This window comes from Panthera tigris, chromosome B4 (assembly GCF_018350195.1).
Source record: "Panthera tigris isolate Pti1 chromosome B4, P.tigris_Pti1_mat1.1, whole genome shotgun sequence".
NCBI classification, from domain to species: Eukaryota; Metazoa; Chordata; class Mammalia; order Carnivora; family Felidae; genus Panthera; species Panthera tigris.
Window position 1 is genome coordinate 55,094,016 of NC_056666.1, and position 203,184 is coordinate 55,297,199.

General features: G+C 37.8%; 1 protein-coding gene and 1 non-coding gene across 19 annotated transcripts; both read right to left on the reverse strand.

Annotated features, from left to right (window-relative positions):
* Positions 1-10,244: 10,244 nt before the first annotated feature.
* Positions 10,245-160,560, reverse strand: ST8SIA1 (ST8 alpha-N-acetyl-neuraminide alpha-2,8-sialyltransferase 1). Of its 18 annotated transcripts, none has more exons than XM_042991927.1 (11): positions 133,672-133,741; positions 132,458-132,530; positions 114,888-114,948; positions 111,514-111,598; positions 111,277-111,421; positions 104,271-104,376; positions 86,434-86,491; positions 85,390-85,459; positions 75,538-75,647; positions 64,120-64,212; positions 17,590-18,637 (listed from the first exon to the last, which is right to left on the reverse strand). In XM_042991927.1, the coding sequence occupies exons 5-11, from the start codon at positions 111,412-111,414 to the stop codon at positions 18,151-18,153; spliced, it is 1,062 nt and encodes a 353-aa protein (XP_042847861.1). In that variant the 5' UTR covers positions 111,415-111,421; positions 111,514-111,598; positions 114,888-114,948; positions 132,458-132,530; positions 133,672-133,741; the 3' UTR covers positions 17,590-18,150. The 18 variants fall into 18 exon arrangements, 16 of the variants coding, with proteins under 16 accessions (XP_042847850.1, XP_042847849.1, XP_042847861.1 ...); XM_042991921.1 differs by lacking the exon at positions 111,514-111,598 and adding an exon at positions 126,044-126,145; XR_006219820.1 differs by lacking the exons at positions 111,514-111,598; positions 114,888-114,948; positions 132,458-132,530; positions 133,672-133,741 and adding exons at positions 10,245-10,533; positions 13,680-13,860; positions 160,220-160,560 and having other exon boundaries at positions 18,385-18,637.
* Positions 15,331-15,437, reverse strand: LOC122240602. Its single transcript, XR_006220382.1, has one exon. It is a non-coding gene; the product is annotated as a U6 spliceosomal RNA (small nuclear RNA).
* Positions 160,561-203,184: the final 42,624 nt, after the last annotated feature.

Sequence of the window (203,184 nt, forward strand, 5' to 3'; positions counted from 1 at the left end):
TTGGGTGTGATTGATAGGCTCATTATGTTGACTGTAGTGATGACTTTTCAAATGTGTCCATATGCCAACTACATACTTTATCAATTTTATTTTTTATTTTTTTTATTTTTTAGAGAGAGAGGAAGCTTGAGCAGTGGAGAGGGGTAGGGGGAGAGAGAGATTGAATCTTAAGCAGGCTCCACACTCAGCACAGGGCCACATGTGGGCTCAAACCCACAACCCGGGGATCATGACCTGAGCTGAAATCAAGAGCTGGACACTCAACCAACTGAGCCACCCAGGTGCTCCAATGTTTACAACTTTTTAAATTTGATGGTTCTTTTAAGGTAAAATTTTTGAATAAATAAATAAGACAGCTGTAAATAGCTGTTTCTCCATTAAGAAGGTAAGCCAAAATGAGAAATCAAATAATTTTTTTTGCCTTGGGCTCCTAGAACTGACTAAACCTCTTGAATTGTTGAAAGAAACTTTAAAATATCCCCAAGGCTATAACTTTGGGTGGTCTAGGAGTTCAGAAAGTGAGACCATAATGTGGTCTGGGTAGGAAGTGGGCAACAGTGAATGAGTGTGATGGTAAAGGTTGGAGGCCAGTATTTCTACAGTCCTGCTCTACTAATTTGCCTCAATAATTCAGAGAGCTATGAACATCCTATTGCAATCTGCTCAACTTTAGAAAATGCAACAATATTAGTGAGCAGTCTTGAAGGCCACAAAATTTTCCGGGGGAAAAAAGATATCCCAGAATTTACCTTGTCTGCAAGGTTAAGGCTATATATTAGAGTAGCTGCCAGGTCATTATAGTCTGGAATATTCCAAGAAAGAAGACGAAAAAAGAAGGGAAGTCTATGAAGAAAAGGGAAGGAAGGAGAAGAAGAGAAAAGCCGGTGCCCGCAGCGTCAACACGCATGCGCCACCTAGAGGGCACTTGCAAGGTGTGGCTGCCTGTGTTCTCCCTTCCACAAACCCCGTTCAGGAGGATCCCTTGAAATACAGGGTGTGGCCACTTCATTAGGGAGATGTTTAAATTTTTTACCACGTCAAAAAAATTTAAACTGATATAAGTGAGAATTCACTACTCCTTTGACTTTTTACAATTCTTTGTTTTTGTTTTCCAACACTTTCATGCCTCCCTTTATTTTAACTTTTATGCATGCTTTATTTCCTTCACCAAATTGTAAATCTCCTGTAGGATGAGTACAGAACAGGCTCATTTTTATATTCCTCACTCTTACCCTAACAATTTATGCTCAGTAAATATTTGTTGAGAAAACTTTTTTTTTTTAAACAGGCTATCAATGTTTTTATTTGACATATTGTACATTAGAGCCCCCTAGTGTGCAAAAACCACTGTCTGAAGAAGCCCAGATGAACAGGAATGTGAACAAGTTTTCAAGGGAATGATCTTTGACTCCTTTAATTCATGGTCCTTTTCTTGTATCTCTGATTTATTCTTCTGAGGGGAAAGACCAGTTGCAGAATATTAGAACTCATTAATTCTCCATTGCTGCAGCACTGACCTGTGCTTCAGCCTGCTTCCAAATTGCCTTTTCTTTCACCCCAGCAATGGAGGATAAAGTGTCTTATTGATTCCAAGAGACACCTTTTCACATTTTAACATTTCTGAAATCAAACCACATCTTACACTTGATGCCTCTCCCTATCACTCTTAGTTATGTGGTACTCATGACATCGTTGTCATTGCCCACACATGTGCAAACTTGGTTATAGCACTTCTCAATTCCACATCAGCTGAATTACAGGCTTTGCTTGTACCGTTTTTGTTAAGTTTAACTGCCATTTCAATACTTAAAAAAAATCTATATTAAGATACACTAACAACTACATATCTATACATATAAATGTATATGGAGAAAGCCATAATTTGGCATAAAAACATAAAGCTATTATGTATGCAAAATGGCAGGAAAATCATGCAGTGGGTTGTAAATTGATTAGTGTGAATTGAATATTTTTTGGAATGATGATCATATTCCTAGACTGTGCTACAAAACAACTAAGTTTTTTACAAGACCTGAGAAGGTCGATAGAGCTGTATTATATTCTATTATTGAGATTCATGCAAAACAATTGCTTATCAGGTACCAAGAAATGAAACCAGAGATGGGAAATTTTGCAGGTGCCCCTCTGATAATTCATATAATTACTGATGACTGAAAAATATCTCTATATATTTAATTTTAAGCTACAATATGAAACCTAAGAATGAGATCTTTTCTAAAAATCCCATTCTTTATAAATGGCAAAATAGCTGGATGATCAAGGTTGAGTTAATGATGTACTGGATTAAAGTCACTTGGAATTGGTAGCCAACAACTTCACATAACCCACATTGTAATTTGATTTTCAATGCATCTCATGCCCATGTACCTTAACAATTAAAGGAGAAGCTCACTGATACTATAGCAACTTGGGGTGTCTTGGCTATCCTTTTCCATAAAAATTACAAGTTGAGTTATACAACAAACTCTATAGGTCTAGATCAATGTTAGAAATAATGAAATCTTTAAGATATTGAATTTTTCTGCTCACGAATATAGTGCATCTCTCCACTGATGTACATGTTTTTTACTCTTTCAATAAATTTTATAATTATTCCATAAAAGATCTGTGCATCTTTTATTTGGGATTTATTATTTATTTATTTACTTATTTATATAATTTATTTATTATGGATTGGCATTTCATTATTTTTGTTGCTGTGGTAAATAGTTTTGTTTTTCAAATTGTATTTTCCCTTTATTATTGGTGATATAAAATGAACTTGACTTTCATATGTTGATCTTATGTCTGGTAGCCTTGATAAATTTGTGCATCAACTTTATAGATTTGTCAAATTTTGGTATATGAATTAGATGACAATTTTCAATTTTCAAAAAGAAGAGTTTTGAATTTCTCTTTCAAATTCTTTTATGTTTGTTTCCTTTTAGTTTCTTATTGTGCCATCTAGATCCCTAAGGACAATTGTTGAGTAATATGACATCCTAGTCTTGCTCTTTATTTTTAAAGGCATGTTTCTAATGGTTTACCTCTAAGAATGGCTTTTGCTATGCTTTTTTTAAGGTAAATACCATTATAATGTTATCCCTCATGAGCACAGAAACAAAACCCTTACTGAAATATTAGCAAACCAAATCTTGAAGCACATAAAAGCTTTAAACAACATGAGAAAGTGGAGTTTATTATAATAATGCAAGATTGGTTTAATATCTTAAACTTGATTATTTTATTTTTCTAATGTTTATTTATTTTTGAGAGAGAGAGACAGAGCATGAATGGGAGAGGGGCAGAAAGAGAGACACAGAATCTGAAACAGGCTCCAGGCTCTGAGCTGTCAGCACAGAGCCCGACGTGGGGTTCCAACTCGGGAACAGCAAGATTATGACCTAGGCCGAAGTCAGACACTTAACCAACTGAGCCACCCAGGTGCCCCAAAATTGATTATTTTAATACACCACATTAACATAATAAAGAAAATAAAGATGATCAATTCAAAAAGTTCACAGAAATGCATTAGTGAATAACGGTCATTCATAACAACTCCCAATAAACTAGGAATAGAAACCAAATTTCTCCTTTGGATAAAGGGCATACACACAAAAAACTACAGCTAGCATTCTACTAATCTAGAAAGATAACACATTTTTACTTAAGATCAGGAACAAGGCAAAGATGTTCATTCTCAGCATTTCTATTTAACATTGTGTTTGCAGTTTTAGCCATTTTAGTAAGGTAAGAATAAGAAGTGAAAGGCATACTTATTTAAAAGAAAGAAAATTATGTCTTTATTTTTAGATGACATCAAAAGCACTATCTTCATGGAAAAACATAAAATGAACTTCATTAAAATGAAAAACTTGATTTTTAAGAGATACCATTAAAAAAAGGAAGAAACAATTCATAGACAGCAAAAAATATTTGTAAATATTATACCTGGGAAGAGACATGTATACAAAATGTATTGTTTAAAATTTAAGAACTCAGTAATAAGAGGAACTCCACCAAATGTATAATGCAAAAGATTTTAATAGATATTTTACCAAAGGAGATATATAAGGGCACCAAAAACATACTCAACATCATTAGTCATTAAGGAAATGAACATTAAAACTAGAGACATCATTATATCCTCTCTAAGATGGATATTTTTAAAAAGACCATCAATACCAGTGTTGTTGAGAATGTGAAGAAACAATCACACATTCAAGGCAAGTGGTGTAAAATGGTATGGTTTCTTTGCAAAACAATTTACTAGCTTCTTAAAAGGAAAATCTTGCCATGTGAATCATCAATCTGCACACAAATTTTTAAAGCAGCATTATTCAAAATAGCAAGCATTTAAATAAACCCAAACGCACATTAACATTAACAGTTGAATTAATAAGCTAAATGTGTTAACTACATACAATGGAATACTATTCATAAACAAAAAGGAACTACTGATACAGGCAAACTTCACGTAGATGAACTTCAAAACATTAGATTTAGATTAACTTCAAACCATTAGATTAACTTCAAAAACATTTGCTAAATGAAAGAAACCAGAGACAAATGACTATATATTGTATTATTCCACTTACATAAAGTTTCCAGAAAAGACACAGCTATGGAGAATGAAAGCAGATCCAGAATGTTGGGCTGAGAGCAGGGATTGACTATACAATGGAACTAGGGAACTTTTGGGGGATTATAGAACTTTTATAAAACTGGACTCCAGTAATGGATTCACAACCATAAATTTTACTAAAAATAAGCGAACTGTATGTTTACAATAGGTGATAGGTGAATTGTGTGGAACATAAACTATCCCTAAATAAAGTTGTTAAAATTTTGTTATCACCCCAATTCCACTTTAATTAAAGTATGATGTTCATCTCCTACACAGATTTTGGGTAGCTTATTTATTGAAGGAGAAAAAGAAGGAGGAGGAGGAGGAGGGGGAAGGGAGGGGCAGGAGGAGGAGGAGGAGGAAGAGAAAAAGAAGAGGTCAAGCTATTGGCAATGGGAGCAGAAGGGACTGGAAAAATCCTCAGGTGCGACAGTAATTTACTTGACCTGAAATCACCCTCTCTACTAAACCACCACCAGTAATGATTTTGATGTGAAAAGGTTACTTAAGAAGGACTTAAAACACAGGAACTTACATAAGTTTACACATTCTGGTGATAGCTAGAACTAGGGACCCTGCTACTGCTAATTCCAAAGCAGAAACCTCTGTCAAAGTGCTGAAAGCCAAAGATTAAAAAAAAAAAAAACAACTAAAAGAAGTTATCGGGTGAAAACAAACAAACATTTAATACAATCATAACTTTAGCAAAATTTTTGTCAAATGCAAGACAAACTAGGAGAAAATGAAATGACATATTTAAAATGCTAACAGTAAAAAACTGTCAAGCTAAAAGTCTATATCTGGTAAAATATACTTCAAAACTAAAGACGAATTATAGAAATTTTCAGGTAAACAAAACGTGAGAGAATTTACTAACAGCACGACAAAGAAAGCTAAAGGAATTTTATCAGGCTGTCAAGAGATGATACCAGTTCCGCATGAAATCAGTACCTGGGGTAAATATGACAAAGTACATTTTTAATATCCTGTATTTTGTAAGATACCTGCTTACTTAAAGTAAAAACAACAATGGTATTTTTTCGGGTTTATAAAATACGTGGTAGTAATATACAGGATGTCTTCATGTCAGTTTGGGCAGCTATAGCAAAGTTTCATAGACTGGGTGGCTTATAAACAACAGAAATTTACATCCCACCTTTCTGTAGGTCTGAAGTCCAAGATCAGGGTACCAGCACAGTCAAGTCTGGTGAAGACTCTCCTCCAGGTTTCAAACTTCCAAATTCTTGTTGTATACTCACATGGTAGGGAGTAGAGAGAGGAAGCAAGCTCTCTGGTCACTCAGCAGTGCATTTATCCCATTCATGGGGGCACTACCTTCATGACCCTCATCTAATCCTGATTATCTCTCAAAAGCCTCACCTTTCAGTACCATCACATTGGGGGGTAGGCTCTCAACCTATGAACATTGGGGCAGGGGACACAAACATTTTGTTCATAACATTTGATAATAGGAGAAAAGGAAAGGAGGGGTAGAGTAAAGTGGCTTATCCTATTATAAACTTTTATTGTATGGGGGGTGGTATAATATTAATTCAAGTTATACTGTGATTAAAAATGCATATTATATAATCCCTAGAGCAAGAACTGCAATAAAAGCATAGATTAAAAGCTAACAGATGAAATACTAATAAAATACATGATTAATCTAAAAGAAAGCAAGACAGTGGCATGAAAAGAAAAAGGAACACAATGAGTAAAGAGAAAACAGCATGATGATAGACCTAAACCCAGCCATATCAGCAACTGTGTTAAATATAAAGGGGTTAGACATTCCAATTACAGGGTAGAGATGGTCAAAATAGACACAAAGCTAACCAAGAGCCAATATATGTTGTTTACAAGAGATGTGCTTTAAAACTAAATAGAGGGGAGCCTGGGTGGTTCAGTTGGTGTCCGACTTTGGCTTGGGTCGTGATCTTGCAGTCTGTGGGTTCAAGCTCCACGTCAGGCTCTGTGCTGACAGCTTGGGGTCTGGAGCCTGGTCCGGATTCTGTGTCTCCCTCTCTCTTTTTCCCTCCCCCACATGCACTCTGTCTCTCTCGCTCTCTCTCAAAAATAAATAAACATTAAAAAAAATCAATAAATACAGTAGGATGAAAGGAAAAGGACAGAAAAAGATATACTATAAAAATATTAAGCATAAGAAATCTTGTAAGGCTTTGTTAATGTCAGACAAAGTAGACTTCAAAACAAGGAGTATTCCAGAAATAAAGATATTACTTAAATATTTATCTTTATATTTATTTATATCATAATATTTATATTGTTACAAATGCAATAATAAAGGGTTAACTCATGATGCAAATGTAACGGTCATGAATGCATCTTTCAAGCAATCAGATATCAAGGTGGTCAATTAGGACAATGAGGCAAATTGAAAGTAACAATCAAGCCTTTATTCACTTACTACGACATTGCAAAAAAGAGGCAAAAACAGGCACCGGTTCCTAAGGATTTCGTTTTTTCTCGTGGAGTGGCACTGGTGGAAAGATAGGGAGATGCAGTGCAAGTGGGGGGATTGTCTCACTGCCAAGGGAACCTGAGGGCCAGATGGGAGGGAGGGAGGGAGGAACTAGGCGTGGAAAAGTTTTGAGTCAGAGTGGAGAAACATTCCTTAGTGTAGACTCCAGATGAGGTCTTCAAACTGAGGTGTTAGGCTAGAAATGCAGTGTGGGCAGGACAGCTGCTCCCCAGGCCTGCTGGGCAAAGCCTTGCCATGTATGGTTTGGTATGATCAGCATAGTTGTTTGGCCTGGAGTTACACTCCTCAGTGTATATTGCAAAGAATTGCAAAGTACATAAAGCTAAAATTTATAGAACTAAAGGAGAAGTGGACATATCACATATGGAGACTTTAAAACTTCTTTTTCCATAACTGATAGAGCAAATAGATAAAATGTCAGTGAGGATATACTTGACCTAATGAACATTTTTAGTATACTCTTGATAACAACTGTAGAATGTACCTCCTTTTAAGGTAACCATGGAAGCTGAGCCATAAAACAAGTCTCAGTATGTTTCAAAAAGTTAAAATCATGCATAGTATATTTTCTGAGCATGACAAGATTAAATGCAAAAAAGACAACAAAAGATACCATTAAGCCCCCCCCCCATATATTTGGAAATTAGAATATATACTTCTAAAAACACATGGGTGAAAGAAGAATCACAAGGTAATTAGAAAGTATTTTGAATTAAACCATCACAGAAGCACAACATATCACAGCTTGTGGGAGTCACTCCTACTTCCCTTCTTTGGTCCCCAGATCCAAATAGTCTAAATGTGATCCAAGTATCTAAATACGGGAAAAACTGGTTACTGTCCAAAACACACATCACATCTTATAAGATGGTACCACAACCCCCTAAGATATTGTCTCTCAGATGATACTTAAAATAAGTCTCTGTCAGGCCCTGCCAATGTTGTGTTAGGCAACTGCTTCTAGATCAGCATTTCTCTAACTTTTCTCATTAACCCCCCCCAAACCCTGCCCCCAAAGAAACTTTTAAGTTTTTTTCCTCTGAATCATTATAATATCTAACGCTTTTTTGGCCCTTAGAACAACTTTTGCCTCTTGTGGAGGCAATATTGCTCCCATTGAGAATGAATGTTCTTCATGATATGGTAAAGAGTAATACTCATTAATTCCATATACATAAGTTCCTTTCTATACTTCTTTGTTGGCAAATGTGCTTCCTGGTCATATTGTATATAATACCAATATGATAAATAATTCATTTGGTAGGTTCATAGATGGTGGTACTGGCAGAAACATCGAGGAAAAGAAAGGCAAATCCAAAATAAATATCTATTTCAGTGAGAACAAAAATTGCTGCATGTACCATGATGGGAAGCACTGATAATCACTCTTGGCCTTTCAAGGCATTAACTGCCCTACCTTTATAAAAAGTGCAGACAAAATGGTATGCTAAATGGATACCAGTTCATTTCTTCTCTGTTACCTAACTACTTTGTCAATGGGCTGCTATACAAAGCAGGTTTGGTAGCAGGTACAGAGGTTATGCATGGAATCAATAACCTGGCTTCCACCACTGCTGAGCACCCTGCCAGTAATAGCAAAGGCTGACATTGAGCACTCAGTAGAACACCATTTCCCAGATCAGGAATCCACCTGATGGGAAGTTGATGAAAGTGACACACCAAATGAACACTCATGTTCTATTCTTACTGTCTACTCTTCCTCCACACCCAAAGGTTGGAATCTTCCCGATTAAAGTTTGTCTTGAGATCAATAAACTCTTGATTGCCTTTTAATCTAACTTTTGATTGCATTATTTACCACAAAAATGTTCCCAAATACTGATTTTTTAATTCATGCCTGGAGACCATTACTTTGTGGGGGAAAGAAACAACTTTAATTCTATATAAAAGAAATAACAAAAGACTTGTTTTCCCATATTCTCAAAATCTTAGAAACTAGATAACAAACCTAGAATTATACGTGTTAAGTATAATTAGATATGTTCTCAACTTCATCCCATGTTCTCCAGATCATTCACAATGAACATCACAAGATTCGATTCAATAATCCTACATCTTTATATCAACAAGAATCTGTATCTCCAAAATAACAAGTTTTCAAGCAAAAATCTAGTCTGTGACTTGTAATTACCTTCTTTTTAGGTTTAGAGATTCTTGAGTAATTAATGCTTTGGAGTTCTTAATATCTGTTTTTGAATGTTCTTGAACTCAGTAATATCTAGATTTTCCTTTACTTAATGATAGTTGGTAAAAACAAGTTAAATCTGTTTTCCTCATATGGTCTGAGAATAGGTTAGGGTAACCCACATTTATTTCAGAGGCCTGCCTTTTTTACCCCTGAATGATTCAGCTAAACACCATGAAGTTTTAACATTAGGTAATAGAATGACCTTCTTAAAATAGCTGTAGCCCAAAAGTCTGTTGTGTGCCTTGAACTCAAGAGAGTTAATAAGGAGAGCTGTACAAAGCACCTTGATCAATTTCTGAGGTGAATGTATGATAAAGGATGGACCAAGGTCACTTTTCCTGATGTCCATCTTGTTGAGAGTGTCTGGCAGAACTGGGCCACTAGATCCCAAGGGAAATGGGAGTTTGAAGCAATTATCTAAATAATTCAGAGAAGAAGTCATACCCAGGCGTGTCAAGGTCACCCATATGAGCAGAAGGGGAATCTAAATATTTTGAATCTTGTTAGCAATTTATTAAAGAACTCTAGGACACACATACTGATATTGATTCATTACATAAAGGGAAAATCTTATCACTGGAAAAAAATAGGCTCATGTACATATATCACATTAAATAAATGCTCAATTTTCTTTCTACTGTGCCCAATAGAGAATGCCTTTCACCTGCATAAGAGTAACAATAGCGTTCTAAATTCTATTCATAGGATTTATAATTCTGTATTTCTAAAATAATTTTCTCACCAAGCAGCATGAGTTTTCATCTAGAAGGAAAAAAATCAGTGTAGCTGATATAGATACAAAATAGAAGGAAGAGAAAAGGAAACAGAATCACCCATACGCTTCTGGGAAATAAAAAGATTTCACACACTATAAAAAAAATCATTTTATTCACAGGGTACATTTCCAAATTTTCTCCAAGTAAGGGAGGTAGAGAAATTGAGACTTACTGAATCTTCTCACTACCAGCCATAATTACAATGAACACACCAAAGAAAAAGACATGTTTTTACAGCAAACCTCCTCCTATGACATTACATTTAGATTCTGTGGAAACCGCTCAGTAGAACCAACTGAGATAGATACTTTTTTTTAAGTCACACTATAAAAAGTACAAGTTAAAGTTTTTTCTTACCTGCTACATTTTATATTAAACTTAAAGAAGGAATGAAGAGCATTGATTTTCCCCACACCTCCTGCCAACAGAATTTAGCTTCATTAGGAAAAAGTAATTCCGTGTATACTTCAAAGATTATTTCGTTTTATAGTCTAATCTAAGATATTTTCCAGAATTATTGCCCCCATGGACCAGTAATCAAGCTACACTGTATGAGAAAGAATATTTGAATTTCTATTTTTCTCTTACTTCCAATCTGCAAATATGCTAGTTTTTTAAGTTTATTTATTTATTTTTAGAGAGAGAGAGAAAGAGAGAAGGAGAAAGGGCAGAAAAGAGAGAGAGAGAGAGAGAGAGAGAGAGAGAATCTCAAGCAGGTTCTGTGCCATCAGTACAGAGCCTGATGTATGGCTCGAACTCACGAACTGTGAGATCATGACCTGAGCCGAAATCAAGAGTCGGACACTTAACTGACTGAACTACCTAGGCGCCCCTGCAAATTTGCTCTTGAAAAACAGTTTTCACATATGTGGAAGGATATATAAGGTGCAATAGTCAACTTAAAGAGACCAGCAAGAAACTTTTTCAAAACTTTTTAGACCGACTATGCTGTGTGGTAGAGTTCTAATAATGTTCTAGACTTTTAAAAAATTAAACAACCTTTTCAATGGAGCTTCTACTTGTCTGTTCTCTCCCCTTCCCTCTAGTGTCTGACTCTGATGTACCCCTGTGACCATCAATCACTACAAATTGTGAATCCTGTATGAGAGGGATATCTATAGTAACTTATGGACAAGAAAGCCCAAAGAATTGATGCTTAAGAGTGAATGAGAAACAGAAACAAATTGTTTCCTTGCTTCCATGAAAGCTAGTATTTGCTGGAGAAACACATATTTGAATCTAATCATCTTAGTTCTCCTGTAGCTATCACCTAAGGAGCTCTTTATGAGAAGGTTCTACTACTTCAACAAAAGATATTTACATACAGTTATCAGACATCTCCAAGGCCTATATACTATTGTGCATTTATGTAAAGTAGTCACATTCACTACAGTTATAAGAGTTCTTGCTGATGGTAAAGATACAACTTGGAACAGACATGGCTACACCTCTAAAGAGACAGGTACATGAAGGAAATACAAAAGGAAGTGGGAGCCAAGCCAGAAAAAGTTAAGGCACCCTCTGCCACCCCCACCTAGCCAGACATTTTTCTCTTTTCAATGGGCATGAATAATGCAAGGTGTGTGTGTGTGTGTGTGTGTGTGTGTGTGTGTTTACACTAAAACAGAGAGGAGAAAATGCATCTAAATCTTTCTAACTCTCACCATGCATATGGTGACCATGTTTCAAAGGGTCACCTTCACTTCCTACCATTGCTGCCTCATCATGACAGGAGACCTAAATAATAATCTTGCATATGTGTCAAAGTGGAGATAAAAAGGGGATATGAAAATGGCAGCATTTGTATATCCCAACATAGACACCAAGGAAAGCGTAACTCGAAGAGGGGCAGAAGGGTCCAAGTAGGTAAACAGGTGCCACTCTTCCATCTTCTTCCCTAAGTGTCTCACAACCTGGTTCTCACACTGCTTCTTCTAGAGTCTTTTCATCATGAGCCATAATTACTGCATAACAATATATTTCCTTTAAAAGGTTTTGGAAGGTTCTATTCTTGGGACTGTGCTCAAGGACAACAGCCTCTGTGCTCTGAGCTTAGCTTCAGACTAAGATCCCTGTCAATGGTCCTTCACAATTAAAATCCTGATTTCCTCTTTTCTCTTTTTCATTTTGGTTAAACCCTTCTTTATTACAATTTTCCATTTTGCTTCCTATGCAGAGAAAAACAGACACATCTGACTCCCAATTTCTCTGCCCTGGATAAAAATCACATTTCTTAGATGTTTACTGGTATCATGTGACACATACACTTTTAAAATGACAAATAACTGGAGAAAATCTAATTATGTAGAAGCAGAAAGAGACATGATCAATATATTTGAATATTACTCTATAAAACTCCCAGGCAGCTTTGCATCATTGATTATCTCCTACAGCTTTAACAGAAAGCAAAGTTAGAAGGGATTTTAGCACAATGTAGGGATCAATAAGAACACACAGGAGGTGGGCAAACAAGTGACCATAAAATATAATTCCTCTCTTGTGCTTTAAAAAAGTTATAGCCATGGGCTTTAACAGAAATATGTACTTCTTCCGTATTGTGATGATGAGCAGAGGCCATGTTATGTTTGAATGAGCCTTCCTTCCACACATCTCTTTCGATCCCTCACCTCTAGGATGTATGTAAAAACTGTAAGAGACTGAGGGTAAATTCTTGGCTGAGGGTAAGCCAGTAGTATCCTTTTTCTTATGATAGGAAGGAAAAAGGCCACAGCAATTGTAGCTTCATGTTAAGTGTCTTTCTTCTTGCAAAATAGGACTCTTATAGTGTTCAACCTAAATATTCTGCCTTCACGGTTAGGAGTTGCAAACAAACATTCTAAGCTTCTGGATTCTTTTGGATCAGTGTCCAGGGCTTTTAAAGAAACTGTAAAAGAACCGGTGGAAAATAGTTGACCCCTGAACAATGTGGGATTGGGGGTCCCAACCCTGCCGTGCAGTCAAAAATCTGCATACATCTTTTGACTGCCCCAAAACATAACTACTAATAGCCTATTATTGACCAGAAGCCTTACCAACAACATTAACAGTCGATTAACACATAGTTTATGTTATTTGCATTATATACTATTTTCTTACAATAAAGTGAGCTAGAGAAAAGAAAATATTAAGAAAATCATAAGGAAAATACTTTTACAGTACTGTACTATATTAGAAAAAATCCATGTATAAGCAGACCCATGCAGTTCACACCTGTGTCATTCAAGGGTCAGCTATACTTGATATCTCCCTGGCTTCAAGAACTTAGAAAATTCATCTGCATGGAGAAAAAAAAGCTCCATTTTTAATAATCACTGACAGGGCCATAATTAGGTCAGGGTGACTAGAATTCTGTCACAGGACACCCAAATTTAGAGAGCACAAGTTTAAGAGGAAAAAAAAACTGTTTACAGCAGTGTAAAATTTCAAGCATCTTAGCAAATTTCCACACCAATTCTCCAGTCACAAGACTACAAGCTTGACCCCAGAGACAAGCCAGCTTCCCTGGTAGTCAGCAGAAACAGTGCTGGAAAGCCAAGGTCAAGGGCAGAGACTTCTCTGACTTACATACTGAAAGCTTGGGAGTAGGGTTGTCTCCTCCTCTCCACTTGCCTCATCCTCTCCCTGGCACACGGTGGATTCAAACTGCTAAAATTGCTGGTCATGTTTAGTTATAGTTACTACACACTTTGCTGGGAGCTTGATCTAAGTTTCAGGTGTCTTATAGCTGTTTCTCGATGCGTGCTCACTAAAAGTCAGAGTCTGAGAGTCAGCCTCTACCCTGGGAAGATGAAGAAATAAAAAGCACAGTACTGCTCTCAGTCCTTACTCCTCCCCGTATTTTCCCTCAGATTCTCACAAAAGTCTTTACAGCTCTTGACCTCTGGAACTCTGTAAACAGAGCAGATATTATTACCTGGTTCTGGTGGGAAAATTTTCATAGGAATAAGAATTCCCTAAAGTTTTTGGCGGACTGTGACCTTTTAGGTCTCACCTAACAAGGATTTGTCGGTTAAAATTTTCACAAAGTCAATATTTTTAAATATAAAAATTAAAATTACAGATGGCTGATTTTTCAAACAAAGAAATGGAAAGCTATATATAATAAAATTACAAAACTATGATAGTGGCTAACAAGAAGAAACGTCATTGATATTTTTTTTTTCTATTTGGAATAGTCTATAACACTTCTGTAGAGCTTCTGACTGAGAATATTTTTGTCAAATTCAGAATCCTGGGATTTCTTCCATTATTTTCCATGTAGATTGTTAAACTGTGTTGCCCATTGCTCCAGGTATAAGTTATATGTATCCTAAAGAAAGTTTGTAGCCAAGAGAAGGTCATGAGACATCAAAAACTCCAATAGGTACTGTCTGAACATCTGCCTTTTGGGGTCATTTGTATCATTTTGGAATATTTACCTTGTTAAAATAACAGTGAACTATATGGAAGCAAAATCCCAGGGGCACTCCTTAACTTCATGTGTTAGTTGCAGTTCAGATGCACAATGTTATATAAACTGTTGGTCAAATACTCTATATAAAGCATATGTATCCACTGTCCTCTTCCATATAAAAATATTTCATATAAAAATCACTTTTCTATCTTGGAGAATGACTTAATCCTTCACCCATCTTAATTTTGCTAACGTGTGATTAAAATTAAATGGAGGTCACCCTTACTCATGATCCTTAGCATCAGTGTAATTCTCAAACTGGAGCTGATAAAAGTTAAAAACTCGTATCAGGTACCCATTTTCAGTCTCTTCACCCCCTCTCTTGCCCTCATGGAGCAACCTAGTTTTTGTCAATAAAAAGCAATTTAAAGATTAGAGAGGTTGACTCCCTCTTTTGGCAGATGCGTTGAAAGTGATGAAATATTTTCTTACTGAGTGTGTCTACTATAACCTGAATATCTTCTCAGATAACCTTAAGGGTCAGCAGTATTAAAGTGTCATTGACCAAATTTGGCAAAGTATGAGGTCCAATTCTGAAGTTCTCAGTTTCAGATAAAATAATAGGTGCTTAGAATTCAACTTCTTAATAGTAATAGAGTATTCCAGACTATTCTGCAAGATAATTCTGGAGAGATCCTCACTTAGGGACACATGTATTTCAAGAAGGACAGATATGTATAGCCTATGCTATAATGCCCCTATACACAGACACACACACACACACACACACACACACACACATTTCTAAGTTTGTTTTTTTTTTTAAATATGGAACGCTTCACAAATTTGCATGTCATCCTTGCTCAGGGGCCATGCTAATCTTCTCTGTATCGTTCCAATTTTAGTATATGTGCTGCCGAAGCAAGCACCATTTCTAAGTTTAGATACATCTATCTAACCACAAGAAAGGGAATATGGATGGCATACCTATGCATTGTCAGTATAAAATAACGCCAACTGCAATCTACTCTAAGAAAACATTCTCGTTCAATTGTAGTCATACTTTGAATGATGTGAGCATGTATATGTATCCTTAAGTGAAGAAAAGTTGTGTCAGTCAAAGTATTCTTTTGGTCTAATCCAGCATTTTCAACATTGACACTATTAATGTTCTAGAATGGGTAATTTTTGCTGTGGGGGGCTGACCTCTGCACTGTAGAATGTTTAGTGGGATCCCTGGCCACTGTCCAGTAGGTGCCAGTAGCACCTTCCAAATCATGACAATCAAAAATGTTTCTAGACCTTGCCAAATGTCACCAGATAGGGGAGGGGAATTACCCCAGTTGAGAAGTACTGGTCTAAATAAACATTATCATCTCAGGCCATTTCTGTTTGCCTTTCCAAAGCCACAAATGTATAGACTAAAAATTGCACACTATATTATATAAATCTATTCCAGAAATCATAACAAGATGTGAAATTTCCAAATAGCAGTTTCAGTGGAACTGTGACGAATGGGTTTTAGGGAGCTCATTAATTACACTTTAACAATTTCATCAGTTAAAGTACTAATTTGTGTGACATATATGTTTTTCATTAGCCCTTTTACCTTTGATGAAGTGTATAGATACAAATGTATTCCTTTCTGCAGTAATTATTAAATAATAATAGGTCTAAAGAGGAAATAGGTTTAGGGTTTCACATATAGTGCATATTTACTATAACTCACTCATAGTACAGTCTCGTTAACCTCTTTGCAGCAATATAGAATCAAAATAGCAAATCAGTTCTACAAGATATCAATACTCTCAAATTCTTAACTTTCCAAATATCAGTATACTCTGTGTTAGGTCAACCAGTCATTTTTTAACAGCTGATTTCTATAATAACCTCAATATTTACTCTTCTTTAGAAATTGCCTATTCCAGTGATGTTGAATTTTTCCAAGGGCTTCGTTGACTCAGTATCTTTTAAATTAACCCACCAAAAACTGTCACCTGCTTTAATTTATGTGGTCTACTAAGTCTCTACCATTAAAAATGAAGCAGAACTTTTTGGCATAGTTTGTCTACATTCTGGTGACATTTAAAAGAATGAAAAGAGTGATTTCTAGTGTCTCCCTTTAGATTAAGGCATTCCAAAGCACAAAGACAATGAGAGGCCTCTTTTATCTTCCTCTTACATGCAAACACATTTGGCTGCTTGTAATCTGTCAGTAGAGCTTGTTTGCAGTGTGAAAGCTGATGTAAAAAGCTTCTTTCGGAGTAGCCTTACCTGCTACTACCAGGGGAATCAACATCTACAAATTCACATCCCTTTACTTGTATGAATCATGCCTTGTGTCACCACCCTCAACACAAGGTCCATTCATGAGATGTTAGGGAGAGTCAGAATGAGTAAAACAATTCTGCTCATTTGGGGTAAGCATTTGGGGGTGACGCTGGTGTGAGCACTATGAGAAACAGCAGTAAGCCGGCCTGTCTTTTATCAAGGTGAGGTGGGTAGTTCATAATATACATTTGTAGCTCTTTGACAATGGTACAGATTTTGCCACACTAGGTCATGTGGGTTCAGCTTTCCTACTTGTATGGGAATGAGCTTTGTTTACCTGTGTGTATGTGTGTGTGTATGCATAAATATATGCATGTTTTGTTTGCATGTATCTTGGAGTGAATAATATACAATGGTAGATAGAAAAGGGATGTGCCCTCCAGTCTGTTTCCAGACTAAACCTTACATTATTGTGCTTTACTTCATCTCTGAGCATTAAATTAGGAAGACAATTATGCCAATTTGCAAATAAATAATGCACTCATATTTGCAGCCTTTTTGCACTGAAATAACATAATAATACAAATAGGCTTAAATAATGCAGGCCTAAAATGGAGTTTATGCCCTCAATTCTGAGAAGAGAAAGTATCTCACATTATCCAGACTATGAACCAACACAGTCTAAATTCTACAATGCTTCATTCACATTGTCTAAGTAGATTTGACAAAAGGAGAGGAAGCAATTCTTATTTAACATTTTTTAAATGGAAGGAGACTAAAGTTAACATAGACTTGATTCAACAAATCATAATAATTAGCTGTAGTGTTTCGTATCTTTATTACTCAGTAAGGTTTTTTTTTAATCTACCTCATCACCCACTCACTGCCCCTCAATAGGGCAAAAATAAATATTAATTTTTTAAAAACCTATGTTCTATAATATACGATAGGTTTTTTTAAGCCAGATTGTGTTGATAATCAGTAACACTTTGCCCTGGCATTTCCTTTACTCTACCTTGATTAATTCCTCAGCCTCAGCAGCTAGAGTTCTGTTTTGTTTGTGAACTGCACCTTCTAGATCAGAACCATGTAAATGTGTTTCACCAACATTACTCCATACTCCATCAGCGTGTTACTAGTTGCAAATCCACAATCTGCTACAAAATATTTCATAGGATTTTCATTTCTTGTTTGTCGTCCAAGCCATCATCAAAGTAGAGTTTCTCTCGGGGGTTTGTAGTTGTTTTGTTTTGTTTTGTTTTTCCAAGTGGCCCATGTGAATCCATGAAACGACTTGACCATTTCCTTTTGGAGTCATGTAAAAAATCTAACAAAAATACCCTGGCTCAGTTCTTTCTTTTCCCATGGTCCCTAGGAAGTGGGCTGGAGTGGAGTGTCTTCACATGGGTCTAGCTGCATTCTCAGTGCACCAATTTTATGAAGATACCAGAGCTGGAGAAATTCCTCTGGCATGGCATGGAAGCCAGAAAAGGGCAAGACATTATCATAGTAGTGGTGGCTGATGGGCTGTTCATGCATATTCACAGAGAAGGGCCAGAAACCATAGATGGCTACCTCTTCACAGAGGCCCAGAGCTGCACTCACCAAAAAAAGTCCTGTGGACAGGCGCTTGGCATGGATTCCCCTACTCTTCCAGAACTTTCCAATGCTACGCAGAAAGTTGGGGTTGGCAAAGAGCACTGTTTGATTGGCACCAACATCTGACAGTGTATAATAAACCCGGAGGGATGGCTCTGTTCCTGTTTTCATAGAAAAAGCAGGCATGTAGATGTAACTGTGGTTATAGATTTTCATGTTGTCCACAAATGTCTTCCTGGACCACAGCAGATTCTGAAACCTATTAAAGAGAAGAAGTCAATTAAACCTGAAGAAAAGGAACTCATCAAAACCCACTATTCTTCTGATGGCCCTGATAGTTCACATTATCTCGGCAGGAGGGAGGCAGAGGACATGAAAACAATGAAAAATGCTTCACTTGTATTTAAAAATCCTCCTTGATCTGGGTGCCTGGGTGGCTTAATCGGTTAACCATCTGACTTCAGCTCAGGTCATGATCTCACAGTTCGAGCTCCAGGTTGGGCTCTGTGCTGACAGTGTGGATGGAGCTTGGAGCCTGCTTTGAATTCTGTGTCCCCCCCCTCTCTCTGCCCCTCCCCCACTCACATTCTGTCTCTCTCTCTCTCTCTCTCTCTCTCTCTCTCAAAAGTAAATAAAAAATTTTAAAAAATTAAAATCTTCCTTCATCTTACCAATTATCTCTCATCAAGTTGCTTGGCTTCTGCCAAACCTAACATCTTAAATTCTGATTAAGATTCCTTACTAGAATTCCTTCTGAACTAAAATGCACTGTATATTTTGTTCTCCCAGAATTTTTTGCCTGGAATGTAAAAATGGTTTAATACTCATAAATTCACAAAGGTTTTTGGTTATTGGATAGGATTTGGATAAAAACTACTTGTCCAATCTGATATAAGCACAGGACTGGTTTCCTCATCTGCAAATCAAAGGAACCACCTTGAAGATACTTCTTCCCATTGAAATTCTATGATAATAGAAGTATTCAGATTAATTTAAATATTATAACTATAATTTTACACTGAAAAAAAGACTCGTTACTACTATCAAATGATGCTGACAGAGTTGACCACATTGCTTGCTCCAAAGAACTCTTTTTTCCTATGTTCTTTCAGTTTGGGTTCAATAAAGAGAGGATCTCTGGTTCAAGTGCATTCAACTAAAATTGATGGTATACATCCTATGGGTCAGGTACTGGGGAGTTAAAAATTTAATGACCCAATTTTTGTTCTCAGAAAATTCAAGTCCAATTGCAGGAACAAAAATATAAATGAGTGCAACATAATGTTCTAAATGGAACATTGGATATTTGTATAAAGTACTGTGGAATACAGATGAAAAAATAATTAATCCTGCCTTGGGAGAGGAGTGGAGCCTGAGAAAGCTACAGACAGGGGATGACACTGAGTCCCACACCTCCTGTGGAGAACAACATGAAGAATAGCAACTAAACTAGAAGAAACACTTTGGTCATAGGCAAGGGTAAAAGTGTATTGACACAATAATGAGGATTCTGTTTCCCTGGAAGGTGGGAGATGGGAATGGTAGAGGTAGTGGTTGAAGATAAGACATGTTGCAAAAAACCTCATGTGTCTCTAATTTGTTTGGACTTCATTCTGCAGCGATGGGGAAACTTTACAGCAGTGAGTACTCATAGCACTTACTATTTGCATTACAAATATTTCATCATTTGTGTAGTTGTCAGTCTGTGTTAAAAAAGGTAACTCTGGTGATCTGGGTAAGGAAGAGGCTGGTGACTTGGAGAGCAGTTAGGAGGTTGTTGACATAGATCAAGTATAAAAAGAGAAAAAAGACAATGAACTACACTAGGGTCTTGCCACTTTTGTTTTCTTTCACACAGGGCAGTCACCCATCTCACGTTATGTGCAGGTAGAGCAGAAGCATCTAAGAATAGAATGGAGCCATAACATGTTGGCAGGCTTCATCATAAACACGTGAAATTAAAATTCTGAGTAAATAAATCCACAGGATTTTATGTAGCAATCAGTGTCATTAACTCTGCCTGCCAAGAAAGGAGTATTCCTTAAGCAATTTTCCCAAAGGAGGAAAATTGCCCAAGTTTTCCTCATGTCTTTGATTCAGCAGCCTGTTTTAGCAAATTTGTCTAGGCCCTGACAAACAGAAAAGAGGTAACAGGGTTTGTAAGTGGAATCACTCTATCCTAGAAGAAACCATGGAAGCACATTTAAACATATTCTGGAGCTGGACCAGCCTGACCAACACAAATTCCTCCCTCCCAACTCTACTAAGTTGTGCTTAGTAATTCTGATGAGAGTGACCCAGGATGCTCACTCCCTGGTGATTCTGATGCAGGTGTCCTGTGGATAGACTTATTTAGAAGACCAAAGCCATCCGGGTAAGCTGTCTGGCTCTCTGCATCTATCTTCAACATGTCTTTCTTTACATCTTCTAATTTTATCCTTATTGCAATTCTAACAGGGAGAAGAACTCCCTCTTCCTTTCTGTGTCTTGGGACAAACTGTTTCATACTTTCTAAAGAACTCATGTTCTAAAGTGGATCTCCCCTCTTTAAAACATTTAATCTTTCTGTCTCTACCGAATTATTCCCTTCTATCTTCTAAGCATGGTTAGAACTTAGTATGAGACACTTCACCATATGCTTGTACTGGTTCCCAAGCTAGATTCTAGATTTTCATTTCACCATATCAACATTCTAGAGCAATTAGTCTACTTCTATCGGTTCCCTTTCTTGCTTCCATTTCCTCCTTATTGCTGTGCAGAATGGGTCCTATTCCACATCACTCTGCTGGCTAATAGAACTTACCCCTATCTTTGTAGTGGACTACACACTAATGAGAATTACAGACAGCTCCAATAAAATCAGGGAAATTGATTTTGTGTTCCCTGCCTTAAAGCTGACTGATTATTCTTGAAGAGGGCAGTCTTCCTTGAGTTTTAACTTCGAAAAAGAACACACAGCTTGAATTTACTATAGGCTTAATTTTTTGTCAGTGTTAAAGAACCAGCCTACATGTACCATTTTGTTATTTTTACCTACCCCATTCTTCCACAAATGACATTATCTAAGAACTTAATTCAACTCAATACTTATTTATGGTACACCTAATATATTTAATGCTATCCTAATCAAGAGCTTAACAAGGGTGGCTTGAATTTTACTAACATTAAAAAATGCAACTAGAATTATAAAGAGTAGTGCTCCAGCTTATCTTTCCAGCCTCATACTCAGATTCTCTCTATACCCTCACCCTATGCTCCAGCCATCCTTGTACGTGCACCTGTCCTCATTTTTTACAATGACAGTTTCCTTTTGGCTCATCCATTCATTGCCTTGGTGAAGTTCTGCTTAAGCATCAAGACTCAGACTTCTCCTTCTAAAAATTATTCATTCCTTCCTTCCAAGTTAAGCTTTCAAAGGAGTCTTCTTGGAACTTCTAGTATGGACTGATTCTACCCTCCAAGACTGTGTCTTCCTTGAAGACAAGTGAAAATCCTATTCATCTTTCGATTTTTACAACTTAGCTCACAAAGTTGTGTACTATATAAATGGAAAACTGTTAACTTGAAAAAAGAAGAAAATGAAGTGAGATTGGCCAATGAATTGTTAAAAATAGAAATGATTAAATATATAATGAATATGGGCATGAAATAGAAAAATGTATCGACAAAAATACAGAAATACAGCATTTTATAAATAAATTTAATACATGATAATAAAGCAAAAATCATTGAAATTTTAAGCAATTAATATCAAGCTAACTACTTAACAATTTGAAATTTTAAGGGGGAATAGATTCATATTTGACAAGAAAATTCAAGATAAGTAAGATAAACATTTAAAGTTTATTCACAACTGTGAATTTATCAGCCATTTGTAAAATATCTTTCTACAAAGGAAAATATTGACAAAATTGATTATGTCAAGATGTGAAATTTCATCGCCATGAAAATAAGATAACTAAAATGAAAAGGGAATGATGACACTGGGGCACTTGGGTAGCTCAGTCAGTTAGCATCTAACCCTTGATTTCAGCTCAGGTCATGATCTCCTGGTTTGTGAGATCAAGCCCCACATCAGGCTCTGTGTGCTGACAGCGTGGAGCCTGCTTGGAATTTTCTCTCCCTCTCTCTCCCCCCCACCACCTCAAAAATAAATAAATAAACTTTAAAAAAGGGAATGACTCTGAAAAATATTTTCAACAAATAGAAATACAGAAGCTCAATACTGATACTACTATACAGTCTGATGATATTGATATACTGACATGAAAATGGACAAAAGCATAGATAAGTGATCCAAAGGGAATTGCAAGTAATGAAAAGGGTTAAATTTTCAGCTTCAGTTTTAAACTGAATAGAATAAGGAAAGCTAAGGGTCCAGTTCTTGCCTCTTACGGCAAATCTCTAGACATGAAAGAAAATATATTTTTAAAGATCTGTATCCACCTTGAAAACAAAAAAGGAAAACCTTCAATGAATCCCCAAATCTGAGTTACCTCTGAAAAACAAAGTGCTTATAGAAAGACACCAGGGCATAAGCTAATTTGCTGAGCATTGCTCTAAAAGGTAGCAGTGCCCCATGCCTAAAGGCAGAAAATACTGAGAAGTTGAGTGTCTTGGAAAAATCAACAAGGTTATTATTGAGATTATGCACACTAGAACATTCAAGTAGATTGAACCCTAAAATCTTGCACTGGTCAATTATCACTGTGGGTAGCATGAAGAGAATATGAGCCTCTTGGGAGGAACAGTGACTCTGTGCCCAGAGCTGGCCCAGCCCAGGGGAAACTGAGGATTCTTTTCAACCCATACAATATTGGTAGTCAAGCTTATAGTTCCTAAGTAGAATATTGACACTGATCCAAGAGAAAAGACATATAATGACATTTGGGAATCACCCAGAAGAAAACCACCTTGCTACCCTCTCAACCAAGGGTAAAGCCTACCTGTGATAGGTTCAGTCTCTGCATAGAGCTTCCAGTTGTTAAACAAGAACAGATAGCTAAGATCAGAAGATACTGAAGGAAAGACTCCACTATGAGAGAGAACAAAATGGAAGAATAAAAGAACTCACAGGAAACCAGTATCATTCAAGGGACAGAAGGAAACTCTTAAGATCTGTAATGGTTTGTTTAGTAATATTAATTGCTTACTGCATTCATTAAGTAAGACTAGGATACTACAAAACGAAAAACAATATTTAGGTAACAAGAAACAGCTATTGGCAATTTAAAAAGATAATTAATGAATTCTGGTAAAGGAAATCTTCAGGAAAACAGCTACAGAGCAGCCTAGAAGCCTATCAATCAGATTCTAGTGGAAGGAAAAAGCCACTTCCTGAAAGAATGTGTCAACAACAAAAAAGTGCCTCTGATAGACTTACATGTTGAGAATAATGAAAGAAGATTTATAGCTCTAATGGGAGTCTGGAGATGAATTAGTGACTGTTGAGTGGAAAGCCTTTCTTTGCTTTGGAGAAAACTTAACAGGAAAAAAATTAAGAATTGAGCAGGATATCAAATATTCATAAAATAAACTTTTTGTCTCAGATGTGAACAGTAAAGTAAGCACTGACTATTAAATTAACTGTGATAAATCTTAATTGAGAGGTTAGGAAAGTGTAAGTATGAATGGAGGAATGCTGTGAATGGCATTCACAGAGAAAATCACAGAAAAAAGAGAGAGAAATCTTTATTTTTCCGTAAGAAATCAATAGATAAACTGAAAAGTTAAAAATTGTAGTTAAGCACACTGCTTTAAAGTCCAACAAGAAACATATGAAAAGTCAAAATGCTCTAAGTTTTTGAAATTATGCTGACTTCAGATACAAGAGACAGTCGACTTTCATATATTTCATACTTTCTCTTGGAATTTTAAAGTAATTACATTTTTCTACAGTACTTTGAAGCATAAATTTAAAATATATATCAATAAATTAATATCTCTCACTTGTGCTTGAAAAAAATTTAAAAAGTAAAACACAACAGGAGAAAAATCAACTAGAGAAGATGAATCTCTTAGAACATTACTTGAGAAAATGTGAGACAAGAGTTTCCTTCTTTCCATGTTAAGTTTTGCCACACTAATTGATTTTAAAACTATGTACATGTATAATTTTGGTAAAAATGGGAATTATAATTTTTTTAACATTTATTCTTTTTTGAGAGACAGAGAGAGACAGGGCATGAGCAGGGGAGGGGCAGAGAGAAGGGGAGACAGAATCTGAAAAAGGCTCCAGGCTCTGAGCTGTCAGCACAAAGCCCAATGTGGGGCTCAAATCCATGAACTGTGAGATCATGAGCTGAGCAGAAGTCAGATGTTTCACTGACTGAGCCACCGAGGCGCTCTTAAATATTGAAGGAGAATAACAAACTTGGAGGACTGACGCTACCCAACTTCAAGCTTCCCTATAAAGCTACAATAATCAAGACAATGTGGTTCTGGCAAAAGAATAGACAGATCAATGGAACAGAACAGAGAACCCAGAAACAGACCCCATAAATATAGTCAATTGATCTTTGACAAAGGCGCGAAGGCAATACAATATAACAAAGATAACGTTTTCAACAAATGGGTGCTGAAACAAGTGACTATCCACACGTAAAAAGTTGAATCTAGACACAAACTTTATGGCCTTCACAAAAATTAACTCAAAATGGATCATAAACTTAAATGTAAAATGCAAAACTATAAAACTCCTATAATATAAATGAGAAAACTTAGGTGACCTTGGTTATAGCAATAACATTTTAGATACAAAACCAAAGGCATAATCCCTGAAAGATATAATTCATAAGCTGGAATTCATTAAAATTAAAAACATCTCTGTGAAAGTGTCACGAGAATGAGAAGACAAACCATATCCTGGGAGAAACAAGTGCCCAAAAGACACAGCTGATAAAGAACTGTTATCGAAACTATACAAAGAACTCTTTAAATTCAATGATAAGAAAACGAACAACTTGATTAAAAAATGGGCCCAAGACTTCAACAGATGACAGGTAAGCATATGAAAAGATGCTTTGCATTGTGTATCATTAGGGAAATGCATATTAAAACAGCAGTGAAGTACCACTAGGTATCTAGAAGAATGGCCAAAATCCAGAACCTGACAACACTGCCTGTGAGGATATGGAGCAACAGATACTCTCATTCACTGCTGGTAGGAATGCAAAATGGTACAGCCACTATGGAAGACAGTTTAGTGGTTTCTTACAAAATTAAACATACTCTGATAAGATCCAGTTATCACGTTCCTTCGTATTTTCCCAAAGGCACTGAAAACTCATGTCCACACAGAAACCTGCACAGGCATGCTTACAGCAGCTTTCATAACTGTCAAAATTTGGAAGCAATCAAGATGAATTGCTAAGGTGAGTGGATAAATAAACTGTATTATATCCATATAATGGAATATTATTCAGCACTAAAAAGGAAGTGACTTATCAAGTCATGAAAAGACACAAAGGAACCTTAAGTGCATATCACTGGGTGGAAGATGCAAGAATAGTTCAACTTTTGTAAATCAATCAATATGATACACCACAGTAACCAAATGAAGAATAAAAACCACATGATCATCTCAACAGATGCAGAAAAAATATTTAACACAATTCAACATCCATTTATGATAAAAACTCTCAAAAAGCAGGTAAAGAGGGAATGTACTTCAACATAATAAAGGCCATATATGAGAACCCCACAGCCAATATCATTCTCAATGGTGAAAAGATGAAAGATTTTCCTCTAACATCAGGAATAAAACAGGGATGCCCAATCTCACCAGCTTTATTCAATTTAGTATTGGAAGTCCTGGCTAGAGCAATTAGGTAAGAAAAAGAAATAAAAGGCATCCTAATTGGAATGGAAGAAGAAAAACTATCACTATTTGCATATGACATGATATTACATAAACCCTAAAGACTCCATCAAATAACTGTTAGAAATAATAAATAAAATCAGTGAAGTTGCAGGACACAAAATCAATATACAAAAATCTGTTGCATTTCTTTACACTAATAACAAACTATTAGAAAAATGTTAAAAACAATCTTATTTAAAATTGTATCAAAACGAAGGGAGTATCTAGGAATAAATTTAACCAAAAAGGTGAAAGACCCGATACTGAAAACTACAAGACATTTATGAAAGAAACTGAAGAAGACACAAATAATTGGAAAGATATTCTGTGCTCGTGGATTAAAAGAAATAATAGTTACAATGTCTATACTACCCCCAAACAACATACAGATTCAATGCAATCCCTATCAAATTACCATATCAAATTACCATTTGGTATTTTGCAAATACCAAATCAAATAATGGTATTTTTCACAGGAATAGGACAAATAATCCTAAAGTTTGTATAGAAGCATCAAAGACCCCAAGAAGCCAGGGAAATCTTGAGAAAGAAGAATAAAGCTGGATGCATCACGCTCTGATTTCAAAATATATTACAGAGTAATTAAAACAATATAGTATTAGCATGAAAATAAGTACCTAGATCAAAGAAACAGAATAAAGATCTCAAAAATAAACCCATGCATAAATGTTCAATTTACAACAAAAGAAGGAAGAATATATAATGGTGAAAGAACAGTCGCTTCAATAAATAGTGTTGGGAAAATTGAACAGCTGTATGCAAAAAAATAAAACTGGACCACTATCTTACACCATACGTAAAAATAACAGATAATGAATTAAAGACTTGCATTTAAACCATGAAACTCCTAGAAGAAACCAGGCAATAAGCTCCTTGACATAGGTCGTGGTGATGATGTTTTCAATCTGTCACCTAAAGCTAAAGCAACAAAAGCAAAAATAAACTGGTGGGACTACATCAAACTAAAAAGCTTCTGCACAACAAAGGAAGCCATCAACAAAATGAAAAGCAATTTACTAAATGGGAAAGCATATCTGCAAGTCATTTATCCAATATGAGGCTAATATCCAAAATATATAAAGAACTTATAAACTCAGCACAAAAAACTTCTGATTAAAAAATGTGCAGAAGATCTGAATATACATTTTTTGAAAGGAGACTTACAGATGACCAACAGGTACATGAAAAGATACTCAATATCATTAATTGTCAAGGAAATGAAATCAAAACGAGAATAAGAAATCACTTCACATCTGTTAGAATGGCCATTATCAAAAAGATAAGAAATAACAAGTGTTAATGAGAATGTGGAGAAAATAAAATTCTTGTGTACTGTTGGTGGAAATATAAATTGGTGAAATCACTATGGAAGACAGTATAGAGCTTCCTCAAAAAAAATAAATAAATAAAAATAAAAATAGAACTACCCAGCAATTTGCCTTTGGGTATTTATCCAAAGAAAACAAAAACACTAATTCAAAAAGGTATATGCACCTCCATGTTCTTTGCATCATTATTTATAGTAGCTAAGGTATGAAAACAACCTCAAGTGTATATCAATGGATAACTGGATAAAGTAATTGAGACACACACACACACACACACACACACACACGCATGCACACACATAATAATATATAATTTAGTCATAAAAAATGAAACCTTGCTATTTGAGACAACATGGAGAGACCCCCAGGGCATTACCCTAAGTGAAGTAAGTCAAACAGAGATCTTATATGTGGAACCTAAGAAAAACAAAATACAAAAAACCCAAGCTCATAGATATAGGGAATGGACTGGTGGTTACAAGAGGTGAAGGGTCGGGGATGGGAGAAATGGATGCACTGTTTGTTGGTTTGTTTGTGTTTAGTTTAAATAAATTGAATAAAATTTTTTTAAAGATTGACAACATAAACCAGAGTCATGAAACAAAACATACACAAAAAGAACAGGTGGATTTAATAAAGAACCAAGTGGAAATTCTGAAACTGAAAAAGACAGCCTTTGAAAATAAACATTTTATGAAAAGATTAAACAGTAGATATTATAGAATCAAAAAGACATGGGACACCTGGGTGGCTCAGTCAGTTAAGCATCCGACTTCTGCTCAGCTCATGATCTTACTATTTATGGGTTTGAGCCCCACATCAGGCTGTGTGCTGACAGCTCAGAGCCTGGAGCCTGCTTCAGATTCTGTCTCCCCCTTTCTCTGCCCCTACCCCGCTCACACACTGTGTCTCTCTCTGTCTCTCAAAAATAAATAAACGATAAAAAATTTTTTTAAAAAAAGAATTAATGCATTGAAAGATAAATCTAAAGACACTATCCATAATGACCTGGATGGAAAATATAAAGAGACAGAGAAGATAGTATGAAAAATTTCAAAACATGTGTATTAAGAGTTCCTAAAAGAAGAGAATAAATGGGAGAAAATCAATATTTAGAGAACACATATGTATGTCTGAAAACCAATGTAAAGAAGGTACTGATAAAGAAAGTGAGCTGGAAAGTGAGATGGGAGGTGAGAGGGGGATGGGTTAAATGGGTGATGAGTACCAAGGAGGGCACTTGCGATGAACACCAGGTGATGTTCGTGCCGAATCACTAAATTCTACAGCAGAAACTGATGTTACATTGCATGCTGACTAACTGGAATTTAAATAAACAATTTGGACAAAAGTAAAAATAAATAACAAATTTTTAAAAAGTCAGTTATGTCTAACACACACACACACACACACACACACACACACACACACACAAAAGTGAGATGGTTATTAAGAACCAGTCCTTTGGGGTGCCTGGGTGGCACAGTTGGTTGGGTGTCCAACTTCGGCTCAGGTCATGATCTCACGGTTTGTGGGTTCAAGCCCTGCATCGGGCTCTGTGGTGACAGCTCAGAGCCTGGAGCCTGCTTCAGATTCTGTGTCTCCCTCTCTCTGTGCCCCTCCCCCACTCACACTCTGTCTCTCTCTCTCTCTCTCTCTCAAAAATAAAGATTAAAAAAAAAAAAAGAACCAGTCCCTTGACTCTCTTTTCTGGCACAGTTAAATAATAACACTGAAAAAATTAATAATAGACAAATAACACAAGAGAAAAATGGACAATGCCACAGAACTGTCAAGTCTGAGAAGAAGAAATTCAAAGGGTCAATATACATATGAAAATGTGTACAATCTCACCAGCATTAAGTTATAAATTTATGCCAATTTTTAAAACTACACCAATTAAAGCTACAGCAAACTAACAGTTTTCCACATTGGTAACAATATGTGATTGGTAAAAATTAAGGAACATGAGAATAAATAGTAGAAAGAGTGTGAGAAATGGGTACTTTTATGCTTCAAATGGGAGCAAGAGTTATTACAAACAGTTCAGAAAATGTTTTGGCATTTTCAATACGGATACCTTCTGACTCAGCACTTTCATTTCTCAGCTGGTGCCTTTGGTATTTGCCAAACAATCTCTTAAATCTTGGCTTAAATAACTGCACCTCAGAAAAGCCTTTCCTGACCATCCCATATGTCACCTTTGTTGCCTTTCTTCATCCTAGCTATCACTATATGACATTTTATTATATATGCATGTCTTTTTTTATTATTTGTGTCTTCTGAATGCCCACAAGGAGGACTTGGTTTTGTTTATTACTAAATCCACAACACCAAGCATGGTCCCTGGCATATGGCACCAAGTAAATATTCATGAATGTTTGCTGAAGTATGCAGGAAATTAACAAAAACCTAAATGTCCACCACAAATAATGTTATATCTATATTATAATATATGGGAATTCTTTTAACGACATAGCTTCATTTGTATGGAAATAGAAATATTTCCAAAATAAAATGTTATACAAAAAACAGAAAAGTTTCAGAATTACTACTGTAATTCGTATCGTGGATTATCACACAAGATAAAGATATATATTTTCTATGCTTCAATCTATGTGTGTAAGGGCATGGGAAAATGTTGGACAGATACACATTAAGCCGGAAACAGTGGTTATCTCTAGGGAAGGTAGTGGCTGTGGGGGTGCAGGTAGAGGGTCAAGGGAAACTTTAGCTTTGTCTGGAATGCTTTCATTCTTTAGAAGGCGAAATATTTATGTTACTTGTGTTATTAAACATTTTCTTTGAAAAGGTCAGTCTCCTTAGTGATCACATAAATGCAAAGTAAAACAATCATGAATTGCTAGTTCACTCTTTTCAACACAACAAAAAGTTAGGAGTGTGGTAATTTTATTCATTAAGTTTTTAATATTATTATCATGTGCCCTGTGCAGTACAAAACACATTTGTAGAAAAAGTCACAAATGTTCAGATTAATTTCACTTAAGCTTCTTTCATTAAAAGTCCACTTCTTTTACACAGAATATTTGTTCCAATTTTTCTCTCTATAATAATTTTATTTGAGCACTTTCCTTATTATTTACTTCCTGTTGAAATGTTTCAGCAATTTTCCAGTAAGTTAACTCATTTCCTCATATTATTTACTTGCTTTTCTAATATTTTGGACCATTTGCCATGTTCATGGTTATTCACTGTCATTTTTCTCTCTCTTTGTGCAGCTGTTTGTTTACCCAGCTGTTGCTTCCTTTTCCTTTGTCAATGAATGTTAATTTTGTGTTGATCCACAATACTTTTCTCCTGTGTACCTTCTCATCCTATGGGGGTGGCTCTTCTACAGGAAAATATTTTACCACATTGCAAACAATGCATCATACCCAGCTATTCCATTCTCTCATAGTACATACTAAACTATGCCCTAGGAATGCAAACTTTTAAAATATTTGCAGAGTTAAGGTTCCCAACCTAGACTGGGGATGTTGCTAAGAAGAGAGCAATTTAGGATAGGCCTTTCAGAGATGGATATATCTGAACTGAATTTTGAAGAATGAGTGGAAGTTAGCTATGCAAACAAAGTTGAGGAAGATAGAGTATTTTTGTCTGACGTGGTGGTGTATGCAAAGGCACAGAGGTGAGAAAGATGGTTTTCAGGGAAATGTAAACAAGCTTCTGGTGAAGCTTTATAGCCTTAGGAATGGCTAGAGATGAGGCACAGGACAGGATAAAAGAATGACCTACAGTTGATCAAGGTTGAGATTTTACCCATATGGGAAAAGGGAGTGTAATTAGTCAATGGGGGAAATGGTGAGGGAGGGTCTTACCACTCAGCTTTAGGGAAGGAAGGAAATGTTGGCTTTGGTGACTGGGACAAGCAGGGCTGATCTTTGGCTGGAAAGCAATGGTGAGATATATAAGGCAGTGTCCATTCTGATTTGGTGTGAATTCTTCTGTACCAGTTGTTAAATATGTATCCCAACTAGGTGTGAGAGTGGTTTTAGTTTTGGGGGTTGGGTGGGTTGGACTTCTGGTAGCTCCTTTCATGATGATATGTAACACATAGGAGAAGGTAGCTTTAAAGGTAATTATTACCTATTATTACCCAATATTGGACATGTTGAACCATGAGATCACCCAGAAAAGCAATGCAACAACATGCAAAACACTGATAAATTATATCATCTAAATGGTAGGCAAAGGATGTAGCAAAGGGTAGGCTGGCAGAGAGGTGAGAGGAAACCAGAAGAATCTTCAATAACAGAAGGAGAAAAACGTTATAGAAGTTTATCAACAGTGATCAAAGACAAGAAGACACCAAGTGAGGTAAAGACAGAAAATGTGACCTTGAACATTTAGTAATGTGGAAGTATTCTGTGGCATGAGCTATTTTAGTAGAAATCAATCTAGATCATGGGTTGAAAACTCAATTGTGTGTAGGGGCCAAACAGACTGGGGAAATATGTGAAGGGGCCAGGTATGAGATATAAAAATGTGGATCTGAAAATGGAATATAGATGTCTTATCTAAAGGATTTTCAATTAAAAAGGAAAAAAAAAAAAAGTAACAGCCAGGTAAAACAGTTATGGCCACCAGGTTTGGCCTGTTGGCAACAAGTTTGATGTCAACTCTCAAAAATTTTTCAAAATTCCAAATGAGGATGAGACCATGGAATCACAAATCCCTTTGAGGCAGACCAAAAAATACATGGCCTCTTGTTTATTTATGACATTAGCAATAGTATGGGATAAGAATCAGAAGTCCTATAATCAAATTACAGAAATAATCAATAAATTCTATTATAAGATTCTTGCTTAGCACGTTATCTTATTTAAGCTTTGTGGTCACTCTGTGAAGAGGGTATTATCCCTTTTCTGCTGTTGAGGAAATTTAGGGTAAGAGTGGTTAAGTACTCTAGCAAAGTTTCATAGCTCCAATGCAGAATGTAGATTCTGGATTCCAGCTCAGCTCAATCTGAGTCTCTATTCAACACTCTTTCAATTGTACTGTGTAGCTTTTCTCTGATGGGAAGACAGACCTCTCCTGTCTTGTATAAATTCATTTACCTGTGATCTGGGATTCACCCTTTCGCACCTTCAGAGATCACTTTATCCTTTTTTATTCCCTGTACCTTCATCCATTCCCTCTCCTTGGCCCTTTCCCCAACATGGGCACTTGCCCAAGTCTCCCTAACCAGAAATAAAAAACTAGCAACAGACAAAAATTTCCTTAAAAGTACTCCTTTTTATAGCTACTTCCTGACTTCTTTCTTTCCATTCGTAGCTGAATTCTTTTTCTCTTAATTGTCCCGTACCCTCTGCGAGATTTGTTCACTTTCATTACCTACACTGGGACTCATACTGGTAGTGAGGTGGACAACATTTTAACAACAAATACCAGAGTTCCTTGTGGAAAAAGAATTCTCTTTGTTTAGGTGTAGATGTTGCTTGACGTGTTGATGGTGAAATCCTAAGAGCACATCCTGGGAGCAGAAAAGGAAATAAGTGATAAGCAACCTCTTCTGCATAAGTTGTTAACAGGAATTTGGAGGCAGGGAGAACTGAAGGGTGAGATGAAGGGAGAAGGAGAGAAAAGAATGAGGAGTAGTGACACCCTAGGAAGTTAGACTTAGATGGCACACAAGTGGGACATTCTCAGTGACAGGGTGGTAAACATTTTTAAGAACAGGGATGCCTGATGTGCACTTTTTATATTCTTTGCTTGATGTTTTTCAGTGACTCCCCTCTTGCCTCAAACCTTCTATAAAGTTTGCTACATATCCATAATGCCTTTAGAAATGGTATTCTGGATAAATCAAGGAGAGGGAGTTTTAATCTATGTCTGCCTTGGTGTGGAGCAGACAGAGGGGAACAGTCACAGGAGATGAGATGAGGAGACAAGTAAGCTGAAGGCAATTCAAAGAAACAGTAACTGGAATAAACAATGATGATGTAAATATAAGCAAATGAAAATTCCTGAAATATTATAGAGAACATTGAATGTTTTGGCAGACACAGAATAAGAGTTCCAAGTCAATTTTTTAAAAAATCTCAAGGACAGGCTGATCTCTATTCACATCTAAATTCATACTAATGGCTTCCTAATTTCCATGTCCAGTCTAGCTATTTAACATTCATGGCAGAATAGCATCATGGTTAAAATTCTGAAGCCCTAACACCTACCCAGATTTGAATCTCATCTCTAATATTTACTAATGTGAGTTTGGTCAAGTTTCTTAAGCTGTATGTACTCAGTTTCCTCATCTGTAAAATAGAGGAGACACTAGTTGTATCTAGTTCATGGGAATGTTTTATTATTGAATTGGTACTTGAAAAGTATTTAGAACAATATCTGTCCCTTTGTAAGCACTCAAAAAATATTAACACTTATTATGACCAACAGACTGCTGGCCATTTCCATTTTGATTCAATGACACACTCAATAACGATTTATTTTATACCAATCATGTGCCAGGCATTGTTCTACACACTGTGGGAAGTAGCAGTGAAAAATACAGACACAGTCTCTGTTCTCTTATAGCTTTCATTTGGGTAATAACAGACAGCCAATAATCAACAACAAAAAAAAGGACAATATGTGGGGAATGCCATGAAGAAAATCAAATAGAGTGATAGGAAACAAGAGGGTGGGGGATACTGCTATTCAGAGTTATATTTTAGCATAAGTCGTACAAAAATAAGAGAGCAGGTGCTGGGGAGAACAGTGGAAGTATCTTAAACTCATCCTCTTCCCTCCAGTATCTTTTGTAACAACCATAGTCTGAACAAATAGAACAACCATCCACCAATGATTCAACCCAGCTATGAGTCTTCCCTTTCCTGAAGTTTGTACACCCAGTTCATTACTAAGTTTCCCTGTTATAACATCTTGATTCTACTTTCCCATTTCTCAGTCCTATTACGTACAGACTGAACCACACGAAATGGCAATTCTACAGGTCAAAAACAGTTAAATATTGGCATGTGCTCACCAAACCCAGTTAGTTTTCTTCCAAGGCATGCACAAGGACTACTTCCCAGATCCCCTTGTGGTTAGGTAGAGCCATGTGACTAAGTTCTGGACAGTCACTGTAGGACACTTCCAGCCTGGACCCTACAATTTCCCCCTGATACTCAATATTTGCTCTAGTCCTTCCTCTGTCAGCAACACAAAATAAAGAGGGTACAGTCAAGGATTCTACAGTCCTAGAAAAATGGTGGAACCACAAGATGGAAGAAGTCTGAGTTTGTAAATAACAGCATGAAGCAAAACTCTTTCCCTTCCCCATACACCCTCACTGTATGTGAATGAGAATACTTCATTGTATTTAGCCATGATGGTTTGGGATATTTTGTTACAGCAGTTAGCCCACCCTAACTAATACATATCTTCAGTGCCACGGTTTTATTTCAGATCATCAACGTTCCTGTGTGTCATAACAACAGCATCTAAACTAATCTCTCAGTTTCCAAAACATACTTCTCAAGGCTCCCACGTAATTGTTTCAAGTCCCAATTTGATTGCATCACTACCCATTAAAAGGCAGTTTTTCTATGGCTTGTCCTCAGCTTGTCTGAGCAATCTGGATACTCAAAACCTTTCGTGACATAATCCTGCCTACAACCCCAGCCTCTCTTTTTGATTGCTCATCAGTACTCTCTACCCTTGCCACACCTAATTACTTGATGTTCCTCAAACAGGTCATGCCCACTCATGCCTCTAAGCCATTGCACATGCTACTTTTTCTGTCTGGTGTGAACACCACCTTTGCCCGCTAAGTCAGTAATCTTTCAGGACTCAGCTCATGGCATCTGTTTCAGAAAGTTTTCCATGGCACCACGCCTGGGTTAGGTACCTAACTTGTATTGCTTTAGCATTTCATTTTTATCAAGGTACTTATCACCTTGTTATGAAATCATCTCTTTAATTATCTTGGCTCCTTTACTGAATTCCTTCAGAAAAGGCTAATGTTCTTTATCTTTGTGTTCCCTAATATTATGCCTGACATAGTGTAGGCATTCATTGTGTAATGAATAAATACATACAGGAATGAATGAATTTCTAAGCATTTTTGCATCTTTGTCACAAAATGCATTTAATTCATTCCAAAATATGCAATAGAAAAAAGCACAAAATTCTCTCTGTCAAGAATACAAAGATAATATAAAAGATACTTTTGATTGCATTCATATCCGTCAACATTTTCTTTCACTGGTTTTTATGCAAATTATTCCCTTGCCTTAAACCAGAAAATGGATAATTAGAAACTGAATAGCATTCTTAAATACACATCTCTCATTAGACACTAGTTCATCTTCTTGTAAACAGAATATGGTATTTCTGACAAACATCAACCCTCCTAGAATCATATAATCATTTTTAATCTCAGGAATCATTTAGAAAAATCTCATTTTTTTCTAGAACAAATAAAATTGTGCTTGTTGTTTTTCTGACCATAAGTGTTCTTTTATGATTTCATCCTTTGTAGTTCTTCTTATAATAGCAATTATATTTATTTCTGTAAATATTAGTATAAAATAAAAGCCACACTGAACTTTAAAAGCAGCTATTGATTCATTTTGAGACATATGAAATTACGTGAGTTATATTCTAATTGGTGGAATATCACCATTTAAGTAAAAAAAATATGACAATGTTGGCACAAAGCAATAATCTTATATTTAAAAAAATAGAATGATTTTAGAAGCCCATTGGTTTTTACATAATTGTATCTTTAAAAAAATTTCTAATATAGATGATGGTCTCATATGTAACCTTCCAATTATAGAGAAGGTACTTTGAAAAGAATATTCAGTCTCTTCCACAGGAAAACTGTGCAATCTTAAGCAAGATACTCCATCTTTTTATGAGTCAATTTTCTCATCTGAAAATATAGAGATAATAAGAACACCTAGTTACAGGGTCACTGTGAGGACTATGTGAGTTCTTATGTGTGATGCACTTAGAATAGTGCCTGGCACACAAAAATTCTTTTAATTTTTAGCTTTCATCATGATCATCATCACCATCACTATCACCATCATCATCACTAACATCACCATCACATAATCATCATCATTATTCCTCTTCTCTTTGCAAGGACAAGTGATGAGAAAACAATGCTTTAAAAAAACTCTAGAAAAATAAACACCAGCTCCAAGCAAGCAAGTTAGCCACTTCCTAGGCAGGATATGGCTAGTATGTGTGTGCACAGACATTTTTGGAATACTGAGGTGCATGTAATCATATGTTCACTTGTCATTTTTCATTCTTTTGTGGAAAAATCTAAATATATTACTGATATTCCAAACTGTCACTGAACACTTAGAAATAACAAAGAAAGAATAAATGTGGGGTCAGTGAAAATGGTCAATTTCACATAGTTTATCAGAGATTTATTTAGAGTATAAAGAATATCAAAGAATCTCTCTTTTCCACAGTCAAAAAGAAAAAAGCTAAATATAAGAGAATGAGATCTCTCCAAAATAGTATAAAATGCATCATCTCTATTTTACCATAAAGAATTTGTCCTCCATAACGTAATTGTTAAAGTAATTAATGGAACCATTTGCATTTGCATGAACATTTTAAATATATTTCACATTTGTTTTAGTTATCGCATTTAATTAATGACAGATTCCATTATTCAATTCATATTTAATTAAAAATTTTTGCCAATAAAATCTTTGTCATAAATCTAAATCACATAGCATATTCATTTTATTGTATTTCTAGAGTTAGAGTCTATTTCCTTGATTATTTCTCAATTCAAATATTAGAAAATAAGCTGAATTACTTTTTTGTGACATAAACTCATCTCAAAGTGGAAATGCAGGAAGAGTGTGAAGGCAGGGATCCTTCTCCCCTCAGTATCTATAGGAGTGAGGAGGTGGTCAGCTACACATAAGAGTCAGCACAGCATTGAGGGCAAGGACATTTGATATCACTGTACAGCCCGTGACTAAATCTGAAGAAATAAAAGAAGACAATGTTTCACCCACCCAACCTTTAGCTGGATGATTTGGCAAATTGAATGCTTGCTATTTCAAGCCAAAAGATGCAACTAATCTGGGAGCTTCTTAATGAGAAATTTTAAAAATGGAATCATCATTAACCAATCGTTTACAAATAGCAAGAGCTACTAGAGAATGTATTTGATAGCTGTGGGAAAGCAAAGGGAAATATCTCATACTATGTGCCACTTCTAAATGGCAAAGTCTACTTTTGCAGGCTGTCACAGCCATGTCAGGGTGTCTGTGATCCATCTGCATGGATACATTGTTTTTGGCATGGTAAATATCTCTCCTATAGACAGAGATTATTTTTTCAAAAACAGAATCAACTACCAGATTTGACTTCCACATGAACCCTTCTAATCCATTTTGGGAATGATCATTTGGTATCCTAGGGTATGATGCTACTGGCAAACTTGTTCTACTTCTGAAGATCCAAACAGAATGCAGGTTTGTATATATTCACAACATGGTAGGTCTAAAATTGTGAATGAAAGGTTTACATGGGAATTAAGCTCTGTATAAGCTCTACAAAATGATTCCTGAAAAGCTTGGATTTTATAGTTAACCAATCTTGAAACATATATTTAGAAACAGAAGTCAATTCCAACACCTGGTTTACAATTCACATAGTCGGACATGTATCATTCAAATGCCACAATAGGAGAATCAGATAGACCTTATTTTAAAATAATGTTTAATTTTATTTTTTCCTCTTTACAAAATCAAATCATAGTAATTGTATAATTGTACATAAATTAGGAAATACAGATGAACACAAAGATGAGCACTATGTGTTTGACACATAGGAAATGTTCAATAAATGTATGTCAAATGATAGAGATAGGGAAGAACAAATGAAACAATAATCACACAACCATTTCACCATTCAGAATTGACCTCTATTAACACAATTATTTCCATCTTTAACATATACCTCTAACATCAGGATTGAAGTCTGCACACAATTCAGGAAAGTCTAGCTCCTCCCACCCCCTGCCTTGCCTTCACTTTGTTCTGAGGCTCCCATTCTTACTAATGGCTTAGTAAGATTTATCAATTACCTTAGATTTATCAATTAAAAGTAACTCAGTGTCTTTGGAAGTAAAACAGTCTTTGGGTAAATACTCTATCCATTTAAAATGCAAAATTCCAGGGCCCCTGGGTGGCTCAGTTGGTAAGGTGTCTGATTTTCAATTTCAGCTCAGATCATCATCTCATGGGTTGTGGGATTGCTTGGGATTCTCTCTCTCCCTCTTTCTCTACCTCTCCTCCACTTGTGCTCTCTATCTCAAAATAAATAAACAAACATTTTTTTAAAAATAAAATAAAATGCAAAATTCCTTCAGAACTGGTTTTTCCCTCCCAGAAGTTCTCTCCCTGCTGCTCCCCCTTCTGGATCCTCAGAAATGGTGGATCCTTCAGCTGTCTCTAAGGTGTGATCTTTATCTGGTCCTTGGGGTATAGAACTGATGTTTGTGAGGTGTGGCTGGTACTTTTGGTTCTTTTGGACACCAAGCTGGTGTCCACTACTCAAGTCTGTGGTTCTTTCTGGTGTCCTAATAATCCATAGTTGCCTTTTTGCAACCTTGGGCTTCTTCTCTTAGTACTTCTAGTGTTTTTGTATCATCCTACTGGAAATATGGAAATGGCATGATTCCCAAAATATCACATGCAGGCTATGGAGAACTGGAGAGGAGATATTATCTCAAGCCCGCCCCTGGGCACAACTATCTTCAGCCCTTTTTAATTTACCTCTCAGCATCAAACTGGATTTTACTCAAGATGCCAGTCTTCCTGGAGAAGTACACAGTCCTTTCAGACACACACACTGCTAATCCATGCTATTAATATGGTCACTTTATACCATCACTTAGAAAAAAGAAGAAAAAGAATGAGGGCAAATGGAATAAAGGAAAAAGACACAGAGGACTGAAGAATGGGGGGGGGGCAGGAAAGGCAAGAAGAAGAGGAGGGGAATAAAAAAAAATATTGCCAAAAAAAATGGAAAGACAACATCAGGCAATCAAAAGCTTGTGTGACATAGAGTTTGAGATACAAAGAGAGAAAAGAACAAAAATCACTTCCTTCCCTAGTACTGATCCCATTATTTATCTGCCATGTTGAACAAAGATGGAGAGAAATAGCAAGATGAATAAAATAACAAAGAAGAGGAGGTAAGAAGGTGTGTCTCACACTTTCTCTTCAACTTCAAGAACTAATTATACACTCATTTCATCTCACCTCCAATTCTTTCAAATCATGAACTGCAAACAGCCTCAAACAAAACCTCAGTAAGCTGCAAAAACAGTTGATTCTGTGGCGAGGTAAAAACAGAGCCTAAGAGTTAATTATATTACAAGTTGTTGCAAAGAGAACATCTATTTTCATTTCATGTTGTGATTCACGTGTTAGTGAATTACGACAGCTTTAAAGTAAACCATTTTCCCTATTTACACCTATATTAGATGCAGGGCAAATAGCAGTTTCTTCCATTTTTGTCTTTTGTCACTGCCTGTGCTAATCAAGAATTTTGAGTAACAAGTTTTACCAATAATTCTTCTATCTCTCTAAAATATGGCTAATACCACCATTCTTCACCCACTGTTCAAAAAATGAGAAAGTTAAAAAAAAAAAAACAGAACATCGCATAATTGTAATCATTAACAGTCTGCCCTATAATCTCAATGTGTGAGAATAAGAGACCAAATACATTTATATTAAGAATGAATTTGGAGGAAAAAGTTAGTTTAATTTATATCTGTTATTGGGTTCATTTTATTTTCATATGTTAGTCTATACCTTTTAGCATCTCCCTGAAAGAGGTCTCCTGTAATGAGGTAAGGCAGTTAAGTCAGAATCTCTGAGGTAAGTCTTACTCTACGGCATATACTGAGCTGGAAAGCAGGATAGAGATAGATGTTTAGTAACAGAGGCTTCCTCTGTACAAAGGAGAATTGTACAAAAAAAACCAAACCCTTTTTGTTCTACTTGGATAGTTTTATTCCAGGAACTGATTTACATTAGAAAAGCTTTAATTTTCCAAAAACAAAACCTCTAATATTCAAAGGAAGAGAAAGAAAAGACACTGAAGAACTTATGATTTTTGTTACAGTTGATAAATAGTAAAAATTATCCATTCAAAATACCAATGGAATTTTAATTAAAGGCAGCACTTTTGAAAGAAAAATAATACTACTGCTAGTTAACTAGGAAAAGACCATACACATTGTATATCTCAGCCTAATATTTTTTGCAAGCAATTATTGTACTTAATTATGTATTTATTATTGATAAATTAGTTTATATATTAATATGAAAAAAGGTTCTATACATTTGTGATGGTTCATTGTATGGGTCCACTTGACTGGGTCACAGGATGCCTGGATATTTGTTTAAAAATTACTTCTGGGTGTATCTGTGAGGGTGTTTCCAGATGAGATTAGCATCTGAAATGATAGACTAAATAAAGCAGATAGACAGTTCCAAAGTGGGTTGGTATTACCCACCCTTGAGGGTCTGAGTAGAACAAAAATTCAGAAGAAGGGAGAATTTTGGCTCTGCCTGACTGCTTGAGAAGAGATATCAGTCTTCACTTTCAGACCAGGATTTACACCATCAGTTCTCAGGCCTTTGAATTTGGATTTGACCTTATACCATGAGTTTTCCTGGTTCTTAGCCCTTCAGACACGGACTGGAACTACACTACCAGCCTTCCTGGGTCTCCTCCAGCTTGCAGACAAAAGATGCTGGGACTTCCCACTTTCCATAATTGCATGAGCCAATTCCTTATAGTAAACCTCTTTATATAAAAATTTAGATAGATAGGTCTGTATCTCCTATTGTCCTGTTTCTCTAATGAACCAAATACAAAAGTTATATACTTCAGGGTTTTTTTTTAATTTATTTAAATCCAAGTTAGATAACATATAGTATAATAATGATTTCAGGACTAGAACTTAGTGATTCATCACCAAAAGTTATGTACTTGAACATAAATATTTAAATATTATGTATAAATATTTATTTACTTATTTATTACATAAGACAAATATATACACACCTAAATTTATATCTAAATGGCTAAACTGTGTTATCTGTACTATTCTATAAGCAGCCACAACTCATGACTGCTGTAAAAAAGCCAAGTTTAAAGGGAAATTAACAAGCTTTTTCTGGATTTCTTTATAAACATTCAAACCACAAACAACAATGGATATTTATTTTTTGTCCATTTGTGTCACTAACTCCTGCATTTAGTTAACAAACATTTGTCTGCTTGTTTCAATGGAGGATGAGGATTATAAAATTATTTTATGATCACTGTAGAAAAAGTAAAAGGTACACTTAAGTAAAAGAAAATCTCCCATAGTCTCATGCACATTTTAACACATTGGCATATTTCTCCAGTGTTCTGTCTCCAAATACTTTTCACATAATTAAGATCATACATTATATATGTTTCTATTTCCTGGAGGTTTTTAATAAAAAAATTAAGCAGAGTATTTCCAAAGTCATCTAAAGCCATTGAATGCACTTCCTTTATCTTGAGGGTTTAGAGTGCGGCAAATATATGGACTGGACCACACAATATCCATTCCACCCCCCTTCTGTATCTTCCTCTATTCAGAAGCTGGAAAGCTAAAACTGCATTTCCCAGACTTCTTTACAGCTAGGGTTCCAGCTTTGATGTAGGTTCGGCCAATGAGATACCTATGTGTCTTGAATTCTGAACGGAGTTAAGTGAAGACAGAGATGGGGTCCATTTGTGAAGTCAGATTCTGACTAAAGTAGCAGAAGTCTGGGGCCAGCCGCTGGAGTGGGGGCTTCCCAGGGTGACGGGGACTTCCTGATTCTGCACTCTCTCCACTGCAGCCAGTTCTGTTGCAGGGGGCTTTGGAGTTGTTCTCCATTCCCTCATGTTTCATCACCCTCCCTGACAACTCAAAATCTATTCAAATAAATCCCTTAATGCCTAAACCAGCTAGAATGGATTACATTCTCTGCAATAAATCCTCAACAATAGAGCACTTGTAATTGTTCAAGATGATACTGAATTCTTTGATACTTTCTTTGACTTCTACTTCATTATGCTTTATACATTTGAAGATTATTACTTTCAGACTGACTTTTAGAGATGTTATTACTAATTCAAAAGGCAGGAACATTATTAAGGTTCTTGATACATGTCAATTCTTTTCTTTTTCTAGAAGAAAGGTTGCACTAATTCATTCTCCCATTATTCCCCCGTGAGACTATACACCATCATTATTATCTTTTCTCTTTATTTTTGCCACTTCAATAGTTAAAAATAGATAGTGTGCTGCTGTTTTAATGTAAATGTATTTAGTTATTAATATGGTTGAACACTTACTAATTTCAGGAGCCACCTGTATTTTTCCTTTGTGACTTTTCCACCTTTATATCCAATTATCTCCTGAGACTGTAATTTTATATCTATTTATATACTATCTTTATATATGAAAGACATTTACCCTTTTAGTTTTATATCTGATGAGTTTTTCCCAAATAACTGTTAGATTTTCACTTTTGTTCATGTTTTTGACAAGAAGAAATTAAAAATTTCTGGACTCAAATGTATGAAACATCTTCCTATGATTTCTTCCAGGAGAAAGTAGTGCATCCTCATAAAAAAAAAATAAGTATTCAATCAATGCTATTTTTTGTGTGGTTTGTTTCTTACATTTTGTGTTAATCCTTATACTGGGTTGAATAGTGTGTAACCCCACCCCCACCCCCACACTCCCAAATGCATATCCACTCACAACTTTAGAATGTGACCTTCTTTGGAAACAGGGTTTTTGTGATGCAATTAGTTAGACTGAAATTAGGTCATAGCATATTAGGATGTGGTCTAATCCACTGATTGGTATCCTCATAACAAGAGAAAACAGGCACATACAGACACAGAGAGACAGAACACCATGTAACAATGGAGGCAGAATTTGCAACAACATGGATGGAATAGAGTGTGTTATGCTGAGCAAAATAAGTCAGTCAGAGAAAGACAAATATATGATTTCACTCATATGTGGAATTTAAGAAACGAAACACATGAACATAGGAGAAGGGAAGCAAAAATAAGATATAAACAGAGAGGGAGACAAACCATAAGAGACTCTTAAAGAGAAAAGAGAGCTGCTGATGGGGTGGGTGTTGGGTGGAGGGATGGGCTAAATGGGTGAGGGGCATTAAGGAGACACTTGTTGGGATGAGCACTGGGTGTTATATGTAAGTGATGAATCACTAAATCCCATTCCTGAAATCATAATTACACTATATGTTAACTAACTTGGATTTACATAATAAAATAAAAAGCAATGGGGTCAGATGTTGGAGTAATGAGTCTTCAAACCAAGAAATACCAAGGATGGCTGGCTACCACCAGATGCTAGGAAGAGGCAAGGAAGGACATTTCCCTACAGACACAGAAAGAGCATGCCCTTACCAATACCTTGATTCCAGGCTGAACCTCCAGAGCTCTAAAACAGCAAATCTCTGTTGATTTAAACCACCCAGGAATATGTTGTAGCAGCCCCAAGAAGCTAATACAATGAGTTTATAATTGATTTTGGTATATGGTCTGAGATGAAATTTAAAAGTGTTTTTCCCAAAATTGTGAAACTGGTCCAACTGAAGCCGGCTCCTAAAGGCACATGAAAGTACATTGTGCACATTTCTTCCCACCTCCACGCTGACATCACGTTGGTAGTCTGAAGTCAGCCCTGATGGCAGTACTCACTCCATAGATGTCATCAAACTACAAATCAGGTCTTTCCTCTCCACCCCTAGAGCTGGTTTTAAAACATTTACCAGCACATCACTGTTTCAGTTTCTGCATTTTTAATCACTTCTAAATATTACTATTAGTATCTTATACTGCAAATTTCTTATTCTTGAATAGTTGCCTCTTAGCTATATAGTATAGCTGTACTTTAATATATTAAAGCATTTTAATATCCAAGTAATTCAAGAAGGGTATTTGAGAAATGTATTTTGTGAACCCTTGTATTGTATATAAATGACAACTTGGCTCAATAGAGAATTTGGCTCCTCAAATCTTTATAGCTACTGTGACATCTCTTTTGAAATTTTATGATGTGAAAAGTCTGAAGCCACTTTGATTCTTACTCCTTTATAAGTAAACCATGTTTTTCTAACAGAATACCTGTAGAATTTTTCTTGTTATACTTTAAATGTAAAAATGTTGTTAGAATATGTCTAGTGGGGGTCTTTTTCCCATTAATCTGACCTGGAATGTGACAGGTGATTTTAATCTATGGACCTGTTTCAGATCCTGTTTCAAAAAATTTTTTAAGTTTTTTAATATTCTTTTAAATTGGGTCTGATGAGTGCTTAATTTTTCCTTCTTGATTTTTCTTAGGAAAACCTGTAACCCATAGGTTGGATCTCCTTTCTTTTTCTCAATCTTATGTCTTGCTATATCCATTTTTGGGTTTTTTTCCCTCTACATTCTTAAAGTTGAAATATTGCAAACTTCACTTTCTGCACTCTAATTCTGCTCTTTGCTGCGTCCAGTGTGACATTGAGTGTTTTCTTTGCAATTCTGCCTGCTTCCAGTCATCTCCCTCTTCATCGCCACTTTCAGCTCATTCTCTCTTCTCCTCAACATACTTGCCCTGAATAGGTCAATTCATATTGAGTATATCAAGCTAAGACTTTGGAAGTTTTTCTTTTATTCCCTCTGGAAAAGAATTTTTATTTGTGTATTTTTTCCTCTGGGTCTTTAAATTGCTTTCCCTTGTGATGCAAAGTGTTTGGGTGATCTATACAAAATTTTTAAAATTATTTTTCTTAAACAGTAAACACCCATCCACACCCACCTACCCCCAAACACACACACACACAACCATAAAACCTGATCCAGAATAATAATAATATTTGGCTACAGAATGGATGCATGGTGTCCTCTACCCTGCAGTTACTGATCAGGTAGGGGATTCTACATTTTCTCTCTTGGATCTAGACCTACAAAGAACACTGAAGTGCTGAGCTCTGAGCCTGATTTCCAGTGTCTTACAAGCATTCATCTCATGTTTCTGCTGGATCAAAGGAGGATCTTCTACTCCAACTGGTCTGACTCCTGGGGAATCATACGTAGGCTTCAGTTCTTCTTCAGCCAGTGATGGAGGTAAAAATTGCACCTCCAGCTAGACTATTCTTAGGGCTCTTCCTCACATCTTTCCTCCTTGAACATCTTCCTGAAATTCTTACACATCTTAGTATGCAAAGTACCACTGCCTCTCTCTGTCACTCTCTACCCATGGCAGTTGTATATATTGTGAAGTAGGGTTCCCAAGTGGATGAAAACAGAGAAGAGCTGATGGGGAGAAGGAAAGGCATGACACTATCAAGCTAAGAAGAGTTCACATGGCTTTGGGATTTTCTGTGTTTCTTTGCCAGTGGATAGAGTGGGGTTGACTCATAGTCTTTTCCCATCTTCTTCCCAGATTTCTGTGCTATTCTGGTTCAGCAGTCTTAGTTTAGGATTATGACTCTCAACTCAACTCCCTCCTCACTGCAGTTAGTGGAAATTCCCTGCAGATTCTAGCGTCTGATTTTCTCTTATCCTTGTTAGTCCTCTTGTGATTTTTTGGTCATTTTTTTATGGTGATTTAATTTAAAAGTTGGAATAGAGCATTTCACCAGAATGGGACATATTAACCCAGTTACTTGCTGAAGGCTGACTCAGTGTCAAACATAAAAATAAAAAAGGTAGAGTCTAGCCTTTTGAGAGCTAAGCCTAATAAGGGACCAGGAAGAGGGCAATTTAGGCAGAAGGCATCACATATATGCAGAGGTCATGGTGAGCACAATCTTTGGGGAGTGGTGAGTGATGCTGGAGTTTGAGGCAAATGAGAGGGCAGCAGGGGTGGTGGTGATGGTGATGAACTGACACTTATTTAGAAAGTAATGGGGAGCCAGGCAAAATTTTAATTTTGGATTTGAGAAGACAAATCTGTACTGTAGGGGGAAAAATACATTGAAGGAAGATCGTAGGACACCATTTGACCTCTGGCAAAGAATTGTTAAGTTATGGCCTGAAGAAGGGCAAGGGCATGACAGTGGAAATAAGGAGACAGTACAAAAGGGAATGAATAATGTGAACGTTATATTGACAGTTGAGTAGATACAGATGATGGAATGAAGAGGTGCGAGGGTGACTTGAAGGTCAGTTGCCTCTGACTGGATGGATGGTGCTAATCACCGTTAGAGGGGCAAGGAAGATTCGATGAGAATGATAATTATTTCACTTTGGGGACGTACTGGAACTGAGGAGCTTCTAAATAGAGACACCCAGTAGACACAAGGCTATCTGAAGCACAGAGGTGAACCAAGGCCCGGGACAGATCTGCACTACTGGTGGTTATGACTGAAGATAAAGGCCATGCTTGTTTTCCCCAAGGGAAAGCCAACACAAGAAAAAAGAGAGCTGAGAAGTAACAGTGGGGAACACCAACATTAAGGGGATAGATGAAAGAAAAACCAGCAAAGGAAGCTAACAAAAGAGGTATGTTGGGAAGCAAGGGAGAAAAGACTTTCAAGGAAGCCAAAAACAGCAGTGTTAAATGCGGCAGAGTTCAAGAAGTATAAATACTAATAACCCCTAGTTTCAATCTGCTAGGGCTTTAAATCTCTATATGCAAACATTTGGTTAATAAGAAGAAATGTGTTTAAACAATAACTGAAAGCACTTGCACAGTAACACAATGCTGCTAATCAGAAAACTTTTCCATCTAATGAGAATTTGTGTTATGGAACTTCTTCTGCCTTCCTGACTTTTTACTGATATTAGGCACAGGTATTAGCCAGCAAATATTTGAAAAAATACAGCCTATTTACTTCACAAAATTTGCTGGGATGATGAGCTGAGACGGAATCCCAAGAAGCAGACAACCTTCTAAGAGCCTCTGGTGTTAGCGGACAGAAGTAGATGGGACTTGCAATTCTGAAAAATAGAGTCTGTTTCCCATTAGTTTTCTGAAAGCTGTCATTAATCTTGTGGCAGCAGGGTAAGCCCTAGGAATAACCAGCCATACAAATGTTGTGGCAGAAGCAACACTGAAAGATTCCTTTCTAATCCTTTGCCTAAAATGCCTCCCAACACCCACTCCCCAAGATAGTCAAGGTGTCTGCAGTTCCTTAGGTAAATAATTTTTCTAATTTGCTAATGCACTTAGTTTCCTCCAGGTAGTCCCAGTAAAACCACTGTTGGGGGGGGGGGTCAATAGCACATTATCACCAATTAATACTTTAAAAAAGATCTGCTCATCAAGTGATTTGTTATCATCTTAAGCAGAAAAGATAAGGACTGGGCACTGAGAAGATCTGAATTGGACTCTTGCAACCAATGAACATCACATCACCTGAAACAGGAGGAAGGGTACCAAAATAGGGGAGAAGGCCATTGCAAAGCAGAATTTCTCAGAATTTTTTTTAACCCAAATTTCTCTTTAACAAGCATTAAGATCCCTTGGGTCACTGCCTTTCCAGATTCTCATGTTCTTCCCAAGGTGTGTGTGACCCCTCCTAAGAATCACAGATCTTCAGGGTGCCTGGGTGGTTCAGTCGGTCAAGCGTCTGACTTCTGCTCAGGTCATGAATTCACGGGTTCATGAGTTCGAGCCCCACATTGGGCTCTGTGCTGACCATTCAAAACCTGGAACCTGCTTCATATTCTGTGTTTCCCTCTGTGTGCCCCCTTCCCTTCTCACATTCTGTGTGTGTGTGTCTCTCAAAAATAAATAAAACATTAAAAAAAAAAAAGAATCACAGATCTACAAATCCCAAACAACCAAAAAACAAATGTTGCTGAGGTTGGGCTTCCTATAATTTGAATTGTGAAGGTAATAGGGAAATATCTTAAATTTTTCAAATATAAATATTTAAATATATAATTAGACTATAATACTGCATATGCTTTTCCAAAGACCCCATGCCCTGCTGGGGATATGACCTGACATTCCAACTGCTCCATCACCAGCCCTGTCATTAACACATTCACACCTGGACAGGTAAGAGATAAACAATTGATCACATTAATTAATATTTGCCATTTTTCCCCCTGAGCTGCAGAGTATCACAAAAAATAATTGTTATGGTATGAACCAAAAATTCAAGGGAGAAAAACAAGCTCATGTAGGAAGAGAATGCCTGAAAAGAGAGGAAGGAAGCATAAGAGTTTGAGATGGCCACATATAAACTAATTCTTCCACTTTGTGCTAATGTAACAGGCTATAATCTTCAGATTGGGTTGCTGTGGTATTACAAATGCCAAATGATTAAAAGTCAAAATACGAGTCTTTTATCTGTGTGTCGACTGGTTTGAAAGTGTTGGAAAAAAACAGCCAACTGGAATCAGCTACTGCTCTGGAAAAGAGCTGCTGCTAGGGGCTGCTGCTAGGAGTCACAGGAGCCACAAGGAGACCGGAAACCCACAGGATGCCAACAGGGAGGACAAAGGGCCTTCTTCCTTCTCCAGACTCTGTCTAGTGCCTCCTATTGTGAAGCCTCATAGGGAATCAGCTGGCAAAGGAAAAGTGTGAATCATAGAGTCTTGGTTCTAGCATCACCAGAGTATAGAAAAGTGGGTTGTAGCTGAGAGATAAGCTACTAAATGGCACAAGTACTAAGGGTGGAAGCATAAAAATTTGTTGGGTGACTAATGCAATAATTCAGGAGAGAAATGATGGAAGCTTGGACCAGGGTAGTGGCAGTGGAGAAGGTGAAGGAATGGCTACAATGCTTGAAAGTAGTTTCCTCATAATCTGGCAGTGGATTTAATCAAATGCGAGGTGTGAGAAAAAAGAGATAAGCCAAGGAGGACTCCAGGGTGTTTGAACTGAGAAACTGGAAAAATAGACTTTCCATTTTTTGAGATGGGGAAAATGACAGAACACATGGGCTTTAGAGGGGGGGATTTAGGAGTTCTGCACTGATTGTTTCATATTCATATTAGATATCCAAATGGATTAGCCATGCTTAGAGTTGGGCATATGAGTCTGGAGAATAATTACACAGATCCTAGATGCAGTACAAATTTAGGAGTCATCAGATCATAGATAGCATTTGAAGCCGTGAGACCAGAAGAAATCCTGTAGAAAATGAATAAACAGAGAAAAAGAGAAGTTAGAGGATAGATTCCTGGATCACTCCAATGTTCACAGGTTTAAGAGATGAGAAGAAGCCAGCAAATCCACCAAGGGGTAATGGTTTTTGAAACAGCAGGAGAATCAGGAGTATTGACTTGGAGGCTAAGTTAGAAAAGTGAATCAAGAAAGAGAGAAGGATCAAATGTATCATGTGGAGCTAACAGGTAAAGTACGGTGAGAACTGAAAATTGACCATTGCAGTTGACAATGTGGAGTTAAAGAAATAACTTACATTTTTTTCTGAAGTGGGAGGACATGAACTTGCAGATTGAAAAGATCCAGTGAGTACCAGCACAATGAATAAATCAGGCCAATAATGAGGCACACCATTATAAAATTTCAAAATACTGAGATGGATGGTTAAGGGGAAGGGTATGTGGGTGGGAGTAAAGAGAAGACCAGTTTGGAATGCAGGAAGAAATAGAAATCCAGGTCATATCCAAAACATCAGGGATCAAAATGACATCTGTTTTCTCAAAAACAACACTGGAATCTAGAAAACACTGGAGAAATGTCTTCAAAATGCTAAAGGAAAAGGATTTCCAAACTAAAAATAAAATCCTACTAAAAATACCAATCAAGTATGAGTAGAATAAAGATAATTTCAGACATTCAAGGTGCCCCAATTTTTAATTTCCTTATACCTTCCTGGGAAGCTATCAGAGAATTGGCACCACCAAGATGAAAACAATAATCCAAGAAAGAAGATGACACAGGTTTTGTGAATTAGGAGATCCAAAATGGGTAAAAGTGAAAGGAATCCCTAGTATGATGGTAAAGGAAGATTCTAGGATAACAACCTTGCATCAGGTAGATATTAGAACATATAAGAAGATTCCAGGACTGGAATTCATTGCTGATACTGCTGAATGCCATTTAAACAACTGGCTAAGATTTTAGAAGTTTTACTACAAAGAGGTACATTTAAAAGGAGAAGAAACAAGACATGTAGTAACTGTCTTGTATTCATACAGGGAACTAGGATGCTGGGGTGAGAGCAGGCTTCCTTCTTATCACTTCTGTTTTCTCAGGGAAGTAGAAAGCAAGGTTAGGACCTGGAAGAGATGGATGAGGAGGAGGCGTTGGGAGTTTGAGGAAGGGGACGATATGGTACAGTCGTCTGGAAGTGGGCAAGTAAATGGAGTTGAGCAATGCTATGGGATTGCCTATCCATTGGTGGGCAATTCTCGGTGGTATATGAAAGAGCCAGCCGATTGCCATCTCTTTGGATTGTAAACACATCTAACAGGAGGTGACGGCAGCAATAAAGAGCAGAAACTATTCCAATATGAGAAAAAAAGCCACCAAGCTGAGAGTGTGGCTCATAAGCCTCATGTGGAAGCTTATGAAGAAGAGTGGAGGTCCACACCAGTGGAGACATGGCAGGAGTAGTCTATAGGGGGAGGGGCCCCATGGCATTGGAGAGGTGGCTTGAAAGAGAGGGCGATGACTCAGCCCCTTTGAAGGAGTGTAATTTGAAGAATTTAAAGAATATCTCACAGTTAAAATATCACAAGATAATTTAGCTGTGAGAATTGATTATAAAAGCGTGGAAGGTTACAGAAGCAGAGAACCTGGTAAGGGGTAATCACAATTTATCCTGGAAACAAGTAATTGCCTTTTATCCAGATGGGAAATGGTTAGGGGTTAAAGCCACCACTACAAGCAATTATTTTGCGAGGAGGTGCTTCTGTTTTACATAGCTCCAAAAAACAACTGGAAATAGGAGATATTGTGAATTATGCCTTCATCAAAAAGCTTCCTGTATTAACTTGTAGTGGCCTGTGGTCTTTTTCCTGCTGGTTCATCATGTTTAAGTAGTAATCTTGTGGCTTCCTGTGGTGTTTTTTTGAAACATTTATTGAACATGTATTCTTTTACTGTTTCATATCTCCTGTTGCAGGAAGAAGCTTTTTGATATAGTGTTATGAAGTCAGAAATCATTCTTTTTTTTTTTTTTTGCCTTCTCAGGAGTTTCACCCAATTATTTCTAAATCAATAAATCCTCCCTTTTCTTTTTAATAAATGGTAAAGTCATTTATGGACCTCATAGAGTTTTCTCTTGTCACATATTCAGAACTATCTAAGCTGCGATACCAACTATAAACCCCTAGGTGGTGTCTCTCCACAGACTTCCCAAGAAAAGAGAATCCAAAGCCCTACCTCCAAGCCAGTTCTGCCACTTAATATCTGACCGAAGCACATCACTTAACTTGTCTGTCACAAACGTTCCCACCGAAAAATCAGAGCAGTGTGACTACCTATGTCACTTGCCTCTCCTTCACCAGTTGTATGTACCTAACATTTACACACCACTTGCTATTCTCCCTTTCACATGGCCTCTTCCTCCAAAGAGTTGCCCTTTTCTTTTCTATCTGATCACCTTAATTTCTGAGTAACAGGCAGGTCTTGTATATTTAAAAGAAATTTTATTTCATCCCATACAAGATGCAGTCATATTATTTACCAATGATACAGAAAAGAAGAACACTGCCCGTAAAACTAGGACTCAATGTTTTTCTAATAGTGCTACAGATAGTCCTGTACTAGCCTGTACATGTTTTGACCTCCATCATGGATTCTAAGGAACTGCAAGATTTTTCCTGCGATCACTTGCACCCCTTGGTGTGTGACACACAAGATCATTTTACATCCATCTTAGTAACTGCTTCTAATACACTTGCATCTACTTGTGGGTATTTTCTCCCCTCTTATTCTGCTGCTTTATAAGAAAATATAGAATTGCCTCCATGATTTCTCTGAAATAATAATTCGTTTACAAATCAAACTGGCACCCTTCTGTTCTGTTTCTATGTCTTTTTTTTAAGTTTACTTATTTATTTTGAGAGAGAGAGAGAGATGAGAAAGCATGAGTGGGGGAGGGGCAGAGAGAGAGGGAGAGAATCCCAAACAGGCTCCTCATAGTGCAGAGCCCCAGGTGCAGCCGAAATCACCAACCGTGAGATCATGACCTGAGCCAAAGTTGGACACTCAACCGACAGAGCCACCCAGGCGCCCCTCCATGTTTTTTTAAATACAAAATAGAGATATTTTAAATGCCAAACAAACTCTATATATACAGTACTAACAATGCACAGACATCAATGAGATGACAGGATGAGAGCATCTATGACCAAGGTCCTCCTTGCTCAGGTAGCATCAACTATGTTTCAGCTTCTGCCAGGTCAACAGAGGCTATAAAAGGCAGCTCTGCCTCACAGATACTAAAATATAAAAAATTGTACATCTCATAATCAATAAAATATGTAATTGTATTTTGCGGGTATGGTATCCCTTCCTTCTGCCTTTCCCTTCATTAGCACTTAACAATAATATTTATAAAATATGCCATCTGTCCTGTCAATTTATATTCTGCCTCTGTCCATTATTTATACCACAACTCTGAGTTCTAAGATGCTCTCCTCCTTGGTTGTTGCTATGTGTGCAGATGTGTGTCATTGTGTCATATAGAGAGCCAGATAGGAAAGTTAATAATGGAAACTTAAGTCAAAGTGCATATCATGATTTAGAGATCTAGCCAAACAGTAAAACTCTGATTTAAAAAAAGTCTTTCTAGGAGTGCCTGGGTGGCTTAGTTGGTTAAGTGTCTGACTTTGGCTCAGGTCATAATCCTGCAGTTTGTGGGTTTGAGCCCCACATTGGGCTCTCTGCTATCAGTGTGGAGCATGCTTCAGAGTCTCTGTATCCCGCACTCTCTGCCCCTCCCCTGCTCACATGCTCCCTCTCTCTCTCTCTCTCTCTCTCAAAAATAAACACGTAACATGCTGACAGCTCGGAGCTTGGAGCCTGCTTCTGATTCTGTGTCTCCCTCTCTCTCTTCTCCTCCCCTCCTTGCACTCTGTCTCTCAAAAATAAATAAATAAATAAATAAATAAATAAATAAATAAATAAATAAAAATAAACATTAAAAAAAATAATAAACACTTAAAAAAATTAAATCTTAAAAAAAATCTTTCTATTGAAAAATTAAAGCAATTTAACAATAGAAACTTAAAGAGACCTGTTCTTATAATTCAAGTTAAGAAGTAAGCATTTTTCAATAAGAATATATAACTGATTTTAACCAATATATAATCACATACAATTATAATTAATAATTTCCAAAACTATATTCTATTTAACCCACGTAATTCATATGCTCCAGTAAAATTAATTACAAATATAAATTTAACAATAAAGTAATTTTCACAGAGACTATAGAAATATTCATATACATACTAATAATTATTACTATTTTACCTTTTTTGGTGAGGTTAATTAGTAAAATTCATTAATAGCTGAAAAATCTTAAATCACTGAATATATAATCAACTCCATGAAATGGAATTCTTCACAGATGGACCCCCACCGTCTTGTCCAAAGAAGCTCTTAGCACGTATGGAGTTTGGTAAGATAATTAGCCAGTTTCAGACGTTACATTTAAGGTTGCCTCCCACAATTAAGCTGGGGCACAAATGCCTTAGCTCTAAGGAAATACCTTTGTGAGTCAAGAGGGTGTCTCTACATTTTAAAGGGGGCATGCAGTCAATAAAAGTGTAGCACCTCCCAGAATTTCAATCTGAATATTCCTAGTAAAGTTACACTTTCAAGTTACATTTTCTGCCCCTAAGTGCCATTATTCAGAGCACAAATCATGTTGATTCCAGATGAAACAGTGCCTCCACCATTTACACACACACAAATGCATAGGTGTATTAGAAATCTGAAGAGTAAAAGAAGGTGAGAGGGGAGGTCACAGGGAAATAATATCAGGACACATAGTTTCTGAAAAACAATTTATAATTGGTTTTAGACATTTCAGTTCTTTCCTAGACAACCTGCCTAAGGTTCCCAAAGATTTCTCTCCTGCTCCTTACCACCTCTCCTTTTTCTAGCCCTTCTTTATTTCTTTTTCTCCTCTCTTCTGGCTCATCCCAATGGCTCTATACTTTTCTACTACTCATATTCAACTCTGGAATCAATACCACATCCTTGAGTCTCTCCCTAACTCCCAGAAATTAGCAATAAATAGTTTCATACACAACACACTTTCTAAACAAAATTCTGGTGCTGTTAACATTTTTCCTGCCATGCTATATGCAAAGTGGTTAAGTAACTTATCTCAGACCATACGGCCAACGCTGTCTTTCCAGTAATCTGCCTTCAATTTCTCCTTTCCTTCCACTCCAACTGAAACTCACTGACATTCTGCTGATCACCAAAAATATACAACTGAAGTAAATATTAAAAAGAAGGTTGGGAGGGGTACAAATTTTTGGTACAGTGGTCTCAATATGTTGCATGTCAATATAGATCCAGTGTAAAGATTCTTAAACTGCTACTTTTGCTGAGGCACCCCCTAATGTTTCATCACTGGCATGCAACCTATTCTCTCTCCATGGACCTGCATCAAATTGCCAGGAGAATTTAGGCTACCCTAAAATCTATTTACTAATGATGAATTAATGCTTTTAGAGTAACATTTGCTCTGACCTGCTATTTAATGCTAAAGGATTGGAAGATCACAGAGTGGGAGGGAAGGGAGGAAATAAATGGACACTGACGTAATAACTACTCTGCCTCAGGAGTTGGGTTCCTGGTGCCATGCTCACTTCCACTGCCCCTAGGAAAATGTTACTAGAAAGACCAGAGAACGTTCTGACTTTCTAAATTCAGCACACAAAATGTGAGGTCCAAGCTAATATCACTTGGATCTGGAGGGACAAGAACACATACACACAAATCGGGGTTTTATTCATATAGTCTGCCCTTCTAACTCACAGGGAGGCTGTATCATCAAAATGAGTTCTTATTAAGAGAAAATATAAAATAAAGCCTGTTTTTAAAAATTTTTTTAATGTTTATTTATTCTTGAGAGAGAGACAGAGTGTGAATGGGAGAGGGGCAGAGAGAGAGGAGACACAATCACAGAATCCGAAACAGACTCCAGGCTCCGAGCCTTCAGCACAGAGCCCGACACAATATGGGCCTCAAACTTAGGAGCCCTGAGATCATGACCTGAGCCGAAGTCAGATGCTTAACCGACTGAGCCATCCAGGCACCCACAAAGCCTTTTTTAATGATTCTTTTCCTATTATCAACTCTTGCAGCAAATTTTGAAAATGTTGACTTATTCCTTAGAGATTTTCTATGCATAAAACTTTATATAATTAAAGCATATACATGTTTATATACTTATTTTTTCACCTAATACTCTAACATGAGCATTTGCTATTTATTAAAATTATTCATGAACTGGATGGTAGATAATTTTGTCAGTCAACTATGTTCACACAGCAAATACTGTTTCTTAAGCAAAGGTAATTTTTTATATAGTTGTAAAATTCCATTACATCCCATTGCCAAAGAAACATTAGGAACTTTGTATAACTGTATAAAAAGCAACTAATTCTTTAAAGAATTAACATTTTTTAAAGTCAGCAAAAAAAAAATGATTCATGAATGTTATTTCTAAATTTCCTTGCATACTATTCCATCAGTACAGACATATGGTAAGTTACAGAAACACTGGTGAATTTTTATATGTTTAAAGAGTGTCATTGTTTTCAAATTATCCATAGCATGATATGTATATTTGTATACAGCAGGAGTTTTCCCTTTGTTTTTAGAATGGGTTTGTAGAAAAATAATGAAAAGCCTATTTTAAAATAATTTTTATTTACCACCTTTTCAAAAATTCACCTCAGACATTTCAAAAAAATCTGCATTGACCTTTTTAATCCCCTCTGCTGTATTTTTTGGTTTTAGGTTATGCTTTTCTGGTTCCTGTTCTTGTTGCTACTTCTACGGAGATCCTGGGACTTTAAGTCGATCCTGTCATGGGATGAATCTTGGGGGATCCTCCGGGGGAGCTGAGTTTATTTTGAAAGTTCGAAGGATATGAATTGTTAGGCGTAAGGGCAGATTGTAGCAGGTTATATTTTCTAAAGGCGATCATGACAATGTTTCCTATCATACATACCCTTCTAACAATGTGACTTTGATATTCCTGCTAACAGGAGGTAGATCTGTGCTAGGACTCCTCCCCCTTGAACCTGGTGGGCCTGTGTTATTGCTTCAAACAAGACTATGATAGAATTGACACTGGGTGTGAGGAAACTAAGAAGCCACTTCTGATGTGAGGTTATAAAAATGTCATGTGCTTCTGGGGGTCTGGGTGGCTCAGTCGGTTAAGTGTCTGACTTCAGCTCAGGTCACAGTCGCACAGTTTGTGAGTTTGAGCCCCTCATCAGGCTCACTGCTGTCAGCACAGAGCCTGCTTTGGATCCTCTGTCTCCCTCTCTTTCTGCCCCTCCCCCCCCCAAAATAAATAAACATTTAAAAATAAATTTAAATTTAAATTTAGGGGCGCCTGGGTGGGTCAGTCGGTTGGGCAGCCAACTACAGCTCAGGTCATGATCTCGTGGTCTGTGAGTTCGAGCCCCGCATCAGGCTGTGTGCTGACAGCTCAGAGCCTGGAGCTTGCTTCCGTTTCTGTGTCTCCTTCTCTCTCTGCCCTTTCCCTGCTTGCTCTCTGTCTCTCTCTCTCTCTCTCTCAAAAATAATAAACATTAAAAAAAATTTTTTTTAATTTAAATTTAAAAAATGCCATGCGTTTCCACTTTGTTCTCTTTGGATACTAGCTTTGGGGGAAGCCAGCTACCATGTAAACAGTCCATCTGTCCTGAGGCTGTCATGCTGTGAGAGAGTCCAAATTAGCCCATGAAGAGAGACCCCATAGTGAGCCCTAAGACTATAGGGAGAAAGAGAGATGTCCCAGCTGCTCCCCAATCCTTTGCCATTTCAACTCCAGCCACTGGGTGAGAGGCCATGAGCCAGATCTGCACAGCCTAGTCCTTCCCAAACTCCTGACCCACAGAAACTGTGAAACACACTGAAAATGATTGTTGCTGTTTAAGCTATGAAAAGCGACGCGTTATTGTGCAGTAAAACTGAAACAAGAGTTTTAAAACACTTCAACTCTGATCTCGCGTTCCCAATTTATGTGATGTTATTTTCCAGTACTTTTGTTGTATCTTTTGTTTTGACACCATCAACCAAAATCGTATGCAAAGACAATGTATAGTTATTATTTTATGCACATGAGGTTTGTTTAGATTCATTCATATGCTTACCAATTTCTTTGCATACCAGCTTTTTCTTCTGAAGGAACATTCTTTTTTTCCTGAGATACATTCTTTAGAATTTCTTTTAGTGAAAGTGTACTGGTGATAAATACTCTCCTTGTCTGTTTTTCAGAAACAGACATTTTCTTTTGGAAAATAATTTGCTGAGTACTCATCTCTATGTTGATCGTTTCTCCTTTCAGTGCTTTGAAGGTACTTTTTCAGTGCTTTCTCACTTCCATTTTTACTATTTGAGGACGTTTGCTTTTTAATTGATTACCATTCTTTTGCAGGTTATCTGTCTTTTCTACCTGGCAGCTTTTTACAGTTTCTTGTTACCTTTAGTTCAGTTTTACTAAAATGGTCTAGGTTTGCATTTTTTAAAAAAGTTAATTGACTGTGTTTGATGCTTCATGTTTCCTGTATTTATGGATTACATTATTTTTTAATTCTAAAAAAGTCTCAATCTTTACCTTTATTTTATAATTCCACAACTCTAATGTAGTCCCTTCTCATTCTATTCTCCACATTTGGTTATCTTGCTTCCATATTTTCTCCATCCTAGACTCCAGTTCACCAATTTTCCTTCAGCTATGTGTAATCTGATGTGTATTCATTTCAACAATCATACTTTTCATTTCTAAATGTTCTACTTGGCTCTTGTTCAGGGTTACGTAGTTAATTTTGATATTCTCTTATTGGCTTATTCCTTTTGTTCTATAAAAATTTCATTCTTAGTTATATACTGCATTCGACAATTCCAGTATATTCTAAGGCATTTGTGTCTGTAATTTGTCATTTGCTCTTTGCCTCTGAGGACTCTCAATTTTAATGGCCTGTGTGCATTTCAGTGTTTGCTACATGAGCTTATGTTTATTTGAAAGTGATATATGGGAATTCCAAGAGTTTTCCTCCAGAAGAAATATGTGCTTCTGTTGGAAGCTAGGGGCTGCTAAGGACATGGGATCACATTAAATCCCTTAACAGGGCTTTAATGTGGGACACACAGGAGCATAGTAGGTCCTGGGCTTGATCTCCAGCTCTCAGCATTGAGATCAGAATTTTATATCTCATAGTTAGTTTTAGTTCCCTCATTTTCTATTTTGTGGGGTTTTGTTTGTTTGTTTGTTTGGGGAGAGGTGTGCAGATACCCTTGGAGAGTCCCTAAATTTGATGAACCCAATAATACATTTGAAAATGTTTTATCCAAGAACAAAATGTATTCCATCAGGAGAGTCCTCCTGAATAGCTCTGGTGGATATCAGCCAGAACAGCTTCTACCGGACACAGTTATATTACCTCATTTGTATCTCTCACCATCGTCAAGACAATTTTATTCTCACTTGACAGATGGGAGGTTAAGGAACTAATGTTACTAGCCAGCAAGTAGAAGCACTCGTCAGTACTGGCACCAGAATTTGAACACAAATCGGTTGAAAGCCAAACTTGTGTTCCTCGCCATTATGTATGTAATATTGCCTCCCAGACACAAACTTCATAAAGATCTCTACCCTTTTAGAAGCATCTCTGCTCTGTCTTCTACTCTGTCTAGTTCCAGTTTTAGTATCTGCTTTTTAATGCTCTTGTATCATGACAGACGTTAGACTGAGCGGCTATCAGTGACTGCCAAGCCTTGATGCAAACACTGATAAGCTGCTCTGAGTTTGGAGAGAAAAGAAAAAAGAAGTCATCCGGCAGAACAGATATGGAAGTTTCAGGAACACAATCTGAGACATGAGTCATATAGAATTTTAAAGAGAAACTGCTATAATCTTCTTTAGAGCAAAGTTATTTTCCTCTATGCTCAAATTATTTTTTAAAAGTACAGAAATAAAACAAGCAATTGTTCTCCCTGCTAATATTGCTACACTCCCAATTGTCTTTAGCAAAAGCAGAGGCAATAACCATTGGATGAAGTCTCTTCCACTTGTATGGAAAGAGATTACCCAGGCTTTATATGATATTAAGAACCTCACAATAAATATTGGGGTCTCATATCAAGTCCTCCTAATGAATTAAAAGTTAAGCATGTACAAATTTTAAAAAGCTAATTCCACCATTCACTTATACTCCATTTGTTCTAAAGATTTTATTTCCTAATTCATGTCAACTTTTTTAAAAAAAAGAGTAAATAAGTCTTCCCAGTTAAGTATTCCACTAATACTATTTTGAAATATCTGTTACTAAAAAATTCATCTCCTCATCTTAAGATCATAGATATTTTAACCGACACCAAAACAAAATATTTTCTTTAAAAAAAGCTTATTTATTTTGAGAGAGAGAGAGAGAGAGAGCCAGGGAGGAGGAGAGAGAGAGGGAGGGAGAGAATCCCAAGCAGGCTCCTTTAGCCTGTTGTTAGTACAGAGCCCGATGCGGGGCTCAATCTCACCAACCGTGAAATCATGACCTCCACGGAAATGTAGAGTCAGACACTTAACCAAATGAGCCACCCAGGTGCCCCCCAAAAATCTCTTTTTATAAGATAAATCAAACCACATTCAAATTTGATTTGTAAAATTTGGTTTCACGAGATTTTTAAAATATATTCATTCATTCCACAAACATTTACTCTGCATGTCTTGAATGCTAAACAACATGCTAGGGTCTAAAGAGCAAGGTGAAAGATTCTTGACTCCAAGCTGCTCACACCTGTACTACCACCTCTCATATGCCTACCTGGAAACACACACACACTCAGGACCCTGATGCTCTTTGTTAGTGGCTGCAAATAATCATTTCCCAAGTTAGAGCTTCAAAGTTTACAAATGAATTCTTAATGTCATAATAGGACAATCAATTAAGTTCCAGTTTTTATGTATAATAATCATTTTCCCAAATACATACTGAACTCCTGTTGCAGGTAAATGGCTAATTGAGTTTTCAACTCTACTGAAAAAACTGTATTGAAACAAGCTTTGAGAAGTCTCATCTCTATTTTTACATCAAGTTACTGTAGAATGACTCAGGCTAGGCCAAGTAAATTTTAAATATTTGTGAGTAATGGAAACGATGGAAAATCTGATAAAAAAAATATGTGCACATACATGAAAGTTTTGTATAAATTTCAGAAGGGGTTCAAGGAACCCCTAAAACTCTTCAACAGACCATTCAATAGGATCATGGGAATATCTGCTGACTGTCAGCAACTCCAGGGTGGGAACTTCAGCCGTGTGTCATTCAAGTTAGTACTCCCTGTCCCAGGGCAGATTTCAAATAGTATTTGTTGAATGAACATCCTGGCAGCATTGTTCTTGTGAAGCTTGCATTTTTATCTCCTCTTCCCCTGTGAATTTCCAAGTTCCACTTCCACATATATCCTTTCCTAAAACTTATCCGACAGCCTAGGCAACAATCTTTTTTCCAGGCTCTACTTTCATAATTCTCCCTTCTCCACTTCACAAAAGGCACACCTCCTATCACCCAAATATTACAATGATGTATTGTCTCAGAGGGTAAAAACCACTCAGGCAGGCAAACAAAGAAACATTTCCAAGATACAGTTTCTGAGGGAGTGTCCCTTGAGAAAGAACAAAAAGATCCTTATAAGAAATACAAAGAAGCTATACTTCATTTTATCCAGAGGATAAACTACTGGCAATCCCCATACCTTACTTCTATGTTGAGGAATTAGAATTCAGAAGTAAGATGATTATATGGGTTACATTTTAACACCTACTTGAATTAAAAGGTGGTCAGCCTTTTTCTTACAGAAAGACAATTTGACTTCTGAATTACTTCAACAAAGAACACTGACTTTGTTAGAAGGGCAGGTAACATCCAAAGAGCTGTATCTGCATTTCTGAGACTTTGGCAATATATATTTAAAGCATATGCACAATATAGAATACACTGAAAGTACATACTTGGTGAAATATAACCTTATGCCAAAAAATTAGATAACTTAAAAATGATCAAGGAAACAATGATGGATTTTTAAAATACTTTTAAAGGATATTTAAACAAAACTATTTGAGGCCCAAGGAATTAGAAGCAGTATGTTGATGAAGGGGTAACCCCATGAACAGATCCTTGCTGTCATCTACCTACAAAACTCAGCAAAGAAAGGAAGCGAACAATAGCAGTGAATTTGAACATCCAATACACTCTGCTGCCATATTAGAACAACCTCTCTTCTCTGAGCCCATAACAAAGCACTCAGAAGGTAAGTGTGACTTCCTGCAAAGCCCTTTCTAACCTTGCGTCTCAACTGTCCTAACTAATCTCTTTGTTCTGGGTGCAGTCAAGAAGAATGCACTTTATATCCACTGAACAACAATTTGTGAAGAAGTCAGATCTCATGTTATGCATTCTTACCACACACACACACACACACACACACACACACACACACACAAAACAGAAGCCCAAGGAAACTTTTGGAGGTGATAGATATGTTTAGTACCTTGAGTGTGGTAGTAAGTATCATTAGTGTATGCATATGCCCCAAATCATCAAATTATATACATTAACCATGCAGGTTATACCTGCAATTACACCTCAATAAAACTGTTTTTTAAAAGATAAGAATGCACTCTAAACAATATATCCTAACAAAGGCTATAGCAGAGTTCCTTGCTGAGAATTTCTTTTAAAGAAATCAATAATGCTATCTTCTCTAACCTTATTTTTGCTACCATAATTATGTGTCCTCCTATACATATATTTATTTTATTGAAAGACAATAAAAGTATTGTTATAAAAATAAATATTCACATGGATTGAATTTCTTAAATATGAAAAATGAAACTATAAATGCACTAGAAAAATACAAGATAATATTTTTTTATGGAGGGGATGTGGATAAGGAGGATCATCCAAAGAAAGATTTAAAAATAAAGCCATAAAGGAAAAGGAAATTTCAATGCATAAAACGTGTTAAATTTTGAAAGGACATAAGTTAAAAGATCTATGATACGCTAGAAGGAAATATTTGCTACATATACAGCAAACATATCTATAATATAAATAGTTAATATCTATCATACAAACCATTCCTATAAATCAACAGGAATATATTTTTTAAAAGAAAAATCACACAAAATGAGCAAAAAATACAAGCAGGCAATTCACAGAGGAAATACTAATAATCAATACCCACTCAGCCTTTGCTGTATTCAGAAAAATGCATATTAAGTAAAAAGTAATATATCATCTCCCACCTAACAAACTGCCAAAAACTTAAAAGATGAATAGTACATAATGTCGTTTTTAGTATTGGGAAACAGGTAGTCTTATCGTTTACAAAAGAGAAAGTAAATGGTACATTTTAGAAGGGTGATTTCACAGTATCTGTCAAAATTAAAAATTGTTGGGTTGCATTTCTAAAGATCTATTGTGTGAGAATGCTTACTGTTAAACCCAAACAAGCAGGTGCAGCATTGCTTATAAAGTGACACACAGGTGCTAGTCACTTGGATAGGACTCCTTTAGATTACAACTGGCTGAGCCCACAACATCTGGGTATTTCAGTCCTAATTGCTAGTTATCTGTATGGGAGAATATGAGGCAATGTTGGATTCCTCTTTTCACAGGGATTGAGTCATTCTCTATAATGAATAATCCTTGGAGAAACAGCCCATAGTGTACTGACCGGCTTCATCAACTAGAGACCAACCCACCGAAGCTTCCACAGCAGCTGTTAAGATCTCTAGAATTGATTTGGGAGCAAGAATTTTCCATCTGAGTTCCTAAATCTGATTGATTGTAACATAGTATAAGATCATCACATGATTAAAAATTCCTGTGCATTCTAACAATATTATTATGTTCATGCATACATGTACAGTAGGTTGGTCATTTTTTGTTTTTATTCTTTAACAAAACCAATATTAACTCAGTTCACCAATCAATGCCAATCAACGAGTTGGGACAAAAGCCAAGAAGTTGGAGAGTAGTAGGAATGACTAAGCAGGCTATTGCTTGTTTTGAGCAAAACAATGAATTTTCATGTTATTTCTACCACCTCTAGAGGAAAGAAACAGAGTCCCAGAAGAAGCATAAAATAGTGTTTAGATTCCCATAATCCTGCTTAGTTTATTTACAATTCTCTCCTTCATTTTTCCTGCCTGTCCAGATGGGTTTCTTCTTTATTTCTCAAACTGAATTATGTTCACTGTCTTTAAGATGTTAAATACTTCAAAGGCCTTCCTCTTTAGTTCCTCACAAACAAAAGTCATAAACTCTTACCTTTGCCGAATTATGCTGGGGTTAGCTGTCACTAAATGACTTTTGGATCCAACATCTTTAGTGTATTCACTTGACAAAGGAGGAAGATTGCATCTAGAGAAACAAAAACATTTTAGAATGATTTACAAACTTTTAAATCAAGTCTGTTTTCATGACAAATGGGAATTTTACTAGGTCTAGCTCAGTTCAAAAATAATCATTTTTATCACCTCTTCCTTTTAATAGTCATTAGATGACTAACTATAACCATCTTAAAAGTGCAGTCATAAAAACTAGTCCTGTTTAGAAGAAAGAAAATGTCAGTTAGAGAGTTAAGTGATCTATTAAAAAAGAGACATTAACTATTCCATTCAAAATATTTTTGAGGTAGTAGGACAGGAAGTATTAGGCTTGAAACTGGAACTCAAGAGGGTGTGGTACATTAAGGACACAGGACTACAGTGTTCTCTGTATACCCCAAAACCTCAAGACACAGGTAAGAATTGTATTTGCTTATGGTTTTTCTTTCTTTTCCCAAATTCTAAATTTTACAATGTACATTCAGAGCAAACTCTGCCATCTAAATCAATATATGCCCAATGTAGTATGTGTTGACTACTGGTGAACACATAGTGATTTGTTATCTAAAGAAATGCACTGATTCTCCATTGTCCCAGTTCAGCCAAGGGAAAGAGTACAGGTGATGGTTTCCTGGTGACAAAAATAACTCCCCTCCCTCACCACACACACACACACACACACACACACACACACACACACCCCACCCAGCAGCGCCGGCTGCTTTCCTTGGCCACAATGTCTTATGAATGTTTACAATGGAAAATATGGCAACTGCATATCCAAATTCCATGGCTTTCTACCAGGGGAACATTAGGCAAGTTAATTCATCTGCGTGGCCTCAGTTTCCCCATTACACAAAATGAGGATAATGGCTTTTCCTTTCTAATGAGGCTGTTCTAAGGATTACAGTAAAAAAATGTGTAAGAAGTCCCTAGCTTGATACCTCACACATAGTAAAAACTAAAAAATATCATGTATCAGAAGTATATATACATATAACTAAATATATACATATTATTTATGAAGACCCTAAATGAATCTGTACTTTACATTAGGTTTTCTTTTATTACTCTGTCCTACTTTCTCCTCTCCACCCATAGCTCTAACTTGACTCCTACCACATGAGGGCATGTCTAACTTGTCACTATTTCAACAAACTAAAACTTCATGCATTCGTAGTGAACAAGAGCTCTGCCATTCCCCCAACTACTAAATTTGCCTTACAAATTTCCCCAGGGCATGGAAATGTCCATGCACCCACTCAGCTGATCAGCTCAAGTTCCTTGATGTTATCTTGTATTTGCCCTGTGACTCCTACCACATCAGGGCATCCTGGGTGGAACTTGTCTCAGTTGATTTGGAATGTTCCTTTCATCTGCTCTACAGTAATGAGATATTGGGTTTTCAGGCAGCTACCCACAGATTAATTGGTCAGGCAGTTGGTGACTTTTGCTGAGTGCCCACTAAGAACAAACACAATGGTCACTGTGAGCGGGTGAAGGGGAAGCCAAGTCACAGGGGCTCCTCTTGAGATGTCTAGAGCCTAGTGGTCACACCATATCTCGCGGGGTTTCTGAGAACCCTTGTGGGGGAATGGGCTTAAGCATTACCAACCAGGCTCATCCGGCAATGGTGCTATGATCTTGTGATTTAACTGACCTTTGCAAAGATGAAGGTGATTTCAAGGATAAAACATAAGCTAAAATTTGGGCATTTATCTCGTAAGGAAGATTTGATCTTGATAACATTTTAGAATCAAAGATGTTACAGAAAAACTATAACCTCTGAATACCGCTGGGGAGTTCAGTCAACTTGTTTTGACATTATTAATGACACATAGCAGTATTTAATTCCCGTAGGTTGACCCATGGTTCCTATGTCTGGGTTCCTTTATACCTTCTGTCACATAGTAAAAGCTCAAGAAAAACTCCCGGATACTGATTGTCAAATCCTACAACACAGGGAAATGCTTAAAACAATTAAGATAACCTTTTAACATATGCATTTCTGGAAAATAATGACACTGTATTTTGGTGTAAGTATCTGCCTTAAGTTCTTCTGGGTAAACTTTCTCTTCAAGTGCAAATGTCTGTGGCACTTCCTTATAGCTCTTTTCTTAGAAAAAGCACACTGTAATTTTAGCTCCTCAATTCCTAAATTGATAATTACATAGATTTACAAAGAAGGCATATTTAATACAAATTGTTTCTAATAAGGCTTAATTGTGTAAAAGTGTTTCAAAATTTGTATTATTGTTTGTTGGCACAATTAACAGATATTAATGGCTAATGTGTCTTGGTAACCGTGCTCATGATCCTGAAAGATTGATCACAGAATTGATGAGAAATGAGTATTCTTTGAATTGGGGAGTAAAGTGGTTGGGTTTGGTGAAGAAGAATCTTTAAACAGAAAAAAAAATCATAAAAGTACTTTTAAAATGTCATACATATCATTCATCATCAGGGAAATACAAATCAAAACTACAATGACATATCACCTGACACCTGTGACAATGGCTAAAATTAACAACACAAGAAATAACAGGTGTTGGCAAGGATGAGGAAAAAGGGGAACCCTCTTGTACTGTTTGTAGGAATGCAAACTGGTACAGTCACTCTGGAAAACAATATGGAGTTACCTTAAAAAGTTAAAAATTGAACTACCCTATCATCCAGCAATTGAACTGCAAGGTACTTACTCAAAGAATACAAACACACTAATTCAAAGGGATACACCCTGATGTTTGTTGTGCATTATCTACAACAATAGCCAAACTATGAAAACAACCCAAGTGTCCATCAACTGATGATCAGATAAAGAAGTGGTAATCATATACATAATGGAATATTACTCAGCCATAAAAAAGAATGAAATCTTGCCATTTGCAGTGATGAGGATGGAGCTAAAGAGTATTGTGCTGATGAAATAAGTCAGTCAAATAAAGAGAAATACCATATGATTTCACTCATATGTGGAATTTAGGAAACAAAACAATCGAGCATAGGGGGAAAAGGAGAGACGCAAACCAGGAAACAGACTCTTAACTACATCGAACAAACTGATGGTTACTAGAGGAGAGGTGTGTGTGGGGATGGGCTGAATAGGCCATGGGGATTAAGGAAGGCACTTGTTGTGATGAGCACCAGGTATTGTGAGGAAGTATTGAATCACTATATTGTATACCTGAAACTAGTATTATAATGTATCTTAACTAACTGGAGTTTAAATAAAAACTTTAAAAAATGTTATACATAATTAAGTATGCAAAATACACATTTGAGCCTAATTCCAAGGTACCAAAATTATGTTACCCTCACTTGTATCTCTGAGCCACCCAAATCATCTCCAAGATGCAATTACCATTACCTCTGGCTTCCAGACCTTCCAGATAAATTTTATTCAACAATATTATTTTTTAAGTGTTGTATTGGGTTATAGAGCAAACATTTACTTTGAAAAACAAGAAATCGGGGCGCCTGGGTGGCTCAGTCGGTTAAGCGTCCAACTTGGGCTCAGGTCATGATCTCGTGGTCCGTGAGTTCGATCCCCGCGTCGGGTTCTGTGCTGACCGCTCAGAGCCTGGAGCCTGTTTCAGATTCTGTGTCTCCCTCTCTCTCTGCCCCTCCCCCGTTCATGCTCTGTCTCTCTCTGTCTCAAAAATAAATAAACGTTTAAAAAAATTAAATAAAAAAGAAAAACAAGAAATAAATTTTTAGCATTAGAAAATGTACTTGAAGAGGGCACTTGTGATAAGCACTGGGTGATACATATAAGTAATGAATAACTAAATTCTACTCCTGAATCCAATATTACACTATATGTTAACTAACCAGAATTTAAATTCAAACGTTAAAAAGTAACAAATAAAGTAAAATTTTAAAAATGCACTTGAAAATACCTAAGCAAAGAAAAGTGTGATATTGTTATATCCTAATACTGAAAAAACACTTTGAAGTAATGTGGTATGTCACTGTGTGCAGGTAAGGCTGTTTTTGGATCTGTTCTCTCACTGTAACTGTCCCTGCACCCTATAGTCTAATACCAGACATACTACATGCTTTCTAATCATATGTACTCACTAAATATTTAATTTTGAATGGATGATACTACCTCAATTTTCTCAGGGTGCCCAAAAATTGTGCATGAAGCAACCATTTCTAAGTAGATCCATAAATGGTCAAATAAGAATAATTTATAAACAGATTATCAACCCTTAATTACTCTCATATTATAAACCATAAATGAGGCTTTTAAAGAATTTGATTGCATTATGAAAATGGCCCTATTCTTTGCAGGGATTCAAGACGGTGGCATAGGAAGACCCCATACTCATCTCCTCCCCTGGGCACACCAAATCTACAGCTAAATATAGAATAATTCTCCCTGGAAAAGACCCGAAAACAGGCTGAATAGTAATTCCACAACAAAAGATAAATGGGCCACATCAAGAAGGGTAGGAGAGGCAGAGACACGGTCTTGTCACAAACCCCACTCCCGGTATGGCAACCCACAGGTGGGAGTGATCTCACAATTACAGAGCATATCCCTACGGAGAAAAGTACTTGAGCCCCAGATCATGCACCCCAACCCCTGGGACCTGCATCAGAGAGACGAGGCCCCAAAATGTCTGGCTTTGAAAACCAGCATGGCTTATACCCAGAAGACCCAAAGGACTATAGGAAACTAAGACTCCCATCTTAAAAGGGCTTGTGCACAGACTCATTTACCCTGGGAATCAGCACGAAACTGGCAAGTTGAAAAGCACCTTGACCATATGTGAATGAAATGCATGGGCTAATCTTAAAGCATCTGCCAGAAGGGCAAGGGTCTGTTGGAACTCTCTTCAGGAATGGAGGTGATTCCATGGGTTATTTTTGCACTCTCCTACCTTGCTGGCACCACTTTCCCTGAACTGGTGCTCCAATTCCCTCCTTTGATATAAAATTCCAAACTTAGCAGGCATGAATCCTATTGTTCCTCTGCCCTGCCAAAGCCTGTGGAAGGACATGCTCCAGTCTGGTGCTGTCTTGTAGACCCGTGTCTCCAAAGTCAGCAGCTGCATGCAGGACACACAAAGGATGCCCCTCAAACACCTGGCTCTGGGCCAAGGGGAACTTGTGTATCTGGGCCCCACAGGTCTTAAACAATTAGAGAAACAGTTCCTGGCAGGCAACCAACCCCAGGTCACTGAACAGACAGCAAACTAAAACAGATCCCCATCTTCCTGTAACCATTCTTTGAAGACCGGGACACATAACTGTTTGACATAATACATAGACACAAACACAGAGTGTCAAGAAAAATGAGGAAAAGAGGTATATTCTTCAGTTGAAAGAACAAGATAAGACCCCAGAACAAAATCTTAATGAAATGGAGATAAGTAATTTACCTGATAGAGTTCAAAGTAATGATCACAAAGATGCTCACCAATCTCAGGAGAGTGGATGAACACAGAAAGAATTTCAACAAACAGATATAAAATATAAAAAAGTACCAAACAGGGGCACTTGGGTGGCTCAGTCAGTTAAGCTTATGACTCTTGATATTGGCTCAGGTCATGATCTCACCATCTGTGGGACTGAGCCCCATGTCCGGGCTCTGCGCTGGCAGCATGGAACCTGCTTGGGATTCACTCTCTCCCTCTCTCTCTGCCCCTGCCCCACTTGCTCTCTCTCTCTCTCTCTCTCTCTCTCTCACACACACACAAAATAAATAAACATTTAAAAATTTTTAAAAAAGAAAATACCAAACAGAAGTCATAGAGTAGAAAAATACAATAACTGAACTGAAAAATACACTAGAGGGTTTCAACAGCAGAGTAGATGAAATAGAAGAAAGTATCAGTTATCTGGAAGGCAGGACATTGGAACTCACCCAAACAAAGCAGCAAAAAGAAAAAAAGAAAAAAAAAACCTTTGAAGTGAAGATAGTTTAAGAACCTCTGGGACAACATCAAGTAGATCAACATTTGCATAATATGGGGGATACCAGGAGGAGAGGAGAAAGGGACAGAAAATTTACTTGAAGAAATGATTACTGAAAACTTCCCTAACCTGGGGAATGAAATAGACATTCAGATTTAGAAAGTCCAGAGAGTTAAAAAAAAAAAAAAAGATACATCTCGAGACCCACACGAGGACACATTACAGTTAAAATGTCAAAAGTTAGGAGTGCTGGGTGGCTCAGTCAGTTAAGCACCCAACTCTTGATTTTGGCTCAGGTCATGATCTCATGGTTTGTGGGATCAAGCCTTGTGTTGGGCTCTATGCTAACAGAGCAGAGCCTGCTTGGGATTCCCTCTCTCTCTCTTCCTGTGTCCTTTCCCTGGTCTCTCTCTCTCTCTCTCTTTCTCTCTCTCTCTCTCTCTCTCTTTCAAAACAAATAAATAAACTTTTAAAAAATATCAAAGTTAAAGATAGAATCTTAAAGCAGCAAGAGAAAAACAACTTAATATATATAAAGAAACCCTCTTAAGACTATATTCAGACTTTCAGCAGAAACCTTGCAGATCAGAAGGAAATGGCATGATATATTCTAGGTATGGAAAGCAAAAAACTGCCAATCAAGAAGACTCTACCTGGCAAGGTTATCATTCAATTGAAGGAGAGATAGAGGGCTTTCCAGACAAGCAAAAACTAAAGGACCACCATCAAACTGGCCTTACAAGAAACAAAAAGGAACTTCTTTAGGGCACCTGTATGGCTCAGTTAAGTGTCTGACTTTGGCTCAGGTCATGATCTCACGGTTCATGGGTTCGATCCCCACCTCGGGCTCTGTGCTGACAGCTCAGAGCCTGGAGCCTGCTTCGGATTCTGTGTCTCCCTCTCTCTCTGCTCCTCCCCTGCTCATGCCCTGTATCTCTATGTCTCTCAAAAATGAATAAACATTAAAAAAAATTTAAGGAACTTCTTTAAACTGAAGAGAAAGGGCACTTATTAATAACAAGAAAACATATGAAAGTATAATTTTCATTGGTAAAGGCAAATAATAATAAAGGTAATGGACTAATCATTTACAAAGTTACCATGAAGGTTAAAATATAAAACGAGTAAAAATAATTATAATTACAATAATTAGTTAAAGGATACACAAAATAAAAGGATGTAAAACATGACATCAAAAACAAAACATGGACAGAGGACTAAAAATGTATGGCTTTAGTATGTATTCAAACTTAACTTGCTATCAACTTAAAATAGACTAGTCTGAATATATAGGCTGATATATGTAAGCCTCATGGTAGTCACAAAGCAAAAACTTACAGTAGATATACAAAAGATAATAAGAATGGAATTGGAACATAACACTGAAGAAAGGTATCAAACTATATGGGGGAGAGTACAAAAGAAGAAGAAACGAAGAGGAACTAGAAAAAGCCAGAAAACAATGAACTAAATGACAAAAGTACATACCCACCTATAATTAGTTTAAATATAAGTGGACTAAATTCTCCAGTCAAAAGACATAGAGTGTCCATCAATGGATGAAAGGATAGCGACGCCTGGGTGCTCAGTCGATTAAGCATCTGACTCTTGATCTTGGCTCAAGTGATGATCTCACAGTTTGTGGGATCTGCGCTGACAACATGGAGCCTGCTTGAGATTCTCTCTCTCCCTCTCTCTCTCTGCCCCTTCCCTGTTCTCTCTCGCTCTCTGTCTCTCCCTCTCTCACAAAAATAAGTACATAAAAACTTTAAAAAATGGATGAAAGGATAAAGATGATGAGGTATATACATACAATGGAATACTACTCAGTTATAAAAAAGAATGAAATCTTGCCATTTGTCACAACACAGATAGACCTTGAGAGTATTACCATAAGTGAACTAAGTCACAGAGAAAGACAAATGCTTTGTGATTGCACTTATATGTGGAATCAAAAACACAAAACAAACAAAACAAAACAAAATTCATAGATGGAGAAAACAGACTGGTGTTATTAGAGGGGACAGGGATGGGAGTGGGAGAAATGGGAACAGGGGGTCAGAAAATACAAATCTCCAGTCAGAAAATAAATAAGTCATGGGAGTAACATAGAGCATGATGACTATAGTCAATAATTACCCTATTGGGCGCCTGGGTGGCTCAGTAGGTTGAGCGTCCGACTTCGGCTCAGGTCATGATCTCACAGCTTGTGGGTTCGAGCCCTGCGTCGGGCTCTGTGCTGACTGCTCAGAGCCTGGAGCCTGTTTCAGATTCTGTGTCTCCCTCTCTCTCTGACCCTCCCCCGTTCATGCTCTGTCTCTGTCTCAAAAATAAATAAACGTTAAAAAAAAAATTAAAAAAAAAAAATTACCCTATTGCATATTATGTAATTTTATATGGTAATAGGGAAATGAGACTTATTGTGGTGATTGTTTCAGCGCGTACAAATACCAAATCATTATGTTGTACACCTAAAACTAATATAATGTTATATGTTAATTATAGTTTAATTTAAAAAAAGAAAATGGCGCTATTCTTTAAATTAAATCAAAGGCACATGCACACATAGCTCTAACTCTTTGAATTCTTAGTCCTCACCTCTCCCATCATTCTATGAACATTATGCTTAGTACTGGGCTATGCACCCTAACCACAAACACTCATTAATTCTGAATTTGAATACACCAATGTTGATGGCCTATAATGCAGTCTTAGTCTTGTTTATTTACAATAAATAAATATAGATAACCTCCTAAAATGCTTAGGTCTAGTCTTCAACACGTTAAGTTTAAAATATGCATCTTCCTAAATGTAGTGACACACACATATACGCACTTAGGAATAATATAAAAATACATTTATTTTACTGCCTCCTGCCAGATTATACTAAGGCCTCTTGAAATCACTTAAATTCCCTGAATCTGTGAGTATAATAACCACTCCTCCTTGTTCCTTACATAGTTTTTGGAAAGAGCAAATAAACATACTCAAGAGGAAGCTGAAAATATAAACTAGACTACACAAACTGTTACAATTACATGCTATTCATATAATCACAGATAGAACCAGTTTCCACAGTGGAAAGGCTTGAGGAATTGTCCACTCCAACTCCCTCATAAAGACTGGCAAACTGAGCCCCAGCAAGGATAAATGACGTGTGGTAGGTCACAGAGCTAGTTTGTGGCAAAGGCTTGTCCTCCTCTTCCCCACTGTGTTCTTTTCTGGCTCCTCAGCCTCTCCCTAATGCCAGTGCATTGAAGTGGGTACCTGAGTTTGGCCCCAGGGCCTTTGCTCTTCCCATCAACCTAAACAGTGGCCACTCCCATAGCATAAATATCTCTCCAGCCTCATCTCACTGCACTGTGGCAGCACTTGGCATCTTTTCCACATTAAAGCCTCAGAAAGGCTCTTCCTGTCCCCAGGGTGAAATGGAGAGAGGGCTCACTCCACACACCACTTATCAGAAGGTTCCTGATCCCTCACCCTCTGTCTCTGAATTACCCCTATCAGAGTCCTAGCACATCTCTAGGTTCTAAATACAAGACAGAATAGTTTTGGTTTTGTTTTTAATGTTTTTAATGAGTATTTCTTTATTTTGAGAGAGAGGGAGAGAGAGAGAGTAGGGGAGAGGCAGAGAGAGAGGGAGAGAGAGAATTCCAAGCAGGCTCCATGCCACAATGTGGGGCTGGAACCCACAAACCGTGAGATCACAGCCTGAGCTGAAATCAAGAGTTGGATACTTACACAATGGAGCCACCCCAGTGCCCCCAAGGCAGAATTGTTTAACGTACCATTTCTAGACCCAGCTAAGGCCCAAACAAAGCAGGAGCTCAATAAATAGATACTGTATTGACTTGAATTATGAGAACTACATTATTATTTTCTACATTTTCTTATTGTTTATATATATTGCAATAATAATAATAATAATTGCAATGGAGAGGAAAACTTAGTCCTACACTGGAAAAACTATGGCAGGGCGCATCCATGAAGGAAAGACAGATATAGAAGAATCTCCCCACTGTGCTACAGGCTTCACCAAAGATAAAAAGTCTTCTAAGAAGCCCAACTCTCGTTCTCTGAGTGGGAGCTTGGCCCTCCCCCAGGTACATGGCTTCCCCTGAAATACTCACAAGGAGTGCTTTCACTCTCCCCTATTCCATTGAGCTCAGAGGTGGTTTAGTGTACTCTTAGCCACCTTTGACCATTTCTAGACCATTATTTATTTACCCTTAAACATGAACACAAAAACCAAATCCCATGCCACTGTACCCCTTCCTTTACTCAGCTTCTTCCTTCCCTCTGTGTTGCCGTAGGCCTCCACCTTCCTGGCCCTGGAGCCCTCTGGCACATGGGTCATAGTTATTCCTACCTCAGGGAGACTTTGGGCTTTGGGGTCCACCTGAAAGAATCTCCACAATACAGCTTCAAAGTTCCTACACTTCTGCAGTTTCATGTGTCTTCTTTTTCTGCCACATGTCCTATCATTCCCCAGACAAACTGAGTTCTGCCATCATATACTCCAGTGGGCCACTCTTTGACATCGGTTCTTATGATTCCATCTCTCCTTCATCTTTGCCACCACCCACTCCCTTGGGGCTCTGAATGACCCTGTCCTTTGGCCCCGTTTGGTGCCCTTTGTCTCTTGGTCATGCTCCTCAAAGCCCACTTGCTAACCAGCCCAGACTTCAAGGTGTATCACCTCACACTTTCTCTAGCCAGGATCCTCCATGTTGTCACTCCCCATTCTTCCTCCCTCTCAGCCACACAGTCCCAAAATCACTTGCTGTCTTCACTCCTGGTCAAAATCACCCACAAGTGCAGGTTGGCACCACTACAGGTTGATGGTCTCTAGCCCTGGCTGGCTGCATCTTAGCAATTCTTTTACATGGCCCTGTAGAAGCCTCCTATTTTCCCCTCGAAGTGACATGTCACCACTCAGTCCCTTTACCAAGCTTCCTCCCTGCACAAAAGTTATGACCCCTCCTTCCTTCCAGTGTTCCTAGCCAAACACACATCATCAGATCCCTCTTCAAATCCCACTGGCTACTTACAAACATTTTTGTGAAAAACAGAGAAGAAAAGGGTGGAGAGTGTAATGCATAAATGAAAATGTGTATTCACAGTCAATTTTTAAATCAATTTTTAAAGTTTTTGTCACCTGACTGTATAATCTAACACAAAAGCTCAGTGTTTCTACTTTTGGGTTTCCCCATGACCTCTGAACCCTTCTTGGCTTTGTACTTTCTTGGGGCATGTTCCCCTGCTCCCCAGCCCTCTCCTAAATTCACTTGTACATGAACTTGAAGGGAAGCTAAAGAGCAGTTACAATTGATTAATCACAAGTGACTAGTTTTGAAAGGCCCCAGGGCTTGTGGGAGGTGTGGGGAAAAGGGGAGAAGGCAGAGGCCGCGCTGTGGGTGCTCTCTCTTACCGCATGACAAAATTTGCTTCATCTATTTGACGGCCACAGCCACTCTTCTTCAGAATCCCACCATTTCCCACCACCGCGCATTTCTTCAAGGGCAGCTGGAATGGGGTTGCCTAGCAACAGAAAACAAGGCGGGTTTTCACTGCAGAGAACACACAACTGCTCACAAAATCATTGTTTACAGCAGATCCATTGGAGGAATTTGATTGAAGACTGGGCAGAGCAAAAGAGCATGTGGAAAGAAAGATGCCAAGAAGTTTGTAAAGAATCCACTAGCCTGTTCCTTTGAAACTAAAAGAAAGAAAGAAAGAAAGAAAGAAAGAAAGAAAGAAAGAAAGAAGAAAAAAGAACTTTGATTCCCTGAAGTGTTTTTAAATATAACATATTTTGTATCAAATTGACCATGTACATCGTGTCTCCTAGGGAAAATAGAAAAATCCATGTCTATTTTTAATGGCATTAAACTGGGAACAAACTCAAATGAATTCTACCCCCCTATCTGAGTGCAATTTCATTAATTCCTACAATCCTCAATTCCCTCCACAAATGTTGGTCAGTGCTTCTTATGCTAACTGTCCAGGGTAAATACAAAGATACAAAAAATCACAGGCCTCAGACTCACAGCCTGGGATGCAGGGAGACTGTGAACATAAAAAATTATGTAACAGACCCTAACGTAATGCTGAAATTGTTGTAGAAGAAGTATGCTCTAAATGCTATGGAGAATCCCACACAGGAGGAAAAAGGCAAATTTCTGCCAAGCCAACTCAGGGAAGGCTTTCTCACTTGAGATGAATCTTACAGGATGAATAGGATTTTGCCAGGCAGAGAAAGCAGTATAAACAAAGGCACAAAGTATGCTGAAAGCACATGCTGTGTTTATGAGAAAATGTACACTTTGGGTGGGTCTGTCTAGAACCTGGGAGGCACTAAGGGGCAAATGACTGTGCAAACCAGACGGCATGTGACTTTCCTCCTGCAAACATTGAAGTGGAGTGTAAAGAAAATGTTCAGTGTACCTGAGTGTTCCCTGACATGCTATTTATAGTATGAGGGACTTTCAAAACCTAGCAATAGCCCCTGAAAGTGAAATGCGTCATCCAATGTCTTTTAGCTGGGTCAGGAAGAAGCCCCAGGAAAATGATCTCCTGCTTACTAAAACAATGCCTAGTGGTTGGAGTTCTTTGGGGGAAGACCTCACATCTACATAACTGATGCATAAAATAACTATTCTGATATTAAGTAGGCCATTTTGGGTGAATTCAACACAAATAATATGGACTATACCAAGAGAGTAAGTGGAATAAATACATGAATATAAAAGGGCTTCACATAGGCATAAAGTAATTAAGCCAGAAAAATAAAATCCCAGGAGTCTGTGTGAAACTGAGGTAGGCACTTCATGCAGCACAAGAAAAAAATTTACTTCCTCTATTTCTAGTATGTAAAAGGAACAGCCAGAGCTATGAAAATATAGTTCATAAAGATACAGTACTTAAACTGTAAAGTCCAAGTATTTGCCAGCACACAATTAAGAACTCCCTACATGACTGCAACAGAGAACAGTCCACAGAACCCCAGAGCAGGATACAGAGAGGAAGGACAGACAAAGGCCAGAACTCTAACACTTCCAGATTGTTCCAGGATGATATGTGCAGTTTTTCTCAGTCATTCCTGAGGAGCATTTGAAGTCAACATTAGAAATACATTGGTTAGATCTATAATATGTTGGGAGCAGATTTAAGCAATTATGCTCAAATCAGCTATTCATTTATTCCACAAGTATTTACTGAGTACCTACTATGTTCCAGACACTATTCTGGGTGACAGGACATAAGTAATAATCTCTGTTCCTATGGAGCTTACATTCTAGTGGGTAAACAGATAATAAGTGAAGTCAAACGAGTAAAATGAACAGTATGTCAGATGGTGACACGGACTGTGGAGAGAAACAAATCATTGGCATGAGACAATCAAGAAATGCTTTTGAAGAACTGCAATTTAAATAGGGTGGTTGGGGAAGAACTCAAAGGAGACATGTAAGCAAATCCCTGAAGATGAGGTAGTGAGCATTACAGATATATCTGGAGGGAACCGCTGATGTAGACCTTGAGGAAGGAACACTCCTGGGGTACGAAAGGAAGAGCAAAGACCCCATTGTCTGGAGATGAGTAAGCAAGGGACAGAGAAGTGGGAAAGGAAATCAGAGAGTTAACTCATGGGGAGGTTAGGGAATAACTTCTGTAGGGGTTTGAAGGGTATGACAAAGACTTTAGGTTTTATTCTAAGATGAAAATCAAGTCAATGCAGGGCAAGCAAAGAAATGATGTTAGGCCATATTTTGGAACAACCACTCTGCCTCTGCATGAACAGACTATGAGATGTCATGAGCAGAAAGAAAGGGACCAGTCAGGAGTCTCCTGTAACAGTAGACTAAAGATTCTGGTAGCTTGGACTAGGGTGATGGCAGTAGGGATGATGAGAAGTGAGCAGATTCTGAAGATATTTTGGAGGGAGAGCTGACAGAATTTGCTGATGTAACAGAATTAAAGTAAGAGAAAAAGAGGGATCAAGAATGATGCCAAGGGTTTTGGCTAGAACAGCTGTAAAGAAGGACTTGCCATTTGTTGAGGGATAGAAGATTACAAAGGAGCAGGTTTTGAGGAGAATGATCTGGAGTTCAATTTTAAATATGTCAAGTATGAAATCCCCTTTAGGAATTTGTTTTTAATTTGAAAGTGGGGGCAGGAGCACAGAGAGAGAGAATCTTAAGCACACTCCATGGTCACCATAGAGCTGGATGTAGGGCTCGATCCCATGACCCTGGGATCATGACCTGAACCGAGATGGAGAGTCAGATGCTAAACTGACTGAGCCACGCATGCGCCACCCCCTTTAGGCATTTAAATGGCAGTGTCAAGTAGGCAATTGAAATATGAGAGTACAGTCAGGGAACTGGTCTTTCCTGGACAAAGACAGCTGGGAGCGCTCAGCATACAGTATGTAGCTAAAGGTAGGAGACTAGATGGTGAAGAAGTGTAGACAGAAGATAGAAAAGGTCAAAGACCTGAATCCTGGGACATTCCAACAAGAAGTCAGGAGACTGAAGAGAAATCAGTAAAGGAGACTAAGGAGTAGCCAATAAAATGGGAGGGAAAAAAACACAGGAAAAGTGTGGTATCTTGGAAGACAAGTAAAAAAAAGTGTCCAAAAATAAAAGGAAAAAATTGCAGCAAATGCAGTAGATCTGTGATAATAAATAGGTAGATTAACAAAAAAAGTAAGATAAAGTAAGATAGATCTTGCAATAGATCTGTGATAATAAATAGGTAGATTAACAAATAGATAAAGTAAGATGACAGCTGAAAGTTGCCCTCTGGATTTAGCAAGATGGAGGTCACTTGGTAACCTTAACAAGGATAGATTTGGTTCAGCAGTGTAGATAGAAAGCCTGATCTGAGTTCAGTGGGTTATACGTGTTTATTTGCATATCTATTTGTACATAGTTTATTTGAAAAGTGTGAGCTCATTCATGCTCAGCTAATATTTAGTTTGCCTTGCAAAAACCAGCTTAAACCCCCCTCATTGTTGTTAGAGTTTTTGAACCAGATCAACTGGCAACTCCAGGCTTCCGGTTAAGAATGTGGGCACAGAAGCAGCAGCAATAGTTGCCACAGCATAAAGTTAGGTGCCACCAACCTCCTCACTTCCAGTTTGTGGGATTGTGCGATGGTAGGGCAGGCTGTCCAACCCCTCAGTGTTCCCTCTTCAGAGAAGAGGGATAATATTGCACGGGAGTAGGTGAGATGATGTACATGAAGCATCTCATCAAACTACTGGTTCGGTGACCCACTCATCTTCCTCCCCTTCTTCTTCCATTCCTTTCCTCCTCCCAGCACAGTTCACTGATTTGTTCAAGCCACAGAATACTGAGATTCCATGGGTTTGGGGGAACACAAGAAAATAGTTCTTTATCGGACTCTATCTTAACAATTAGAAAATGTAACTGTTATATTCATGTACTATAAAAAAAATTTTCAAAGCTCTTGAACAGAAGCCCAGGGACGGGGGGGAAGCCATTTATTTGTTTCTGTTAATATTTGCTTGCTACTTCTTCATTTGGTCAACTACTAGCCCTCACACCAGCAATTTCATTTCAATAAATATTTCTCAAGTGCCTAAGTGCATACTCTTCTGGGCACTGGTAATACATGAGTGAACAGTAACAGCTCACCAAAACTTTACAGAAAGGAAAAACTTAATTGAGAAAATACTGTGGAATTTTTTTTTAACTGAGATAATAATGTCATTATGCTATTTTAGGTACAGAATATCTAAACTTTGGCAATGGTCAGTGCTTACCAGAAGGATATGTGAACACGATGTACTCCTTTTGGAGTACGGTACATAGAAAGAACTTTTGGTCATCCATTTCAAGATGAATATTACTATTTTGGCAAGTATTTTTTTTATTACGGCATTTCCTCCTTTCTTTTCAAACGTTATCTCCTTGCATCCCTGACATAAAATGTCCACTGGATCTGAGAATATAGTATACAGCTCTTCCTGCTAACCTTAAAAAATACTACTCCATTTCCAGCAATATATGAATGGATAAAAAAGTCATGGTGTATGTGTGTGTGTGTGTGTGTGTGTGTGTATATATATATATATATATATATATATATATATGTGTGTGTGTGTGTATATGTGTGTGTGTATATATGTATATGTATGTATGTATATGTGTGTGTGTGTGTGTGTGTATATATATATATATATATATATACACACACACACACACACAACAGAGTATTACTCAGCCATAAAAAAAGAATGAGATCTTGCCATTTGTGACAATATGGATGGACTTAGTAAGTGTATGTTAAATGAAATAAGTCAGATGGAGAAAGACAAATATCATATGATTTCACTTATATGCGAAATCTAAAAAACAAAACAAACTACATAAACCAACAAACAAAAAGCAGAAACAGATCCATAAATACAGACAAGAAAGTGATGGTTGCCAAAGGGAAGGAAGGTTGGGGGATAAGCAAAATTGGTGAAGAAGACTGGGAGATACAGGCTTCCAGTTATGGAATGAATAAGTCATAGGAATAAAAGATCCAACATAGGGAATATAGTGAATGGTACTGTAATAGCGTTGATTAGGGACAGATCGCAATAGCATTGTAGAGGGACTCACAGTGATCATAGCATAATGTTTAGACTTGTGGAATCACTATGTTATGTCCTTGAAACTAATGTAACACTGTGTGTCAACTGTACATCAATTAAAAAAACAAACAACAACAACAACAAAATACTACTCTAAATGAAAGGATGGATTAGGCAGATCAACCACATGGATGAGTTCAAAATATTGCTGGACCACTAATTCACCTGAGGGATCTTTGTCCAAAGCTTTTTGCTTATCACTGTACCATCAATTAATGGCCATCTTCTTAATGACTATATTATATTAACTGTCTGGAATTCAGATTCTGGATTGCCTGTCCCCTCAAATTCCCAGTGCCTCACTGTAAGTCAGGCATGGTCATACCAATCCCATTTCTCTCCCAGTATGACTGTGAGAATTAAAATAATGTGAGGCATTGAACATCATCAGGAAACTCTGAAGTCCTATACATAGCCTTAATACATTATTGTATACTAAAAAAATTAAATGCTCTGGGGAAAAAATGTACCATTATATTGCTAGACCACTATAATATATAGTTTATCTTTGTATGAAATACCTTCAATTTCAAAGAGTTACATAGACTTGAACAAAATATTTTTTGATTGGCCTTTGAATATATGTACTACTCCTATCAATCAATGAGCTTTTAAATGTACATTTTTGTGTCTGAATTGTTACAAGTTAGCAATCTTTTTTGCTGAACACTTTATATCCCAACGAAGCATGGAGCAGATAATCAACAATTCATTTAGTATGTTGATTATTTAATCAGATTTTTGTTGAACACCTAATCTATTTCAGCAGTACCTTGCCTAAAGTAGAACGTTCTTAATGTCATAATGGATATATAATTTAATCTCCAAACTTCAAGAACATGGATCTGCAATTTTCTAAGAGTCAATTAATAAAGACATTCCAAATTTTGTTTTTTGAGATATCTCTTATCTTTATTATGGCCCATGGCCTACATTACCTGTGCCTCTTCTTTTTTTTTTTTTACATGTTTAATTAATTAATTTATTTATTTATTTATTTAGAAAGACAGAGAGAGCGTATATGACAGCAAACGTGAGCGGGGGAGGAGCGGAGAGAGAGAGGGAGTAGGAGAATCCCAAGAAAGCTCTGCACTCTCAGCGCAGAGCACAACATGGAACCTGCACTCTCAGCACAGAGCACAACATGGAACTTGATTCCAAGAATCACAAGATAATGACCTGAGTGAAATCAAGAGTCGGACGCTCAACTGACTGAGACACTGTATCTCTTCTTAAATAGACATGATGTCTAACTTGTCTTTTCACTTAACTATTTGTTGAACAAATATTATGAACCAGAAGCTGTTGTGAATGCTGAGAATGTGCTGGTGAGCAAAACAGACATATACCCCACTCATGGAGCTAACATGCTAATGGGAAAAACAGAATTTAACAAGTATGATAGGAAAGCACAGAGTGCTATAAGGCTATAGGAAATCTTTATGAGGAAGTGACACTGAGAGTTCAAATCTAGCCTCTGCAATCAGACAACATGAAGAAATAAAAGGTGTCCAAATCAGCCAGGAGGAGGTCAAACTTTCACTCTTCACAGATGACATGATACTCTATATGGAAAACCCAAAAGATTCCACCAAAAAAGTGCTAGAACTGATTCATGAATTCAGCAAAGTTGCAGGATATAAAATCAACACACAGAAATTGGTTGCATTCCTATACACCAACAATGAAGGAATCGAGAAATCAAGGAATTGATCCCATTTACAGTTGCACCAAAAACCATAAAATACCTAGGAATAAATCTAACCAAAGATGTGAAAAATCTATATGCTGAAAACTATAGAAAGCTTATGAAAGAAATTGAAGAAGACACAAAGAAATGGAAAAACATTCCATGCTCCTGGATAGGAAGAACAAATATCATTAAAATGTCGATACTACCCAAAGCAATCTACATATTCAATGTGATCCTTATCAAAGTAACACCAGCATTCTTCACAGAGCTAGAACAAATAATCTTAAAATTTGTATGGAACCAGAAAAGACCCTGAATAGCAAAAGCAATCTTGAAAAAGAAAACCAAAGCAGGAGGCATCACAATCCCAGACTTCAAGCTGTACTACAAAGCTATAATCATCAAGACAGTATGGTACTGGCACAAGAACAGACACTCAGATCAATAGAATAGAATAAAGAACTCAAAAATGGACCCACAAACGTATGGCAACTAATCTTTGACAAAGCAGGAAAGAATACCCAATGGAATAAAGACAGTCTCTTCAGCAAGTGGTGCTGGGAAAACTGGACAGCGACATGCAGAAGAATGAACCTGGACCACTTTCTTACACCATACACAAAAATAAACTCAAAGTGGATGAAAGACCTCAATGTAAGACAGGAAGCCATCAATATCCTCGAGGAGAAAGCAGGCAAAAACCTCTTTGATCTTGGCCGCAGCAACTTCTTACTCAACACGTCTCTGGAGGCAAGGGAAACAAAAGCAAAAATGAACTACTGGGACCTCATCAAAATAAAAAGCTTCTGCACAGCGAAGGAAACAATCAGAAAAACTAAAAGGCAACCAACAGAATGGGAGAAGATATTTGCAAATGACATATCAGATAAAGGGTTAGTATCCAAAATCTACAAAGAACTTACCAAACTCAACATCCAAAAAACAAATAATCCAGTGAAGAAATGGGCAAAATACATGAATAGACACTTCTCCAAAGAAGACATCCAGATGGCCAACCGACACATGAAAAAATGCTCAACATCACTCATCATCAGGGAAATACAAATCAAAACCACAAAGAGATACCACCTTACACTTGTAAGAATGGCTAACATTAACAACTCAGCAACAACAGATGTTGGCGAGGATGTGGAGAAAGAGGATCTCTTTTGCATTGCTGGTGGGAATGCAAGCTGGTGTAGTCACTCTGGAAAACAGTATGGAGTTTCCTTAAAAAATGAAAAATAGAACTACTCTATGACCTAGCAATTGCACTACTAGGCATTTATCCATGGGATACAGGTGTGCTGTTTCGAAGGGACACATGCACCCCCATGTTTATAGTAGCACCATCAACAATAGCCAAAGTATGGAAAGAGCCCAAATGTCCATTGATAGATGAATGGATAAAGAAGAAGTGGGGGGCGCCTGGGTGGCTCAGTCGGTTAAGCGTCCGACTTCAGCTCAGGTCACGATCTCGCAGTCTGTGAGTTCGAGCCCTGCATCGGGCTCTGGGCTGATGGCTCAGAGCCTGGAGCCTGTTTCCGATTCTGTGTCTCCCTCTCTCTCTGCCCCTCCCCCGTTCATGCTCTGTCTCTCTCTGTCTCAAAAATAAAAACCTTAAAAAAAATTTTTTTTTTTAAAAGAAGAAGTGGTATATATATACAATGGAGTATTACTCAGCAAACAAAAAGAATGAAATCTTGCCATTTGCAACCACGTGGATGGAACTGGAGGATATTATGCTAAGTGAAATTAGTCATTCAGAGAAACACAAAAATCATGACTTCACTCATATGAGGACTTTAAGAGACAAAACAGATGAACATAAGGGAAGGGAAACAAAAATATAAAAACAGGGAGGGGGACAAAATGAAAGAGACTCATAAATATGGAGAACAAACTGAGGGTTACTGGAGGGGTTGTGAGAGGGGGGATGGGCTAAATGGGTAAGGGGCATTAAGGAATCTACTGAAATCATTGCTTCACTATATACTAACTAATTTGGATGTAAATTTTAAAAAAATAAAAAATAAAGTTAAATTAAAAAAAAAGAAAAGTAGTTCAGATTTCTGGCCTATTAGATAATCTTAGGAAAGTTGAAAGAAAAAAAGGGCCAAAATTAGGTCTTTAATGTTTTATGGCATGAATGAAGGTGAAAAGATTTGTTACAGGCTCAAAGACTTTTTCAGAAACAAATTACAAATGCCACCTGCTAAATTATTCCTGGCTTACAATATGACTTCTGGAAGAATGCTGTTAAGATCTGAAGAATTTAAACCATGTTTTTTGTGCCTTATGTAAATAGCTCTAGAGCATCCCAGAATGGTTTTTATAATTAAGTGAATGAAGCAATATTTACCAGAGCCATTTCCAAAGCCAGATGCCTCACTTCTTCCTCTTCATGTGCAATCCACACAAGACAACAAAGCAATAAGGGCCAGTGACTTTAATCACTAACATGAGGACACTCTGTGCCTACTCATCTTATATCCCACTAGATGTCTTGAATGATAATTACACTATCTCTATGAGGAACTGAGTTAATCACCATCAATCACTAACCATGTTAGAGTCTGAGCTTGTCTTGCTGGGAGGGGATGAGGTAGGAGGTACTCAGAGAAAAAGAAAAATGTAAAGCACTTAGTAGATAGAGAACTGGATTAAACAATGCTGCAGTAACTATTTTTACAGGAATATGCAACATTTTGGCAAGAACACCTCTGATACAAATTGTTACAATGGTCTTTGAGAGAGGCTATCTTTGAGTCATGTCTACAATGTAAAAAATTAGCATCCTGCATAGATACAAATTAAAAATCAAAGAATAAAAACTGTTCCATAGAACCACTGTAGGGCAAGATCAGATATTGGGGGCAGGCTATAATGTCCCTACATCCAAGTTATAATAACTAACTAACCTTAAATCTGCTTCTTGGGAGCACCAGGGGGCCAAAAAGTTTAAAAGCCCATAGTGGACCCACTTGGATTCTGTGAAAATAAGTAAAGGAAAACCTCATTCAAAACAGAGTCCAGAAGTCCTGAAGAAAGAGCTCTCAAGCATGTACCACTAATTGCAGCTTACTTTACATATCTTGGCAGGAGGAAGCTTATGTTACTACCCCAGCAGGAGGAAGAAGATTTTGTTCTAGCCCAGCGACAGCCCAGCCAATGAGAACTGCCACATCTTAGCCAATGAGAAGTCACCACAACCGTGAACACTCTCCTTTTCCTCCAATGAAAACCACCCCCCCCAACTCCTCCCTTATCTCTCTAAAAGCAAAACCCTCTTTGTTCTCCAGACCTGTCTATAGTTCATTAAAGTTTGCATGTCCCAAACAGCAGTTGCTCTGCTGTTCCCAAATAGACTCATTTTGTTGATAAAATAACTGGCTACTTTATTTTTAAGGTTGACAATTCTGTCCATAGTGGAGCTCTGCTAGACACAGCCTAAGCTCTGAACAAGAGGAGGCTGTGCAGTACCCAGAATTATGAGAATTGAGTAACAGATTGAACCACATTAAGCAAACTAATGGTCAATTAAATAGCTTTAATTTCAAGAATTTATCTAAGCAACAAGCTAGTATTTTTAAATACTCTCTTGCTTTTGAAGATGGCAACAAGGGGCACCCAGGTGCCCCAGTCGGTTAAGCGGCCGACTTTGGCTCAGGTCATGATCTCACGGTCCGTGAGTTCAAGCCCCGCGTCGGGCTCTGTGCTGACAGCTCGGAGCCTGGAGCCTGTTTCAGATTCTGTGTCTCCCTCTCTGACCCTCCCCCGTTCATGCTCTGTCTCTTTCTGTCTCAAAAATAAATAAACGTTAAAAAAAAAATTTGAAGATGGCAACAAAATACTCCATTGTTTTAAATGTAATACAAAATATATCAGATTACTATTATAATTCTCACCATAACTCACTGCTTCAGTGTTAGTTTCCAGACACGCCAAATAACTTTTGTACCTACCTTCCTCTAGATTCTTCTTCCTCTGTCTTCCTTCTACCACTTCCTGATCCTGTTTCACCTGTAACCGACATTCCTTGCTTGGTTGCTTACACTTGGGGGGCAGGGTTGGGAGGGGAGAATTCCATAAATATTTCTGAATAAATATTTTATAACAAAAAAGTGAGGCTATCAAGCTAAATTTTGCTTATTTTGTTACACATGTAACTGTATGCTGATACTCTTAGCTAGAAGAGCTGGACTTTTATTTTCATACTTCATAATTCAAAGGAAAATTTTTTGCCTGTTTGTTTTGTGCTGCTACTCCCTCCAAACTCTTGTCTTTGATAGGAAGGGGGAGCAAGTCTCCCATGTCTGCAGTTGTGTTTTAAAGCTAGAAAAATTACCAGACCATTTAGTATTCAGAACACCACCAAGTGCCACTATTAAGAAGAGGAATCACTGTCGGTGTTAGATGTGGGTCTCAAGTCTTAATAGAAAAGCATAGATTTTGATTTGCAAGCCTTCAAAGAGGCCCGAAAGGCTGTCACTATATGCCAGCTGCTATTAGTCATGATGTCAAAACATATGCTTGCCTTATTGATGAAAATCTCAAGGTTTTGTCCATTAGAACATGAACTTGCACTTCTAATTGTAGCCCAAACCATTCATTTCTATGTACCCTCACCCACATACCCACATGGACTCCCACACATAATTATGCTTCACCCACACACATAATTTAATTTCTCACCCATATGTTAATTATATCCTCAACTTAGGCATCTAAATACACCCCCTGTCTTACATCTAATTACAGCCCCCCTCTTATGAATGTAATTACACCATTCAGCCACCCATCTCATTATGCCCTCCTTGACATATTTAATTGCACTGCCCGCTCAAGGACCTAATTACATTCTAACCAGTGCATCAATTAAGCCCCCAACCCTCCAACAATATTCTTCAGATGCACATCTATCTGTACCCCACTTTATTATTTCAACTGAGGATTGACAACTTCCCATAAGTGAATTCCTAGTAAGCATAGTACCCAACTAACAAGCAAAATAATTACAAGGTGCAGCTGAATCAAAAGCAGCTTTGTTCCTTTCCAGCAAAAAAAAAACAAATATGTATTTGTTTTTACAGTCATTTAACTAGCCCCTTGGAAGTCCAAATTAAAATTTCTTTTGTTTTCTTACTTTGCGTGTGTAAGCATTTTTTATGATGAAAATATCTAGTAATTAGTTAATTTATTTCAGAGACTAATTCTTCTCATTACAGACATTTAATTATTGAACCTTTAAAACCATTATCCAAAACCTTGCCTGGGGATATATAAGTACTAATTATAGAATATTTCCATATCCACTCCACACAAAGAAGATTCATCATCCTTCAATTACATGAAAGTGAATTTCCAGAAAGCTGCTGCTAAGATTTGTATTCCTTATTCCATTAATAAAATTGTGATTTAAAAAAGATAAACTCAGTGTTAATATTCTTTCTACACAGGATGCATCTCTGGAAATTGAATGATGTGATATATTTATATGTTGGGTACTATTTCTCCAGTAAAATTTTTGATTCAATGCATTATAAAGAATAACACGCATTCCAGAGAGTATTATGCATTTTTCACATATAATCTGTAGTCGGGATACAACCTCTTGGAGTCAAATATTACATCAGTTCATGGGACCATTCGGTAGATTTATTAAATGATTCATAATCAACTCCCAGTTAACTGAAATTTGTTACCAACGTTGTTTCTGACCCATGAATGCCAAAGCAGTGAGGAAGGCCGTACCTCTCCTTTAGGCCAGAGGTTGGCCACATTTCAAAAGTTCTCAGACCTGGGAGATTTTTTTTGTGGTGGAAAGGAAAGGACTATGAAGGGCAAGGCCAATATTTCAAAGGTAGCGGCCAGTGATTCTAAGAGCAAAAAATGGCGGCAGCAGCAGCAGCAGCGGGAACCTTCAAGCTTCATGCCGTTACCGCACCTTGCATTCTCAAATCCCGATGTAGAGGTACCACCTCAAGAATCTTTCTCTGTAAATACAGTGCATCTTCCTGTGGACGTGCATTGCCCTCGAGTCTACCTGCCTGCATCCAAACCCTGACTTAATGTTCCTTCTAGCACCACTGGCGACTTACTTAACCTCGGCGCCTTGGTGTTCTCATTCGTAATAATGGTACCCACCCCAGACAGTTGTTGTGAGGATTAAATGAGTTCTGTCTGGCACAAAGTAAGTGATCGATACTGTTATTTTATTTTTAATGGACCAACATTTTCTCCTTTTCTCAGCAAGACAGCCTAGAAATCTTGGACTCACTGTTGCTCCTCTCTCAATATCATCACCCTATCACCTACCTCTGCAGAGACTATTCTGTTCTTCTCCTTCCACCCTCATTGCAAAATTGTTTAAATGCCTCATGACTGTCAGTCAGCTTCTAGTTCTGGCCCATCATCTATCCTTTCCTCTTACATGCTAGTTTTTCTCCAAAACAAAAGTGATGGTGTCACAGGTGTTTGTACATCTTCACACACATGAAATTATACACATTAACTATGTGCAGTCCTTTCTGTATCAGTTATCCCTCAATAAATCTTTAAATAAACAAAATCTAATGCAAGTCGCTCCCCTACAAAAGAAAAATGTACAAAATGTACTATGTTTGCCCCTCAACCACAGACCAAAACATTTGAGATCTTCATTGAGGCACTCAGGACCCACCAACAAACAACCCAAACTCCCTGTTCTTTCTTTTTTTCTCACCACGTCATCTGTATTCACACTCCATATTCCCTCCACATCACTTTACTTGCTGTGGTTCTCTTCCAACACAGCCTGAATTTCCTGTCTCCCTATGTTTGTTGAGGCTGCTACAATGCCTCCTCCCCTTCTTCCCCCCACTCTCCCTACCCTACTATCTACCTGCCAAGTCATTCTTCACCCTTAAGACCTATGAAGTGTCTGCAGGTATTATGTCCAATAAGATCCCCTGCAAGTTCAAGGATTGCTCAAAAATTGAAACAGATCGGAGGAACATTAGAATTCATTTATGCTCAATGAGTCATGAGAATTATATGTTAAAGCTGTGCACAGCGGCTTATAAATATATATGAAATTGAATCAAATCATTTCTTTAATACTTCAGAGACTTTCAAACTTATTATTGTTGATGTTATTTTGTCTGTTTCACAATGGAAGTCTTCTGCTGTTTTTTAAATAAGATCTTATGCAGAAAATCTCCATTAAAAAACAAAAATAGAAAAATAAAATAGAAGACCTTTTGAGGTTGAGATGGGCATCCCTCGGTTTTTCTCTTATTTCTGAAAGTGACACTTAGACACCGGAAGGAATTTGATGGTGCAGAAAACTACTAACCTAATCAAACTCTTTCTCCCTATCCCTCCCCCCAAAATGAAGAACTACAAATATCAAGCACATTTCAGGTAAGGACATGTGGCTAGTATTTACTGAGCTCCAACCAGCCATACACTAGTCACTATGAAGTACTGGGGCAAAAACTCTGACCCCCAGCTTAGTGTTTGTTACACCAAAATATGGTTTGAATTAAGACATCTATTTTGTTTTCAACTATAAATAGTCTACAATTACTCAGTAATGCAGCAGAGTGTTAAACTGTTAATCCAATTCGATAAAGTACCTGAACAACAGGACCAGGATCAGTTGCTGGCTAATTAACTATTAAATTATTAATTAAAAAAACAAACAAACCTAGCATTGTCTCATATATAACTATTCCATGGGGGAAAAAATGAAGCAATCAACCAGAGAATATTTTCTTTGAGAATAACTGGCTCCTTCTGCTTTCTCCCCTCCCAACTTTATAAGAAAAAGTATCTGTCATTCTTTCTTGTGAGAAAAAGGAAAAGAAGTTGTTTCTAAAGCATTCCTTCTTTCCTGGCATCTCTCCCTTAATCATATCCCAGAACTAGCCCAGATAAGCCTCCAATCAGATGAATTTCATAGCCTCTAAGTTCTCCACTCATACTCTTACCTCTGCTTATTTTACCCTATCTGCTTGAGTCATCTTCTCCCCTTTTTTATAGTGTTGCCCACGTATGTCAGAATCACCCTAAAATGCATAGTAAAGATGCATATCCTTGGTTCTACTTCAACTGTGAGTAGACCGTGGGAGGCTGAAGTTGCCCTACACAATTTGTGTGCACAATAAGGTCTGTGACCCGCCAGATCCTACCAACTCTCAAATACAATCTGAAGTCTTCCTTCTCCAGAACTTTCCCTGACCTACCTTATTTCCTTATCTTCCGGGATCAGCATCCACAATCCTACCCACTGCCACAAAAAAAAAAAAAAGAAAAACAAAAAACCCTACAGCAATGTCACTCCCTTTAACCCAACACTCTAGACACTTGGCATTTAGTACTATTTGCTACCCATTTTGTATATATGCTCACCCTCCACAAGTGGAGAATAAGCCCCTCAAGGGTATAAATCATGTCTTATAAAATCTAAAGCTCCAACATTATGTGCTGGACACAGTAAGTACACAGGTGTTTTGATTAATGGATTGATTCACCCAGAAATGCCAGGAATATAAGCCAATGAAGCAAATCTGTTAACTTTTTCAGACCACTGGTATAAAGGTTAAGAATACACAGCTGAGCTAATAGAGTCTGTCACATGGAGTTCCAAAATCAAATGCCTACAGAATGCAAACAGGGAGCATAAGTGGAGCAGAAGGAATACAACAGGGAGTGCTAGGGACTGGGGTAAACAAAGGACATGTGACAAAACCAAAAAGATCATAGCTCATAGTCTGTTGATGGGCATAGGACCTAGTGCTGCTAGATATTCTAATATTTTTTCTCTAAGTAATACTAAATTCTATGTGAAACCTCGTTTTTAATGTTGGCAATATACTTCTAATAATTTTTTAAACCATAAAAGCTGAACAAAATACATTTGAGAGCCACACTTGGCTCTAGTATTTTAAACTCTAGAACCCAGGCAGGGTCCTAGCCATCTTCCATGCATTCAGAGTGGGAGGTTAGAGATGAGTGTAAATCTTAAATTATTAAGAAAGATGTAGGAAAATGCACCTTTTAAGGAACTTTTAGCCCAAGATGGGGAAAGATTCTCTTCTTGCCAGGTCCACATGAAATAACAGGTCCTTTTTTAAGGCAGTTTGTGAAAATTCATGATTCCAAGAGACAGAAGGCAGACCACAGGTTTTTGAAGTCCCCTAATCTCCATTCAAAATATCATTGAGACTCAGATATTACCCACAGTGATTTCTCAGCCCTCTATGACTGAGACCTCTCATCCTAAACAGTTGTTTGTTTTCCTTTTTTTTTTAAGTTTATTTATTTATATTGAGAGAGAGAGAGCGAGCAAGAGAGAGAGAGAGAGCGCGCGCACAAATGGGGAAAGGACAGAGAGAGAGGAAGACAAAGAATCCCAAGCAGGCTCCCTGCTGTCAGCACAGAGCTGGATGTGGGGGTCGAGCTCACAAACCGAGACATCACGACCTGAGCCGAAATCAAGAGTCAGACAGTTGACCGACCGAGTCACCCAGACACCACAACAGTTGTTTTTTTAGCCAAAATGGCATCATCTTACTTATGCTGTTTAATAAAGTATTATGGACATCTTTCCACTACTCTTATTTTAATGCCAGTGTACTATTTGACTGGATAGATGGTTCAAAACTTAACCAATTCCTTACTGTAAAAAGTTTAGGTTGTTTCCAATTTTTCGCCATGTTAAATAATGCTGCTATAAACATCTTTGAATTGTGGCAAATCCAGGAGGGTGAAGATGGAAGGCAGGACCAGCCCACTCTATTTTTTCCTTTGGTCAGGACAATAAAGCTTGCTTAATTTTATGTAAAGCATCGTGCAAGAGCCTCTTCAAGTCCACCTTTCAATGAAATTGTGTTTTCCTAGCCCATTCCACATAGGATTCCTCATGCTGTCACTGACCTGACACATATAACCTTGAGCACTTGTCCAATTATATCCTTAAGATAAATACTGAAATGTAGAATTGCTGGGTCAGATAATAAGCACATATTTAAGTCCTTTGATACACCTAACTAAATTACTTACCAGAAAAACTGTACCAGGTTCACTGGCCCCACTGTGCCTGAGAGCATGTTTGTCTCAACCTCTATATCTGGCTACCTTGAACAACCTGGGTCATATCAATAAAAGTTAGCAGGTGAGTACGTAAGAAAAACAATGGAAATCTCCTTATATACTCGCACAGCTATTTCAGACATACAGGGGAGAAACTTTATTGTGTTGTAATCATTCTATGATGTATTATTTAATCTGAGAGGAAAGGCAGTGTGGTTTAAATGGGTAAATTCACAGAGTTTGGCTTCAACAGGTCTGAGCACAAATTCTGACTCAGCTTGGAATCACAGTTTAGAACCAATTTTTAGCTGGGAGATCTGAACAAGTCACTTAACACGTCACAGCCTCAGTTTCTACATGTAAAATGGGGGCAATAATACAAGCCTTCTATGATAATACATGCACAACATAGAGCAAAAATCCTGGCACATAGTAAGTCCTTGGCAAACTATAGAAAAACTATAGCTTTAGAGTATACCCACACAACCTAATCAAATTACAAAAATGTAATGAACCCCCTCTTTAATTTAATTTTCTCTGATATATTTGATTTTTATTAATATTTCTTAGACATCTTATCTATAATGTTACATATTTAGAAACTGAATTAACTATTAAATGAACTTTATTATTTCTAACTTAAAATAAAAATGCTTTGGGGTGCCTGGGTGGTTCAGTTGGTTGAGCATCTGATTCTTGATTTCAGCTCAGGTCATGATCCCAGGGTCATGGGATCTGGCCCAGTGTCGGGCTCCACACTGAGTGTGGAGCTTATTTGGGATTCTCTCTCCCTCTCCCTCTGTCCCTCCTCCACTCATGCTCTCTCCCTCTCTCTCTGTAAAAATAAAAATAAAATAAAATATAAAATAATAAATAAATAAAATGCTTTGTTTCTTGAATTCTACATATGAGGGAAATTATATGGTACTTGTCTTTCTCTGACTGACTTACTTTGCTTAGCATAATAGTTTCAAGCAGTTTATATCCATTCATATATGTGCTTGTCATAAGACAATAATTAGTGAATTGAAACATCTTTGAGGGGTGCCTGGGTGGCTCAGTCGGTTAAGCGTCCGACTTCGGCTCAGGTCACGATCTCGCGGTCCGTAAGTTCGAGCCCCGCGTCAGGCTCTGGACAGATGGCTCAGAGCCTGGAGCCTGTTTCCGATTCTGTGTCTCGCTCTCTCTCTGTCCCTCCCCCGTTCATGCTCTGTCTCTCTCTGTCTCAAAAATAAATAAACGTTAAAAAAAATTAAAAAAAAAAAAAGAAACATCTTTGAAAGGTCATTAAAATATCTCTTTCCTTTGACAAAACAGGCAGGAATATGCAATAGATAAAAGACTGTCTCTTCAACAAATGGTGTTGGGAAAACTGGAGAGCTACATGCAAAAGAATGAAATGGGACCACTTTCTTACACCATACACAAAAATAAACTCAAAATAGATTAAGAACCTAAATGTGAGACCTGAAACCATAAAAATTCTAGAAAAGAGCACAGGCAGTAATTTCTATGACATTGGCCATAGCAATATTTCTCTAAATGTGTCTCCTGAGGTAAGGGAAATAAAAGCAAAAATAAACTATTGGGACTACATCAAAATAAAAAGCTTCTGCACAGTGAAGGGAACAATCAACAAAACTAACAGACAATCTATGGAACAGGAGAAGATATTTGGAAATGACATATCCAATAAAAGGTTAGTATCCAAAATATATAAAAATCTTATAAAACTTAACACCGAAAAACAAATGATCCAATTGAAAAATAGAAGACAGGAATAGATATATTTCCAAAGAAGATATACAGATGGCCAACAGACACATGAAAAGATGTTCAACATCACTCATCATCAGGGAAATACAAATCACAACTACAATGAGATATCACCTCACACCTGTCAGAATGTCTAAAATAAAACACACATACACACACACACACACACACACACACACACACACACACACAAGAAACAGCAAATGTTGACAATGATGTGGAGAAAAAGGAACCCTCCTCATGCACTGTTGGTGCAAATGCAAACTGGTGCACCCACTCTTGAAAACAGTATGGAGGTTTCTAATATAAATTAAAATAAAAATAAAACTACCCTAGATCCAGTAATTGCACTACTGAGTATTTACCAAAGAATACAAAAACACTAATTCAAAAGGATATATACACCCTTACATATATTGTGCATTATTTATAGTAGGCAAATTACGGAAGCAGCCCAAGTGTCTATCAACAGATGAAAAGATAAAGAACATGTGGTATATATACGTAAGGGAATATTATTCATTCATAAAAGAGAATGAAATCTTACCATTTGAAATAACATGGACGGAGCTAGAGAATATAATGTTAAGTGAAGTAAGCTAGTCAAAAAAACCCACAAATACCATATGATTTCACTAATATGTGGAATTTAAGAAACCAAAAAAAAGGAAAAAAAAAACAGAAAACAGACTTAATTATAGAGTTACCAGAGAGCAGGTAGGTTGGGGGGAGGGGTAAAATAGGTGAAGGGGGTTAATAGTACTCTTAGCTTGATGAGCACTGAGTAAGAATTGTTGCATATCTGAGACCAATATAACACTGTATGTTACCTATACTGGAATTAAAATTAAAAACCTAATTAAAATTTTTTAAATATCTTTTTTTCTATTTATTTGGTCATATTCATTTGCATCCATTCTTTGTAGCCACCCTGTCTCTCTTGGAATTTTGGTAGCCTTTCACATGGACATAAGTCCATGATGTCTACATTTCCCATAGATACATAGATTTCTTTTTTCTCTTTTGCACTTACCAGTAGGATTCTCAAGTAAATGAAGCTTTCATTGTTCTGACGGCAGTAGCTTTGATGGACCATTTGGCTCACATATCCCATAATTGACGCAGTAAGAAAAAAAAATGTACATTCACAGGGTGATTTTGGAGGCTAGCATGATTTCCTTTCAAGTGTACTAAGTGTAACGCCAAGCCCCAAGGAGGAACTGGCAATAGAAAGTTCGGGGTTGGCCAATTTAATCCTCAACACTTCTCAAGCACTTTGCAGATGGAACAATAACAATATAGACTCCATATTTATACACATAACATAATACATCAAATCATTTGTCAGTCATCCTCTAAGTGCCCAGGTCGTGGAAACAGCTCTCAAGTCATGGAGGACATATCAGTGAAGCATACAAATTACATAGTCAGAGATTCTGCCACTTACTAACCAGGTGACCTTAAGATGGTTACTGAACCTCTTTTAGCCTCAGATTTCTCTTCATTATAATGAGGGTAAATACAAGAAACTACCTCCATGGAGGTATTAAGAAAATTAAATAAGGGATAATTATAAAAAATGTCAAGCCTGGTATTTAGAAATCATTCAGTAAATATTAGCTACTGACATAGCTAATCAGTATACTTTAAAGCATGAAAATTCCAATAACCAGATTGCTCTACTCTCTTCCTTGTTTTCTGTTATTTTTCCAGTTCCCTCTTCCCACATCTGCCCATCCTGCCCCCATTCACTATATACCCACCTCCACTGTTCCACTCACAGCTGCTCTCAATCATATGGAAACGTGATTCACCAAGATTCCCATGGTTCAACACAACTTAAAACACAAAATTTGTGTTTCCTTCAGACACTCTTTTTAAGGACATGACACTATCTATGACACTTTGTTACAACTATTTTTATTAATATGTTAATAGTTTGCCTTTTTCCAATAAAATTTCCCAGCCCTTACTTCATGCATCTCACATCTTAAAAATCCTTACCACTATTTATTTCCCTAAACATAAATCATTTTAATCTTCTAATTCTTCCCTTGCCTTTACTTGTCCATTATGGAAATGGTCAGCAATAAAGTTACAAAATGTCTTAAGAATGTAATGATTGTCTGTGCTCCAGGGTGAGTCGGTTGGTTAAGCATCAGACTCTTGATTTTGACTCAGGTCACAATCTTATAGTTGTGAGATCGAGCCCCAAGTTAGGCTCTGCATTGGGCATGGAGACTGCTTAAGATTCTCTCTCTCCCTCTCCCTCTGCCCCTCCCCTGTTTGTGCTCTCTTTTTTAAAATAAATGAATAAATAAATAAATAAATAAATAAATAATTTATGATTGTCATTTACTTTTAATTTTTGACCTGTTCCATTCTTCCTTCTGAATATTGCACAGCATTTCACTACTTCTGTTATTACAAGGCCATTTCCACAAAATGTGATTATGATGTGAAAAAAAGAAGTCTTAGATAATTAATTTACATCTTTTACTAATTTCCAGAAAAGTCACGGAGTTTTTAAGTCAAAGGATGATTGTTCCAACTGCCTACACTGCATAGTAATCTAGCGACTATAATCTGTCTGAAATTTTTTTCCTCTTTAGATTTCTAAGAGGTTAAAAAACTATTACTGCCTCTGGCAAGAGGTTGTTTGGAAGCCATATTAATTGGCTTGTTTCCTAAACCTATTGGCTCCCATAGTGCTACAAAAACTGAAAAATGTTTTCCTTTGGTAGCTGAGCCAAGATAACTTAAAAACAAGCAGGGAAGCAGTATATTAATTTAAAAGATGGTGGTATTATAATAGCCATGACTTCAAAATACAAATCCCACACATTCATTTTGTGGGGAAATTAGTGCAGGGATATCTGATGGGTAAAAGACTGAGGAATACAGAGAGCACCATGGCTTCAATACAGGGCCTGGAGTCTGGGGGTGCCAACTCATGACAGGGAGGAGACCCAGAAGTCACCCCAGCTCTCGGCTCCATCACTGCTTACACCATTTAGTTCCAACTAGACAGGACAGAGACTGGCCAAGTTGAAATCTCTGATAGTGATTTTAAATCTCCAGAAAGAGCAGCAATTTCTCCGCTGTGGTGTCTCATACCTGGGACCCTGCATTGATAAATAACTACACAAGAGCAAAACAACTGCAGTAATAAAAGGGGCTCACTGTAACCCTGTTGGACCATCTCCACAGTCTTCTCTTAAGGTCCAGTCTAAGACAGTTATTCTAAGGTTTCCCAGAGCAGATTGCTTACAACGTGGGATTTTCCACTCCACTCTCCGATAATGCACTCCAAGCCTCTATATTTATACGAAAACATCTATCAGAATTACAGCTAGTGATTTTATATAGCAAAACCAATCAGCCCATTCAATCATTCATTCATTCATTCCACTAAAATTTACAATCTCCATTATGCCCCAGGTATTAGGTTGATAATTGAAATCCGACAGCTCCCTATCCCCCCAAATTAAACACTGTTCTTGGGGAGCTTCCCAGCTAGTGAGAGAGAGAAAGAAAGAGAGAACCTTGAATCAAATACTTAAACTGAATATAAAGTTGCAAATGAGAGGTATCTGGTGCTTAGGAGGAAGGTCCCTCTGAGAAAATTATACTCAAAGAGATCTAAGGGATTAACATAAGTGAACCAGGTAGAAGGAAACAAGCATCTCCCAGAAAAAGAGACAGTGTGTTGAAAAGCTCTAGAGAAAAAGAGTCTAGTGTTTATAAGGAGCTGAATCAAGACAAAGTGTAAAGAGTGACAGGGAACACTATGGAATTGCATGCTGGAGCTGCAGGCAGGGACCAGATCAGGAAGAGCCTCATGGGCCTTGAGGAGATAGTCTCATTCTGAAATCAATGGGAAGCTAATCAAGGGTTTTGAGCAAAGTGATGGCATTATCTGATTTGTATTTTAAAATGCAAAGGCTACAGTGTGGAAATGGACTGGAGAGGAAGCCAGATTAGATACAAGAAGGCCAATAAGAGTCTATTGCAAATTATAAGAGGTCATTGTCACCTAAAATAGGATGGTAGAGGCAATGGGGGAAAATAACAATAGATACAAGAAAGAGAAAGAAATGATCTTCACAAACTTCAAAATGTCCTTCAGCTTTATTCAATAACAATTTCTTAATAACATATGTTTTCCCGATGATCCAGCAATTACACTACTAGATATTTACCCAAAGGATACAAAAATACTAATTCGAAGGGATACATGCATCCCAGTGTTTATAGTAGCATTATCAACAGTAGCCAAATTATGGAAAAGAGCCCAAATGTCTATCAACTGATGAATGGGTAAAGAAAATGTGGTATATTTATATAATGAAATATTAGCCATAAAAAAAGAAATCTTGCCATTTGCAATGATGTGGATTGAGCTAGAGTATTATTCTAAGTGAAATAAGTCAGTCAGAGGAAGACAAGTACCAAATGATTTCACTCATATGTGGAATTTAAGAAATAAAGCAGATGAACATAAAGGGGGGAAAGCCATAAAACAGACTCTTAACTATAGAGAACAAAGTGAGGGTTGATGGAGGGGAGGTGGGTGGGGGATGGCTGAAATAGGTGATGACTATTAAGGAGGGCACTTGTGATGAGCACTAGGCATTATATAATAAGTAATGAATCAGTAAATTCTACTCCTGAAGCCAATATTACACTATATGTTAACTAACTGGAATTTAAATAAAAACTTGAAACCACCTAAATAGATAGATAGATAGATAGATAGATACATACATACATACATACATACATACATAAAATAGGGGCGCCTGGGTGGCTCAGTCAGTTAAGTGTCTCACTCTTGATCTCAATCTCAGCTCAGGTCATGATCTCACTGTTCGTGAGTTCAAGCCCTGCATCAGGCGGGCTCTGTGTTGACAGTGTGGAGCCTGTTTGGAATTCTCTCTCCCTCTCTTTCTGCCCCTACCCTGCTGGTGTTCTCTCTCTCAAAATAGATAAATAGATGATAGATAGATAGATAGATAGATAGATAGATAGAGACAAACCCTCATCATAAAAATAAATAATAAAAAATATATGTGTTTTACAGTGTATAAGAATAACAAAACAAAAACAAAGTAACTACATATCTAACACCAAAGCTGTAGCTTAACTTTAAAACTGTATGAACTTGTCGTCTCAAGATTAGGATGAAGTTCTGAGCACCAACAGAACTGTCATTTTGACACGCCATCCAACACCCTGCATTACTATTAATACCAGACCCTCCCCCACTTCTAATGCTGTTGCCTGTGAGCAACTGGTCCTGGGTCATTTTGGCCAGGAGCACCTCCCTCCCAAAGAAATAGACTGATGCGTGTGGTTGTAAAAGTTTTGAAAGATTAGCCATCCATTCTATTGTTCATTCAGCACGTTTTCGTTTACCACCTGCTATGCTATGTGCCAGGCACTGTCAAGGTTCTGTCCTCAAGGGGCTCACAGTCGGCTGAGCAGAAAGAATGTGAACAAATAATTGTTATTCGGTAGTACAGTCACAGAGATATATACAAATTATGGGGGTTAAAAAGAACAGATTTTTAATCAACATGGCAAGGCATGAGAGATTTAGGAGAGAGAACTTGGAAGGTTTTATGTACATTAAGATGCTTTAGCTGGATCTTAGAAGATAAATAAGAATTCATCAGATAGACAAGGAAAGGAGGGGCATTCTGCAAGGGGAAAACAGCACGTGCAAATGTGAAAAGGAATTGAAAAAGCACAACTTGTTCTGGGAAATGTAAGTCACTTGGTAGTTACAGAGTATAAAGTAATGAGGAGCAGGAGAAAGAAGGTGGTGGTAATTAATAAATTTAAATTATCTTACATTCTCTGAGAGTTCAGATCATGAAGGTCCTATGTGCCATCCTACAAAGTTTGAACTTCGTGCTATATGTGCTAAACAAGAAGGGTTAATTTGCCCAAGACTGACTGGCTACAGTCCAGAAAAGGAAGTGGCCTCCAGTAAAATTCTATGGAAACCAGCAGTGGCCCGGTGCTGAAGTCCCACAATCCTGGCCAACAGCAAGGCCGGGATCTCAGTATTCCTATCATGCCAGGAAAGAGGATAGATCTTATCCAACCATGAGCTGATTGATACATCCTCTTCTGGTCAAGATGCATCTGCAAGGTTTGTTCCCATACTGCCAGTCATGGCTCCAGACAGCTTTCCATTCATTACCCATGGACACTGAGCTGATAAATCAGGTGAAAGCCAAGGTTCCACCATATCTCAGTACTATTATATCACACCAGTCTTTGAATTACACCAGTGGAGGGGTTAGTGCATCCATTCCTAATTGGACAACTAAAAAGCCCAACCCTGTTTCAGGTTCCCTTTCCTGGAGTCTAGAACACCTAGAATTTCATCGTTTCTAATCATAAAAAGGCAACAGAGTATCTGCTAGTTGCTACTTCACCTTCTCCATGAGTTTTCTCCAGTAAAGACTGTTCCAGCAGGTTTGGGGAGCGTGTTGTTTGGCCACGTGCTCTTGCATCCATGGCGGACAGTGAGGAGTGACACAACAGAGGTAAACAGACTTACATTTTATAACCACAATGTTGGCAGTAGGGTGAAGGATGTTGCAGTGAGGCAAGTTCGTTAACAGTGAAACTATTAGAGAGTTCTTGAATTAGTCCATATAATGTTGATAAACCTCAAACATGGTGGTAGAGAGATAAGAAACGAAGGAGAAAATTCAAGAAATATTTATAAAATAAAACTGGATCTGAATAGTGGTTTAGTACGGAGGATAGATTCAAACTTAAGCCCCAGGTGTCCAGCTTAAGTGACTGAGTGGGTTATAGTGTCATTATCTGGGACAGACAATAGAGAAAAAAAGCAGGATGGGGAGGGCTGGAGTTGAATTCTGACCATGTGACAGGTAGGGACGCTCTAGGCCACTGAAGATAATACCCAGTGGGAGAAGGAATTGAGTCTGTTTTTACTCCATTTTACCATTATTTCCCCAGGAACTAGCACAGCCCTTAGCACCCAGCAGCAGTTGCTCAATAAATACCTGAAGGAATGGTTGAAAATTTATTTTATAGAGAATTATCAAAATTTTAGGAAAGCATAGTTTTGCTGGTCTCCATTTTCATGAAGGTGGTAAGTCCAATGTGAAAGGAAATTTCTGATGCATCAAAGCCTTATTTTACATTAAATTTCAACTCTGACTTTATTTTGTAGATTCCTGATTTGTTCTACATTTAATGGGTTATACAGAAGTACTATATTTTTTCCTGGGTCCCTTAATATCACAGGCCTTTGTATTTGAAGAAACCCTCCAACAATCCTCATTTCAGGTATCTGGAAGTACCTGACAACTGTAGTTATTTCAGTTCCTATTGACCTTGTGTGTTGCCCTCAAAGTTCAAGTCGGGCTATAACAAAAAGAAACAATTGGTAAATTTAAATTATGGTTTCAGAATTCCAATACTTTGTGAATAGGCTATCATTTGAACAGGTGATTAGATGCAAAATGTATGTAAAATTGTCTTAGACTGAACCCTAGGGAAAGAAAAATTTAAGCAAAATAATTAGATTATGCGTATTTTATAAGAAGCTGTTAGCCAGTGCTTTAGTAGTAGCAAAACACCTCAGATAAAAAGATTTTTAGGGGTGCCTGGGTGGCTCAGTGGGCTAAGTGCCCAACTCTTGGTTTCTGCTCAGGCCATGATCTCATGGTTTCATGAGTTTGAACCCCACATCAGGCTCTGCACTGACAGTGTGGCATCGGCCTAGGATTCTCTCCCTCTCTCTCTCTCTCTCTCTGCTCCACTCACACTGTCTCTGTTTCTCACAAAATAAATAAATAAAAACTTTTTAAAAAAAGGATTTTTAAATACATTTGATTTGCAATTGGCTTTTTCTCGGCACCTTTTCTTTTTTTCTTAGCAAAGAGCTAAAACTCCCAAAGCTGGGTAGATAGAAAAAAATATTTAGGGGGAAAAGTCCTAGACGTAATAGTTTTCAGATATAAAATGTTGGTTATCCCCCAAAAGCACACCGTTTCCTTTACAGAAAGCAGAAGTGAGCCACACCCCATCTCACCTACTACATGTCTCCACCACGCTTATCTGCCCACCTATTTTTCTAACAACCTGCGGACATAATGTCTTAATTGACAATCTGCCCAGATTCTCTCCTTCACTTAGCTTCTGCTGCCTCCATTCTGCAGTCTCCAAAGAGCTAAGCATGGGAGACAACTTAATGTTTCTGTCTGAAAACAGACAGAAAATCAGAAAACAGCAAATCTGTAGATTTAGCCTGAGCCCAGGGAAATGCGGGTCAATCCTGGCCATTAGGGGAATGGTTTGGCAAAGTGGTCAGACACAGCTGTGGAAATCTCCATCAAGTTATGCTTGTGGTCTTCAAACCTAGACTTTGAGGTGTGGCTCTGGGAACTTGGCTTCTGTCTTATTTTCAAAACACTGCCTCAGGTTGCCTTTCCAGATTATCAGGGCCCAGCTCATGTAGAGTCCCAGAACCATGTTTCAGCCTGTTCTCAAAAAATAGTCCCTAATTTTGACCCCAATGCTGGGGATCCCCAGCTTATTCCCTTGAGTGGCTGCCTTGACTAAGTGATCCATTCCAAAGCCTGTAGGAGGGTGGGCCCTGCCTTCTTCTGGCGATTACCTCTTAGAAGCTGCCACTTGCCAAAACCTCCAGCCTAGAAGGTGGGAACTTCAAGTCCATTGCTATCCTCACCCCCGCCTCTTCTCCCATCCTGGTTAGCAAGTCTACCCAGAAGTCCAGAACCATGCAGATCACAGAATATTATTAGTCAGGCCATGAGGGATGATGACAATATTGTGCTATCTCCCATGTGAAAATTACAGGCCAATTAGCAAAAGAGAGAGCGAATTGAACAGATACAAACATTAAGAAAATGTTCTCTGTACTCACTGGTGTCTTGTCATTCCCTGACCAAATTAATTAAGCCAGAGAAGGTCAGTGTTGATATAATACCTCTCGATAAGTTAATCAAATGTATCTTTATGCATTTAAGAGATGACTTAAATATAATTAAGAAGTACAAATAAACATATCAATAGTAGAAATGAAACAGAGGCCTACTGGTATGCAGATGCTCAGAACTAAAGCAAAATAGGATGGAAATTCCCTTCTACAGCTGGACCTTTGCCTATAAGGACCAAGATGAAGAAACCAACTGGAAAAAAAAAAAAAAGGATATACAAGCTTTTTCTGCAGGAAAACACTCTGTCACGTCACCAAACCTAAGAAGAAAATGTTATAGGGAATATTAACACCTCCTGAAAAAAGTTATCACTCCCATCAGACCTACTGAATGAGATTTGACTCAGCGGTAATTGGTGTCATGCATCCTTTTCAGTTGTTCCCAGGAAGCTAGAAGACTGAGCCATAATCAGTCACTGTGCTAAACTGTGCACACTGGCAAATATTTTAGAAAGGCCTGCACCCTGGCACAATAGACCATTCCTTACATTTAATTTTCATTTTGTTCTCAAACATAGACAGCCTGTGAATTTTCATTGAATAAAGGTCTAAATTTGTAATTATTTCTACATTTGAAAGACAAGGAAACTTAGAGTTTACCTTCAAGCTACGCTGTGGGACAACTCCATGACCTCACTTCTAATCATTTGCTTTCCTTCCCTACAAAAGTAAGAGCTACTCAGAAGTCCCGTGACTCTTCACTCTCCTTATCTCCTCAATTACAGAGCAATTGGAGGAACACTGGATATGAACCCATTGTTTAGATATCCAACCTTAACTCACTAAAAAGTAATCATTTATCTCACACTGCTTATCATAATTAGTATCCAAATATAATGATGCAGATGTACAACAGGTAGAGTCTGTAGCAATCTCCACTACTACTTTGTATATCTCTAAATCCCCAATGCAACAGATTTATCTCTTCTAACTACTCACCAGACTGGAAAATTAACTCGACTTCTTTTCTAGTTGTGTTTTTTTCCTTCCATTGGTTTCCAGTATTACCACAATGCCAAAGAAATGCTTGCATGCCATAAATGCTCTAGCAGATAGTAACAGTAACATTATCATATGTTTGTAGACAGCCCTCATTACAAAGCACTTTTAGAGCCATAATCTCATTTTAACCTTTTCGTAATAACACTGATGTATGAAGACCAGGTATTATTTATGTCTTGAACTGAATAAAATGGAGGCTGGCAACAGTTACATGACTTGTCTGGAATCATAAATATCATATAAAAACCAGGTCTAGAACCCAGATCTTTGAATTCCATTCCCTTACACAGTTCTGTAATGGTGGCACTCGGCCAGGAGCAACAGGATAAATGATCTGAACTATTTAATGGTAGTGGTATCAAGTTCTGGATTCCTGTAATAAAGCAGGATTGTTCAAGGAATAACTTGCTTCCCTTTGAGAACCTGGATTTCTCTATTACAGATGCAATATTGTGATTTATGAGAAATATATATATTTCATCATTCAGATGACCAAAAATATTTCTCATACATATTTCTTCATCTACAGGTCCTAACTCACAGTTCCCAAAAAGCTTGGAATCTCCTGAGTGGTAAGAGCATTGGCAGCACCTGTTACCCTAATATTTGGTCTCTTGCCCTCAGTTCCCGAAATCCTTTCAGAGTCATAAAGATGAATGGATTGCTTGTTATTCATAAGAAGCCCCTTTCCACCACAACTGTGTTTATGTTAATGAGGTGACTTTTAGAAAGCACCTAAGGATGAGGGATGGCTGCCAGAGAACCAACCATGAATAGAGGACTGGAACTTTCAGACCCACGCCCAGATTTCTGGGGAAGGGAGAGAGGCTAGAGGTTGGATCAGTCACCAATGGTCAATCATTTCATCAATCATGTCTATGTAATGAAGCCTCTACTAAACCCCAAAAGAATGGGGTTCAGAGAGCTTCTGGTTGATGAACTAGAACTCCTCCACCTGCCACCAGGCAGGGCCCCAAGTGTCACAAGAACAGAAGTTCCTTTGTTGGAGACATCACCCTATGTATCTCTTTATATGGCAGTTAGTTGATTCGTACCCTTTAATATCCTTTGTAGTAAACAGGTAATCTAGTGAGTAAACTGATTTTCTGAGTTCTGTGAGCTGTTCTGGCAAATTAATCAAACTCAGGGAGGGGGTTGTGGGAAAGTGTGATTTGTAGCCATTCAGTCAGAAGCACAGGTAACAATTTGGACTTGGAAATTGGGGTCTGAAGGAGAGGCTAGTCTTGTGGGACTGAGACCTTTGTCTGTGGAACGTGATGTTATGTCTGGGCAGATCATGTCAGAATTGATCCAAACTGGAAGACACCCAGCTGGTGTCTGAGAATTGCCTGGTAATGTGGGAAGCCTCCACATACACATGTTGGAGTTGAGTCCAGGAAACCACTTCATAGAAATAAAAATAATATAACTGGTCTTATTTCTCCTTTCTTTGTAGAGCACTAGGGAGCTCAAAGTCAAAAGGAAACTACAGTTCTAGAGTGGAAACTAGTTTCAGAGGGAAGCTAGAGTACCGTATAGGACCTCGCAGTCTGCATATCTACACTCTATTTTCTTCTCTCAAATACCTACAAAAGAAATTTCTCCATTTCCTCTAAGAGTGTTCATACAACAGAAGTGAAAAACCATTAAATGGTTTCAAGGTGGCTGGGTGATAAAAATGAACAACTAATTCACTAGAACCGATGTCTTTTTAAGAAAATGAAAACAAACAAGCAAGATAATAAATGATGAAAGGTTTGAGATCATATAGGCCAGGTTCCAGATCCTGGTTTTTCCACCTACCAAGTCTGGAAATTTCAGTAAGTTTATTAACCCTTTTCAGTCTGTTTCACCCATGAAATGCGGATAATAATAACATCCACACAGAGCTTCTATTAGGATAGCATGAGATAACATGAGACAGGATAGGTCAGCACATGAAGTGCATTTGCCTAGAGCTGAAATACTGAAATTCCCAGCAGCCTCTCTTGCAACTAGACATGCCCACATGATTTAATCCTGACCACTGATACATCAGCAGGGTATGTCCATATTTCCTCTTCTCTTTCCTCCTTCTTCCTACTGGGATCCTGGACCAAAACTGGAAGGTCCCTTGGCTATCAGCTAAGGATGTTCAAGCATCAAGATAGGAGCCTGGGAGCTCAATGGCATTGTACAGGCATCACTTGGCCCTCAACTACTCATCTGCTAATTCCTTATTTTTGGAGATAAATGAACACCTATTCAATTAAGCCTCTGTGTCAGGTTTCTGTTATAAAGAAGCCAAATGTAAGCCTGACAACAGGAACCCAACACAGACTTGGCAAAGATCTATGCCCACCAAACATTAGTCTCCTTACTTTCCTTCCAGTCAAAAAGGTATGTGTTTGGAAAATTATCACAAGAATATTGATAAGTAGAAAAATCAAGTTACCAAATGCTGTAGATTATACAGTATAATCCAAATTTCATTAGGAGGAAAAAATATTACTGTAAGAGTCAGGGATATCCAGGGGCTTAGATGATTCTATTAAGCACATTACTGTGAAGAGGGGGGAAATGTGTATTTTCATTTTAACAAATATAAAGCCATTTGGACAAAACTACTTCAGAATGTCCTGCTGAGTTTCCCACGGGCCAAGGGCAATGTGGGTCCAGGCTGAATGGAACATGTCAGAGAGCTTATGGCAACCAGAAGACCTGGAAATGAGTGTCTGTCTGGGGTGTATTAATGATGCTTTGTGATTCTTTACAAATGGCCTTGGGTGGATATTCTAAGAAAAACTGGCCAGTCTGGTTTGTGATTTATATCACATGACTATTCAGCACGATATAAGAGAATGGTGAGCTGACCATGTTTTTATTATACCAAAAGGAAATATTTTTCAGATTATAACTGCACAGTTGTGGTTTCTAACATTCCTGCTGCTCCTTTGCTCATTTCCAAGGAAATTTATGCTTTTTTCTGGGCATAAATATGTTTTAGGTCAAAATAGTATTTATTTAGGCAATATTTACACACATGGGACCATGCATGCTTAAAAGAGACAGTGTTTGGCAAAGCAGGAAGGAAATGGGGACCCAAGGGATATGGGTATTCTCAAAGTGGGAACACTTACCATCACACTGTCCCCTCCAAACACACACACGCACACACACACACACATAAAGACACAGAACATTCTAGAAAAACCTATGTAAGGGTTAAAATTAAGCCCTTTAAGCCTAATAATATTCAACAAACATTTCACCAAAATACATTTATAGAGTCATTTGGAAATAGCTGCATCAAAATGTCCTGCTTGGTCTCCAATTGTTCAAGCAAGGGCACTGCAGTGAATCACCCCAGGTGGGACAAAGGCAAAGAGTCCTAGGCAAACACGAGGAGCTGGAAATGAGTATCTATATCAAGTGGGAAGCACCACACTAGGCCCAAAACTAAAAAACTACTCTTGTTACTCAAAAGCTCACAAAATGGTATTGAAATCAGCAGATAAGGGCTTTTAGAAAACTGCAATATGTAGATATATAGTTATGTAGATAAGTATGAGGTGGATTTGAATGAATTTGATAATAAAACTACAGGAAGTTGTGGGAGGTCCAAATAAGAAACAACTAATTGTATGGGGCACCTGGGTGTCTCAGTTGGTTAAGAATCCAACTCTAGATTTTGGCTCAGGTCATGATCTCACAGTTCAAGAGATCGAGCCCACATTGGGCTCTGAACTGACAGTGCGAACCCTGCTTGGGTTGTCCCTCCCTCTCTCTGCCCCTCTCCTGCTTGCTCTTTCTCTCTCTCTCTCTCTCTCTCTCTCAAAATAAATAAATAAATAAATAAATAAACAAAATTTTAAAAAAAGAAACAACTAATTGTAATCAAGAAGATTCAATATGGCGTCTCAAAGCACACTGGATCTCAATAAGACGCTCCCTGGATCTCCCAGCCTTGATTCAGGACCTGCTAACTTTGCATACCACACATAAGATCTTGTAGTGCATCTTGGCAACAACCACAGCAACAGCAAAAAAACAGTGGATAAAGGTAGGAGAAGGAATAATAACAATTATGATGGATAACACGAGCATTTAGGAGAAAAGTATAATATATAATTGAAATTAGCACATTAAGGGGAGCACAGGTGGCTCAGCCAGTTAAGGGTCTGACTCTTGATTTTGGCTCAGGTCATGATCTCATGGTTTGTGAGTTCGAGCCCAGCATTGGGCTCTGCTGATGGTACAGAGCCTGCTTGGGATTCTCTCTCTTCCTCTCTCTCTCTCTCTCTCTCTCTCTCTCTCTGTCTGCCCCTCCCCTGCTTGTTCTCTCTCTCTTAAAATAAATAAATAAACTTTTTAAGAAATTAGCATATTGATATAAAATTATACATCTGAGTTAGAGACTGAGTGATTTGGCATTATTTTGCTGAAATTCAGGGAAAGAAGCAATGCTTCGTTCAACTGACAAATCGAGCTGAGCCCACTCAGCTGCATTTCTGCTTAACCAGCACACACAACTTTCTTCCCACTGGAATATGAATGAAGCTTATCAATTAACTGGTAACTTAGCTTCCTGATAACAAAGTAGAACAATTTCACTAAGAAATAATAATGGAGTGAGGGCACAGGGATATACATCATCCTTTTTATTGATGCAAACTGATCTTCCAGGATTTCTATAAATTAGTAATTTGAGAATCTCAGTAACTTAAAAAAAATCTTCTCGTTGAATTAGTTTAGCCCTTTGTAATGACTGTGCAAACACACAATGATGTAATGACGTCTGCTTCCTTAAAAAAAAAGCATTTTTCCTTATTATTCAGGGATGGTTTCTTGGTCTTGCAACCAGCATAAAGAGGCACAGAATTCATGTGCGCACACTTTAAAAAGCAAATGTTTCCTGCTATCTTCCTGCTGCAATTGACAGATAAGATGGGAGGCTACTTTGTATTTCTTTAATCATCTCCTTTCTTCTAATCTATTTGCTAGCACAAAGTTAGAAGTCAGTTGGGATGACTGAAAGCCCTCATGTATAAAAAGACTATTTTGGATTTCTTTTAAAATTGTTCTATTTGATGAGCTGTTAAAGAAGATTGCTTCCTTATCTTTTTCAATTCATGGCAAGCTGATATCAGGTTTTGTACATAAAGGATACTGTGGATTGGCTTCTTCGCCCCTCTTCCATCTTTCTTCTAGCTTCTGGCTGAAGCTTGATTGTTTTAAAAACTGCCTCTCCTGGACTTTGTTGCAACTAATGTTCCAGATGCAAACTAATCTTACCCATTAGATGCACTTGAGGGATATTTGGAAAGAGAAGATGAATCAGAACCCATCTTACTGTTTCTGTCACAGACAGTTGTGACCATGTTAATGGCAATGGCAGCGGCAGCTGGGACCTTCTAATCTCTAAACCACAGTTATGGCGGTAAATTCCTGAACTAAGTAATTCCAGGACCCACCTCTTGACTCCCACTTCTCCACTCTTCTGATGCTTTTTTAAGCACCTAATTTCCAATAATAAATATATTTCTGCTAAAAATACCTAGGAAGATTTCCATTCCCTGCCTTAAACCCTGACTAATGCAATTATATCCTTCATTTCGCAGTCTGAAGATGCAATGATATGAACCAGGACAACATTAACACCTAATGTTTACATGTGCTTTGTGGTTTCCAAGTACATGGACATGCATTATCTAAACTGATCCTGACCCCAACTCTGAGGTGTTAGGATAGGTACTGCTCTTCCCACTGTACAGATGAGAAAGCTGAGTCTCAGAAGAGTTGGGTGACTTAGCAAGGCCTTTAGGTAGTTAGAAATGGAGAAGAAATTCAATATCACATTTTACGACTCTTAGTCATTTCCTTTGACACTAAGAAGACTCCCAAGGGCAAATAAAGAAGAGAAAGAAAGCACATGGGTGATGGGAATATATTCAACTTTCTATTTCCTACTTTAAAAAAAACATTTTAAAAAAACTTGTCATTAGACACTAAAACCATTAAGTTAGACTAAAACACCTACAGATGAGCTAGCAGAGATGGGCTATTTCATAGAGAGTGTGTCTTTGGCTCTGGTAGAGCTTTGGGTCTGTGCCTCCTTTGAAGACTCTTTGCTATTAATACAGATACATGAAAGTTTCAGCCCTGTTTTCCAATTCTCATGGTGAATTCCCTTTCTGCATGATCATCTGGCCAAACCAAGAATGGACTGAAGACTTGGGGGGGGGGGCCAAGCTTCATTTCTCGATTTCTCCCTAATGGCGGTTTCACCTAAGAACCACCGCCCCCCTCCTCCAACTAGGGCTCCCTAGAAATAAAGATTTCTCTATTTTTCCCTTTCACTGATACATTTTAGTAAAGCATTTGATTGGAATGCTCAGGAAACAAAGAAGAAAAACCTTACATAAACAAGGCTTCATTTAGACCACTTCAAACGTGGTTGAATTCCTTCTCTCCATTTCCACCACCTCCACTTCAGAGCAGTGTCTGACCACAGGGTTAAGATCCAAGAGCTCTAAGAAGCAGACTCCTTCTGCTGGGGAGCATATGGTCCCCAGTCCCTGAGAATAATGCCAGTCCTAAGAAAACATTCCAATATTGCAAATCTTCAAGATCATTCCACAGCCAACCTCAAAACACTAGAATTCCACAATTCCTGACTTTGCTTCCTTCTCTGCTTGCTTTCTTCAGTCTCATATGACCCAAATCAGAAGGGCTAGGAAAACTATTACTCTGTGATAGCCTACTTCTGCCCTTGCATGAAAATGTTTTGTGATTTCTTCACCAAAAACGTGACAGCTATAAAGAAAAACATTTATAATGAAGAAGAGAAGAAAGGGGCTGAAAAGAAGGAGATCCGATAAGTGAGGCAAACTCAACGATCTTTTCCCTATGATATCAAGACACACAGGAAACTATATTAAAAGGCAACAAACTCTATACTAACCTGGGGGAAGAGAGAATAAGTTGAATTGTCAATGGTGAATGAGTATAAAAACTCCCCATCATACCACATGCTCTTCCCCATGGGGGAATTCATTTTAGTCATAGCAAAGAGATGGGCGGGGTCACAGCAGTCTTCCATCTGTTTCCTAGGAGAGAAAACAGAGAGAGAAAAGAACAGCAGGTTCAGTGAGCGGCAGACTCATTCACTTGTCATTCCCACAGAGATGTGCAGCCTTACCTCGGTGCCAGCTCACAAAAGCATCTGTGTCTCCAGGGTGATTAGATTACTATTACTTCACTCTTCCAGCCATCAAAATGCATGACTGGAATATTTCAAAATACAAAAAAAAAAAAAAAAAAAAAAAAAAGTTTAAGAAAGAAAATCCATTAGCTTTCAGATGCAGCTAAAATATGTCTGAAGGCAAAAATAATCATTGTAATTGCAGATTTGTTGACTGACTTAAACATCCAGGTCCAGAAAAGATCTGGATGGTCTTTTGGAGACTGTTGGGCTATGGATCTGGAGCAGAAATGCATCTTTATGGTGACTTGACATTAGGGGGATTGAGTTCAGCAACAAGGGACTTTACATGTGCTATATGAAGTAGGGGATGCACACAGTGGCCCCAAAGAGGGTACACTCCCCAAAACTGGAGGCAAAATAAAAGAACAACCCCTGCAGGAAAAACCCTTCTAAATAGAAACAGAATGAGATGAAAGATGTGTTTCAAATGCTGGCAAAGCCACCTGTGTTCTAACCAGAAAATCTTGTTGGGTCGTTTCAGCTCTTGTCTGGTCTGACAGCTTAGCAGTACTGGACACAGTGGAGCACTGTGTGGCCTTTGGGAAGGGATCCCTACTCCCTTAGCATCTGCAACACCAGGGTCTCCTGGGTCACCTCACTTTTCTGGGCTGGTTCGCAGGCTGCTCCTCTGCTGGCCCCTCAGATGGAAGCCCTGTTACCACTCTACAAGCCAATATTTACTTCCCTCTGCTTAAAAACCTGACAGAAACCAACTCTGTTTACTCCCTGAGCTCTCAGGAGTAAAAGAGCTGATTCCCCAGTCCTACCTTTGGAAGGACCAGTAAAACAAACTGCTAACATAAACCACTTCTGAGTGGTGCTCCCACACAGACCTGCTTGCTCAAACATCTTTGGCCACCACCGTATAGAAGCTTAGAGCTGAAAGGGGAAGGTAATGTGGAGTACTTGGGTTCAAATCCCGGCTCTGCCACCCACTTAGCCCATAACTGGAGAACATCCTGGGATTCGCAACTGGCCTCAGAGACTGTTTCTGAGAATTCACTGAGAATGTCCCTGTGGCACACACAGTACAATTTCAATACATGTTGTTATTACACAGTCCCAACTTCATTGTAGAAATGAATACGCAGAGTCGGTGTCTGTGGCCGGCCTCCTCGGCCAGGGCCATGATGCTCTCCCTACCACATGGTGCTTTCTCCAGCACTCTGGTTGGCTTCCTCCTCACAAAGGTTTCCGTAGAAAAGACAACGGAGAGGGGCTCAGGAACAAAGCCTTCATCTTATCAAAGTTCCTAGAATTTGTCTCACCAGCTGTGCCTCTTTCCTTTCCTCCTCCATCATCATTAATTTTTATCAATGTTTCACCACCCAAAAGGTGGCCTGAATGGAGGCAGTCAAGTGCATGGTGACTTGCCAGCATTTTGTCAAAAGAGCATCCTAGGCGTTATATTCAGTCAACATAAACTAGACGGGTTAAGATTATTTTTGGAAAAAGGAGAATTATCATAGGCATAACTCTAAACTTTGTGGGGTGAATAAACTAAACCTTTGAGTCTAGTGTTATATTGCCACTTTTAGTTTTCACAATAACCCTAAGAGATAATTAAGGAAACTATTATTATTACACCCAATTCATATCTGAGGAAATGGGATTATGGCCAGAATAGGACTTGCACAGGTCACACCAGTAGTCCGACTTAGGCTTTTCCCTCTGTGTGCTGTCTGCTCAGAACCTTTTTGATTCACCTTTATTTTTCGCTGCCCTGAAGGAATACTTTGTAAACACCAGCCAACCACCTTCAATGTACCCAGTGTCTTTAGAGGTATTTTTCCACTTCATCCTCACAGTGAATGACCTTGAGCTAAATAGCCTTAAGATCCTTTTTTCAGGTATCTATCCTGGGCCACATAACTAGTGGAAGGTGGGGATGGTTTGCTCCCTGTTTTGTTTTGTTTTGTTTTTTGTTTTGTTTTGTTTTGTTTTAACCTCGTATCTGGTACGTCCAACCAGACCATAGCTCTCCCCTCCAAACCAACTAAACTTGCCATTCAGTACAAAGTGCTACTGGAAATTCAGAGGAAAGATCAGCCACAGCCATATAATAACACCTCATTATGTCTAGAACCTGGAAGTTTATATTTCCCTTTCACATTGGTTTCCTCTTTTCATCCTCAAAACACCAAGACAGAGTTGATTACATTATCTTAAATTTCTAATGAAACTGAAGCTCAGGCCAAAAGACCTGTTCAAGTTCATCAGGTGAATAAATGTTTGCTTCATTGTTGATAAAATGTGTGTTAGATGGGCTCAAATTTACATCTCCTCCTACAGCATCACCATGGTCAGAGCAATCATACCTTCCGTGGGAAAACCACATATTCAACAGAAAATGAAAGTGTCACAAGTGCACAAATATTTTTAAAAATCCAAGAGCTATAGTAAATTTGTAATATTCATATTGCCATTTGCAATATGGGAGTGGTTTTCCTATCATGAACTTTCAGACTTTTCCCTTCATGCAGAAAGCCTCCCTATCTTCCTCCCTTGCCATGCCTGTCTCTGGAGGGTGGACAAAAAGCGATCAAAATGTGAAAGTGCATGCACTCTCCAGGCCTGAGAGGGTGCCACCAGCTCACCAGCTAACACTGGTTATAACAGCAGCTGCAGCAACTACTGTGGTAGAAACAGTAAGTTTCTACCAGCAATAGTAATAGTAGCCACAGTAGTAATGACTTTTACCGAGTTCTCACGTAACACTGTGCTGAGTGCTCGGGATATAAAATTGAATTAAAAATCAGACCCGTCTTCAGAGAACATGCACAAGAGGTGGCAACCAACAAGCAAGTCACTACTTATGAAGGCAGGTGGGTGTAACTGGCACCACTACAGATGTGCACAGATGGCTGAGGCTGTTCAGAAGGAGGAGGACCTGGGGGCATCTGGGTGGCTCAGTCAGTTAAGCATCTGACTCTTGATTCCACTGCAGGTCATGATCTCGCAGTTCGTGAGTTCAATCCTCGTGTCAGGCTCTGTGCTAACAGCATGGAGCCTGCTTGGGATTCTCTCTCCTTTTCTCTCTCTGCCCCTCCTCTCTCTCTCTCTCTCTTTCTGTCTCTCTCTAAATAAACAAATAAATAAACATAAAAAAATTTTAATAAAAAAAAGAGGAGAGCATGAGTCACACTCAGAGTTCCAGAACGAATTTCCTGCTCTGAGATTTCCAGTCCTGGAGGAGCTGGCAGGAAGAAGGAAGCAACTCGTCTGAGCAGGGGAGCTGCTATAGAGATATGAGATAGCAAGATGCATTCCTTCATCAGAGTATACAACAGAAACATTAAGTCCACTACCTCTAAGAAATTGTTGACAGTTGAATATTGAATTTTACCTCCATCCAACCTGCAGGTGATCCTGGAAAGAAGACATACACCAGCTTTTAGAATTTTTAGCAAATTTGGTTCCCATCCCCTTTCTCATGTTTTGCATGGATGCTCCTTAGTATTTGCTTCTGTTTTGCCACAGACAATAAAGTCACAGGGACAAAAAAGCAAAAGTAAATCCATTTTTATGTTCAAGTTTAAATTTGCAGATTATTAAGTTTTGGTTGAGTGTAAGTTGAGTAGTGCAGCCAAAATTTAAATGCTTTTTATTATTCTAGCTCAAGCTTCAGCTGAGTTCATAGCAAATGATTCCAAGTTGCATCATGAAGGTAAATATGAAGCCCGGGAACCACCTGCTAAAAACTCAGGTTCTCATGCCTCCTCATGAAAGCCATGCATATCAACTACACCAAGAAGACCACATTCACTTATTGTGTCTATCGAGCAGGAAGACTGCGGTTCTGGGGAAACTCAACAGAAGAATAAGGGTGAAAACCCACCCACTCAGTTAATAATGCCCAGTACCAAAATAAACCTTGCTGAGTCTCTCTCAGATGCCACATTTAACACTTTAGTCACCAGAGATAAGAAGGCTGGGAAGCTGTCACTCCAATGACTGTCCCTACTAGGCCCCTTCCAAAGAGTGACTGCATTTGAGAAAGTAGGGATGAAAGTTCTACTACTGTTTCACTGTTTGGCTAAATCTGCTGCTACACTTGAGCTTTATATTCAGCTAGCTATTCAAAGGCTGAATAGTCAAGTAGTCAAGCATCCAATTCAATGCCATTTTGGCATCCCTGAATGTGTGTGTGTGGCATCACCATCGTACCTAAACAGAGTATTGATGTGAGCAACACACACAGAAGTGTCATTAGAGTTTATTGTTTATAAATAAATATGCAATTTAAAATTCTGATAAACAAAAGGTACAGCTGAGGGAATATAGTCAATGGTATAATAGCATACAATTGACAAGAGACGGTAGCTACACTTGTGGTGATCATACCATAACATACAGAGTTGCTGAATCACCACGTTGTACACCCAAAACTAATGTAATGTTGCATGTCAATTATACTGAAATAAAAAAATAAAAACAAGGGGCCCCTGGGTGGCTCAGTGAGTTAAGTGTCCAACTCTTGATTTCAGCTCATGTCATGATGTCACAATCGTGAGATCAAGCTCCACTTCAGGCTCCAAGATGGGCATGGAGCCTACCTAAGATTCTCTCTTCCCTTCTCCCTCTGCTCTTCCCCGGTCATGCTCTCTCCCCCTCTCTCTAAAAAAAATAAAAATAAAAAAATATATAGTAAATAAAATTCTGATGAGCAATTTAGTAGTAACCAGAGTGAAAATCTCTTTATTTGTTTTAAAATTTTTTTTAACATTTATTTATTTTTTGACAGACAGAGAGAGACAGAGCATGTAGGGGGGAGGGTCAGAGAGAGAGAGGGAGACACAGAATCCGAAGCAGGCTCCAGGCTCTGAGTTGTCAGCACAGAGCCTGACGCGGAGCTCAAACTCACAAACCATGAGATCATTACCGAGCCGAAGTCAGATGCTTAACCAAATGAGCCGCCCAGGAACCCCTCTTTATTTGCTTTAAAAGTTGAAATTCTATCAGTCAGGTGAAATTTAAATGTATCTTTATTACTGTAAGAATAAAATGCTGTGATAATAAATTAATTGTGAAAGTTATTAATTTATGCACTTTGAAATTATGAAGGATTATTGACTACATAGGAGAGCAAACTGTCAGTTAAAGGATATGTTAAGAGAAAGTATGTTTGGAAGATAACTTCAGGAAAAATACTATACCATTTTTCAGCCAACCAATCTTGATGAAATTTTAAATAATAATGTAACGCAGAGTAACAGTTGAGATTACATGATAATTCAAATCTTTGTAGAATAGTTGATGTGCTAACATTCAAAATATTAAACTAATCTTTAAGCGCTACATGTAATTTTCAGTTAATTCCACTTCAAAAATGAGTTATTCAAGAAAAAAATCCTAGTCGGGAACTCTTTGTATCTTATTATGAGGTATTAAATGTCATATCTGCCCCTATAAAATTCCATGAGAAAGAAAAAGTCCAAACTAATATCATGAGAAATCATCATGACCCAGTCATGACAGAGAATTCTTCATATCCCTCTTACCGTTTTCTTCTATTACATATAAATACATAACACTATTTATATGTTATATGTTTAAAGTTTTGATTGTCTGTCTCCCCAAGTCCCAGAATGTAAACTCCATGGGGGAGGTGGGGGAGACTATCATCTTCATGATGTTGTATCCCCATCTCCTGAAATGATGGCTAATACACTGAAAAGATGCTTAATAAATGTTGATTGAATGAATAAAAAAAAGTAGGGAGAGAAGAAGAAAATGTTAGAGAAATAGAGAATCTCAATGCACGTTTTGTTCTCACTAGCCAAAATTCAAATTGAAATCAATTCCTTATGGTTTTAGTCTATGGAGACCAAAAAAACAAAAGCTTGTCAAAATAATTGCTATAGACTGGTAAACATTTCTCAATAATAACAGGTCCAATATTTCTGAGATGTGCTGAGTGGTGAATCCCAAGTTCCTTACACTGTGCACTAAATGTTAGTCTGATTAAATTAAGTGTCCCTTTAGGATTGCTGACCTGCCACACAGGGACCACAAGAGCAGCACACCAGTTGATGGTGCTGATAAATTCTGTTTTCCTTCATGATAGTGTCGAACTTTCAAAATTTGACTTTTAAAATATTTGATAAGGTTTCCGATTTAATCTTGTCTTCAGAAAGTGCCTTCTGTTCTAGTGCTACCTGATTTCAGCCAATTATTGACTTTAACATCTGGCTTTTGGCCAAAAATGTATCCAATGCATTTTCTCCAGACAGCTAAATCAATAGTCCTTATTGTAAACTGTCCTGAGTCGGGTTCCTAAAATTCCTTTTAGACTATTATATGTTAACTCTTTGCGTTAGTGTCACAGAGCCTCAGATTCTTGGTTGAATATGTGCTCAAGTTCCACATCAGAGGATGGTTTTGAAATTGAGGTTATAGGGGCAGCTGGGTGGCTCAGTTGATTAAGCAACCGACTCTTCATTTTGGTATATCAAGCTCATGATCTCAAGGGCGTGAGATCGAGCCCCACATTGGGCTCTGCACTGGGTGTGGAGCCAGCTTAAGATGTTCTTGCTCCCTCTCCTTCTGTTCCTCCCCTGCTCACACTCTCTCCTCTCTCTCTCTCACAAACAAAAATTGAGATTATATACATTTTTGTGTATATATATATATTTCATATACTTAAATGTGTATAGCACTTAGCACATTTCATGGTTTCAGTAAGTATTCGTTTTATTATCCTTCATAGTTAGGAACCATAATACTCAGCTTGCCTCACACAATCCTAGGTTGATTGTTTTCCAGATATAATTATTTATGGTTACCTCCCTTCCATTCCTAAGCATGTCCATATTTGGATGATAAGTTATATGTTCACTCTATTAAGACTAGAGTGCCTGGGTGGCTCAGTCGGTTAAGTGTCCAACTTCGGCTCCGGTCATGATCTCACAGTTCGTGGATCTGAGCCTCGTGTCAGGCTCTGTGCTGACAGCTCAGAGCCTGGAGCCTGCCTCAGATTCTGTGTCTCCCTCTCTCTCTGCCTCTCCCCCACTTGTGTTCTCTCTCTCTCTCTCTCCCTCTCTCAAAAATAGATAAACATTAAAAAAAAATTTTAAAGGCTAGAAGCTAAACAGCATCAAATAAAAAGAGAGCTTTTCTTTAAGTGAAAAATCTGGTGACCTACAGAAATCTGGTATTCTAAGTAAGTAAATGGCAGATTTCACAACGATTATGGAAAGGAGGGTTTGAGCCATCATAAAACTATTCCCCGCCCCCCAAATTAAAGGAATCTTTGTCTTAAATTATCTGTTTTGAACCAAATTTAAAAGTCAGGAGTCACTGTGACAGAAGGGTCCAGGACATGGAACAAGAACCTGTAGCAGTCAGTTGCTCTGAAGTGGACAAGCAGCAGAGCCCTGCCCACATCAGGAGGGGGGAAGCAAGTGTGGACAGCCCCCTCTCTGGGACAAAGGCATGTTCACATTATGGTCCCTGCAACAGCTGCTATCATTGACCTAATAGATTCAAAAAACACACTCAATATATGGTAGAGATTTGTATTCATCTTATTTTTCTGTAAAAATTGTCTTGAATGGTGTGAGGAGAAATACTTTCATTAGATTATTGCTTAAAATAATGTTTTCTACCGATATAATAAAAAGTCTCTTCAAAGACCAATCTTGTAGATTATTTGCCAGGGTGACAAAAACAGAGAAAAACAGCTCTTGTGTACCACTTAAGACAGCAAATAATCTTTTATTTAGCAGCATTTTATTCTCCACATTTGAAATGACTGCGTAATAAAAGAAAAGCGTTCCAAAGAAAGTCAGATTACTGCCATGTGTAATTTGCATTTCTCTAAAACAGGAAGAGCAGACTTAAAGGAAGAACTTTTAAAACAAATATTTCAAAGATGATCTGGTTTTCCCTAATATGTTTGTTTTGTAATGTACTTAACATGTACACATCATTATTTGAATTTAAAAAAAAATCAATTTTTTCCAGGAAGATTTCAATAAATGCTTTTCGTCAGTCTTCCTACTTATGCTTACTTGTCTATATAGCTAGAAAGATTCTAATATGTTTTGAGAATCATCTGTTTGCTGCTTATTGAAGTAACTGGGCTCCTTTGGATAGCAGGCATTATTTGATTCACTCAACAAATATTTACTGAGTACTTTCTATGTGTCCAGTGTTATTCTAGGCACTAAGGACAGATTGGGGAGTGGGGACAGGGAATACCTTGCCCTCTCAAATTCTAATGAAGAAGTCAGACAAACAAGATAAAATATGTCTTATCAACAGAGGCTGAGTAAGTCCTCACTAGGTGACAACTGAGTAAAGACCAGAAGGAGGTGAGGATGTAAGCCACGTGGATATGTGGGAAAAGAGCATTCAGGTAGAGCCAACAGCAAGTACAAAGGTCTTCAGGCAGGAGTACCTGGCATATTCAAACAACATGGGGCTGACATGTCAGGGGGAGAGGATCAGGTAAGGTTGTGTCTCTGTGGTTTTTACCCTCACCACCAACCTTCTTGTGGCACCGAGCACAGATCCTTGAGAATAAATCCAATTCCAAAACCATACAAAGACATTTGGATTTTACTGAAGTTGTCATGGAGGGGACAGGGTCACCACACCACAGAAACTTCATATATTTCCCAGTGGATGCCTGTCTCTCCCAAGACACAATCCTATCCCTCCCTCTCACCATGCCCCAGCCACCCTCTCTCCATCACATCTCTCTCTTACCCAGAGCAATTTCACCTGTGGGCTCTTCAGTTTTCACTCCCCTCTAATCATTATACATTATACACTACACAAACCATTATACATGCCCTTTTCAGATATTTTTCCTCTTTTGAAAAATGTAGAGATTTGAAAGACAAAGATATTTTCTTGTTATATATGTTTAATCTTTATGAATAAAATTATTTCTCTCTTACTCTATTAACAGGATCACAGCAAAATAGCTAAGTGAATATGCACCAAATTTGGATGGTATGTTTTCAGTGGCCTGAAGTCTAAAAGGAGAAATATAATGATTCACTTTTGGGGGGCTGGGAAGGAGCACAGGAAGGGACAGGTGTGTGTCCACTCAGGATGGTAGCTGGGCAGTTGTCCAGAAGAACACAGGGTTCTGAAAATGAGGTTCAGATCAGAGATGCCAGTCCACACATAAACCTCTATACTTACTGAGTTTTAAACTTGCGCAAGGAGCAAATGCCCCAAATTACAGATTAAACTGATTTATAATTGGTCTGTATCTTTAAGGTACAGGTTTACACAGCAGGGTGGAATGCAGCAGGGATTTCTTTATGTAATCATGGTCAGTGGTGCTCCTCAGCTGCACTAGGAAGCCAGACATTATGTATTAAATATAAGAACTCTATTCAGAAACATCTTTTCTTGTTCTAATGACACCTAAGTCATTATTTCTGTGAAAGATGAGCAGACGTTATTGGAAGGCAAAGCAAATGAAAAGGAGACACAGGCAACAGAAACTGCTTATAAGTTTACCAAATTATACAGAGTTTTCTAAACTTGGGAACGAAATCAACAAATGTTAAGATAACCAGGGGAACAGTAAACTCTAGAGGGTGAAGTTCAGGAGTCAAGTTCCCTGAATTCACCTCAGCTCTGCTTGCCTACTAGATGCAGGACTGGAGCATTTGTCCTGACATTTTTCTAGACTGTGTCTCTTTTTATGACTTATGGTACACACTTCTGTTATTTCTCTGAGTAACTGTGCCAGTATTTGAACAGATTCAAATTTATTTTCTGAGAAAAATTTTGGCTTTGTGCTATGACCCATTTCCACAGGATGGAAGTTTGTGTAACAACACAAGCCAGGGATTCTCAATTTTCTTAACAGAATATTAACGGTGCCACCTCCTTCTCTAAAACATATGGGTCTTACTTTGCTCAGCACAGAATATAAGCATTTCAGGTTATCAACAACCTTTGACTGTCATCTAGTTCCCATCAACTATGCTGTAAAAAGAATGAGTATTTGGGAGAGATGAAAGGATATGTTTGTTAACTGATTTTCTACAAGGAGCTAGATTCTTTATATTCTTTCTCTATATCAAGTCAAGTGACGAGAAAGTCAGCTATTTGCATTACATAAAGTAACTATTTTCAAATATCCTATAACCTTTCATAAATGAGGACAAAGAGATTTTCCAGATCAAACGTTGTCTCCTCACCACCAGCATATTGTGAAAACAATCAGGCAGGCATTTTCATCGCATCCATCCATTACTCCTCACCTTGTTGCTATGTTCACTACATTTGTATTTAGTTTTCTATTGTTTTGTGAATATCATTGACCCCCATCAGGACAGAAAAGTACAGAGGTATTGAGAGAGGTGACAGCAACAATTCAGGAGAAGCGTAGGCTTGGAAATGGAAACAAAAGTAGAGATGATTTTTTAAAACTGAAAGCAACGAGAGAATAAAGGATATTACAAGTATAGATGAGATGAGTCATTTGACAAAGAGCGAATAAAGAAAGAAACAACAATTGGCAAAAGAGAAAGAAAATAATAGATGAAATGGAATTTTTTTTAGTTTGTGGATAAAGGATAAGCAGGGGCTGAAAAGTAGAGACCAAATAAACCTACTATGATATATTCAGGGCTTAGGGGTTAACAAGAGTGCATCCAACTGGCAAAGTCAGAAATGTGTGACACAATGCCAAAGAAGAAGCACAGATGTCAAATGTCTACTAACCCCATGATAGTTTAGGGTAATAGGCATTCTGAAAAAAATTTAAAGGAGATGTTCAACTGCTGCTGATGAAAATGTGCCGCAAGCCAGGGATGCTTGCCTTCGTTCAAGACCACTCTGAACCTACCCATTAGAGGGTACCAGGGCAAGTGTTTAGGAATGACCTGCTAAGGAATCCTTCACAATGTCTGAGGAGATCGTGAAGGAAAGTGCTTGGGACCTCAAAATCCTTCAATGAATACAAATTTCTCCAATACATTTGGAGAAAATGTACTGAATTGGCTATAAAACAAAAAGCAGAGGGACAGACCAACACTGTATTTGGTAGAAATGTACTGGGAAGCAAAGGGTTAAAAACTGGTCATTTTGGACTTAAAAGCACTTTTGGAACTGTAATCCATGTGAAAATTGAGACATCTCTCACTTAATTAACCATTCTGCAGAAATACCTTCACCAAGTTACATTACAAAGTTATGCTTTTTTTCCAGGGTCAATATAAGAAAGAGCTACATCAAGAATAACATTTCATTGGGATGAGCACTGGGTGCTGTATGGAAACCAATTTGACAGTAAATTTCATATATTAAAAAATAAAAAAACAAAAAACAAAAAAACCCCAAAAAAAACGCAAAAAAAAAAAAAGAATAACATTTCATTTTCTGTAAAACTGAAGTTGAAGATAACGTCTATTATGTTCCTATGATCTTGTTCATCTACATAACTTCTTCCTTGAATTTAGTGTCAGGAAGATTTTTTTTCTAATTACATAAAAATGTATGCTTCCAGGGGTGTGTGGGTGGCTCAGTCAGTTGAGCATCTGACTCTTGATTTCAGCTCAGGTCATGATCTCATGGTTCCAGAGTTCGAGCCCCACATTGGGCTCTGCTCTGACAGTGCAGGGCCTGCTTAGGATTCTCTCTCTCTCTCTCTCTCTCTCAATCAAATAAATAATAAAATTAAAATTAAAGTAAATTTGCGGCGCCTGGGTGGTTCAGTTGGTTAAACGTCCGACTTCAGCTCGGGTCATGATCTTGCAGTTTGTGAGTTCGAGCCCCACGTCGGACTCTGTGATGACCACTCAGAGTCTGGAGCTTGCTTCGGATTCTTTGTCTCCCTCTCTCTCTGCCCCTCCCCAGCTTGTGCTCTCTCTCTCTCTGTCAAAAATAAATAAACATTAAAAAAATTTTTTAAATGTATGCTTCCACTTACCAAAGAATGAGAGTTATTTTGACCCATTAAGAGGTACTTTGGTCTGAATCATCAGAATGTTCAGTTTTAAGACAATCTCAGCCTGAACTCCATGGACTGTCAACCTTCTCCTCTTTATAAACGGTTACTTTTGAAATTTTAGTGTATCTTTTTTTTATTTTAGAAATTTATAACTTTAAAATGTTATTTTAGAAATTTTCAAAAATACAAATTAGAAAAATAGGCAAAAATAAATATAACAGATAATTCCTCCACACAGAGGTAACCAGTGTTAACAGATTGTTTTTTGTGCATTTTTCCTATGAATTAATTCAACTATTTCCTTAGTAAATATTCAACAAATATTTATTGAGTACCTAGTATATGTCAGATACAATCCCAGAAACCCAAGATACTAAACAAGATACAGCACTAAACAAGATGGGTTCAGTGCTCACCCTCTTAAAGTGGGAATTTAATCTATTTATAATTTATTGATGCTACAAACACTCTGTGGTAAATATTCTCATGCTTAGATTTGTGGACACACCCACAATTGTTTTCCTGGGATAAATTTTTTAAAGTATTTCCTGAATTAAAGGGTATATACTAATAGCGTTCTCTTGCTCAAAAAAGATGTTACACACCATCTTTTTAAAAATCTTTATTTTTAGTAAAGCAAAATATGTACAGAGTTTAAAGTACTCTAAGGCAACAAAAACAAGAGTTCTCTTTCATATTCCCCACCCCCATATCTAGACCAAAAAGGCTATAGTTTTCATATTTTGATTATTATTCAAATACTATTTTTATTTTCCAATTTTTTATACTATCGTATGGCTTACTACTAGGGAAGATGAAGATATCACTTTCTAATCCTACCCCAAATGGACATACGCAGACTTTTCTTCACCCCACATTCCTTACAGAATTACATAAAAATTTTCAGTTAAAGCAGTATTATTATAGCATTATGAATCTCTAAGTATAATTTAAGAGCTGAGTCCTGCAGTATACGATCACTCGATTTTCTTTCTTGCAGGCTTTTTAAAATTTGCTCTTCCTGGAGTTAGAGATTGCCTAACTTTTTTCATTTGCTTCATGTATCATGTACCTTCCAATAATTCCCCTTCTAATTCTTCAAAGAACTATAACATTTTCTCAGCGTGGTCAAATACATCAGGAAATCAATCTGTTCAATTTTTTTTCTTGGAAACATCTCTTCCAGAGCCTTGTGCCATTTCCTCTCCAGCATGGATAAACACTGGTCATCTTGGGAATTGCATTCACCTCTTCTCTGCCTTCTATTACCCAGTTTCCTTTATCCATTTTTTCCCTTTGTTGTTACTTCCTCATTGTAGTGTAGCATATACTCTCTTTCCCTCTTGAGAAATTGTGAAAGCAAAATACATTTTATGAGCCTTTGAATATTGAAAACAATTCTTAGTTTGGCTGGGCACAAAATCATAGTTCAGAAATAATTTTTTTTTCAGATTTGAAGGTGTTACCCATTGTTTCCTAGCTTCCACTATTTTAGTTGAGAAATCTAGTATCATTCATATCTAATCATTTTATTGTAATCATTTCTCATCTTTGAAAGATTTTAAGACCTTAAATGAGGGATTCTGAAATTTCACAATGATATGCATTTAGATAGGTCTTTTTGCATTTATTTTGCCGGACACTTGGTGGTCCCTTGCAACCACGAATAGATCCTTCAGTTCTGGAAACAGCCTTCTGTTATTTCTTTAATAACGTCTACCCTCCCTTTCTTTTATATTTCTCTTCCTGGAATTCCTATTATTCAGACTTCTCATCTTTTTTTTCCCATTTTTCACTTCCTTATTTTTCTTTTCTACTTTTGGGGGAATGATTTCCTAAACACTATATTACAAATTCATCTACTGATCTTTTAATCACCACATTTTTAATATAAAAAAGTTCTTTTTTATCTTCAAAAATTTTTATTTCATAGCTTTTTAATCTTTGTAAATGCAATGTATTTTTTTGTGGGAGTCAAAGCTAGAACATTTGTTATGTGTTTATTTGCTTCCTGCAATCATCTTTTGGTGTATGTTTTTTCTATTGGTTCATTTTGCTCTCTTTCATGTTAGAGGCTTTCTAGAAATATATACAGATCCATAGCTGCCTGGTTACATTTAAGAATGAGGTACACTCAACTGAATGAAAGTTCTTTATACTTGGGTAGTGATTACCAACTGCTAGGCCTCATCAGAGTGTGATCCGGCTGCGACCTAGACACTTCATGGGAGGAACCCCAAATGTCAGTATCCAGCTTTTTCTGTTTCCCTAGAGAGGAACTTGCCAATTTCTTGCTTAGGTATAAGCTGAGGTGATAACATTCTGGAAGCTAAGTGAAAAGGTACAGCTGAGATCTCACTCTTCATAACACAACCTTTCTCTTAATTCCCTTGTTTTCATCCAATGTCCCAAGTCCAGAATCTCTGTTTCATCCCCAGTCTTCTCACAGATGGGCAAGGGCAACTTCTTGTGTTTGGGGTTAAAAGGAGATCTGGAACACTTCCAACCAATCCTCCCATTTTTAGTGTCATCAGCACTCACCTGTAATTGCTGAGTCTTTCCGGAATTCTGCAACATGAACTGGCTTCCTTCTTGCTGGCTTCCCCAGCTGCAGGCACTCAAGTTTTAGATTTCAGCACTCTCCTGGTCAGATATCATTGAGACATCTGCTTTTCATCTCCTAAAATTTTGTTGATGTCTTTTCTCTGCTATTGTCTTCTCTTCCACTCTCTTCATTTTTACAAGCTTATTCTTATTTATAGTCCTCTCTTACAATTTTATTAGTTTTTCAAGAGGGGTCAGGAAATCAGAAGCCAGGCAGTATTATCCTTTTTTTTTCAAATTTAACTTCTTTAACTGATTGTTTGATAATGTTTTCTGATTTTAAAACATACGTGTACTACCAAGAGTCATTTTGATGATGGTTGCTTTAAGGAATGGAAATGGAGAATTAGGGTATGTGGGGACTTTTATTTTCATCTTATTTTTTCATCTTATGTATTTCTATAACTTTTTAGTTCTGTGAACTTATTTTACTTTATCATTTTAAATCTGATATTTAAGAGCTATTAAAAATAAAAAGTAATAGATACTTGGTATAGAAAAATCTGAAAAATATTAAAAAGCATAAAGATGAAATTAAAACTTAACAAAAAATAAAACCACATAGAGAAAAATGTAATTAATGTGATTTTTCTCCTTGTGATCTTGATGTTATATTCTCAGGATTTCTTCAAAATTTATATACATTAAAATTATCCCTCCTTTCCACCACCTTTGAGTCTCCTTTTTCTTCTCTTTTACTGAGGTATAATTACATACAATATTATATTAGTTTCAGTTGTATAACAGAGTAATTCGACATTCGTATACACTGTGAAATGATCAACATAGTAAGTCTAGTTACCATCTGTCAGCATACAAAGTTAATACGAGATTATCGACCATATTCCCCATGCTGTACATTATAGCCCCATGGCTTATTATTTTGTATCTGTAAATTTGGACTTCTTTTTCTTTAATTTTTTTTTAACATTTATTTATTATTGAGAGACACAGACAGAACATGAGCATGGGAAGGGCAGAGAGAGGAGGAGACACAGAATCCGCAGCAGGCTCCAGGCTCTGAGCTGTTAGCACAGAGCCCAACGTGGGGCTCAAACTCACAAACCATGAGATCATGACCTGAGCTGAAGTCGGACACTTAACCAACTGAGCCACCCAGGCATCCCTGTAAATTCAGACCTCTTGATCCCCTTCACCCATTTTGCCCTCCCACCTCCAACCACCCTACATTTTAGCAACCACCAATCTGTTCTCTGCATCTACAAGTCTGGGTTTTGTTTTGTTTTGTTTGTTTTGGTTCTTTATTTCTACATATAAGTGAAATCATGCAGTATTTATTTTTCTCTATCTGACATGTCACTTAGCATATACCCTCAAGGTCTATCCATGTTGTCACAAATGGAAAGATATCATTTTTTTTATGTCTGAGTTTTATTCTGTCATAAATATATACCATATCTTCTTTATCCACTCATCCATCAATGGACACAGGTTATTTCCATATCTTGGCTGTTGTGAAAATGCTGCAATGAACAAAGGAGTGCATACACCTTTTTGAATTAGTGTTTTCATTTCTTCTGATAGACACTCAGTAGGGAAACTGCTAGATCATAGTATAGTTCTACTTTTAACTTTCTAAGGAACCTCCACACTGTTTTCCACAGTGGCTGTACCAATTTACATTCCATTAACAGTGCATGAAGGTTCTCTTTTCTCTACATCTTCACCAACACTTGTTATTTCTTGTCTTGTTGACAATAGCCGTTCTGACAAGTGTAAGGTGATATCTCATTACTGTTTGATTAGCATTTCCCTGATGATTAGTGATGTTGAACATCTTTTCAAGGGCCTGTTAGCCATCTGTGTGTATTCTTTGGAAAAATGTATATTCAGGTTCTCTGCCCTTTTTTTCATCAGTTTTTTTTTACTGAGTTGTACGCATTCTTAATATATTTTGGATATTAACCACTTGTTGGATATGTGATTTGCAAATATCTTCTCCTATTCAGTAGACTGCCTTTTCATTTTCTTGATGGTTTCCTTCACTGTGCAGAAGCTTTTTAGTTTTATGTAGTTCTATTTGCTTATTTTTGCTTTCGTTTCCCTTGCCTTTGGAGTCAGATCCAAAAAGCACTACTAAGACTGATGTCAAGGAGCTCACTGCCTATGGTTTTTGGGTAAGAATTTTATGGTTTCAGGTCTTATATTCAAATTTTTAATCCATTTCAAGTTAATTTTTGTGTGTGGTGCAAGACAGTAGTCCAGTTTCATTCTTTTGCATGTAGCTGTTCAGTTTTTCCAGCACCATTTATTGGAGAGATTGTCCTTTCCCCATTGTATAATTCTTGCCTCCTTTGTCTTAAATTACTTGAACAAAAATGTGTGGTTTATTTCTGAGTTCTCTATTCTTTTCCATTGATTTATGTGTCTCTTTTTATGCTAATATCAGAGCTGTGTAATATAGTTTGAAATCAGGGAGCATGATACTTTTGGTTTTGTTCTTCTTTCTCAAGATTGTTTTGGCTGTTCAGAGTCTTTAGTGGTTCCATGTAAATTTCAGAATTCTTTGTTCTACTTCTGTGAAAAAAAATGCCACTGTAATGTTGATAGGGATTGCACTGAATCTGTAGCTTGCTTTGAATAATATGGACATTTTAATAATAGTAACTCTTACAATGCATTAGCATGAAATATATTTTAATTTAGATGTGTCTTCTACTTCCTTCATCACTGTCTTATAGTTTTCAATACACAGTTCTTTCACCTCCTTGGTTAAATTTTATTCTTAGGTATTTTATTCTTTTTTAAGTGATTGTAAATGGATTTGTTTCCTTAATTTCTCTTTCTGATAGTTCATTATTTGTGTACACAAATACAACAGACTTTCATATAGTAATCTTTTATCCTGACTTTCATTTATTAGCTCTAACAGTTTTTCATGAAGTCTTTAGGGTTCTCTGTATATAGTATCATGTCATCTGCAAATAGTGACAGTTTTACTTCCTCTCAAAATTGGATGCTGTTTTCTTTTCTTTTCTTTTCCTTTTTTTTTTTTTTTTTTTTGGTTGACTTTTCCTTTTCTTGCCTAATTGCTGCAGCTAGGACTTCCAACACTATGTTGAATATAAGTGGCAAACATGGGCATCCTTGTCTGTTTCTGATCTTAGAAAATCTTTTGGCTTTTCACCATTGAGTATGATGCTAGTTGTGGGTGTGTTAACATTTCTTGTAAGGTTGGTTTATGAACCAAAGCAGTTATGAACGACTTTAGCTTTTACCTGTCTGAAAAACTATTTCTCCTTCAATTCTGAATAATAATACAGCTGGGTAGAGTATTCTTGGTTAGAAGGTTTTTTTTCCTTTCAGCACTTTGAACATGTCATGCCACTCCCTTCTAGCCTGCAAAATTTCTGCTAAATAATGTGCTGATAGCCTTATGGAGTTCCCCTTATAAGTAACAACTTATTTTTCTCTTGCTGTTTTTAAAATTCTCTATCTTTAATGTCTGACACATTAATAATAATGTGTCTTGATATGGATCTCTTTGAGTTCATCTTATTTGGAATTCTCTGGTATTCCTGGGCCTACACATCTGTTTCCTTTCTTAGATTAGAGATGTTTTCATCCATTGTTTCTTCAGATAAGTTTTCTCCTCTTTCTCTTTCTTCTCCTTCAGGGACCCCTATAATGTGAATGTTATTCCACTTGATATTATCCCAGAGGTCCCTTAAGTTAGCTTCATTTTTTAAAATTCTTTTTCTTTTTGCTGCTCCCTCTGGATAAGTTCCATTGCTTTGTCTTCTAGCTAACTTATCCATTCTTCTTGTCCAGTCTGCAATTGAACCCTTTGAGTGTATTTTTTTAGTTTAGTTACTTTATTCTTATGCTCTGTGACTTCTACTTGATACTTTCTTATATTTTCTATGTGTGTTGAAATTTTCACCGTGTGTATCCATTCTCTTGAGGTTGGTGAGCATCTTTATCACTATTACTTTGAATTATCTACTTATCTCCACATCATTAAGGTATTTTTCTGAAGTTTTGATCTTATTCTTTTATTGGGAACATACTTCTCTTTTTCCTCATTTTACTCGATTCTCTGTGTTTGCTTCTATGTATTAAGTAAAACAGCTACCTCTCTCATTCTTGAAGTGGACCTGTGTAGGTGATGAACTTTCTCATTCAACCTTGCCCTAGCTCCTACTTGTCTCTCAAACCTTTGTGATTGTCTAAACCACCTGACATTCTTGATATATCCCCATTTTAAGGGTGTGCCAAGACCTGTCTTACTGGTCTTCTTATTTCCGTTATGGAGAAACAGCTCATCTCTTTTCGGATCTTTTTCAGAGAGAAATGATCCATACATATCTGTAGATTTGGTGTGTCCATGAGAGGAGGCAAGTTCATACACTGCCATCTTTGGACATGGAAAAGCCAGAATGAAAAGAAAGATCCTTGTGCATCATCAATTATCTTAGGCAGGGTTTCCCAGAAGCAGAAAGGCAATTTAAATGAATTACTAGAAGCAGTGCCTCAGGAGGAGATGGAGTCTTCCACGTCTCCTTCTTAACTGAATCCTTAACTTCTGTTCATAAAAATACTTATATTTATCCTAAGTCAAAGAAAAATCCCCTCAAATATGCTACATCTTTAAATATGCTACATTTTCTCTGAGAATTCTTACAAACCAAACACATCAAAACACTACTGTCTGTATTTCTTCATCAACGTTTTCATTTTCCTATCTCTCATCCTGAAATTGCCCTTTCCAAGGACTTCAAATACATCCAAATGACCAAATCAAATCAAATGGCCTTTCCTCACTTTTTATTCATCCTGAACACTCTGGCATTTGACATTGTTGATCAAATCCTTCCTTCCCACAAACTTTTCCTCCCTGGATATCTATGGCAGTGTATCAACATACCCAACCACCTCCTCTCCATTTGCCTTTTCTCTCTTTCCTAACAAAACAGCACTTCTTCCCCTTGCCTAAATGTGGTTATGTGCCAAGGCTCAAACTTTAGTTCCCAATATTTTTTATTCTAATAATAATGAAAGACTGAGTCACAGCCACATTCCTTATACTCAACCCAAGAGAACTAACATCTCCAGAGAAATACAAAAGAGAATAGATGTATGATGGACCATCAGGAGATAGCTAAATTTGGGGTTGGAGAATAGGGTTGGGTCAATGGAGAAAGAACAACACAGAGGAAAAAGAAAAAATTAAGAAAAATACTTAGTTCTTATAATACATAAGACACTATCCCAGGACCTTTCATATATATGCTATCCCATTTAGTTCTCAAAACAGTCCCATGAGTCAGGTATTTTATTTCTCTTTACAGGAGTTAAGCAGCAGCACAAAACTGTATAGCTATGATCCAGGTCATCTGATGAGTAAGGCAGCATGGTATAACAGAAAGACCAGAGACTTTAGGGTCACACAGCTTTAACTCTGCCACTTAATGCTGTATGGCTTAGGCCAAACCTCTTAACCTTTTGGTTTTCAGCTTTCTCATTTATAAAATGGGGACGAAATAAGTTGAAAGTATTGTAAATAAAGTGTATAAAGTACCTGGTACATAGAAGTGTTCATAAGTAGTTGTGATTATTATTATTATTATTATAAACATGAGTTATTTTCATTTAAAAAGGGGAATGTTAGGGAAGGCAAAGGAACAGTGAGCTTCAAGAAGAGAAGCTAATATTTCTTCCAAGGTATAGATCCAAGCCCAGACTGAAGCTTAGGCTTCTCATGGCTGCACAACCTTAGAGAAGTGATCTCAGCCCTTCCCTGTCTACAGGAGGCATCTCTGTGAGAAAGGCAAAAAAGTAGTTCCCCTGTGACTGAGCAAGCGTCAGTGAAATAATGTAAATCACAGTTATCTTGTGAGCTGGAAAATGCTCAACCTGGTCACTTATATTGCTTAGAGATCACATGCCCTGAAATGAGAGTGCTTGTATCACTACTGAATCTTACGATAAGCTATTGCTATCTTTTCTGGGTAAGTTGTTTTGACAAAACTTTTTAAAAGGCAAAAAAAAAGCTGTTTTGAAACAATTTTTTAAAATAACAATAATAAAGGGGTGTCCGGCTGGCTCAGTCAGTAGAGCATGTGACTCTTGATCTCAGGTTGGTGAGTTCAAGCCCCATGTTGAGTGTATAGATTATGGAGGAGAAGGATAAAAACAACAACAATGACAAGGCAAAGCATCTAAACCTCTGTAGATTTAAGAAAAATCAGACTACAAAAAATGCTGAATATTCTCCATATATGCTTTATAGCATGATACAACATTCCTTTGCCATAATAATAAATTTAAATGTGATCATCAACATCATGAAGCAGAAGTGAACAGATGAAAAGAAAAACACAAACTGACCAGAAGAGCTGAGAGAAGCATTAATGCCCATGAAGATATTTCAGACAGCAGCTGCAGACTGTTCCCAGACACTCTGATAATGGAGAACATAATTAGTTTTCCTTGACAAAGAAAAATAAAAGAACTGGTGAGGTCAAAACCCATAAATTAATTCAATTCAATGAGTGTTTGTGTTTGTTTGAAGAAATCCTCTACACTTAAAACTGCAGGCCACAGGAGATGTACAAGACACAAACAAATGGCATGAAGGGTACACAGGTGTTATTCATTCATTCCCTCATTCATTAATTCATCTGTTAAGTACTTATTACACACTGAATGTGTACAAAAGACCATGTGCTGCTAAACTTTAGGAATGGGGTTGAATAAGATGCAGTCTCTGCCTTCTAGAATCTCATGTCTTGTGGCAAAAGAGCAGTAAATAAACCCAGCACAGTTTCTCAGGGCATGGAAGAAGATGCAGAGAATGCCACTACGAAGAGATAACTGGAGGGGTGGGTGGGGTGGGGTGGGAGAGAACAGGTGGAGGGAGATGGGAAAAGACTTTCTAAGGTCAACATGTAAACTGAGAATTGAAGGCCTAAGAGGATTTAGTCAGACAGGCCAAAGGCTAGTGGCGTGGGAAAAGTAGAGAATTCCTGACAGAGAAAACAGCCTGTATGTACAAAGGCACAAAGTTCCCAAACACCACAGGCCAGTGCCAGTCCCGAACAATTTTTTCAGTAGTCTCTGGCAAAAAGGGGAAAACATAAGCAGTCAGTGAGGCTTGTACATTTTATTTTTAATTAGCAGCCCTTTTATTTCCCTGGGATTGTGTGCTTTCTATATTTTGAGGTTAACACGTAAAGTCTTTAATGAAACTGTGGTATTTTATAATTTCCTTAATTGCCAAATATCAAATTATCAGAACTGTCCATTTATTAATTCATTTGGTGATTTTTCTAGCCCATTAAATCCTAAATGTGGGAAATCCCGAACACAATTAACAGAGCCACAAGTACTTGGCATGATTAGAAATGCAGAATACATGCGGCAAATAAATACGCCATAGTTTGCACAAGAGATTAAATTTAGAAAGTAGGCAAGGAACAGATTATGAAGGGCTTTATATGGCTAGTTAAGAAGGTTAGACTTTATCCCATAGGCAAAATGGCAGAGAGTGACATTCAAAAGAGTGAGGAGTTAGCAAGTGTGATGCCAGGCAAGTCACTTACCCTCTTTCTCTGGTGCTTGTTTGTAAAATGCTGATGCAGGTAACCACCTGACACCTACTTTTAAGTCCTTAAATGAAAATCAAGATCAGTTGAGGAAATACTCCATAAATTACAATGTACACTCCAAAGGTAATGGGTGAATGTTAATAAGATCCTCCTTTTCCTCTAAATAAATATAACCAACCAGTTTAAAATCCCCCATCCTGCTCTATTTTCCTGATTGCTTCTGGCCAGGATACTGGACCAACAGGTCCTACTGACAGGACATGAAGGGATGAAGACAGTCAGACACTTCTTGAGTTATAATCGACGAATGGCACAGCTCTCAGATTTGATGTTTATTTGTGACAAAAGACTGACTACCAACAATCTACTACATTCATTTTTAAGAGCTATTAAAACTTAGTATTCAAGAACCAGAATCACCACATTTTTAGAGTTTACCAAGGATGTCATTCAACATTCTACAAAGAAGCCTGGCCGCAGTGCAACACTTGGCTGTGTAACAATGCTTCCTTTGTGCCTGACACATGCAGTTTTGAAATTCCCACAATTGTTAGAAAGGACATGTTTTATCAGTACATCATCAGTGTTGTGGGGAATTGGCTGTAATTTTCAATTGCTACTGCTCTTGTTTGTAAATATAAATTACCTTAGTCATTGTGGAATTAACCAAAAGGCAGACTATGTTTGTATCTGGTGTAAGGGCATCATGGAAATGAGAGGAAAAAAATGAAATTAAAAAAGAAATTTTTTTGATATTTGAATTTCCTTTTTTAAGTTTATTTATTTATTTTGAGAGACAGAGACAGAGACAGAGAGAGACAGAACACAGGAGTGGCAGAGAGACAGAGAGTGAGAGAGAGAAAATGCCAAGCAGACTCCGCACTGTCAGCACAGAACCTGATGTGGGAGTCAAACTCACGAACGGTGACATGACCTGAGCCAAAACAGTCAGAAGCTTAACCGACTGAGCCACCCAGGCACCCTGATACTTGAATTTCTCAAAAGCGCTGTAGTCAATATGGGCAAATTCAAAAAACTTTGCTAAACCGAGCATCCCATATTCTTTGCACTGCTTAGGTTCTCTAAGAGTTTTAATCACAACTTTTAATTGATTTAGCAAACAGCTTTAGTTTCCTGTGCATCACTGGACGAATCATTTGGCATGTAGAGATGAGTATTTACATTGACAATTTTTTATGCTATAAATTTCAAACAACTATTATATTTGAGACCTAGCTGCATTACTTACAGTAAAATATGAGTCATACATAAATGTGCTGGTAGAGTAATAGCCCATGATTAGTAAGCTTTGGAAGCACGCTACCCTGATTTTGAATTCTGGTCCTATCTCTTAATACATAAGAGACCTTGGGTAGGTTCCCATAAACTCTTTAAGCTTCAGTTTTCTCAACTGGAAATGAGTAAGATAGTATCTAATAGGTTAGCAGAGAAAATTAAATAAAACCATGTATACAAGTCCCTTTGTATAGAACCTCTCACATTGCTCAAAGTTAGCCATTATTATTATTATTATTATTATTATTATTATTATTTTATTGGAATTCATTTTCCAACATAAAGTAACACTAGGTGATACAGAAGGACAAGAAAACTCAGTGCATTAAAGCCATCAAGTAAACACACTTGAGGTTGTCCACAAAGAAAATAGGCAAAGCACAGAACACATGCTGGGGGAGTTATTTCTACACAGAAAGCATCAGGATAGAAATGGGATAATATCCAAGGAAGCTGAAAATAAGAAGAGAATTCCAGCCTGTGCCAAAGGGTTTGAGTAACCACTTGTCCATAAATGTCATCCTATTTCAGTGAACTTAGACAACTAAGCCAAATAAATACCCTTAACGTTCAACAACAAAATAGAATCACTGGAATATACACAAAATTATACCAGTTTTGTACCAAAATTAATTAATTCATGCATAAGCTCAATTTGACCATTTTTATGGTAAGTATACTTTGAGCTCTCACACAGGTGCTTTTATATCTAGAATATGTTAGGATGTCCACGGAGCCAAAGGCATGTGGTGCCAGTGGGAAGGTGTCCTGGGCCATATGGGCTGATCAGTTGGCAAGCAGATAACCTGGCATAAGCAGATATGCTCTGTGTACATCTTAGTGTTTGCTTAGAATGCAAATTTAGAGATTTTCATTTTTTTAAATGTTTGTCTATTGAAAATAAATTCTGGTTGTATTTGCTCCATGTGTCTATGTGTCTGTGTTTGAGTTCATTGCAGGGCACTTTGTGGTCCTCACAGCACTGAGTTAGTTTATCTGAGGAAGAATAAAGGAAGAGAATATGTATGTTAGGGAGTATGCCTCTGCTATCTAACCAGACGCCTACTAGCTCAATCCCACCAGGTGCACAAACATCCACTGCAAAACGGGCCAGAACAGAGGAACTGACAAAGTAGCCTAGCCTTACACCCTGCCTTTCCCTCCTCCATGCTCATTCCTACTAGCATTCATTATAGATCTTCGGTCATCAAAGAACCCTCAAATAGGGTTATCCCATTTATCAAAGAGAGAGAAGGAAGCCAGCCAGTATGTCTTCTGACCGGCTTTTAACCTCTTCCACAGTTTATGCCATCATGGTGATAGCTTTGGCTTTTCACTCACTGGACCATCTTACCAGAGCAATCACTTGAAGATAACTCAACACATAAGAGACAAAAGTGTGATGGGAACACATCAAGAATCCCATCTAGCAACTGGAAAAAAACTTTAAGGATAAAAAATAAAATGGTAACTTTCTCAACTGGCAGGAAAAAAAATTCAGCCCAGATTCTATGACTCAGGATGAGAATACATAGATAATGTCAAATTTGCCCTTCAGTCCAGTTTTGAATAGAAGCACTTGAGGCTCAAACTGTATTTATTATGTATCTTCCTTCTTTACCATTAACTCTACTAACTCATTTTTAATCTGGAGGGTTTTCTGTTGAGTCTCTTAGATCTGCCCGGTGTATGCGAGTCCCATTGTCTGTGCTTAGATGGGACTCTTGGCATGACTGTGTCCCAACCCCCTTTTCTGCCTCTGCCAATCTGCCCCACGCCACTATCAGATCTGTGCCCCTAATCACAGTTACTTCCATGCAAAAGAACTTCCAGTAGTTCGCGAACTATCACTGAACCTCATCCTAACTGCTCAATCTTTTCTTTCATTCTCACACTGGCATAAATCTGCTGAAGCCAGCCATTCTGCGCCAACATACAAACAAAACCATTTCTCATGCTCTCTTTCCCAGGCTCAGAATGTGCCATCATTGTTTCTTAGCTGATTCAAACCCCACCCATCCCTCAGGAACAAGCAGAGAGCTCTTCTCTACTCCCAAGTACCATTACTCATCTGACCCACTGGCTAAAAGCACCTGAAGGTCAGAGACAATGCCTTACCCTTTCTTTGTATCCTCTTCTCAAAGCTATCAACACAGTAGGAACTTAACAATGCTTTCTTGAATAAAAAAGGATGTGCTAAGCAGAGTTGTAAATTCTGTCACTTGCAAGTAAGAGGTTTCTATTTTTGTCATTTTTCTTACTTTTTGTACATCCCCATCCCAACCACTCAAGAAAGACCTATGCCCCACTAACAAGACTTAGTTTAGAATAGCCAATCTTTCTCTGAAGAAAGATTCATGCAGAGAAAATATAACAAAATTAACACATACCAGTTTTTTAAACCTATCACCATTTCCTCTCTTGTGAAGAGAACTTTTCCTTTAACTTTTGCTTTCTTTTTTCCCCACAAGAATCTAAACTATTTTCCTTCCCTTCCTCCTATGCTCCTTCCTAAAATAATGACATTTCCAGAAACTATTTCATTTGACTTAAGCCTCTCACAGTGAGCTGTGTTTCCTGTCAAACTGAGGACCTTACAGTAGTGAAGGACAAGAGAATATGCAGCAAGAGTTCTTGAAGCAATGAGAGAAATTAAGAAGTCTGAACAATGTGGAAAACATGAAAGCAGTTAGGGCAAACAAACAAACCAATTCAAGAAGACCCTCACCTCCACAAAAAAAATTCTCTCACAGACAGGCAGTTATATGAAGGGATCCATTGTTCTTAAAGTCAGACATCCATCATACCTTGTTTCCAATCGCCAAAATGGTATATCTGAATGCTTATTATATCAATTGCAGATTTCTACCACAACTACTAAAATAGGATGGGATTTCTACCACAACTACTAAAACTCTGGGATGAGATTTGGTGACTAGATTTAGAGGATCCATAAATAATAAGCAAGGAGAGAAAGGAAGAGAGGGAGGGAATAAGGAGGGAAGGAGAAAGAGAAGGAAGAATAAAAGGAGGGAGTGGGAAGGAAAAGGGGAAGAAAGAAAGAAAGAAAGAAAGAAAGAAAGAAAGAAAGAAGTAGGGAGGAGAAAAGGATGGAAGGAAGGAAGGAAGGAAGGAAGGAAGGAAGGAAGGAAGGAAGGAAGAGAAAGAAAGAAGGGAAAAGGTAGGGAGGAGAAAAGGAAGGAAGGGAAAAGGGAAGGAAGGAAGGAAGGAAGGAAGGAAGGAAGGAAGGAAGGAAGGAAAATAGATGAGTATGAGCCCTGAAGTTAGTGACTCCTAAGTTTGCATACTGGCTCAGTCACTCTCTACCTTTCCAAGCTCCACTTTTCTTCATGTCAGTAACTTGCCCAAGACACAGAACCAGAAACTGAAGAGAAGATTCAACAGAAGAGAGACAGAGAAGAGGAAAGCAAAAAAACCCAGTATTGAATTCATTGAGGAAACACTGAAATCATGCCCATTAAAGACTACAAGACGCAAGAAGTAAATACTAGAAAACAGAACAGATTTTGTTATGTGTAAGATACGTAAATATGAAAGTGCATATTTGGAAAACCCAAGAGAATAAACTGGAAAAAAACACACTAAGAAACTTAAATAAGATGAGTTGCTATGAACAAAAATTAGTAATATTCCTATATATAAACAATAATCACAAAAATAATTCTGAAAACAAGATGCTTCTTGGTACAAAAATAGAAGCATCAAAAACAAAATATCTAGGAGTAATTGCAATAAGAAATGTGCAGAATACTATGTGGATGGAACTAGAGGGTATTATGTTAAGTGAAATCAGCCAGTCAGAGAAAGACAAATATCATATGAAGAAAGACTTCATTCATATGTGGAATTTAAGATATAAAACAGATGATAAGGGAAGGGAAGCAAAAATAATATAAAAATAGGGAGGGGGACAAAACATAAGAGACTCTTAAGTACAGAGAACAAACTGAAGATTCCTGGAGGGGCTATGGGTAGGGGGATGGGTTAAATGGGTAAGGGGCATTAAGGAAGACACTTGTTGGGATGAACACTGGGTATTATACATAGGGGATGAATCACTGGAATCTACTCCTGAAATCATTACGGCACTATACGCTAACTAACTTGGATGTAAATAAATAAACAAATAAGTAAATAAAAGAAATGTGCAGAATCTAAAAGAAAAAACTATATACTCTGTTTAGGGAAATAAAATAAGGATTGAACATATAAGTAAATATATCTTGTTCTTGGATAGAAAGTTTTAATTTTGTAATAATGTATCAATTAATGAAATTCAAATAAAAATATCAACAGAAATCATTTTAACTTGAAGAGCAATCTCAATTGTTCCTAGGAGAAAAATATGAAAGAAGTACAAAGAAAACTCTGGCAAAAAAAATGATTTATGAGATGTTAAAATATACCATAAAGCTACAGTAATTGATACAGTATGGCTGTAGAACAAAACTAATCAGATAAAGCTATGGAAGAAAAGTGGGATTTCCAAAACAGACCCATACAGATAGGATTATCTAGAATGGATAAACTTGACATTTCAAATCAGTGGAAGGAGGTAAGATTTTTGTTTTTGTTGTTGGGTAATGGGGCTAGAACATATAGGGAAAATACTTGATCTCTATTTCATTATACTAAAATAAATCAAAGATAGGTAGAAATTTTAACACACACACACAAAAGCTAAATCATAAAAATACTAGATGAAAATACCTTGGGCTACAGGAATCATGACATAAAGGTTCAAAAGCCAAAAAAGAAAAAAAAACTGATGAAGTTGATTACCTGATTATTTTTAAAATTTCCACAGGAAAAAATTTTAAACATAAACATAAGTAAGCCAAAAGACAAACTGGGAAAAATATGTGCAACAGATATGGCAAAGAGCTACAGTGTTTTAACAAAGACACATTGGGTTGAAACCCAAAAAGGATGAGATGAGCAAGTCAAGAAGAAAATAGGCAAAAGACCTAGAAGTACCCTTCATAGGAGAGGAAATTGTCAGGAATAATAATAAAAAAGTAAAATGAATCTCAGTCTCGCAAATTAAAATTATAATTTTTCACCTATACATTAACAAAACATTTTAAGGTTAATTATACTCAGTACTGGAAAGGCCAGTAGGCTCTTAGTCACAAAACAGATGACTTCAAATAAAAGACAATTCATAAATATCAATTTAAAATTAAATGTGCTGCTTCATGACCCTGAAGTTTTCCCTTTAAGAAGCTATCCTGTAGAGATAATTGCAGAAGAAGAAAAACATACTTCCAGGATGTTTGTTAAGTCATTTTTCATTTAAATAAAAGGAAAAAAAAAATCTCATGGTCAACCCTAAACTGGAATTTCATATTTTCTCCACATTTTTTAAATGAAATAATTTTACTTCGTACCACACATACTAAAGGAGGTATCCATTGACCCATATGTTGTGGGTAGGAAAAAGAGAATATTGTCACAAATGATTTTTATGTGATTTATTACTTAATAAATGTTAGTTATCTATTACTATCTAATAAATTACTCCAAAATTCAGCAGCTTCAAGCAACACTTACTTTTTAAAACAGTTTCTAAGGATCAGGAGTGTCTTAGCTAGGTGGTTCTGGCTCAGGGTCTGTCATAAACTTGTAGTCAGGCTGTTGATTGGGGGCTAGAGTCAACTAAAGCTGAACGATCCACTTCTCAGTTCATTGTTGTGGTTGGTTATGGCCTTGGTTCCTTGTTGGCTATTGACCAACTACCTCAGTTCCTTACCACATGTTCCTTACCAGTGCCTTGCCTCAGTTCCATATATTGCCTGAGTGTCCTCACAACATGGCAGCGGGCCAGAACAAATGACCCAACAGAGAAAGAGAGCACCCAAAATGGAAGCCACCATCTTTATAATCTAATCTCAGAAGTGACATACCATCACTTCCACAGTATTCTATTCTATTCTAGAAGTCACTAAACCTAGCTTACACTCAAAGGGAAGAGGATGACACATGAATACCAGGAGGTGGGGATTGTTAGGAGCCATATTAGAAGCTATCACTCTATGTAATACATACATGGAGTGTAACCAGATGTTTCTATAGATAAAGATATAAAAACTCATATGCAGGAGGGGAATTATATGCCCTGGTTTGTTTGAAATAGTCCTAGGTTATGCCTATTGTCCTGGAATAATGACAGTATCAAAACATTAACACTGTTTACCTATAGGGAATGGGATTGAGAAGACTTTTATGCTTGCTTAATATATACTTATATAAAGTTTCAATGTTGACAATAAAAATGCATTACCTTATAAAGAATTTTCAAAAAACAGAAATTAGACCTCTAGATTATCTTTCATAATAACTCAAAATATTGTCACATAAATTCCATTTCAGTGACAGTGACTGAGTTCAAAAGAAAAGTCTCTGGGGATTTCAGCAATGGAGAGAAAAGAAAGAATACTTCCTTTTTTAGGTGACACAGATAAGTCTCCACACAGTGGCTATTCCACTCCTGTTTCTCACAGTTGAATAGGTTTTAGTCCCCCCAACAATGGCATAGTTGATATGTTTCTTGGCATCCATCTCACAGATATAAATGGGAGATAACCAAGTAGGCTAGGACAGCTAGATAGGAGAGCCAAAAAAGAAAAAAGAAAAAAAAATTCTACAACTAAGCCACTGGGATGAATCAGAGATGCCAGGCAGAGAGAAGAAGAAAGAAACACCTTGCCCATGACTTGAGCCCACTGTATTTGCAGGATCCTTGAGGAGTAGAAAAAACAGTCTTGGATATTAACAATAGTCAAACAAAGAATTAATTCACCTTCATAAACTGAAATTTTCCTATTCGGGATTCTTTCCTTTGTATTAAGACACTGCAATATAAGGAGGCATCAGGCTTTAACCTGAAGCCCTGCATGTCAATGTTGGTGTGACTGCAAAGGGACAGTCCGGTGTAGTAAGAAGCCCTGGAGGCTTACTTAAAGCCCATGAGCCCAAGAGCCAGAAAGACCATTTCCTAACTGCATAATCTTTAGTGACGTCCTTAAGTTCTTTTTGTTTCCATTTCTCCATCAATAAAATAGGACTACTTCAGTCTTTTCAACAAATGGTGCTAGAACAACTGGACATCCACATGCAAAAAAAAAAAAAAAAAAAAAAATTAATCTAGACACAGATCTTACACCCTTCACAAGAATTAACTCAAAATGGATCATAGACCTAAATGTAAAATACAGAAACTATAAACTCCTAAAAGACAACACAGGAGAAAACCTAAATGACCTCAGGTATGGCAATGGCATTTTAGATGCAACAGCAAAGGCACAATCTATGAAAGAACTAAGTGCTAAACTGGACTCATTAAAATGTATAACTTCTGCTCTATGAAAGACAATGTTAAGAGGATGAGAGGACAAGCCACAGACTGGGAGAAAATATCTGCAAAGACACAGAAGATAAAGGATTGTTATTCAAAATATACAAAGAACACTTAAAATTCAACAATAAGAAAACAAACAATCCAGTTTAAAAATTGGCCCTCCCCCCCAAAAAACCCACCAAAATCATATATACAAAGAACATAAGTGAGGGGTATGCAAAATGAGTGGACATGTTCAAAAGGTACAAACCTGCAGTCATAAAATAAATAAGTCTGGGGATGTGATATACAACACCATGACTGTAGTTCCTAATACTGCATTGTATGTTGAAAAGTTGCTAAGAGAGTAAATCTTAAAGGTTTCATTACAAGTAAAAAAAAATTTTTTTTGTAACTGTGTGGTGACGGATATTAACTGGACTTAACCTTAGTGATCATTTTGCAAAATATACAAATATCAAATCATTATGTTGTACACCTGAAAATAATATAACATTGTATGTCAACTATATCTCATTTTCTTTAAATGGGCTAAAGGCCTTAACAGACACCTCACCAGAGGGCAAGTAAGCATGTGAAAAGGTGCTCCACATCATATGTGATCGGGGAAATGCAAATTAAAACAATAAGATACCACTACACATCTATTAGAATGGGCAGAATCCAGAACACTGACAACACTAAATGCTGGCAAGGAGCAACAGGAACTCTCATTCATTGCTGGTGGGAATGCAAAATGGTATGCTACTCTGGAAGACAGTTTGGCAATTGCTTACAAAATTAAACATACTGTTATCATACAATCCACAGTCATGCTCTGTGGTATTCACCTAAAGGAGTTGAAAACATGTCCATAAAAAACATGCACACGCAGGTTCATAGTAACTTTTTTTTAAGTTTATTTATTTATTTTGAGAGAGAAAGAGGGAGAGAGAAAGTGAGCAGGGGAGGAGGAGAGAGGGAGAGAGAGAGAGAGAGAGAGAGAGAGAATCCCAAGCAGACTCTGCGCTGACACAGCCCAGATACAGGGTCAAACTCACAAACTATGAGACCATGACCTGAGCCAAAACCAAGAGTCGGGCACTTAATGGACTGAGCCACCCAGGTGCCCCCATAGTAGCTTGTTTTAATCATAAATATCAGTGATTGCCTAACAGATACCAAATATCAGAAACAGATCACAGAAAATATCACAGACAAGTGGAAGACTTTACCATCAATAGAATGTGAATTGCTTTTCCTTCCTTTTCTAAACCTCTTCCTTCACCTTCACCCTTTCCTTCTTCTCCCCCATTACTTATTTCCTTCCTCCTTCCTTTCCATACCTAATCTACTTCAATGATTCTTCTGAACCATCTATTGGAGGCACACATACAAAAGACTTGTCAGAAACTCTTTAGGCCTAGGGGTAGACATTCCTACTCTTTCTGTAAGGAATTCAGTTGGGCCAAGTATCACACCATTGACACAAAGATTATTACCATCTATTTTCCCTCCTCCAAGGAACCAACCTCAACTGTTTATTCAGCTATATATTCACTCAGGCATGTATCCAGCTATTTAACATTTATTGAGTCAGTATGCCAATGCTGTAAGTCTGTGGGGCCAAACCATTTGTGGTTGTTTTTGTAATTCATAACTTCCAAAACTTGGAAGCAACCAACACACCCTTCAGTAGTTGAATGGATAAAGAAACTGTGATACATACAAACAATGGATTATTATTCATCACTAAAAAGAAGTGAGTTAACAAACCATGAGAAAACATGGAGGAAATATAAATGCTAAGAGAAAAAAAGCCAATCTAAGAGAAAAAAGCCAATCTGAAAAGGCTACATACTATATGATGTTCTGGAAAAGGCAAAACCATGGCAACAGTAAAAAGATCAGTAGTTGCAGGAGTTGAGAGAGAAAGGAGGAATAAAAAGATGGGGTACAGTGGATTTTTAGGGCAATGCAACCACTTTGTATGTTACTGTAATTATGGATACATGTCATTACACATTTGTTCAAACCCTCAGAATGAACAACACAAAGAAAAAGTGAACACTAAGATGAACTATAGACTTTGGGTGATTACAATGTGTCAATGTAGGTTCATCAATTGTATCAAAGGTAGCATTCTGGAGGAGGTGTTGATAATGGGGGTGGCCAGGCATGCGTGGGACTGGGAGTATACAAGAAATCCCCATACCTTCTTCTTAATTTTTCCGTGAACCTAAAACTCCTCTAGAAAAATTAAGTCTTCAAAAAAAAGAAAAAAAAAAGACCCAACTTGCTCTTGAAGGCATATAAGGAGGAGGAAAGGAAACATGAGCCAAGAAATGAGGGTGGCCTCTAGAAGCTGAGGCCAGCCTTCAATTAGCAGCTAGCCAAAAGACGGCCACCTCTGTCATACAATCCCAGGGAAGTGAATTCTGCCAATAAGCTGGATGAGGAAGGAAATGGATCCTCTTCTAGAGCCTCCAGAAAGGAATGAAGCTTGCTTATACTTTGATTTTAACCCTCTGAGATTTATGGCAAACTTCAATCCTACAGAAATATAAGATAATAAATTTGTGTGGTTTTGGGGGGAAAGGATTATCTTACAGGGCTACTATCATGATGTTAACATACGTAAAGTACTTAAAAGAGGGTCTGACACATAGAAAGCACTCATTAAATGCTAGCTGTCAGCACCACCTACAATCTAAATGGCCTTAAGGAAATAATTACTCACACACTGATTCTTTGTAAAATCAGGATAATAATATCTCCCTCATAGAGTATTTGTGAAGCTAAACGATAAGACTGTAAAATGCTTAAAATAGTGCCTGGCATATGGCAGATACAAAACAAATAACAACTATACCATTAAAAATATCATCATTATTGCCTAAAAAAATGGATCTGATTTTAAAATCCAGAGTTAGATGGACTGATATATTGTACATGAAAGCATCTAGCATTGTACTTGCACATCATTGGTGCTTGACAAATGTTCATTAAATATGAACTTAAGTTTCCATAGCTCATCTCTATTCTAAAGCCCAGAGAATTGTTTTAGACTGCTTAAAAGTTACAAATCTTGAAATCTGATACCCTAGGAGCAATCTTCTGGCTTCCTTATTGGTTCTTTCATTTTGTAACAGAATGTTCAGGGGGATTGTATGCTGCAATCATAGTTGAAGTCTAAAACTTGAGACACAGCTGCTAAGAACCCCGCCTTGAGTTCAGAGGGCCACTGGAAACATGGTCATGGTCGGCCCCCTAGCAGAGTTTGGGCAGGGGGGTGGGGGGTGGTGGTGATTTGAATCCAGCCCCACCACCACAACCACACCCCAACCCTGGTCAACAGAGAGAGAAACGGAGTGAGAGGAATCTGTTGAGGAGTGGGGCTTCTCCCCTTTTCTAAAGAGGAGGAAGCACCCAAGAAAATCAAGACTGGGAGTACCTGACCATCCCCAGCTGGAGTCTGCTTAGCCAGCATACTGGGCATTCTGCCCCCCAAGCTTTCTGAGCAGAGAGAAAATGAAATGAGGAAGAGATGGCAGTAGAAGAGTGACTCTAAATGGCATGGTGACAATTGGAGACATTTGTGGCAAGCCCCCAAAACAGGGGGTTGGAGGGTCTTGAGCGCCTTGTTTGTGATAAGAAACCTTGATCACCTGCTCAAGATGAAAGACCTGACCCAACCGAGCATTTCCCTATTTCTGGAGCCCACAGGGATCCTTTAAGAAACTGCATGATTGAATTTTGTGAGGACACGAAAACTTATCCAGGAAATAAGTATAACAAAATATGAGCTTTTTCTTTCTTATCTGGGGATTATGGTCAGAAGCCAAAACTAAGACCAACATGTGCTAATTACTCTATGTTTTAGGTTCAGAAAACTGCCAGAAGTTGAAGCCAGCCACCTCTCTACAGGTTTTCTAAATGATACCAGACCAAGAAGCACACAGCTGACTCAAACTGGGGAAAGACCAGGAGAAAGGCACAGACTTGGGAGTATGGGCCATGTTTTTCATGCCACTATTGCCTCTCCACCCCTGTGGATGTGCTTTCCCTGCCTGCCAACAAAGGAAGAAGAGGGGTGAGGAGCTCAAAAATAATCACTTGTAAAGATAATGAGAATATGCAATAAAGAGAAACAGGCATTTTACTCTTGAATTGATTACTGCACCCTTGCTCTCATGCTGTCCTCGCCCTGCACTGTTAGTGTGAAAATTAACAAAGGGAAACCTCACTACAATGGAGTCGATGGGCCAGAAGGGGGAGCCCTCACACCATACTACTCTACCTCAGAAATTATCAACTACAGACCACCCTCCCCCTCCCCACCCCCCCCCACCCCCACCCCCACCCCCACCCCCACCCCAGCCCAAACAGAAGAATGATCAAGAGGGAAGAATCATCAATGACAGTCCCCAACAAGAAAAGATGTACATTGCATCTCTTACAAGAAATCAACTACCCTTGCAACTCAACCAATGAGAAATCATCATCACCCTGAACGCCTGCCTTTCTCCAATGGGCTTTCCTTCAGAACAACCCTCTCAACTTTCTCCTTCTCCATAAAATAATGTTCCTCTACTTGGTTGGCCTAGCCTATGGTTTTAGCCACACCTTTCTTTCCCCAAATTGCAATTCTTCATTATTCCTGAATAAACCCATTTTTGCTAGTAAAATAACTTTTATTTTTAAGATCAATGCTGGAGGGGCACCTGGGTAGCTGGGTTAGTTGAGCGCCTGACTTCAGCTCAGGTCATGATCTCACGGTTCGTGGGTTCAAGCCCCGCGTCAGGCTCTGTGCTGACAGCTCAGAGGCTGGAGTCTGCTTCAGATTCTGTGTCTCCCTCTCTCTCTGCCTCTCCCCATTCATGCTCTGTCTCTCTTTGTCCCAAAAATAAATAAAACATTAAAAAAATAAATTTAAAAAAAGATCAATGCTGGAAAAAAGGAAACAGAAATGGAAAGAGATGGTTAGGCTGAGAGGTGGTGGGCTGTAAAAATCCCTTTGGTGTGGCAAGAATGGGGAGCTGCTAGAGGATGGAGTGTTTACCAGTATTTCACCTATGAAGGCTGCACACCAGGTGAAGGAACCAGGCCAGTTTGCCCTTAGAAGAGATGTGGGCAGCCTGTCAGGGTTCACCTGAGAAGCCACAATAATCAACAGAAAAAGGACTGTGACTATTCATGTCCTCCCTGCCCAATGGGGAAGAGTGGGACTCTGCTTCAGAAAATGCCCTTCACACTTCTACTACACCTGCTCCAGGTTCAGGAAAAGCCAAAGCAGGCAAAGATGGCAGACACAAGAGTTTTCATTGTGCTTTAAACTAAGCAAAACTGAGCTAAGTACCAGAACTGACTGTCCCAATAGTCGGGATGAATAAAAATGGATAAAATTTGGCCATGTTGGCCAAAGGCTCATTAGAGCCAGCTAAGCGGGGCAGGGAGTGGGGTCAGGAGTTAGGCCTACCACGGCATGGTTGGAGCAGTTATTAGGAAAAAATAAAATGACCGTGTTTTTACCCCAAATTCTATTTCCAGCCCCTCCCCTTCCTGTCAAACTCCCTCTCTTCTTCTTTGTTATGGTAGGGTGGCTCCTTAGTCAAGATCAGTTGCTAACAAAGTGAACAATCCCCAGCCAAGTCAGCCAGCCTCATTCTCCCAGTAATTGAGCTTTGCTTTCCCCATGGACTTGTGTATCTTTTAGCAATTTTTTAAAGGGCTTTTTCTCTCTTTACATGTCACATGCTGCATAGGTTAACCAGAATCAAAAGATATTATACAGATATTATAACTGTACAGAGGCCTCTGACCTCACAATCATGATGCAGGCCAAAGCCAGAGTGGACGAGAAGAGGGACTTTGGCCCAAATACAGACACAGCTAAATTCTGAAAGTGAAGTTAAACCTGGGCTTGTTTTTCCTCCATAAAAAGGAGTTGAGAGATTTTTTGGAGAATATCATTGTTCTTTCTATAATGTATGCTGTGTGCTTACACATTCTAGGAGGGGAAGGCCCCTGTCTTCCTGGCTAACTACTTTATTCTCAGCATCTAGCTGCAGTGCCAGGCATAAAGAAGGCACTAAAATAGTTATTTGTTGAACAAAGGAATGAGTAAAGGAGTTAATTAATGATTGGTAGTGAATGTTGACAGCATGGAGTCTCAATATTAGGCAATAAATGAAACTCCTTTTAAAGGTATTTGTACAGCCATCTACAGGCCTTGCAAGCAATCTAACGTTTTCATTCATAAAAGAAATACTGGTTAGACAGTAAAGAATGTGAGGAAGGATCAGAGACCAACGAATATAAACGAGACTCCGTCTCTGACCCTAAAGCACCAAAGCAACAGTATGTATAGCCGCTTCAAATAGGTGCGAGAGAGGAGAAGGACAGAGGACAGAGATGATTTAGTCCAATGTCAACACAATCGATTGCCAACACTCAACTTCCAAAACCAACCCAACAAAATATCATCATGGGGTTTTTGTGCCTTTTTACTGCACCCTTATTCCTCATATCCCAGGGGGATACAATCTGCTCCAATTTCAAGCCCAAGACTTTCAATTTTAGTAAATAGGAAAATCACTCTTAAAATAACAGTCATAACATCTGTTTTATTTTTTTATTTAAGACATCAATCCTCTTCCTTGAAATCTCTACCTCATCATAAGGAAAAATTAATTTTCCTTTCTCAATTACAGTTTTTAACTGCTTAAATCCTAGAAAAATAGTATAAATTGTCCCATAAAGGCATTTTTTAAACAAAAATGAAACACAGAGCTAGTTATCAACTGTACGGTCATGAAGAGAATAACTGTGACAGAGGAAGGCACATGTTCCAGTGCACTAAATAATTCCTCATAGAGAGGTCTCCATAGTGCTCGATGAGTGGACTGCCACCATTCATACCCAGTTATATGGGAATCTTTCCTAGTTGCCTTCACCTCTTGAAAATTCCCTAAGGAGAACTGCATCACTAAATGTTCACAATCATTGTACGCTTTCTATTGATGCAATAACCGTCCACATTGAAATGGAGGAAAACTCAAATCTGCCCTTAGCCAAAGTTGAAGATTTTCTATGAACAACCAAAGAAGCCAGTTATAAGAATTGATGTCGGGGTGGTGGGGGGAAGTCAAGAAACTACTTTTAGAAATTTATACTAAGAAAATAAACATTAAATGTTTAAGATGTATACACAAGAATGTTCATCACAGCATTATATACAAAGGTGAGAAATTGCAACAACATAAATATACAGTAACAGTGGATTAAATAAATCTTAACTATCCTAACAAAAGAAAATCTCAGCCATCAAAAAGAGATGCTGTAGCTCTACATATATTGCTATTTAAAAAATTCACAACACACTGTCAGATTCATTATATATTTTTTAATGTTTTTATTTATTTTTGAGAAAGAGAGGCAGAGTCCAAGCTGGGGAGGAGCAGAGAGAGAGAGAGAGAGAGAGAGAGAGAGAGAACACAGAATCCGAAGCAGGCTCCAGGCTCCGAGCAGTCAGTACAGAGCCCAATGCAGGGCTTGAATCTACAAACCATGAGATCATGACCTGAACTGAAGTTGGATGCTTAACCAACTGAGCCAACCAGGCAACCCTCATTATATTCCTGTTTTATAAACACACAGAGAAGCACTGAATAGTCTAGGAAAATATACACGAAAATATTAGCAATGTGTGTCCCTAGGTGATTAAATGTCAATCACTTTTACAAATGAAAATAGTGTTGCTTTTATCATTTAAATGTCAAACTTGAGAAAGCAGAACTGTTTAAAGAAGCTTTTTTATTTCGCATGCTCAGGATTTACCAAATCTATATGAAGAAATGTTTAAAGAAAAAATCTAATATGCAAATTTGATATCCCTGAAAAGGATCCTTTTGAAGAAAGTAATTTCTTCCAATATGGTAACATTTAAAAAGCTCATAGCAGGGGTGCCTGGGTGGTTCAGCCCCTTAAGTATCTGACTTGATTTCAGCTCAGGTCATGGCTCAGGTCATGACCTCACAGTTGTGAGGAGCCCACGTTGGGCTCCATGCCCAGCATGGCACCTGCTTAAAATTTTTCTCTCTCTGGAAGCACCTGGGTGGCTCAGTGGGTTGAGTGTCTGACTTCAGCTCAGGTCATGATCTTGTGGTTAGTGGGTTCGAGCCGCATTAGTGGGTTCGAGCCCTGTGTCAGGCTCTGTGCTGACCGCTCAGAACCTGGGGCGTGCTTTGGATTCTGTGTCCCCCTCTCTCTCTGCCTCTCAAAAATGAATAAACGTTAAAACAAATATATTTTTAATTAAAAAAAAAAAGATTTTCTCTCTCCATCTCTGTCCCTCCTCAGCGTGTGCACGCATTCTTTCCAAAAATTAATTAGTTAATTAATTTAAAAAATAAGAAACTCACAGTAAATAATGTTTGCCCAAAATGAAAATCATAAAGCAATTTTCTCACAAGCTTTTAATTATATGAGAAAATGTCAAAGATATAACATTGAGTGGATAAAGGGGAATATAAAACTAAATATACAAAGCATACACAATTATGTAATACACATATGCAAACAACTATGCACAAAAGAAACAGTGTTCATAATGAAGTATTTCTGAGGGAGGGAATTGTGAGTGGTTTTTTTTCTCCTTTTTACTACACTTAAAATTTTTCTACAGTACGTATCTATTACTTCCAAAATCAGACAAATAAGGAACACTGTAAGTTTTTTAAATAAGCACAGAGTACATAAAGTCCTGTATATATTTGCTGTACCAATAATTGAAATAAGTAATTTGTTCCCAAAAAGCCTGTTCTCATTACACTCACTTGGAAATCTCTGGTACTCTGCTACATAAGCCCTGAATAATAAAGAATGTGTAACTCTGAATTCACTGCAGCTTCCTCCTGGCACCTAATTAAAGGAGTGACACAGCTCCCCTGGTCTTGGCTGCTTCCCTTTCACACAATGCCATAGCTAGAAGACAGTCCAACAGAAAGGGAGAAAAATCAATCACTTTGAAACTCAGCATAAATATCTGAAACAGACCAACCATAACCCTTTGAACACCACATTACTCAATTTCTTACTAACTTGACTAATGACACTAGACCAGACTAAATTTTATAAAATCAGGAACCATGTCTTAACTTTAACCACTGTTTCTCAACACCAATGTGGTGCACAACAGGCATTTAGTAAATGTGGATGAGTGAATGAATGAATGAATGAATGAATAGGGGATTTATGGCTGGGCTCTGTGCTCTTCCTTAAAATTCTACTGGCCATGTTACAGCATCCTTAGCGCTAATTTTATGAAAGAAGACGCTGTGTCATAGGGTCACATTTCATTAGATATTCCATTACTGAAAGTGCAAGTAATAGGCATAAGATATGTCCCAGGAAGCAGCTTTTCTCATTATTATGGCTTAATAATTAGCAATAATTCAACACCTAATCCTCTTAAGGTAAGTACTGCCATCCACAGCTAAGGCTGAGAGAGGCCAGGTAAATTTTTCAAGGTCACAAAGCTAAGAAATAAATGACAGAACTAGGATCAAATCCTGATTCTCTGGGGCCCCAAAGTCTGGACTCTTTCTAGGTGGGAATAAGCATCCTGTCATCTCACCCAGGCAGGTGAGGAGGGTTATGGATTCTACACTCATTACTTCAATTATCCTCATAAACCTATGAAGTAGATGAGCACATCATATACCACTTTTCAGATAACAAAACAAAATAACAGAGAGGTTAAGCAGCTTGCACAAGGTCACACAACTCCTGATAGAGCCAAAATAGAATGAAGAACTAAAAAGTACTATAGTTTACTAGGAATCTATCAACTCAATCAGAGAAAATGCATTAATTATACATAGTCAACATCATTTCCAAGATGACTTACAAATATGATGAGAAAAAAACTTGTTTTTCTGAGTTCCTGCCTGAGCATTTTACAGTACGATAACCCTGCTTAACATCCACAGTCTGGACATTTAGATAAGAACTTAAGTTTAGAATTCCCGCCATAAGTTCCTGCTTTACTTTTTCCTGGGGAACCTTTAAAAATAACCACTTAAGAGTTAAGCCCAGAAAATGTTAGTGACCTCTGTTCCAGCCACCTTACAAGTAATACGTGCTCGCTATCCTACTCACAATCTCCGGGTCATTCATGCCCTGGGACAGAGGACTGCCCCCAGCTCATTCTACCCCCTCCATTCTAGGATCTGATCAATATTGTGACTCTACTTCCTTTGGGGGGGGGGGGATTGAAACTGCATACTCAATCAAAATGACCCTGAATGGGTTTCCTTTTCCCAGAGTGGGAGCTGGGATGCCAAGGGAGCTACCTGCTGCCCTCCGCCCCCCACATGGGTGGCTTGTACCTTCTCATTCAGTAGGTTAGAATCTGTATGTTCTTAATTCAATACACCAGCTCTGGCTTCCTAACCCAACTTTGTCAAAAGACAAACTGGCCACAGCCTACACTAACATATACAACTATTCAATTGATCCAACTAGCTCTCTAGATACTTCTCTCTGAAATGAAGACTAATAGACTTCCAAGTTGCAAAAAAACACATCAATTTGCAAGGCAGAGGACAAAAGCACAAATGTATCTAAATATTTAAAAGCTATAATAAAATCAACAAACAGATAAAAAATATGTTCTATCCTCCTATCCTTTGCCCTGAACAAATATACCCACATAACCAACTGGAATGCCAAGTGTAAATTTAGGCTTCTCAAACTCCAGGAAGTTTGATACTGGGACATGCAAACCCCCAGTCCCATTTCCAAGTTCCTTCCACAGCCTCTGCCTCCCACAAGGAGCTGCTCCTTGGCCATCCCTTGGGCCTAGGAGTGCACACAGCAATGGAAAAAGCCACCCTGAGGATGAGGGATGGAGAAACAACCCAAGCAGGCAAGCAGGCTGTGGAAGTGGGCTTCGGTCACTTGGGCTGGGAATTCCTGCCTCAAATGTAAATCACGGGGTCGACAAAGTCCCTCTCTGGCCTTGCCCCTTTGCAAAGGGCTGAGACCAAAGGAGGAACAGAGTGAGACCCCCGTGGCTCCTCCTGCCAGAGTCTAAGCGGGGCACTAGTGAGAACCCTAGCCAGCTCTCACATAAGCTTTCAATAGAGACAGCTACTTAAAGTAAGCTTCCCCAAAGGCATCCCCTCTCACTCCCCTCCTTTAACCAAGACCTAGACATCCACCAAAGTACAATTCATCCACTCCTTTTCCAGTAGCCAAAGTGTTTATGGTTTGCAGTTTCCAGATTTAGCTATTCGTTGCATGTTTTCTGGGATTTTTAAAAGTCCTATGAACTAGGTTGGTTTTGTTTCTCTAAAGCAGTAATTCTCACGCAGGGGCAATTTCTCCCCCCAAGAGACATTTTGCTAAATCTGGAGACATATCTAGTTGTTTCATTTAGTGGACAGAGGCCATGAATGTTGCTATGTGTTCTGCAATGTACAGGACAGCCCTCTGCAACAAAGAATTATCTAGCCCAAAATGTGAGTAGTGCTGAGACTAGAAAACTCTACTCTAGAGTAAGAACTCTTTCAGAATAGAGAGGATGTCATTTCCTCCTTTGATCCCCACACAGCCAAGCAGAATATTGGACCTCATTAAGTATTTGTTAACTGACTGACTGATTAGCTATCTGGTCTCAAACCTTGCTGAAATGTTCATTCACACAATAACTCAATGAAAATTAGTGAGCCGGGAACTGTGTTCAGCTCTAGGAATGCAAATATCAATGAACGAGCAGAAATGGAAGACAAATAAACTGATACTTCTAATACAGCACCCCTAAAATGCACCTGTCACTACCAGATACTTGTATATCTATGTATTAATTATGTCTCCCCTCAGTAGCTCATAAACTTCAAGAAAGTATTTCTTGAAATTCTTATAGTTATAGTTCTATACCTATAGAACTATAGTTATAGTTCCAGCATCTTATATGGTAATAATGGTAGACACAACGTAGTAAATATTTTTTGAAAAACGAAAGAAATGCAATAATATGTACAAGGCATTTAAAAAAAAACAGAAATGAGAAGCTTTTAACGCAACCTGGAGAGGAAAAAAGGAGTAAGAGAGGCTACCTTGATGAGAGCTGATATGGACTAAGCACTAATTATATGCCAAAAGCATTTTTCAATGCATTATCTATCCTAATGCTCACAGCAATTTTACAAGAAGCCACACTGTACAGATAAGGAAACGAACAGTGAGGGTGGACTTGCTCAGGAACATGGCAAATGGTGGAATCAGAATTTCAGCACAAAGGTCACTTTGGGACCTTTGCTGTTAACCAGTAAATGCACTGTCAAGAAGTAAGGATTGGCCAGATGAAGGACAAGGAGTTGTGGCCTTGAAGGAAAGGCATTCCAGTCAGAGTGAATGACACCAGTAAGATCAACACAGCCTGACTTGTTACAAGGAACCATACCCCTTACCAGCATTACTATACTATAAGAGGAACGTTGATGAAACATGATGTTGGAAAAGTAAGCATGGCCAGATGATAAGGGATATGGGTAGCAGTGCCCCATTTATCTAACATTGTCAGGGAATGAGCATAAGGCTTAGAATCAGCATAAGGCTTAGCTCTGGGTTGGAAAACTGACCCATCATTTCGTGAATGGATCTATCTGAATCTGCATTTCCTCATCCATAGCACAAAGAACATACAAATGCCTACTTTGTAAAGTAGCTACGAGAACAAAAGATAAGAAATATAAGCCCTGAGAACTAGGCCTGGTACATTGTATGCGTCCAGTCAGAGTTCATGATTTATTTTTGCTATTGCAAGTTATTGCTAATGACTTTTTTTCACATTTGTAAATCCACAACATAGTTGAAGCTTATTTTAAGCACCAAAATGTATTAAACTATCTTTTCTTTCTTTTTATTTTTAGTGTTTTATTTATTTTTGAGAGACAGAGACTGAGAGAGACAGAGCCTGAGCAGGGGAGGGGCAGAGAGAGAGGGAGACACAGAATCCAAAGGAGGCTCCAGGCTTGAAGTTGTCAGTACAGAGCAGGACTTGAACTCACAAACCGTGAGATCATTACATGAGCCGAAGTTGGTGCCCCAAACTATCTTTTTCTTAAACTACTTTTAAAGTGAATCCCAGGGTACCTGGGTGGCTCAGTCAGTTGAGCGTCTGACTTTGGCTAAGGTCATGATTTCATGGTTGGTAGGTTCAAGCCCCATGTTCGGTGTTGGGCTTTGCATTGACAGCATGAAACCTACATCGGATTCTCTCTCTTTCTCTCTCTCTGCCCCTCTCCTGCTCACGCACACATTCTCTCTCTCTTTCTCTCTTTCTCTTAAATATAAACATTAAATTTTTTTTTAAAAAATAAAGTGAATTCCATAAATGTCCCATTTAACAAACATAAACCTTACATCCCATATATACAGATGGCTGTACCTGCCTCCCACCCCCTCCACCCCCAGTGCTGTTCTGTGGCCACCAGGGCAGCTGTAGAAATATCTGAAGCTTCTGGGATACACAGATTCAAAAATACAGACAGAAAAGTTGGCACATAAAGCTAGACGTGCTTAGAGTAGTATTTGGTTCAGAATTTGGGAAAGGAAAGAGGAACATCATGGCTTAGAGTAATGGTTAGCACCCAGTAAATATACAGAATGTTCAAGGCACGTGCGTGTATTATCCTCTATCCCCCAATCCACCAGTAACAGCGATGTGCCAACTCTGCTCAGAGCTGACACATCCAATGCTCTTGGATACTGGATGTTTGTTCATTTTTCATAAACCACACCTTAAGCCCATTCAGAGATTGTGACCTGGCTTCCACCCACCTCCCAGTCTACCTTCCTACTACGTTCTCTGTAGGAAAATTAATACCTTTTTATACAGGAAGCACAGCAAGCATTTCCACACCTCCCTGCTTCGGCCTTTGCTGCTTCCCTGCCTAGAATATCCTTCTGCCCTCACCTCTTACTCTTACCCTATTTCACCATCCTTCAAGGCTTAGTGCAAACACCATCTCTTCTCTGATTTCCCTCCTTCCAGCAGAATTAAAAGCCATGTTTCCATGAACTCCCCCAGTACTTTGCTTGATTGTTATAACAACAATGTACAAACAGAGGTATGTGGCAAGCAGCATTCTAGGTACTTTCTAAATGCGACCATGTAATTTTCACTGCAAACTTGTAAGAAAGTATTACAAACCTATTTTACAATGGGGAGTCTGAAGCTCTTTAAGTTGAATGTACCAATGATCGAACAACCAAAAAGGAAATCAGCTGGAATTCCAACCACGTTCGTTCAGCTCCCGAATCCGTAAATTTTTCTGTCCACTATGCTGCCTCTCTTTGATGTCCCTATGTCCAGTTGGTTAATTAATTATACACAAATATGCCTGTCCCTAGGATTATGGCAAATTCCTTGATGCCAGGGACATGGGCATGTTCCTCTTTATAAATGTGGATGATAATGTATCCATTTATACAAGATTGTTAGGAGAATTAAATGAGACAGTACATTTAAAGCACATTGCACAGTGCAATGGACATTATAAGCTCCTAATAATTTGTTGGTTTTACTGTTGTTGTCGTCGTTACCATGTCTGATGCCAAGGATAAAGTCTGCCACGTAAATTGTGAGCTGAAGTTTCTTTCTGAGAAGCAAATCAAGTGGGTAAGGCCCTGATGGAAGAGAAAAATGCCACTTTGGCTACTACTTGGCTACTCATCCAGAAGCAACAAGAGTTGCAAAGAAAGTCTCCAATATTTCTATGATAGGGCCAATTGATCCCTTAAACTTTCTGTTACCATGTGGAGGTTACAAAAATGTCCCATCTAGTTCAAAACTCTTGCAGCTTTGTTACTTTCTTCCTGCCTTGACCTATGCGATCTGCCAAGGTCCCCCCCCGACCCCCCCCGTTAAGAAGTCATACTTGAAGTCTGAGCCAAGAGAAGAAAATCACAAAAGTAAATGAAAGCGCAGAGGACAAAATGTAATGTGAAATTCTAATGCTTAATGAAATGCTCTAATTAGAGCATAATGAAACACTTTCCTTTGTCCTCATAGCATTTAACAGAACTTTAAATCATCCTATTGCTTTACTCATTCGTTTTTGTCAATCAACCCCTAGTAGGAGGTAAGCTGTCTCAGAGAAAGCAATCCTGTTCACTGCTATCCTCCGGGGCCTGATATCTGGTGCACAGTAGTCATTCATTAAATGTTGGTCAACTGACTGATTGCAATGATTTGTATGTATGTATATATGAATATGTGTATGACTTTATACATATACATAACATCATTCCATGGTTCGTAAATAAATATACATATCTCCATACATAAGTGCATACAGTACATTTGTGTACATATATTTCTATCTGTGCAGAAGATGTTTTAGACTGGAAAACACAGACACCTGTTTGCAAAAACTGTCTTCTTAACATCATAAAGGCCTCTGGCTTACCTATCTAATATTTTAAAAACATACAGTACTGCCCACCCATTTTTTTTAATGGATTTTATTAAGCATGCAGAGTACAAAAAATTTTTTGACCTAACAAACCAGGATACCTTTATCTTTCAAAACTCCTTGTCCCTAATTATTAGCTTCAGTGTAAAGAAGAGGGCAGTAGGAGCAAAATATTGGCCAGTAATGTTTCTCTGCAAATTTGGCAGGTGAAACACTTCAAATTCTTATGAGCTTCCCAGCAGTCTTTATTTAAGTTGTAACATATACAAAAAGGTGTAATTCATGACAATTATAATAATTCCATTGACTGGGTAAATGTGCATCAGGTGTTTTTTTATTTAAACCTATACCAACCCTGCAGAGTAAATGTTATTATCCCCTTTTATAAATAAGGAAACTAAGACTCAAAGAGAGCAGCTTGCCAAGGATACTCTGCTGCTTATCTATCTAGTCATGGCATACTCAGTCTAGAAATTCTACTAGTCTAGAATTCTACTCCAAAGCCCAAACTCTTTTCAATAAGCAACGGGGCCTCTTACACAGTTTTATAGACATTCATCTTGAGGGATATGTGGTAAAGCAGTTTTTTACAGTGTATGGACTTAAATTAGTAATTCTCGGCACACAGAGACTAGACTCAATGACAGCTAAACACACTGAAGATTACCCCAGGCTACTGACAGCAAGGGACAAATGCGTCTCAGAAACGATCAGCCTGTGTTTCTCAGAATATGAAGCATTTTCCACTTGAGTATGTCCTGCAAAAGAAATGTATTCTCTAAAAGAGCTTCATTATTCCTCCTCCTATCCAAAAAAATGGACTCTTTCATTGCAAACCAATGGGAAGTTCTTAACTCATTTCCTTATATTTCTTGGAATGAAAGTGCTTTCTGTCTTTGGAGAAAAGAGTTGCCGGATGCTATACCCTTTGGGTGCCTTTGAGTCGAACAATCAATACTGTGAAGGCAAGAGAAAATTAGCCCTTATAAACTTTTCAGGGGTGTAAGGTTATTTTTAAACTTAATGATAGCTGAATTCTAAAGAGAGGGAAGGAAAGTCTTCCCTCCCAGTTTAAAGAATTCAGCTGCCTTCCTCTAAAAGAATTGGCTATTATCTCTTTGACCTTCTTTCCAGAAGCAGGCCAGAGAAGAAAGAAACCATATGTTTAAAAAGTTTTTTGAAATTTATAGATGTTTCTGAACATTTGTAACCAACGGTAGTGAAAATGTTTCAGTTGGCTCTAGGCTGCCCATATACTGCTTTGGAAAAATCTTAGGCAGATCAAAGGAAAGTACTCTCCAGCCAGACCACTACACTCTCAGGAAGAGCTTCAGCCTTCTCAGCCCTGGGGACTGAAGGGGAAAGGGGCTCTTGACAGTGGTGTGTCCCCTCAACACACCCAGAAATGTGGAGAGGAAGGGGAAGCTGCACTGCCTTCCCTCCAATCTAACTACACAACCCCTGCTGCCAAGGACTTATTTTTAGACACTTCAGCTGAAATTCCCAGAAAGGAAGGGAAACTACAACCTCTGAGCGATCTTCAGAGTTCTGATTTCCAACCTGGCTTGCATTTTTTTGTTTGTTTTCTGACTTCAAGTCTCTACCTAACGCCCAACTCCCATCCTCCAGAAGGCATCCACAAGATGTCTAAGTCACAAGAAAAAGAAAAAAAAAAAATAGAGCTGAGAGCTGTAGAGCCTTATGTGATGAAAATTCCAGCTCCCACACATCAAAGGGACATGACCTTGAAGTAACTCCTCCTTCTGAAGACTCAGTTTGTGGTTTGTAAGATGGGAATAATAATATCTGTTATTAGAAAGTTGTTGAAGTTTCAATAAAAATTGCACAGTACCCAGCTCTTAATAGGGCATCAGTAAGGACTCTGTGTTTTGTCACTGGCACACTGCACAAAGCAGCGGGATCTGGGCTAGGTGTCCATGTTTTTCCTGCCCAAGATTTGTCCATCACTCCCTCATTAGTGATTTGTTACCAACCACTCACCTAACCTCAGGAAGATGCCTCTTAGCTGCTTCTAGTTATCTATAGTTTCAAACATCTGCAGCGCCCAAGAGCTAAATTCTCATTAAGTACAAAGGACAAAGTTAGCCTGGATTCTCCTTCCCACCAGTTATCTGCAAATCGTTGACTATAACTCAGGCTGGGGAAGAAACACTTCAGGCTTTACATGGGCAAAGCAGGTGTCTGCATATCTCTTGGGGCCAGGGGTGTTAAGGACCCCTGACTAAAGTCTTCAGGTTTAGAAATGGCGAAGAAAGGGGGTAGGACAAGAAGGACTGGATGAAAGAGATGCCTCTGCAAGGCAGTCCTAGCCAGTGACCCTGTCCTCGGCGCACCGGGAGTAAAGGACACGAGCGGGGAGGAGCTGCAAGGGGAGGAGTACCTGAAGACTCTCGCTGCTGTCTGGTTCCTTCTCCACGCCGTGCCCTGTTGCAGCACCCCTTGTACGATCTCCTTCTCGTTGGGCAGTCGGTAGACTGGGAAGACGTAGAGCCAACAGAGGACCACGACGCAAAGGGCACTGGCTCCCACCGGCAGCCGGGTCCTCGGGAACTTCCACGCCAGTACTGCCATGGCCCCTCTGGACGTGTGTCGCCGGGCCCGCCCGCAGGGGCTCATCGCAGCCCCGGGGTCCCCAGGGGGCGGCTTCAGCACAGCGTTAGGCAAAGTGGCAGCAGAGGGTCCCCCCACCGCCGGCCCCCCATGCACACACACCTTCCGCTTTCTGGCTTGCACTGGCACGCACGTTTCTTCGGCCCCCACGGCCCCAAAGGTCAGCGCAAGGATTTTTTTAAATGCAACTTTTTCAATGGTTTCTTTCTAGGGGAAGTGGCCGGGGGGCGAATCACGAGCTACGGTCATGGTCGCTTCCCCTGCAGAAGGCGGGCGCTGGGGTCTCCGAGAGCGCAGAGAGCGGCCGCGGCGAGTCGCTCCCGCCGGTTCTGCAGCATCACTGTCGCCCTCGGCGCGGGTCCGGGGAGAGGCTCGGCTCCCTCCCAGACTACTGGCCCGCGGCGTCCGCTTCTGAGAGATGCTCTGGCGCCCTTCGCCGCCTCTCCCCGCCTCCCGTGCTGCTTCACCGCCAGGCACCCCCCAGACACGCTCCCCGCGCCGCGCCAAGTCCTTGGAAATTTCCACCGCGGCCCGGGACCGCTATCCTGCCCCGGGCTTCTCCGCCTTGCCCGCCAGGACCCTCGCTCCCCACCCCTCCCGGAGAAGAAAAGAACTCGCTCTCATCAGTTAATTCAGCGGCGCGCCGCAGCCTTCCGCTGCGCCCCGGACTTCGCAGACAAACGCCCGGGGATTGGTGGAAATCAAGGTCTCCCCCGCCCTCCCCCACCCGCAAATTTGCCTCCTTCGACCCGTTCAGATCCGCGACGCTCGCCTGGAGCGCGCGCCTCTCCCTCCCTCCCTTGTTCTCTGGAGATAGAGGCAAACAATAAAAAATAACCCCCCTCTCCCAATGTATGTATATATTTGAGTGTGGCAGAGAGTGGCTGATAACCTGACCCTTCGGCACGCGGCCGGCGCGCCGGAGCTATCACTCCGCCACCGTCACCCTTGTCTCTCTACAACTGGTTGGTTATTAACCCGCAGTGAGGCGCGAGGAGGCCGGCGGAGATTTATTCCTTCCTGGGCCCCCACCCCCATTACCCGATTCCGGCGCCCCGGCTCCAGCCGGCGCACGCGCGCGCGCGCACACACACACACACGCACACACTCAGATACACTCACTCCGATGCTCACGGACCCGCACGCGCGCGCACGGGGAGGTGCGTGCACACCGGGGTCCTCCGCCTCGACTCCGCCCTGCAGGGAAAGGCGCTGCTGCATCCAGATGTGCAGGCAGCTGGTGCCCAAGCTCGCAGACCTCGGGACTTGATAATGCCTCGGAGGCGCGTTCATCTCCTCTGCCATTTAGATTAAAGGGCCGTTTGTTTTTAGACCTCTTCCTCTCTCCACCCATAAGCTAATCGCAAGCCCGACCTTGGACAAGCGCCACTAGCTGAGGGACCCACGGTTAGCCATTTCAGCTCGCCTTGGCGGCCGACGCACAGCTCGGGTACCTCCTAGCGGTTGCCGATTCCATTTGCTTAGGCATCTCATCAAGCAGAAAGTGTGCAGGGACAAAGAAACCCAGCAGCCTACTAACCGGGTCAGCTTAGTCATCAGGAAACCAGAATCTAGGGCTAAAGCACCGTTTGCTCAGCTGACCAGGTTGCAGCACCCCAGCGCAATCTCCAGGGCTGCTAAGTGACCTGGTATCTTTCTCCAGCATCTTTCTCCACTGAGAGCTGAAAGTTGAGAAGTTGATGTAAAGTTATTTACCAAAAATGACCAAACGACCACTATAGTCTCAATATTCCAACACGACTAAGGCCTCTTAGGAGAATTACCCTCCACGACCGGGCATACCCCAGGAATCTCTGTTATTTAGGTAAATCATTAGCGACGAGAGCTACGAAATTCCAAAGTTATATCTTACCATAGTGGAGCCTAATGAAGATTGTTTGAAATGAAGATCACCTGAAGTCCTGCAAAGTAACCAACCCACCTTCTTCTGTTCTGAAAAGGCGAGGGATCTTTCCCAGAGTTGCCATAGCTATGGATAAATCACTTGCCGTCTTTTTTCCTACAATGTAAATAGAACACAACCCATTCCAACTAAAAGAGATAGTTGCAGAGCAAATAGCAAATAAATAACCCAACTACCCAAACTAAGACACTGCAGTTATGAAGGGGCTACGTAAATGTTTCCTCATTCAACATCATGGAAATGCATCAAAGTTCTGTCATATTGAGAGACTTCTGTGATGCAGTGTGCTCTTTTTCTTTCTTCTGAAAACCAAGATTCTCTTACCTTTGTTGTCTCTTGCCTAACCCTACAATCCAACCTCATTCCCTGCTTTTCCTTAACATGACCACCAAATCTAGACAGGCTTAGCCCTCACCCTTCCAAGTCACACAGGGATCACTTCAGCACTGTATTGTAGGGTCCACCTCCTTCTTGCATGGGATGTCTTTTTTCTCCTTTCATACTAATCCAATGCATCATTAAAAGCCAACCCAAATGGCTAAAAATTTTACCCTCAATATGTGTTCCCAGACCACCTAAAATATACACTTCCTGGGATAGGAATTCAGTAAATGTTTGTGGCTTCTTCTCCTATTCCCTTTGACCTACTGCTCTGAACATCTATAGTATTTGCTTGCTCCAAGAAGTAATAAGACATTTAGATATGTTGTACCACTAGCATTTTTCATATGTAACTTTGTCCCAACAACTGGGCAGTAAGAGTATTTGGCCTTGTATATCAAACGATAAGCCTGTGCTCTTGATCCAAATGACTTTTAGTAGGTAGCTTACGTATTATTTTCTATGTCTGCATCTGAGTACACAACAGGGTCTACTCAGGACCTAAACTACTTTTAAAATTCTATAAATGTTTATTTACTGAACCAGTAAACATGATGTGTAAAGCTATTTTATGCCATAAGTAAACATGATGGGAGGCACTTTTGTGACATCAGCATTGTAGTGGAAGCCAGTATAAGGGATAAAAACCACCACAGAATTGAAGCCATGGAGAAAAGAGGAAAAAGAGAAACTCTCATCGAGAAGTCAAGAGAGACCAAGATGCGGGAAGATGATCAGAGTGATTGGGACACAACCAATTTACAAGTCAGCTTGGATGCTAATGGGTATGAAGATGAATATCAAGAGTCACGTAGAAATCTCTCATTAAAAGATTAAATAGAATTGTCAATGATTGGACAACTTAAAAAAAATTAATGTCATCCTTTCTTCTGACCCTCTCAAGTTTTTCTTGTCAGAATGGCTTGGAATGGAGGGACAAAAGCATAAAAACATGGCTTTTTCATAGCCAGTTACAACACCAAAGCAAATAGGCTTGTAGAATGAAAAGAGCTATAAATGTAGTTTGTCTAAATAAATGTATTTGTTTATTTCCACTCCCTCTTGTGACCCCACTAAAAGAATAGTAAAGGAATAAAAGAGGCATAAACTCAAAAGAATGACAGAATAGGAAGAGATACAAAAGCAGACAAACGATGTCAAAAAGTTTACAATCAGGTAAACAATTGAACAAGTGATAACTGATAAATCAGAATGTAGGAAGCTCTGAACCTTCAAGTGACTGTGTGTGTGTGTGTGTGTGTGTGTGTGTGTGTGTGTGTGTGTGTGTTGGCACAGGGTGGGGTGTATAGACAGAAGCCAACAAGATTCAAGCTAAATTGCACTATAGTAATCTTGAAAGGCTCAGAAATTAGAGGCACCTGGTACTCCTGGAGGTGGAAGTGATAGGTGAAACCAAATAAGAGGTTTGTTTGAAAGTCTTTAAAAAGAGCAGTGAAAGGCACCTGGGTGGCTCAGTTGGTTAAGCATTGACCCTTGATTTAAGCTCAGGTGATGATCTCATGGTTCGTGGGATCAAGCCCCTTGTCAGGCTCTGCACTAATAGCACAGAGCCTGCTTGGGATTTTCTTTCTCCCTATCTCTCTGCCCCTCTTCCACTCACATGCGTGGACTCTCTCTCTCAAAAAATAAATAAACTAAAAAGAAAAGGAGCAGTGAAGCCTCTAGATCTTGTCTCCAAATTGGCTTAAAACACAAGGTTACTTCTCTAGAGAAATTGGACAGTACTAGTAAGATGACCTACAGATTTTGATATTTGCAGGTCTCCAATCAGACAGCAATATCCTTGACTAATACCCTACGAGGAAGCCCACCAATTGATAAGCTCTATTCACACAGGACTTCTATCCTCTTTTTTAGCTTCATTCTTAGATATGAGAGTCAGGATCCCCATGCATTTGAAGAGAATCTCCAACAGGAACACAGAGACAAAACAAGCAAACAAGAAACACACACAGGAAAACTGGGAGGGCAGCGTGGGGTGGGGGGAATAATGCAGAAAACAAAAGAAATCTTCATTAAAAGATGTGATGAATACTTTTACAGAAATAAGAGGTAATCCGTGAACCAAGAACACAAGGAATATTCAGACAACCAAAAATAAAGTCCTTTAAAATTAAAAATATAGTAAACACACAAATTCACAATTCATGGAAGAGTTGAAATACATAGTTGAGGAAGTACCCCAGAAAGTAGGTCAATAAGATAAAAGAGGGTTTTTTAAGATAATTAATTACAGACTCAAACAGAAAAATAAACATCCAACTAATAGGAATCCAATAGGGGAAAACAACAGAAAGAGGAAAATTTTCAAAGCCATGCTAAAAAACAATCCTAAAATTAATGAATCCATTAAGGGCTCAATAAAGTGAATAAAAAAGACTGATACCAAAGTATACAACAGAGAAATTTTAGAGAAAAAAAAAAAGAAAAACTTGTGAAAGATTTAAAAACTCACACCTACAAAGAAGTAGAAATAATAATGATGTTAGATGGATCAAAAGCAACACTGGAAACTATAAGAAAATGGAGTTAGGCCATCAAAATTTTTAATGAAAATTTTTCCCAAACGCCAGTTTGGCGTTTCTACACCCAGCTCAAATATGAAAAATGTGAAGTCAAAATAAAGACATTTTTAAATGCATAGTCCGAAAAACTTTACTCCTATGCCCTCTTTCTGGGAAGATACTGGAGATACTCCAGTAAAATAATAGGTTTACCAAAAAGAGGGAGCTAAGGATCCAAAAATCCAGGGCTTTCGTGCAGGAGAGACACAAAGGGGATTCCTAGGGAGATAGCTATGCCTCAGATCAAAAGAGCAATTAATTACTTTCAGTTTCAACTCAGACATAACTTGGAAGTTGTAACTCCCATCCTTACAAGAAAGCTGAACAAGCTGAAAATCAACATCTTTTTTTGTACTCATCAAAGACTTGAGGTCATAGGGCAAACCACCAGCTTCAGTCTGGAGAAACAGGCAAATCCAGAGTCAGAGCTAAGACCTGTTTGTCTGGGGCAAGAGATGCTGGAGCCATAAATTGGCGGGAACAGCTCAATGATGATTTGGAATTGGTAACAATGGAATTGCTGGAGGCTGAGTGTGAACTGGCATAGGGATGAGAAAGTCCTGGGAGTCAAGTAGGCATCCATATTTTCATGAGTTTTATCTCCAGGAATCCCACCAGGTTTTCAGGGTGAAAAACTGAGAAAGATCCTCTTGGTGCTCTAGCAGGGATAGAGAAAGAGTAACCGTTGTGAAATATGGCCAAAGATTCTCCATATTATTAAGAAGGGCACTTGTCGTGTTGAGCACTGGGTGTTATATGTAAGTGATGAATCACTAAATTCATCTGAATACTCCTGAAACCAACATTACACTATATGTTAACTAACTAGAATTTAAATAAAAATTTAAGGGAAAAAAAGTCAATAGCAAGAGGTTTGGCAGTTTCTTATGAAGTCAAACCTATACTTACCCTATGGCTCACCAAACCCACTCAAAAATATTTACTCAAGAGAAACAAAAACATAGGTCAACAAAATACTTTTACAAAAATGTCTGTAGTAGCTTTATTCATAAAAACCCAAGACTGGAAATGTCCAAATGTCCATCAATGGGAAAATGAATAAACAAATTACAGTATCTTTGTATAATGAAATCTTACTCAACAATAAGAAGGAATAAACTATAGATATATTAAGTAACATGAATAACTCTTACAGAAATCACATTGTGTGAAAGAAAACAAACACAAAATAGTATATATTGTGTGATTTCCTTTATGCAAATTCTAAAACAGGCAAAACTAATCATTAGTGATAAAAATCAGAAAAGATTTTTATCACTCGTTGGGGACCAGCGAGTAGGGGTCGACTAGGAAGCAGCATCAGAATATTTCTAGGGTAATGGAGCTGTCCCCTATGTTGATGGAGTACAGGTAACACAGGATTTATGTTTGCCAAAACTGGGTGAACTTAAAACTTCATTCTGATTTTATGGAATGTAAATTTTAACTCAAAATAAAAAATAGGGGTGCCTGGGTGGCTCAGTCGGTTAAGCGTCTGACTTCGGCAGATCAGGTTATGATCTCACAGTTTGTGAGTTCAAGCCCCACATCGGGCTCTGTGCTGTCTGCTCAGAGCCTGAAGCCTACTTCGGATTCTGTGTCTCCTTCTGTCTCTGCCCCTCTCCCACTTGTGCTCTGTCTCTCCCTGTCTCTCAAAAATAAATAAATGTAAAAAAAAAATTTTTTAAATAACCTTAACAAATATATATATATTTTTTAATTTGTAGCCAATGTGGGTGCAGTGTCCCACAACCGGGGGCTCTTTTATAAACCCTGGTGCTGCAGCAGCTGTGATTCTCAAACCTGGCCACATGTTAGCTATTTACTGGGGAGCTTGTATTCTGCCAGTTCCTGGGGCTGACTTACCCCCAGAAATTCTGACTCTTGGGGGGGTGATCTTGAAATCTAAATTTCAGAATAAATTCCAGAGCTGCTTAATGTACACTTGAGGGTTTAGATCTTAGTAGACATTTTTAAGAGGCTGCTATAATATTTGGCCCCAGTCACCTCTACCATTTTTGAGTTGTGACATGAGTGAATTAAAAGATAAGTATGTTTATTCAAACCCATGTATATTTTAAAAGAATTAGGTATGAATTGGAAGATAGAGGAAAGGAACTACAACATATTGAGAGTCTAAGCTGTGCCAGGGAAGTTATTAAGCATTTGACATAGATAATTTCATTTAAATTCTCTAAGAAGCACACTTATCATTTATTATACATTTTTACCACAATCACCAGAATTTAAGCCCTTAGCTATTAACAGTCTTGCCTTTTAAGCTCCAGCAAAACCAACTTCCTTGAAACCTCTTAATGGGCCCTGGGCCTTTGCAATGCCTAGGATATATTTCCCCTTCATCCACCAGATGTACTTCTACACATCTTTAGGGTCCTTATGCATTATATGCAGTCTTTCCTGCTTCTTCCCTTAATCTGTCGGCAGAATTTTATTCTTCAGGTAGAAATTGTATGCGCTATACTAGGATTTGTAGCAAAGTGTGTTTTGGAATTCTCTTACATGAATCAGAGATAGTCATTGGTAACTAATGTAATGCTAAATGCACTTAAATGGAAAAAACACTACAAATAAGTCTTTGGCAGTCAAAAAAAAAAAAGGATTCTCCATAATAAATTCCTACTTTCCAGGGAAAAAGACCTTATGATAGCCTTATCCTATCTGAAAGAAGGGTATTTCTCTCACTTCAATCCCCAATGGTCTTCCTGTCTCACCTAACGTGGGGAAAACAAAAACAAAAACAAAACTGATGGTATACTTGCGAAGTGCACAGCCTAGGGACACAAGGCCTCTGAAAGACTGAAATTTCATAAGATAATAGAACACTTTCCCTGTCCCATATCTTACCACCACATTAATAGGGCTCCAATAGAACATTAGTAGATTACATCTAAAAGAGTTACAAGACACAGATTCTCTCTGAGAAGTACTTATGGAAGCTCAAAGTCAATAATAAGACAAAATCAATGATATTAGAGAATTTTGAAGCCTCCAGAGCTTTTAGATATGGAAACATTAAACACAGCCAAACTCCTAGCCAAATTAGCATAAAAATTCATACTAAAGGCTTATTTATCTCTGTTTCTATTATCCAATACATCACATCTGGCTTTCAACATAAAAATGATAAGGCATGCTACAAGACAAGAAAAAAAGTAAAACAGCATAAAGAGACAACGCAAGCATCAGAACCAGACACAGCATAGAACAATGACCCAGGTGTTGGAATTATCAGACAGGGAATTTAAAATCACTATGATTAAGGTATAAAGGCTCTAATGAAAAAATAGACTATATGCAAGAACAGAGTGTTAATAAGTAGAGAGATAAATAAAATCAAATATAATAAATCAAATCTAATAAAAAATCAAATTAGAGTGCGAGAAATAAAATTACTACAATAAAAATGAAGAATCACTTTGAAGAATTCATCAGTGACAGGGTATCGCTGAGAAGGAATCAGCAAGCTTGAATATATGTCAATAGAAATTCCCCAAGTTAACTTGTGGGACAATTTCAAAAGGTGTAACATACATGTAATTGGAATAACAGAAAGAAAAAAAAGAGAAAGGAACAAAAAATATTTAAAGAATAATAGTTGAGAATTTTCCAAAAATAATGACAGACACAAAACTACAAATCTAGGAATCTCAGAGGACACCAAGAAAGATAAATACCAAAAATGATACGTGGGCATGTCACAAACAACAGAAACCAAAGACAAAGAGAAAATCTTGAAAGAAGCTGGGGTGAGGCAGGGAGTGAAATCACCTTATTCATAGAGAGAAAAAAAATGAATTATAACTGACTTCTCATCAGAAGCCATTTCAGCAAGAAGATAGTGGAGTGAAATATTTAAAGTGCTGAGAGAAAATAAATCACCAACTTAATATTCTATGTCCAGTGAAAATATCTCTCAAAAGTGAAGGAGAAATAGAGACTTTCCCAGGCAAAACTGGGAGAATCTATCAACAGCAGATCTACCTTACAAAAAAATGTTAAAAGAAGTTTTTTGAGAGACAGAAATGGTTTAGATAAAAAACTCAGGGCTAAATAAAGAAAGGAACAGCATCAGAAAAGGAATTAATGAAGGTACAATAAAAATCTTTTATTTTTCTTATTCTTAATGCATCTAAAAGATAATTGCTTAAAATAATAGTAATAATATAGAGAGTGATTATAGCTTATAGATAAGTGAAATAAGTGACAGAAATACTGTAAGGGTCAGGAAGGAGGAATTATAAATACTCTGCTATAAGGTACCTGCACTACACATGAAGCAGTATAGCATTATCTGAAGGTGGACTTAAACTAAAAATGTATACTGTAATCTTTGCGGTAGCCATTAAGAATTGTTAGAAATAAGTATAATTGATATGCTAAGAGTGGAAAAGAGTGGAGAAAAAATGAAGCCATATAAATTGCTGAAAAAGAGGAGAAAAAAGAGCAACAAATCTATATTGGAGCAGGAAAACAGAGAACCTGAGAAAGGAGTTCTCCCAGAATGAAACCAAGAGACCACCCAGTATGTGTGAATGTGTTGAAAATAGACACTTATTTTAGTTTGCAGATGAAATATTAATAAGTATATAGAAGACTAAACCAAAGTAAAACTGAGTCAATAACTAACTCCAAATAAAACAAAAAGTTGTGCAAGGAAAGAAATATTCTGATACATTCAATCCATATTCTTAATAACATAAATAATATATACTAATTTAACAAAAACATGATACAATGATACTGAGTAAGGTGGGGTAAGATGGGGGGGTATATAAGATAACAAAATCTTCATTTTCCTTAGAAAGAATACAACACATAACTTTTTTTTTAAGATTAAGAAAAGGCAACATAAGCACAGTATTTAGAATTATAGAGTGGGGCGCCCGGGTGGCTCAGTCGGTTGTGTCTGACTGTTGATTTTGACTCAGGTCATGATCTCATGGTTTGTGGAATTGAGCCCACATAGTGCTCTGTGCTGACAACTCACAAAGCCTGCTTGGGATTCTCTCTCCCTCTCTCCTCTGCCCCTCCCCCATTCATGGGAGCATGCGTGCACGCTCTGTCTCTCTCTCTCTCTCTCTCTCAAAAATAATAATTATTATTTTTAATAATTATTAAGTAATAATAAATAAACATTAACAACGAATTATGGAGTAACAACCTAAAGAAACAACAAAAAGAACTGAAAGTGATTGCCTCTATGGAATAGGGAATAAAAGATGGAGCAGGGAATACTATTTACCTGTTTATTTATGTATCTATTTATTTGCTTACTGTTTTAAGCTACTACCTGACTTTTTTAAATGTGCTTATTTATTTTTTAAAATGAAAAATAATTTTTTTTAAAAAGAAAGAAAACAAATGGGGGGGAGCCAAAGGACATTCAGGAAGATGATTAAGTCTAGGATGCTTCCGGTAGAGATTAAGAAAAGAAAATTGATTGGGGTGCCTGGGTGGCTCCGTTGGTTAAGTGTCCAACTCTTGATCTTGGCTCAGATCATAATCTCACAGTTTGTGAGTTCAAACACTGAGTCTAGCTCTGCACTGACAGCGCAGAGCCTGCTTGGGATTCTGTCTCTCCCTCTCTCTGCCTCTCCTCTACTCATGTTCTCTCTCTTTCTCAAAATAAATAAATAAACTTTAAAAAAAAAGATAAGAAAAGAAAAAATTTGATTAAAGAAACACTTAGGGGATAAAGTTTATAGGAGTTGGAGATGAATTTGAAAAAAGACATGAAGGAAAAGTACGTATTGAGGGTAACTCATAGATTCTGGCTAAATTATAGGAGGTGCTATTCCTAAAGACAGCAAACAGTAGAAGAGGAAAAATCTGGGTCTGAGGACCTGCATTTTGTGTTAGACATGTGGATTTGAGGTGCCTTTGAGACATCATCAAGACAGGGATCTATCTATTTGTATCCAGAACTCAGTGGAGAGATTTGAGCATGATATATATTTGGAAGTCACAGGCCTATAGATGGTGACATAGATGAAATTGCTTAGTGAAGAAAAACACAGGAAGGAGAGAACAGTGCCTAGGAATGAGCTATGAATACTAACTACAGGTAGGCAAATAAAAGAGGATGAGTATGTAAAAGGGCTGGAAAAGGCTTGGCCCCAAGAGGTGGAATGAAAATCCAGAGTAGAGTGTCACTGAAGGCAAAGGAATATTGACTAAAGACATGATCAGTGGTGCATAAGAATGTCTCTTCCCTCATATGGAACATATTTTTGAGGTGATCCAAGGAGGATTGGTCATGGCCTGTTTGGAATATCAAAATTTCAGTGGTTGATATTTAATCATTTCAAAAAATATAGGTTTAGTAAACTATAGTTCTAGGGAGAAATGGCCATATTAACATATAGCAACAGTTTCCATGATTTCAAAACAAAACATTTCAGATGCATTAAATATAAGGAGGAGAACAAATAGGAGAAGGTGACCTAGCATTTACTGAGATACTACGTATGGCACTTAACACATTTTAACTCATGTAATCCTTAAAACAATTCTCTGGTCTATTACATATCTCTATTCCCATTTTTCAAAATAGTTATTTGAAGCATGTAGAAGTTAAACAACTTACATCATTTTATTCTCATTCAAGGTCTGCCTAGAAAATATTTTACCAAACTTTTTAAACATAGGGTTTTTTTTATGGGGAGTAACCCTATGCAACAGAACTGAAGGGACTTGAGGTATTATTCTTCCCATATATATTCAGAAATTTCTTAATAAAAGTGAGTTAACATTTTTACACTGAAAAGAATAATTATTGATTAAATTTATGCATGCTAAACATTCATCTTTAAATTAAGAAAATTCTAGCTTATAGATAGAAAGAATGAAGTATTAGAGAATTTATGCCAACTAATTAGTACTAAATTCTGCCAATTTTTTCTTTGTGTGTCTTTAGAATCCAATTTCCCTTTTTGCTACCGTCTCAATTCTGCTTCTGATTTTTTTTGTGTCCTATCATTCTCCGCCTGCAATCCTCTCACTCATCCATCTTGTGCATCATGCCATATTAACCTCTCTACAAAACTTTTAATTGTATCATCCTGCAGTGAAAAAAAGACTCCCGGTTACATAATATGTGTCTGAAATCCATAACCTAGCAGGCAGAATGCACCATAGTCTCACCACATTTATTCTCAGACTTATATCCCCATTTAAATGATCGCCTCCCACCAAGTCATTCTGCTCCATGTCCCTTACCTTTTTTGTGCTGGCTTCAGTCATGTGAGCCCCTTTGTTTGAAATTCTATGTCACGTCCTCTGCCTATCCAGATCTCACCCATCTTCGAAATTTCATCCTTTTCATAAATGTTTATTTTTCCTCCACAACATTCCAGGTCATAGTCATCTTTCCCTTTATGCTTTTATGCCAATATCTACAAACTTCATTTAGCATTGCTTCAAGAACTATAGCAAGCTGGCTTGAATTTTCACTTCTTTTCTTATCAGCCTATAAAATTTATATGATTTGCCTTTTCGTTAGATTTTAAACTGCTTAAGAGCAGACACCAATCAAATACAAATAAAAGGCCATCTTTTACAGCCAAACCACTATGGCGGATATAAAAATAAAGCTATGAAACAAGACAGACACAGTCCCTGTTCACACAGTGTTTATAGGCTCCATCCTTTTTAGCACCAGCCAGTCTTTTGTGTGTTAGTGGAGATAAAGCTGTATTTCGTGACTATGCCTATCCATACGCTACTAGTGTATCATGAAACAGACTTTTACATTATACAAAGTGCCAGTGGAACATGAAAAAAAAATTTTATCAAGACAACTCTGTATTCCCAAATTCACAGTCTAAAGCCAAGAAATTCACTGCTCTTCCATACCCATATATCTTTGTTCTTGTCAGTAGAAATATACAGAAGCAAACTTGTACTGAATCCTGTGGGTGTGGTTTTACCACTGGGCCATGTTCAAATAAATTCTTTGTGCATTTTGTAAATTAATCTATTTTATGGGACCCAGTGGAGACTAAATGCCCGCTTCATCTGGCGTAATACATTCATTTTTTTCTTAATGTCATTATATACACTATACCAAATTCTACCCACCGTGATCACAAACTCACCAAATCTTTCTGGGCCACACGTTTCTCTCTTCTGAAATCAAAGAATTAATGCTTGAGAATTTTAAAGGTCTTTCTAGTTATAGAATTCTACAATTATATGCATACCACCTGGACTTAGAATCAGAGTGGTAAACATAGTAAAGACAAGAAACAAAGAAAAAATTTCTTTAGATGGGTAATGATTAATTTTATTTGTTGGGGCGCCTGGGTGGCGCAGTCGGTTAAGCGTCCGACTTCAGCCAGGTCACGATCTCGCGGTCCGTGAGTTCGAGCCCCGCGTCAGGCTCTGGGCTGATGGCTCGGAGCCTGGAGCCTGTTTCCGATTCTGTGTCTCCCTCTCTCTCTGCCCCTCCCCTGTTCATGCTCTGTCTCTCTCTGTCCCAAAAATAAATAAAAAACGTTGAAAAAAAAATTAAAAAAAAAATTTTTATTTGTCAACTTGACTGTACCCCAGGATTCCCAGATTAAACATTATTTCTGGGTGTGTCTGTGAGGGTGTTTCAGGATGAGATTAGCATCCGACTCAGTATATAGTCGTCCCCAAAGTGTGTAGGTATCATGCAATCGTCCTGGGGCCTCAACAGAACAAAAAACAGAGGAAGGAGGAACTGCCTCTCTTTTCTCCCTGCATGTCTGCTTAAGCTGAAACATTGGTCTTCTCCTGCCTTGGACTGGAATTTACACCTTCATCTCCCCTCATTCTCAAGGCTTTAGACTTGGACTAGAATTATAACCACTGGCTTTCCTGGCTCCCCAGACTGCAGATAGTGAACTTCTCAGCTTCATAATGACTTGAGCCAATTCCTCATAATAGATATGTGTGTGTGTGTGTGTGTGTGTGTGTGTGTGTGTATGTGAGTGTGTGTATACATATAGATATGTATGTATGTGTATAAACATACACATGAACACACTCACACACTCACACTACTGGTTCTGCTTTGCAGTAGAACTCTTATACAAATTGCAAAATGACAATGAGATTGAGGAAGGTGAGGCCAAAGAGGCTAGAATGGGGATCTAGATGTAGCTCCTACTGTACTTACTAAAACAAACACCCTACCACCTAATGATAGAAATGTTTGAGTGCAAATGGAGCAACGAAAACTTAGCCTAGCAGTGCTGGATAAATACATGGCATTTGAAAAATCTCTTTAATGCAAGATTATATATCTGAAAATACTAAAACCGGGTAAGGTTCCTAATTATTCTTCCGGATCCACTGAAAGAAATAGAGGCAATCCTACAACATGAGAAGGATAGAGAAAGCCCATTTCAGTGTCTCTCAAATTTTGATGTACATGTGATTCACCTAGGGGTCTCTTAAAATGCAGATTCTGATTCAAAAGATTTAGGCTTTTCTGCTTGGTAAGCAGTGATCCTTAATTTGTCAAACCCAACCAATTATGGGGAATATAAACACCTCTTTTAATCGGTGGCAATGTAGGTGTGATGGAACCAAAATAAAGATCACACTTACTAGTGACATCTTGCCAGTTCAGGCTGACCATAGTTTTCCTAGACATGAACTCTTTAAGACTAAGCCTCCATTGCACCTGGACGCTGTCCTTTTATGTATATCAGATTCTACTGAAAGCAACATGTCAAGGTTCATGCCTTCCCACAGAGCTGGTAACAAGCCTGATCCCCCATCGATTTAGCAATAAGTAATGTCCATTCTCATATTGCTTCATCCTTTCAGACCAACTGCCAAGCCTGCAGTAGTCCCACTACTTACCTTTTCTGGCTTAACAGGTCTGTCCTATCATGATGATAAGCCTCCACAAGAGCTACCTCCACTTGCCTTCACAAGCCAAGTGCAACTCCCAAGACCCACAAGTCCCTCTTAGTACATTGTGGCCAATATTACTTAAGGCACAACAAATGTTGCCATTGTGTGCAATTTTTCTTCTTGAAGTTCAAGGAATGAACGGTCTGATCATCTGATCAAGCCAATATTCCCTTTTTGGGGCACCATCCTGATTCCATCAAAACAAACCTGTATAGCACTCTATCTGCATTCACATCTGGTATTGTCAGAAGAGCAAAGTAGACCCTGACATGCAAGGAAGGCAGTGATGCTGCAAATTATCTCCCATCATGCCCAATTGCCTTAACAGTCTGTCATCTTAGTTCACAGCAAGGCACCAAATCAGCTACAGATGCCAAATCTGTAATGTATGCTCCATTTCAATGATAGGTTTTCTCTAGAAGCTGCAAAAGAACCAGCACAATTAACACAACTGACATAACGTTACCCATAATGGCAATTGCAACCTGCTCTTATTCAAATGAGTCATCACGAGATGCTGATTAATATCTTTTCTCTAAATTTCCCAAGTACATTCTTTGGGTGAATCTTGTAGTATGGCTTCAATCCAGTTCCCCTTTCCAGGGGAAAAATCGGGGGCTTTACCCCACATTGGCTATGATTCAACACCACATCTGAAACAGCTAAAAGTATGATTCTCTGGTTCAGAGATAGTCTCTCAAGCAGTGATGGTACCCTTTCCTAGCATCATTACCCAGTTACACACTCCTTTCCCACAGTTTCCATTTATTACCTTGTTTCAGCCTTCCCAGGTCAGAGTCTCTGCCCAACCACAGAGCAGGCATAGCTTTGCCAGAGTCTGCCCAGAAAACAGGACTAGGGTTAGCAAGCAAGGATGAGACTATTTCCACTACTTACCAGTGAGACAGCACTGAATCAAATTCAGAGAAATTAAAATAGTGTTGTGAATGCTGTCTCTTTCTCCAGACACACAAGGGCAATCCCAGAGCCAGCAAATCAGAATACAGAAAAACAAAGAAAAACTTTGTGAGACAGGAAGAATGCAGGATTATTATGATTGCATCAAACCCCACTCCTTTGTTGCCGATTCCACATTCCACAACATGTCCAAAAGTGTCACCCCGTTACTACCCATATTGGCAGATGAAAGATACATTCACCAAAGTGAGTCAGCCATTTTTCCTGCCGTATCATTCCCCAGGGTACTGATAGATGTTTTAATTGCTCATTCAGTTCTCAACAAAACTTTTACTTTGTGTGTGGTCAATGGTATCTGTCCATTCATTATTACTCTTTGTAGTCCAGTTTTGTACATTGCTAGCAGCCCAGTGCACACCTTGATCCAATGAAACCAGGGGAACCAATTAATGTACCACCTGGTGGTCCATACCATAAATGGTATTCTCATGGCTTAGGTCACCAGGTAAGCACAGACCAAAGTAGATTACATGTCTACTCGAGGCCGGACCCATTTGAAACCAGCTGGGACTACTAGTGAGAGCCCTATGTATTCACTTGCCAGCTAAATGCTGGCTCTTCAGAAACTCTTACCCAAAGCTATCTTCAGATGGTGCTTTCCTTGTTAATATCTGTACCGTCTTTTACCTCATTAGAAGCTTCAACAGGAAGCAAAGGAATGTGCCATTTTTTCCACCCAGTATTTCATAGTGTAAGCATTTTCATGCTGCTCAGTTCAAGTAACTGGGTAGTTATTTCCAGGGGCTGGACAAGGACAGCCTCTACATTCGGGTCCCCTTGTGAGCCATCAGCTGAGCCTTTCTGGTTGGCATCTACATAGCCCACTTCAATTCACCACTGGAATTCCTACAGGTATTTTCATAAGTGCATTCTGCATAAAGTGTTGCCAAGACCTTGGCAAGGTCAAATTCTTGCAGTACTATGGATACGCCATCCTAAATTTTGACCACTATTCAAACTTACTGTTGCTTCTTCAGCCAAGGTTTTATGACCCAATGATTAAATGGGGCAAACTTCTAGACTGTATTTCATTCTCAATTTGGGAACTTTCATCAGTAAACCAGGAAATTAATTCTGCTTTAACAAGGAGAAAAACCTATAATTCAAACCATTCAACACTAAGAGTTGCCACTTTTGGAAGCTCCTATTGTTAGTTCTAAGGGCAGGGCAGCAATATAGATATGGATACACTATACATCTTCAGGGCCACAGACAGTGGGGTGCTCCCATATCTATATACCATTTCCATTTTAACACTGAACTCTTCTGAAATACTCCTTCCTTGTGGGAAATGAATCTGACATTACCCAAGACATAAAGGTGCTTTGAATCTCAGAATCTTTTTTTTGTAATTTTTTAATTGTATTTATTTACCTATTTTGAGAGAGACAAAGACAGCATGAGTGGGGGAGAGGCAGGGAGAGAGAGAAAGAGAGAGAGAGAGAATCTCAAGCAGGCTCCACACTGCCAGTGCAGAGCCCAGTGCAGGGATAGAACTCACAAAACTGTGAGATCATGACCTGAGCCTAAACCAAAAGTAGAATGCTTAACCAACTGAACCATCCAGGCACCTCTCAGAATCATTTTAAAGCCCTGATTAATGGGAGCATCTCCACTAAATCCCAGTAAGAGGCCAGTAATTCTTTATCAAAGGGGCTAAATCTCTTCTTGGCATCATGTAACTATAAATCCAATATTCCAAAATTACCATTTGGGAGGAGAGGATAGCATTAAGGAATTCTGCAAGAGACTCCAGTCTGCATGTGTCTAGATAGTAAAAACCTCCGAAATAATTTGTGCATAAGGCCAACCCAAATGGTACTGTTTTGGGCTACAGCTTCTGCAAGCTTCTCAAAGCCTGTTTCTTGTTGTTGTTTTGATCTCATTCAAATTCAGATTTTTTTTTTCTTGCCAATGTATTAGGGCTAACAAGATTCCCAGGAACAGTGTATGTGTTCCCCATAGCCAAAATTCTCCACAAATTATTGTGTCTCTTTCTTATTAGCAGGGCCTGGCAAATATATCCGTGTAATTCCTGCCTCGTGTGGACTGTCTATCATGGCCTCCAACCCAAGTCATTCTCAAATGTTTAGCCAATTGATTAGCCCTGTATTTTAGCTAGACAGATTAACCAACTTCAACTAGTCACACGTACCAGTGTTATTCTCAAATCTGGGCTTCCTTCTCTGAGAGGGAAACTTCTATGCTATCATTGATGCTTATATTAACTTGCATTTGACTGTGACTGAGTTTAAACCTCACCTTGCCAGGTTGTCAACATACACGGGAGAATTCAGCTACCCTTAGGAAAGGATGGTGAATGTATATCAGTCATTCTCATGAAAAAGGGAATTTTGCCTGAGTTGCTTCTAAGACTGGGACAGAAAAGAAAGCATTAACCAAGACTATCATAGCATGCCAGTCATTTTAGCTTATTGGATTTCCTGAGCAGCTCTCCCCACATCTGACATGTTGGGAATTATCAGTAGAATTACTTGATGGAAGCACAACAAACAGCAGCTAGTTTCCATGAGTCACCCACTTTTTTTTCACAGGCCAGAGATGGAGGAGAGTTTAGGCAAATCTAAAAATTCCTAATTAATATAACCAATTAAAATCAAGCAAGAGGTAGGATTGCCAGTAATGGCAAAGCCTTCCATTCATAATCACATTTATTTCACCTATGCACTTGGGTATAGAAAATGCCATTGCAAGTTTTTGCATTTGGGGTTTTTTTTATTAGTTTTGTTGTGGTTGTTGTTTACTTTTCTCACTCTCCAAACAATGGTTTTGCCATAACCCTAGTACTTAACATCACAACTTTACCATACCTCTAAAGACTCGCTTTTGGTCTCCTGACATTATCCTCCACTAGATAGCAGGTATTGAAGTACATTGTGCACCCAGATGTTACAATTCCATCACTCCAAGGCTATTCAGTTTAAACATAGCATATATCCTTGTATCCCCTTGGGGGATACAAGTTCTTTTCCTTCACCACCTTAACAAATGGAATAAACTTAGCACTCTGCTCTACTCCTTATCAGTATTATGGAATTTAAATTTATTCATGCCAAAATAAATAAAGTGAATTTAACAAGACCCTTTAGGCCAGGTGGTCACTTGTGCTGAAGTTTTTCTTCCTTCCAGCTAGCAATGTGCAAAATGAACACAGTTTCCTTTTGTTTCAAAATGCCTGATTTAACTTTAAGTGGTCTGATGTTATTTTTCCCTGGCCCCATCAGTAATTTCACTTTTACTAAGGCAGCTTATTATAACCAGGGGATTGTATTTCTGGCCATTTCTTCCTTATTTTGTTTTTCCTTCTTCATGAATTTTCCCAATCCCTTAAGAGTCAAAGTTTTAACATCCAAATCCCATTGATAAGAATTGTCCCTGGTAGTCTGTCACAGACCTTTCACTACTTTGAACCCAGGGTGGGTTGGCAACTACCCTAACTTCAAAATTTTGTTAGATTTTCATGCTGGTCAAGATGGAGTCAGTCTACTATTACCTAATTACAACTCTGGATGATACAAAAAGCACCACCTGAGAGGTCTGAAAATTAAATAACAGCAGGCAGATTAGGAAAAGAAATTAAAACTTTTATGATGACCAGTAATGCAGTGAGTTTTCTGATCTTTTTCCCTCTTTTGTCACCCTACTTTAACCCAAGGGTGACCTACTGCACAGTAGGCACAAGTAACAAAAACTCAAAGAGAAATCCTCTTTGTCTTGCCAGAGGACCAGAAAAATAGATCATTATTTAAATGATGTATTTCTCTGAGATTTTCTTTTTTTCTCATTTATTTCAAATATGCTTATAATTGTTTGTTGAAGGCTTTTTATGATGACTGCTTTAAATTCCTTGTCAGATAATTCCAACATCTGTATCACCTGAGTATTGGCATTGATTAATTGTCTTTCCTCATTCAAGTTAAGGTTTTCCTGATTCTTGGTATGATGAGTGATTTTGACAGTATCCTGGACATTTTGAGTATTGTTATGAGACTCTTGTCTAAATCTTCTGAATTAGGAGATCTTTTCTGACACCGTGCTGGTGGATGAGAAGAAGAACTTTTCCACAACCCCCCAGGCAGAGATGGAAGTCAGGCTCCCCTAGTGTTCTCCATTGACACCAAAACAGAGGGTAGGGGAAGGGTGTGATCACAGCTGGATGAAGGCAAAATCTAGCCTCTTCACTCCGCCTTTGCTAAAGAGGATGTAACCACTATTTATTCCGGGTTGTAATGGTTGCATTAGTGTGGTTAACATCTAAAAGATTTCTTTCTTGCTAATCTGCCACTTTTCTGTTCCTTTAGCTAGAGAGACAGTTTTCCTTGGGGCTTTTTTTTTTTTTTTTTTTGTCTATGCCCATTAGTGTTTCCACTTTGCCTCTTCAGCATCCAGTTCAAGGTATATAAATCCTCAACAGCAACAAAATCAGCAAAGAGGAACCCTGCCAGATTTTCGATATGTTCCAAGTCCCTAATTTTTCACCTTCTCTCTACCTTCTAAAGTATTCTAAGTTTGCTTTATATATTTTGTACGGGATTTTTAGCTGTACTTATTGGAAAAACTAAGGAAAAGTTTGTCTACTCCATCTTGTCTTATAACCAAAGAAACCCTGTCTTTCAAAACAAAACAATCAACTTTCTCCAGAGAATTTTAACAGAACTCAGTGTTCATATCATTCTATCAAAATGTCCAGGATACAATCTAAAATTACTTGAAATACCCAGATCCAGGAAAATGTGCCTAATTATCTAGAGTCTTCTCCTAAGTTCTTTAAATATGTACAGTCATTGAAAGTGAAAATTATAGAGGTGCCTGGGTGGCTCAGTTGGTTAAGCAGCCAACTGAGGCTCAGGTCATGATCTCACGGTCTGTGGTTTCAAGCCCCACGTGAGGCTCCGTGCTGACAGCTCAGAGCCTGAAGCTGCTTTGGATTCTGTCTTCCTCTCTCTCTGCCCCTGCCCCACTCATTCTCTCTCTCTCTCTCTCTCTCTCTCTCTCAAAAATGAATACACATTTTTTTTTAATTTAAAAAAAAGAAAGTGAAAATTATAACATTCTCCGATGTGGGTTTTCAGTTATTTATATTTAAAATATGACAACTATAACACAAAAGGAAGAAGATAAAGAGGTTTCTAAATTTTGTTCGAAGTAGCAAAATATTAACTCTAAGTAGATTCTGAAAGGTTAGTATATTGCAATCCCTACAGCATGTGTGCACATGTACACACACGCACACACACACACACTCAGTATATATATATATATATAGCCAATAAACCAATAATATGAAATGAATGAAATATTTTAAAAAATCAAACAATCCAAACAAAGGCAGAAAATTAGAAACAGAGAGAAAAAAATAATAAAATGATAGATTGAACCCCAAGCAGATTAATATTTGTATCAAATATAAATAACCTAATCACATTAATTTAAAAAACAAGGAATTTCAGATTAAATTAAAAAATGAGGCCCAAGTATATGCCATCTACAAGAAATTCACTTTAACTACAAAGTATAGATATGTGAAAAGTAGAGGAGGGGAAAAATATGCCATGCAATTATTAATCAATAAAAAAACTGGAGTTATTATATTAATATGGGACAAAGTATATTTCATAATAAAGAAGATATTATAAAATATATTAGAAGTGTGAATTTCTATCCATAGATAATTATAAAAGGTTAGTTCTCCAAAAATATATAACAATCTTAAGTTTGTGTGCACTCTACAGTAGAATTTCAAAATATATGAATCAAATACTAATGCAGCTTAAAGAGAAATAAACAAATCCACAATGCCTGGAGACTTAGAGTCCTCTTTTAGTAACTGACAGAACAAGAAGACCATCAAACCACAAGGGTATAGAAGATGTGAGCAACACTAGGAACTAATGACCTAGTTGACATTTACAGATATTTATAGAATATAGAATATCCTACCCAACAAACAGAGTACACATTTGTTTCCAGTTTATATGAACATTCACCAAGACAAACCATGTATTTGGTCATAAAACAAACCTTAAAATACTTGGAAGAAATTATATTATCCAAATTGTTTCTCTGGCTATATCAGAATTAAGTTGTAAGTCAATAATAGAAAGATATATATGGAAAATATCCAAATAAGTGAAAATTAAGCAACTTGCTTCTAAATGCCATATGGATCAAACAGGAAGTAGTGGGAAAGTCAGACACTCATTTAAACTGAATAAAAATTAAAGTAATATATCAAAATTTGTAGCAGGAAGCTAGATCAGTGACTAGGGGATATGGAGATATATAGATATAGATATAGATGATATAGATATAGATATAGGTATAAATATAGATATAGATATAGATTTAGATATAGATATAGATAGATAAAGATATCATTAAAAAGTTGTATCAGATGGGGTTCCTGGGTAGCTCAGTAGGTTAAACGTCCGAATCTTGATTTCAGCTTAAGTCAGGGTCTCACAGTTTATGGGATCGTGCCCAGTGTCAGGCTCTGTACTGACAGCTGAGAGCCTGCTTGGGATTCTCTCTCTCCGTTTCCCTCTGCTCCTCTCCCCCATGCATTCTCTCTCTCTGTGTGTCTCTCAAAATAAGTAAACATTTTTAAAAAGTTGTACTAGAAAAGAAAAAAAGGTCATTTCAAATCAATCATTTGTGACTCTATCTTAAGAAACTAGAAAATGAAGAGTAAATTGAAACCAAAGTGAGTGAAAGGAAGGAAGTTAACAAAAATAAGAATAAAATCAATGACACTGAAATTTTAAAAATGGTGAAAATAAATTAAACCAAAAGCCATTATTTGAATAGATTAATAAAATTGATAAAACTCTCACAGATTGGTCAGGATAAAAAGACAGAAGACACACATTACTATATCCAAAAGAATTAAGGGCTATCACTACAGACCATATAAACATTGAAAAGATAATAAGAGAATGCTACCAATTTCTCTATGCCTTTAATACGAAAATGTGGATAAAATAGAATAATTCTTTAAATTAATCTGAATAATTCTTTGAAGGAACTGCCAAAATTCACTTAAGAAGACAGAGATCAAATAAAAACTCCATGCCCAGAGTGTTGGACAAATTGTACCAACATTCAAAGAAGAAATAATACCAATTCTACATAATCTCTTCAAGAAAATAGAATAGGAAGGAACACTTCTCACCTTATTTTATGAGACCATCATTATTCTAATACCAAAACCAGACACAGATGCTATAAAAACTAAAAAGTATAGAAAACTATTCTTCATGAATATTAACATATTTTTTCAACAAAATATTAGCAAATAGAATCTGCAACACTTTAAAGGGATCATAATAATCATAAGTGGGTATTTTTCTACAAATTCCGTGCTGTTTTAATGTAAAATCAATTAATGTACTACACAATATTAACAGAAGAAAAACTACATAGTCATCTCAATAGATGAATAAAAAACAATTTACAAAATTCAATAGCTACTCATGATACAAATCTTATAGCAAACTAGAAATACAAACTTAAGTAGCCTAATAAAAGGCATCTACAAAAATTCCTACATCTTGCATCACATTTAAGGTGAAAGATTGAATGCTTTTCCCATGATAATAAAATCTACAAAAATACTTCCCCAAACCCTACATCCCACATAAGACTTACTAATAAAAAATCAAAAATTTTGCTGCTGAAATCAGTAATCAGGCAAGAATGTCTGCTTCCACCCCTCCTACTCAGTATCATACTAAAAGTCCTAGCTAGTGTAATGAAGGAAGAAAAGAATAAGCAGCCTACAGATTGGAAACAAATAAAACTGTCTCTATTTCCGGATGACATGTACTATCTACGAAAAAAAAACAAAAACAAAGGAAACTATAAAAATGCTCTATATTTCTGTATACTAGCAATAAACAATTAGAAATCAAGATTGAGAGGAAAACGTGTCATTTAAAATAACACTAAGAGGTGCCTGGGTGGCTCAGTTGGTTAAGTGTCTGACTCTTGATTTTGGCTTAGGTTATTATGATCTCAGTTAATGGGATTGAGCCCAGCACTGACAATGTGGAGTCTGCTTGGGATTCTCTCTCTCCCACTCTCCCTCTCTTTCTGCCCCTCCCCCACTCATACTTGGTCTCTCTGAATCTCTCTCTCTCTCTCTCTCTCTCTCTTAAAATAAAAAAATAAACTTTAAAAAAATAAAATAACACAAAAAAATAAATGAAGTAAATATAAACCTAATAAGATATGTGCAGGATCAGTATACTGAAAAATATTAAATATTGATGAAAGAAATAAAAAAAGACCTAAATAAATGCTGGTTTACTATGGTATAGAGGTATACTATGTCCATAGACTGTAGGAATCAACATTGTTAAACTGCTAACTCTCCCAAAATTTATCTACAAATTTAAAGTAATTCCCTCTCAAAAATTCCCAGGACCATTTTATGTAAATATAAACAATTGATTCTAAAATGTATATGGAAAGGCAAAGGAACTAGAATAGTCAAACAATTTGAAAAAAAAAGACAAAATATTAAGGATCATATTACCTGATTCCAAGACCTAATATAAAGCTACAGTTATGAAAGCTACAGTTATTAAAGGATATACCTATATATTAGTGGAAATAGGATAGGGAGCCCACAAATAGACCCACAAAAATATAAACAATAATGTTTTACAAAGATGTAATGTCAATTTAGTGGAGCAAAAATGGAGGTTCCAACAAATGGTACTGGAAAAATTGTATTTCCGTATGCAAAAAAAAAACAACAAAAAAACACCTCAACACATACGTTATACCTAAGACAAAAATTAGCTCAAATTAATCCTAAAGATAAAACATAAAAGTATACAAAATTTAAAATATAACATAGGGGGAAACCTTTATGACCTCAAGTTAGGCAAAGATTTCTTAGATATGACACTAAAAGCACAAGCAATTTAAAAAAAAAGTTTTTTTAAATTGATGAATTGGATTTCATTGAATTAAAATATTTTGGTCTGAAAGACACATTAAGAGAATGAAATTGGAAACCACAGACTTGATAAAAATATTTACAAATCACATTTGTATGACAAAGGACTTGTATCTAGAATAAAAAACTTTCAACTCAGCAATAAGAAAATTAATCTCTCAGTAAAAAAAAAGCATGAAAGACTTCAACAGACACTTGAACAAAATAGATACACAAATGAAAAATAACTACTTAAATAGATGCTTTTCATCTTTATTCATCATGAATAATGAGTAATTATTTAAAACTATAGTGAATATCACTACACAACTATTGAAATAGCATAATTAAATTTAAAGCCATTAACAACTCTAAATGCTGGTGAGGATGCAAAGCAAATAAAGCTTTCATACATGACTGATGGGAACACAAAACGTCACTTGGGAAAGCAGTTTGCAATTTCTTATAAAGCTAAATATCCAATTACTATATGAATCAGCAATCCCATTTCTAGGTAGTTACTCAAGAAAAATAAAAACTTATGTTCAGTCAAAAATGTGTACCTCCATATTTATAACAGCTTAACTTACAATTGCCCAAAACTAGAAACAATCCAAATATCTTTTAACTGGTGAGTGATAAACTCTCATACATCCATAAAAGGGAATATTGCTCAGCAACTTTTTTTTAAAAAAAGAGCCACTGATACACAACAGAAATGTATCTCAAATGTATCATGCTAAGGTTATCTTTTTAAAATTTTTTAAGTTTATTTATTTTTGAGAGAGAGAGAGAGTGAGAGCGCGCACAAGCAAGGGAGGGGCACACGGAAAGGGAGACACAGAATTCAAAGCAGGCTCCCGGCTCTGAGCTGTAAGCACAGAGCCCTTATGAGAGGCTCGAACCCACAAACCACGAGATCATGACCTGAGCTGAAGTCAGACATTTAACCAATTAAACCACCTAGGTGCCCCTATCATGCTAAGTTTAAAAAGCCATACTCAAGAAGTTGCATACCAAGTGATTCCAAATATATGACATGGTGGGAAAGCCAGAGCTACAGGAGTAGAGAACCTATCATTGGTTGCCAGAGTTGGGACAAGAAATGGGTTGAATGTAAAAGAGTAGCATGAGAAACTTTTTTTGGATGATGAAAATGTTATGTATCTTGACCGTAATTGTGGTGATTATATGATTCTACGTGTATTTCACAACTCATAGAACTATACACCCAAAAGTGTAAAATTTACTGTATGTAAAATTTAATTGTTATAACAAAAATAAATTTTAAAATAAAACTTTGTTTTAGATCCTATCTCCATGTGCTTTTTATATTATGCCAGAGTGCTTTAGCCTTGTATCCAGCAATAATTGTTATAAAGAACAGAACAGACTCTTGTAGACAATTAGTAGTCTCCACCAGAGAAAGCTTGATTCTGCATGAGATTATTTGCTAGTGAAAAACCTTTCTCTATAGGCTTATAAAGAGAAATGATGAGAAGATTAAAATTTTGTAAGTGATAGAATTTTAAAAACTATAGTGATTTCTCATCCATATAAAAACTAGGTAAAATCATTGCAGGCTGTCCAATAACTATTAAGAGCTAAAGAAACTAACCCAAAGGGACCAGACTGAAAAGAAACGAAAAGTACAAGTTAGGATAAAAGTATAATATAGTGTAAAAAGGGAGAGGAAATAAAGTTGAAAAGGAAAGACAGGATAAAGAGGGAAGGCGCCTGGGTGGCTCAATCATTGTTTAAGTACCTGGCGTAGGCTCAGGTCATGATCTCACAGTTTGGTTTGTGAATTCAAATTCCATATCAGGTGAGCTCAAGCCCCGTTTCTGGTGAGATTGAGCCCCACTTCAGGTGAGCCCGCTTCTCCCTCTCTCTCTCTCTCTTTCTCTGTCTCTGCCCCTTGCTCACTTGTTTTTCTCCCCCCAAAATGATAAAGAGGGGAAAAAATACAATGGAAGAAATAGTATATACAATTTTTTTATCTTTCTCATGCAGCATGCATTTCCCATTATGTAGATATAAAAGCAAAAGCATATACAACTGGGTACTAAATGTTACTGCCTTTTACTAAGTTGAATTAACTTTCTCACACAATGAAGCAGATTTTTTAAAGTCTTCTTCCTTACAAAAGTATTGTCAATTATTTCCCCTTAGAGCTGACATATAAAATATCACCAACTATCTCAGAAAATAAAATTATCAAAATGTTCTCTTCTGAATATGTCTAACGCTGATTCTCATATCCTTTAAATGTAGGGAAACTACTGAGAAAGTAGTTACACATATTAAGCTTAAAACAACATTGAAATCAACTTTATCAGTCAGATAAAAGTTATCATAAAGTTATCAATAAACTATGTGGTGCTTTAACATTTACAACAGTACAATGTGCCATAGATATATATCTTCATGGCATAAAGAAATAACATCTTTCATTCAAAGAAAACACCCAACCCTTCTAATCAAATTGTACTTATTAAGATGCCAATGAAAATACATAGATAGAGACTTCCAAGTACACTATAAATTAAAGCTAAGAGAGGACAATTTATCAAAATCTGAGAATTTCCACGACTTGCACTGTCTATTGGGATGAACTGATAAGAATAGTCTTGAACTATACATCATATTTTCCAGCCTATGAACCAAAACATGACAGAATCTTCTTTTTGGCATTCCCAGTGAGCACACTTAGAATGGACATGTGGGTTTTTTGTTTTTTTTTTCTGTCCCAGCCTCTAATTCCCCTTCTTCTGGTCCTGGCATAGTGAGAGCCAACCCTCCTTTAGTATCTGTCCATGTAACTCAGATGAAGCTGACTCCACCCCATTCCAGGATTAAGCTTATGTACTAAGCATGGGCAATCAGAACACTGTGGCTCCCTTACTACAGTGATTGATTCAGGAATGGGCACCTGGACCAACCCAAGCCAATCAGAGCCAAAAAGATTCTATTTTAGGATTTTTTTTTTAATGATTAGGAAATGGAAGATGTTTTTGTACCAAACTTGAACTAGTAGAGTGTACCTCTAAAGATATTAGTGTCCATCTTACTACCACAGGGACAGAGTTGAGAAAGAACTAACACAGAGAAAGCAGAACTCAGAAATGTTTTAGAGACTGTGTCCTAATGGGATCATGTAAGTCTCTGGATCTATTTCTGTAGATCTACCTTTGAACTTTTCAGTTTTTGAGCAAATTAATTCACTGTTTATTAGACCATTTGAGCTAGAATTCTGCCAAATTTAATGGAAAACATCCAGGCTAATAAAATTTATATGCTAGCCATTTTCTACATTTAACAGTCACCTGTTGAAAAACCAAACAAACAAAAAACAGCAATAAGAGTGAAATACCACTAGATGTGGTAGTTAATTGCAAAAGTAGGGAAAATGGCAAGAAGTGCATGGAGAATCCTCTACTTTCCATCTCCAGTCAGCCATGTCAAGGTAAGACAAGCTTTTTAAAAAGCTTCTACTTGGGTCTGATTCTCTGCACAGTAATATACATTTGGATTATGATATATCAGGGGCTTTCAACCAAGGAGATTTTGTTCTCCAGGTGACCCTTGGCAATGTTGGGATGGAGACATTTTTGGCTGTGATAACGTGGGAAGGGTGCTACCAGCATCTAGTAGGTAGAGGCCAGGGCCAGGGATGCCTCTGTACATCTATGGTGCACAAGACTGACCTCCACAATGAAGAATTGTCCAGTCCAAAGTATCAAGAGTGCTAAGGTTGGAAAGCTGTGATCCATAACTATCAACGTGTACATCCTTATCTGTATCTATTTTTATATCAAGTACTTATTTGGGGTCTCTGCTTGTTTCTGTAGTTTTGATCATTGGCATTTCCTGATAACTACACTTGGTTCTGTATAAGAGACCACAGAACCCATTAGCAGACTCTTCAGAGACTGAGAAAAGATGTTTTCAGTAATCTTGAGCATTGCAGTCAGCTTCTGACTCAAGCTACGGAGCCCTGGTTTATGTAGCCACATAAACTCTGAAAAGGAACAGACCCTGTGACTGGGAATGGAAACTTCCACAGTTCTGAGGATTGCACATGTGGTCTCCACAGGAGACCTGTGGCACTTATTAAAAAGAATAGCAAAAGAAAGGGGGGAAACAGCTTTAAGTATGGAATGCCGACAGAATTATATTTTCAAATATGTGGAAAGTTGGTACTTCTTTACCTGCAATAACAGTAAGTTGTAAATTGAATTTACTTTTTTTTAATGTTTATTTATTTTGAGAGAGAGGGAGAGCGCGCCGGTGTGTGAACAAGGGAGGGGCAGAGAGAGAGGGAGAATCCCAAGCAGGTTCCACACTGTCAGCACAGAGCCTGACACAGGGTTTATGGAGCCACAAACTGTGAGATCATGACCTGAGCTGAAACCAAGAGTCGGATGCTTAACCAACAGAGCCACCCAGGATCCCCATTAAATTGAATTTACTTTTAAATGGATCTTTAGACTCAGGTAATATTGTTCACCTCTGAGAGGCACTGAAAGTATAAAATTTAGGTTTACCTTGTTAAGTGGACAGATAATTTATCAGAGAAAACTCTATTTTTTAAAGTTGAGAAAATCTGAAGGAGCAAAACTCTTATTCTGACAAAAGTGTTCAAATGGATGAGGGAGAAATGTTGAAACTGAAGAATTCTCTAGCTTGCACAGACCAGATCCTTTCTGTAAGAGAAAAAAAGATAATGCTCAATTCTGAGTCATGATATTAATAATTTAAAAACTGGTTTGTATATAAGAATAAACAATTTGTTTATAATCACTGTGTTGCTTTATGCTCATTTTAAAAAGACTTTAAAACATTTAAGAAAATTTGCTGTGTTAGACTTACGAAAACATTATAATTACAGTCTATGTTAAAATATTTAGAAATTTTAATTGACTACATAAATAAATTTTTATTTATAGTTGTATAAAGAATGTGGGAATATTTGAAAAAAAATTGTATGCAGGATTAAAAAGACATTAATTGACATACAAATTCCTCTACACACATAAAAATTTCAGAAAACTGCCTGTTTTACAAAATATCACATGGTGTCTGCCCCTACTTTAGGGCTATCTGATTGTATTGTCCTAAGAAAAGAAAGAATGCATAGAGAAAAAGCAATTACCAGAGAAGATCGAAGGAGGATTTTAAAATCCTTTTTCCCAGGGTGCCTGGCAGGCTCAGCTGGGAAGGCATGTGACTCTTGATCTCAGGGTAGTGAGTTCGAGCCCCATGTTAGGTGGAGAGATTACTTTTTAAAAAATTAAATATATGGATATATAAAACATTGAATTCTTTAAAAATAAATAAATAAAATCCTTCTCCCTCCAAATCATAGCATTTTGAGTCCATGTTTGAGAACCAGACTTCCTGGTTTCGAGTTCTGTGGCTCAAGCATTTAATAATGGTGTCACTTTGGGGGCACCTGGGTGACTCAGTCAGTTAAGCAACTGACTTCGGCTCAGGTCATGATCTCACATTTTATGGGTTTGAGCCCCGCATCGGGCTCTGTGCTGATAGCTCAGAGCCTGGAGCCTGCTTTGGATTCTGTGTCTCCCTCTCTCTCTGCCTCTCCCTGCTCATGCTCTGTCTCTCTCTTTCTCTCAAAAATAAATAAAAAAACATTTTTTAATGGTGGTGTCACTTTGGGAAAATTATCTTACTTATTTAATCATTCTCTGACTCAGTATATTCATTAATAAATGGGAATAGTAGAACCTACCCCATAGATTGCTATAAGGATTAAATGAAACAACATTTTGTTTATTTTTTTTCAACGTTTTTTATTTATTTTTGGGACAGAGAGAGACAGAGCATGAATGGGGGAGGGGCAGAGAGAGAGAGAGAGACACAGAATCGGAAACAGGCTCCAGGCTCCGAGCCATCAGCCCAGAGCCTGACGCGGGGCTCGAACTCACGGACCGCGAGATCGTGACCTGGCTGAAGTCGGACGCTTAACCGACTGCGCCACCCAGGCGCCCCTGAAACAACATTTTAAAGGACTTGGCATAATATGTGAAAGATGGATAACGTTATTATATTACTCTAAATTCTGAAACCCTTCTCTTATGTCCTAGAATAGGCAGAAGTTTGTTGTTGTTGTTGTTGGTTTGGTTTGGTTTTAGTTGTTTTACATTTAAAATATTTTTTTAAGTTTGTATTCAAGTTCCAGTGAGTTAACATACAGTGTAATATTAGTTTCAGGTATATAATATAGTGATTCAACACTTCCATACAACACCTGGTGCTCATCACAAGTGCCCTCCTTAATCCCCATCACCTATTTCACCCAACCTCCCACCCACCTTCCCTCTGGTAGCCATCAGTTTGTTCTCCATACTTAATGGTTTGTTTGTTTGTTTATACATTTTAGAGACCCAATCTTGAAAATCAGAAGGAGTATTAGCCAAAAATTTTTTAATTTTACCTTTGACTTCGCCAAACTGTAAAAGAGAAAAAAAAAAGTTCAGTTACTTTTAATATTCTGTCATATTAGTGCAAAAAAATTTATAGAGTTGGGAAGAAAACATAAGATATATCCCTGAGTTCTGTTTCATATTGAAATGGATCCAAAAGAGACAAAATTCAGATGAAAAGAGGCATATGGACTTTTACAATGATGGTGACAGAGATGTGGGATGATTCATATTTGTATGCTTAAGGTACACCATACCCTCTCCTGAGAGTTTGACATATCCACTTAACTGGTCCCCCAAACAGCCTTCTATGTGGACACTACTTAGAAGTGACATCCATTTTTGTGAATGGAAAAGCTAACACAGTGAAAGCTTTAGTAGCTTACCAGGTTGGGAGGGGTGGTGAGTGGCAGAAAAGTCACTACACCAAAAAAGTCTGAGACCTATGGCTCTGGGAACATAACCGTTTTTTACTTACTTTTATTACAGTAATAATTACTTGTTTGTATGAAACAATAAGGTTAATAAAATGTTCTTTCCATTAATCACCATAACAGGTAATACTTAATGCTTACTATGCACAAAGAGCTGTTCTAAATGCTTAATGTGTATTAACTCTCTTAACACTCACATCAACACTATAAAGTGGATTACAGTTCATTTACCCAATTTGTTAACAAGGAAACCTAGGCACAGGAAAGCTAAGTGAGTTACCCAAGGTGTACACATGTCAGGTGAGGAAAGGGGTCAGGTCACACCATGTAAACTGCATCCAAGGAGTATACTGCCTCTTACTATGAAAGAAATAGTCTCTAGTCTCTCCACTTTGAAATATTAAATAATACCTATTGTATATTTGAGAATAATGAAAAAAAGGCTAATTATGGGGAAAATAAGTTAATTCCAATACTGGTTCATAAATTCATATTTTCAATGAACTCTTTTTAAACGTATACTAAAATCATTTTCCTTTGTGACAATCCTGGCCCATGTAACTGAGATTTATACAAATTAGATACAAAAAATCTATTGGGGGCGCCTGGGTGGCTCAGTCAGTTGAGTGTCCAACTCTTGATTTCAGCTCAGGTCATAATCTCATGGCCGTGAGATTGAGCCCTGCGTCAGGCTCCATGCTGGCAGTGGAGCCTGCTTGAGATTCTCTCTCTCCCTCTGCCCCTCCCCCATTCTCTCTCTCTTTCTCTCAAAATAATAATAATAATAATAATTTTAAAAAAGAAAAAAATCTTCTGTTTAAAGACAGAGCCTAAGAAATGTTTCTCTATTTGAATCAGATATTAAATAGATTCCTGAAAATGTCATTGCCAAAGTATACATGACATCATATCTTTTTAAACCTTTGTTTATACAAGGCCAAGCGAAACAGAATATTATTTGGATTAAATGTCTTTGAGACATGTATAAGCTTCACCATTTGCAGGGAGATCTATTTTACTGAATTTGAAAATGGCACTGAAAAACAGCAGTTGGAATGTTAAGACTTTCTATTATTTTACTCTTTAATTATTTAAAATATTTATATTCCATTACTTTTCTATTAAGGATGATCTTCATAAACTATGATAGAAACAATCTGGCATCATACCCAGACTTCACTGATATTTCAAGCAATGGGGATAAAAATAATATGGTTTGGGTTAGTTTGAGACCTTGTCTGGAGGCCACAGCTTCTGTGGCTTCTGAATTGTTTAGAAAAGAAGTTGAGGTTTGAATTACTCTTTTCCTACATTCTTTCATAAAAGGAGAGAGGAATGTTAAATGGATGATATTAATCAAAGAAAAAAAAATGTTTTGGAGTTAGTCAATGCATCAGAAATTCAGCCACCAGGGACCTGGAAAAAGAAGTGTTAAGGTAAGAGGGTGGTCCTCAAACTGAAAGCTGATGTGTGGTGTTCAAACTCAAGCAAGACAAGTTTTTCCCATCCCTGCACATGTAGAGCCTGGACACACCCAAGCTGACAGGACCAATTTAAAAAGAGAATGTCAGAAAAAAACTGGAGAAAGAGAGCATCACCCGAGAGTGAGAGGCAGATGCAGGCTAGAATGAGTACAGCTCTTCCTTTACTTACAATGGACTTACATCCTGACGAACTCATCATAAGTGAAAAATATCATAAGTCGAAATGCATTTAATACTCCTACCCTACTGAACACCTCACAACTTACCTAGCCTATCTTAAATGTGATCAGAACGCTTACATTCGCCTACAGTTGGGCAAAATGACCTAACACAAAGCCTATTTTAAAAGCGAGTATTGAATATCTCATGCAATTTATTGAATGCGGTATTAACAGTGAATAACAGAATGGTTGTGCGGCTACAGAGTGGTTGACGGGGTACCAGTTGTTTCCCTCATGGTCACGTGGCTGACCAGGAGCTGCTGAGGCCGCTGCCTGGCATCACCAGAGAGGATCATACCACATATCACTATCCCAGGAAAAGATTCAAATTTAAAATTTGAAGTACAGTTTCTACTGAATGTGTATCACTTTCACACCATCAGAAAGCCAAAAAATCCTAAGTCGAGTCATAATAAGTCAGAAACCATCTGTAATTTTGATTAGCCTCATGAAAAGGCAGATCATCTTTGCCCCGGAGAGATAGATCAATACAAAAATACATTGCACCAAAAATCATGCGATACAGTTAAAGCAATGCCTACGGAGAAATTATTAGCTATAGACATCTACATTTAAGAAAGAAGAAAAAACTCAAATTAATAACCTAATCTTCCACCTTAAGAAACTAGGAAAGGAGAATAAACCAAAAAAACATAAGCAAAAGGAAGGAGGCAAGAAAACTTAGTGTGGAAACAAATGAAATAGACAACAGAAAAACAGAAGAGGGGTGCCTGAGTGGCTAAGTCAGTTAAGTGTCCAATTCTTAATTTCAGCTCAGGTCATAGTCTCATGGTTCATGGGATCAAGCCCCACATAGGGCTCTGTGCTGGCAGCATGGAGCCTTCTTGCGATTCTCTCTCTCTCTCTCTCTCTCTCTCTCTGTCCCTCCCCCACCCGCATGTGTGCACACTCTTTTCTCTTTCTCAAAAATATTTTTTTAAAAAAGAAAATAAAAACAACAGAGAATACCAATAAAACCAAAAGTTGATTCTTTGAAAAGATCAACAAAATTGACACACCTTTAAGTAGATTGACAAAGAAAAAAAGAGAAAATACTCAATTTACTAAAATAAAGAATGAAATTAAGAACATCACTACTGATCTTACAGAAATAAAAAGAATTTCCCCTCAAAATGCTATAACAATTACTTGCCAAAAAATTAGATAATCTAAATGAGGTGGATGAATTCCCAGAAACACATGAACTATTAAAACAGATTCAAGAAGAAAAGAAGCTCTGAATAGTCATATCACAAGTAAAAAGATTTAATAGGTAATTAAAAAAAAAACTTCCCCCAACACTAACTCACACACACACACACACAAGCCAAAAATTAAATAGATTCATTGGCGAATTCTACCAAGCATCTAAAGAATTAACACCAATCCTTCACAAACTCTTCCGAAGAATAGAACAGGAGGGAACACTTTTCAAGTCATTCATTCCGTGAGGCCAGTATTACCCTAATAACAAAACTCAGACACATCACAAGAAAAGAGACTACATATTAATATATCAATATGAATATAGATGCAAAAATCCTCAAAAAATATTACCAAATAATCCAGAAATTCATAAAGATTATACAACACGACCAAATGAGATTTATCTGAGGAATGCAAGGTTCATTTAACATGAAAATCAATCAACATGAAACACCGTATTATGGACTAGCAGGGCCAAACCTACACAATCATGTCAATAGACACACACAGAATAGACAAATCATTTGCTAAAATCCAATACTCTCTCATAATGAAACACTCAGTAAATCAGAAGTAAAAGCAACATTCTCAACCTGATAAGTCATCTACAAAACCACACAGCTGGGGACACTCAGCTGGGTGGCTCAGTTGGTTAAGCATCTGCCTTCAGCTTAGGTCATGACCTCATAGTTCATGAGTTCGAGCCCTGCATTGGGCTCCATACCTGCTTGGGATTCTCTCTCTCCCCTCTCTCTCTGCCCCTACCCTGCTTGTGCTCACTCTCTCAAAATAAATAAATGAACTTTAAAAAGAGTTAAAAAAAATAGCTAATATAATTAATGGTAAAAGAATACCTTCTCCCTAAGATCATGAAAAAGAAAAGGATGTCCACTTTTACCACTTCTATATAAAATTACACTGAAGATTCTGGAGAAGAATTTTATTTATAAAAATAAAAGGTTTAATATGTCATATATCAAAAATATCAAATACAATTCATATATCAAAATATCAAAAACAATTTTAAATATTTTTCTATTAATATAACCACAAACTAGAGACAGGAAAGTTGTACACAACTATAAGAGAGTTAACCATCCATAATCAAAATGGAAAAATTTTTAACACACTTTTTTCAGTATCTGATAGAATACAGATAAAAAGAAAAGAGACTATAAAATACCGAATAGGGACTCCTGGGTGTCTCAGTCAGTTAAGCATCTGACTTCTGCTCAGGTCATGATCTCATGGTTGGTGGGTTCGAGCCCCACGTTGGGGTCTGCACTGGTTGTGCAGAGCCTGCTTGGGATTCTCTCTCTCCCTCTCTCTCTCTCTCTCTGCCCCTTCCCTGCTTGTGCTCTCTCTCTCTCTCTCTCTCTCAAAATAAATAAATGTAAACATAATAAAATAAAATAAAATAAAATAAAATAAAATAAAATACTGAATAGCACACCCTACAAACCTGACCTAATGGAGGGATATCGAACACTGCACAAACACTGCAAACTACATTCTCTCAAATACATCAGTCATTTACATAAACTGCTATGACTTGGCCTTCAAATAACTCTCAGATAATTGCAAAAGTTTGAAGTCATATAAATAATATACTATGATCAGGGATGCCTGGGTGACTGAGTCGATTAAATGTCAGACTTTGGCTCAGGTCATGATCTCACAGCTCATGAGTTTGAGCCCCATGTTGGGTTCTGTGCTAACAGCTCAGAGCCTGGAGTCTGCTTTGGATTCTATGTCTCCCTCTCTCTCTGTTCCTCTCTACCCACACTCTGTCTCTCTCTCTCTCTCTCTCTCTCTCTCTCTCTCAAAAATAAAGATTTCTTAAAATTTTTTAAACAAAAAAATTTTTTAATAATAATATACTACAATCATAATTCAGTTACCCTAGAAGTCAATAACAAAAATGTAACAGGGAAATAAATATTTCATGTTTGGAAATAAAGAAATATCATTTCATCTGAGTCAAGGTACAATTAATAAGTCATAAGTGAAATAGATGACAAGGAAAGTAAAACTGTCTACTGAAAATGGAGAGGAAGTGTACAATAATATAGTGAAAGAAAAAGAAAAGAAGTGAAAGATGGCTTGAGAATAGGAGTTAGGAAAAGAAGGTACTAGGTGGGGAAAATTGGGAATATCTTTACAAACAATAGAAACAAACATAAAATAACAGGAACTATACCTTTTCAGAAAGCAAGGCAGAGTAGAAAAATGTACTATCTAATCCTGAGTTTTAAAATGCACCAATAGGAGTGCAACAAAATAAGAATTTATGGATATGTCTTTAACATAAACACCACACACAGATTTCAGACCAGTAGTCTGACTAACTTGCTATCAGAACAGAAATCAGCAGAAAAATGAATTATGGAAAGAGCCCAAATATCCACTGACAAATGAATAAAGACGATGTGGTATGTGTATTCAATGGAATACTACTCAGTGATCAAAAAGAATGAAATCTTGCCATTTGCAACAATGTGGATGGAACTAGAGTGTATTATGCTGAGCAAAATAAGTGAGTCAGAGAGAGACAAATACATGATTTCACTCATATGTGGAATTTAAGAAACAAAACAGATGAACATAGGAGAAGAGAAGCAAAATAATATAAAAACAGAGGGAGACAAACTGTAAGAGACTCTTAAGTACAGAAAACAAACTGAGGGTTGCTGGAGGGGTATTGGGTGGGAGGATGGGCTAAATGGGTGGGGTGCCTGGGTGGCTCAGTCGGTTGAGTGACCAACCTCGGCTCAGGTCATGATCTCATGGTTTGTGAGTTTGAGCCCCCCGTCAGGCTCTGTGCTGACAGCTCACAGCCAAGAACCTGCTTCTGATTCTGTGTCTCCCTCTCTCTCTGCCCCTCCCCCACTCATGCTCTGTCTCAGTCTCAGAAATAAATAAACAATTTTTTTTAAAAAAAGGAGGGCACTTGTTGGGATGAGCACTGGGTGTTATCTGGAAGTGATGAATCACTAAATTCTATTCTTGAAATCATTATTGCACTATATGTGAACTTGGATTTAAATTAAAAAAATAAATAAAATAATAAGAAAAAGGAGAATAAAATAAAGGAAAGCAAGTTAATTAAACTGAAGGAAGATTTTTTTAAGAAGATAGAGGGCAAACTAGACAGACACAAAAGGGAAAGTGTTTTACAGCAAAGCGTAAATAGTGATTGGAGCCCAAATAAATCTGACAAAGGAAGAGAGGTGAGGTCTCAGTCATCTGGAAAGACCCACCCCGTGTCCTCCACTAGAGACAGAGTTAAAGGTGCAAAGAGGGCATAGTAGGATCAGCTGGGAGAATAACCCTTGAAGATTGGGAGAAGTATGCAAAATTGCTGAATAAAATTTTTGGACAGATTGGGGGGAACCAAGAATAGAGTAAAATATTCAAAGAATTATTGGGTGAGTTTCAAAGTAACATGAAGTTTATTATAAGTGGACAATGCAAGCATGAGCTATGCCCTGTGGGGACATGCCAAGAAACGCATGGAATTTGGGACTCTTAAGGAAAAAAAACACAACCAAGATGAAGCAAGATAAAAGGGAGCCAGACAGGACAACAATAGATCAAGTATAGGCCTGCATTAGATTTTTGGTGGTGGAAAAATACCTCCTATATCAGATTAACCAATTTTAAAACAGCAAGACGGATGAGGTTTGTTTCAATAGTTGGTGCTTCTAGTAGATCCATAAACTAATGGTTTGTTTCTCTTTACGATGGGAGACTCCCACAAAACCAAGTCTGAAAGAGTACATGAGATAAGAAACAGTAAGGCTGGGAAGAAAGAAGAATTAAAAACAAAAATGCCCTCGGTTTTGAGATTCTCTGCAGTAGAAAAGTAAAGGGTATGAATGATTTTTTTAAATTTTTTACTTATCTTTTTTTTACCGGTTATTTATTTTTAAAAGACAGAGAGAGAGAGACAGAGCATGAGCAGGAGAGGGACAGAGAGAGAGGGAGACACAGAATCCGAAGCAGGCACCAGGCTCTAAGGTGTCAGCACAGAGCCCGATGCAGGACTCGAACTCACAAACTGCGAGATAATGACCTGAGTTGAAGGTGGACACTTAACCAACTGAGCCACCCAGGCACCCCGATTTTTCTTAAAGTAATTTAAATGTGAGAGACTCTGCTGAGGCTTTCTTAAAGGAGTAGAGGAGGAGCAGAGGTGAAAGAAATACTTGAGATATATACCACAATTGGGAAAATAAAGATATAAGTGTAAGAAATGCTACTCAAGTCCCGAAACAAAGGCTGAGGAAAACACGTGTTGAGGAGCACATGGCAGAAACATCCATCTACCTTACACTCCCAGAGGCAACCCCTTGAGATTCAACAAGGAGAACTTCAGTTAAGGAACCTGCTGAGGCTGGGGCACCTGGGTGGCTCAGTCGGTTGAACAACCGACTTCGGCTCAGGTCATGATCTCATGGTTTGTGAGTTTGAGCCCCGAGTTGGGCTCTGTGCTGACAGCTCAGAGCCTGGAGCCTGCTTCGGATTCTGTGTCTCCCTCTCTCTCTGCCCCTCCCCTGCTCATGCTCTGTCTCTCTCTGTGTCAAAAGTAAATAAACATTAAAAAAATGTTTTTTTAATAAAAAAATAAATTAAAAAAAAAGGAATCTGCTGACGCTGATTCCCCAGTTGGAACATAAGTGGAGATTATGTGAAAATCTTCCAGTGGAAACAGATTTCACATGCCCTTCCATATAGCAAGAGTAAGTTGAAGTGGCTTCTGTAACATGAACTGAACTTGTGGGCTCACAAAAGTATGGTAACTGCTGCCAGAGTGCCCTTACTCAAAGGGTAAATGGAAATGAAGAGGTTTTGAATATTCTTGTTGAGGCAAAAATAGAGATCCACAAAAAACCTGGTAACTTGTGGTAATCCATAGGTGGAATTTTTCCCCCATCATGTGCAAACACACAGTATCCATAATTACCTCCAGTGAACTGACATTCAAAGATCATGGATCCAAACAACTCACTTGGAGGGACAGACATTGTGATGAACCTGAAACCAAAGTTTTCTCTTTTCAGTCTATCTCCTTCACTCACAGTTCCCATCTTTGGAGTTTACCAAGCACTAGGTTCTGGGACCATCATTTTGTTTGGGATAGCTCTTCTCTCTGAACTTGGGAATATTGTGTGTGTGTGTGTGTGTGTGTGTGTGTGTGTGTGTATGTGTGTGTGGTGTGTGTGTGTGGTGTGGTGTGGTAGGTGTGGGGAGCTGAAACTGTGATCGTGTTGCATAGCCTGTTATTTAAAGATGAAGCATGTTTAAATTAAATTTCTGAGATTCTGAAAGAACCACACCCATATCCATTAAAGACAGTACCCACTGAAGCTTTTCTAGCAGTGATTAAAATCACCTCCAAGCCTTTAAAAATATCCAGTTCCATAGTCCAATGATTAGCAGAGTGTGGTCCCCAGACCATGACCAGAACCATCAGCATCACCTGGGAACCTTTTAGAAATGCAAACTGGGGGTAGGGTCCAGCAATCTATGTTTTACTAAACCTTTGCAGGGATTCTAAGGCACAGTAAAGTTTGAGGACCACTGGTCTAGTTTATCCCAAGCAAATGAAATCAGAAACTCAGGAGGAGTCTGGACATCAGATTCAGAATCACTGTATTAAAGAATCCCTGGGGCGCCTGGGTGGCTCAATCGGTTAAGCAGCTGACTTCAGCTCAGGTCAAGATCTCACGTTTTATGTGTTCAAGCCCCGCATCAGGCTCTGTGCTGATAGCTCAGAGCCTGGAGCCTGCTTTGGATTCTGTGTCTCCCTCCCCTCTGCCTCTCTCCGCTCATGCTCTGTCTCTCAAAAATAAATAAATGTTAAAACAAAATTAATGAATCCCTGAATCTGGGACACCTGGGTGGTTCAGTTGGTTGAGTGTCCCACTCTTGATTGAAGTTCAGGTCATGATCCAAAGTTTGTGAGATTGAGCCCCGTGTCCGACTCTGCGTTGAGCACTAAGCCTGCTTGAGATTCTCTCTCTCCATTTGCCTCTCCTTACTCATGTTCTCTCTCTTAAAAAAAAAAAAAAAAAAGTAAAAAAAACCATTTTTGTAAATTTCAAATTAAAAAAAAAAAAAGAATCCCTGAATCTGTCTAGGCAGTGAACTGAGAGTCATCTGGCTGAGACTGAGCAGAAAAGATATTGGGAAATTAGAATTGGGGTTGGGGGAGAAGTAATTTAAGACATTTGTATTATAATTTCTTTGGAGTTTTGAAGATCAAGTAAATTTTATTATGACTTTTTTTATTATTTAAAACTCACAAGAACAAAATCTGGTTTCAGATTTTAAATCCTGTGGACTTCAGCTAATTTGTAATAATTAAAAGAACTTGAGATTAAAGTTGAGACACACACGGAAGTAGAGAGAACAGTGTAACTCACCTGTGTATTTCTCAGATCAAACAATTATCAACATTTTCCCATATTTGTTTCAACTACTCTTTTTCTTCCTTCTTTTTTTGCTTTTTTGTTTTTGGTTGTTTTCTTTTTTTTCTTTTTTGTTTTTGCTTTGTTTTGTTCTGGGGGGAATGGGGCTACAGCATTTTTGAGAAAATCCCTGGTATTGTTTTATTTAGAATCATAGGTACTTTCCATAAATTTCACTAAAAAATAGGGCCATTTTCTTACATAACCACAATTCTATTTTCTTTTGTAACAAAATTAATAATTTTTCAGTATCATCTAACATCTTGTTTGTAATAATATTTCTTCAAACATCTTAAAGATATCTTTTGCAGGGGCGCCTAGGTAGCTCAGTCGGTTAAGCGTCCAGCTTCAGCTCAGGTCATGATCTCACAGTTCGTGGATCTGAACCTCGTGTCAGGCTCTGTGCTGACAGCTCAGAGCCTGGAGCCTGCTTGGGATTTTGTGTCTCCCTCTCTCTCTCTGTCCCTCCCCACTTGTGCTCTGTCTCTGTCTCTCTCTCAAAAATAAATAAACATTAATATATATATATAATATATATGTATATTATATATATATATTTGCAAATTCATTTGAAACAGGAACCACACAAGGACCACACATGGTATTTGAATTACATTTTTTAACATTTTTGACTGTTAATTTTTAACATTTTTGACTCTCCCTTTTATGTTCATGTCATTGACTTGTGGCTGAAATAAGATGGTTCTTCTGTAGAATGTCTTCATTCCGGGTTTGTCTAATTGTTTCCTCTTTGTGCTATTTAACTGTTTCCCTTCCTCTCTCCTCTCACTAAACTAGAAATTAAACGTTAGAAACTTAGATTCAGGTTCAAGCTTTTTTGTGCGACTAGTTCACATGTTCTCTGTACTTCATAAAGTCTGGTTGTTTGGCTGTGTTGATTTTAAGACTAACAAGTGCATTCAAACAATGGCTATCTGATCCTTCTGTTATAATCATCAACTTTTCTCTTCAAGATTTTGACATCCGTTAATGGTTACTGTTTGAATCGATTACTGCTTTGAACGTCACAAAATGGTGCATTTATAATGCTACTGCCCTACCTATAGTTGCATTTGAAATTCTATAAAACCAACTTACTCTCATCAACTATGCCCCCTTAGTTAACTTGAAATAGTATACAAAACAAGACGAATAAATGTTTAGCTCTTTCTCTCTTTGATAACACTTATCCAAAATTTGAGAAAACAAATTTAAGGCACACATCCTTCACTCAGCAGTTATGCTTCTAGAAATGTTTCCTGTATATAAACTTAGACAAGTGTGGAAAGAAATATGTACAAAGATTTTACTGTAGGATTTTTTTGTAATATAAAAAATAAATTTATGAAAATAACCAACATATTTCTCAATAAGATATTGCCTAAATAAATTACAATATATTTGTACATAAGAATACGATGCAGCTATTAAAAAGTGTGCTTCTCTTAAGAAACTAAGAAAAGGAACTTCCTGAATTTAATTTACTATCTATTGCAAAGCCACAGCAGTCATCTGATTTCATAAAGGCACTTCACATAGACATCATCTACTATCCCATTTATTCTTTAAAATAGTATTAAAAACCCTGGACAACATAAGAAAAAGAAATAAGAGGTGTCAGAATTGGAAAGGAAAAGACAAAATAACCAATATTGGTGCAGAGAATGAGGGAGTTCAGCAAGTTTCCTCAGTACAAGATCAACATGTAAAAATCAACAACCTCTAAAGC

Coding starts and splice junctions, on each gene's coding strand:
- ST8SIA1 (XM_042991915.1), bottom strand. CDS start 160,455: ATGAGCCCCTGCGGGCGGGCCCGGCGACACACGTCCAGAGGGGCCATG. Junction 111,422..160,219: donor ACAGCAGCGAGAGTCTTCAG/GTACTCCTCCCC, acceptor TTTCTCTCCTAG/GAAACAGATGGAAGACTGCT. Junction 64,213..75,537: donor GAAGCAAATTTTGTCATGCG/GTAAGAGAGAGC, acceptor TTGTTTCTCTAG/ATGCAATCTTCCTCCTTTGT.